At 45.9% G+C, this 288,358-nt stretch overlaps 2 protein-coding genes and 1 pseudogene across 3 annotated transcripts; 2 read left to right on the top strand and 1 right to left on the bottom strand.

Moving 5' to 3' along the window:
• Positions 1 to 51,932: 51,932 nt before the first annotated feature.
• Positions 51,933 to 75,464, top strand: RAB12 (RAB12, member RAS oncogene family). Its single transcript, XM_068563319.1, has 6 exons — positions 51,933 to 52,435; positions 64,365 to 64,425; positions 70,728 to 70,866; positions 72,526 to 72,615; positions 73,228 to 73,332; positions 74,271 to 75,464. Exons 1-6 carry the CDS (start codon positions 51,940 to 51,942, stop codon positions 74,382 to 74,384), a joined length of 1,005 nt encoding a protein of 334 aa, XP_068419420.1. The 5' UTR covers positions 51,933 to 51,939; the 3' UTR covers positions 74,385 to 75,464.
• Positions 75,465 to 112,468: 37,004 nt separating this feature from the next.
• MTCL1 (microtubule crosslinking factor 1) lies at positions 112,469 to 238,114 on the top strand. 2 transcript variants are annotated; one of them, XM_068562769.1, is made up of 15 exons: positions 112,469 to 113,834; positions 123,187 to 123,411; positions 124,826 to 124,984; positions 185,618 to 185,677; positions 186,811 to 186,885; positions 190,978 to 192,243; positions 193,324 to 193,479; positions 203,499 to 203,729; positions 204,920 to 205,117; positions 216,577 to 216,744; positions 221,640 to 221,894; positions 226,549 to 226,845; positions 228,709 to 228,740; positions 230,243 to 231,731; positions 236,954 to 238,114. In XM_068562769.1, exons 1-15 carry the CDS (start codon positions 112,779 to 112,781, stop codon positions 237,164 to 237,166), a joined length of 5,880 nt encoding a protein of 1,959 aa, XP_068418870.1. In that variant the 5' UTR covers positions 112,469 to 112,778; the 3' UTR covers positions 237,167 to 238,114. The 2 variants fall into 2 exon arrangements, with proteins under 2 accessions (XP_068418870.1, XP_068418871.1); XM_068562770.1 differs by lacking the exon at positions 186,811 to 186,885.
• On the bottom strand, positions 145,801 to 146,275 carry LOC137776760 (large ribosomal subunit protein eL33 pseudogene; annotated as a pseudogene).
• Positions 238,115 to 288,358: the final 50,244 nt, after the last annotated feature.

The following is a 288,358-nucleotide window of genomic DNA, read 5'->3' as shown; positions in this document are numbered from 1 at the left end:
TAGATTTCTTCTTCCTGCACTTATTTCCTGTCTTTCCCACTGGATGATAAACTCAATGAGAAAAGGGACCATGTCCATCCTATAGGTCAGTGAATTTCCAGCCCCAGGAAATATTTTTTGAATAAACATTTCCCTCCAATATGCTCCCAGCCCACTGTGCCATCCCTGGGGCTCGGGAACCCTGGGGAGGCAGGGAGGCCCCTTTCAGCCTCCGGCCTCCATCAGTGCCCTGGGCCAGCAGACTTACTCCCCGAGGTACCATCACCTCCCCAGGAGCTGCCCCTGAGCAGGATGGGGGCCCCTCCTCACTCCCACCTCCTCTACCCTGACCCCTTCACCTTGGGCAGGTCCAGCCCTCCCACCAGGGCCCTGGGCCCTGCCTCCTCTTAGCATCTGAAGGCCGCTCAGCAGGTGCACCAACGACAGCCCAGGGGGTGTTTGCTTGTCATAAGTGTCCGCATTTTTGACAGCTTCTCATTTTTCCTCTGGGAAAATCCTGGAGGATGAGGATTGAAATACATGAAGAGTAGGGAAAATTTTGAGCTACCCTGCCATACAATGTAAAGTGAAAACCACTGAATACAAAATTGTGTAAAGTAATTGATTATAATGCTTTTGTAAAGCATAGAAAAACCCTGGAAGAAATTAAAATAATACATTACCAATGTTGTTTTGGTGGGAAGAAGTTAACTATGGGTAATACGGACTCTTTTCTTTCTTCAACTTTTATGCATTTTCTACGTTACAGGTAATGAGAGTATGTTGCTTTTATAAATATTTTTTTAAGTTTTTTAAACTGTATTTTTTAACATATTTTTTAAACCCAGAATTCCATGTCTGGTAGCTTATCATCTGAAAATATTCATGAGTGTGCATGTCAATCTTGTCACAGAATCGTCATTAAATAATTTTCCATAATAGTAAAAAAGTTAAAAGCAACCTAAACATCCAAAAACAAGAGATAACTTAGAATGGTGAAATACAGGCAGACCTCAAAAATTATGTTGTAGAAGCATACTTCACGTTATTAAAAAATGTTCACTATTTAGATAGATTTTTTTTTAAATAAAAATTTTAAAATGTAAAAGATTACAAAACATGAGCGCATTTCTGTGTGTATATATATGTACTACATATATATATATATACACACACACACTTAAGGAAAAAAACACTTCAGAGCATAAAGCCAAATACTAGCCTTAGTTATTATTCAGTCATGGTATCAAAGGTGATATTAACTTTCTCCTCTGTGCTTACCTTTCTCTCTTTCTCCTCTTTTTTCTTTTGTTAAAAAAACAACCACAACAATGAACATTATGTATTACTTTTCCAATAAGGAAAAAGACAGCAATAGAGGAGATATATATATATATATATATATATACATATATATATGTATGTGTGTGTATATATATATTTTTTTTAAGACCCGTGAAATTGCCTGTTGATGTGTACCCAGTGTCCTGGGCAAGGTCCTCCAGGAGCCCTTGTTAGAGGCAGGAACAAGGGGAAGGGGAGCTAGAGACTGGACTGGCCCAGGACTAAGTGGACCTGTGGCTTCCTGGTACCCAGTGACAGGTGGTTGAGATGGTTAGTTAGAACCTCTTCCATTCCATCTGTTGGGATGCCTTGGGGAGCATGTTACATTTAACAAGTATTTATTAAGCAGCTACTATGTACCAAGCACTGCTTTGGGGCTTTTAGCAAGTGAGAAGTGTTCCCAGCTAGAGAACCACATGAGCCAGCTGGGTTAACTGGGTCTTGTGCAAGGCAAGCAGCTGAAACCATGGGCACAAAGGCTAGTGCTGAAGCAGAAAGCTGACGGCAGTTCTCAAGATGGGAACGAGAATTGATTTAAGATCTCGGTACTTCGATCTTGTGTCAACATCCTGGAAAGGTAAAGCACGGTGACCTCATTTGGCCTGGTCTCTGAGTCACTGAGAGCATGGGTTTGGCATGCTGGGCTCACTGGTACGCTTATTATCTCCCAAGACTCAGACACGTTCTTTTTTTTTTTTTTTTTTTTTTAATCTTTATTGGAGTACAATTGCTTTACAATGTTGTGTTAGTTTCTGTTGTACAACAAAGTGAATCAGCTATAAGTATACATATATCCCCATATCCCCTCCCTCTTGAGCCTCCCTCCCACCCTCCCTATCCCACCCCTCTAGGTGGTCACAAAGCATCGAGCTGAGCTCCCTGTGCTATGAGGCTGCTTCCCGCTAGCCATCCATTTTACATCTGGTAGTGTATATATGTCAGTGCTACTCTCTCACTTCGTCCCAGCTTCCCCTTGCCGCCCTGTGACCTCAAGTCCATTCTCTACATCTGCATCTTTATTCCTGCCCTGCCACTAGGTTCATCAGTACCACTTTTTTAGATTCCATATATGTCAGACACATTCTTAACCTCTGCGTGTTCGGTTTCTGCTTCCATAGTGAAGCAACAGTGCCTGCTTCAGAGATGTTGGGATGCTGGCATTAAATGAGGTGGCTCATGTGATGTGCTCGCGGCTTTATTCGGGGAACATTACTCAGCGGTGATGACAATAGCATCGCCATCTGGGAGCATCCCCAGGGACCCAGCTCTAACCACAGGTCCGTGCTTGAGCAGGGGCCCAGCGGCCGGCGTACTGTGGGTTGAGCCCAGTAACCTCACCCAGCCAGGAGCCAGGGAGGTCCATCTGGCTCGGTCTCAGGGACCACCTTGCCCTGGGTCTCCGGAGGGAGGGCAGGCAGTGACTGACCTCCTGCCTCACCAGGGCAGCAGGGCCCCAGACTAGCCGGGGACAGAGCAGGAAACCCCACCCTCTACCTGGCTTGGCCTGTTTACATACTGACTGACGTCAGTCTGAGCTGCCTTCCGGTGGGCCTGGGTGTGCTCGTTTCTCCTGTGAATTACAGCCTCTACCCCGCTCCTTCTGCCTGCTCCTTCGGCTCAGATGTGCTGCTGTGGCCCCGCCCCACCAGGGCCTCCAGGGACACCGGCTGTGGGCCTGCAGGCCCCCCACCCTCCTGTCTCTTTGTGTCCCAGGCTGCTCACCTGATCACAACGTTAACTCTGTGTGTGTGTGTGTGTGTGTGTGTGTGTGTGTGTGTGTGTGTGTGAGACGTACCATTACCTGGGATCTTCTACCAAATTAAGCCCTGTCCGTACAACCTTTTGTACCTTGCTTTCCATTATCTGTGACCTTCTTGGTCTGCCTTTGCCCAGAGTTTCAGTATTGGTGTCCTGAGCTGGACTTGAACCCAGGCCTGGCTGTGTGACCCAAGGTATGACCATCACTTAACCTCCCGCCCTGAGGTCCTCACCTGCAAAGTGGTGGAACAGTACCTGTCACAGGGGCTGCCAAGGGGATTAAACGAGGCACAAACACACACCTGCTATGATGCCTGGTATACAGTAGGTGCTTAATAAATGCTCTTCGCTTCCTAGCTAGCTTTACAAGCCCCTTTAGAACTTTCCATCTGGGGTTTTACCTTGGGCTGCCATCAACTAGGGTGTATTTTCCTGGTAGCAGAGCCAGGTTGGTGCGTGAAGAGACGTGAGCCTGGGCTAAGCTAGTGCCGCCCCTTCCTTTCCCCTGCCCGTGGAGGGGGTGGTGGGTGATGTCCCAGAACTGCGGGCTTTGGTGGATCTGGTGATCTTGGTTCTTTGCACCTGCTGAGAGGAATCATCCCCTCTGGTTCCAGGGATGGCTTCATCAAGAAAACAGCTTCAGGGATGCCGATAGGACAATGAGAATGATCTTAACCAGCTGTCTGCCAACTGAAGTGACTTCTAATAAACTTCCCATTAGCATTTGCTGAAGTGTGTTCCGTAGACCCTTAGTCGGAGGGTGTGAGCAAGAGCCCCATGGAGGGAGGAAGACGGAGCACATTCCACGTGTGTAGGACGTCCTGGGGGAGGGCAGGCCAAGAGGGTTCCTTTGTCACAGGCCATCCCGGGTGCCCTGCAGATCCCTCCATGGGAAATACCTACAGCCTTCCTCATGCACCGTTGACTGTAGAACTCCTTTTTCTTAAGGAGCTCCTGTGAACACTTTCTAGAAATACGGTCCTTCTGAGAAATATTTCTAGAAACATTGCTTCTTTTTTTTACAAACTTATTAGAGCCTATTTTACAGATCATATAATTCACCCATTTCTAGTATACAATTCAATGATGTTTAGAAAATTTGCCAAGTGATACAATCATCACCATAAGTCAGTTTTAGAGCATTTCTGCCACCCACCCCCCGAAACCCTCATGCGCGTTGACTGCTAATCTCTGTTCCTAGCCCCTTGCCCCAGACAACCACTAATTTACTATCTGTCTCTATAGATTTTCCTTGAGAATCATGGCTTTTTTTCTTACTGTGGTAAAATATACATATCGAAATTTACCATTTTAAAGTGAACGATTCAGTGGCATTAAGCACAGTCAGCCTTCATCACCATCCAATTCTAGAACTTTCCATCATCTCACACAGAAACTTTGTACCCATCAGACAATAACTCCCCGTTTCCCCCTTCCCTCGAGCCCCTGCTAACCACCATTGTACTTTCGTCTCTATGAATTTGACTACTCCAGGGACCTCACTTAAATGAATCATAGGACGTTTGTCCTGTATCTTACTTATTCCCTTAGCATAATATCTTCAAGGCCCATCCATGTTGTAGCACGTGTCAGAATTTTTTAAGGCTGAATAATATTCCGTGGCGTATGTAGACCACATTTTGTTTATCCATTCATCAACTGATGGATTCTTGGGTTGCTTTCACTCTCAGCTATTGTGAATAGTGCTGCTATGAACATTGATGTACAAATATCTGTTCTAGTCCCTGATTTCAATTCTTTTGAGTGTATACCTAGAAGTAGAATTACTAGGTAATTCTATTTTTAACTTTCTGAGGAATCACCATACTGTTTTCTATACCAGCTGCACCATTTCACGTTCACACCAGTGATGTACAAAGGTTCCAATTTCTCCACGCCCTTGAGAACATTTGTTATTTTCTGTTTGGGCTTTTATTTTTGTTCTTTATAATAGGCACCCTAATGAGTGTGAAGTGGTAGGTTGTTGTGGTTTTGATTTGTATTTTCCTTAAGATTAGTGATGTTGAGCATCTTTTCATATACTTGTAGGCCACCTGTATATCTTCTTTGGAGAAAAGTCTATTCAAGTACTTTGCCCATTCTAAATTGGGTTGTTTGGGTTTTTGATGAGTTGTAGGAGTTCTTCATATATTCTGGATATTAATCCCTTGTTAGATATACGATTTGCAAATGTTTTCTCTCATTTGGTGGTTTGCCTTTTCATTTTCTTGATAGTATTCTTTGATGCGCAAAATTTTTACTTTCGAAGTCCAGTTTACCTACTTTTTTCTTTTGCTGTTTGTGATTTTGGTGAAAGAAACATTGCTTTTTGCTTTTGAAAATTCAAACAGAAGAAAAAGAGCTTACCTATGAAATCAAACAAAGAAGAAATCTCCTGCTATGATAAAAGTCATTCTTATCTTTCTTCTAGATATAGTTGGGTTCTTTTTTTAAGCTAAGAACTCCCAAATAGTTCATTGTTTCGACCATGTGACTTGGCAGATGGCTAAACAACAGTTGTTGCTGTTACTTAATATTCGTTATGCACCAACAACTTGTCAGACACAGTCAGAAAAGAAGATTCAAGCGGTTGTCAGCTCTGGAGCTGTCTGTCCTAAGTGGCATGAGAGGCATATTTATTAGTAAAAACTTTCAGGTGCAAGTGACAGAACACCAATTTAAAATAGCTTAGATAGAAAGGAGAATTCACCAGAAGAAACTACTTCTGGGGAAGGAGGAGAAGGACATTCGCTATAATGTTTCATGTCTTAAAAACATAATTTGAAGTGAATATGACAAAATGTGTTCATCTGAGTTGTGAGTAAATAGATGTCTATTTTTTTAAAGTATTTATGCATTTAAATTAATTTTCCCCCTTTATTAGGGGGAGTACCTGATGAGTATCCACCTGATTTCCTGAATTCTCTAATGACATGACATACCACCATTACATGAAATTTTAAAACTAAGGACAAAAAAGATTTTTAAACCACTTTTCCTTTCCAAGTAAATGAACAGAACTGGAAAAAAAAAAAGGAATTCATTGGTTCATGTACAGAATATAGTGATTCTATCTAAATCCAGAGAGAATCTCAATTCTCTCTCTCTCTCTCAATTTATTGGCTGTGCTTTTCATCTTCCTTTTATCCATTGGCCTCTTTCCCTCCTACTGTGTGCATCTCGGGGAGGATCGTGAGCAACTGCTGCATATATTACCTTAGGGTACAATCCCAGTAATTAAAATATTAAATCCCAGTGAAGACACAGTCTCTTTGGATCATGTGTCCATCTCTGAACAGATCACTGTGGCCAGGGGAATGGACTACTCTGATTGGCTAGCCTGGGTCATGTGCCCAACCCCATGGCCCGCAGTTCGGGGCTCAGAGATGGTGGACAGGGGCTTTCTAAAGGGAAGGATCCATGCAGTGAATCTACAGGGATACACAGGAGGACACCTGCTGGATATTGTGCAAGGACTTAATCATATTTGCCTGGATTTCTTTTAGTGCTATCTTTCTCCCAATTTTTCTCATTTTTAGGATTTTTGTGAATATGACTGTGAACATTATGGTTTTATAAAACAAAAATATCCTTTAATCCATGAAAGTTCCAGTTGGAAGAAATATTTGAGACACTATTTGGATTGATGGATAAATAACTTTACAGATAGGAGAAATGCACACGTGAGCAGCGTGACTGAAGGGGCACAGCACAGTAAAGTGAGAAATTAGGGCAGAAAAGCTGAGTGACGGTGACTAATCTTTCAGAAAGCAAGAAAATTGAGAGAAATAATAATGAATGTGGCTGTTAGATGGAAACCTCGGGATTATTTTGGTCGCAAGTGATAGACAACTGCTCTGGTCTAACTGGCCTAGACCAAAGAAGGCAGTCTTCAATTCACATAACTGAAAAGTCTGAGGATACTTTCAGGTATAGCTTGATCTAGGACTCACTGTCTGCAGGAGCCATCTCTGAACTCCATGTCCACTGGCTGGACACCTTCTCAGGGTTTCAGTGAACCTCCAGTGCAGCTCTGGGTGCTCCCCCTTATGGCTGCAGCAGCTCCAAGCCTCCTATCTGCACACCCCTGAGCCTGAGAATGAACACATAGGTGCCAGGATTCCCAGAAGTGGGCCTGAGTTCTCTATGAATAGGCAAGCTGAGACCTTGGGCCCGCCCATGGGTGACTCAGCATGGCAGGGGGATCTCTTGGGCCCCTCCCTTAACTACATCCCCGGCACTGTAGCTGGGGGGCAGGAATACTCGAATTGGCCCCTAGACCGGATGATGGGATCAGGCCCACTCAAACCACATGGCTGAGAACAGAAGGACTGGTTTTAAATACCCAAACAAAACAAACAAAAACGATACTCATCAGGAATGGAGGGGAAGTGTTCTGGCAGCAAACAGGTGCCCATTACAGGGACCATAATTTGATTATTGAAGATGAAGATAAACATAGAAGATAAAGATGAAGGACCAGGTCAGTGTTGAGTAACAAGTTACCAGCGGGGGTAATTACAAAGTCCCAGTGCTTGAAAATGTCGTCTGTGTTCCATCCACCTGCAGACTGTTTGTGCCCCTGAGGCTGGTTAAACGGCCACCTTTCCATGAGCAGCCACTGCATCATGACCGGCCCGGTGCTGCTGTCCTCCCTGCAGATCCTGGATGAGCCCACGTGCGGTCATGGGCGCTGACATCCCTCAGACTCTAGGACAGGGATCTCAACCCTGTACTCTTCAGGCCACAGGTTTGGGTTCAGAAAATGTGATTCTCAGGAACTCCAAAGGTCTCATGGACACGAGCTGGACAGAAGCTGAAGAAACCGAGGTGAGGGCATGGGGCAGCGTGGCCGCCAGGCCAGAGAAGTCCTCACGGGGGACGTGCATCCTCGGGCCTCCGGATTCCTGGCCGTGTCGGGAGAGAGGGCAGAGCACGTGCTGGGCAAGGAGGGAGGGAGGGAAGGAAGGCACATCATGTGGGGCCTGGTGGCGGGAGGGCCGTGGGGGACGAGGTCACGGAGAAGGATGAGGGCAGGTGACCAGGGCCGAGTAGGCGACAGGAAACCCCCGGGGTCTTGACTTAGGAATGACATGCGGTTTGTGGTGGTCTTTAGGAAAGACACAAAGACCATCTCCTTGCAGAGGGGAGAGAGGCTGAGGCCTGAATTAGGGCAGGTGGGGGTGGGAGGGTTGGAGAAGGAGAGATTCTCAGGTAGAATCGGTGGGTCCCGGTGGCTGCTTGGAATTTAACAGGGGAGGGAGAGACCTGCCTTGAAAGAAGAAATAACAAACACGTACTCAAAAACGGTTTCTATTAAATTTATAATTTGAGTTTTTTAATTTATCAATCTTTTTTTTTTAACATCTTCATTGGCGTATAATTGCTTCACAATACCGTGTTAGTTTCTGTTGCACAACAAAGCGAATCACCCATATGCATACACATGTCCCCATATCCCCTCCCTCTTCAGCCTCCCTCCCATCCTCCCTATCCCACCCCTCTAGGTCATCGCAAAGCACCGAGTTGATCTCCCTGTGCTATGCTACTGCTTCCCACCAGCCAACTATTTTACTTTCGGTAGTGTATATATGTTGATGCTGTTCTCACTTCGCCCCAGCTTTGCCCTCCCACCCCATCATCAAGTCCATTCTCTACGTCTGTGTCTTTATTCCTGCCCTGCAACTAGGTTCATCAGTACCATTTTTTTTTAGATTCCATATACATGTGTTACCATACAGTATTTGTTTTTCTCTTTCTGACTTACTTCACTCTGTATGACAGACTCTAGGTCCATCCACCTCACTACAAATAACTCAATTTCATTTCTTTTTATGGCAGAGTAATATTCCATTGTATATATGTACCACATCTTCTTTATCCATTCATCTGTTGATGGACACTTAGGTTGCTTCCATGTCCTGGCTATTGTAAATAGTGCTGCAGTGAACATTGTGGTGCATGTCTCTTTTTGAATTATGGTTTTCTCAGGGTATATGCCCAGTAGTGGGATTGCTGGGTCATATGGTAGTTCTATTTTCAGTTTTTTAAGGAACCTCCATACTGTTTTGCATAGTGGTTGTATCAATTTACATTCCCACCAGCAGTGTAGGAGGGTTCCCTTTTTACCACAACCTTTCCAGAGTTTACTGTTTCTAACTTTTTTGATAATGGCCATTCTGACCGGTGTGAGGTGATACCTCATTGTAGTTTTGATTTGCATTTCTCTAATAATTAGTGATGTTGAGCATCTTTTCATGTACCTCTTGGCCATCTGTATGTCTTCCTTGGTGAAATGTCTATTTAGTTCTTCCACCCATTTTTTTAACTGGATTGTTTGTTTTTTTGATATTGAGCTCCATGAGCTGTTTGTATATTTTGGAGATTAATCCTTTGTCTGTTGTTTCATTTGCAAATATTTTCTCCCATTCTGAGGGTTGTCTTTTCGTCTTGTTTATGGTTTCCTTTGTGTGCAAAAGCTTTTAAGTTTAATTAAGTCCCATTTGTTTATTTTTGTTTTTATTTCTCTTACTCTAGGAGGTGTGTCAAAAAGATCTTGCTATGGTTTATGTCAAAGAGTGTTTTTCCTATGTTTTCCTCTAAAAGCTTTATAGTGTCTGGTCTTACATTTAAGTCTTTAATCCATTTGGAGTTTATTTTTGTGTATGGTGTTAGGAAGCGTTCTAATTTCATTCTTTTACATGTAGCTGTCCAGTTTTCCCAGCACCACTTATTGAAGAGGCTCTTTTCTCCATTGTATGTTCTTGCCTCCTTTGTCATAAATTAGGTGCCCATTTGTGTGTAGGTTTTACCTCTGGGCATTCTATCCTGTACCATTGATCTATATTTCTGTTTTTGAGCCAGTACCATACTGTCTTGATTACTGTAGCTTTCTGGTGTAGTTTGAAGTTGGAGAACCTGATTCCTCCAACTCCATTTTTCTTTCTCAAGATTGCTTTGGCTATTTGGGGTTGACTGTGTTTCCATCTGAATTGTAAGATTTTTTGTTCTAATTCTGTGAAAAAATGCCGTTGGTAGTTTGATAGGGATTGCATTGAATCTGTAGATTGGTTTGGGTAGTATAGTCATTTTCACAATATTGATTCTTCCAATCCAAGAACATGGTATATTTCTCCATCTATTTATGTCATCTTTGATTTCTTTCATCAGTGTTTTATAGTTTTCTGAGTGCAGGTTTTCTGAGTGCAAGTGTTTCCTTAATTTCCCTTCTGATTTTTCATTGTTGGTGTATAGGAATGCCAGAGATTTCTGTGCATTAATTAATGTATCCTGCAACCTTACCAAATTCATTGATTAGTTCTAGTAGTTTTCTGGTGGCATCTTTAGGATTTTCTATGTACAGTATCATGTCATCAGCAAATAGTGACAGTTTTACTTCTTCTTTTCCAATTTGTATTCCTTTTATTCTTTTTCTTCTCTGATTGCTGTGGCTAGGACTTCCAAAACTGTGTTGAATAATAGTGGCAAGAGTGGGCATCCTTGTCTTGTTCCTGATCCTAGTAGAAACGCTTTCAGTTTTTCACCATTGAGTATGATGCTTGCTGTGGGTTAGTCATATATGGCCTTTATTATGTTGAGGTAGAGGTAGCTTCCCTCTATGCCCATTTTCTGGAGAGTTTTTATCATAAATGGGTGTTGAATTTCATCAAAAGCTTTTTCTGCATCTATTGAGGTGATCATATGGTTTTTATTCCTTAATTTGTTAATGTGGTGTATCGCATTGATTGATTTGCATATATTGAAGAATCCTTGCTTCCCTGGGATAAATCCCACTTGATCATGGTGTACGATCCTTTTAGTGTCCTGCTGGATTCTGTTTGCTAGTATTTTGTTCAGGATTTTTGCAGGTATGTTCATCAGTGATATTGGTCTGTAATTTTCTTTTTATATGATATCTTTTTCCGGTTTTGGTATCAGGGTGATGGTGGCTTTGTAGAATGAATTTGGGAGTGTTTCCTCTTCTGCAATTTTTTGGAACAGTTTGAGAAGGATTGGTGTTACCTCTTCTCTAAATGTTTGATAAAATTCTCTGACCAGAAGCCGTCATGACCAGAAGCCATCTGGTCATGGACTTTTGTTTGTTGGAAGATTTTTAATTATGGTTTCAATTTCATTACTTGTGATAGGTCTGTTTATATTTTCTAATTCTTCTTGGTTCAGTCTTGGAAAATTGTACCTTTCCAAGAATTTGTCCATTTCTTTGTGGTTGTCCATTTTATTGGCATATAGTTGTTTATAGTAGTCTCTTATAATCCTTTGTATTTCTGCAATGTCAGTTGTGATTTCTCCTTTTTCATTTCTAATTTTATTGATTTGCATCCTCTCCCTTTTTTTCTTGATAAGTCTGGCTAAGGGTTTATCAGTTTTGTTTATCTTCTCAAAGAACCAGCTTTTAGTTTTACTGATCTTTGCTATTGTTTTCTTCGTTTCTATTTCATTTATTTCTGCTCTGATCTTTATGATTTCTTTCCTTCTACTGACTGGGTTTTCTTTGTTCTTCTTTCTCTAGTTGTTTTAAGCGTAGGGTTAGATTGTTTATTTGAGATTTTTCTTGTTTCTTGAGGTCAGATTGAATTGCTATAAGCTTCCCTCTTAGAACTGCTTTTGCTGTGTCACATTGGTTTGGGGTCATAGTGTTTTTGTTGTCATTTGCTTCTATGTTTTTTTTTATTTCTTCTTTGATTTCTTCAGTGATCTCTTGGTTATTTAGTAGCGCACTGTTTAGCCTCCATGTATTTGTGTTTTTTACAGTTTTTTTTTCCTGTAATTGATTTCCAATCTCATAGTATTGTGGTCAGAAAAGATACTTGATACAATTTCAATTTTCTTAAATTTTCCAAGGCTTGATTTGTGACCCAAGATGTGATCTATCCTGGAGAATGTTCCATGTGCACTTGAGAAGAAAGTGTATTCTGCCACTTTTGGGTGGAATGTTCTATAAATATCAATTAGATCTATCTGGTCTATTGTGTCATTTAAAGCTTGTGTTTGCTTATTTATTTTCTGTTTGGATGATCTGTCCATTGGTGTAAGTGGGGTGTTAAAGTCCCCTACTATTATTGTGTTACTGTCGATTTCTCCTTTCATGATTGTTAGCATTTGCTTTATGTATTGAGATGCTCCTATGTTGGGTGCATAAACATTTATAATTGTTATATCTTCTTCTTGGATTGATCCTTTGATCATTATGTAGTGTCCCTCCTTATATCTTGTAATAGTCTTTATTTTAAAGTCTATTTTATCTGATACAAGTATTGCTACTCCAGCTTTCTTTTAATTTCCATTTGCATGGAATATCTTTTTCCATCCCCTCACTTTCAGTCTGCATGTGTCCCTAGGTCTGAAGTGGGTCTCTTGTAGACAACATATATATGGGTCTTGTTTTTGTATCCATTCAGCCAGTCTGTGTCTTTTGGTTGGGGTATTTAATCCATTTACATTCAAGGTTATTATTGCTATGTATGTTCCTATTACCATTTTCTTAATTGTTTTGGGTTTGTTTTTGTGTGTCTTTTTCTCCTCTTGTGTTTCCCACTTAGGGAATTTTCTTTAGCATTTGTTGTAAAGCTGGTATGGTGGTGCTGAATTCTCTTAGCTTTTGTTTGTCTGAAAAGCTTTTGACTTCTCCATCGAATCTCAGTGAGATCCTTGCTGGGTAGAGTAATCTTGGTTGTAGATTTTTCTCTTTCATCACTTTAAGTATATCCTGCCACTCCCTTCTGGCCTGCAGAGTTTCCACTGAAAAATCAGCTGATAACCTTATGGGGATTCCTTTGTATGTTATTTTTTGTTTTTCCCTTGCTGCTTTTAATATTCTTTCTTTGAATTTAATTAATATGCGTCTTGGTGTGTTTTTCCTAGGGTTTATCCTGTATGGGACTCTCTGTGCTTCCTGGACTTGGGTGACTATTTCCTGTCCCATGTTAAGGAAGTTTTCCACTATAATCTCTTCAAATATTTTCTCAGACCCATTCTTTTTCTCTTCTTCTTCTGGGACCCCTATAATTTGAATGTTGGTGCGTTTAATGTTGTCCCAGAGGTCTCTTAGACTGTCCTCAATTCTTTTCATTCTTTCTTCTTTATCTGCTCCTTGGCAGTTATTTCCACCATTTTGTCTTCCAGCTCACTTATTCGTTCTTCTGCCTCCATTATTCTGTTATTGTTTCCTTCTAGTGTATTTTTCATTTTAGTTATTGTGTTGTTCATCTCTGTTTGCTTGTTCTTTAGTTCTTCTAGATCTTTGTTAAACATTTCTTGTATTTTCTCAATCCTTGCTTCCATTCTATTTCCGAGATTCTGGATCATCTTCACTATCATCACTGTGAATTCTTTTTCAGGTAGATTGCCTATTTCCTCTTCATTTATTTGGTCTTGTAGGTTTTTACCTTGCTCCTTCATCTGTGACATATTTTTTTGCCGTCTCTTTTTTTTTTTTTATGAGTGGGATTGTGTTCCTGTTTTACTGGTTGTTTGGCCTGTGGCTTCCAACACTGGAGTTTGTAGGCTACTGGGTAGAGCTGGGTCTTGGTGCTGAGATGAGGAACTCTGTGAGACCTCATTCTGATGAATATTCTCTGGGGTCTGAGGTTCTCTGTTAGTCCAGTGGTTCAGACTCGGAGCTCCCACTGCTGGAGCTTCCACCCAACCTCAGGCCCGCAAATCAAGATCCCACAAGCCGTGTGGGGTGGCAAAAAAAAAAAAAAAAGAACAATAACAAAGTAAAAAATAAAATTAGATTAGGAAACTAACAGATATATTAGAAAGAATGTAAAAATAAAAATATAGATGAATCAACAACCAGAAGGTACATCAGTACCACAATAGTAAAAAAGAGGAGGAGGGAAAGGAAAAGAAAAAAGGGTGGGGAGGAAGGCCTTGGCTGTGGAGAGCAGGGCCTAAGCAAGGGCGAGGTTTGGGCAGTTGGCGGGGCCAATACTCAGGACCCACGGGGCTGGAAAAGGTCCTGGGGGCTCTGGGGGGTGGGGCTTGGGCTCAAGGAACAGAAGGGGCCCAGGCATGCCCCCCATCCCTGGTCTCAGAGGGCAGGGGACCTCACCTGGGAGCCCAGTAGGCTTTCTGGACTCAAGTGGGCAGGGCAGATAGCCTCCATTCCTCTCCTGCTCCTCAGGTCTGGGGTCTGAGAGGGCCCCTCCTGCCTGCCACTCCTGATCTCCCCAGCCTCCCTCCTATGCCCCCGGGACCCACGTGGCCTGGATGGGGCTTTGGAGGTGAGGGACCCGGCTTGGGAGCTCAGCAGGCTCCCTGGCCAGAGTGGGCCAGGCGATCGCCCTTCACTCCTCTCCCACTCTTCCCGGAGAGTCCCTCCCACCTGCCTCTCCTGATCTCCCTGGCCTCAGGGTTGCCAATCTTGTCTGGCCTCCACTTCTCCTCCCCCCTCGGTCCCTCTACGTCTTACTGGTTCACTCTGGGGTTCCTCCCGTCTCCTTGGGGGTCAGAGTCCCCCACCAGCGGCTGGCAGGAGCCCTAGTTGTGGGGAGACGCTAACTCTGTGACTTCCCACACCACCATCTTGACTCCTCCTAATTTATCCATCTTTTCCTTTATGATTTGTATTTTCTGGGTCTTGTTTAGAAAATACTTCCCTACCCAAGGTCATAAAATATTCTTCTATGTTGGAAAAACAAAAAGCAAAAAAATAAAAAACAGCTTCTATTCAACATTTTTCCTCCCAGTTTTCTGCAGGGAGATTCTAGCTGATTGTAGATCCTATTCCCTTTGAAATTGTGGCTGATTTGGTCCAGGAACACAGAATCCACAAAAGCCCTTCCTGCTTCCAGAACTTGGTACTTATCTCCATGGCAGAGCTACCCACAGTGCTCGGGAAAAGAGAAAACGTGTCTTTACCCGGCTTTGACAAGAGTCAGAGGGAGAGACTTGTACGATGTGAGGTCCTGAGGACAAAGCCCCAGCAGGGCGCTCCCACCACAGACGCAGGGCCAGTTCCAGGAGGGCCAGGTTGACCAGTTCTATCCCATTGATGCCATCGGGAGGTGGAAGCTGCTGGCAGGAAGAAAGTACAAGGTCAGTCCCTTGTTTCAGAACATGTCAGTGGTCCTATGTTTTGCTCCCTATTCCTCAGTGATGGCACTTTTGCCAGGTGAGCGAGGCAGGTGGCTTGGAGCATCCTGCTAACTGATGGACTGCAGTCCTTCAGAAGTAGCTGCACAGACCCCATTTCCAAAAACTGGTCATCTCTTACTTCACTGGCTTCACATCTTGATTTAAGAACTGTGCATTCAATGCCAAAGGCATATTCCTAACACAGTCTTCCCGGAGCATGTGATTTATTCTGTTATTTTAAAAATCCAGTCCGTCTCATCATCTATTATTGTTGTCATCATATATATATATATATATATGTGTGTGTGTGTATATATATATTATATATATATATATTTTTAAACACAGTCCTTCAGTGGATTTAAAATGCTTTTATTTTATTCGCTTAATAAATATTCACTTTAAGGTGACAGCCAGATGGGCTTTAAGCAGAAAAAAATAGTTTATCCTTTGAGCAAATTTATTATTGGTGCATTTTCTTCTATGCTGTCATAAAGACCAGTCTCTCACTGCACATTAATTTTATGATTTTATTTGTACTTCACATGAACGCCAAACTCCAATTCACTTTTCTGTTTACTCACAGACCAAATCATTTTATTCTCCTTTGCAGGAAAGAAATATTATATTAGGCATGAATTTATTGCAGGCTGAAAATTTAGTTTCCTGGAAGAGCTCTTCCAGGAGACAATATCTATTAAAAAAAAAAACTATTTCAGCTTCATTGTAGGACAAGAGTATTAGTATTTTTAATCGTGGAATTTCCAGTAGAAACCTTGCTTTGATGTGTTCCGTCTCTGTTTATTGGGTGTATTAGGACTAACTGTGGTACCAAGTACCCCCTAATCCTCACTCTCCAGGTCTCAATAATTCATGTCTGTTTCCTGTCCTCACTCTGCTCCATCTTTTGCGTAATGATGCTGGCAGTGAAGAGTGTAGAAGTGATTGGTCCATGGCACCACAGTTCAAGGAGATCTCAGGGTCAGGAGGTCCACCCCCAGTGCACAGCTACTTCCTATGCACCACAGACTCCAAAAGCATTTCTCCGAGTGCTCGTATGTGCATCTAAAAGCAAATTTCATCTCTTCCTCCTAATCTAATCTCACTGAATAGATTCTCCTTTCCTCTGTTCTCCTGCTTCAGATGCTTCCATCATAGGGGCTGCGATAATTTGTACTACAAAGAATAAATAATAATTATTATTAAAATGTGATGCTAGATTAATGCCATGGACAGATAAAACACGCCATTGCATTTAACCAGCCTTTGAAATCTTAGGTTAAATTATTGGCATGGTCTGAGAGAGGGTCAAAGGGCACACCTAAAACCTTAAAATCCACAAACCTGCCTTCCCGGACAGAGCTGTGCTGTCCCCCTCCTAGCAGTGTGGCAATTGAGTGCGCCGGACCTCCGACCCTTCCCCCTCCCCTAGGCTGTAGCTGGGAAGTCCCTGAAAGGTGGGGTGTCCAAGGCCCCCCGGAGTGGGGCCCCGCCCAGGGCTCAACCTGCTTAATCGCACCTGCTATGGGGGCTGCCGGCTCCCTCATCCAGAACTCTCTGGACCCAACCAAATGACTCTAGAGTTCTTTCCCGAGGTCCGGTCCTGACCTATTCTGGGTGCAAACAGCCTCTCTAGGATACTCTGCTCCTCCATTGCTTAGTTGCACAGAAGAAGAACTGTGTATTGGATGCAAAAACATATTCCCAGGCCACATATCACAGGGCACCCTGTATTTGAGGGCACCCGGGGAACAGCACCGACGCTAGTAAACATTTGGGTTTTAGGGATTTCAGATTTGCAGTGTGTATTTCTATACCTTCTGGAAAAACAAATATTTTGAGTTAAGAAAAACTAATACTTTAGTTTTGGTTTTGTTGGTTTTTTTTTTTTTTAAACATCTTTATTGGAGTATAATTGCTTTACAATGGTGTGTTAGTTTCTGCTCTATAACAAAGTGAATCAGTTATACATATACATATATCCCCATATCTCCTCCGTCTTGCGTCTCCCTCCCTCCCACCCTCCCTATCCCACCCCTCTAGGTGGTCACAAAGCACCAAGCTGATCTCCCTGTGCTATGCGGCTGCTTCCCGCTAGCTATCTATTTTACGTTTGGTAGTGTGTATATGTCCATGCCACTCTCTCACTTTGTCCCAGCTTACCCTTCCCCCTTCCCGTATCCTCAAGTCCATTCTCTGTTCCCAGTGGATGGACCTAGAGTCTGTCATACAGAGTGAAGTAAGTCAGAAAGAGAAAAACAAATACCGTATGCTAACACATATATATGGAATCTAAATTTAAAAAATAATAAAAAAAAATTTTTTTTAAATGGTCATGAAGAACCTAGGGGCAAGACGGGAATACTTTAGTTTTTTTAAGCTTAAAACAATTTGCATAACACTCACTTCCCTGGTCTCATTTGATCTTCTGGGGTTTTATCTTGTTCCTTCGTCTGGAACATGTTCCTCTGCCTCCTCATTTTGTCTGAGTTGCTATTTGTATTTTTATGTCTGTGGTGGGTTAGTTATGTGTCTCGACCTTGGAGAAGTGGCCTCTGTAGGAGGCGCCCTATACGTCCCCACCGTGCACTCCCCTCTCGTCACTCAAACTATACGTGCTAGGGGTTCCCCCTAAGAGGGCTGCATGGGCCCTTCCGTTGTGTGTGAGATTTTGTGCGCACCCATAGGCTGGCTATGTGGGTGATCTGATGGGCTTGGTCGGTCCCTAGTCTGGTTGGTTGCCAGGCCCTGCCTTGTGTGGATGCTGCTGGCTGTGTTTAGACAGGCCTGGTCACAAGGTGACTGTTTGTGGGATCCTAGGTGCCCTGGGGCTAGTGCCGGCTGACTGGTGGGTGGAGTCAGGGTCCTGGAGCCTCTGGGGCTGTTGCCCACCCACTGACAGGTAAAGTTAGGTCCTGAGGTTAGTGCTGGATTACTGACAGGCAGAGCTGCTTCCTGGAGTCTGGCTGCAGGACCAGGGATCCCAGAGCTCATTTCAGATTCTTGATTGGGGTTGGGCAGCAGTTCCTGACACAGCTGGGTATGGGGTGTCCAGAAGCTTATGTTGGCCTGCTAGTGGGCAGGGCCAGGGCCCAGCTGGTCCCAGGGCAGGGTCTGACCTGTGTTGCAGGATCATAGTTTTCTTGCTTCTGGTGTCTGCCCCCTGGTGAGTGAGGCTGGTCTAAAGGATTGTGTGGGCTTCCTGGTGGGAGGGGCTGGTGCCTGCCCACTGGTGGGTGGAGCTGGGTCTTGGCCCTCTGGTGGGCTGGGCTGTGTCTAGGGATGTGTCCACAGGAGGCTGTGGGCTCAGGAAGTCTTTAGGCAGCCTGATGGGTGGGTCTGTGTCCCCACCCAGTTAGTTGTTTGGCCTGAGGCGTCCCAGCACTGACACCTGCAGGCTGTTGCCTGGGGCCAGGTCTTGAAGCTAATGGGCCAAGATGTCAGCCATCAGGAGTGTTCACATGGCTGAACATTCCCCCATATGTCTGCCCCCAGTGTCTATGTCCCCAGGGTGAGCCACAGCCACCCCCTCCTCTCTAGGAGACTCTCCAAGACCTGCAGGTAGGTCTGGCCCAGGCTCCTATGAAATGACTGCTTTTGCCCTGGGTCTCGGTGTGTGAGATTTTGTGTGCACCCTTTAAGAGTGAAGTCTCTATATCCCCCAGTCCTGTGGGCCTCCTGCAGTTAAGCCCTGCTGGCCTTCAAAGTCAAGTGCTCTGGGGGCTCATCTTCTCAGTGCCAGACCCCTGAGCTGGGAAACCTGATGCAGGGTTGGAATTCTCACTCCTGTGGAGGAACCTCTACAATATCATTATTCTCCAGTTTATGGGTTGCCCACCTGGGGGTATGGGATTTTATTATATTACGAGTCCACCCCTTCTACCTTGTTGTGGTTCCTTCTTTATGCCTTTAGTTGTAGAAGATCTTTTCTGGTAGGTTCCAGTGTTTTTCATCGATGGTTCCAGTGTTTTCCATCATTGTGGTTCCTTCTTTATGCCTTTAGTTGTAGAAGATCTTTTCTGGTAGGTTCCAGTGTTTTTCATCGATGGTTGTTCTGCAGATAGTTGTGATTTTGGTGTGCTTGCAAGAGGAGGTGAACTCAGGGTCTTTCTACTCCACCATCTTGGCCACTCTCCTCCTGATCTTTACAACTACTAGTGAGACAGGCCAAAAAGTAATCATCCTCATTTTATAGATGAGAGCAAAGTCTTAACTAATTAAATGACTTTCCGGAGCTTCACACCTAGGAAGCAGCAGATCTGAACTTTCCTCACTTTCCCAGTGGTATTTATTTCCCAATGTATCTTTCCAATCTAGTGTTTTATGTTGTTCCCCACTCCCCACCCACCCAGTGGCTCAACCATCTCCCAAAAATCATGGATCCAGTCTGCAACAATAGCGCAAATCTGTTTCCCTGTTTCTCACATTTTTCTCCGGTGAATTTTATGTCTAAGTTGATACTCTTTGAGTTTTGTTAAGGAAAGTCTCACTTCTCAACTTCTTACCTTCACTAGGAGTCTAAGTGATCTTGCCAAGAGACTCCTAAAAATCACGGGCGATGAGCACTCTTGATCTGGATATAACAATTGCACCCAAAGTCATTTGTAGTATGTGACCATATAAATATATAGGAATCCCTTTAAAAAGAAGGGACTTCAACTTCAGTTTTCAGGAATCAGTCAATTTAGTCTCATTCCCAACACTTTACTTTCAGGTAAGTCCCTCTCAGTCACGTTGAGGCAGGAACTGTAGCAGCTGACCTTGGTATCGTTCTGTCCTTGGACACTCAGGGAGACTCAGGGGTCTGGGTCAGTCTGTATTCTCCAGATGCAAGCCCAGCTAAGAGAGAATTATTGCCTCCATTGTCCATAAAAATGATACATACAGTTAAACTCCCTTCTAATAATTCTGAAATTTTAATTTTTTAATGGAAACCTAAAAGGAAAAAGTGAGAGATGATGGGCCAGCTGCTCATTGTGCTACGTGTGTTTGTTCCCTTTATCACTTGCTTAAAGCCATTTTCCTTTTAGAATTCTTGAGGTTTAAATGACCATGTTGAGATACTCCTAAAACTGTAGCCTTAGCAATGTGTTGTAATTTTCATCTTCATGGAGAATTGAAGCAAGAGAAATCATTAGTGCCACATTCACACTCTGATTAGCACATATTCACTCTTCCACACGGCATAACAGAAAGAACATTTAAATGAGTGTTAAGACCTGAGTTTTTAATCATATGTCTGCCCCTTCATATCTCAGCCTCAAGCAAATCACCTAATCATCTCTGCGGGAGATGCATCTCTTCCATTTGTCCCCAGCCGCACTCCACTCCTTCTCCACGAGGTTCTGTGTCTCAGGGGCTGATCTGGGAGCCAGCATCAACCAGCCTCCCTTGTTGTCTGGCTTTGGATTAGGTTCAGCCAAGAAAGGGAGGTCACCACAGGTCAGAGGGCCAAGGGGAGGAAGGACAGGGTATGTATTCCCCACCAAATTGCTGTGTTTGACTGGGTCCCCCTACCCAGAGCTCCTATCAGGCAGCACTCATCCAAAGCTACCTGTTCTGGGTTCTGCTAACTGCCTCCCTCTGCATCTTCAGACGGACAGAGGGCAGCAAATTTTCCTTGGGAAAATTTCATGAGATGCCAAAATTAGATAACCTAGCAATAGAACTATTCAAGCCCTCCTTTGGACCGAAAGGTAAACAGGAAGCATTGGAAATGGCACTCTGTAAAGGACATATCGGTTCCAGAGTGCACATTCTAGAAAGAATGAGTGTTCTTAGTTGAACATTGGTAATGCCTTACATTGCAAACAACTCTCGCATAGCGATCCCCACAGCAGTGACGAGCCCAGATCCTTCCATGGCCAGAGACCCTCTGCATGGAAGTGAAGATCGGAGTTGGAAATGTCATCACTGAACACTGCCTCAGAGCCAAAGACGCAGCTTCCTCAGAAGACACGTTGGACATCCCTGTTGAGAAGATAAGCGTGATTGGAGGTGGAAAAGCGCTCGCGCACGGGAGGTGTCGGGGACGTGCCCAGCCTGGCTCTCCTGAGCACAGTGACAACTGAAGCCGAACCCCTGACCTTTAGTAATTGCATGATTGCTCTCCATCCACCGCCAGGCCCTCCAAAACCCAAAAGTTTCATCTTAAAGTGGAAATGTGACCATTAGCCATGCCTCATCAGCAAGGAACAACATGCAAACATTCAGGACGCGGGTATCTTGGGTGGCTGGCAATGGAAGCAGCCCATGGCCGTGAGAGCCTGACCTTGGACACACACCTAGTGAGTGGGATGCTTTGCTGGCTCCTTTGCCTCAATCACCAGATTCACCAGGGCTGCTGAACAGCTTGGTTGAAATCAGAGGTGTTTAAAATTACTCACCATTTTCTTCACTCTTGTATTTTTACCAAAGGTTGCCATGATGTGATGGATTTTTGTCTTTTCCTTGATAGGCTTATAGAGCAGTGCTGCGATAACGTTTTTGACATGGCCACAGTACAGGGCAGACTCCTAAACAGAATTTCTAGGGCTCTTCATGAGCCGGCCTCCAGCCCGTGACTTCATCTCTCATCCCCAGCACGTTGCTCCAGGCTTCAGGCTCTGGCAGAGAAAGCTATTTCTGGGGGCCTCCCGTCAGGCCTTTGAGTCGTAGGACACGTGCTCTCCATCTCCCTCCCCAGGGTAACTTGTGTCTTTCTTCAGAGATCAGCAGAGGCATCACTTCCTGCAGAAGCCTTCCCTGAACACCTCCCTTCTACCTGCTGCAGAATCATCACAGACTGAGGGTTAAGGACAGAGGCTGTAAACTGGCCACCTAACCCCTCTGCGGCATCACTATCTTCCCTGTAAAATGTGCATGATATTAATTCCTATCTAATGAATGTTGCAAGAGTTTAATGAGATTATTAAACCCTTAGAACACTGCCTGCAGTGTAAGCAGAGACTTGATAAATGCACACAGGCAATATCCCAGCTGCACGAGCCACTTTCTCCTTTGCTCTGTTTCCAGGGAGAGGAGGCTGGAATAGTTACTCAAGCCTCTTGTGTTGGGCTCTTGGGGCCCATGTCTTTGCCCACAATGTGCTCCCAGGTGAAATGTCTCTCTTCCCAACCCCAACCACCCCCCAGAGCCCTGTCCCACACAGTCCTGCCTCCCCCGTGACCATGCTGGCCTTCATTTGTGATCCCTCTGTTGGGAGCTCCTACAGCAGTATCTGTCTACTAATGACAACAGTCATCTCCCATCACTGAGCACCAACAGTGCACCCAACACTATAACGTATGATTGATGTTTGATGTCAACTTCATCCTCTCAGAGGCTCATAAAGGCTGAGCTGTGATGATCTCCTCTTCAGGTGAGGAAATCAGGCTTGGGGAAGTTCTCAAGGTCCACCCTCACTCCATGGCATCCCCTGCTACCCATCCTGCCTACCTCACTGATTATAATTGTGGGTTTACTCTCCTCCCGTCCCCAGTAGAATGAAAGTGCCATGGTATCAGAGAAGGACCATCTTATTCACTGAAGTGTCCTGGGGAAATGGAATATAGAGCCAAGAGATTCAGGAGCTGGGTAGACGTGATGGGCAGGAGGAAGGCAGGGTGGCCGAGAAAGAGGGCGGGGAAGGCAGACTCGGGAGGGCCAGGATCTGGAAGCTAGAGTTGCCTTTCCCTAAGCTTCTGTGGTCTGTAACTTTGGGGAAGGGGTGAGAGAAGAAATCCCAATTTTCTGGTCCAGGAAGAGGTCTAAGATTGGAGCCAGACCCTGAGAGGGATTTGAGGGCAAGTTGCTAATTTGGAAGGTCACCCCAGAGGAGTAGGTGAAGTGAGGCCAGGAAGGGAAAGAAGCTAGTAGAAGAAGCTCCAAGGAGCAGATGACTCTGTGGGCACCTTCTCACTGGGGTCCCCTGCGTGGCCAGTTAGACTTGGGATCAGCAGAATCCTAGCCCACTAAGTGTTCACATGGCCCACGAGCTGAGAATAGTCTTTACATTTTTAAATGGTTGAAAGATAATCGAAAGAAGAAAAATGGTTTATGACACATGGAAGTTATTGAAATTCACATATCAGTGGCCACAAATAGTTTTCTCTGCAGACAGCCACGCCCATTTGCTTACATACTTTCCATGGCTGTTTGTCCTCCACACCAGCAGGGGGCAGTGGTTACAATAGAAGCCATATGGCCCTCAGACTAAAATACCACCTGAATTCACAAGAAAGCTTGCTGACCTCGCTGCAGCATCGTCCCACCCACAGGGCAAGGGCCTCCTCACTGGCGTTGCCTGAGGGCTGTTGCCCAGGTTTGTAACTCCGAGCAGGCCCAGCCTGCCCCTTGGCCATCATCCTCCTGCAGCCTGAGAAGGCTTCTGGCAGAGTCACAGATGCTTAGCGGCAGAGTCACAGGTGCTTAGCGCAGAGTCACAGGTGCTTAGCGTAGGAAGCTGTTTGCGTATCTGGAAAACGGTGAGTGCCACGGGGGTTTGGGTGGGGTGGGGAACTTCAGCTCCAGAGGCATCTTCTCCAAATGGGAATGGACTCCTCCAGGCTCGTTTGTTGGGCGTCAAGTGTGGGGTGGGGGTGACATGGGGAGGAGTCAACCTCCTAAGACAATTGGTGGATAAAGGAAAGATTTGTTATAAAGTATCTAGAGTTTCTCTAGAAAGGGAAGAGTGGACCAGTCCGCTATTGAGGTGAGCGTGTGCTTGTATCACCGTCTGTTGGTGAACAAGGTGAGGCTGTGAGCCCGCACAGGAGCAGAGTCTTAGCAGCAAGCTTGGTGCAAGCAAGAAAGTGTGGGGAAGGCAGGCTCCAGGAGGGCCAGGGTCTGGAGCTGCCCTGAGAGTTGCCTTGCCTTAAAATTCTGTGCTCTGTAACCTCAGGGGAAGGAGGAACAGAAGAGAATAGAATTTACCAGTCTGGGAAGAGGTCTAGAAACAAGTATCCAAATTGATGCCTGAAGCTATGAAGAGCAGTTGGTATTCTTGTATTCACTCGGTCTTTGAAGGTCAATGAGAACATCTTCATTCTTGGAAAGAGATGAGGGAGGGTCCCCCAAGGGGATTAAAATGACCAGTTAGTAAGCAAGGGCACTGGGGCCCGAGCCTGCACCTCTGGTTTCTTGCCCTGTGCGTGTCACTCTGTATGTATCTCCTCTCCGTCATCCAACTCCATGGAGTGTGTCTCAGATGACATGCGGACGTCAGTTACTTTCTAGGTTTGGGGATGGGGGGAGTTGGGGCAGAATTCCAGTCAATCAGAAAAAGAGAAACAATCTAATAGAACAACAGCAAAAAATGAACAAAGGAGAGAAAAAGGAAAATCAGTTAAGATGAAATAGAAATGGCCAATAAATACATTAAATTAAATTGTATGCTCACCTTAATTAAGAATAGCTTTGTCCCTAGATTTCTATAATTGGGGAGGTCATGGATCAGTGCCTGGGTTCATTGTTTTCATCAAGGAGAGGATTTCTAGGGTTCTTGAGAGAGCAGGAAACACCTACTTCTCTTTCTCTGGAAAGAAAAGGTGGAGATGGGGGGGAGGATTTTGATGGAGAGTATGATCTGAACTGCCCTTTCTTAAAACAGATTTTTTTTTTTTCGTTTCAAAGAGGTTCCTGACTTGTTTTTCTACTTAGGGAAAGTGGTGGTGAATGTCCACGGTGGATTAGGGAGATGGTGCCATGAACCAGATATGTGATAACATTGATAATAACGCAGTCAATATTTTATCCAAACAATATGTGCCTTAAAATTCTGATAAGTGGTAGAGAAGCAGCTAAAGACATGTGCCCTCTTTAGAATCATGAGAGAGGGCCCTGGGGCCATTCCCTTTTCTGTGCAAGTACAAGTCCTTCGGAGCTTTAAAGCCAAGGTTCCTTGAGAAAGCAAAGTGGATTGGGTACCTCTTCTCTAAAGAAGATCTCAAGCAGGGTCTGAGTGCCCTGTGGTCCCTTTGGAAGTGTGTAAAATTTCTGACCCCTCCAAGACCTCCACTCCCTCTGATTCAGACATCATGAATAGGAGTCTTCAGTGAGGTCGCTTATGAGATTAAGACTAATACAGCTCTTCTCTGCCTAATTTTGTTCTGACACTGGAACCTTGTATAAACCCATGACCTTGGCACAGCAAATTCAGGCCCCCTGGATGGGTCTTTCTGTGTCTGTGCGTGCCCTGGCAGCCCTCCTAGACTCTAACAGGTAATGTGGAAGCCCTTCCGCTCTTGACTAGATGCCTCAGGTTTCCAAGGAGCAGAGCATGCCCAAGATTGTCAGAAAGCTCTGTAGCTTGTTGTTGGATTGATGACAAGAGCCTTGTGTAGATGACATGGAAGAATCAGATGCAGTTGTGATTTGCAAGATGATGCCATGAGTTAAGAGCTGCTTTCTGTGTCCCCATTACTTAGACTAGGGGACGTGACTCTTTTCAGTCAATCACACCTGAATTTTTGAGCTTTATAGAACAAAAAGCTTAGAAGCTGCATCTGCTTTTTTTAAGATTAACACTTTTTAGAATATAAAAGTAAAACATGTTTAAGACTTCTGTTGTAACAAAATATATCCTAAAACAAAATTGAAAGACAAATGACAAGTTGAGGGAAATATTTGCAAGTTATGACAGACACATATTAATACTGAGAATATGTAAAGAATGCCTTCTAGTCAATCAGAAAAAGACAAACGATCTCCTAGAAAAAAATGCATGAAGGAACAAAAAAGGAAAATCAGAGAGGGTGAAATAGAAATGGCCAATAAATGTATTAAATAATGCTCACCTTCACTAGGAATATGGAAATGAAACTGTACGAGATACCATTTTCCCCCATCGTAATGAAAAAAAATTTAAGTTTTCTAAAATTAATAGTTGGTGAAAGGTGTGGGGAAAGGATATTCCCATGATTGCTGGTGGGAACATAAATGAGAATATTGGAGGATAATTTGACAGAACTCCCCTTAAAACGAGCCTGCCCTCATGGCCCAACCATTCTACTCTTGGAATTTACCCTAAAGAAACACTTATTATGCAGAGGTTACCAGTTTCCCCCATATGTGTTCCCTACTGCTTATGTAGTAACACAATCTCTAGCTGCCCGGGTAAGACTACATTTCCCAGCTGCTCATGAAGCTAAGTGTTGACCATGTGACCAAGGTCCAGCCAGTAGGATGTGAGAAGAGACTGCAGTTTTTAGGACATGCTCTCCAAGGGGAGTAGTGTGCCCTCGATTTCTCCTTTGCCGCCTCTCTGCTGGCTGGAATGCGGACACAGGATGATTCATCTCGGACCATGCACGTGAGGACCACACCTTAGGGACTCAGACAAGAAAGAAGGTACTACGGGACTCTATCAGCCCTAGACTTTTTACATTCATACTGTTATATGAGAGAAAAAGATGCTTCTGTTTTGTTCCACTATTATGGCGTCAGCTGAACCTGAATTCCAACTAATACACATGCACCTATTTTAATATGTCACATACAAAGATGTGCATTGTAGCTATTCTTACAGTAGCAAAATTTAGAAAAAAATAAACAAACCCAATGTCCATCAGTATGAGACTGGCTAAATAAATCATGTGTAGTGAGTTGACTGGTGACCTTCCAAAACAACACGTCCATACCCTAGCCCTCAGAACCTGTGAATATGATCTTATTTGGAAAAAGGTTCTTTGCAGATGTAATAAATTAAGGATCTAAAGATGAGATCGTTCAGGGTTACTTAATTTAAGATGAGCCCTAAACCTAATGACCAGTGTCTTTAATAAGAGAAGAGAAGGGGCAATGAGACAGAGACACACACAAAGGAAAGACAAGGTGAGGACAGAGGCAGAGATGGAGTGATGTGTCTGCAAGCCATGGACACCAAGCAATGCTGATGGCCACCGGATGCTGAAGAAACAAGGGACCAGTTGTCCCCGAGAACCTTTGGAGGGAGTGTGGCCCTGCCAGCACCTTGATTTCAGACTTCTAGACTTCAGAACAGTGAGAACAACTTCTGTTGTTTCAAGCAACCGAGTTTATGGTGATTTCTTACAGCAGCCCAAAGAAAATAGTACACCCTGGTATTTCAGGCTCTGACCTCCAGAACTGTAAGAAGATATGTTTGTGTTGTTTTAAGAGAGTAATTTTGTTGTAATTTGTCACAGAAACCACAGGAAACTAACCCACTTCCCTGCCCTGGCTGCCATCAGTGCTGGCCAAGAGCAGTGTGCTGTTTGGGAGGAACAGTGGCATGTGTCAACTCTGCACATCTGAGTTGTGATATGTTTGCCTCATTAGAGACAGGGTGGCCTTATCTTCCCTTGACCAGCCCTCGCAAGGAAAACTGACTCTCTTCAGGCTCCCCTGCTACTAAAAACGTCATTAAAGAATTCTTGGAAGTCCAGGCAGTCCCTTTGAAGAATAAGAAAGTCTGTGAATTTCAAGATTTTGCCTGATGATGAATCTTGAGATGTTAGCTATGATGAGAATAAAGACGTTCCCTCTTCTTCCAAATCTGAATTCTAAGTGTGCTTGAGCCATTTCAGCTCAGGCTCTGGGAAGCCAGAGCGAGAGGAGGGTGAGAACAGAACAGCCCAATTCTACTGTATATGATACCCAGCCAGATAAGACATTGTAAAGCCCTGCAGCCATCACTAGCTGCTTTAAAACTCAGACATAGGGCTTCCCTGGTGGCGCGGTGGTTGAGAATCTGCCTGCCAATGCAGGGGACATGGGTTCGAGCCCTGGTCCGGGAAGATCCCACATGCCGCGGAGCAGCTAAGCCCATGCGCCGCAACTACTGAGCCTACGTTCTAGAGCCCGCAAGCCACAACTACTGAGCGCACGTGCCACAACTACTGAAGCCCACACGCCTAGAGCCCGTGCTTCGCAGCAAGAGAAGCCACGACAATGAGAAGCCTGCGCACCACAACGAAGAGTAACCCCTGCTCACCGCAACTAAAGAAAACCCGCACACAGCAACGAAGACCCAACACAGCCAAAAATAAAAACAAATAAATAAATAAATTTATTAAAAAAAAAAAAAAAACAACTCAGACATAATTGCCTGAGGAACTCTTCTTCCCAAAGGATAGGAACTTCCCCTCACCCATCGTCTCCCTCGTGACCCGGAGGTCAGGAATGCTGTCATCTCTCCACTACGATATGGACATGCTAGGGGATCAGAGGAAACATAGCTGACCGGGGCCATCCACTGGTGACACAAAGATTCCTGTCGTACACCTCCCAGGAGATAAGAGAGAAGCACATATCCACTGCAGAAGCAAGAGGAAAATTCTGTCTCTATGCACCCTCTTTAAACATCCACATCTTCTCCAGCCGATGTTCTCTCCCACCTTTTCATAAATTAGAGTTCTGTTCTTTTTCCGCTGGAATAATGGGACAAGTGTTTCTAAACCTACTTCTGGTCAGAACGGTTCCTTTCTGTTTGGGGTCTGCAGTGTGGACTACTGGTTGTCTATTCATCCCTCCTTCTACCCTTTCTCCATAGTAAACAGCGCTGGAATGGCTTGCAGTCCAGTGGTCTACTAGAGCCTGCTGGTACCAGCTCACAAGAACCAATGATTAGATTTTCAAGAGTTTTGTAAACCAGTTGTTAAAGCTTAGTAGCTTGAAATTGGCCATGGTGGGAATATGTACACCGCAGAAATCAGCAAATGCTACAAGCAGGATTTTTTTTTCTTTCTTTCTTTCTTTTTTAAAGAGGCAGGGGGATGTAAAGTTGGCTTACCAGAACACCACTGGGGGCGAATATGCAACTAAAGACTGCATTTGCCAGCCTCCTTTGTAGTAAGATATCACCAAGGGGTCAATGAGATATGGGAGGAAGTGTTGTGTGGGACTTCCAGAACAATTCTTAGAAGGGAGAGTTCCCCCTTTCTCAATATTGTTGCCTGAACTATGAATATGATGACTGGAACTCCAGCAGCCATGTTGTACCATGAGTTCAAGGCAAACTAGGAGGAACCTTGTCCCTAATGACTTGAAGCTGTCAAACCAGTGCCGGTTATTTAACTCCAGAGCAAAAGTAAACTTCTAACTTTTTAAAGCCACTTTTTATTTGGGGGTTTTCTATTATATATAGTAACATCTACTCCTAATTGTAGGGCCCAGATGAAAGTGAATTTCTCATCAAGCAGATGCATGATATTTCCTGTGCAATACCACAGTGGCTCACAGATGTTGCTGCTTGACTACATCATGCTCTTCCTTATATGGGCTTCAGCTGCCATGTACCTTACCATCCTCAAACCTGCCTTCCCACAAAATGGCCACTAATGGTTTTTTTCTTAATGTTAACATTTGACAAATGATTAAAGTCTATCACAAGTCCTGGATTCTCCTGGAAATTTCACACCACAGCAACTGGCTGGTGCATTCTGCCATTGGACGGTGTCCTCATGGCCAGAGCTAAGCCTAGACTCAGCTCACCAGGAGTCTGTGTGGGGAGGAGGGGAGTACTTGGCAGGGGTGATCAACTCAGGCAAATTTAGGGCCGAGCTCCAATGAAAAAGGACTAGGGAAGGAGGAAATATCTGTTAAATGAGGAATAACAGTGATGCAAATGAACAGCTTTTCCTGTCTGATTTTATAGACTGTGCTATTTTAGGACCAGAACACAGGCTGTACCATCCTATTTTTAAACAGTGGGTTAATGTAATAAAAATGTAGTCTGTTTATAGTGTAATTGGGAGATTGATTTTTTTTCTGAATTAACTTAATCAACCAGCTCTTGGGTATTATAAGCATAACCTCTAAGTTTACAAAACAAGTCCTGTGAAATAAATGTAACCTACTTCTCTACTGAATAATCACAGAAATCACCCACAGAGACAGACACCTACTCTTAAAGTGTGTCAACGTGTCATTCCAGGACAGTGGTTTTGAAAATTCGTATTTAATGCCTTTTATTGGTTACAACTCTATTAGAGAAAGAATGAAAAGAGGGAAATGCCTCTTTTGTTCTTGTTGATTAGGCTAATTTAATCTTCTGGTCAATTATAAAAAATTTTTTTGCTATTTTAATGAGGTGAAAATGAAGGTGATCTAGCTGTGTAAATCTGAGTAGAATTGCAATATTGTGTTTCAAATGTAGTGTATCAGAAAAGTATGCATTTGAAGCCAGAGCAAATGCTTATTATTACAAAGATAATGAACTGTGCTTTGGTGGCTTTTGTAGGCAGCTGAAATGTCTTTGAGGTGTTGTTTATATTCATTGATTCCTGAATGGAATTAATATGTCTTGCCTTTCATATCTTGCTATGGGAGTGCCCTGCTGTTTAACTTGAAGTTTCTTAATTGAGATCAATTCTCTCCCTTTGCACAGGGCAGGGTCTCTACCTCCAAGGAACTGCCAGGGTCAAAGGTGGTGTAGACCACATAAGTCCTCACCCCCTCCTGCTTTCCAACACTATTAGACAATTTGCTGAGCTAAATTAAGATGTCTTTTTTAAAAGAAGGGGACAAATATTTTATATGTTTAGAAGAAACATCTATTTTTCTATTTCTATGTTTACTTCTTTAGCAGAATTTTACATAGAAATAATTGTTTAACTTAAATCTAGAAATAATCACATCTGCTAACAAATCGTTATTTGATCCCTGGAGTCTTTTTTTTTAATTATTGAAGTAGAGTTGATTTACAGTGTTGTGTTAATTCCTGCTGCACAGCAAAGCAATTCAGTTATACATATATATACATTCTTTTTTTAATATTCTTTTCCATTATGGTTTATCACAGGATACTGAGTATAGTTCCCTGTGCTACACAGTAGGACCTTGTTGTTTATCCATTCTATATATAAAAGCTCACATCTGCTAACCCCAACCTCCCACTCCATCCTCCCCCAACCCCCTCCCCCTTGGCAACCCCCAGTCTGTTCTCTATGTCCATGATTCTGTTTCTGTCTCATAGATAGATTCATTTGTGTCATATTTTAGATTCCACATATAAGTGGTATCATATAATATTTGTCTTTCTCTTTCTGACTTACTTCACTTCGTATGATAATCTCTAGTTGCATACATTTGTTGCTGCAAGTGGCATTATTTCATTCTTTTTATGGCTGAGTAATATTCCATTGTATATATGTACCACATCTTTTTTATCCATTCATCTGTTGATGGACATTTAGGTTGTTTCCATGTCTTGACTATTGTAAATAATGCTGCTATGAACATAGGGGTGCATGTATCTTTTTGAATTATAGTTTTGTCTGGACATATGCCCAGGAGTGGGATTGCTGGATCATATGACAATTGTTTTTTTTTTTAATTAATTAATTTATTTTATTTTGGGCTGCATTGGGTCTTCATTGCAGCGTATGGACTTCTCATTGCGGTGGCTTCTCTTGTTGCAGAGCACGGGCTCTAGGGTGCGCAGGCTTCAGTAGTTGTGGTGCACGGGCTTAGAGTGGCGCACGGGCTTAGTTGCTCCACAGCATGTGGGGTCTTCCTGGACCAGGGCTCAAACCTGTGTCCCCTGTGTTGGCAGGCTGATTCTTAACCACTGAGCCACCAGGGAAGTCCCGACAATTCTATTTTTAGTGTTTTGAGGAACCTCCATACTGTTTTCCACAGTGGCTGCAACAATTTACATTCCCACCAACAGTGTAGGAGGGTTCCCTTTTCTCCACACCCTCTCCAGAATTTGTTATTTGTAGACTTTTTAATGATGGCCATTCTGACCGGCGTGAGGTGGTACCTCATTGTAGTTTTGATTTGCATTCCTCTAAAAATTAGTGATGTTGAGCATCTTTTCATGTGCCTATTGGCTCTGTATGTCTTCTTTGGAGAAATGTCTATTTAGGTCTTCTGCCCATTTTTCAATTGGGTTGTTTGTTTTTTGTTGTTGTTGAGTTGTATGAGCTGTTTGTATATTTTGGAAATTAAGCCCTTGTTGGTCGCATCATTTGCAAATATTTTCTCCCATTCTGTAGGTTGTCTTTTTGTTTCCTTTATGGTTTCCTTTGCTGTGCAAAAGCTTGTAAGTTTGATTAGGTCCCTTTTGTTTGTTTTCATTTTTATTTCTATTGCTTTGGGAGATGGACCTAAGAAAACATTGGTACAATTTATGTCAGAGAATGTTTTGCCTATGCTCTCTGCTAGTAGTTTCATGGTGTCATGTCTTATGTTTAAGTCTTTAAGCCATTTTGAGTTTATTTTTGTGTAGGGTGTGAGGGTGTATTCTAACTTCATTGACTTACATGTGGCTGTCCAAGTTTCCCAACACCACTTGCCGAAGAGACTGTCTTTTTCCATTGTATATTCTTGCCTCCTTCGTCGAAAATTAATTGACCATAGGTTTGTGGGTTTATTTCTGGGCTCTGATCCCTGGAATCTCTTAAAAGCAATTAATATTATGAACAATAATGTTAGAAATAAAATTTTAAATTATCAATGTCAATTAAAATTTTTCCCTGTGGTTGCTTTCTTTCAAAGTTAGATTTAGCATTAAAAAGTTCTATCGACGTTGAGTTTAATATAAAGGTAAATTTTTAAAGATATTTTTAGATATAAGGTCAAAAAAGTAGCAGACCTTTGGGAGTGTAACTGGTTTATGCTCAGACTCATCAAGTTGGAAGTTCGGCTTTTAGACAACCCAGTGGATTAAAAGCCAGGAGAACTGGGTTTCCAGTTCCAGCACTCATTGTAATGAGAGCCATCCCACTAGCAGTAAGTCTTCAGGCCTCATCCCTTTCCCCAAACTGAACCAAACCTCACCTTGTGTCTGCAGCTAATGCCCCTGCCATGGGCCTCACAGCCCTGCTGTGGGCAACACAGGAGATATTTGGAGAAATTTCAAACAAACCCTCCAAGTGTTTTTTATTCAGCCTGGAATAAAAGGGTAGCTAACCCAAGAGGCCCCAAGTTTTTGTTTGCTTATTTGTTTGTTTGTTTAAAGCAGGAACTTTAAGCAGGAAAGCCATAGATCCAAGTGATTCTGAGACGGCAAAGCCCTACATTACTCATCATCTCTTCTTCTGAAAGACAGATAAGAAGGTTAGGAAGGATCGCATGCAAGTTACCATAAAATAGAAATTAAGTCTATACTGATTTTTTATCTTGTCGTCATAACGTTGAGTTTTTACCTGTCTACTTAAAAAAGCAAAGAGCGTTGCTGTTTTGTTGAAAGATTTGTTGAACTAGTCCCAAGGACTCTTGGCGTAGGATCTTGAGATTATGGGTATTTGTTATAGGAACCTACACCGTGCGCTTTTGATATAGAGGGTGCAGTTGCTTCTTAAAAAAGAAGAATTTTGAAGTATCAGTGATATATGTTAATGTAGAAGTATCTTAAAGAAGATCTTGATGATTTATACTCGTGACTTACAGCATATAGATATTAACAAATGTTATGTTACTTGAGCATCATTGCTCTTAAAGTCCACTGGTCATTTTTCTTCCTAGGTCTACCCTATATCCCTTCCCCCAATATCACCCTTCCTCTCTCCCGACACTTCCCCATTTCTCCTCTTCTCCACGTACCAGGGTCCCCAGACTCCATCTGCCAGGAAGAAATTGAAATTTTCTGGTTCTTAATCATTCAGTGTAATCTAACTCTACCTTAACTCAGCCATCTTCTCCCAGGCAAGATAGGCACACATGCAAAAGGCAACCTGCTGTCATTGGGCACATCTTCCCACAAGGAGTGCAGATGGAAACAAGAGGGCATTGAGAAGTAGGTTTGGCCCTTGTGTTTTCTCTAAGCAAACCTTGGTGGCTCGGGCTGCTGGATGGTCTACTATGGCTTCCTATATTTTGGTCACCCAAATGACCAAACTTTGGGCACCCTCCCTGCATCAGACTTGACATCGTGCTGTAGAGGATCTGGTCACACAGAGGTCACTTTGGCCCATGCAGAGATGGAGGCAAGCAAAGTGCAGCGAGATCTGAGTGCTATGATCAGGTAAGTGCCTTGTGACTGGAAAGGAGAAGGCCCTCTGACTTGTATATGTGATAGTAGAGGGCATCAATACTTTTCTTTTTTTCTTTAATTTATTTATTTTATTCATTTATTTTTGGCTGCATTGGGTCTTCGTTGCTGCGCGCGGGCTTTCTCTAGTTGCGGTGAGCAGGGGCTACTCTTCGTTGCGGTGCGTGGGCTTCTCATTGTGGTGGCTTCTCTTGTTGCAGAGCACAGGCTCTAGGCACGCGGGCTTCAGTAGTTGTGGCATGTGGGCTCAGTAGTTGTGGCTTGCGGGCTCTAGAGCGCAGGCTCAGTAGTTGTGGCGCACGGGCTTAGTTGCTCTGTGGCACGTGGGGTCTTCCTGGACCAGGGCTCGAACCCGTGTCCCCTGTGTTGGCAGGCGGATTCTTAACCACTGTGCCACCAGGGAAGCCCAATACTTTTCTTATAATACAGAATAGTACAAGGAGAAAATGAAATACTTACACAAAAGAAGTGAAACAGGATGAACAGATAAGGGAAAATAAAATAGCAGTTGCTTTTCATAGGGGAAAAAAAACATTTAGAAAGGCACACGAGCCGTGTAGAGTAGATGGTAATGGGCAGTATGATGGGAGGGGAAGCTACTGCAGAAAGAAAAGAAAAGTCCCCAGGATTGAGGAGCGGAATCAAGAAGAGCCATCTCAGCATGCTCGGGAAAGACTGGATAGGTCGCCAGAGTTCGCGGTAGGGGAGGAGGTGGCAGAAGGGGGAACAAGGGCAGGGGAGAACCTGGCAGGAGTAGGAGTGGTTTGCATTCTTGTGACCACGGAGGTGAGGTCCACCAGGAGCAGACAAAACTGGAGTTTGACCCAATGAAACACCATGAGTCAGAGTCTAAATTGGACCTGACTATGGGGCCCTCTCATTATGTAAATGGACTACAATGAGGGGAGCCGCAGAGATCCAAGTAAACAATAATCACAGGCGCTCAGCTGGGTCCAGTTAAGTCCACCAGGGGGCCCGTCTGGGGAGGCGTTCAGTAGTAGCCTGTCCCTCAGGTGAAGGAGGGGGAAGGATTTGACTTTTTTTTTTAATTGAGGTATAGTTAATGTACAATGTTGTGTTATTTTCAGGTGTACAGCAAAGTGATTCAGTTATACATATTTTTTTTTCGGATTCTTTTCCATGACAGGTGTTTTACAAGATATTGAATAAAGTTCCCTGTGCTATACAGTAGGTGCTTGTTTGTCTATCTTATATATAGTAGTGTGTGTATGTTAATCCCAAACTCCTATTTATCTCCCACCACACCCGGCCCCGAGGATTTGACTGATTGAAGCTGTGTGCTTGAGAGAGCCGCTGGGTTCTGCTGATCTGCTCTTTGAGCTACGGGGATGCGCATGCACGTGGTCCCACCTGTTCTAATCCCTGGCCTCACCATCTCAAGGGAATTGGGTTAAGGTCAAAGTGCACGCTCCGGGGGCCCAGGTGAAATTGTCCTGGGTCCAGAGCAATGCAGGCACGCCCCTCTCTCCTGTCACTGCAGAGGGCTGGTCCTAGCAGAGGGAGAGTTGACCCCAGGACATCCCCCTAAATGGTGGAAGCAGCTGCAAGTGGCTTCATTTTTTTAATCACACCCTCTTCCTTACAGTTATATGTACAGCCCAATCCATCCTCTCCTTGTAGCCCTGATTTGACATTCCGGAAATTCTCTGAACTCTGTATTCTCCTGTTAGGATGTTTTCTGTAAAGCATTCCAGTTACTTCAAGAGTAGATGAAACTGCCTTTCTCAAGCAGGAAAATCTTCTCACCGTTTTTCCTAAATTAGAAAACTATTTACACCTCATTTATGGTGAGATAGGAGATCCCACAAAGCAAAGCAATTTCCTACTAAACATTATTTACCATTTTCGGTGACAATTCTGACATGCTGGCATAAGCACAATTTGAATGTATTCAGAGGCCACATTTAACACTAAGAAAATCGAAAACATCTAAAAAGATCTCTTGAATATCCCCTCTTCTGTCAACATGTTCCACCTGGCATAGCAACCATTTACACTTGATTTTTGTGTAACTGACAGATTCAGAGCACACTTGGCAGTCGTTGGGGTCTGCTTTTTCTATCCACACGGGCACCAGCATAGAGTGGTCAGCATTCTGTACACATCAGTGTTCAGGATGTGTTACAAAGAGTGTTTGTGCACAGCCTTCTAATACGTAAAGAGAGGATTCTTTACACATCAGTGTTCAGGATGTGTTACAAAGAGTGTTTGTGCACAGCCTTCTAATAGGTAAAGAGAGCGTGGTTTTGAAAACATTCAAAAAGTTACAATCCATTACACACACACACACACACACACACACACACACACAAAACACCCGGTTAGAACCAATAAGCAATTCAGCAAAGTTGCCAGATATGAAGTCAACAGGCAAAATTCAGTTGCATCTCTATGTATTAACATAAGTGTTCTCAGCAAAAAAAATAAAAGGTAAATAAATGAGGTGATGAGTGTGTATTTAACTCAATGGTGGGAATTCTTTCATAACGTATAAATATACTAAATCATTACATTGTACCCTTTAAATATCTTACCATTTTTATTTGTCAATTATACCTCAGTAAAGCTTAAAAATCAAAAATAAAAAGGAAGGAAACTCTGACACATGCTACCGCATGCATGACCCTTAAGGCCATCATGCTAAGTGAAATGAACCCCGTCACAGAAGGACAGATACTGTATGATTCCATTTATATGAGATCCCTAGAGTATCAAATCATAGCGATAGAAAGTAGGATGGTGGTGTCCAGGGGCTGGGGAGAGGGGGAGGGGGAGTTATTGTTTCATGAGGACAGTTTCAGTTTGGGAAGATGAAAGAGTTCTGGAGAGGATGGTGGTGATGGCTGCCCAACACTGTGAATGTAATTAATGCCATCGAACTCTACACTTAAAAATGGTTAAGATGATAACATTTATGTTATGTGTATTTCATCACAAGCAAAAATAAAAATAAGAGAATTCCCTGGCCGTCCAGTGGTTAGGACTCAGCGCTTTCACTGCCGAGGGCTCAGGTTCAATCCTTGGTCGGGGAACAAAGATCCTGCAAGCTCTGCAGTGTGGTCAAAAAGAAAAAAAATAAAATTTAAAAAGTTATATTCCTAGATAGATTCATTTGTGTCATATTTTAGATTGCACATGTAAGTGATATCATATGGTATTTGTCTTTCTCTTCCTGACTTACAACAAGGTCCTACTGTATAGCACAGGGAACTATATTCAGTATCCTGTGATAAACCATAATGGAAAAGAATTTTTAAAAATGTATGTATATATATATATATATATATATATATATATATATATATATAAAACTGAATCACTTTGCTGTTTAGCAGAAATTAACACATTGTAGATCAACTACACTTCAACAAAAAAAAATGCAAAGAAGTTATATTCCTTCTAAACTAGAGTTCCTTAATATGATTTTGTCTGAAAGCATGTTAATAATCAAACCAATAGGGACTTCTCTGGTGGTCCAGTGGTTAAGACTTCACCTTCCAATGCAGGGGGTGCGGGTTCGATCCCTGGTTGGGGAGCTAGAATCCCACATGCCTCACGGCCAAAAACACCAAAATATAAAAAACAGAAGCAATATTGGAACAAATTCAATAAAGACTTTGAAAATGGTCCACATCAAAAAAATCTTTAAAAAAAAAAATAAAAGCAGTAAACAATAATGCAACACAATATGCTCCTGTTGTCACCCTTGGATTGAGGAGACTGAGGCCAACCAGCTGGTATTTCTGCACATTGGAAGCTCTGGGAGAGCAGATTTTGACTCAACGCTATCATTAGTATACCAAAAAAATGTCAAAATCAAACACTAAAAGATTAATAATACAAATGATAAGCTATACCAAAACAAGGCAAATAAATCAAGTTACTTCCACATTACAGAATTTAAAAAGTGCAATAGCAGGGTGCAGTGATGCTGTCCAGGTTGTCACAGCACCTGGCCTGAGTCTCCAGGCATGAGTGAGACACCCAGATGCGTTCCAACACTGGGAGCGTGTTTCTTTGCAGCCCTTGATGTGAGACCCAGAGCAGCTCCCTCCATCGGACCAGGACACGAACTGAAGCAGCACAGGGATAACAGCCTTGAAACCGTCTCCTGCACATGCATCACTTACCATCCTCACTGTGCTCAGCACCTCACAGCATGGCCGGCACAGAAGAGCTGCCTGAAAAATCATTGTTGAATTGTTCAAGAACGCCGTGAGGTGAATGGCATTATTATTATCACTAGTTTACGGACAAGAACTCTGGGACTCCGAGAGGTTAAGCTACGTGTCAAGGTCATCATCCAGCAGTGGAGCCAGATGTTCTCAGCCCCAGACCCAGCTCTGTCCTTCTAAGGCTCCTCCAGAACTTTCCGTTTCCCACACAGCAGTCAGAGGGATCCTGTAAGGAGGTCAATTGGATCAAGTGAGTCCCCTACCCTCAAGCCTCCAAGGCTCCCCACCCCACTGGCCAGAAATCAAATGAAATTTCTCTCCCCAGTTAGGAGGCCCTGCTTCCTGCTCCCTCCCCAACTCCAGCCTGTCACCAGCCCGACTCCACCCTTCAGCTCCACCCAGGATAGGATGGGCTCAGACCCTTTTGTCCTTGATGGCTGTGTGCAAATCCCTGCAGTATCTCCCAAAACGTGGTCTTGCCTCTGGCTTACTATCTTGACCGAGCAATCACCCACGGGTCAAGGGTGCCCCACTGGGTTGACTCCTGCTTGTCCAGTTACGCAGGTGTAGGCACTAAGCAGGTGTCATGGGGGGACCCAAGCCGGCATCCGAGAAGCCTGGGGGCAGGAAGCTGGAGGCTGTTGACAGGGATCTGTCCAGCTGCAAGACACCTTGCGGTCACTCCTTCGCAAAGCTGGTCAGAGCCTACACCGTGCAGGCAGCTGCAGCTGGAGCTGGAGCAGGATGTGGGACTTCTCCGGAGTACCCAGTGCACTGAATACTTAGCATTCTGGTAGGCAGGTACAGAAAGAGACACATGTTTCCTACTGGATTGTGAGTTCTTTCAAGGCAGGTGTCCTTTCCTAAACCTCCTGTGTCAACTAACCCAGGAGTGTCAGGTAGACTTACTGAATAACATTTGTTGGTTGCATAAACCAATACATGAATTAAATGGTAAAGCAACATTGGATAGAAAGAGCCAGCTCACATTCAGGTTTTGCCATATCTAACAGACCTGAAAGGAAAAGTGCTTTGGTCAAGTCGTGCTTGCTTGCGCTGGCCTAGACGCAGATCTCGGGAGGCGATGGGCAACGGCGAGGTCTGTCCTGACCTGGAATACAACACAGCCCCTGTCCACGGATGCCCAGGACTGAGAGTTTTTGGATGGGCCCCACATTATTGATGGAGAAACCCATTTTCTCTCATCAGATTTCTTAAATATGCAGTCAGAGCTAAGAAACTGAAGAAGTCCTCAGGCGTGAAAGACTAAAGTTAGGCCGCTTCCTCGAAAAGGCTGGGGGGCTTCCTGTGGAAAGGGACCATAGCCAGGTCATCCGGGTGGCGTACAGGGGACTTTCTGTGTCTCCTGCTGGAGACAAGGAGGAAGGGCAGCTGGAAGAAGAGACTGGCCTTAGCATCTGACTGCCAATGCTTTCTCCCCAGTGGGGAAAAAATAGAGGCTCACACAACTCCTGAAGCCCGGGAGCCTAGAGCCCATGCTCTGCAACAAGAGAAGCCACCGCAACGAGAAGCCCGGGCACCGCAATGAAGAGTAGCCCTCGCTCACCACAACTAGAGAAAGCCCGCGCACAGCAACAAAGACCCAACACAGCCAATAAATAAATTAATTAATTAATTAATTTTTTTAAAAAAATAGAGGCTCAGTCACCAGGCAAATGCCAAGATGGACATCCTGAGCTGGGCTAAAGGTGGAGTGGATAGTTTATGTAGAGAACAAAATAGAAAGAGGAAGAGGAAAAAGAGAAGGAGAAGAAGAAGGTGTGAGAGAGATTTTTGTTTTTTACTTGGCTTCTTTTTTTTTCGTGGCAGAAGGCCCTGGTTCCACATTAACAAGCCGTTATTCCAAATATAAAATGACCGGTCCCAGCGGGGAAAAGTGACTTAGACTTTGGAAATGAAATTAAGGCAGCAGTAAGAGAAGCGCATGTTGTCTGGGTGACGTAGTGGCGTGGTCCTGACGTTTCTGCAGACACCCTGCCTGGTCCTGTGGCCGCACCTATGGAACCTCCTTGAGGGCCAGCATCACCTGGAGAGCAGTCACTTCATACCACTGACACCAGCAAACACGTTCGGTATTAAAACAGCATTGTCAAGTTTAACCTTCAAGTTTGGATGCCTCTTTTCAAAGAAGGACAAGAGAAATCTGATTTTTTTTTTAACAGCATGATTATCAATGCGTAAATGCAGAAGAATATTTGAGACAAACAAAAAAACCATACGTAATCTCGATTGAGGTACAAACCTTCCAAAATTTTTAAAGCCTTTATGTACTTTCACACTTGCTTACTTGCTGGACACAGAAGGATACATTATTCATAGCTCCATCTTTTTTCTAGAAGTCCTCTCCTGTCTCCTAATTCTGAACAATTGAGTGTAGAATAAGCAATTTAGACACACTCCTTTTTAAACTCCAGAGTGCTAGATAAGTGAAAGGTATTATCATTTGTGGTTTGAACCCTAAAGCAGCGTAACCCTCAGATGTCTAACATTTAAGAATGGATGGACCAACCAAGAACGAAGTTAGTTGCACTTTAAATTTTTCCAGACTAAAAACAGCTTGCAAGTGTGGATCAATATCTATTTATTTATTTAAAATGAAAGAAATAAAAGGTGGGAATTCCCTGGTGGTCCAGTGGTTAGGACTTGGCGCTTTCACTGCCGAGGGCATGGGTTCAATCCCCGGCTGGGGAACTAAGATCCCGCAAGCCATGTGGCATGGCCAAAAAAAAAGAAAGAAAGAAAAGGGGGCATTATAAAGTGTATAATAGGATATAAAAGTGCAGGTTTTTGCTGAGACCCTAAGATGAGAAAGATCACAGGCCAAACCAAGGTTCCAAATAAAGATGCTGACATTTAGGGTTGGTGGTGAGAAACTTTCACCCTCACCCACATCAAAGGTCAGAAGGTGGAGACTTGGGGGGTTTGTGCAGATAGAAAGAGCTGTCCAGTGCTTTAAGTCCCAGCCCTGGGGTAGGGGCAGGGGACACTTGCCTTCAAAAAAAGCATTAAGGGAACCCCAAGGAGAGCCTCGTTCGTGTTCCATTTGGTGGGGGCCTCAGAAAGAAGTGTCTTGATTGCCACCTGAGAAATCTGAAGGGTGGGAGATGCAGCGGCCCTGCAGGTAGCGGAAGGGAGGAAGGGGTGGTCGTGTGGGAAGCCGGCACCCCCAAAGGGGCACGGATGCTTCCTGTGGGCCAGCTGTGGGCCCACCTAAGAGAAAGCCGTTGTGGGTCAGATCTTGTCCAGGAGGGACACCTGGATCAGCAAAGAGCCACAGGTCATGCCAGACTCCTATGGCTCTGGGAGAAATACAGAGAACCAGAAGGAAGTGGTTACCTCCAATTAGGGAACTGCACGTGGGCGACACCTGCTCACATGGGTGGGCAGAGGAAGGTCTCTGAGGCACTCGCGCAAACGCCCACGAGAGAAAGAGTCAGCCTTGAGCATCTGCCAGCACCAGAGGGCAAGAAGCCAACTCATGGCAGAACCAATCCAACCCTGATCATTCCTTGTCTTGTCTCCCCAGGACCCCAGGTGACCCCCAACCCTGCAGGTGTCAGAAACAAGGTTAGCCAACTGGAGGGTTTGGGAAGAAATAGAACACTGGACAATGAGAGAAAGACCCTCTCCCCAGCAGCAAACTTCCCACCTGGTAGAGGAGAGACACGTCAATTAAATCAAGTTTGAGTTTAGAAAATTGCAGGGCACTAGAAACACTCTTTTCTGTATTGAGACGATTTGCATTACGTAAGTGACTTCCAAAAGTCAGACAGCTGCTGGAGCTTTCACCCAGGCACCGAGAAAAACTAGTTCCACTGAATAAATTTAAAAGAACAGTGACAGATAAAGTTATTTCACGATGGCAACTCATGAATCATGCGTTCGATGCACAAGTTACAAGTGTTCAGAAAACAGAAATAAAACTTGGGAAAATTTGATGTCTCCTGAAATACCTCTCTTATTACTTTTTAAATATAGGGTATTTTTTCAAATTATGAAAGTGGACTCATATGAGAATTTAGAAAATACATTAAAATATTAAAAGAAAACTTTAAAATACCCACAATTTCCTATCCCTATTTTTTAAAGTCTGAATAGAAAGTGCCCTTTCTCAGTGGGAAAAAAAAATGGCATTCAAATGTTCCAACTATTATCTTCAATGGTGTAATGATAGGTCTTCCCTTTTGTTGCCTGTTTGCGGAAACAGACGGCTGTAATTTTGTCTCCCCAGCTCACTGCCCCTGGCATCTCGACCACCTGTCTGCACTTGCCCAGAATCAGCCTCCTCTGTCCGTGAATCTGGTTACATCAGAGCTGCGTGTGAGGCCACTTTATCTGTGGCTCTTCATGTTCTAAAGATGGAGCACCAACAAGCCAGGACAGTTAGAGGCCGTCCCTGTGAATTTGGCAATAGAATAAACAGCTCTTTCCTCTTCTGGGAACTGGGAAACAGAGTGAGATAAGAGAGAAGCACTGAAAGCAACACGTGGTGCTCAAGGGATGTAGATGAGGTGGGAGAGGCCTGATGGAGTTGGAGTCATCCCCAAGGTCCACGTGGCCTTTCTGTCTGTGGTTTCCATGTGACGGGCCCATATCTGAAAACTAAATTCCCCTTTTTTGCTAAAGCTTGTCATTTCCGTAATCTGAAAGTATCGATAAGTACATTATTTAATATCTTTACATTTTCTAATTTTCCTTTTTTGAAAAGAAGCATGTATGCTTGCTTAACTAAAGTTTTCCAGGGACCTAAGACTGTCCTTATTTACATGTGGGATCTGTGTCCACTCTTAGGGACACAGAAGAAGCACACTGGATGCTTCCTTTCCATTCTTCCCCCATGTGTGTGCATTTTGTCTATTCTTAAAATTAAAATAACAGTATTAAAAAAGGGAAGAAAAATCACAACATGACAGCTGAGCGGCTGTGTGTGTGCATGTATGTGTGCATTTGTGTGTGTGATTGTGTGTACGTGTGTGATTGTACGTGTGTGTACATGTGTGCTTGTGTGTACATCTGTATGCACATGTGTGTACTATGTGATTGTACGTGTGTGCATGTGTACGCATGTGATCGTGTATGTGTGTGCATGTGTATTGCAGTGTGTACTGTGTGGTTGTGTGTGATTTGTGTACATGTGTGGTTGTGTGTGTACTTGTGTTGCATGTGTGGTCGTATGCACATGTATATTGTGTGTGTACATGTGTGTGGTTGTGTGTGTCTGTCTGTCTGCTCTCTCCCTGGTCACAGTTAAAGTCATCACCGATTTCTTTCATGTCTAGTGGTGTCCAGGCTTTGGGGGTAAGCTGCTGGAGCCTTGTCCTTTCCATTACATTTCACTGTCCATTTGCCAGCCAAGAGGAGTAGGGACAGGAAGTGTGGTCCAGCCCAGAGGGCCATATCGTGCTGGCCTTGTCTGGTAGTTACACTTTCATCTCTACGGTTTGCTCACTCCTGGGGCTGCCTGCCTCCCTGACCCCAGATCTGAGGGTCACTCCTCAGGGACGTCTCGAGTGGATCGGGAGGGCACAGTTCCCATCCTGCACATGTGACTCTCCTCTCCCATCAGCCACAGCTCTTGTAACACCAACTGGACATTTGACCCAACTGGGTGGGTCAGGTGCCCTCTTCTGGAGACTCCAGATAGCTGGTTTGAGGCACAGGAGCTGAGAGCCATCACCCAGAATCAAGCTGGTGAGACCACCTGTGTCATGTGTGCATCACTTCAGAGAAAGCCACCCGCCTGTATATACAAAGAATGAGGCAGCTGAGCCGAAAAAGCAGAGAAGAGACTATGGGCTCCGCAGAGGTGGGACCCGTAACCTTATAACCTCTTGCGTGAGTTCGTGAGGGCTGCAGTAACAAAGAACCACAGGCCAGGGGCATTAAACAACAGATACTTATTTCTCACAGTTCTGGAGGCTGGAAGCCCGAGATCAAGCCATCAACAGGTTGGTTCCTTCTGAGGCCTCGCTCCTTGGCCTGTAGACGGCCATCTCCTCCCTGTGTCCTCACGTGGTCCTCCCGCTGTGCCTGTCTGTGTTCTCATCTCCTCTTATAAAGACACCAATCATATTGGATTAGGGTCCACCCACATGACCTCATTTACCTTAATTGCCTCTTTAAAGGCCCTGTCTCCAAATGCAGTCGCCTTCTGAGGTGCTGGGGATTAGGACTTCAACACATGGATGCGCTGGGGGGTGTGGGGAGACACAGTTCAGCCCAGAACACTCCGTCTGACTTTCCAGCTCCTGATTGTAGCGCCTCTTGGGGCCTGTACATCCTATCCTTGGGACACAAGATAACAAATTCTAACTTTTGACCTGTGATAATTGGAGTAGATTTCTACTCCTTCTGATCACATAATTCCTAACAAAAATAATTAATCTTGTACAGCAAAACCTGCTCTGTGGTTTTCCAGAATGGGAGGACCAGAAATGTGACTACTGCCTTCATACATGAATTTTATTTATTTTTTTAAATTAATTTACTTATTTATCTTATTTTTGGTTGCATTGGGTCTTCATTGCTGCGCGCAGGCTTTCTCTAGTCGCAGCGAGCGGGGGCTACTCTTCGTTGCAGTGCATGGGCTTCTCATTGCGGTGGCTTCTCTTGTTGCAGAGCACAGGCTCTAGGTGTGCGGGCTTCAGCAGTTGTGGCACACTGTGGCATGCAGGCTCAGTAGTGTGGCTTGTGGGCTCTAGAGTGCGGGCTCAGTAGTTGTGGCGCATGGGCTTAGTTGCTCCACGGCATGTGGGATCTTCCTGGACCAGGGCTCGAACCCATGTCCCCTGCATTGGCAGGCGGATTCTTAACCACTGCGCCACCAGGGAAGTCCCCATACATGAATTTTAAATAGCAACAATTTCCAAGTCCCTCTCTCGGTTCTGATTTTGAACTGAGCGCCAACTTCTTGAAGCATCTTTTTTTTTTTTTTAACATCTTTATTGGAGTATAATTGCTTTACAATGGTGTATTAGTTTCTGCTTTATAACAAAGTGAATCAGTTATACATATACATATGTTCCCATATCTCTTCCCTCTTGCATCTCCCTCCCTCCCACCCTCCCTATCCCACGCCTCTAGATGGTCAGAAAGCACCGAGCTGATCTCCCTGTGCTATGCGGTTGCTTCCCACTAGCTATCTATTTTACGTTTGGTATTGAAGCATCTTCTTCCAGCTGAAATCTACCTTTGGGCTTCCATCAAAGACGCCAAATCCAGGGTGCTGTCATGAGTGTTCCTGCAACTTCACAGACACTTGGAAGTCACCCTCTGGTTCTCACTTTCTGAATTTGGGGATGTTAGATGCACTGTCCTGCTTAGAATTTTGACTTTCTCAAGGAAAAATAGAGGCTAGTTTTTGGATAGAGGAGTGTAAGGGGGTTCTAGGGATTTCAGGGTTGATCAAAGAAATAGACATGACCACCAGGTGGCAGTAGTACACACAGGCTTCTCAGGTGGGCTTTGACAGATTTGCACCCCGGGAAGGCCCTCTGGGCTGGGACCCTCCAGAGACTTCTGTGCAGGAGACCACAGCGTGGACGAGGAGGAAGGCAAGGGACCTCCCCCAGGTATGCAGGGCTCACGTGGTAGGTGATGTCTCTGGGCAGAGAGTCTGTGGATCAGAGAGCTCCAAAGGGCACAGCAGCTTGGGGTCTTTATAGCTCCTAGAAGCTTTATCTTCCTAGTTAGCAGATGTTAGGCACAGTTTCTCAGGGTGTGCAAAGCAGGCAAGCTCTAAATGGCTAAAAATCTGCTTATTGGGGGTATGTTTAAAACAACTGAATGTATAAAAAATATTTTTGACAGCCTAAAATTTAACTTTATTTATACATTTTTAATAAATAGAATAGGCATAAACCAAAAAGAAGGGGAAAAGTCAAGATGAAGTGTCACTGTCACTTTGTTTGCAGGGAGGGGTCAAGAAATGGAACAAATTACCAGGAAAAAATTCTAAGACCATCCCAAAGCAGCTAGGTTACGTGTTATGTGTAAATGCCAAAATTAGGTATTATCCCACTTAATCTACAAATGAAAAAAGGGAGTCAAGGTTTATCCTATTTAGTACAAGAATTTTTAGAATGTATAAAAATTTGAGTTTGGTTCCTGCAGACTTTTGAGCTGACACTTCTCAGCTGCCGAGAAGAAATTAACACTCTGGGGCCAACATACCAAGGCCACCTGGGCTCATCCATGTGACAAGGAGACAGGAATGCTGGAAAGAGGAAGGAGGTAAGTCATACACGTTTCATTATTTTAAAAAGAAAAGCCAGTCATTAATGAAAAACAACATACGATTATGGAGCTTCTGATTAAATGAAGGAATGGATTCTGATTCTGTAAACTCCCTAGGTGGAGCTGAGCTTCATTATCAACCAACTTGGAATTGGTTTATCCTTATTTATTTCTTTTGAAGGAGAAGACTTACATTTAAAACATTTGACCCAAAGATGGTTCCTTTGAAAGAACCCACATAGGATTTTCTTTAAAAGCATCGTGTGTGTAAATACATTTTTTTTCATAATGCAGAGTGCAAGATTTTGATGTAGACTGCCTTGTGTCAGCTACTTCCCAGATGTCTAGATTTCCCATCTTTTTGACAGGAAGGAATATGACACCCACCACAGATACACATTCTAAGGATCACTTGCTTAAGTGTCATAGCTTACAATGATATGTTATTAAATAATAAAATGGAAACAAATATTGTTTGTTTCCAATACAAAACAAATATTGTCAGTTGAGCCACTTCACAAAGGTAAAAATATTCAGGTCAAATGAAAGATAACATTTTAAAACTTCACCTGAGGGCTTCCCTGGTGGCACAGTGGTTAAGAACCCGCCTGCCAATGCAGGGGACATGGGTTCTAACCCTGGTCCTGGAAGATCCCACATGCTGCGGAGCAACTAAGCCTGTGCACCACAACTACTGAGCCTGTGCTCTAGAGCCCGTGAGCCACAACTACTGAAGCCCGCGTGCCTAGATCCCATGCTCTGCAACAAGAGGAGCCACCACAATGAGAAGCCCATGCACCACAACGAAGAGTAGCCCCCGCTCACCGCAACTAGAGAAAGCCCGTGCAGCAATGAAGACCCAACACAGCCAAAAGAGGGAGTGCCTGGGCTTTCTTTTCACTTGCCCAGACGTGGGGCAGCAGGGGAAGAGGAATGGGTGAGGCTTAAAAGATGTCAGTAGTCAAACATAAACAAATGGAGTCAGAGTCTCCGTTACAATGTCACTTCTTTCAAAGTCTGTTGGTGACTGGTCGCTGTGTGTGTTATTCAGTGCCGCCCCCTTCCCCTGACAGCAAAGTGTGTCATTGTGTTGCCTCCTTGTCTCCCAGTGCTAAACCCACATGACATTTCACAAAAATGGATAGTCAAAGGAGGAAATTGGTCACCAAAAAGGAAGGTGCATCAAAGAAATGAAAAGTGATCATGCAGGAAGGGAAACTGAATCTACGGGAATGGAGTTAGAGAAGAAATGGCTGGGGGTGGGGGGGAGAGAAGGATTGGGAGTTTGGGGTTAGCAGAGGCAAACTATTACATACAAAATGGATAAACAACAAGGTCCTACTGTATAGCACAGGGAACTATATTCAATATCCTGGGATAAACCATAATGGAAAAGAATATGAAAAGGAATATATATGTATAACTGAGCCACTTTGCTGTACAGCAGAAATTAACACAACATTGTTAATCAACTATACTTCAATAAAATAGATTAAAAAAAAAATGGCTGACTGTGGGATGAGTGACCCTGCTGCCTTTCGAGAGGTTTTATATGTGCTGACAGAGGAGCTCAGTGAAGACCAGCTTATCAACACAGCAGAGGAAAATGGTTGTGGTGAAAAGGATGAAGCCAGCCCAGAGGAACGAATGCCAGCAAAAAACTTAACATTCAGTGAACTTTTGGAGATAATTCATAACACTGAACATGCAAAGAACAAAATGTTGGAAGCTGATCTGAACTTAGGAAGGAGTGTATCAATTCACCACGGCATGGAAAGGATGTCCACTCCTTATCCTAAGTCACATGACAAGATGAGCACTGTTCGAGCTATTCTTTTTTTTTTTTTTTTTCATTTTTTTTAAGTTTATTTATTTATTTTTGGCTGTGTTGGGTCTTCGTTTCTGTGCGAGGGCTTTCTCTAGTTGCGGCGAGCGGGGGCCACTCTTCATTGCTGTGCGCGGGCCTCTCACTGTCGTGGCCTCTCTTGTTGCGGAGCACAGGCTCCAGACACGCAGGCTTAGTAGTTGTGGCTCACGAGCCCAGTTGCTCCGCGGCATGTGGGATCTTCCCAGACCAGGGCTCGAACCCGTGTCCCCTGCATTGGCAGGCAGATTCTCAACCACTGCACCACCAGGGAAGCCCTCGAGCTATTCTTGATAAGTTTTCTACAAAGACACAAAACAGTTTAATTATCAATGTTTCTGATGTTTTAAATGACACTGTCCTAAATAACGCTAGTTTTATTATTTCTTTCATTTCTTTTTTTGTTTGTTTATTTTTTAGGGGTTTTTTTTTGGTTTTTTAATTTTTATTGGAGTATAGTTGCTTTACAATGTTGTGTTAATTTCTACTGTACAGCAAAGTGAATCAGTCATATGTATACATATATCCCTTCTTTGGATTTCCTTCCCACTTAGGTCACCACAGAGCATTGAGTAGAGTTCCCTGTGCTACACAGTAGGTTCTCATTAGTTATCCATTTTATACATAGCATCAATAGTGTATGTGTCAATCCCAATCTCCCATTTTGTCCCACCCCGCCCTTCCCCCTTGGTAGCCATACGTTTATTCTCTACGTCTGTGTCTCTGTTTCTGCTTTGTAAATAAGATCGTCTATACCGATTTTTTCAGATTCCACATATATGTGTTAATGACATTTGTTTTTCTCTTTCTGACTTACTTCACTAGAGACTGTATGACAGTCTCTAGGTCCATCCACATCTCTATCATTTCTTTATACACTTATAACTGACAGTGTTTTCAGCATCTCGACAAAAATTTGTGAAGGTCATGGAACAATCCTAATTTTCCCCATTGATATGAAGATCATTTGAACTCTTTGAACTTGCACAATCATTCTTATGGTCCCTCGATGCCATGCAGAGCTAGGAGTGCCTGCACTAATTTGACCTGACTGATCTGTAATGTTGAACTCTTGTGATTAGTCCCACCTTTGTAAACCACAGTCCTGCCTGTGTTTCCAGGACCCAGTGTCTCCAGAATCCTCCCTCCCGCCTGCCTTTCGCAGGTTCGGTGGCTTCTCTTCCTTTGCCTGTCTTTTGGGCATTGGTGACCCCAGATTCTGTCCTTGACTCTGCTTCTTACTTTCCATGCTCTTCCAGTTCTGGTTGTTTGTAAAAGTTACAGCTTCTCTGGTCTTAGGTGGTGATGATGGCGCTAAGGTGACAGTGAAGAAAGGGGGGTCTTACAAAATGATAGGAAGGAATTTCCGGGGGGAAAGCAGGATGGCAGGGTATCCCCTTTATTTCACAATCTGGATTTAGGACCAAGCCCACAGAGCCGGCTACCTTTATCAATATGAATATCTATGAAATGTCATTTGTTCTTTCACAAACATCTACTGAATTGTACTGTCTCTGGTTCTATGTTCTGGAACACTATGTAGCAACAAACAGATAGTATAAAGCAACACTATGGATTTTAACTGTGTCCTCTGGGGGTACTACCCAACTCCCTGCCACTTAACCCATTAATTATCCTAGTGGAGGAAATTACAGGGCTGCTTTATGAGGAAGATATTCTGTTATGGACGAGGGGGCCTTCAGCTGCACGTCCCACACCAGACACAGCTGCCTATTGGGACAGGCAGTGCTATAAATCAGGATGGACTGAATTCAAAATCTTGAGATTACCTTTGCGTATGTGTCTTGCTTTGTGAAACTGCAGTATTCCCAGAAGGTCTTGAGTAAATCAGGTTCTTTAATTCCTTACATTAACAGTGAGTTAAGGGGCTTCCCTGGTGGTGCAGTGGTTAAGAATCCGCCTGCCAATATGGGGGACACGGGTTCGAGCCCTGGTCCAGGAAGATCCCACATGCTGCGGAGCAACTAAGCCCGTGTGCAGCAACCACTGAGCCTGCACTCTAGAGCCCGCGAGACACAACTACTGAGGCCCACAAGCCACAACTACTGAAGCCCACGCGCCTAGAGCCCATGCTCCGCAACAAGAGAAGCCACCACAATGAGAAGCCCGCGCACCGCAATGAAGAATAGCCCCCGCTCGCCGCAACTAGAGAAAGCCCGCGCGCAGCAACGAAGACCCAACACAGCCAAAAATAATAAGTAAATAAAATAAATTTATTTTTTTAAAAAATCAGTGAGTTAATAACAGACTCTGTGTAGGTTGTTAGTAGATGTTTTCCTGACGATGCTGATTAGCAAGAGGGGTCGCTCTCATTCCTATAGAAGATGAGGGAAATCCACAGCTCAGAGAGGCTCCCTGATTGTGAGCGAGCTGTGCTTAAAATAATAGAGATCTGACCATATTTTAAACACCCTAACTAATGAAAAGACTCCTATTGTGATTGCTTTTGGAACCCTAAGAATTCTCTTATCAATGTAAGCTTCCAATTTACTTTGTGGGCAATGCTAAATTTTTACAAATCACGTTTGTGGAGCAATAGCCACTTAGTAATGTACGCATTACTAAATCCACTTCTAAATAAAGCTGAAATTTGGTGGGTTACCTGATCATTCTCGGCAAACGTGCCAGCTCCTATCATGTTTAGAACCCTGTGTCCTGAGGTGCTCAAGTTCACGCTGAGGAATTTGCTAAACAAATCCCTGGCAAGGAGTCAGAGAGTGGTTTTCTGTATCCTTAAATCCTTTCAAATAGAAATGGCAAAACACACTGCCCGAGTCCACAATTCCTAAACTTTTGGAGTGTCAATCTTGGAGTTTCTTACTGTTTGAATCTGAACTCACTCGCTTCCCCAAAGGGGCAGGCTATTTATTTGTTTTAAAAGTTAAACGGAATGAAAACTTCTGCACTTTGAATTAGGCAGCAATCAGGGCTAAAAATAACTGATTTCGCGAGTTTCCTATGGAAAATGTAAGACAGAGGTGATCAGTCTCCTTCCCAGGCGGGGTAGGTGGGGTCTGGGCCTGAGCGAGGGGGGGTCTGCACAGGACTCCCAGGGGGCGGGGGTCGAGGCCGGGGCCGGCCAGGGACTTTCAGCGCCCGGTGACAGTGCGAGTTTGTGGCAGTGATTTGGGGAATAAGAGTTCAACAGGTTAGGGGGGAGACGGCTAACACACTGGCCTGGTGTTTGGGGGCTGCGCTCAATGACGGTAGGAGACAGGAGGAGGGAAAAAGGACGGTAGGGACAGGAGGAGGGAAAAAGGAAAGGGGGGATGGAGATGGAGGAGAAGGGAAGGTGAAAGCCGCAGAAATAAAGGGGAGGGAAGACAGGGCAGTGGAGGCAGGCAGAGCAGAGGGGGCGAGAACACAAGGGGGAGGCGCGCGGGCGGGCGGTCCTCCCGCCGGCAGGGGGCGCGCTCCCGGCAGCCCCGCGCCCCGCCCCCCCTCCCCGCCAGCCGCGCCTGCGCCGTCGCCCCGCCTCGCCCGGGATGCTGCTGCCGCTGCTGCGGAGTAGCTGCTTCCCTTCGTCTTCCCCCGGCGGCGGCGGCGGCGGCGGCGGCGGCGGCGGCGGAGCGGACACGGGCGCGGGGAGCCGGCCGGCGGCGCAGCTGCAGCGCGGAGCCCGCGGGCCGCCGGGGCCACTCGAGCGCGCGCTCGCCCAGCCCGGGGCCGACCCGCGGCGCGCGGCGGAGGCCGAGGGAGCGCGGGGGCCCGGGGCGCGCGGCGGGCGGCGGGCCGCGCGGGGGCCGCATGCGTGCATGGATCCGGGCGCCGCGCTGCAGAGGCGGCCCGCGGGCGGCGGCGGCCTGGGCGCGGGCTCCCCGGCGCTGTCGGGCGGCCAGGCCCGGCGGAGGAAGCAGCCCCCCAGGCCGGCCGACTTCAAGCTGCAGGTCATCATCATCGGCTCCCGCGGCGTGGGCAAGACCAGCCTGATGGAGCGCTTTACCGACGACACCTTCTGCGAGGCCTGCAAGTCCACCGTGGGTAAGGCTGGCCGGCCGGGCCGTGCATTCGGGGTCGGCCCCGGGGAGCCCCTGCCTCCTCTGCCCAGCGCCGGGCGGAGACCCCCGTCCCCACGCAGAGTCGTCCTGCGCCCCCGCCCTGCGCCGTCACGAGGCCGGGTGATGCGCGGGGCCCGTCCAGCCCGGAGCATCTCTCCCCGGAACCCCCCCGCCCACTCGTTACCAGGAAAAAGGTGGTGACAGGTGGGGGGCAGGTGGGCAGCGTGGTGGACTCGAGCTGTGCCCTGGTTAGATGGCCAGAGTGCGTCATGTTTGGTGAATTTTGATGCCCTAACTTTGCCGTCCTAGGAGTAGGGGTATTTCCACTGTCAACCCGGCTTACTTTCTAATTTTGAACTCACTTTTATGTTGCGCTGAAATAATGACGTTTTAAATTCCCTGTGGAGGATCTCCGGGGAATATTCAGGCTAACGCTACACTAAGTTTCTTCTTTTAACTGTAAATGCGGGGCAGAAGGACTTCAGCTGTGTTTGTCCGTGACCTCAAATAACCCCCCAGGGGCTCCGAAAGTGGGGAGGAGGCCTCCGGCACCGCCAGGTGCGTGAAGTATAGCGAAGTAACTACAGGACCGACCGGGTCAGGAAGTATCGTGTCCTCAGGATGTAAAATTGAAACTGCAGGGAAGTTTTCTGATGAAGTCACATGTACAGGCCTTGGCGTTGAGGTCTGTCAGGTCGCAGTCGGTAACAGTTGCTTCTATGGAAAACCCCTTAAAAGCTGTCAAAGGTAGGGGAACCCCGCCGATGAGATAGTTCTTCGAAAGGAAGATCAGTCACCTTCAGTAACAGGGAGGGATTCCCCGAGGGGAGGTCCAAGAAACAGTGAATAAATGGTATGTAAATATGAAGTTCAGAATTAGAAGTATCATTCCACACGCTTGTACATATATTTAGTATTGTAACCAGTGGTAGTTCCAAGTTGATACAATTTGGGGATGAATTGGCTTTAAGATGTCATGTAACAAAACACTACTACGTTTAAAATGTCTTATTGGAAGACTAACCTCCCAGTTTTTGTACTGTCTTTTTGTTTTGTTTGTGAGAATGTGTTTCCCTTCATGCTTTTTTTAATAATAGATCATTTTGGACATATTTGTGCTTTCTGTACCCTGTGTGTTTTTAAGATCTTGGCCTTGGAGTCATGATATTAAAGTTCAGTAGCGTACCCTAGACCTGGTTCAAACATCCAATCTTGGATCGTATAAAGTACAGGGAGTTATTAAACCATCCAACGAGGGTTTATACTCTTATTTTAGTACCTGGCATAGGTAAAATAGAACTAAAAGCAATTCAGAATTATCCATCTTTTATGGCTCCACACTTAAAAATACGTAAAACTGAAGAGTAACATAGCTGTACTAGGTGAAGAGAAACTAGCACAGGAATAATGGGTGGATAACAGGGCTTGGGTGGCTGGAGGGCGAGATGGGGGATGAGCACAGGTGCGCTTAGAACAGGGCAGAGGAGAGGTGAGGAGGGGTTTTTTGAGCCGGGGCCACAGCGGAGCAACACCCACACAATCTGGGAAGGAATCATTAGGGGACGTCGGGAATGAATGCCTCAGGACCTTGGCTGCCATGCCATGGAGTGTGGACCTTCTCCTGTAGCAGCAGGAGCCATAAAGGCCTCTGGGTACAGCCCTGGCAGGGTTGCATCAGGTATTTGGGAATCGGGAAGAAACCGGGAGGCGAGGGGACCAGGCAGTCGGTTTCTCTGTCCCCTTAACAAACAAACATAAATGCACACGCCTCCGCACCCACTGCTGCTGTGGGGTTCCCTGTGCACTTGGACTTTGTCATGCTCATGTTTGTTTCCTCCATACGTAGGCTGTAGTACTTGGCTTGTTAAGTGTTTATCAGCTGTGGGAAGTTCAGAGAAAGATGCTAACTTCTGGTCTGACCCAGAATGTGAGAACACTTTAAGAAAGTTAACTAACCCCCCTTCAATCTCTGCCTGTGAGGTGCTTTTCCCTTCCACTTATCAGATCACTTATTGAGCACCTACTGTATGCTGGTGCTGTGCTACCCACGGGAGCTTGAGTGAAGAGGACAAAGTCTCTGTCCAGATGTGGCTCAGAGCCGTGGGGCTCGGGATGCCCCAGGGTGATGAGGGCAATGTAGAGATGTGTACAGGCTGGGGAGCGTGGAGGAAGCCCCCCAAGTCGGGGTGGGATGAGAGCTGGCGGGGGAGGCTTCCTCCGCACTGGAATGCTGTAGAGACGAAGTTCATTCCCCGCGTTCCTTTAGAAAAGCGCGTTTAAATGTGGCACTGGGTGTGGTGTACAGTTGGGGTTGCCTCACCTGAGTGCCTCCTGCAGGTGGCTCGTAGGGTCCTTCTGAGGCCAGTTGTTGAGTTTCGTGTCCACGGAGCCCGGTCAGCTCTGCAGATTCTGCTCCGCGGGGCCCCTTGCCCTCACCCTGTACAGCTGGCAGAGTCTGGAAAAGACCGTGCGGCCCGCAGCCCGGCACAGGTGCTGACCCAGGAGGCTCGCTCCAGTGATGGCTCAGCCAACCTCAGGCTGGAAGCACGCGTCTCCAGTGAGCCAGACTCACTGGATTTTCTGTAAAAGAGCGTAGCAGAAATCCCAAGGGATTTGAGATAATAAACCTATTTTGTAACATTACAAATGAACAGAATGATTTTTGTTGTTGTATTATCAAATCAGAAGTTGATTTGGTTTACAGGACACACAGAACTCACCAGGGTATGAAACTGAAAAGACTGCTTTTAATAATTGACGTATTGCAACTTCCCTGGTGGCACAGTGGTTAAGAATCCGCCTGCCAAGGCAGGGACATGGGTTCGAGCCCTGGTCCGGGAAGATCCCACATGCCGCAGAGCAGCTAAGCCCGTGTGCCACAACTACTGAGCCTGCACCCTAGAGCCCGCAAGCCACAACTACTGAGCCCACGTGCCACAAATACTGAAGCCCGCGGCGCCCTAGAGCCTGAGCTCCGCAACAAGAGAAGCCACCGCAATGAGAAGCCCGCGCACCACAACGAAGAGTAGCCCCCGCTCACCGCAACTAGAGAAAGCCTGTGCACAGCAACGAAGACCCAACACAGCCAAAAATAAATAAATAAATAATAATTGGCCTATTTAATGGAAATTAGGTGGAGTATTACTTTCAAATGAGATTTTGTGTTCGTGGAATTGAGTTACTTAGTCTGATATGGCTGGCGTGGTTTGACAGGGGCTTTAAAAGCCTCAGGAACAGCTTTTTGAAGTTTAAAAAATGGAAAAAAAACTAGTTGGCTGTAGAAATTCACAAGTCTCTAAAAAAAAAAAAACATAAAATTATGTATTTGTCAACCTTTGTTTTTTAACTATTGGAGGCTAACTGTTAAGTTTATTTGGATCGAAATATTTTTACCAGACAGCACCCTGCCTCCACCCACCCAGCAGCATTAAATTTCTAGAAAAACATTCTAGAAAACCTGGGTTCTTGATACAAGCTTTGCCATGAACTAGTTTGTGACTTTGGATAAGTAATTTATTGTCTTTGCATGTAAAAGTTTACGGTCTATTAGTGGTAGCTACATTTCTTGAGCATGTACCGTGTACCAGCAAGAGTAGACTCTTTCTAAACTTCACAACAATCCTGAAAGTTTCCGCATTTTACAGATGAGGAAGCAAAGTCCCAGAGGGTAGACAACTCATCCACAGTGGCCCAGCAGTCAGCAAGTGGTCAGGGCCAGGGCTGCAAGTGAGTTCCTTCTATCTGTCTGTTCCTTAGCTTACTTTGAGATTTAAATTCACTTTATTCTGAAAATTTGGATGATTCAGAATCAGACACCATGAAACCCATTCCTACTTGCCTAATTGGGTCCCCCTGAGAGCCCTGTGAAGGTAGTGATGTCATCGATCTATGGTATCATTGACATTGACTTTCTTTAACCATGCCCCTATCATTTGTCACTTTCCTCTGGATATTAAAATACTGCTCTAAAAATTGCATTTCTTACCTAAATATTCAATTATTCAAATATCTTAAGGCTTTTACGTATTTATTAAAATATATTTAAATAGAGGAAAAGGAGGAGTAAGACAGTTTGGACCAGAATTCTCATTTCCTGGGCAGTAAAGTTTCTTTCAGAGTGCCGGAGGCCAACATAGGATTGCCATTTCTTTTGTTTTGCCACGTAAGGACATTTTTTAACAATCCACTACCACCGACTTTAAAAAAAAAAAAAAAAAAGACAACATGAGGTAGACCAAAAAAATTAGGAAAGACAGAATATCAGAATTTAAAAGTTCTTTTGAATTCAGTTTGAGAACCTCACTACTCTGTCTTCATTTTTCTCATTTTGCATCCATGCATTAAACTTCACAGCCTGGCCCCTGAGAGTAAGTGGTCTTAGACGGTTGATAGCGCTTGCTGGAAGCGCTGTTCCCACTCAGTCACGTGCCGTGGTCTCTGTTCTCGGAGCACACCTCTTCGGGTCCCATGTGCACTCGGGAAGCCTGTTCCCAGGGCGGGGAAACCTCGTGGTGCAGGTGACTGTGGTTCATCGGGGCCATCAGTAGAGCCGGCAGCAGAATCGAGAGGTCCAGGGAACAGGTGGATGTAAATCCTGTGCAGGACTGGCTGTGGATTGGCCTTGAATGTTATGGGACGAGATGGATGAGATGCAGGCCATCGGTGTCTGGTCCGCTTTGCCTACAAGCGGTGGAGCTGCTGTCAAGGGAAATCGACTGCTTGTACTTTATTCTGGAAATTTAGGTCACAGATTTTTGTTCAGAAACCCAGAATGATCGTTTCATACTGGATTAAATTTATAAGCTGTGTGTTTTATGTTGCTTTTCTGTGATTGTGTGCAGTCTTTACAGCCATGGCCGAGCTGCCCGAGTGTTTCACTCACAAGGGAGTTAGGGAGAGTCGTCCGAATTCCCACTCCGAAGCCCAGACTCTGAAGCTCTCAGTGTCAGCCCCTCCCCTGCCGGGATGATGTAACAGGATGACTCAGGGAGAAGGGAGTGGAAGAGGAATGGTCAGTTTCTATGCCAGCATATGCTGTGCAATGTGTGATTTGGTTTACTTAATGCACTCAGTGCACGCTGATAGGCTTGTGCAGAGCACATTTGTGGAAATAAAGTAGCTATCTTTCAAAATAAGTGTGGAAAGTTGGCGATCCCGGTTGTTGAGGTTGAATGAAGATCTATTTAAAGACCTGGCTTATGTGCATTCAGCCTTTCTTTCAGTGTCATGCACTCACACTGCAGAAGGAAGTTCTGCTTATGCCCGATGATAGGGATCCAGATTCTTCAAGATTGCCTGTCCTGCAGCTGTGGGCTCTGCGGAACCATCGGCCGAGGGTCTGCGGACTGGCTTTAGAAGGCAGCCTGTAGATAGCTAGTGGGAAGCAGCCGCATAGCACAGGGAGATCAGCTCGGTGCTTTGTGACCACCTAGAGGGGTGGGACAGGGAGGGTGGGAGGGAGGGAGATGCAAGAGGGAAGAGATATGGGAACATATGTATATGTATAACTGATTCACTTTGTTATAAAGCAGAAACTAACACACCATCGTAAAGCAATTATACTTCAATAAAGATGTTAAAAAAAAAAAAAAAAGAAGGCAGCCTGGGTTCCTTCGAGAGCTGGTAGGGCCAAATTATTCTCCAGCCTTGCATGCCAGAAACATCGTTCTAATAAAGCATTTGCTTGAATTTGTAAAGAAAGCTTAGTTTTGTACACTAGTCAGCAGATCTTTCATGAGAGGCTGCTCGTACTTCTGTAAGACTCCATTCTGCTGGCTATTTCATGGTGCGGGAAGCACACCTGCTCTCCTGGCTTGTCCTTTTCAGAAGGAGAAGTGAGTCCTGGAGATGGCCATGAAAAAAACGTTAGGGAGGATGTAAAAAGCTACACTTTAACAGAGGAGGAAGGGGATTCTTCTCCTTTTGTCCTTTAATTGCACAGCTTTGACATTCGGAAAGTATTCGGAAAGCCAGAACTATAAGCCTAAAATAGTGCCCTTAATTGGATGGGATTTTTTTGTTTTTTTAACCCTTGAACTTTAAAACCAGAAAATACAACACAGGCTTAACAGAACATTATATGCCACAGGAAACCTTTTCCCCCCAAATCTGACAGGCTCCTCTGTTTGGTGTCTAGTGCTGACATAAGGCCTTCTTAGTTTACAAAACCAAACCACAACTTGCAGACCCACCTCCGGCAAGCTGGTGATGGGAGTTGCCCGTGAACGCAGGTCTCCTAGTTGTTCCAGCGTAATGTAACGCAGAAGCTAGGCCTGCTACACGATCACACACCCGCAACCAAACTTTCACTTTTGATTTTTCATTTAAGACACTGGACTGTCTCCTTGGCCACTCCTGTCATTCTCGAAGCTCCCGGCAGGGGGAGGGGTGGGGGTGAGAGAGAGGAAGAGTGTGGGCTTGGGGGGTGGGCATACAGTCCTGGATTTAAGTCCCAGCTCTGCTCATAAGCTGTCACTGTCTTTAGGCAGCACCTTAACTTCAGTTTCCTCCTTCATGAAAAGAAAAAATAGACAGAACTCACACTCTGTTCCTGTCTGCTGCTACAGGAACGAAATAGCTTACGTACCTGGACCAGAAAAGGCAGCTATAGATGTTCCCTTATCCTCCTAAATTATACTACAGATGCAAAAACTCTGCAACACTCCAAAAAATAATTGTTATCCTTTAAGGGTACATACTGAAATACATACAGGTGAGCATGAAGTGTCAAAATGTAAGCACAGGACCTGGGTAAAGTAGAATTTCCTTTGAATTCCCCTGCATATTTTATGGGCCCATCTGAGCAGTGTAAACTTAGTATTTAGCAAGTGAAGAAAATGTTACTGATCTGCCATTTGATCATCTGGGGGTTTTTCTTTTCCAGATTTTCCTCCCCCATCGACATTCTCTTCCTCTGGTGACCAGGAGGTTGAAATGACTCCATGCTTTTCAGCCGGGGTCTGTGTGTAGCCAGAGGGTAGAGCCAGGCCTGCTGGTGTGGGAGCAGTCTGAGCGGGCCAGTCCCTCACACTTGCTTTTATATATTTCCCTAGCAACGCAGAATTCCCTTTTTGATGTTAAAAACATGTTTACAGCTCCCTCCCAGTAGTTGCCTCCATTCTTGCCTTCAGGTGACGCTGTGCAGAGAGCTGGGAGGAGCCAGACTGCCTGGGTTCAAATCTGTGCTCTCACACTTAGCCGCCTGTTGACCTTGGGCAGGGTACCAGCTGCCCGAGCTTCGGTGTTTCATCTGTAGAATGGGGACAATGACAGTATCTACCTATAAAAGCATCAAGAAGATCCCTGCGATGAGTTACTGTACACAGTACACCCAGGAGACGTTGTTCTTTGTCTGCGAGGGGAGCACATCCTTGCCCATGAAACTTTCATGACAACAAACACCCACCTCTTCTGGAGTGCGTGACCTCAGACTCCCCTGTCCGTGCCGGATGAAGTTCATGTGTGTCCGTGTCTGTTCCAGCCAAGTGCAGGGCCATCTCCTGCGTGTGTCCGGGTCAGGGATGGTGGGTGGTCTTTGCTGAGGTGCAGGCCATCCAGTCTGGACTGAGAGGGGCAGGTCTTGTTAGACTCAGGGTGGACATTTAATATCCTCAGACCTGAGAGCATTTTTTAATGATGCGCAGTCATTTAAACTATTTTAACAGTACCTGCTTCTGAGATGATCAAAGTATTTTACAGTTACAGTAACTTAGTTTCCGTTCCGTTGAATTCTCATAACTCGGCTTAGGTAGGAAAAGCCCCCCATAATATTAAACAATAGGGTTTCAGAGGTTCGGGGGCCTCCTGGAGTCAGTACTACAGGAAGGTGGTCTGCATTGCCTGCCCTTTATCGGGTGCTCTCCCCGAAAGGCGGTGGTCAGGCAGAAGGCTGGCCTCATGTTCAAGAGAGGGTTTCCTAATGTTAAATTTGCCTCTATCTGTGTGACCTTGACACATTTCCTAGTTTATTTTCTCACTGTCAACTCAGTGGAAATACTGGGAAGCCTCTCCATCAGTAGAAATATTAAGTCCAGGATTGGGTGACACTGTCAAGGATAGATGTCCTTGGAAGAAAAGCCAGTGTGTGCACCTAAGATAGTTATTATAAATTGGCAGTAACGTCGTAACTACCACTTGAATTGAGACTTATTTCAGAGTCTGTGAAATCCTTCAACCTCCTGAATATGTTACGTAAACTAGAATCGTAGTCTGGTGCCAACTGCAGGTCCTTGTTGTTGGGGGCGGGGTGTGCGAGAGGAGGAGGAACGCTCAGCTGTCATCGCAGGCATGGGCCACCGTGTTATTTTTGCTTTTATTTTGCTTTTTGCTGGAAGGGAATGTGAAGAAAGAAGCTTCTGTTTATTTTTGCTATTTTCATTTTTGTGACTTTTTATGCCCCAGCAAAACGTAACACGGTAATTTTTTTTGGAAATGTTTTGCCTTCAAGGGAACTTAGAAATCTTATCAGCACCAAGTACAACAAGTCTTTATGCTCTTGCTGAGATTTATGAAAGATAAATACAAAGATGACAGTGCAAGGTTAAACTCTGTTCTTTAACAGCCCTTTAACAGTGACTCTGGGCCATTTGCAGATTTCGCACTTTTCCTTGTTTCCACGCATCTGACTTTTATGATAACAACCTTTGGTTGTGGGCAGTGTTATAATTTTGAATCTAGGCTCTGCCCCTCAACTGGCAGAAGTGATAATGACTTTCAAGCAAATGACCTTGACCTCTCTAAGATGAGTATAATAGTGCCTGGCTCACTGGGCTCTGAAGGAGCCCACATGCTGCATGTCAGGCACAGGGGGTCTGACAGATGCCCACTCTCATTGTTATTAAAGGAAATTAAGATCAAGCAGACTTGAATAGAATACATAGCTATACCCTTTGACAGAGGGATTACAGCACTGTGACCTGTGTCCTTCCTGATCAAAATATTTTTAGGAAGACTTCATACATTGGTTAAGCTTAAAGAAGGGTAGGCCCCTGTCACGTGGCAGGACATTCACTTAGCGGACCATTTCCTGTCTATGTGACTGAGTAAACTGATACCGTAATAATCCCCTGGGAGGGGTAATAATCCCCTGGGAGGGGCACGTGTAGGGAGAGGATCTGGACGTATTAAGACTGACCATCCTCTAAGGTTTTACCATCAGTAACAGGAATTGTAGGAGAAATGAAATGCTCCATTTCCAGGGTGATGTGTGTGAGCTGGGCACCCTGAATTCCACCACTCTGCCCACCAGGCACACTCAGGACAGAACGTCCGCCCGCCCTTCCTACGGTTTAAGCGTGTGTGTGTGTTTGTTTCATCATCAGTCCTGAATTTCCTCTTATTTCCAAGAAGAGTCAGCATTTCTCCTTACCCACCCAGCATTTGATGGAGAAGAGGGGCAGATTTCCATTCACCAGGTTTACTGGGTCGCTGTGGTGGGCCAGGCAGTGTTCTAGGCTCCAGGGAGCCAAAGGTGACTGTGCTCAGAAGGCACCTGTTCCTGTCACGTGGGGGAGACCAGCGGAGCCATGGGTCAGGGCTGGAGGGGGCAGAACTGGTAACATGGATGAGGAACGCGGGTAAGGCGTGGGGCCGTCGGGAGGCTCAGATGGGAAGCACCTAGGACCGAAAAGGTTCCTGGGCAGAAAGGGAGGGTCCCCAAGAGAGAAGAGCAGAGGAAGGCCCTTTGCCAAGTGCCTGGGCTGTTGATTTAGGTCTGGATGACTCAGCTCTTCAGGGGCAGGACTGTCTCCACCACCTGGTGGAGTGGTAGGCTGGCTGCTTCCCCTGTTGCTTAAGACGCTATAGGAGGGGACTTTCCTGGCGGTCCTGTGGTTAAGACTCCTCACTTCCAACACAGGGGGCAGGGGCTCGATCCCTGGTCGGGAACGAACATCCCACATGCCACGCGGTGCAGCCAAAAAAAAAAAAAAATTGACACTAGGAAACTTGGTTTTCAACAAAAGTTGCCACTTTTTTTTGTCCCTTATTTGTTTTATAAACATTGGTCCTGGGCGACCCTGCTCAGTCAGGAGTCTCTGTGCTGACTTTTCCCAAAACTAATCCCCTATTTGAGGCTATTGGTGACTTGTTACCTTTTGTTAAGGATCCTTTATAATTTCTATAACATGTAAATGGTAAAAAGAGACAGCACTAAGATATATTTTTGACTTGATGTAAAAAGCCTTTTAAAAAATGTGTAGTTGTATACTTTAAGGATTTGTTTCTAAGCTATAAATTGGAGTAAGTTTCCAACCATTATCAGCTACTTAGTGGCTATTAGATATGGTAAAAGAAATTTCATTTAAGAGAAAGGACTATTTTAATGACCTGTTTTCTTTTGTGGAATTTTAGATTTAGCTACTGGATATTTTTCTGTTGTTGTTAGTGATGTCATTAATCTACTCAGTAAAACTAAGTAGTTTTGGCTAAACAGATTCTTAATCCTATTCGCTGTTGTTCATCTTTGCTATGTTCTCCTATTGAAATTAGTAGTGTATTTATAATCACATGGTGATAAAACATTACCACTTATTCCTGATTTTGACTATTAATGCCCTTTCCTTTTATTTTTACTCATTAAACTTTGTGGTTACAAAATAGCCACAGTGCAGGACTGCTGAAGTCGGAAAGTTGTTCAAGTTGGTTGAAAAAAAGGTCTGACATGTTCAGGCTCAGAACGGTTCTTAGCAGAGAAAACAGCCTAATCAAAACAAAAATTGTTTGTGCTGGCTGTTTGAAGGGATTCTTGTAGTTGACATGAAGCAGAGCTCACAAGAGAAGTATCATCTGCCAGTTCTTTTCAATAAAATGTAGCTGGCACTGCAACAAGTCTTAACAAGTTGCACCTCCCTTAAGTAAAATTTTTTAAAAAAGCAAAGGAACTAGAAACAAAAGTAAAACAGAATAGTAGTCATGGCAGAGTATGAACTTGATTTGTAAATTGCCATCACAGAGTAACATGGTGAGGCCCTAATTTTATGCTAATATCAGGAAGAAAGGGTTTTGTCTGAGCTGTGCCTTTTTAAAATCAGAACGTAGCGTATAGGTCCAGGCTGGTTTCCAGGCTTGTAGAATATCACGTTAGGTAGGCTGTGCTCTTACCTTGTGGTTGAGTCATGAGGGATTCTGCTTGGTCTCTATTTGAGGATGTTGGTCGTGTACAGACATGCTTCCTGTTTCAAGGCTGTCTGAGAGTCAGTTGACTCGGAAAAGCAAAGCTTTTCCAGAACTGCAAGTGAAATTGGCTTAACCACCCGTTTGCTGTGACCTTTGAAATCAGGGCTGGTGCGAGAGATTAAGAACCAAGATGCAGTAGCCTATTCTCCAGCTGTGACATTTTATATTCCTGCCACTTTTCTTTGTTGTACAGACCCTGTTAAACTAAATAAAAATTGAGATTAATTTGTATGAGTAAATTTTTAAAAAATAATTCCTCTTCCATTCTATTGACAGTATAATAAAGTCACTTTTGTGAACGCTAAAAAATTTAATACAATGATTTCTAAATTCAGACTAAGGCTGTTTGAAATCAATATTGAGTTTCCAGTGTAACATGTAAGAATTTTCCCGGAGATAGCATGCTTATAAAGCCATTCATTTGTTCGTGTAATGATTAGTTGTAATTTTTAAATGGTTTTTATGCTACATCTCTAGTAGTCATAAACTATTATGAATAGCAAAGGCTGCATCTCAAGTTCAGGGTAAAACCGAACATACCTTGGCTCTTCAGTTGTGCCGGGAAGCACAGAGTGATGGTCGTCACGCATACTGGCAAACTTCTGCTTTCTCCTTTTAGGATTTAGTGTGATCGGTTTTTTGGGTTTTTCTGATAATGGCATAAAAATGTGCAAGTAGTATTATTTTTCTGATGAATTGCATTGTTTTTGCTTCATCTTCGTCTGTTTTATTTACAGGTGTTGACTTTAAAATCAAAACCGTAGAGCTAAGAGGAAAGAAAATTAGGTTACAGATCTGGTAAGTGGGCATCTACACCCAGTCCTGCCACGTGTGTTTACCAGTCCTCATGCTTGTCTAATACAGTTAACCGTTCAAGCTGGTCTGTCGCTCCTACGTCTCCGCTCCTTCGCTCACATTCAAGTGGAATGAACGGACCTTCTTTCAGGGGAGAGTTCACTTGTCAAGGGAGAGTTCAGGAAAGAGTCCACTCGTCTCAGATCCCATTTGCACACGGGAGTTGTGGGGAGAAGAATGTGACTTTTATGGCAACTAGTTTGGAGCCTTTAGTCTCTAGTTTCACATCATTTGACAAAACCGTCATCACTAAAACGATGGCTCCGCTGCTCGTCTGCATGTTTTTAACATTGCTTTGCAAGCATTCAGAGAAAGGCCAGTGTGTTCCTCCCCGGAGCTGCACTGTCTCCTGGCAAGTCCCCCACAGGCTGTGTCCCTGGTGGCACCGCGTGGTGGCCACCACGGGACACGCGTGCCCTTCCTCGCAGCTCCATTGCCGGAGCCATGTGCCCTGAGGCCCTCCGTGCCCCATGGAGGGGAGCCCAGAGCCCCCTCCCTGCGCGTCAGGAGCGTGTGAGAGACTAAACCAGCCGTGTGGCGGCCGCTCAGCACTCGGCCGCCCGCGGGGACCCCCGGAGCCCCCCTGGAGGAGGGCCCGGGGGCGGCGGCAGTGGGAGCGGCCCCGCCGGGGGTGTCCCGAGTCGCCCTTGCTGTTAACACGGTCGCACGGCAGCATCTCAGCCACTAACTCCTCCCGCAGGTAGACCTCAGCTCTGAGTGTTTGTCCGCCGTGTGTGTGTTGCTTTCATCCGCGTTCATTGCTGCCGCGTCGGTGGCTCCATCGTCACCTAACGCTTGCGTGTTAGTGCCATGCCTCATCCTCACCCGTGTCCCTGTCCGGGGCGCCACTGCCCGCGAACCAGCGGAGGAGCTCGCCGGCCGTCAGGTAATGTCTGCATTGGTGACTGCTGACTGTCTAACCCACTTGAAGGATTGGGGTGGGGGGAGTGTTGCTTTTCTGTTTTGTGTTTCTGTTTTTCGTATTTTTGTTTGGGGCTTGACTATGAGACATTTATGGTCTTGCCTAAATACTTGGTAACAGAAAATGGGTATTTCTTACTCTGTTAGCCCATGATTGGGAAGGCAGCAGGCTGTGTGTGTGCATTGCTGCCCAGGTTTTGAATTCTGGAAATATCAGAAGAGTACCTTTCACATGAGCCGCTGTTTCTAACCGTACACTCTTTAAGGTAAAGATAGTCTTTAGGGACTTCCCTGGCGGTCCAGTGGTTAAGACTGCGTTTCCACAGCAGGAGGCACAGGTTCAATCCCTGGTCGGGGAGCTAGGACCCCCACGGGCCACATGGCGTGGCCAAATTAAAAAAAAAAAAAAAAAGACGGTCTTCAAAAAGATTCTCGGGGGCTTCCCTGGTGGCGCAGTGGTTGAGAATCTGCCTGCCAACGCAGGGGACACGGGTTCGATCCCTGGTCCGGGAAGATCCCACATGCCGCGGAGCAACTAAGCCCGTGCGCCACAACTACGGAGCCTGCGCTCTAGAGCCCGTGCTCCACAACAAGAGAAGCCACCACAGTGAGAAGCCTGCACGCAGCAACGAAGACCCAAAACAGCCAAAAATAAATAAAAATAAAAATAAATAAATTTATTTAAAAAAAAAAAAAAGGATTCTCAGGGTGTGTCCACCTCTGTACCTGGCACCTGTGCGGAGGTTGCCTCACAAAGGAGACACAGGTGATGTGAGAACGTTTGTGACGCTTGCACGGTGGGTGACAGCAGTGTCCCAATGATGACACTGTCACCTGTCTGAAGAGACACGTCCTAGGTGATGTGTTAATACTTGGGTTCCGTCTCAGGCAGGAGTAATCTGATTTACAGAGGTATTTACGTCCAGGTGTCCTGTGCCATGGAACTCTGCTCACTACAGGCCTTCTGTGCCGGTGACGTTGGATTCTTCTGGAATCTAGCTGCCTTCCTTTGAATCTGAACTAAGAGGGCCCGACCTGGTGCATCCCACTCTGGGGGGTAAAGTGTGACCGTGCAGCTGTGGGAGATGCACGAGCGCCCCGACACCACGGTTCTCTGGGATGTAAAAGCCTCCTTCGGATCACTCCTCTGCTGTTCCTCACCCTTCACACTTCATTCTCGGAATTTTTAAAACTGCACAATGTTGGTGGAAAATATAACTGAGGGAGGGGCTATCAGATTCATTGAATTTTTTGAGAGGTTGATTGCCAGTTTTCTACAGGGAGCGTCCCAGGGATTCAGTGAGGAAGTAGAGTTTGTCTTTTCCAGAGGGGTTTTCACCACTGAATAATGTATCTACTGACACCAGCTACCTGCTAGTCCCATAATACTTGAAACAGGATTCTTATCTGAAATAGGATTCTTATCTTCTGGAGTATGTTACTTAAAGGAAGGAAAAACCTTCTTTCCATCGCTGTGACCCCGTAGGTAGGAAGGAAGCACTGGAGCCGCGGCCCAGCCGGTAAAGGGACGCGGGGTTTGTTTCCGCCCTGGGAGCCGTCCTCAAGCCGTGGCTGTTGTGACCTGCTGTGTCCCGGGTGTGCTGTCATCACTTTACTCTGTGCCGGTCGAGGGCGTAGGGGGAGCCGGTGTGTTGGAAAGAGCTCTTCAGAGAGCCTGTGCTCTGACCTAGACTCAATCCGTGGAAGCTTCACCGCTGGCCGGTTTTCGCAAGGAGGTTGTGTTAGAAGACATGCATTTTTTCTTGATGATTTCTGGATATAGCCAATCTCTAAGAAAGTATTATTTACTACAGATTCCTAAAGGTTTAAGGTACCAAAAGCTGCAGATGTCGTTGTCGTAGTTTTAGGTCACACTTTATGTCATTGCCACATTTTTAAGTCCCTTGATTATTTGTGGTTAGAAAAAGGACCATTTTCCCATCTCTGCTTGAAGCATTTCCACGTGTGTGTATGTAGAACTTGATGTAAGTATAGCTAAAATAAGATGTCGACCGGAATGTAGTTTCATGAATTTATATCCACATGCTGTCCTGGAAATTATTCACAGAGACTTAGGTCTGTTGTGTTGAGATGGACTTGAAGCTGAGAAATTAGCCTCCCTCCTTTAGGCAAACACAGAATTAAGATGCTTCATAGGAAGGCCTCTTGTTCTGTCCAATGCTCACTGTCAGGGAATTTGGTCTCCACCAGCGTTCTTACATAGACATCAAGTTTGTGTCCTTTCATTCTCTGCTTGAAGAGGTAGAACGCTTCATACACTGACTTTGGTTCCTACAAATTAAGAATTGTGTCATTTAAACTGATATATTAAATTTTATAAATGATGGTCTTTGAATTTTCAAAGCGTGGTGGTATTACCCAACTGTGGAAACAGGATAGCAGGAAGTTTTCAATTTGCACCAAAAGCAGAGAGAGAAATAATAGTGAGATTGCAGTCCACCCGTAATAAATGATGATTTGGCTGACAGTAATAAGCTGTAAATCTGTAAGAATCAGCTCTCGGTCATTACAGTGAAAATTCAGGTTCATTGAGATAGAGAAATACTAGGATTCTGCATCTTCATAGGCAGATAAACCATGATCCGGGCATTGGTATCGTGTTATCATCTAGCTGTGTGAAAAGTGGAGAGTAGTGTGGAATTTTTTTGGTACTGGCTCAGCGTAGGTATTTAATAAACAAACACTTAACTTTTGCAACCCGGACATTTTGGAAATGCGGAATAGTCTCTCAAGGGAAGACGCTTTTCTGCCTCAAGCAGTGAGAACCAGGCACAAAGTGACGGAGTCAAAGGAATGGCCTTAATGTCTCCTCTCTGGGGTCTTGTGAGCTGGCCATATTTGGACTTACTTGTGTTACAGGTTGCCTCAGAGTTTGCCTCTCGAGGTCTCCGCCCTCTTTCTGTGTGTCTGACTTAAAGCTGAGAGTCAGCTAACTTCACAATGTTTCTAAGATCCCTAAGCGTGCTACTCATGTAGCGGGTCTTTTGAAACTGTATCAAAAATGCCTGGTACTATCGTGATTCCTTGATTGTTGGGTTTTTATTAGAACTTCTCCTAGGGATCTGCTGTCCCATGTCGTGCCTGTAGGTAACAGTGCTGTATTGTACACTCAAAAAAGTCTGCCTTCAGAGGGCAGGTCTCATGTTAAGTGTTCTTACCACAATACGATCAAAATAATTTTTCAAAAACTTGTATTACTTCTAATTTCTCTGTTCTTGAGCCCCCAATTTCTGGATCCTGATTCAGTGAATATATGTAGGAACGAATGTGAAATTGATTTAAGCTAAAAGTCAACTTAAAGCTACTTAACATAAAGATTCATGAAAGTCCGTGATTCCCAAAATGCTCAGTGAAGACCTTGTACCTGATTGCTGTTTAGATTTGTGGTGCAGCTATCATGTGCTAACCACAGATTTCAGAGTAGCAAAATGTGTGTTATTTTTGCTTTTTAAAGAAATGAGTGAGAAATGTTTTATCAAATCCCAGCTTGAACAAGCCAGCACTTGTGATAAGAAGAGAAACCACAGTCTGAAAGATTTCACTCTTTTTTGGTTTGAAAGTATTAATTATGCCCCTAAATGTCTAGGACCCTGGAAATAAAATTGTTCAATGATTCCTTATATAAATGAATGGTATCTAAATCGGTTCCTTCTCACCTGATTTGAAGGTGCATTTTTGTGTCTCTAAGTTGGTTTTAGGAATCCTGAAGAATTCAGTCCCCATCATTTTCAGTGTTCCAATTTTGGGGCAGTTCTGGGTCAAAAAATAAAGTTCAGGGGACTTCCCTGGCAGTCCAGTGGTTAAGACCTCGCCTTCCAGTGCAGGGGTGAGGGTTCAATCCCTGGTGGAGGAGCTAAGACCCCACATGCCTCGCAGCCATAAAACCAAAACAAAAAACAGAAGCAATATTGTAACCAATTCAATAAAGACTTTAAAAATGGTCCACATCAAAAAAAATCTTAAAAAAATAAAATAAATAAAGTTTGTTTTGCCTTGACGTGACATCCACTTTCTGCATTTTACCCATGTAACCTTTTGTTCAACACCTGTGGATCGAGGGCCCACAGTGGGCCAGGCACCCACTGGACCCTGGTGGACAAAACAGACCGGCCTCAGGTCCTGGGCCTTCCAGCCAAGGGCACAGGGCAGTCTTACAGCCTCTGGAGCAAAGCAGGTGGCCTTGCTTTACGTGAAAATGAATTTGCCAGCGAGCTTCGTTGTTTGTTTGGGCATAATGACATATCCCTAAGCGGAGCTAATTTGGTGGCAAGTCTAGTCTGATCAAAGCCGCTAAGTTACAGCACCTTTGCCATATGTGTTTTAGGGACACGGCCCCACAAGGTTCACCCCATCGGATGCGTTGGGAGGAGGTGTCACACCGTCTCCCCATTTCAGAAGCTCACGTGCTGTCCTGTGAGAGGCTGTGGTAGCACCTTGCAGGGGAGAACCTCGTTTTCTGTGTACCCCACCGCCCCTTCGCTTCCTCCACCACTAGCCACCCGTGTCACATGGCCCTGGGAGTATGCCGTGAGTTAGGGTTCTTCGGGAAAAACTAAATTATAGGTGGTCTTTAAAGACAGTCTGTAGATTGTCTTTAATTATAGATTGTCTACAATTATAGATTGTAATTAAAGATTGTTTTCCTGATCAGAAGGCCTGCTCTCTTGAGCCTCGTTTGTAAATTTGTGATGATTCTCAAGTAGTTTCTTGGCTTCTTAGGTTTAGAAAATGGGTTTCAGCCAGCTTCTGTGCACTGTTAGTGTGAGTATATCTTCATGTGGAAACGGACAACTTTTCCTGGAGAGGAAATAAAGCTTTAGATTTCAGGGTAGCAGTCAGAGAGTGATGAGCTTGATTGTTTGCAAAGCTATTTGGTACCTCTTCTCCCTTTGCCTTTGACCACTTATACTCTGGAGCGATTAAGAAGATAACAAGACCAATTCTATAGCGTTTTTCATTAGTGGGGACTCCATCAGCAAATCAGATATTCACCATCGAGTTCAGTTAAAAGAGTTCTAGGCTTAAATCTTTTCAGGTATCATCCATACACTTTGTCACTGTTGATAACCACCTAGTTTATGGTGTGTTATACTTGCCACCATTTTACACGGCATTTACTTCTTTTCAAAATCTTGGTTTGAAAGAAATTGGGGCTTCCTTATGATTTTGTTTGGATGTACCTACCTCAGAAAAGCTACCCCCACTAGGAGTGAATATGCACAGATGTGTGAGGAGTTACTCACAGTTGGGCTGAGGCCCTCCCTGTTGTTGTTCAGAAACTAATTTTTGCTGCTGTTTCTTAGGGACACCGCAGGTCAGGAGAGATTCAACAGCATTACCTCAGCTTATTACAGAAGTGCCAAGGGGATCATATTAGTATATGATATCACTAAGAAGGAGACATTTGATGATTTGCCAAAATGGATGAAGATGATTGATAAGGTAGGTGTTGCATTTCTCTCTCAGATGTGAACTCTTTGCTTGTAGGTGTTAATCATTACAAAAGGAAGAAGGGAAACATTGATGGAGCATGTTTTTCCATCCTGAATGTCATTTAACCCAGATGACAGCGTTCAAAGTAGGTGTATAGCCCTGCATCATAGATGAGGCAGAGAAGAGCTGAAATGTCTCCAGGATCCCCTTATAAATAATAGACCCAGGATTTTTATTCTGGTACTTGGGCTGTGTGACTTCAAAGCCCAGACATGCTCATTGCACACTGTCCGGCTGCGTCCGTGGAGTCAGATTCAGGACTCCTTGTTTCTGCAGAAAGTTCACTTGGACGCTCGCTTTGTGAGTGTCCACAGAGTGACAGCCTCCCAGGGACAGCTGTCTCCACTGTGCCCGTGGGACACGCCAAGGGCCTCGGTCACCACGGGACCTCTGCCCTCAAATGAGAGATGGCCTTCACCTCCTCACTTTGAACTAAAGAAGAGTTTATCCTTTGGACCACACTTGACTATACAGAGACAACCCAAGTCTGTATGAATAATGTAATCTGTGGGTTCCCCTCTGAGAAACGGGGACCCAAAATACACATGTAGACGACACAGCCACTGAGGGTGAGATGTGGTGGTCAACAGTGGCCACATTTTGAGAGTTTTTTCCCCCTTATTCAGTAATTTGATGTTTAGTTCCTTTGTATAGCAAGCACACTTAGTATATTATAAACTGGATTTTGTTTACAAATTGTATTAAACCCATCTGTTAGATGATGTTGGAGAATGTTCCTTTGCAGGTCTTACTAAGCACATTTTCAACGCGTGCCTCTTTAAGGTGTGTTAGGGACCAGGGTTGCCAGGGTTACGGAGATGGCGGGACCCAGGGCGGGTCTGGGCTCTGGGATGGCGAGTCTCCGGATGTGATGTCCTCTCCTCCTGAAGCCGCGGAGCGTGCTCCTAAGGACCTCAGACAGGGGCACCCTTGCTGCCAGCTGACAGCACAGAACCGAGGGATGGAGTTAAAACCGTAGGCAGTGGCCTCCATGTTAGGGGCTGCTGTTTTTTTTTAAACTTAGAAATGGAGCTTAACTTTTCCTCATTATAAAATTAATGATACCTTGTCATTATGGAAAATTTAGAAAACCAAGAAAAACACAAAAGTAAATTTTAAAAATCTTTAGTTCTGTCATCCAGAAAAACTAGATTGGGTCCCTACTCCATTTAGTTTTACACCCTGCTTATTGAACTAAATATTCTGTCACAGGGGCCTTCCTGTGTCATCTTAATGTTCTTCCGAAGCCTTTGTTTTGTTCTGTTTTGTTTATGGCTTCATACTTTTGTGTACTTTATTTCATTCTTCACCTACTTTGTGGGATTTTTAGGTTCTTTTCAACCAAGTGTTAAACTTTGCCTATATTTTGAGTCATTTCCCTAGGATAGATTCTTAGGAATCATGGGTCAAGGGCTGAGAACGTTGTGGTTCGTCAGGCCTGTGACCACGTTGCCGTGAGCCCGGCAGGAACCCAGCCTGGGACAGAGTAGATGCTCAGAGATTGTGAAGCAAGTGGTCGGAAGGGTGAGACGTGTTGCCTTGGTTTATGTTTCCCGTCATGAGTGATGTGCTTGTCTTTGAAACGCAGCTTCTTTTACAATCCCACAGTATGCTTCAGAAGACGCAGAGCTTCTTTTAGTTGGAAATAAGTTGGACTGTGAAACTGACAGAGAAATCAGCAGACAACAAGGTGAAAAGGTGAGGAAAAGGGGGCAGAGAGGGGGTCTCAGCACCCACGCTCTGTACAGTGAGCACTCCGTGTGCTTTCCCTTTTAATAAATGACTTTATAATTATTTCATAATTTTAAAAAAGTGATCACTCAATTGCATCCTTCTTATTCATTTGCTTTTGTTAACTTCCTGCTCCTTTAAATTCATTTTGAAATGGAGGGGAGAAAAACACATTAGTGTATCCTGCATTATTTAGTATCTCACCTGACATTTTATACAGAGAAATATTCTTTTAAACCATACAATTGCTTTCGTGGTTTTTCTCTCACTCTGACCTTCCGTGGAGAAGCGGTGATATTCATGTTTTAAATGTCAGATACACTACAGTTTAGAAACTTGGGCACGTAGTTTGACTTGGCGTCACCTTACAGATTTTGTTTTGTTGTTTTCTTATCATGTAGGAAATTGGCTACACTTGTGAACTTTACATTTGAGGGTAAACAGGACTTTCCAGGCCTTTCGTCCCAGCCCTTCCCTGAAAGCCGAAGCCCCAGAGCTGTCCGTCCCCCGTCACAGGCCCCGTGCTTGTACATTAGATTGTGTTGCATCCCCGCAGAGAAAAATAATGTGTTTTCTTAGTTTGCACAGCAGATAACTGGGATGCGGTTCTGTGAAGCAAGTGCCAAGGATAACTTCAACGTGGACGAAATATTCCTGAAGCTTGTCGATGACATCCTGAAAAAGGTAAAAAGAGAGAATCGTACATCGTGGAAGTGTTTCATCTGAAACCTGTTCATTGTTTCCTTTGCTGTTTTTTGGTTGGGAAACTTGTACGTAGAAAGGGAAGCACGGGGGTCATCGTCAGGCTGAAGACCAAGGGGGCGAGGACCCGGCCCCAGGAGCCAGCTCGCTGCCGTGGCAGCCTTTCCCCACGTCCTTACTGCCACATTCCAGTCCTCGCTCAGCCTCACACGTGGTCTGGGGGAGCGGGTGTGACTGCGGGCCGTGTTATTTGACTTCTGCTCCTCTCTTGTTGGAGTTTTACCACAGAGGACTAAGTTAGATACAGACAGTGGAGGTCTTGCCCCGCCTTGGGGCCCTGCTGTGCGGCGGGGCCTGAGGCCGTCCTGGGACCTTCTGTGGCGCCAGGTGGCAGGAAGATGGCTTCACTGGACGGCAGCACTTTGTTCAGGCATCTTCGGGCTTGCATCCAAAGATTTCTTAGTGAGATCTTTAAGTGTATTTGTATTACTATTACACATAATCGACTCGGTTCAAACGTAATTCAGAAGCTTCTAATACAATGGCTGTCTGTACAATTACCAGGAGAAGGTACTTCTTTCTTTAGTAATGGTATAACCCCAGAGAACACAGAACTGTTTTTTTCATTTTTTGGTACGTTAAGTTTCCATTATACTGGACTGTGAAAATAAACGTTTGTGAGGTCCATCGGCTCTCTTCTGCCGTAGGGTGTGAAATAGGCTGCACAGCGTTTGTGTGATGGTTGAAGCTCCCTGAACCTGGTTCTTAGGTTTTGGCTTAATATTTTCATGCCTAATTAAATTCTGATGATTGAAGAGTTTTCTGTAAAAAATACTTTGGTCTTCTATAATGGTACGATTTGTAGTCTTTACATATACATTGTTGGGTTAAAATGTACTTGTCTTTTTCTTTATCCTCAGATGCCTCTGGACATGCTAAGGAACGAGCTGTCCAATAGCATCCTCTCCTTACAACCAGAGCCTGAGATCCCACCAGAACTGCCTCCACCCAGACCACACGTCCGATGCTGTTGATTCGCTACATTGGAGACAAAGTGGGAGCGATTCCTGGAGAGGGGAAAGGTTCCATTCTGCACTACAATCATTTTGACCATTTCCTTTCGCACTTTGTAATCCAAGTCAGAGCTATACACTAACTTGTAAATACGCAGATATGCAATCCTGGGTAAGTTTTGGTTATAAATGACATATTTCCCTCCAAATTGTTATATTTCATGCATTATCCCGGTGCCTAGTGTATGTACACTGGGAAACGTAGTACTTCTAATACGAAGAACAGGAGAAATGAGAGCTATAATGTTTCTTGAAATAAATAATTGTCCTTGTTAATTATATTATGAGGACAGAGATATTCTGATAAGAAGAAAGAACGTGGTGCTTTGCTTACTGTTTTAAAGAAAATTTGTAAAACTAAAAACTTTTGGAGGGGGGGGGGGAAACGCTATCTTGAATGCTTTTTCTTTATTTACATTTCTCCCAGCCGTAGCATCTTTGCAGTGTTGGAGTGTTTCCCACAAAGCAAGCTCCATTCATAGCCGTCTTGAAGGTTATTTATTCACATTACGTATTACTGGTAGAATATGACTAGTTAGAAGGTAGGACTTGAATTGGTCCCGAGGCGCGAATCTCTCTGGTTTCCTGATGGACATACCCTGTGCTTTTAAGAACTACAAAGATTCAATAAAGAAATGTTTTTGAAACTATAGAAGATTTAAAAAGAACACTGCTGTCCTAAACAAATCTTGTTTAAAGGAATTTTAAAGAGATAACATTTTACTATATCAAAGAAAGTACGTGTATTTGCCTAAACATTCTATATACCTTTGTAATGATAAAACTTCTCCCCTTGATGGCGAAGGTTATTCCTATTAGGCCTAGACTGTGTTCTTTTTTTTTCCCCCCCGGTCTGATAATGAATTTGTGAACTCTATCTTTGGTATATCTTTTCTTAAATTGCACTGTTTGTTTAGTCAAGGTAAATAAGTCATTATGTATTTGAATAACTTGGCGTGTCTTGAGTGTTGTGATATGAGAAGCATTGTGGTCTTTCTACACTAATGAAATGCAAATAAAATTTTGTATTTATGAATGACAGTTGAGTTACCACACTTATTTGTGCAGTTATAAATTACATATTTGATGATATTCTTCCAAAACTCCACATCTTAATCTTTTGAGTGTCTTAGATAAGAAAAATGCAGCCTCCTCCTCCATGGAAAACATTTTGATAGTTTCTCAAGAGTTTTAAGCATAGAACTACAATACCATCCAGCAATTCCACTCCTGGATCTACATCCAGAAAAATCAAAAGCTGGGGCACAAACAGACGCTATACACTAATGTTCACAACTTTATTCACAGTAGCCAAAAAGTGGAAGCAACCCAAGTGTCCATCAGCAGGGGAATGGATTCTGACACAGGCTGCAGCATGGATGAACCTGGAGGACATCATGCTGAGTGAAATGAGCCAGTCACACGAGGGGCCTAGACTAGTCAAATCCATAGACACAGCCCTGGTGGGTGTCAGGGGCTGGGGGAGAGAGGAATGAGGAGTTACTGCTTAGTGGATACAGAGTCTGAGTGCAGGATGATAAAACTTTCTGGAGGTGGATGGTGGTGATAGTTGCACAACAATGTGCATGTACTTCATGCCACAGGGCTGCACACTTGAAATGGTTAAATATATGTCTGTTTACAGATAGTGTCCTCAAGAGAATGTTCTGTTTAATGTCTCTGCCTTCTACCGTCCAACAACCAGTCGTGGATTGTGCCGATCATTTACCTGTTGTCTCACCTCCACGACGGCCCTCCTGTGCTCTGCCCTGTGATGCCAGGGCCCCAGCTCTGAAGGACACCTGCCAACACCCCTGCTCTTCCCGTTAGACCTGCTGCTGGGAGGAACTCGGGGGGCTGGGAGGAGAGGGGAAGGGACTTGCCATTTCCCCCCCCTCTTTTCCCCTGCAGAGACAGCTGACCTTTAGCTCCAGCTCCCTGCGGACCCTCAGCTGAGCCTGGCTGCACCTACCGGAGGGGCCAGGGCAGTGCCACCGCTACACTGCTCCTTGCAAAGTCTTCCTTTTTCTACCTCCTGGATCCCTGAAGTGCTGTTTCAAGTTGGTAGGTGGTTTTATTTAACTAACGGTTTAACTAAAGTTTTGACTATTAAAACTGAGGGGTGGGACTTCCCTGGTGGTCCAGTGGTTAGGACTCCACACGTCCGCCGCAGGGGGTTCAATCCCTGGTTGGAGAACTAAGATCTCTCATGCCGCTGAGTGCAGCCAAAAAAAACTGAGGGATGAATATTAGTTGAGGACGCAACAAAACAAGAGATTCGTCTTGCTTGTCTCAAGCTGTAAAACTACCTAAAATAAGTTGGTGGGTTTTTTTTGCCCCCCACAAATGACTTGCGTTACCAGGGAGAGAGAAAGTACTTGTCTTACAGATTATTTATCGCCTAGAAGTCGTAAGTAGGCCACAGACTGCAGCTAAGGGTGGGTCAGGACGTGCTACACGGGCTAGTATTCATGCCACGATACTGTGGTGAGCAAAGGTTAAGTCTATTGCATGATTGCTGTTAAGCCAGGCCCTGTGCTTGGAGCTGTAGGGACATGACAGAGAGAGACCATAGGTAGACCCTGCCTATAAGGATAAGTTCGTCAGGTGCAACAGACGGACCCCTAACAGGAGTGCAGGGCAGAGCTTCCATCATGAAAGGACGGATGCAGAGTCTGGGAAGCGGAGGAGGAGAAGCACGGCCAGTGTGGGGAGAAGGGGTGGAGGGAGGTGGAGGTGCTTTTCCTGGGCCTTCAGGAATGAGTAGGCTACTGACCGGTGGCTAGAGGGATGGTGTATTCACAAGCTGTTGATTTGAAACCAAAGGGACCCTCTGGAAAAAGCAGACCTCATAGTAAAGCGTGCACTGCTATCCCCATGGCTTATAGCTTCCTGAACACTTGGCCGCTCCTTGGAAATGTTCGATTAAGCCTGTTCTCTTGGTGGAGACAAGGCAGTGACTGGAAATGCAGTCAAGCCGTTTGCATGCAAAACCTGGAGCATGTCTCATTCCCATAAGTGGACAGTTATTACTGAAGAAGGTTCTGGAGAACTGCCTCTGTGAGCTGATGAGTTTGGTCCATTTGCCAACAGGTCCGCTCTCCCATAGGCTTGAACCATGACCCTTTTTGACAATGTGAGAACAGGATAAACCAGCCCCAATCCACCCACTGTTGACAGACAGCTCACCGCACACGCCCAGTGGGTGGAAGTTCCCAGGTGCCCTCCCAGCAGAGACAGCAGGGCCCCAGGGCAGTGAGGACTTAATCACCCCTGTTGACTGATGACGGGCTGGGGGTTTAAGGCTGTTGGGCGAGATCAGCAGTAGAATGCCTACACTGTACTGGGTTTCTTTCTTTAAAAAATTGCAGACCTTTCCAAAGACAGCTCAGCAAATGCTTGCGATTAAAATGCATTTTATTGTATGGAAGAGTGCGTTTTCTAAAAGACAAGGGGTGCTGCCGGGGCTAAAGCTCTCTGGAAGAGACTGTGGCCTCAGGGTGTGTCTCAGACCCATCAGGCCTACGGGGGTCATCAGCTTTACCTGTAGGGTCAGTCCATTAAAGATGTACCTCAACTTGTTGAAATGCCCTTTAACTCTGGAAGCAGCTTTTCAGTCCATAATTCGAAACAAAAGATTTTAGTGTAAGTAACTTGTTAGTTGAATCCCCATTAAAGTGTAATCTGGTGTTGCCGAGTACCAATAACTGGATATTGAGTTGAGCAGGAGAGTGTTGGGTACCTGAAGGGGAATCATGAAAATAGGTAAGAAAATGGTTTAGAAAGAGAATGAGACCAAAAACAACTGGGCCAACTTCCATTTGGCTCTCTCCTCAGCCAGGCTGGACAGACTACAGACGTTCACCACACCACCGTGTCCCCCAGGCCCTGCCGCTCCTCACTCTTGGATGGTTGCCACCTACTGCGGCCTGTCATGGGACCATTGAAAATGTGTCCAATGCAAGCAGAAGGAAGGAAATAATAAAGATGAAGCATCAATAAATGAAATTAAGAACATAAAAATAATAGTCAATAAACCAAAAACTATCCACACAACAATTTTTTAAAAAACTTAACTTTTAAATGGGTAAAAATTGGTCATTAGGGAAATGCAACTCAAAACCACAAATGAGATGACTTCACACCAATGAGGATGGCCATTATCAAAAGAACAAAATAAGTGTTGGCAGGGATGTGGAAAATTTGCAACCTTTACGTAAGCAAGGTGGGAATGTAAAATGGTACAGCCACTGTGGAAAATGGTATGCAGTTCCTCAAAATATTACACATAGAATTACCATATGATCCGGCAATTCCGCTTCCAGGTATGTGCCCCAAAGAAGTGAAAGCAGAGGTTCAAATAGATATTTGTACACCCATGTTCGTAGCAACATTATTCAAAATAACCGAAAGATGGAAGGAAGGAACCCATGTGCCTATTGATGGATGAATAAAGAATGTGTTCTGTGATATATACTTACAATGGAGTATTATTCAGCCTTAAAAAGGAAGGAAATTCTGACACCACGTGCTACAGAATGGACAAACCTTGGGGACATTGTGGTGAGATAAGTCAGTCACAAAAGGATATACTGAGTGATTCCACTTGTATGAGGGACCTAGAGCAGTCAAATTCACAGGGACGTAAAGTAGAATGATGATGGCCAGAGACTGGGGCAGGGGATAAGGAGTTAGTGTTTAACGGGTGCAGAGTTTCCATTTGGAAAGATGAAAAAATTCTGGAAATGGATGATGGTGATGGCTGCACAGTAATGTGAAATGAATTTGTTGCCCCTGAGCTGTACATTTACAAATGGTTGAACTGGTAACTTTTATGTTACGTATATTTTACCACAATGAAAAAAAAAAAAATGGGGAAAAGGTATCTTTTAAACGATCAACAAAATTGACAAACCTCTAGCCAAGCTCATCAAGAATATAGAGAGAAGATTGAGTTACCCATATCTGGAATAAAAGAGGGGACATCATTACAGGCGCTTAAGACATCAAAAGAATGATAATGAAACACCATAAACTATTCTGTGCACATAAATTTAACAGCCTAGGTAAAATGAACAAATGTCTTGAAAAATACAAACTGCCAGAGCTCATTAGGAAAGGAAAGAAACAGGAAATTTTCTCAACCTGCTGCAGGTCACCTATAAAACCCAACAGCTAACCTCATACTTGGTGGTGAAAGAATGATCTCTTTTCCTCTAAAATTAGGAATAAGGCAAGGGTATTTGTTCTTTAACTAACATCATACTAGAGGTCCTAGCCTGCAGTAGAGCACAAAAAAAGAAAGAAAACGCTCTCTATTCACGGATGGCATGATTGTCTACATAGAAATTCACAAAGAATTTACAAGAAAACTATTAGAACTAATAAACGAGATGGCAAAGCAAAGGTGGATGTCCCTCCCCCTTATTTGTCACCCCTTCTCCATCTCCCCCAGGACTGATCCGAAAATAACTTACCGCAGCCTGTTTTAGAAAAGCCAGTAGAAGATGCAGTGGTTGCACGTAAACCGGATGCCAAGAACGATGTTGGAGGGGCACCCCCATCGGTCTAGCACTTGCATTAGGCTTTTTATTTTCCATCAGGATTGAAGTCACCCCTCCCATATGCTTGGTGCTTTTAAACATACGGACTGCTCTTCATCAGCTGCACAGTTACCCATACTCCAGGCTGCTAAATTCAAATATCTGCTGCTCGACTTTGTCAAAAATTCCGTAGCTCGTAGAGGACAAGCCGTAGTCTCCGTTCCCTTCTTTCTTGTTATTCCCCAAGTCGGGACAGCTCATAGGAGAGCTGGGTAAGGAACCCGTGGTCTTCACTTCCAGGAATTGTCTTCACTGTGCCCTGATGTCATGCCTTCAACTAACACGGAGCAACCCCCAGAAACCTCTCATGGAACCCATGCTTACCTTGAGTGAAGGGATGTGGTTGAGTGCACTGTTAGCCTGAATTTCTATTTATTTTTTTTACTCTACCCTAGTGCATGTGTTCATTAAGCCGTCTAAAATCCCTTGGGAAGCCACATGGACTGTATAATGCAATGAAATATCTTAGTGGTCCAAGGATCATCTCTGAAGGACTTCTGCAATGATGCAAACTTTCCATTAGGGGGAGCTAGAGTACTAATGCTAAAAATACTGCAGGTTAAAATAACATCGTTTGCAAATTGCACAATTGTTTCTCAATTAGTCTTTATTATTTTCATGTTTTCCGCTATGTATAAAAGGCATACATAATTTAAAGGTATCATTTGAATATATGGTATAATTTAGGAGGGGAACGTGAATCTTAAAACTTATGCCCTACTTTTTAACAGTACTTTGAACAGACCTTATGAATTTGGTTTGAACTCGGGAATTTTCCTAAATCAAACACTGACGTTTTTTTAAGCCTAAAAATGTTTTAGAGGTAAACAGAGTACAGTAAGAGTTTTAAAGATAATTCTTTTGGTAAAATGTGTTGTTTGCTTTTTATCTGTCACTGAAGGAAGACAAAAATGTATTTTATTCACTAAATCTACCCGGCGTTTACTTTTTAAATTGTAGCCACGGACCACACTCAGAGATTAGGACTCACAGCTGTGGGCATATATCGCAGGACCAGTTAAGGAAAGGAGTGGGTGCTGCCGGGTAAGGAGTCCACGGAAGGCTGAAAGGGAGGGAAGCAAGGGACCGGTTTCCGCCAAGTGGCACAGTCCCCGTGAGCCTGGGGAAGGAGTTTAAGGAGGACACACTAATGTCAGATACAGCGTGAGGAGCATAGAGGCCAGAAGTACAAAACCTTCTCCGAGGAAGAGAAAAAGAGATGCCAACGTGAATTTTGTAAGTACGTAACCCTTGGCCGGCATCCCTTTGGAGGGTTATGATCTAACTTACACCAGCAGGACGTAAAACAGGATTTCTCTGGCTACAGGATTGTGTTCGGTAATGATTCAGTTTAGAGTGTAAGCAGAGGATGTGAACTTCCCTCTGGTTTCTCTCCTTGGCAGTCGGGTTTAGGCAGAGAGAGTGCTTGGAGAGGCCACGGAGAGGTGAACAGGAGAAAGAGGAGAGAAATAGCAGGTGCTGAGGAAAGGTCGTTGTCTCCTGGTTTCTTAGAAGGTAGGGCATCAGCCGCAGGTGACCAGGGGGGTTCCAGGGGGGCGGGGGTCCCGGGGACTGGACGGAACAGGGCTTCTCAGCCCGCAGGCTCTCCTGGAGATTTTCTGGTCTGGTTCTGTTCTGTGCTATTCCAGTCATTTTTATGGTGATATAACATACATAAAGAAAAGGACACACATCATAAGTCGTACAGAGGACAGGTTTTTCTCAAAGTGGACAAGAGTAGCCTCAAAGCCTCAGAAGTTGCCTCTGATGCACCATCCTAACTGCTAACGCCATAGCCCAGTCTGCCAGCTGTTGAACTTTATGTAAATGAGTCGTTTGTAAGGTGCTCTGTTGCTCAGAACAGGGCTGATAGGGACAGTCTTGCTCTTTCATGTGGCGGACATAGGTGTGCACCCCTGTTGGGAGCACCTAGGGGGAGGACTGCTGGGTCATAGGGTGTGCTTATATACTCATAGATACCAACGAAGAAGTTTCCCACAGGACTGGTACCAATTTACATTGTCTGTGTATCCTGTTACCGAAAGTGGGGTCTGGCTGCTTGCCGCTCAAAAGCCAATAAAGAGCAAGGTTGATGGAAAGGAAAGTTTGCTTCATTTCGGAGGCCTGCAGCCGAGAGAGAGGGCAGACTCCTGTCCAAAGGCTGACTCCCCCCCGACATCAGTGGGCAAGAGCTTTTAGAGGGTGTTTCAGGGGTGTATAGGCGGAGGGAGGGGGCTACATGCAGAAACAGCAGAGTCAGCTCTGACCGTCATCTTGAAATTGGTCATCGGTGGTCTGACCAGCGTCGTCTTGATTGTTTTAAGTACAGTTAGTCTTCAGTTCCAGGGATGGTTTGTTCCCATTTCCTTGAGGCCAGTTCTCGGAATTGTGGCAGCTTATGTCATGGCTATAGTCTGGTCATCATGTAGTTAACTTCTTCCGCCTGGTGGAGGTTTCAGGATCTACAAGACAGCTCACAGGATATGGCTCAGAATATATCTATCTATAGCCCTTGAGAAGGAACTAAAGGTCCTTGACTGTGCTTAATGACTAAACTATTATTATTTAGTCTTGTTGGACTGTTTCCCTTTGCTTCTGCATTTTCTCACTTCTCTGATTAAACTTATTCTCTTTTTTCAATATTTATTTGGCTGTGCCGGGTCTTAGTTGTGGCATGCAGGATCTGTAGTTGCAGCATGCATGTGGGATCTAGCTCCCCGACCAGGGATCAAACCCGGGCCCCCTGCATTAGGAGCGCGGAGTCTTACCCACTGGACCACCAGGGAAGTCCCTAAACTTATTCTCTGACTAAAGTTTCTCTACAGACAAAAGGCAGGCGGAGGACATGGTGGGGAAGGACCATAGGGCCCTGCTCCATTTTAATACCAGTGACTCTATGATTAAACTACTGGCATTTAATATTACTGTAATAATAACAATCTATTATCGTATAATAAAATACAATAATTATTCAAATAATCAAATAAATATTTAACTAATTAATTATTAATGATAATTACATTAATAGAATCTCTTCACAACTGTATATGGTCAGGCCACTCAAGATGGCTGTTCTCTTGCTCTCTGGACATCCCCTGCCCGACCAGGGCCTGCTTCACCTTCGCCCTACTTACAAGACTGACCTCCCTACGTACTTGCCCCAGGCCCCAGCTGGTGATTATTCTTATCAAAGGGGGTGGTGAGGGGCGTGCCCCTCTGCTGGTTTCCCTGGTAACTAATGAGCCCACCTGACGTCAATTTCCCTATAACTGGCAATCTCCCCTTCCCCCGCCCCGGGAGTGAAGACTGCCACTGTGTCCTGCCTGCTGTGCACCGCACACGGTAGGGTGTCGCTCCAGGACCCTGCTTCAGATGTGTAAGCTCCCCCATCCATTAAACCACTTATGTCTCTCTTGCTGACTCTGGGCTCTTTCTTCGGTCTTGAAGCTGGGCAAGCAGAGGGTTTGTAGGCCTGTGGGGTACAGCCCAACGACTTGAAATTGCCCATCTTTTTTCATTTTATCCATTCTGATGGGTGTGTTGCGTTATTTCATTGTGGTTTTAATGGGTTTTTTTTTCCATTTTTTCTATCAAGTTGTCTGCCTTTTACTTACTGATTTGTAGACACTCTACACGTCCTGGATACTCTCCTGAAGTATTCGTGTAAAGCTATAAATGCTAACTCATGATACCAGGGAAACCGATGTCTTTGAGCAGACAGAGCCTCAGGGAGAAAATCGTAGATGGTAAAGCTCTTACTCGGTGGCAGCTGGCCTTCCCAGGACTGTGGTTCAAAAAGCTGCAGGTGCCAGCGCCATTGTATAGGTCACTTCCGGGAAACAAGGGTGTAAGTTAAAAGCAACCCAAGGAATATGTGACTCTGATTTACTGGAAAACTTTTGTCTCATCTTCCAAAGAAACTCAGTGTTGAGAGCAAGTTCTAGAATGAGGCATTCCTTCAAACTGTGGTCCACGTGATCTATTGGCAAAACAAGCAAGCTTCATACCTGGCTAACGACTTGCTCCAAAATGAGCCCCACTTGGCACTAAGCAGAATCCTGGCATCGTCTCACTGTTTGGGAAACAGTAACATTGGTTCACTCAGATGAATTTGTAAATACTGGCCATTGTCACTCAAGAGTTAGGCCTTTCAGGTTAGGCTGTGTGAGAGTCAGGAAGGCTGGAGGCTTTCTCAGGGGTGACCTTCCCACTCAGGCTCTAATGCCTGGTCTGCAACGCCCAGCAGGCTGGCCAGGGGTCCTCTTACTTCAACAGTGACAGCCAATTACTCACCCAGTTGGCCCCCTGGAGTATTTTATCTCTCACCAGGTGGATAAGGGCTTGGAGAACAGATTTGATAAAAGGAACTCCTGCAGATTTGGCCTTAACCTGACAATAAAGCAAAACTGCTCAAAACCAGCCTGACCCTTTTTTTGCATTTTGACCCTGGCATAATTTATGATGACTATTTGAAACTAAATAGTTTCATTTAAATTAAAGCCATTTTCACATTGCAAAAAAAGGTCTGATTTCACAGGAAGAAATATCAATACTTGAAGTTTAAAGGCAGTGCAAAATCTCCAGCCATCGCTGGCACTGATACAAAGCAGTTGGTGAACTCCTGGGTGCCGGTGGCCTCAGCCCTTTAATTTCCATCACAGACCTGGCTTTGTCATCGCCAAGGTCACTCCCGGTCCCTCCCAGACGCTGCCCCGGGCTGCAGGCGGAGGGAGCTGCTTCGGACTCTCATTTCCTTTTGCCTTTGGCTCAAAAGATCCAGGTTCCTTTTTTCTTTTGCCTCTTCTCCTTGGGCAGGAATTTAAATTGCGCCCTGAGGCTTTCTCACTATCCCAGGTCTTCGTTTTTAATGCCTGGCACCTGCTCCCTTTCAGGTTTTTCTGTTGGCTTTCCTTTTCTTCACCATTTGTGCAATGTTTTTCATCATCACTATTTTATGATTTTTCCCTTCATTAGGAAGAAAAATGCTGTAAGTCTTACAGATGCTTGAAGGTCTTTTGGAACTGCTGGGCCCGCCATACCCCCCTACCCCGACCCCATGCAAGCTTAGCAGCTGCCAGGCCTTCCTCCTCTTCGGACCCCACCCTGTGGGGTGGGGGAGGGGTCATATTGCCATGACAACCAGCAACCTGCAAGTCAGCTAGTTGAGGGTGTGCTAGCTCAGGTCTGGGGCGTTGGCCCAGCCTGGGGGCCCTCCCCAGCATTACCGGAAACAACCCCGTTGGGTGCCCCCCCAAGTCCTGGCGTGCTCTCCCAGCTCTGTGCTCACTGGTCTTAGCAGCTACTTGGGGTGAAGCCCACAGCCGGGGAGGGTCCACAGAAAGTGATGAGTATTTTCTCTGCAGGGAATCAGTCATCACTCTGTCCTCAGTGTGTTTATTCCGAAGTCAAGAATGAATGTCCAGGGACTTCCCTGGTGGCGCAGTGATTAAGAATCTGCCTGCCAATGCAGGGGACACGGGTTCGAGCCCTGGTCCGGGAAGATCCCACATGCCGCGGAGCAACTAAGCCTGTGCGCCACAACTACTGAGCCTGCGCTCTAGAGCCCACGAGCCACAACTACTGAGGCTGCGCTCTAGAGCCCATGAGCCACAACTACTGAAGCCCACATGCCTAGAGCCCGTGCTCCGCAACAAGAGAAGCCACTGCAATGAGAAGGCTGCGCACCGCAACGAAGAGTAGCCCCCGCTCGCCGCAACTAGAGAAAGCCTGTGTGCAGCAACGAAGACCCAACACAGCCAAAAATAAATAAATAAATAAATAAACTTATTTTTTAAAAAAAGAATGAATGTCCAAAGCCGCCATGATGGTCCAGCTTGGTCCTGACGCTGAAGGCAGGGGAGAGAGGAGGGCTCTAAGAAATTGGAGGGGAAAACCGGACAGATTTTGTACCTCATTGGCAAGGGCAGTTTTTATTTTAACATCTTGCCATCCTTAAACCATAGTAGTTCTTCCTAGGGAAGGCTTCCTGGGGGGGGCCCTGTGCAATGTCTGTCTTGAATGCTGCTTATCAACCAGCTTGAACACGACATGGATGGATCATGTATAAACCACTTTGAAACAGAAGCTCACAGGCGCTGGTCACCGGGAGACACTCCAGAGGCGGCTGGGGAGCAGGGCAGCGGGGAAGGGAGGCCGCCTGAGCCGGCGACTGGCTGTCCTGTGTGGCCCCAGCGGCAGAAGCTGACGGCCTGACCTTAAGATAAAATCCCTATTGATCGACAGTTGTCTGGGCACTAACAGATCAGGAAGCAGAAAGGCCTTGCTCTTTGCTTCATATGACTTTCCTGCTAATGATGCTGAGACGAATAACAGGACTCAAACTGAAACTCAATTTCCTCCCAGGCTGCAGAGGGAAGCAGGGGCAGCTGGAGACGGGGTGGCCGGTAGTGACGCACCTCGTCTGTCCAGGGCACGGGCGAAGCCAGCGCAGTCCATCACGTCCACCGACTGTAATTAGGAAAAGGCCCTGAACTCCGACAGATCTTGCAAAGTTTTTAGTCTGCCGCTTAGGAACTATGAATTTGGAAATTTCACCCGATTCCCTGAAGCTTCCATTTCCTCTCCTCTATAATATGAGATTGTCAGGATAAGAGCATATATGCAGGGTCCTGCCTGAGACAAACACTGGCTGGGAGTGTTCACATTTCCCCCATTTGGGGCCGAAACAAGGGCGTATCCCTGGGAGCCAGGCATGTGTGGATGGCCCCTGGGCAAATGTCCTAGCCCCCATCACAGAGGAGGACCCTCAGAATGGTTCTTGGAAATCCCAGGGCTGAGTGGTGACAGAAGCCCAGGCCCCTCCCTGCTCCTGCTGCCGGAAGCTTGCACGCTCCTTGCGCCCGGCTCAGATGAACATCCTCGACCCTGGTTCCCTCATTCCTTCATCGCAGGCGATAATTTCTCACCTGTAGGCTGGTTTCAGTGCTTAACTCTTCTGTTACGGCCTTTCTCAGGCTCTGCTTTGGATGGCTCTTTCCTCCCCTGGCTTCTACCACCGCAGACCAGCTCTGCAGTTTTTGAACTTCATGCAAATAGACTCACCAAGTGTGCTATTGGTGGAGTTTTACAAAATGCTGGGTACATTCCCATCCGCTCTGGAATTGGAGGCAGGTGAGCTCCCTGCTCACGGACCCTGACCTGCCTGCAGGCCCAGTCAGGACCAGCTTCTGGAAAGAGAAACATTGAAAAAAGTAAAAAGCTTTCCCCTGAATGCCCGATGGGAATGAAGCACGCACAGCCCGGCGGGGACTGTGGCCACTCAGGTGGGCCCCTGACCTGGCTCCAGGTGTCTCGGATTCTACGTGGCTTCCTGGGTGGTTCTCTTGGATGTTATGAGACCTGTGAACTGGAAAAAAAAACCCGTACGTGTAAATCCAAACCAAACAAACTTGATTAATCAGAGTCATTACCAAATGATGGTAATTTCCTTGCTTTGCCAACGTGACCTAAAATGAATTGAACCTATTTTCAGGAACATATCCACACGTCTATCCAGACGTACCTGATTGGACCATGTTTATGTTTTCATTCATTTATTTGTTCCTTTATTTGCCCATCCTGCTTTAGCTGTCAGCCACAGGGCGGGAGCAGGAACAGGAACTGACTGTGAATATTAAGGTGACTTTCTTGATGCCACAGGCTGGTGAAGGCTGCTTGGTATTTGAGTTATAATTACTTCTTGAGTCTGTCCCCTGCAACAAGATTGTAAAGTATTTGAGAGCCTGGGAGGTTTCAACCTTTGTAAATTTCTCTGACCCAGAGCAAACATTCAGTGAATGTACCCTGATAATAAATGTTTCTGGACAGAAAGAAAGGGAGGGAGGGGAGGATGAAGAAAAGCAAGCAATGTGACTGTACAGAGCTGGGGCATTTCTGTAGGTACATGGATGGATACACAGATACATGTAAACCACACCCCTGCAAAGTTCTTGAAGAAATGCTATTTCTGTTTCCTTCAGAGACAGAAGTCTACACTCTTACAAGCTTCACTGTCATATTGTAACTTGAGAATGTAGCATTAATTGCCACACAGAAAGCAAGTGTAACTCACTTGTGAAAAGGCAAATTGCACTGTTGTGCTTTATTTATTTATTTATTTATTTATTTATTTATTTACTTGGCCTCTGAATGCAAATTGGATAATAAATGGCGAACAATAAAACTTGCCATTGATGGTATTGATTGGGAGAAGCATTAAGGCCCACGGTCCTCAGGGATGGCTGGAGGTCAGTCTTTACCAGTTGGGGGCGGTCAGGCCAGTGCCCCGGCTCATTTTTATTTTCACTTTTACTTCCTTCTCCTCCCTGTGACTTTACCCAGGAAAATAGCACCTCCTGTCACCTAGGAAACTGGCTCTCACGCTGGCAGGTGGAGATGGGTGACCCCACCCTGTCTCATTACAAATTTGCATTTGCAGCTGGGCTCTGGGTGACCTTGCCAAGGACAGAAAGCTAATTCGATGACGCTGGTGAACTGAGGCCCAGCCCCACCCACCTGGCGTCCTGAGGGCCCGGCTGAGGGGTGGGATCTGCCTGTTTAAGCTGCTAAACACGCCCGTCTCTTCCCTTAAGAAGGAGGCTGCAAGGTGGTTTCGTTCTGAAAATGATTAAGAAATAATCCTGATGCTCTGGATTGCGACCGTGCAAGACCCCGGGCCTCTAACTTTGACCACCTTCTTTTTCACCGGGTTCCCCGGAGCCGAGGGTTAGCATTGGACTTGAGACTGGGTGAGCTCAGGACAAAGGCCTTGGGTTCCTCCTTTAGTTATGTTAATTGAGAGAAAAGACAGGGGTGAGGGCCGGGACAGTGGGGCCCGGGCGGCCGCTGTCTGCGGGCTGAGTCTATTCTGCAGCTTTGGCAGTGACGGCTCCTTTCTGGGCCCTTTGTCGCTGTTGGCTCGGGGACCTCGGGACTGCGCTCCAGCTGTATGCAAAGTGCGGCCAGGGGCTTGGGGAGGGGGCCCAGCGCATTGTCCTTCTGTCACAGCCTCCCTACCATCCTCCCGTCCTTTATGTGATAACAACAGCCACCAGCACCTTTGGCTACTAGGTGCTATTTGAAGCCCTTCGGCTGGTGAAAGGACTTGATTCTTACGACAGCCTAGGGATGGGCACTGTGTGTGCTCTGATGACCACAGACCCCCAGGCTGCCTGACTGCCCGCGGGGGAGGTGGGCCCAGTGGGGAGGGTCACGCTCCCTCCAGGCGCCTCCTCCATCCTCACTGGCTGTCGACCTGTCTGTCCCCTGCCGTCTAGGGTGACCCGCCGGGCCTGGACCCAGAACTGCCGTGTCCTCCCCGCCTGGCGCCCCCAGTCCTGAGCACGGCCGGCTGCAAGGCCAAGGGCAGTTCCAAGGTAGGGTGCTCCCTGCAGGACAGTCCAGATTCCGGGGAAAAGACACCTCTTGCTTGTCTAAAGAGAGGCTGTGTGTGTATCTTATACCCAGGACAACAATGATGGAATCGATGATTTTAACCTGCGCTGTAGGAGCTCCTAGCCAGGTGATGCTCTGGGAAGCAGACAGCCAGGGGCCCACGCCCAGGAGCTGACCTTCCCAGGGCAGTAGGCAAACTTTTTCTTCTCTGTTTTTATTAAAAATAAATTATGAATTTTATTTATTGATTTTTGTATAACCCAACTAAATAAAAGCATTTTGACTTATGTATCCCTCGACTAACTTTTGTTCTCTACGTGTGTAATCCATGGTGAAAAACGAGGGCTTCCCTCACCCTGTTCCGTCTCCCATTTCTGAGCTAAAGAAGTTTGTACTGCTGTTTTCACTGGTTAATTAATTGTCTCATCTTTCGGTGGTTACAGTTTTAATCCAGGTGTTAGTGTTAAAGTTCTCAACTTTAATAAGTGAGAAAACAGGGCTAAATTTTTGCACTTGTAAGTGAAAAACATGCGTGTTGTCAGTTTCTCCAGCTGATATAAAGTGTGACATGTTTCCTTAAATCAGCAGTTGACTAAACTTCCTTAGGTTAAGAGAAGGTTTAACTTATGAACTTTTTTAGACCTTCATTTGCAAAATTGCCATATTCCCTTTATAGGAGGGATGGGGAAATCTGCAAAAAGTATTTAAATTCTGGAGGCCAAGCCTGTGCTTTTTATTGTCTCTTGAAATTCTCACCTGGAGTTTCCTTGCCAAAACGTCAGTGGAATGCAATAGTTATTTCCTTCAGGAATTTCTCAGGGCTTAGAAAAGACTTTCTACTGCGAGGCTGAACTTGTATTTACAGATAAATGGGAGCTAGCAAGGTGTGGTGGAAAGGAAATTGCACCGAGGTAAGGCGATGCGGTGAGGCTGATGAATGGCTAAAACTCTGTTTCATATGATTTGTGTACTTTCATCTCTAAATATGATGTACAAAATCTTTTCAATTTTTTTTCTATAATTTAATGAGAGTGTTTGTAAACTACTGAAAGGTGGATTTACATAAAAGGTTTTTTCCCCCTTTTGAGGATGTCAGATTTGAGGCCCTTGCTCCTCCTCTCCGGAGCCCTCCCCCCACCCCTGTGCAAAGTCCCACAAGGTGGGACAGGGGGCTCAGGATGGAGGGGCAGGCAGGGAGGCAGGAGTCGGGCAGGGAAAGCTGCTCAGCTGCTGCCTGTTTTCTCTAGACCAGCAGTTCTCAAGGTATGGCCTCTGGACCAGCAGGCATAGCATCACCAGAGATCTTGCTGGAAATGCAGGTTCTCCCCAGTCCTGCTGAATCAGAAGCTCTCGGTTTGGACTTCAGTGATCTGTATTGAAACAAACCCTCTGGGTGATTCGGATGCACACTAAGGATTAAGAATCACGACCCCATAGTCCCAAAGACAAGAGTATTTCCAAATCAAGAAGGCTCTACGGCCTCTTCAGATGCCCGTTCAAAGCAGGAAAACACAAGACGATGGGAAATAATACTGGATAAAAGCTTTTCTTTCTAAAATATACAAGAAGAGAAGTGTGGAAGAGACGTCACCACAGTGCACGAATGTTCATGATAGCTGGTGGACAAGATGTTATTTTCCATAATTTGTTCAAATGGTTTGAAAAATCCAAAAGAGAAAATGCTACTTTTCTAGTTAGAACTTTTCACTTTGCCTTTTCCTTTGCTAAATTCTTCTAGGAATCAGTGGTGTAAATTTAGGAGACACTCTTTTAAGTATAAACACAGTGAAATATATCTTCAGGATTTTCTTTCCTCCCGACATGAAAATGCTTAAAAACAGGGAATACCCTGGCAGGTCAGTGGTTAGGACTCCACGCTCCCAATGCAGGGGGCACGGGTTCGATCCATGGTCAGGGAACTAGGATCCCACGTGCTGCACAGTGTGGCCAAAAAAAAGCTTAAAAACAATAGAATTCCCAAAGGAGATAATTTCCCTATGTTCTTATGGTGCCTGGTTAGCCAATGCTTGATTTGACACGTGACCAATAATAGTTTACTCCTGTCTACCTGCGGACCCCCAGGGAGGGGCTCCGAGCACAGGTATTAGGACAGGAGTGTCCTCGTGACCTTTTGACTGTAGCACAGGGTCCCCGCCTTGCCTTTTGTGTCAAGTTGTGATAGGTCAAAACTCTACCAATAAAAACACAACCTCTGTTGACAGAAAGTCCTCAAAATATTGGTAAAATTTAAATTCAAAAACAAACAAAAGAAAGGAAGGAGGGGAGGGGAGCAGAGAGGAAGAAAGGAAAGGAATCCTCCCCTAGAGAACCTACCCAGACGCCTCATGCTGACTTTTATAAACCATTGTCTCTGTTTGTCGGGCTTACAAAAAGTTTTTTTTTTTCTCCCATAAACTGACCCAAAATAACACACATGCTATGAAATCCACACCTTCAGTCAAGCATTTGGATTACAGTTAACGATATGCTTTAGACCCTTGAGATCAAGGTATAATTTTACACATTCATAATTTTTGTCACCTTTTCTGCAAAAAAAAAAAAAAATTGACAAATTGTCACACTTCTCTGGAGTGTGAAGAGAAGAGATGTGTGACTCCCTTGGTGTCCTGAGCTGACAGACCTGCTCCCGTGGAGCCGGGGCTGAGCATGTGCCCGAGCCCTGAGGTGACACTATTTGTGTGGCTTTAAGGGGGCAGATCAGGGCTCAGAAGACCATCCTACCCCCGCCATCCTCCACCGGCGGTTAACCAGAATCCTCTACCTGGTTCTCTAAACCCCTACGAATTGGTGAATTTGCAGAAGAAATGAAGAAGAGAGGAAACTTACCTTAGTTACTGAGTGCCTACGTGCTTTACACACAAAGTCCTGTGGAGGTAGGGTCCCCGAGCTGGTGGTAGCTGCCAGCGTCCATCTCGGCCTCCCTGCCCACACTCTCCTTTCAGGATGAGTGCGGTACCCTTCTCCCCGGGAGCTGGCAGCCGCCCTCACAGGACCAGGGGCAGACACCTGGCCCAGGCTGGGTCAACCAGATTTTCTCTCCTGGGAGCTCAGGGACACAGGGGCTGTGTCGGATAGATGTGGGGAGCAGAGCTGCAAAGGCAGGTGTGGTCAGCGGTCCAGGCCATCACTGCAGGAGACCAAACCCACAGACGGAAAAAGTACTAGAGCAAACAGCCACAGGGAGCCTAGACAGATCGCTGGCAGAGAGACGTCGAGACAACTCCACTGCTGTGCAGAAGGCAAAAGCTCTCAGATTCCCTCATGCCACGCAGCGGGGCACCGTTTCCTGGAGGTCTGAAGGGGTAGCTCTGGGTCCTCCTTAGTGAACTTGAGCGGGCCTGTGATCCTGGTGTAAAAGAGTGTATGTCCCAAACCCAATCGACTTCTGGGAAGACATTAGCATTCTTCTTCTTCTTTTTTTTTTTAATTTATTTATTTGGCCGAGCTGTGTGGCACGCAGGATCTTAGTTCCCCGAACAGGGATCAAACCTGTGCGCCCTGTATTGGGAGCGAGTGTGGAGTCTTACCCATTGGCCCACCAGGGAAGTCCCAGCATTCTTGATTTTTAAAAAGTTAAAACAACAATTTAACAAATGATAAACTTTAATGGGATAAAGAACTTGTACTGGGAAACCTGTCACCTACCCACCCAGTCAAGTGAGACAAAAGTGATCTTTAATCAAACATCCTTTTCTTATCGTATCTGGTCTAACAACAATCATCTAATAACCTTTTCCTTTTCCTATAAAATGTCCCTGGCAAGAGTGAATCGTATCTGTCTACCAGGGGCCTTTATCTTTGTGTGCAAGATTGCACTAAATCTCAGATCGTGATCTGCAAGGTTTGCTTTAGGCACAGGGATCAGTCATGCCCTGAGGTAGTGGTGGTCAAACGTGGTCTCACCTGGGAACTTGCTGGAAACACAGATTTTCAAGTCCCACCGCAGACCTACGAATAGGGCCCTGGAATGGAGCTCCAGGTGATGCTGATTCGGGGGAAATTGAAGAACCACCGCCCGAGGACTCTGAAGCTCCTCAAGGTGGCTGCGGGATACCCGTCAGGCCTCCCCTTGGGTGGGCTGCATGGAAATGGAGAGACCCATCCATAAACCACTTTTCCATAATTCTTCTTGACTCCGAGAGGCCTCATTCCACTGAAATGAGCCCTCTCTCACTGAAAGGGGCCCAGACAGGGACCCAGCGAAAAGCCCACCTGCTGTTTACACTTAGCCGGGAGCTTTGTTTGGGGAGCACAGCCGGTTGGTGTTTCACCACCCCGTGGTAACCCCAAGCTGTTGGCTGCCCAGTTTCCCCGCTCGCTCGGGAGAAGGTTAATGAGCAGCCTGCTGAGCCCTCCTCAAGGGGAACAGGCCCCAGCAAGTCAGTGAGACCGGGATCTGCTTGCGGTTCTCAGCTGTGCAATCCCCCCACCCGGGCACATTTAGCTTGGGGATAACGTCACCTCACGTCCCCAGTCGGGAGGCTCCAACTTGACAGATGGCAAGAGCTAGCGTCTTTCTTTAGAATGCGGAGCAGGGAAGGAGCCTTAAAAATCAAGGGAATGCAAATTTGGAAAAGACAAAAGCGGTCACCTCCTTTCTAGACCATCTCTCACCAGCCCCCTCCTCCTTCATCAGGGAAAATCGTTCACCCTTTCCTCTGTGCCCACTGCACCCCTCTCCCCGACACAGTGTAACACGTCCACCTTGCTTGTTCCCTGGCTGCTTAACAAGAGTCTTTGAGGCCAAAGCAATGGTTAGTCATATTTGTGTTCTCTCTTTGGCAAAATGTATTTGCTGAATGAATGAGGCTTAACTAGGGCTGATTCAGATGTTTGGGTGGAAAATGGAGTCAGCCAGCAAGTCCTGAGACCCATTCCAGCAAAGCTTCCTGACTATACAAGTTCCTCTTGGAATCTACATGCATGCACACGTGCGCACACACACACACACACACACACACACACACATCTTTTTTTAAATTGAAGTCTAGTTGATTTACAATGTTGTGTTAGTTTCAGGTGTAAAGCAAAGTGATTCAGTTATACATATATATATATATATATTCTTTTTCAGATTCTTTTCCATTATAGGTTATTATAAGATATTGAATATAGTTCCCTGTGCTCTACAGTAGGTCCTTGTTGTTTATCTATTTTGTATATAGTAGTGTGTATATGTTAATCCCAACTCCTAATTTATCCCTCCCCGCCCCTTTCCCCTTTAGTAACCATAAGTTTGTTTTCTATGTCTGTGAGTCTGTTACTGTAAATAAGTTCATTTGTATTATTTTTTAGATTCCATGTATAACTGACATCATATGATATTTATCTTTCTCTTACTTCACTCGGTATGATAATCTCTAGGTCCATCCATGTTGCTGCAAATGGCATTACTTCATTCTTTTTATGACTAATATTCCATTTTGTGTGTGTGTGTGTGTGTATCACATATTCTTTATCCATTCCTCTGTCAATGGACATTTAGGTTGCTTCCATGTCTTAGCTATTGTAAATAGTGAACATGGGGTGCTATGAACATTGGGGTGCATGTATCTTATCAAATTATAGTTTTCTCCAGATACACGCCCAAGAGTGGGATTGCTGGATAATATGGTAGCTTCATTTTTAGTTTTTTAAGGAACCTCCATACTGTTCTCCGTAGCGGCTGCTCCAATTTACATTCCCACCAACAGACACAAACACACATCTTGATGGTGATTTCAGGTCAGGTAAAATTCCCTTAGCTTCCAAAAGTTTCAAGAGGCTGTCATAGCTCATTGCAACACTCCATCCAAGTACAATTACCTTCCTCCGCCTTCCCTCCAGACCACAGGTGGCTACTGCTCACATGTGGGGTCATCTCTGTTCCCATCACTGAACCACAGAAAAATCTTGAGAATTCACACCGCATTTTGTCAACCCGGTCAGTTCCTTAGGGGCTGCTCAGACATGGACCATTGTGTTCCCAGTGAACAAGCATTCGCTAAGGAAGGGAGGAGGGTCAGTAAGATGGGGCACTACTTTCTTGGTTGAGCTCCGCGGGCACAACCCAGGGATTGGCAGTGCCATTTACATAAAAACGGTGTAATTGCAGTGAGAGGAGGAGCTGGCAGAATTAGGCTGGTGTTTGATAAATATCCATGCATGGATAAATAAATACATTTCTCCTTTAATCATTTTTCAGCAGCTAGCAGGGCATCTGTCAGACGTATCCTGAAATTTGTACACACCCTGGTCCTGGTTTTTTGTGCAGGATAAATATGGGAATAAAGGAAAGTGATTCATATGCCACAGTCCTGGCCAGGCATTCCCCTCCTGAAGCCCGCCAGGCAGCAGAGGAAGCAGGAGGCAGTCATTGCCCAGAGGCCTTAAGGGAGCTGAATAGGGTTGTTGACTGAAAAAAAAAAACAAAAAAAAACCCGCAACCTAAAAGTTGAGAGGAATGTTTTATTTGGCAGACAAAACTGAGGACTTAAGCCCAGGACGCAGCCTCTCAGATCGCTCTGATGGGCCGCTCCCAAGAGGTAAGGGAGAAGCCAGGATCTATAGGGGCTTTTGCCACAAAGACCAGGTAGTTGGAACATCAAAAGATTACTGTTAATTAAAGAAAACCAGGCATCTCAAGTTAAGGAATTTAGCGCTTTTCTATGTATGGGAAGATGTGAGTCCGGGCTCACTGAGATCATTTCCTTTGACGTGCACCTCAGCTCTCTGGGGCCAGCATCCTGTGGTTTCCAAGCCTGAGTCCCCTCAGGGAGCACCTTTGGGGGTGGCTGCAGTGGCTGAGGGCTTGATGGTGGGCATCCTGTTTCCATCCTGAGTGCCCTCAGGGCTCACCGACGGGGCGGCTGTAATGTGATGGCTTGATGGCTGCAGCATCCTTTGTGTACTGAAATGGCAGCAACATTTTTCATTCGTAGGGTGCAGGGTGGAGCTGAGGGGCTGGGATGGGGACGCAGGAGAAGAGGTGATGCCTGTGCCTCGTGTAAAGAAAATGCTCATTGAAGTTTTGGGAAAGCAGAAGGAGAAGGTGAACTCCTGGGACCTGTACCATCTTAAAGAGGCAGGAAAGCGGCATGAGAAGGGCCTTCTCTCCTAAGCATCTTCCTGCTGCTCTGTCCTCTAGAATGTCTTCCTACTAAAATTCCAGGGGCACATGCCTGGCCATCCTTTTTCTCTCTCCTTAGATCAACTGTCAGATACAACACAGCCCCAGTAGACCTCAATGTACTCCAAAACAGACAAACAGAGGAAGAACGGGATTGTGGCAACCCTCTCCCTAAGCTTTAATGTGGAAAAACTGCCATGGGAGACAGGGAGCTGAACACGTCCACACCCGGGATCTAATAAGCTAAGCCACTTACACACACCCACACACAAACACACACACACAGACACACACACACACACATGCAAAAGCATCCATAACATCACGCACGCTGATGGCAGGATTTTTGCATCTGTGATGCTATTACTATTTTCAAGGGCTTTCCTAAAATATCTGGTTAAATCAGCATTCGATCTGATCTCATTGTCTCTGTGCTCAAATGAATGTCTGGGATTGAGATACTCATAGTTTTTGAAGCTGTGGGTCAAAGTCCTGCTTCTTACTCACCCTATAGCACGTAATGCAACCCAAGACCACTCTTGGTGGCCGACACTGGTCCACTGTTTATTTCACAAAGCAGCACGAGGGAAACTTGTCCAAACACAGGAGTGTCCTTGAACAGACACTGGAAAATCATGAGTAGGTTCCCTGATGCCTTAACAGTCTCTGTTTTCCCGAGTCTCAAAGAATCTAACTGCTTCCTCCATTGGTCCTCTCAGATAACATTCTCCCGGGACCACATTTAAACTTCTGGAGGGATCTGTAGACAAGGAGTTATTTCCACAGCTTTAGGCTAGGCTTCCCGTGTGTGGGTGCCACTGCTCCGCACTCGATGGCCCTATTTACACTTTTATTTCAAAAACTGCTTCCCCACCTTTTCAAATTCTAACTTACATAGAATTCGTTTAGCAGATCTTGCTCTTCCTGTATGGACACCATGCACCCGCAAAGACCTGCGATTCCTGATAAATCTAAAGTCCTCCTCCCACTATCGTCTCACCTAGGAGTGGAAACTCCAGAATGGCTCCCAGCTTTTAGAACCCAGAGGGCAGACAATCTGGCATTACATTTCCCATGAAGAGGGCAGACCCGTGGGCATCACCTGCCTGACGGTCATCAGTTCTTTCCTTCCAGCTGTCTCTCCAGAAGTTCTCTCCTCTGCATCTTGCAAGGTGGGCTGTTTCACTCCTGGGGAGGGTCCGCAGCCACTCTGATGGGGGGGGGGGGGAGGTGTGTGTGCAGCACGTGCCAGGAGTGGGGCGCAGAGTACAGTGGGGTGGAGGGTGTAAATGGACACGGCACTTCTGAGTGTAAGCCTGGTCCTGCCACGTAACAGCCTTGTGTTTGGTGAATTACTTCTTTGTGCTTTGGTTTCTTCATCTGTGAAACTGAAAACAATTATGTCTAGGACCCATTATGCCTTGTGACAAAGCTCATTTTCTTCCTCCTTCGGAGAGCCTCACCAGACTTAATTACTTCCCTCTGTGTGTTTTTGTTCTTGTTTTTCAAATTTGCAAACCAGAATATCTATTTATTATTTTCCAGTGAGGAAGGTACTATCAAGCACATCCGTTGCCTGCAGGCAGTTTGATACAGGAAGTTAAATTACTATCAGAAAGTTGGTTACTGAGTGTGGAGCCCTAGATGCTGGTGTTTGGGAACATCATCTCATACATTCGTCTCTACTAGCAATAGCTCATCTTCATGCAGGGCTTGCTAGATGCCAAGTCATATGATTCTAAATATTTATATGTACATTAAAGTCTAATCCTCACAATAACTCTATGATCTAGGAACCATCATTATGCCCATTTTACAGGCAAGAAAGCTGAGGCACAGAGAGAGTAAGTAACTTATCCAAGGATACAAGCAGGCAATGCTGGGGTCTGGCCCCAGAGCCCAAGCTTCTCAGCCACCGTGCTGTGCTATCTCTGCAGAAAGAAGCCTCCTGCTGGGCTCTGTGCTGCCCTTCACCACACCTTTCATCATGGACTTTCATGCCCCTGGGCGGGCTTCCTGCACATGACCTGTGCAGTCAGGCAGGATCCCTGCTTAGACGGGCTCCATCCTTGGCTTATAGCTCTGCTGTTGCATTAAACTTGAAATTCTTACTATGTTCAGCTTTGAACCTGTTTTTTCAATTTACTTTTTATTTTATAATGGAGTATATTTGATTTACAGTGTTCTGTTAGTTTCAGGTGTACAGCAAAGTGATTCAATTATACACATACATATATCCATTCTTTTCCAGATGCTTTTCTCATATAGGTTATTACAAAATATTGAGTAGAGTTCCCTGCACTATACGGAAGGTCCTTGTTGATTATCTATTTTATATATAGTAGTGTGTATCTGTTAATCCCAAACTCCTAATTTATCCCTCCCCCGCAACCTTTCCCCTTTGGTAACCATAAGTTTGTTTTCTAAGTTTGTGAGTCTGTTTCTGTTTTGTAAATAAGTTAATTTGCATCATTTTTTTTGGATTCCACATATCAGTGATATGATACTTGTCTTTCTCTTACTTCAATTAGTATGATAATCTCTAGGTCCGTCCATGTTGCTGCAAATGGCATTATTTCATTCTTTTTTTATGGCTGAGTAATATTCCACTGTATATATGTACCACATCTTCTTTGTCCATTCTTCTGTCAATGGACATTTAGGTTGCTTCCAGCTACTGTATATAGTGCTGCAATGAACATTGGGGTGCATGTATCTTTTCAAATTATAGTTTTCTCCAGATATATGCCCAGGATTGGGATTGCTGGATCTTATGGTAGTTCTTTCTTTTTTTTTTTTTAATTAATTAATTTATTTTTGGCTGCATTGGGTCTTTGTTGCTGCACGCGGGCTTTCTCTAGTTGCAGCAAGCAGGGGCTACTCTTCGTTGGGGTGTGCAGGCTTCTCATTGCAGTGGCTTCTCTTGTTGCGGAGCACGGGCTCTAGGTGCCCGGGCTTCAGTAGTTGTGGGTTGCGGGCTCTAGAGCGCAGGCTTAGTAGTCGTCGTGCACGGTCTTAGTTGCTCCGCAGCATGTGGGATCTTCCCAGACCAGGGCTCGAACCCGTGTCCCCTGAATTGGCAGGCGGATTCTTAACCACTGCCACCAGGGAAGCCCCCGGTAGTTCTATTTTTAGTTTTTTAAGGAACCTCCATACTGTTCTCCATAGTGGTTGTACCAATTTATATTCCCACCAACAGTGTGAACCTGTGTTTTTAAGGGAAGTCCAGTGGGACAGTGAAGCAGATGAATGAGCAGAGTAAACCCATGCTACATGCATGTCTGCTGTTCCCCGAGCCTCCTTTGCATCTGCATCCGTGATGCCCCAGAGAGCAGGCAGTTCCCGGCAGATCCACGGCAGATGCACGATACAGGGCTTTCAGCAGACTCCAAGCGAATCCAGGTAAGTGTGTTATGTTTATGAGTGAGCAAGGGTGCTGGCGGCTCTTAGAGGCTTTCTTTTCGAATCAGAAACTGCTTTGACCAGAACTAGCTTCAAAACGCAGAAGGTAATGGTGTTCGAAGACACATGAATGGCCAAGGAACTCTATCGTAGTATTTCTTACTTGTGCCCCTCCCCCGAATTAGCCACGGATTCCACTGAAAATGACATAAAAGGAAAGGGGAAGAAAGGGCAATCCATCATTTCTTCTCCTTTCAGGGCTTTCCCTGAAGGTGGAGAATGGTGGGAAATGTGTGAATATTGAGAAGCAAAATAAAAACAGTTGAGCTAGTTTGGGGAAATGTTTCCACTGTCTTAATAAGAATGAAACACATATACATGTATGAGAATCAAAATACAAATTGTGTAATTTCTGTGATTCAACATAGGAGCTAAGAGTTCCTGTTTTTGCATTTAGAAGTAGCATTGCACAATATAAAGATTTAAGGCAAAGTTCATGCTATTGATTTAAAATCTTAACTTTTCTTTACTTAGAGCAACATTAAATAGCAAATAAAAACACCAGGACAAGTTGAAAGAGAGACTGTGGATGAAAGGAAAAGCTTTGTTTTTTGAACTTTCATGGCATTTTCCCCCTGCTTTTTAGAACAAAGGGTTCCTGTACTGAGCCCTGCAAATTACGTAGCTGGCCCTGGGTTCTACTAGCATAGAAACTTTCTTTCAATATTTTCATTTTTTAAATGTCTGTCTCAAAAAAGAAAAAAAAAGTCTGTCCAGAAACTTCTCAAGGGCAGAGGCCAGTCGTTTTCATCTTTTATATAAATTCAGTGCCTGTGACAACAACATCTTTTGAAAGAATAAATGAAAAGTGTGTAGGAATGAATGAAGGTAACAGATGTCTACAGAACAGGTCACAGAGCCCCTCTGAGTTGTTTCTCCAGTCAGCAGTCCCCAGAGATCAGGTCACAAAGCCAAAAATCTGTCCCTGAGTCTCAATGCTCTATGTGATTAGTTATTAGTTACATTCATAAACCAGGGAGATTGGTTCAGTATTTGTATTTTCCACATCAGATAGCTTTTGTCAGTTTTAAATGGTTTGCTTGTCTTAACTTGGCTGAATTTTTGTTTTTGTTTGTTTCTTACATGTGTTGTTTTTCCGAGAGGTAAGCTGGGGTTGGTGGATTCCAGTTGGACGCAAGGGTTCTGGGCATCTTGAAGTTTCACAGGAAGGACCAAGTGGTATGAAAATACCAACTGTGGTTTAGTGAGGAAAGTTGTCTCTCAATTGCATCTTTCAGTCCACTTTATGTCCATTTCAGGAGGTACAAGACCCAAAATTTATATAAAAATTACACAGTGACTCTTTGTATCTTTCATACCTCTCAAAAATTGCCCGCTCTCAGCAGTTCCTGAGTTTACAAATTCTTTAAAGGGTATGAATCTGCTTTGTAGTTCACACTGAAAAGTTCCAGGTATCTAGGAGGTATTAACTGCTGATGCTTTTGATTTTGATTTCTCTACACTTTATTAGTTGAGATGAAAATGAGTTTCTATTTGAAAAAGCTGTAAGATAACTGAACTTCTGGTCCATCTTCCCTCCCTGGAAGTATATATAGAAGTGATATAAAGGAAAACTTTGGTCACCATTATTTTCAGTGACTAAAGCAAAAATGAAATCTAGAATGTTCTATGTGATAGAATGTAGTCTAAGATTCTAGAATCTTGCAGGGTGACTAGTTGGAAGGAGAGATTTAAGCAGAGGACAGTTCTAAGTTTTTCTAAGTTCTAAGTAATAACGCCTTTGAACTTGATACATGTGTAGAAACTTTTAAAAGTAAGAGCAAGGAAAGAAAAATGAAGGCTACTTTTATGACTGCATGCACTTGCTCCCCTGGTGACTGATATCAGTTATATAACAGGCAAAGACACATTAACTACCTACTGTTAGCGGATTTCTGTACTGCCCTGGGGCTCTGTACTAGGGAAGGTTACACTCTATGGAAGAAGCATGAATGTAACTATAGAGATGAAAGCAAACCCTTTGCCCAGATAAGAATCTTCTCTACAGCATCCTTGAAAGATGACCATCAGCCTAGGCAACATCCTTCCAGAGGCCATCCAGTTGTACTTCCAGAAACAGCCCATTCCACTCTATTTCTCCTATCTTTTTAGGGACAAAAACAATTACAGCCTTCAAATTATATTTTAGAAGCATCCTGCAGAGAAAATAGAAATGGATAAACACAACTTCAGTGCACGGCAGAGAGGACTTGAGAACTCATGGAATCACTGACGGCTGTAGCCTAGATTATAAAATGGCATTATGTTGGTGCAAAAGATAAGATCCTTGCTTCACTGTGGAACAAAAGAAATTCATGGAGCTAAAAGACTTTCTCTTCATCTCCAAAGCAGGCTTTGATCTGGGCAAACAGTAAGCAGATTTAGCTGCTCAGAGATTTATAGCATTTAAATATATCGATAATGTTTTTTTCCATATTTATGCCGTCTTTTTCAAAGAGGAACAAGACCCATTAAAGCACAAAAACTATGTTTCACATATTGATATATTTGTAAAACAGAGAATGGGTGCTATGTTAAGTTTCCTCCGGAGTCATAATTATCCTCACCTGGAGCTCACACACCGCGGTTGAGTACGTTGGGTGTATTGCCCATGGCAGTGGAGGGATGGAAACTGTGGGGAGCCCTCTGCAGGACATGGATTTGGACTTGTGTTAGGTGATTTGGGGAGGGTCCAGTGGAGCAGGGCTTTGGGGTGGATTGGATGCTGTCAGGAGGCAGGGATAATTCTATGACTGGGTATCTTAATCCCACCTAGAAGGAGGGACCACTTGAGCAAGACTGATGCTGTAATTGGTAAGAAACAGCAGCTCATATAGCAGGGAGAAAGCGATATTTGGTCATTTCCGTGGTTTAGACAATATTTGTGTTTTCTCTGTATTCAGACATGACTACAGAGTGGTCTTGACCCATCGCAGTCCCAGAGTGACCTTGTCTGATGTTGAGGTTCTGTGACATTGTTTATATTTGATAGGAGACTGCCAGGGCTTGGCTTTGAGAGCCAGGCCAGACCCTAGGAACGTGGAGGCCTAGGTGATACGGAGGCCAGCTCTGGTACCTGGGGCAGCTGTTCTCTTTCTCATTATATTTTCTATATGAGATGATGAGCCCTATAAAGGCAGATGCCGTGTTTTTTTCATCCCTGCTATTCCCAATATCTATACATAGCCTAGAATTTTAGAAGGGGTTCAATAAATAATCTTTTTCTTTTTCTTTTTTTCTTTTTTTTTTTAGGCTGCATTGGGTCTTCGTTGCTGCGCACAGGCTTTCTCTAGTTGTGGCAAGCATGGGCTACACTTCATTGCGGTGCGCGGGCTTCTCATTGTGGTGGCTTCTCTTGTTGCAGACCATGGGATCTAGGTGCAAGGGCTCAGTAGTTGTGGCTCGCAGGCTCTAGAGTACAGGCTCAGTAGTTGTGGTGCACGGGCTTAGTTGCTCCGCGGCACATGGGATCTTCCCGGACCAGGGATCGAACCCGTGTCCCCTGCATTGGCAGATGGATTCTTAACCACTGCACCACCAGGGAAGTCCCAATAAATAATCTTTGAATGAATGAGTGTGTACATGAGTGAGTGGATGAATAGGCTATGGAGATTCTTTAACAGGCTTCTCTCCCAAGTATATTTAAAAGAGATAAAGTGAAAAGAGTTCATATTCTTAGTGTAGGTGGATGTAAACATGAATCAGTCTGACCCAATCTGGAGACATTCTTACCTTGAGGAATCGACATTAATCACAGGTGACCGTACAGCCTGAGCCAGCTGCCCTGGTCCACTTCAGGCCTGTTGTCTCGTGTAATTACTAACTGTGCCCCCTTTCATTCTCAAATATTCTACGGTCTAGATGATAAATTATACAATCACCCTAATTATGAAAGGGAGGTCTGCTTCAGAATTACAACAAGTGGATACCAGCCACGGGGTTTCCCAAATAGGAGCTGATGAACGAGAGGACTGCAGTGCTTTCTCTCTGCGCTCAAATTCCTAGATCCTGATATTTAAATATTTAAAGAGGCAAATATGAAATGGACTTATCCTAAGGAATAATACTGAGAATCTCTTAAAAACATGATAAACTCTCAATAGTCTGCCCCAGTACGGTAAGTAGGAATATGTCTAACCTTTGTCATACTTATTCCATCCTATTAACCTTCTAAATTATACTATTCTTTTTTTTTTTTTAATAAATTTATTAATTTTATTTGTTTTTGGCTGCATTGGGTCTTCGTTGCTGCGCAGGCTTTCTCTAGTTGCAGTGAGCGGGGGCTACTCTTTGTTGCGGTGCACAGGCTTCTCATCATGGTGGCTTCTCTTCCTGCGGAGCACGGGCTCTAGGCACGCGGGCTGCAGTAGTTGTGGCTCGCGGGCTCTAGAGCACAGGCTCAGTAGTTGTGGCGCACAGGCTTAGTTGCTCTGCGGCATGTGGGATCTTCCCGGACCAGGGCTCGAACCCGTGTCCCCTGCATTGGCAGGCGGATTCGTAACCACTGCACCACCAGGGAAGCCCTAAATTATACTATTCTTGTATGAAAATTAGTTCATATTCTTTGAGGGTATTTTGTCTGAGAATGAACAGAGGTGACCTACAGTTTCCTATGAATAATCCCATGTTGATAATTAAAATAGCACTGAAAAGTTTACCTCAGTCCTCAGATATGTGAAGCCGGGATATACACTAAAGCTTCAGTTCAACTCTCTAACTTGGTAGATTAGGCCTCGAAGGCCCAGGAAGACTGAGCTCTTTTGTCCAAGGTATCTGAACAAACCACTGTGCCCAGGCATAGAACCCACATCATTCTATCTCCTCTTTCCTAAAATGAGCTTGACGGTAACTTTATGAGAATTAATAATTAAAATGTATTTTATGTGTGATTTTCTTCTGGGGGTGTGTGCCATGCTATGCGGCTTGGGGGATCTTAGTTTCCCAACCAGGGACCGAACCTGGGCCCTCGGCAGTGTAAGTGTGGGGTCCTAACCACTGGACCACCAGGGAGTTCCCTTGTGTGTGTTGTCTTAAACAGTATCCTATCTTCTGTATTAATCAGGAAACTTATGCCCTAAGTACTGTCTGCTATGAAACCTACAAATGCCTGTTCTATTTCTGCTTTCCATGTGAACCTACTCTTATTTTGTATGGAAAGATGAGCATTGAAGTTGGGCAGGAGGAAGTCGTTATTGGCCTCATATCTCCATTTCTGTTCTGAAGGGTTGTAACTCTGTAAGGAGAGAAATAAATAATGGTGAATTACAGTAAAGCAAGAAATGCCATGCATTTCAGGACCTGCATGAGGAAATGAGCAATGTTCTAAATTAAAGTGGTGACAACATAACCTATTAATTTCCCTGAAGTTTTTCAGAGTCCACATGCTGCCGATCGGGAAAGATAGAGTACTCTGCTGAGTTTTCCTTTTTAAAATTTTATTATTATTATTATTATTTTGGCCACGCCGAGGTAGCATGCGGGATCTTAGTTCCCCAACCAGGGATCGAATCCACGTCCCCTGCATTGGGAGCGCGGAGTCTTCACCACTAGACCGCCAGGGAAGTCCCGAGTTTTACTTTTTTTAGCAATATGTTTTCCATGTGCATCAAGCTGAGAATCCCACAATCGTTTTTTAAAAATAATTTTACAAATTTTAGCAGTTATGTTGTAAGAGGAAAGAAGTCTGAATTTTTAATTTCAAGTTTAGCAAACATGCAAAAGCTTGCATAACGAAACACGGCTTCCTTTAATGAAAGGACACGTCTTAGAATCACCAACCTCCTCTTCCTCCCCCCCAGGGGACGCTTCTAGATTCTGCAGTTTTCTTCCTGTGGGGGAAGGGATGTCATCCCAACACCCACCACGAGGGGGCACCCTCCACAATAGCTCAGCTCTTTCTGGGCAGGAGCCCCGGTTCCCAACAAGGGCAGCACATAGCCCCGCCTTTTCTTACAAATGCCCTTTCCTTTCGTGAAATGAGAATCAGTTCGTGTGTGAACATCTCCCCAAAACATGTATTTTTTAAAAATCAGTACAATGCTCTGATAGTAATATGAAAGAGAAATAATAAGAAAGTTATTTATAACAAAATAATATGTATTTAACATATAAAGCTTACAAATAAACTAGAAAATATATACAATGAAGTACTCAGATCTTATACATAGAGACGATTGCAAAAATGCAGACAAATACAGGTGTTATACTGATGACTCAAATATTTTGAGTGGCACTGCCATCAGTGACGAAATGATCAAAGATGAAAAACTCATTGCAGGGCTTCCCAGGTGGCGCAGTGGTTGAGAATCCGCCTGCCAATGGAGGGGACACGGGTTCGAGCCCTGGTCTGGGAAGATCCCACATGCCACGGAGCAACTAAGCCCATGCGCCACAACTACTGAGCCTGTGCTTTAGAGTCCATGAGCCACAACTACTGGAGCCCATGTGCCACAATTACTGAAGCCCGCGCGCCTAGAGCCCATGCTCCACAAGAGAAGCCACCGCAATGAGAAGCCCGCGCACCGCAACTAGAGAAAGCCCGCGCAGCAACGAAGACCCAACACAGCCAAAAATAAATAAATAAATAAAATTTTAAAAAAACACAACTCATTGCAAATCTCCAAATAAAATGAAGTCCAGTCTTGATTTCTATTGCAGCTGCATGCCTTAAAAAAATCCAGTATATAGTAAAACAAACTAAAAATACTGTCTTATATGTAAAAGTGTTGTGTTTAGGTGTGAAACAGTGCTATAGATTGAATGTTGTGTCCCCCCAAATTTCATGTTAAGTCCTAATGCCCAAGGTATTAGGAGGTGGGGCCTTTGGGAAGTGATTAGCTCATGATGGTGGAGGCTGCATGGCTGGGATTAGTGTCCTTATAAAAGAGGCCCCAGAGAGATCCTTTGCCCCTTCTGCCAGGTGAGGACATGAGATGTTGGTCTGTAACCCAGAAGTGGGTGCTCTCCAGAACTTGACCTTGCTGGTGCCTTGAGCTCAGACTTCCAGCCTCCAGAACTGTGAGAAATAAATGTCTGTTGTTTATAAGCCACCCATTCTGTGGGATTCTGTTACAGCAGCCCGACTGGACTAAGATAAACAGTTACGTTCTAGGTTCAGATGATGGTAAGCAAAATTTTTTTTTTTTTTTACCTTCATGAATGTTTCAGGAGGACATTTGGAAGTTGTGCAGCGTATGGGGCAATTCTCTGGGGTTATTGCAAAACATCCAGCATCCCTGACTCCCCTCCTAAATTCAGCTAGTGCTCCTCCCCAACCCAGTTTTTGCAACGACAGAAAATACCATAACAAACTTCCCAAATGCTCCAAGAGGGAGCTCCCTCCTCATAAAGAACCACTGCTCACAAGCAAAGAGCCTCCTTGCCACCATCTAGCCCCTTCCTCTGGGTTCTTGGATCAGAGAGACACTTACCACTTAAGACTGGCTCTAGGACAGGCCTGGACTTTGTGACATTGTCTACAGCTGGGGCTTCACTGGCTAAACCTTTATCGTGGTCTCTGCATCTCTTATCTGCCAGAATCTCATACCAAAATTGGAAGGACTCTCAAACAGAACCAGGAGGAAATGCAAATGATAAGCATGTGATGCTTGGAGCTGTGTTTGAAACACTAACTCAGGGCTTCTCGGGTGTGGTCAGAGGGTCATCAGCATCAAAAGTACTTGTTAAAAGTTCAGATTGGGGCGCCACTCCAGACCTTTGAAATCAGGGCTCCAGGGCGTGTGCCCATAGAGCCTGCATTTGTAACAAGCTCCCCAGGTGCTTCTGGTGTCCTCAAGATTTATGAGCCTCTGAAGCCATCATCATGACCACCACCAAGCCATATACAGGGGCCAGTCTGGCCATGTGAAGGGGTCTGTGGGCCCTTGTAGGATTGGCCTGCGTCAAGTCCCACGTGGCATTTTGGCAGTAACCCTGCAGGGGCAGCTGGGAGGCACCTGCACCCCACGAGGGCTACCTGACTTCCAGCTGTCCCTTTTCAACCCCACCTTTCCTGAAGCGCCAAAAAATAGCCCACTCTGTTAAAAGTCTCTTCTTTCCACTCTTCAAAGAGGATGACTTCTTCTGACTTAGACCAGGAATGATTTCATATTCTAAAGTGCCTTTGTGTTAAAATAAGGGAAATAACTGGAAAATAGATAAGTACTGTGGACAAGGTTTTGAGGGTGCAGAAGTTCTGCAAAAAACTCTGTCGTCCAGAGGCAGTCATATTTTTCCCCTCTATGAGTCAAACAAGAAAAAAAATTTGTTTCGCTTTATATAACTGTACAGACACAGACTAGATTTCTAACTCTCACTCCAAGTTCGCTTTGCTCACATTTTAAAGTATTGGAGATTATTCCACTGGTATTAAATCATAGTGATGATGATGATATTGATGATAATACTTTACCCAAGGCCACACAGAGTGCAAGTGACTTAGGCAGGATTTGCCCCAGATCTGCCTGGTGGCAAAATCTCAGCTCTTGTTACTGTAGCACGCTGCTCTTTGACAAGGCTGTGGATGCAGTCATAGCAAATTACTCCTTTTTTTAGAAAAAAAAAAAAAATTTATTTAATCCGAATTTTCTCTTTATTTTTCAGTGAATATTTGTAATATATTTTCTTTTCAGTTATACATATTCATATATATATTCATTCTTTTTCAGATTCTTTTCCCTTATAGGTTATTACAGAATACTGAGTATATCCCTGTGCTATACAGTAGGTCCTCGTTGGTTATCTATTTTATATGTAGTAGTGTCTGTATGTTAACCCCACGCTCCTAATTTATCTCCCCAAACTACTCTTTACACCAGTGCTGCATGCAGGCCCTAGACAGGCACTGCAGTGCGGGGACTGGTTATGGGATGGGGGGGATCAAGGGCCAAACAGGGGCAGTGACGTCACCCACAGATTTGCAGCCTCAGGAAGCCATGACCATCCTTGACTGAGAGGCTTGTGAGGAGATGAAGTTACCGGTGGGAGCAGGTCATCTGGGGAAAGCTGGAACCCCAACAGGCCAGTCCACAGAGGAGACCCAGCCGCTCAGAAGCCACTTGAGGCACAGAGAGAGGATAAGAAATCCCCTGATTTCTTCCTTGCTGTTACCTTCCAATCTCCTGACTGCACCTCCCAGAGGCCAAACCCAATCAGCAAACCCAGGAGCCCAGCAAGCCCACCTTTGTGGGTTGTTCCCTGGCTACACAGAGCAGGGGGCAGGGTCTGAGGGCAGATGGACCCGAACAGCCACACCCACACAGGATTTTGTTGTTGTTTTCCAGAACAAAGCACTTTAAGCCTCCTTTAAATAGCAAACCCCTAATGCCTTAAGACTAACTTGATTTAACAAGAACAAAACGTTATTTTAAAATCATCTGTGACTTTAAAAACATCTATGATGCAAGCAGGTATCTGGTACACCTGTAACGCACTGACTGCTGGGAACAAAGGAAGCATTCCTGGACACCTCCTTGCCAAGGTCCAATGGAAACAATCGCCAGGCTAATCGTTCAGAGGATGAAGTTTGTTTGACTTACTAGCTGAGGGAAAGGAAGCTGGCGACAAAGAGTATGGAACCTGGCTGATATTTTTGGAAGACTAGCTTACGGAAACATTTTTGAGCTGGTCTTTTGCATGATTAGATGCAGTGCAAGGAGCTGGCAAGCTTGTGCTAAGAGTCCTGGACATTATTCTCGAGAAATGTGAGGGTGTCGGGGACGTCTGTCTCTCTGGAAGAAGGTCGAGGAGAAGGTCCCAGAGTTCCAGGCGGCTGTGCTCTGGGGACTGATGGCTGCCACTTTCTGATTAATCACTGGGCACCAGGGAGAGTTAGAGCGCCCTCTAGGGAGAGCTGGATGGGCCTGGCGTGGGAGCAGGGCACCTGTCAGCCTTTCTGCACTGTTGTCACCACCTGTGTCCTTTTTCTCCAAATACCCCATGATAGATGGCTGTGGTCTTATTAGCTATTGCGTCAGTGATGACTTTATCCCGCACTTTTTGAAGGAGGTGGCTAAGTAGGGTGATTTAAGGTTAAGATCACAGACTTTGGAGTCTATGTTTTCCCTTTTTTGTAAAATTTACATTTTATTTATTTTTTATGTATATATTTTTTTATTGAAGTATAGTTGATTTACAATGTTGTGTTAGTTTCAGGTGTACAGCACAGTGACTCAGTTATATATATAGATATATTCTTTTTCAGATTCTTTTCCCTTATAGGTTCTATTTTTCCTTTCATCTTCAAAAGTCTGTCCCCTTTTCTCTATTCCTACTACCACTGCCCTTATCTGCGCTTTTGGCCGCAGCCACTAACTGCTCCCTGTCAGCTGCCTCCCTCTCCTTGCCGCTGTGGCCACTGGGATCCTCCTAAGTAGAGAAGATCAGTCATGCTCAGCATCCTCCAAAGGCTCCCCCAGCCTCGAGGATAATGTCCCACCTGCAGCCTCTGCCCTGGCATGTCCTGGGTACTCACCTACTAGACCAGCCCATCCTTCCTGGGTCAGGGTCCGTGCCGACCCCAGCAACTTGTAAGCACTGCCCGCCTTTGCCTCCGAGCAAAGCCAAGTCTAGACGGCAGGCTGGCCCTTATTCCTCTGAGTATTGCTCACCATCCTGTTACTGAGTCCAAGCTTGTACTGCTCGCTGCACAACCGGCCAGTAAATCCAGAGGTGAGCTGTTGGGGCAAGGAGTAGTGACTTTATTCAGAAAGCCAGCAGGCCACAATGCAGGGGACACAGGTTCAAGCCCTGGGCTGGGAAGATCCCACATGCCTTGGAGCAACTAAGCCTGTGCGCCACAACTACTGAGCCTGCGCTCTAGAGCCCGCGAGCCACAACTATTGAAGCCCGCGTGCCTAGAGCCCATGCTCCACAACAAGAGAAGCCACCGCAATGAGAAGCCCGTGCACCGCAACGAAGAGTAGCCCCCGCTCGCTGCAACTAGAGAAAGCCCACGCACAGCGACGAAGACCCAACACAGCCCAAAAAATAAAAATAAATAAATAAATAAATCTAAAAAAAAAAAGCCAGCAGGCCAAGGAGATGGTGGCCTAATGTCCCAAAGAGCCATCTTCTCCAAGTTAGAATTCAGGATTCTTTTATACTAAAAGGGGAGGGGGGTAGAGTCCTGTTTCTGGCCAAACTCGGAGGGGAATATGTTAATTTCTTCCTTCCTGCAGCCATTCACAGGTGGGCCTGGTCAGGAGGTTTCCTGTGAGCTTAACAAAGGTGTTTTAGCTTAAAGCTCATTTCCTGGGAGGTGGGGTTCCCAGAGACGGGCGGGTCATTATATATAATTTAAGCTTATAGGCAACATCCCTTTAGTGATTAATTTGTAATAGGACACGAAGGTTCTTTTCTATTACAGTCCAACACCTGGGACAAAAGCTGCACTCAGTGATATAGAACAGCACTTTACAGCTTACACAGTGTTTTCTCATCCTTGCTGATTCACGCCCCACACTCAGGTGGAGGTATTTTCTAATTATACAGAGGCGGGAACAGAGGCTTGAAAAGGTCAGTGAGCCACGTTAGAATCTCCAGTGGTCGAAGCGGCGCTCAAGCTCCGGGTTCTCCGAGGGGACAACATGTAGGACTGAACACTGCACAGACTCGGGTATGAGTCCCAGCCAGCGTGCACTGGCTGCGGCACTGACTTCACCTCCCGCACCCATGTCCTCATCCTTCAAGAAGACAGAAGTGATTCGTAGTCGGGTTTGTTATGAGGATGAAATGAAACAATGCTGCTGCCCGAGCTGCTGGAGTGTCTTAACAGGGCCTGGCTCGCAGCCGACACTAAATGTGAGTTCGCTTTCTGACGCCAAGCTTGGCGAGATGCTTCTCCTACTCCGACAGCGGCTTCTCCTCTGAGCTCCAGAGGCTACTGGGGTGCCAACTCTGGAGCCCCGTGCGCCTTGGACCCGATAGGTAGCTGCGTCGGGTCCCAGCACTCCTTAAAGGAGGGTGGAGACTTCGGCCCTGAAGGAGAGGACGGCGGGGCGGAACTAAGGGGCCCTGGGAGGCTGGCCTGGATGCGGGGGCCTGTGGGGGGGCGTTGTTCCGCGGAGGGAACGCCGGCGCCCCGAGGGTGCACCCCGCAGAGGGGCCCAGCCACCCTCCCGGACCTCCAGCTTCCCACCACACCGGGGGAGAGCGCCCGCCCCCAATTCACCTCTGCCCCTTCCCCCTCCCTCCCCAGCTCCCGTACTGTCCCCCCGGCCTCGAAAAGCACGAGGGTCCCAGGGCGGAGAGGGCCGGGGGCCACAGCCGGCGCGCAGTCCGGGAGCGCAGCCCCGCCCCCATCGCGGCGCCGGCTGGCGGGAGGCGGGACATGCGCACCGGGCGGCGGGCCCGCGCTGGGAGGGGGGCGCGGGCCCGAGCGGGCGGTGCTGCGGGGAGCGGGCTGGGCGGGGAGCGGGGCGCGGGAGCGGGGAGCGCGCCGCCAGCGCCGCTGCCGCTGGACGAGGGCGGGTGTGCGAGCCCGGCGCGCCCCGCGCAGGGGATGCGAGCGGCAGGGAGCCGCCGCGCCGCCGCGCCCGGAGAACGGGAGCGCTGGTGACCTCAGCCGGAGGAGAGCCGGGAGACAGAGGCCGCGAGCCCCGCGGGGATCCTCGGGGCCGGGGTGCGGGGGACGGCGGCGGCGCGGGAGTGCGGGGCGCACACCGGGCGGGGCTGGCGGACAGTGATGAGCGGGCGCGCGGGGAGGCTGCACGCCGCCGCCGCCCGGAGCATCCGCCGCCTGAGCTGCTGCTCGCGGCCCGGGCCCCGGCCATGGAGACGCTGAATGGCCCCGCGGCCGGCGGCGCCCCGGATGCGAAGCCACAGCCGCCCGGCCAGCACCACCGCCACCACCACCTCCACCCGCTGGCCGAGCGGAGGCGGCTGCACCGCGCGCCCTCGCCCGCCAGGCCATTTCTCAAGGACCTGCACGGCCGGCCCGCGGCCCCCGGCCCGGCCCCGGCCGCCCCTTCCTCGGGCCGAGCCCCGGCGCCCGCCGCTCCGCGCTCGCCCAGCCTCGCGGGCAAGGCGCCGCCCTCGCCGGGGCCCCCGGCTGCGCCCGGCCGCCTCTCCCGGCGCAGCGGCGGCGCCCCCGGCGCGAAGGACAAGCCGCCCCCGGGCGCCGGGGCCAGAGCAGCGGGCGGCGCCAAGGCCGCTCCGGGCCCCAGGAGGGCGGCGCGCGCGGCGCCCGCCGAGCCGCTGCCCCGGGTCGGGAAGCCGCCGCCCGGGGCCGAGCCGCCGCCCGCCGCTGCCAAGGGCCGCAAAGCCAAACGCGGCTCCGGGGTGGTCCCCGCCCGCGCCTCCGGGCCCCGGGTCCCCATCGTCCCGGTCCCCGCCGTGATCCTCGCCGTGACCTCCGCGACCGGCTCCCCGGCCCCCGGCTCGCGCATCAGCCACACCGACAGCAGCTCCGACCTCTCCGACTGTCCCTCGGACCCCCTGTCTGACGAGCAGCGCCTGATCCCCGCCGCCAGCAGCGACGCCGAGTCCGGCACGGGCTCCAGCGACCGGGAACCCCTGCGGGGAGCCCCCACGACGAGCCCCGCGGCTCGGGGGGCGCCGCCGGGCAGCCCGGAGCCCCCCGTGCTCCTCGCCGCGCCCCCCGCCGCCTGCCTCGGGGGTCGGAGCAGCCCGAGCGGGGTCCCCGCGGGGTCCCCGGGGCCCGGCGTGGCGGAGGATGCCGGGGGGTGCGCTCCGCCGGAGCGAACGGTCCCCGGGAACCCCAAGGAGCACGGCCCAGGCGAGCAGCCCCGGCTGGTACCGGCGGCGGAGGAGGAGGAGCTGCTGCGGGAGATGGAGGAGCTGCGCTCGGAGAACGACTATCTCAAGGTGCGCAGCCCGCCCCGCCGCCGGTGGCCCGGAGGCGACCCCACGTCTGGGTGCGGGCTGGAACCCGCGAGCCCCGCCTTCCGCTTTCTCCTGCTGCCATTCACTTTCCTGCCCCCCGCGCACACACCGGGCGCTGGGAACTGGAGCCAAAACTTCTGCAAGGAGCAGCAAGACCTGTGGGTCCGGGCTGCTTCTCAACCCACTTAGCTTGTTTCTAGAAGTCTTGCTGCTTTCCGCGGATGCCTCTGCCCCTGTTGATGCTACGTTGATTATGGAGTGTCGGCTCTGGTCACTTTTTGGATGTGTAGCCGACACCCAGACCCCTAGCCTGTGGGAGCGGGTTTTCCCCAGCCGAAGGGCTCTGGGCCGGGCTCCGTGGGAGGAGAGTGGCGTTCGGAGGGTGTGGTGGCCCAGGCTGCAGACTCGCCTGCCGCTTCCCCTAGTTACAGAAAGCCGGGCGCCCTCCGTGTCTCCCCCGGGGCTCACAGAGCAGACAGAGGGCCTCGGCGTTTTCAGTGAGTGATAAACCTGCAGTTCAGGAGTCTCCTGAGTGCGGCCTGAGCGGAGGGACCACTGGGTGCTGCTGGCTGGTCCTTTGTAAGCGTCCACCAGCTGGGTTTTCCGTGTCAGGAGAGGCCACTTGATGCCCTGCTCACGCCGGGGCACTTTCGAGGGAATCGCAGCCTCTGCGTCCTATCTGAGCACTTGGCGGCGGGGCCCACTCTAAGGGGCTTCTGGGTCCTGTGAGCTTTGGGGCACAAGTCTGACTCCATCTTTTCCAGGAGGAGGAGGGCTGGCACTGCAGGAAAGAGGATTTAGGCAGTGTTGGGGGTGGGGGTAGGTCATCTGAAACTAAGGAGATCTGTCCTGAAAGCAATTGTTTTAATTTATTGTGATACGCAGGTTGGTAAATAGCTCCACCGGTGTAAATCTCCTGTTTCTGTTAAGACAGTTAAATATGTTTCCTCCGAAACCTCCTTTATCAGTGGGTTTTGTGATTCGCCCTGTGTTCTCAGCAAATGCTGACGGTCCCTGATGGAGGCCAAGTGTTGGCTGGTGGGACCAAGGATGTGAGCTTTTAAGGTGCTTGGTGGTGAAGTGTGCAGTTCAAACTGGGATCAGAGCAGTGAACTGCTGAGTATTCCTAAACCCCGGCTGCAGAAGCTGCTCTAACCCACTGAGCCCAGTGGTTATTTTATCCTGTTCAAAGAGGCAGAGGAGGAGAGTGGTGGGGAAAGAGAGCAGATGGAGACTTGGAGTGAGACGTTTCAAATAGTGCATTTGCTTTTTTTTTTTTTTTTTTTCATTTATTTATTTATTTTTGGCTGCGTTGGGTCTTCGTTGCTGCATGGGGGCTTTCTCTAGTTGCGGCGAGTGGGGGCTACTCTTCGCTGTGGTGCTTGGGCTTCTCATTGCGGTGGCTTCTCTTGTTGAGCACGGGCTCTAGGCACATGGGCTCAGTAGTTGTGGCATGCAGGCTCAGTAGTTGTGGTTCACCAGCTTAGTTGCTCCGCGGCATGTGGGATCTTCCCGGACCAGGGCACAAACCCGTGTCCCCTGCATTGACGGGCAGATTCTTAACCATTGCGCCACCAGGGAAGTCTCTGTCACCGACTCTTATGTAATAGACAACAGAGTGAAATTCAGAGGTTTGGAAGAGAAAGAGCCACGGTATCGTGTGTGACTCTGTTGTGAAATCAGCACTTTTGTAAATCTGCCCTGGAAGTAAGCTCCCTGAGGACAAGGAAGATCATCTTATTGAATTTTGTAGCCTCAGCTGTTAGCCTAATCCATGACCCACAGCGTTTCTGATTGAATGATGTTTATCCAAATCATGACAGCTAAGTAACAGAAAATTAAGGTTTTTAAAATTTTTTTTGAAGAAAAGATGTTTCTCATTACATCTTTGCTCTTAAGGTAGGCAGTCATTTTGGGGTTCATTCCTAGATGACTGGTTATTTGCTTTATTTTTTCATGTTAGATTCTCAGTGAAGGAAATAGGTGTCGGACCCTGGCACCTAATCTGATGTATTTGATATTTCAGTGAATCTCACAGCAACGTAGGGTATCATTGTTATATTTATCATAACCCCAGTTTCACAGACAAGGATGCTGAGAGCTGAGAAAACTCAGTGACTTGCCCAAGGTCATCCAGCTAGTAAACGATGCAGCTTGTATTTTCCCTGCCCCCCAGACCTCTGTTCTTTCCCTGCTCCAGGCTGCAACCCTATTTCCATGAAGGCTCCTTTTCTGAGCACACACTTGCCTTAGAGTTTTTTATTAGCTCAAAATGTTCCCAGTGTTTAGCTTTCCTAGGGGCCCTCTTTTTAGGTGAAAGGGCCACCAAGAACACCTCTCCACTAGCCTGTAGACAAATGGTCCCATAAACCCCACTGGCAATGTTTAATTTGTGGGAAATGTCAGTTGCCATTTCCTGTGGAGAAAGGTCACGGCCGACCATTTACGATGCCTGAATCCATCTCCCAGCCTTTCCTCTGACAGCAGGAGAGAAGCGGAGATAGAGGAGGTCTGCGGAGGCTAGGAAGTCAGAAGAATGATCACAAACACATGTGTGAGTTACATGATTGGCTATTCAGAAGCTTAAATGACAGTAGTTCAATGTGGGAAAGAAAGACAACAACACTGCTAGACTTTTCTAAAGGTCAACGAGCCCGCCCACTTGTGCAAAATGGGGCTGGGAGCATCAGTGACCTCATGGGCAATGACTTTTGCTGTAGGCCTGCCTTTGCACGTGGGGTTTAGAGCGTGCGCATTATAAGCCCAAACGTCTCTTTTTGTTGCTCTTGTTCTCACTGGTACTCTTTTTGATGGTAGATAAAAACGAGTCCTTGACCTACTGCTTTCTTAGGGAATGTTGCACAGAACTCTCGCGATTAGAAGGGAGACTCCACCCAGAAATTTTACTTTGATATATTCTGGAGGATGGTGACCACAAGTATTACAAGATTTCCTGAGTCAGTTCTGCCACCATTACTGTATAAGACAGTTTCTGAGCTAGAATGACCTAAGAGTAATCCAAGCAGAAAACTAAGGCCTCAAAACTGTAGGAGGATGTGTTTACTGATCAGGAAATTCGAGGGGAATTCTCTTGGTTTTTACCAGCCTGATGTATTTTCTTAAAAATCAACTGTCAACAGAGAAGTGCCCCCTTCTGTTGTGTGGAGCTGTACGGGGCCATCCCTGACCCTGCTTCCCTACTGTCATCACAGGGCACCATGGTGACTAGATGAGAAGTGCATAATTACTCAATCCAGGTAGCTGGCTTTTTGTGTGAAAGCACAGTCAGAAAAGCACTCTTGGCCCTTGACCGCTGATGAACTCACATGTATTGGGAAGGCTTCAGGAATTAAGGTGCGAGATTGAGTTCAGTTGTCGAAAGACATTTGCTTCTTTCTCAGACCAGACCCAGGCACATCTTAGTGATGACGGCGTCCACGAAATGCTGCTGGAGTGTTCCTTGCCCGCCGCCACTGCTTTTTTGCTCGATTGCTCCAAGACAATCAGACAAGCCCTAGAGCTCATTGTGAACATATTAATTATGTTCTCTGTCTTCACAGGCTTTTCAGGAGGGTTTAATCGCTTTGAGTTTATTGGCCTATTTTGAAAATGCTTCTCGTGTTACTGGGGATGCTCGCACGACACCCTTCCCCCTGCCCTCAAATAGTGTACCCCAAAGTGCCCGTGTCCTGCGGGGCCCGCAAGGTCAGTGGGGGAAGGGCTGCTGAGTTTGCTCTGCCTTTTCAGTTACTTCAGAAGAATTACTGCTGGTTAAAACAAAAGTCAGCGCTAGCTACAGAGCAGATACTGTTAGATTCTTGGAGAGGAGTGATTTCTTAGGGAGACCGCTGGTGAGGCCATTTGGGTCGAGAGGTTACAGTGTATCAGCACCGAACCAGCCTCACCGCCCTGCGTCTCACTTGGAGTCTTTGGAGTTTCAAGGTCTGAAAGGATTTGGTTAAATCTGGCTGCTCAGGGTCCAGATGCTCAGCGCCGCCTGGAAAGGGAGGGTGTGGGGTGGACACTGAGGCAAGAATAAACAGTTCTGAATGTAAAGCGCTTCAGCCCCTCCCTCCCTCCCCGGCCCTCCTCCCTTCTTCTGGAAGGTTAAAGCAGACAGTATCCCTATTCTTTCCTGACCTTCTCCTTTCCACACCCACTCTTTATTCAGCCTGCGAAAAAGCGGCTGTAATCACCTTAGGTGGCAAGATCATGTAGGCCAGGGAACACAGGGCCGTCGCTGCCGGATGAACCGTCACTTGGTAAACAATGGGAGGGTCCCTGAGCCTTCTGAGTCTCAGCTGGGACTCTGCAGAGAACAGTTCCATTGTACGGAGGGAAACGAGGTGGATTCATTGTATATTACAACAGACGATGATAAGGTCTGTAACTCCCAGAAGAGGGAATTATTGCAACAGTAGCCAGCTGACTGCTCTCACTGCCTAAGTTGGGTCTATTTAGAGAGGGGTGATTAAAATAGGACTAGTTATTGATTTCAGGTTGTTTAAAGGTGATTAAGATCTGATAAGATTGTCAGTATGATCAAGAGTTTTCACTGCTTTTACCATGTGGATTTGGTTTTTATATTGGTGGATAAAACTATCTGTAAAGAGGTTTTCGTTGAAATTTTAATCTTGGTTTATTCTAGTGCACACATGGTACCTCATTATTTCTCGAATTTGATATGTGTCAAATAGATGTAAAATAACGCTTGATTTGTTATCTGTAGGCAAAAGGGAGTAGTTGGGGAACTTCCCACTACATCAAGGTTTCATTTTATATACAAAATTTGAAAAGTATATTTAGTTAAAACTAAATTAGCTTTTCAATGTGATAATGATCTAACGTTTGAGTATCTGACAGACCTGATGTTAATTCAATATAAAACTTGATTAAGGGCACTTTTTTTCTTAATATCTGTATTAAAAAACAACAGCAATTTTCCACTTTTACTTACTATGTGTAAATGTTGTCTGCCAGAAACATATTTTCTGCTTGACTTGGTTTTTTTTTTAAGCATTTAAATGGCAGACATCTTTAAGGTTCTTTAATGTTTTCTAAATTAGAGCATGCTGTCAGAAAATTAATGTAATCTTAGTTTGAAAATCACTCTCATCATGACCCGAATCTGAATAATCACAGTTTTGGTTTTTCAAATGTCTGCTGCTAGCTTACGTGGTTCATAATTCGCTTTTCTTAGAACTTCTTTTCATTGAACCTGAAAATTGCTTTTTTCAAGGCTCCATGAAAAGAGCTGAAACCCTGGCCTCGTCCCATCTCTGCTACAGGCTAGTGTTGGGAAGCATTTAAACTTTTAGAATTTCAATGTCCTCATTTTACAAAAGGGGGTATTGATACCTTTTCTGCATATTACAATGCTTTCGTGAGGACAAAGTGTGAAAATAAGTATACCTGCACATTGACAATGTCAAGGTCTAAACGTTAGCTTGCTTTTATTATTTTACACCGACGGTGGACTTTTAAAAATATGATTTAAATCTTATTGTTTCATTTGTCCTGGTTGTTGCAGATAATTTCTAGCACTTACCGGAAAGAGCATGTGTGTGGAACCAGACAGCCTGGGTTTGTAGCTGGGCTTCCATTTATTAGCCGAGAGGATTTGGATGTGTTTACCAGCTTGGGTTTGGCCTCCTTGTCTGTCAAATGGGGGTTGTGTGTCTCTGGTAGGGTTATTATGAAGTAATAACCCAGGCTTAGTAATGAAGGTAAAGTGCTTAATAAAGGATGCCTTCTGTTCTACAAATTTAGATAAAATGAGTTACAAAAGCAATGATTCAAATACATGCAATTATGGTCTCTCCCTAATTTTCTTTTCAGTACAACTAATGTTAGTGATTACTTATGCCAAAAAATATTAGCTGTTTATATCTGGCCTACTCAGTGATCTGGAGGTGTGGGTTCATCTAGCCCTGGAACAGACTTTTTCAGCCTGCAGCGGGGGTGTAGGCGTCCGTAGGACATAGCCAGCGTTTAACATTGGGCCGATGAGGGCCTCCCCCAACCCCATGCCACCCCCATTACGAAGTCTGAAAACCAGAGAACGTTTTTTACCTGGAAGTCGTATCATATGTCTTTTTATGGCTATGTCACATTTTAAAACTGGTGTTTGGATAATAGATCATTTCAGGCATTAATGACTTGATAAGCTTTCTAGAAGGAAAAGCAATCATAACCAGTTCCTTCCATAAAGGGAATGCCCAACACCACTGGATATTTGTATGTGTACATCCATATAGTGATTATTGCCTGTATTGAACTATTTTTTATTAGTTACCCAGTGTAACAATTTTAACTGTATTCAGACGTGTGTAGAGGTGAGGCTTTTTCTCAAAGTCAGATCAGATTCACAGATGGGATCTGAGTGAAGCTTGACCTTGATTTTGAAGATCCGGGACTAACTCTCTACCCTTTATGGGAGGATGGCATGCACAGGCCTGTTTTGAAGCTTGCAGCCGGTGGTTGGTCTCCTCCAGCGTGGGTTGGGTCAAGGGCACAGCTTCCATGCCTCAGTGCAGGGATCGGGCATCAGGAACAACCTCTTTGCTGCAGGTTGAAAGGACCTTCCTGAAATAGGTGGGTTCTCCAGGCATCTGAAGAGCCCAGCCTGCCCATTCTCTTCATGGATGTTCCAGTGACCGGCCTCTGTGCTCGGCCCAGTAACTCCCAGTGCCAACAAATTTTCCTACCAGGAATAAGATTGATAGGAAGAGATCTCCACGAAGGAAAAAACAGCAATGAAACTTGCTTATACATGATAACATTTTCAACGTTAAGATTTACCTTTCTTAAGACACATTAGAACATCTTATATTTTTAATGAGGCTGTCATCACTGGTACAGAATTTCTGTAAGAACACTTAGCAGATGAGAACAAAAACATTTTATTCATTTGACTACTAGGGATGTTGGTAAAGCTTTCCTCTCTAACATGTGTTCTCCTTGGTGGTCCGTTGAAGCAGGCTCCACTTGGAGTCATGGTCAACTAAGTAGGTAATGCTCTTGGTCAGGTGGTGTGGACAGAGTGGGAGAACCGACAGACTGGGGCTTGGGGGAATGAGGTGCCACATCTGTGCCCTTTCCCATATAGGTGATGGCTGCACACGGGTGGGGTTGGCTGGACAATTGTTTTCACCCTGTTGGCGCCAGTCTGTATTTTTCCACAAAGCTTCCCAATTTGTTTGTTACACTTCTCGGACCTAATCTTACCCAGGGTAAGATACTCTTCAGGAGATTCCTTTCTAGTCAGTTTCTTGTCTACCTGAGACTCTGGTGTTGGGAAGCTCTTGTTCTTTATTGTAAGTAAATTCCTGGTTTTAAGAATAAATGCAGGATTAGCAAAGGTGGTCAGACTCCAGGAACAAACTGAATAGGGTGAGAGCTGACAAGTTAGGGTGTCCACATTTGGGAGAATTTTTCCCTTGAGCCTCAGTATTAATTGAACAAAACAAATGGGAATGGGGAATTCCCTGGTGGTCCAGTGGTTAGGATTCCTAATGTTCACTGCCGAGGGACTGGAGAGCTAAGATCCCACAAGCTGCGTGGTGTGGCAAAAAAAAAAAAAAAAAAAAAAGATGAACGAGTGTACCCTAATCTGGAGGCATTTATGCCATCAATTATCAAACTAATCAAGACAGTTCTAGAATGCTTTTCTTAATCTCCCGTCTTCCAAGTTGCTCCTTGTTGAAGTCTTTATAATAGAATTTATATCTCATCACATGCTGCAGCTGTGTTTATGGGTTTGGGAAGAATTTTCCAGGACCAGACTACAAGACTGGAACAAAGCAAAGTGCGGGGATGTCTGGTTTGGGTCGTGTTTAGGATTTGGTCTTTCTAGGTGTTGACCGAGGTTCATGGGTAGTCATTCCACAAATATTTATTGAGGGCCTGCCGTGTGGCTCACACTGCCCTGGACACTGGGAGACACCAGGTGTCTGCCCTCCTGGCACTTACCTTCGTGGGTGGACAACAGATGATGAACAGGAAGAAACACAGATAACATTAGGCCGTGGTAGGAGGTGGCGGGGAGGGGCAGGGCCTGGACTAGAGACTGGGGGTTGGGGGATGGCAAGGGGGGTGGCATTGTGTGCCTTCCAAGTTGTGTGATCGTGTGACTGTGAGCTCTGCAAAGAGCTGGGGAGAAGGGGGAGGCCATAACAGGTGAAAGGCCTCCAACCGCCTGGACCCTGTGGAAGCATCAGGGTGGCAGGGAAGGAGGGGGTAGCATGCAGGCCCTGGGGAGGACCTGGAAGAACTTCCTCTGTGTGATGCGGAGCCCCCTGGAGGGTATGAGTAGGGGGAGGTGGTCTGAGTTACTTATGAAAAGGGTAAGTCTGGGTGGAGCCTGGGCTATAGAGGGGAAGCAGGGCACCCAGGTGATGGGCTTACCTGTGTAAGTCTTACCTGTGGCTCCCTTGAGAGGGATGGAGGCGGGAGAGCCGCAGGTATTTGGACTTTGAGCTGACAGCACTGCATTGGCTGTGGCCTGGGATGCGGCGGGGAGGGAGCCAGGAATAACTCCTGGGTTTCTCCTGTACCCGCGTGTCTTCATGTTGACACCAGAGTGGAGTGGAGATGGGAAATGCAGGGCAGGCGAATGGGAAAAAAAACAGCGCACGGGTTTTATCTTTATTTTTTTTACATCTTTATCGGAGTATAATTGCTTTACAATGGTGTGCTAGTTTCTGCTTTATAACAAAGTGAATCAGCTATACATATATCCCCATATCCCCTCCCTCTTGCGTCTCCCTCCCATCCTCCCTATCCCACCCCTCTAGGTGGTCACAAAGCACTGAGCTGATCTCCCGGTTTTATCTTTAGAATCATGAGTCAAGACAGAATTTTAGGGACATTTGCGGGTATGTTATAATTCCCAGACAAATCACAATTATGACCCCACTAAAGTCTGTGTTCTTTGCAGGCAGTGTCTGTCTTACTGCCTAGATTGTGTCTTAGAGACTCGGGTTTAGGTCAGCGTTTGGTCTGAATCTAAAGGTTTAATTATCTGCAGAGATGACTTCGTTTATGGTGATGATTATGTAAGGAAAGATTGGGAGCAGGGTAAATGCTGAGAGCCTGCAATGAATAATCCATGCTCGTTTTTGGCTTCTGGATCCATAAGATCTGAACAGACATCTGGTGATAATTGTCTTGCGTGAGAATTTCCAGAGTCCCTGTGTCGTATCACACAGTTGTGGCCAGAAGCCGACAGGTAACTGTGCAGAAAGTTCACAGTATTGCAGAGCAGGGGTGGATGGACGACTCCATCCTTTCTGATGGACCTGGCTTCTCAATCTCCTCTGTCTGGCTTGTGTAGGATGAGTTGGATGAACTCCGTGCTGAAATGGAAGAGATGAGAGACAGTTACTTAGAGGAAGATGTTTACCAGCTGCAGGAGCTTCGGCGGGAACTGGACCGCGCCAATAAAAACTGCCGAATCCTGCAGTACCGCCTCAGGAAGGCTGAGCAGAAGAGCCTGAAGGTGGCAGAGACCGGGCAGGTGGATGGCGAGCTCATCCGAAGTCTGGAGCAGGACTTAAAGGTGAGTGAGCCGGGTGGATGGGACATGCCTTCCCCAAAGGAGCTGCTGGGAGTTTCTGTACAATTCCACAGATTTGCCTAGATTGTGTCTTAGAGATACAGGTTTCTGTACCATTTCTGTACGATTGCAGACCTGAAACGCAACCCTCAGAACCCACTTACACGAGGTTCTGTTAGTGTTTCTCTCTTTCAACAGAATTCAGCTTAAACATTCTTCATTCACGTGATGGTTTATAAGGTGTGTGTAGCCATATGGCTTTGGACCAAGACTTAAATCCCTCATATGAACTGGAATCTTAACCCCCCCCAAAAAAGAAAAGAAATTATAGTACTAGATGTTCAGTAAAAAAAGAATTAATACCTGCCCATTGATCTGACCGTTCTTTAGAAATTGTGCAGAAACTCCTTCTACAGATCTGGAATATTTTAAAGATTGATTTATCAATTCAGTTATAGTCAAAGACCACTTTTAAAAGTTGATCATAGTCACTTAACTTTTTTTTTTTTTTTTTTTTTTTGGTTATTTAAGTTTCTAGGATGCAGAAAACCTGAAAGTACTATAACCCAAGTAAGACTTGTAGTGGTGATTTAACTGAAAGAGAAATAGGATCATAACTTATTGTCTAAAGTGTCTTTGAGAATCATTGGTGGAAGTGGGAATGAGGTGAAGAAATCCCAGACTTTATTCCATTTGTCCTCTCCACCATGGCTTCTCTCCTGCCCCAATTATCAAATCATTTATCTAGAGATGAATTATGTATAATGTCCTAGTTATTGGACGAGTCCTTAGGAAATCTCATTTAGCCTTTCATTATGATAACAGGAAAAGAATCTTTGTAACTCTCAAATTTATAAACCACTAACAAAATGTCATTCAATGTGATATAAAGGTGATTTATATTTCTCTCACAAAAATCTCCTTCCTTATTTCCTTTTAGAAAGTAAAAATGTTTAACTGCCTTTAGCATTCAAATATTTTACCAGAGTAGACAATTTAAAACTTGACTACATGAAACATCTACTGCATACAGAATTACTTCATTTGTTTTTTTTAAGCAGGTAGGTTTTGTATTATTTTGGGGAACAGAAATGTTTATTTTTTTGATGATGATGGTGATGATTTTTAACTTGTCATTTAAAGCATGTGCTCCTGGGATATTGATATTCTAGAAGGAGCAGGGCCTTGCAAAGTGGCCTTTAATACAGATGAATGTCATATTTTCCCTTAATGTGGATTTCATGTTTCAAACTAATACCTTCCTCCTTTAAAACTAGGCTTGTTAGTATTGCCAGGATCTTTCCTTTTTGGTGTAATATAATATTCCTTAATGATTCTGCCTCTGAAGTTGTTTGGAGGTACCCTTAGCACACAGAAAGCTTCCCTTCCTGATGACGGTCTCTGTGGGTTGATGCAGGTGGCCAAAGATGTGTCGGTCAGGTTGCACCATGAACTTGAAACTGTGGAGGAAAAGAGAGCTAAAGCTGAAGATGAGAATGAAACTCTCCGACAGCAGATGATTGAAGTGGAAATATCCAAACAGGCCCTCCAAAACGAGCTGGAGAGACTGAAGGAGGTAAATCAGACATGGATGGGGATTTGCCCCTTGGGTTGAATTGTGAGGGACTTGGGACTCCAAGTGTCCTATTCTTACCATGGTCTAAGGCAGGGGTCGGCCAGCAATGGTTTGAATGGCCTGGGAACTAAGAATGGTTTTTACATTTTTCATAGCATTGTTGGGGGAAAAAAAAAAAACACACAGAAAATACACCTAAAAAAGCAAAGATGATGATGGTGTGACAGAGGCTGTGTTGCTTGCAAAGCCTGAAATATTTGCTCTCTGGCCCTTTACGGAAAAGGCTTGTTGAACCCTGCTCTAAAGCTATTTTTTATAATTTCCATTCCGATGAGCTGGCCATTAATTCCCTTTATGGGTCCAAGTGAGGTTTATTATTACTAGAATACAAAATAAGGCGGTAGCATTTTTCTCGAGAGCCTTCTCTTCCAGTGAGCTGGAAAATACGTTACACTTGTTCATTATCCTGTGTCAGCAGATGATGGGTGTGTGCTGCCTATGTCTGTCATTGAGCCAATATGATTTATTTATTTATTTAACATCTTTATTGGAGTATAATTGCTTTACAATGGTGTGTTAGTTTCTGCTGTATGACAAAGTGAATCAGCTATACATATACATACATCCCCATATCTCCTCCATCTTGCATCTCCCTCCCACCCTCCCCGTCCCACCCCTCTAGGTGGTCACAAAGCACCGAGCTGATCTCCCTGTGCTATGAGGCTGCTTCCCGCTAGCTATCTATTTTACATTTGGTAGTGTATATATGTCCATTCCACTCTCTCACTTCATCCCAGTTTACTCTTCCCCCTCCACGTATCCTCAAGTCCATTCTCTACATCTGTGTCTTTATTCCTATCCTGCTCCTAGGTTCTTCATAACCTTTTTTTTCTTTAGATTCCATATATATGTGTTAGCATATGGTATTTGTTTTTCTCTTTCTGACTTACTTCACTCTGTATGACAGACTCTAGGTCCATCCACCTCACTACAAATAACTCAATTTTGTTTCTTTTTATGGCTGAGTAATATTCCATTGTATATATTGCCACATCTTCTTTATCCATTCATCTGTCGATGGACACTTAAGTTGCTTCCATGTCCTGGCTATTGTAAACAGAGCTGCAATGAACATTTTGGTACATGACTCTTTTTGAATTATGGTTTTCTCAGGGTATATGCCCAGTAGTGGGATTGCTGGGTCATATGGTAGTTCTACTTTTACTTTTTTAAGGAACCTCCATAGTGTTCTCCATAGTGGCTGTATCAATTTACATTCCCACCAACAGTGCAAGAGGGTTCACTTTTTTTTAAATAAATTTATTTATTTTATTTATTTATTTTTGGCTGTGTTGGGTCTCCGTTGCTGTGCGCGGGCTTTCTCTAGTTGTGGCGAGTGGAGGCTACTCTTCGTTGCGGTGCACGGACTTCTCACTGAGGTGGCCTTTCTTGTTGGGGAGCACGGGCTCTAGGTGCGCGGGCCTCAGTAGTTGCGGCACATGGGCTTGGCCGTTGTGGCTCGTGGGCTCTAGAGCGCAGGATCAGTAGTTGTGGCACACGGGCTCAGCTGCTCTGCAGCATATGGGATCTTCCCAGACCAGGGCTCAAACCCGTGTTCCCTGCATTGGCAGGCGGACTCCTAACCACTGCACCACCAGGGAAGCCCAAGGGTTCCCTTTTTTCCATACCCTCTCCAGCATTTATTGTTTGTAGATTTTTTGATGATGGCCATTCTGACCTGTGTGAGGTGATACGTCATTGTAGTTTTGATTTGCATTTCTCTAATGATCAGTGATGTTGAGCATCCTTTCATGTGTTTGTTGGCAATCTGTATATCTTCTTTGGAGAAATGTCTCTTTAGGTCTTCTGCCCATTTTTGGATTGGGTTGTTTGTTTTTTTTTGATACTGAGCTGCATGAGCTGCTTGTAAATCTTGGAGATTAATCCTTTGTCAGTTGCTTCATTTGCAAATATTTTCTCCCATTCTGAGGGTTGTCTTTTCGTCTTGTTTATGGTTTCCTTTGCTGTGCAAAAGCTTTTAAGTTTCATTAGGTCCCATTTGTTTATTTTTGTTTTTATCTCCATTTCTCTAGGAGGTGGGTCAAAAAGGATCTTGCTGTGATTTATGTCATAGAGTGTTCTGCCTATGTTTTCCTCTAAGAGTTTTATAGTGTCTGGCCTTACATTTAGGTCTTTAATCCATTTTGAGTTTATTTTCGTGCATGGTGTTAGGGAGTGTTCTAATTTCATTCTTTTACATGTAGCTGTCCAGTTTTCCCAACACCAATTATTGAAGAGGCTGTCTTTTCTCCATTGTATATTCTTTCCCCCTTTATCAAAAATAAGGTGACCATATGTGCATGGGTTTATCTCTGGGCTTTCTCTCCTGTTCCATTGATCTATATTTCTGTTTTTGTGCCAGTACCAAACTGTCTTGATTACTGTAGCTTTGTAGTATAGTCTGAAGTCCAGGCGCCTGATTCCTCCAGCTCCGTTTTTCTTTCTCAAGATTGCTTTGGCTATTTGGGGTCTTTTATGTTTCCATACAAATTGTGAAAATTTTTGTTCTAGTTCTGTGAAAAATGCCATTGGTAGTTTGATAGGGATTGCATTGAATCTGTAGATTGCTTTGGGTAGTATAGTCATTTTCACAATGTTGATTCTTCCAATCCAAGAACATGGTATATCTCTCCATCTGTTTCTATCGTCTTTAATTTCTTTCATCAGTGTCTTATAATTTTCTGCATACAGGTTTTTTGTCTTCTTAGGTAGGTTTATTCCTAGGTATTTTATTCTTTTTGTTGCAATGGTAAATGGGAGTGTTTCCTTAATTTCTCTTTCAGATTTTTCATCATTAGTGTATAGGAATGCAAGAGATTTCTGTGCATTAATTTTGTATCTTGCTACTTTACCAAATTCATTGATTACCTCTAGTAGTTTTCTGGTAGAGTCTTTAGGATTCCCTATGTATAGTATCATGTCATCTGCAAACAGTGACAGTTTTACTTCTTCTTTTCTGATTTGGATTCCTTTTATTTCTTTTTCTTCTTTGATTGCTGTGGCTAACACTTCCAAAACTATGTTGAATAATAGTGGTGAGAGTGGGCAACCTTGTCTTGTTTCTGATCTTAGTGGAAATGGTTTCAGTTTTTCACCTTTGAGAACGATATAGCCAGTATGATTTAAACACAGATTTCTTTTAAATTTTAAGGAGCGAATGTGTTCTAGCAAAGCGGTCTAGACAGTGCATATGTATTTTTTTCATTTGCTCCAGTAATGCAAATCCTGTTTTGTTGTTGACTTCCATTATACAATTAAAGCTGAATGTTCTCTTGGAAAATACCTTGCCTATTGATGAAGTTAAGAACTGTTGGTGAGGGCTTTAAGATGATGGCTAAAGCCAGTGTGTTACCTGCCAACAGCCTCACTTAGCACTTTGTGGTTCCTTTGGGTTTGTTTCCTGATTCAGCCAGTCCTTGGTCATCCGTCCATCTGCCCTTCCACCCACACTTCACTCAGGCCCTGACTGGGCCCTGGGGGAGGCGGATGTGAATATGGCAGCACAGGTGCTGCCCTCAAGCTGTTTACTGATCTGACACATTATGGATTTGGGTAAATTCTGTGTATGTCGCCACTTCCGTGAAAGTGCTGCGTGTTCTATTTCTTCGTCCCTCATCACTGTCCCCTTTGTGAATACTCTGTGGGCTCTGTCCGGGTCACTGAGGGTGCCTGTAGCAGTGCCTGCCCTCGGGGGACATCGGGGACTCGCCGGGTGAATGGGGGATGAAGATGAGAGCGTGGAGCCGTGCCGAGCTTCACGGCGGAGGAGGGGGAACCCGGGCAGGTTTGTCCCCGTGGGTGACCCTCCTCTGGTTGTGATCTCACCTCTACACTTATGTGTTCTAATAACTTACTTCCATCTTTTCCCTTTGGTCCGAGTTTGCCAGGAGGTAGGCCGTAATGGTTCCTTTTCTCAAAATTTCCAGCTTGAGCCTGACCTTGAGGGTACAGACAACAACTTTGAAGTATATTTTATAAATTTTATATGCGTGTATGTTTTTATATAAATAGGTAAATTATACATACATAAGTAAATACATGTGTTGGAAGCGAGCAGGGATTCTTTTGCACACATTGAAATGGATTTGTGAAGGACCTGGCATCGGGTCACGAATAGTTCTTTGGGGTGAGAAATGATCACTGACATTGGCGGCCCAGGTTGGCTGTGAGGAAGCGGTGGGGCGCTGGCCCCTCCCTTTCTTTACAGCTTAAAATTACTCAGAAGGATTGCTCACTTGGGACACAATCATAGTATTTTACCTCCAGAGTCGCAGTCAGACTGGTGGGGCTGCATATTGACACCAAAGTTTTCAACGAAGCATGAACCTGAGAGTCTGAGGAGGGTTGGACGCTGGTGGACCATTCTGGAAGCAGAGAAGGATGAACCAGCCACACAGGGTTCAGAGGTGGCAGAGGAGATGCTTATCAGAAAATTCGAGCTGGGGTCTCCGTGAATGGGTCCTTTGTAGCAAAGCCAGAACAGACTTTCTTGTGGGTTTCGCTCTAGAGGGAGGATCATGTTTTCTCTGTCCTGAGCCGTACTGGTTATTGTTCAGCTCTGAAGTTTGGTAAGTGGACCATGCGCCACATTCTGAGAAAGGCCAGGGCAGTTTGTGCGTGTGTCTCCACGACAGGTGTGGTTGCAGATGTGTCTGTGCCCCTCGGAGGACAGTGACACGCTGCATCTCTGTGCCCCTCGGCTCTGTCGCTGGGGCTTCTCTCTGCAGCTGCAGACTGCTTTCAGCCGCCTGGTGGCCTCCTCCAGGGTGGGTTTCTGGTCACCCTTCAAACTCAGACTGTCCAGGAACAGACTTGTCACCTTTGCCCCCACCTGTACCTTCTTTTATCTTTCCCAGCTGTGTTAATGGTGTCACTGTCCTTTTAGTCACCCCGGCTTAAGTGATGGCAATTATCCTTACCCCTCCTGCTCCCCACCCTCAGTTGCCTGCTGCTCTGCTTTCACGGTCTTAAAATTCTTTCTCACTGGTACATGCTACATGGACGAAACTCGAAAATACACCAAGTGAAAGAAGCCAGACATATTGTGTGAGTCCATTTATAGGAAATGTTCAAATAGGTAAATCCATAGACAGAAAGCAGCTTAGTGGTTTTCAGGGACCGGGGGGAGGGAGAAAGGAGACTGACTGGGGTTTCCTTTTGGGGTGATGACAGTGTTTTGGAACTGGATGGAGGTGATGGTTGCACAACATTGTGAATGTACTAAATGCCACTGGATTGTACACTTTAAAATGGTTAATTTTAACCTCTTAAACATTTTGACTTTCTCTATCCACGCTTTCACTCATCTCTCAAATGAGTATTTGAGGGCAGACACTCTGTGGTCACCACATTAAAGGATGCACTACTTCTAGTCGTTCCCTTTTCTGTTTTACCTTCTGTATCCCCCAAATCCGACAGTGTTAATCCTGGGCTTAAACAAACAAACGTGCCTTGGCCCGGATTGTCTAGCCCTTTAGCATGACAACAGAGGTCCTTTCCCGCCTGGCCCATCCCTGTCTCCCAGCTGGGGTTCCCACCCCTTGGCAGGAAACCCTGCAGTGAACTAAAAGGCAGTTGAGAAGGATGAGAAGAGACAGGCCCTCTGGTGCTCTTGAACTGGTAGAGGTGTGTCTTGGAAAAGTCGCTTTCTCCACAGATAGATGAGACACTTAAAGAAGGCTGATAGTATTAACCCCTCTGGAATTGTCCCTTCTGGATAGCAGCTTCCTTGCTGGCTGGCTTCCTGTGCTGTTCACGCCACGTCCATGCACCCAAACCCCCATATACCACTTCACTTGTGCAAAGCTCAAAAATTTTTTGCCCTTTTCTTGGGGGCGTATATTTCTTCTAGTACTCTTTCTATGGTGGAATATCTCAAAAGGTTGAAAATAGTTAACCTTAGTTTAGTTTCAACTTCCTGAAGATTGCCCAAGTGCTTTCACTCAACTGTATTTCTTTCATTCTACTGAAAGGTTTTTTGAGTACATGCTAGACACAGATAATAACTAGCCAAGTTAGTTGACACTTGCAAGGGATAGAGGCATGTTTTAGATCACTCCTGGGAACTAGGGTTAGTGAATGGAGCCACAGGAACCAACTAGCTGTCAGATACCTCTTGGGAACATCTGTCATCACCATTCAGGACATGATACTGATTCCCTGGGTTTGGTTGAGACTCCTTGTGTGCCAAGTAAATGATCAGATTTTGTAACTTTGAGTGCTTGAGAGGAATTGTATATGCTCTAGTTTTGGGGTGAAGATGTTGAATCCATTAGACTGAAGACTTTCCAACTTGAACTATAACTCGCAACAGGAAGGACATTTTATACCATCACTGAATAAACAAATGGAAAGGTTTCACCAAAATGCTTATTTTTTTGCCGTGTAGGATGCGTTCTGATATTTTCAGTTCTATTTTTTTTTTGATGGTTGTAAGTTCAATCCATTACTAGATTGCCACAATTTGGAAAAAAAAAAAAGTATCAGATCATGTTAATTGTGTTGTTCATATTTTCTATATCCTTTATAGTTTTGTTTTGTCTGCTAAATACATCTCTTTAAGATGAAGATGTGTTAAAATCACCCATTATAATTCTACATTTAAATTTTCTTCTTGTAATCTGTCACTTTGCTTTTTAGATTTTGAATATGAATGCATAAAGATTTAGAACTTTTTTTTGTTGTGAGTTGTTGCCTTTATCATTTGATAATGACCTCTTTATTCTGATGTCTTGCTTTTTGCTGTAAAGCCTACTTTGTCTGCTTTTATCATCTATACCAAATTTCTTTTAGTTAGTATTTGCCTGGTATAGCTTTTTTTGTGATTCTGTAAGTTTTATTTTTTCTACACCATTATGTTTTAGGTGTATTTCTTCTGAATGAACTATAGCTACCTTTAAAAAGGAATCTGGGAATCTTTGTTTTAAACTTGTGAATTTAATCCAGTTACATTTATTGTGGTTATTAGTGTGTTTGAATTTATTTCTGTCTTTATATTTTATGCTCTCTATATTCCATGCCTTTTCTTTTTTTTAACATCTTTATTGGAGTATAATTTCTTCACAATGATGTGTTAGTTCCTACTTTATAACAAAGTGAACCAGCTATACATATACATATATCCCCGTATCTCCTCCCTCTTGCGTCTCTATCCCACCCTCCATGCCTTTTCTTTGTTTTTTCTATTTATTTTTTTAAGATTTTTTTTTTTTGATGACCATTTTTAAAGCCTTTACTGAATTTGTTACAATATTGCTTCAGTTTCATGTTTTGTTTTTTTGGCCACCAGGCATGTGGGATCTTAACTCCCCAGCCAGGGATCAAACCTGCACATGGTCCCCTGCATAGAACCACTGGACTGCCAGGCAAATCCCTCTATTTTTTAATGTTGATTTCTCTCTGAGTTTTTAATTCCCGTGTTCTCTCTCTTGGTTAGGAAGTTATACATTCTATTAGTATTATTTTAATGATCACTCTTACGTTTTTTTTGTTTTGTTTTTTTTAAATTTTATTTATTTATTTATTTATTTATGGCTGTGTTGGGTCTTCGTTTCTGTGCGAGGGCCTTCTCTAGTTGCGGCAAGTGGGGGCCACTCTTCATCGCGGTGTGTGGGCCTCTCACTATCACGGCCTCTCTTGTTGCGTAGCACAGGCTCCAGACACGCAGGCTCAGTGATTGTGGCTCACGGGCTTAGTTGCTCCGCGGTATATGGGATCTTCCCAGACCAGGGCTCGAACCCGTGTCCCCTGCATTGGCAGGCAGATTCTCAACCACTGCGCCACCAGGGAAGCCCGATTCTTACATTTTTTATAAATTTGTTTATTTATTTATTTTTGGCTGTGTTGGGTCTTCGTTTCTGTGCTAGGGCTTTCTCCAGTTGCGGCGAGCGGGGGCCACTCTTCATCGTGGTGCGCGGGCCTCTCACCATCGCGGCCTCTCTTGCTGTGGAGCACAGGCTCCAGACGCGCAGGGTCAGCAGTTGTGGCTCACGGGCCCGGTCGCTCCGCGGCATGTGGGATCTTCCCAGACCAGGGCTCGAACCCGTGTCCCCTGCATTGGCAGGCAGACTCTCAACCACTGCGCCACCAGGGAAGCCCCCCGATTCTTACATTTTTAACATGCATGTTTCTCAATGTCTAAAACTAATCACTATCTATATTCTTTTCCTGAATGATACAAGCATCTTAGAAAGCTTCAACTCCAACTCCTTTCATACTATTATTACCCAGTATTTCAGTTTCATCTTTTTAAAATCATCTCCCCACCTAAGCTGACTAATTTCATAGCTAATTCTTTTTTAGATTCATTTGCACATTTTCCAGTCTGTTATCATTGCTTCTTGAGTGTTGCTCCTTCTGAGTTCAGTTTCCTTCTCGCTGATCTATTAATACATCTTTTAATGGTTTATATCAGTAAATGATATTGTCTAAAATACTTTTATTTCATACTCAGTCTTGAAAGATATTTAGTTAGGCATAGAATTCTAACACTTTGAAGATAGTATTTTTATTATCTTTTGGCTCTATTTTGCTTATCAAGAGGTCTGCTGTTAGATAGTTCTCATTTTTGTAGATAATCTGTCTTTACTTCCTGGTTACTTTTATGCTTTTCTCTGCGTGTTTGGTATTCTGTAGTTTGAATCAAATGTATCTGGATTTATTTTTATTTTGCTCAACACTCATTGCCAATCTGAGTTTTTGTCTTTCATAAACTCTGAAAAATTCTCACTCTTTGAATAGTCTTCTGGAAACTATCTCTTTGAATCATGTTTCTTCCCCATCCTCTGTATTTCTTCTAGAATTCCTGTTAGTCTTATGTGGGCCTTATGTTGACCATTCTTATTCCATCTTCCATCTGCCATCTCACTTACCTGTTCTTTTTTTTTTTTTTTTTTTTAAGATATTTTTATTTTTATCTCTCTGTGCTACATTCTGGATAATTTCTTGTCCAAGTTACTAATTCTCTTCTTTACAAGAGAATTACAGTTTTATTCATCCACTAACTTTTCATTTCTAGAAGTTTTAAAAAGTTGCTTGTTCTTTTTCATAGTTTCTTCTTTCTTCATCATCTCATAGTTCTTGCTTTAAATCTTTAAACATTTTAAAATCAGTCTTTTTCGGTTCTGTTGAGTTCTTGATGTTACTAAGCCTTCAGTTTGTCTGATCTGGTGACTCTTACAGTGGATTTTATTACGAGTCCTTCTTAGTAGGAATTCCATGAAGTTTGTCGAAATGTCCTCCTAGGGAGCTTTTGTGTTGGTCTTTTCTGGAGGCCTTGGTGGTATCATTGGTCCAAATATAGTCCTTAATTTTTGGCTTGTGGAGTTGTGTACCAAATGGGTGTCAGTTGGACATTGAACTTGCATAGGCCTAGGGTATTTTCATATTTCAAAGGAGATTTTTTTCCACCACCCAGTGTCCTGAGCAGAAGCTTACCCTCCCCTCCTCGAGGGATTTTTAGTTTACTTCAGTGGGGGTGCATCTCCGCATTGGGTTGCCTTGGTGCATTGATCGAAGCCTCTTCTTACACCCCTGGCCTATTTCTGGTAACTCCCACCATCCCCTCCTGCCCCCCTTAACACATACCCTTGTGCTCATGGCTCTGGTTTCCAATCCCTTAGGCACTGCGGACACTAGGGAATTTTCCTTCTTTGTGCGTGTGAGTTCAGCTGTGTATAAATTTTTGCTTGTTATATTTTCTCTAGCATTCCTAGCTGTTTACTGGGGGGCGGGGCTCACGATAGCTCCCTGTGCCGTGTTGCCAAAACAGGATGTGACCCTTCTGGGGCCCCAGAGTAACCCCATGTGTCCTCTGTCTCCTGACCCAGCACTTCATCCCTGCCTCTTTCTGTGGCTCCCCGACCCCCGAAGACCTCAGAGCCTTTCCTTTTCATGGCTTCTCCACGTTGTGCCTCCTCCTCACTATCTTCTCTTGCAGTGGCTGCTGTAGCCTGAATGTCTGTGTTGACCCCAAATTCATGTTAAATCCTAATCCCCAATTAGATGCTGTGAGGAGGTGGAGCCTGTGGGAGGTGATTAGGTCATGAGGGCAGAGCGTCTCCCACTTCACAAGGATTAGTGTCCCCCTAAGAGGGACCCCATACAAGCACCCTCATTCCATCTATCATGTGAGGACACACTGGGACCTGGCCGTCTATGAACCAGGAAGCGGGTCCTCACCAGACAAGGAATCTGCCAGCATCTTGATCTTAGATTTCTCAGCCTCCAGGACTGTGGGAAATGATGTCTGTTCTTTAAGCCCCCCAGTCTCTGGTATTTTGTCAGAGCAGCCTGAATGGATTAAGACAGTCTTTCTACTTTTTTCTCACCCAGTGGGTGAGGACTTTTTTCTGTGTGTCATTATATTCAAACTATCAGGTGTCCATAATGTCTGGAAACAAAGGTGTACAAACATAGTAAATGGCTTTATTGCTGTCATGCTACACTTTAATAGCATTGTCTGTGATTTCAGAGTTTATGGTCCCCCTTGTAAGAAAAAGATGTGTGTGGGTGAGTCGGTGTGAAGCATGTAGGGGCAGAGTCCTCATGCCTGGGCGCCTCCCGGGCCCTGACCAGGTTGTCATCGGCTGCCGTGGAGTCCCTCAGGCCTCGGCCCTGGCCGGTCAGCAGTGGACAGAAGGACGGGCAGGCCGGGTGGATGAGGCAGCCATCCTATGTGGGAGCCTGGCGGGCTCTGTGGGCGCCTCAGGGAACACGCAGCACCTGCTCTACTTTGCTGACCTGAGTTTGGAGGGAGGGTGACAAGCTAGAGAGCAGGATGGGGAGAGCAGTCCGGTGTCCTGAGTGGTCTCGGTTATGTGCCTGCTAACTTAATAACGAGGTGACATGGGAAGGAGTGGGAGCAGGAAGAACTGGAGGTGTCTGGTTAAGTCCTTTTCCCAAACGCTGAAACATGAGTCTGGGGGGGGGTGTGTGCGTGTGCATATTCATGTGTGTGTGCATGTGCATGCAGTGTCAACACAGGGATCTGGAGGGAAACGGCCTTTGTGTGTCCTGCACACACCCCGAGGGCAGGGGTACGATTGGACTAGAGCCCCATCAACCAAGGGAATGACCCCCAAGGCCGGGAGATGCAGAGCTCAGGGGCCCGGAGGGTGAGGAGCAGGGCAGGAAGCACAGGAGGCCTTGGCAGGAACAGCTTTAAATGCTTCAGCCATGGGGCTTCCCTGGTGGTGTAGTGGTTAAGAATCCAACTGCCAGTGCAGGGGACACGGGTTCGATCCCTGGTTCGGGAAGATCCCACATGCTGTGGAGCAGCTAAGCCCGTGTGCCACAACTACTGAGCCCACGTGCCTAGAGCCCGTGCTCTGCAACAAGAGAAGCCACCACAAGAAGCCCACGCACCGCAACGAAGAGTAGCCCCCGCTCTCCACAACTAGACAAAGCCCGCGCGCAGCAACAAAGACCCAACACAGCCAAAAAAATTTAAAAATAAAATAAAATGCTTCAGCTGTAAATGGCACAGTTTTGGTGTCTGGGAAGAAGGGGAGTGTGTGTGCAGTTAAACAACCATAAATAGCACTAATGGCTGATTCACTGTTGTTGGAAGGGATGGGCGAGAGCCTGTCGAGCGCTGTGCTGGTGCCCGGAACCCGGCCCTGGAGCCATTTCTTGTGGAAATCAAGGTGGAATCATATCAAGGTTTTCTACGAGGCTAGTGAAGGTTGGGCGGCCCCCTCACCGCGGGTCCTGGCCAGGCTGGGACTTACCCACGCCTCTGACCCAGCAACCCTCCCCTCTCCTCTGTCCTCCAGACCTTGGCCCAAGCCCCACCTCCTTCTTTGCTGTGAACTTGGAAGGAGGAGGCCGGTGGGCAGGTGGGCACTGGAGGGGTGGAGGGGAGCTCTGTGCAGACGCCTGGACGGGGGGGCCACTGGGGAAGCTGCCGGAGGAGGAGTGGGTCCAGGAGGAAGGGCATCTGCCTCTTGCCCTGACCCACTAATGCTTCTCTATAAAATTAATTTCTACTTTTGGAAGTATTCATTAAGCTGCTGCTTTCATCTCTACTGAGAAAATTATAGGAAGAAGGAGGGCAGAATTCACCTTTAGAGCGAGCATAGCCCTCTCAGCCCTCCTCACCCCTGCTCCCCCCGGACTGTACCTGGAGTCCCACCTCTCCTAGTGACATGCAGCCCATCCTTTAAGATTCTCCCAGAAATGCCATCTCCTTCTTGAAGCCTTCCCCAGCACTCTTTTTCTGAACTCTTTCATGAGGCCCTTGCAGATTCTCATGCAGTTGTAAGAAATAATACAGAAAGGTCCCATGTACCCTTTACCCTGTTTCCCCCAAGTTTTTGTTTGTTTTGGTTTTTTGGCCGCACTGCCGGTCGTGCAGGATCTTAGTTCCCTAACCAGGGATCGAACCTGTGTCCCCTTTGCATGATCGAACTCATGCAAAGTGCAGAGTCTTAACCACTGGACCACCAGGTAAGTCCCTCCCCCAAGTTTTATTAGGTAATATAAAACTCTGGTATGATCTCACAACTAGGATATCACATTGGTTCAGTCAAGCTACAGAACGGTCCCATCACCACAGGAATCCCTCACGTTGATCTTTTAGGCCGCACCCGCTTCCCTCCTGTCCCAGCTCCCATCCCGCACCCCTGCACCCACTGCTCTGGTCTCCGTTTCTATAATTGTGTCATTTCAAGAATATGACAAATGGAGTCACAGTGTGTGTAACCTTTGGGGACTGGCTTTTTTCACTCAGCATCATTCTCTGGAGATCTGCCCAGGTTGTGGACACATCTGTGGTCTGTGCTTTTTTTTTTTAATTAAACTTTTTTAAAATTTATTTTTCGCTGTGTCAGGTCTTTATGTGGGCTTTCTTTAGTTGTGGCAAGCAGGGGCTCGTCTTCATTGCGGAGCGTGGGCTTCTCACTGCGGTGGCTTCTCTTGTTGTGGCTCGCGGGCTCTAGGCGTGCGGGCTCAGTAGTTGTGGCGCACAGGCTTAGTTGCTCCGCAGCATGTGGGATCCTCCTGGACCAGGGCTCAAACCCGTGTCCCCTGCATTGGCAGGTGGATTCTTAACCACTGAGTCACTAAAGAAGTCCCCTTTTTTTTTTAAATTTATTTTTGGTTGCACTGGGTCTTTGTTGCTGCGTGTGGGCTTTCTCTAGTTGCGACAAGCGAGGGCTACTCTTTGTTGCGGTGCGCGGGCTTCTCATTGTGGTGGCTTCTCTTGTTGTGGAGCACAGACCCTAGGTGTGGGGGCTTCAGTAGTTGCAGCACGTGGGCTCAGTAGTTGTGGCTCGCAGGCTCAGTAGTTGTGGCGTACAGGCTTAGTTGCTCCGCAGCATGTGGAATCTTCCTGGACCAGGGCTTAAACCTGTGTCCCCTGCATTGGCAGGCAGATTCTTAAGCACTGCTCTACCAGAGAAGTCCAGTGCCTTTTTATAGCTGAGGAGTGGTCCACGGTGACCATGCACCACAGGGGGCTTAACCAGTCTGGTTGAAGGACATCTGGGTCGTTTCCAGGTTAAGGCTATTATGAATAAAGTTGCCGCGAACGTCTATGTGCAGGTTTTTGTGGGAACATCAGCCTTCATTTCTCTGGGGTAAATGCTCAGTTCCTGGGTCATATGGTAGTTGCATATTTCTTTTTCTTTCTTTTTTTTTTTAAGAAAGTGCCCAACTATTTTCCAGAGTGGCTGCACCATTTAATGTTCTCACCAGGCATGCACAAGTGCTCCATTGCTCTGCATCCTCACTGGCATTTGGTGTTGTCACTTCTTCATTTTGGCCATTCTGATAGGAGATATCTCTTTGTGGTTTTAATGTGCATTTCCCTAATGGCTAATGATGTTAGATATATTTTCATGTCATATTTGCCACCTGTATGTCCTCTTTGGTGTCTTCATGTCTTTTGCCCATTTTCTTTTTTTTTTAAATTAAGTATTTATTTATTTATTTATTTATTTATGGCTGTGTTGGGTCTTCGTTTCTGTGCGAGGGCTTTCTCCAGTTGTGGCAAGCTGGGGCCACTCTTCATTGCAGTGCGCGGGCCTCTCACTATTGCGGCCTCTCTTGTTGCGTAGCACAGGCTCCAGACGCGCAGGCTCAGTACTTGTGGCTCACAGGCCTAGTTGCTCCGCGGCATGTGGGATCTTCCCAGACCAGGGCTCGAACCCGTGTCCCCTGCATTAGCAGGCAGATTCTCAACCACTGCGCCACCAGGGGAGCCCTCTTTTGCCCATTTTCTAATTAGATTGCTTATTTTACTGTTGTGTGTTTTTTTTTTTTAACTGCTGAGTTTTGAGAGTTCTTCTAGATACTTGGTCAGATAAATGGTTTACAAGTATTTTCTCCCACTCTGCAGTTTGTCTTCCATCCTTTCAGCAGGGTCTTTCCCAGGGCAAGTGTTTTTAATTTTGATGAAGTTCAATTTATAAATATTTCCTTTTATGGTATCAATTCTCAGAGCTCTTTGCCTAGACCTAGATTCTGAATATTTTCTCCTGTGTTTTTTTTCGAGCGGGGGTAAGTTTTACAGTTTTACGTTTTACATTTCAATCCATGGTGTCCATTTTGAGTTCATTTTTGTACCAGGTGTGAGACTCAGGTCAAGGTTCATTTTTTGCCTATGGGCCTCCAGTTCTGGCACCATTTCTTGAAAAAGGCTATCTTTGCTCCATTGAGTTACTTTTGTACCTTTGTCGGAAATCAGGGGATGTATGTGTGTAGGTCTATTTCTGGGTGCAGTTCTGCTCTGTTGATCTCTGCCCACACAGCCTCGATTACTCAGCTGTATAAATCTCGAAAGTGCTTCCTTGGTAGGTGTCTACTCCAACCCACAGTTTGAGGGTCTCACGGGATCCCTCAGTGGCATTTCGGACCTCACATCTCTGACTTATCGGGTATATATGTGTGTCTGCATGTCCTTGCCCTTATCAATCACTCAGTAAATATTTGTTGAGTCAGTGAAGGTTTTGTCATCTTTATCTTTCCTTGAGAAAGAGCTATAACATTATCTTAAAATCTCTTGGCGGGGAATTTCTGACTCTGTAAGTGATTGCCTCAGGACAGTTCATACAGACCTGAGATTCCAGTTGAGGTCAAGTATTAATATTTTGATGATGACTGAGGGCCATCAGATCGCCCTGTTTGGTTAGCTCTGAGGTTCGGGGAGGGTCCCTCGCTGGGGTCGTGCCACACCCGGTTGTCCCTGTGAGCGGGCAGCCTTCTCTCTGCCTGTTTCCTGTATCCCTGTGGGCACCCAGGTGGCCTTTCAGGCAGAAGCAGCGATGCTATGTGAGCGGCCATCAGCTTCAGGCCACACTCACTCCCCCCAGAGATGTAAGACCCAGCCCTTCCTCTGCCCTCAGCATGGTCTGTCCTGGCACGTGGGACTCTTTTATACTGTGGAGGGCGGCTGTCAGCCTGTCATCTGCTGTTGAAATAAGGAGCTTGTGAATTTCAGTGACACAGACACCACCGTTCAGGTGGCTTTTCTTAAAAAATAATTAGGGGGCTTCCCTGGTGGCGCAGTGGTTGAGAGTCTGCCTGCCGATGCAGGGGACACGGGTTCGAGCCCTGGTCTGGGAAGATCCCACATGCCGCGGAGCGACTAGGCCCGTGAGCCACAGCTACTGAGCCTGTGCGTCTGGAGTCTGTGCCCCACAACAAGAGAGGCCGCGATAGTGAGAGGCCCGCGCACCGCGATGAAGAGTGGCCCCCACTTGCCGCAACTAGAGAAAGCCCTCGCACAGAAACGAAGACCCAACACAGCCATAAATAAATAAACAAATAAATAAAAATTAAAAAAAAAATAATTAAAATGTAGCCAGAGGAACTTCCCTGGCGGTCCAGTGGGAAAGACTCCGCGGCTCCACTGCAGGGGGCACAGGCTCCACCCCCTGATCAGGGAACTAAGATCCCGCATGCTTCACGGCACGACCAAAAAATATATATATATGTAGCCATAGCACGTATTTCTGGATAATTTAAACTCCACTAGACGGCTAACTGCATCCAGTTTGTGCTGCGGGAATAAATAACAAACACTTCTCTTTTCAAAATTTACATTTGATGCTGGGGGGGTGGTCTGTCAAATTTATACACTGTACGTGGTGTTAGTGACGTCGTATGATTTGGATAACTTTTATCCTCAAATGCAGAATCAAGAGTCAGAGAAATAGAAATGCTTAGAAGATGCTGTCTGGTATGACTGTTTCCCGAGTACACTTTCTTGGCATTTCTCTGACTCAAGTGAGAACCATCAGACATTGAGTGGTATGATCATGAGCCAAAGAAGCTGTTTTCATTTTTCCCCTGCAGTCGTCAGGAATTATTCAGCATTGAAAAGACGCCAAGTTATATATATAGTTACGCATCTGTGCAGAATGTCTTGCTTTTGAGCAGTTGATTGCCAGCATTTGAATCCCTGACATAAGGATGCGCCTGGGAGAAATGAGAGAGAGACCTTGAGCCTCCAGGGTGCTTCGCCCTGGGTTGGTCAGTTCCTGCGCTGAGAGAAGACTTGTGTGGGAGGCTTGGTTCTCATTTGTCCCCCAGCATCACAGATGTTCTTTTTTGTGACCCACAGCAGGTTGACTGGGACAAGGGAATGTCCAAAACACGGAAGCATTCATCAGATGGTTGGTGTTTGAGCATAGATGCTCTTCATCTTTGGATGCTGGGAGCTGGTCGCCCAGGCAAAGCTGTATTTACTCACCAAGCCCATGCTTGATGAGTGGATGATTTAACCCTGAACAGCTGGAGTAGCCTCTTGTTGGCTGTTTCCCGTCTCACGCGGCTTCCCCTCTTCCGGCTGGAGGTCTCACCATAGTCTGAGCAGGGCTGGGAGCCGGAGGGGGCTGTTTGGGGGAAATCAGGGGTGGGACGTTGCGGCACCGGGTACCGTTTCTATACCCCCCGCCCCAGGGACTATTGGTCAAGGCGCTGGGAGGGGGCTGTGAAGAGGCTTGTGGATGTTCCATCATCTGTGCTTATTTACGCGGATTAGCAACAATGTTTTTCATGAGTGAAACAAAGTCACTTCTGAAAAATCCTCCATTATTTTTGTGACTCCTAGGAAACAGGACAGTTTAAAGTTGATGTAATTTTATGCAACAGGTGCCTGTCTGTCTGGGTCTAATGCACGTGTTTACAACACTCTTAATGGTCGAGAGCTTTTCACGCTCCTCCCGGAGGAGTCGGAGGAACTTCTCTGGGTGAAATGAGATGCTTTCCTTCTGGCCAACTGAGTCCGTGGTTGGGCCTCTCGCTTCCTTTTCAACTTTGAAGTGTCGCTGGGAGTTTCTTGTTGTTTCCAAGGGTTCTCTTGTGTAGGGTTTGGGTTTGGATTTATTTTTAAACCAGGTAACTCACAGGGTCACTAAGTGATGGGGCCCAGGTGTCGCATAACCCTCACATTGTCGTATAACATTGCACATTGGGATTGCCCGACGAATCACTGCTGAGCCATCGCTCGGAGATGGTTTCTCAGCCTCGGCTCTGCGGGTGTTTTGGGCTGGATAACTCTGCCGCGGGAGGCCACTCTGTGCCCTGTAGGATGCGTAACAGCATCTCTGGTCTCCACCCACTGGATGCCAGGAACAACCCTCCATTTGTGCCAGTGTCTATGGGGAGGGGCCCCAAGTCACCCCCAGTTGAGCACCACCGGCTGGGGGAGAGACACCACGTGCACAGGCTGGCCGGATATCTCTCCCCCCAGCTCCCCTGGAGCTTCCGAGGGAAGCATCCCTGCGACCAGATGGGCGTGTGGTGCTGTCCACGTGCCCCTGGCCTTGACAGCGGAGTCCTGTTCTTCCTCTCGAGGGAGGGATGGTTTGACATGATTGTGAGGAGCTGCATAGGTTGTTCTGGTACCTCCGGAAGCCTTCTCATCTCCCTTCTCGCTCTGTACGGGCTCGCATCCCCCTCCTGAGCCACCCCAGTGACGTCTGAGCTCAGCTAATTATTAGATTTTCCCAGGGGCAGGCTGGTGACACGATGTGCAGAAAGCAGACACTGCTCGTTCGCCTTTGCTCTCAACCTCTTGACAAACATCTTCAGAGGTGCCCTTTGAAATGGGAGGGGAGGGTAGACGTTTGGGTCTTTCAATGCAGGAGGATTAGAGACCAGCAGCGCTCAGAGCAGGGAATAAGGTGCGCCCTGCTCCTCGGCTTTTATTAGGAGGTGAAAGGGGTCTTGTAAACCCGTGCCGAGGACGAGCCCTTGAGCCTTGTGACACTCGCCCCCAGCTGCCTGGTAGAAGAATCCCTGGGGAGGTTACAAACCCGGATGCCAGGCCACCCCCTGGCCAGTTGCATCAGAACATCTGGGGGTGGGACCCAGGCGTCTGAGGGGTTTGTTTTATTCTGTTTCTCAGGCATCTGTGTTTTGTAAAACTTCCCGGTGCTTTTAGATCAGCTGCCATCACTGCCCTGAGAGGATGTTGCGTCTGGAGCAACTCTGTAATTGTAGCTAAATAGTTCCCACCTAGGAGTGGAGCTGTGGGTTGGTGAGATTAACAAAGGGTAAAATAAGAGTTTGCAGGATAGGCGTTTGGGGAAGAGGAAGCCTTGGAGTGACCTCTTTCCATTGAAGCAGAGGCCCAGACAACGGGCAGCAGCGTGTAACTGCCCTCGGGCGTGAGTCGGTGCCCAGCCTTGAGTTGTGTGTTTCTGACCACAGCAGTCGTAAAGGGCCATGACCGTGGGGCTTCCTGGCCGTTAATTATAGTTTTCCTAAAGCACATCAGAGGCTGGATTCCAGCCTGCTCATGACAGTGGATTCATCTCTCTCAGGTTCGTTGGAACCTGCCACTCGTCAAATTTGCTCTGCCCCCTCTGCCCCTTGAGTTGTCTTTTTTCTCTTCTGTCCTTTCCCTCTTTTGCTCATCTTCAGCGTGCATGCTTCTAGCTGTTGTGGATTGTGTTGTTCGTGTGCGACTCTGGTTCTCCAGGTGACCAGTGGGACAGGAACCCGCATTAGGGGGCAGGGTGGCTGTGTGGTCAGTGTCTCCTGTCCTCCTGGTAGCCTCTGAGCCTCTCATGGGGACTTTGAAACCACCCACCCGAGCACTGGGACTTTGTTTCATTCAACTGAACACATTGTCAGTAAAAGGACACTCTTGGGACTTCCCTGGTGGTCCAGCGTGCTTTCCCTACAAGGGGTGTGGGTTTGATCCCTGGCTGGGGAACTAAGATCCCACATGCCTCGTGGCAAGGCCAAAAAATTTCTTTTTAATTTTTAAAAAGGGAATAAAAGGATACTCTTGAATTTAATGTATATAAAAATATGACTTTTATATTAAACAAATGGGAAAACATAAAATAGTTGATTACTCCCCACAATTGCCTACTTCTAATTTATCTTATGGGTCTAGTCCTTCCTTGCTTCTTGAATGAAATCTAGATCTATAATTTCTATGGCCACTCTTGAATAATACATAGCCTTCTGTTCACTTTTAACTCCCCCAAATAGTCTCATTTCTGTAATTAAAATAATGATTCTTTTATAATGATCAAACTCACTCAAGGCCGTGATATGTCCCACCAGTGGGCCCATCTGACCAGTGGGTTGGCTTTCTTGTCTCTTGCTTTTGGGGCCATTTCAGCAGAATAAAGTGAATTTGGTTTGGGAAAGTGTTTGCTACTTTATTATTGGATGCATAAAAATTCACGATTATCATAACTTGGTAGGTGGTTCTTCTATTATTAAATGCATTATCTCTGTTAGTGCTTTTGCCTTGGATTCCAATGTGTCTGATGCTGCTCTCAGTATCACATTGTACCAATATTGCTACATCGGCTTTCTTTGCAGTATTGTTTGCTGGTATAATTTTTTTACTTTTTTGTTTTCAACTTTTCTGTGTCATGTTTTAAGCAGTTTAAGGCTGAGTGTGTGTGAGAGGTAATCCACGTTTATCTTAATAAGTGAGTTTGTTCCATTTAGAGTTATTGTGATTGCACTTAGAGTTGGACTTGTTCTGCTATGTTATTTACTTTTCCTGCCACCATGTTTTTTTTCTTCTTTTTTTAACCTTCCTGCATTCCATCAAAAATACTGGGCTTGTTTTTTTAATTCTCTCTCTGTTGGTTTAGAATTTATATCTCTGTTCTTTGCAAGTTTTAACATACTTAAAAGTGTATTTACCATTCTCCTGAAGGACACAAACTCCTTCTGACACTGTGACTTGCTGAAAATAATTTAGTGTCAAATCCCCGCTACCCCATTTTAAGCTTCCATTTTATTTTAATTGTAAGTACTTATGCTGATTCACCTTTTAGATCTAAATTTACCAACTTTGGTTACCACTTTTCTTTCCAGGTTCTGTTTCTTCTTGCTGGGATGCATTTAGTGTTATTTCAGTAAGCATAAGTAGGAGGTAATCTCTGCACAGAGGCCTTTGTCTATCTAAAAAATACTCTCAAATGGTAATTTAATTGGGTAGAGAATTTTAGGTTAACAGTTGTTTCCTCAGCACTTCTAAAGATACAATTCCATTATTTTTTGATATCTGTTGCCATTGTAGCAACTGTCAGCCTAATTGTTGTTCTTTGCTGGTAATCTGACTTTCCCTCTGGTTCCTTTTAAGTTTTTCTTGTTACCACTGCAGTTTCAGTTGCAGTGATTCATCTTGATGTGGATTTCTTTTTTTTTGTAACTTTTATTTTAGTTTTAATGAGATATAATTGACACGCAGCACTGTATAAGTTTAAGGTGTACAGCATAATGATTTGACTTACATAATTTTTTTTTTTACAAGAGAACAAGTCCACAGTTTTATCTACTTTTCAGTAAGTTTAAATCCTTGAAGGGTACAGCATCACACGGATTCTGTGTCCAGTGGCCTTAGCAGGAAGGTTGCTTCCAAATTTGGCACAAACCATGCCACTGTTTCCATGAGTGCAAGTTATCTTTCCCCAGATTACTCTGGTTTTAGGTTTTCCACCAGGAGTTACTGTGTTGTTCTTTGCTTTGTACATATAAGCACATCTCTTGCCTAGGTAGAATTCAGTTTCATCTCGAGCATATACACCTTCAGTTTTCAGGAGAACTGTGTGCTCCCTCTGGTTCCATACACCCTGCTTATAGTCAGCAAAAATGGCCTTGGACCACAGCCTTCCAGACATATTTGTCATTTTAGAAGTCCTGTTCCCAGCAGGCTGGAGCACCCATTCTCGGAGGTCAGGGGACCAGCACCGTCAGTCCCGTATCTCCTCCATCCTGTCTTCCCTGTTGCTGGAATCCATAGAAATCATTAGCTGGTGGAGCCTCGGAGCCACACCAGTGCCTCGTTGAGGCATATAGCCGAGCGTACCCCACTTATTTGCCCCCAAAGTTTCATATAGCATTAAATGATTATCACAGTAAGCTTAGTAAACACGCATCACCTCATATAAATACAAAATAAAAGAAATAAAAAAAATATTCTTTCTTCTGATGAGAACCCTGAGGATTTACTCAGAACAAATGTCCTATATGTGGATTTCTTCTTATTTATCCGCCTTGGGACTTGCAATGTGTTCTCATTTCTTATTGATTGTGGTGGCCCAGCCTGTCTAGCTCAGGGTATGTTTGCTGATGTCTGGGTCCAATTGCCCGGCAGTGTCTGGCAGGCATAGCTGATGACGCAGAGACTGGTTAGCAGAAGGTCTCAGTCGGAGCTTCTGGAAGTGAAGATCTGTGTCTCCGAAATACAGGCTCTCTGAGGCGGCCACCGTGTAAATCTTACTGGAGTGCATTGGTCTAAAAGAATAAATATATTTCACTTTTCTTATTTCACCTCTAATGCTCTTCATGAAATAACAGTTTTAGTCAATTTCATAGTCAACAGCATTTCCCTCCAAAAACGTTTTGCCTGGTCTCCCTTTCCCATACTGGAGGACTTTCCTTTCTGTCTGTAGCTATTCACTGGAGCCGCCACCGCCATTCGACTAAAAAGCTTAGGAACCCTCTGCTCTGAGCTTACTAGTGCAGTTTTTAAAAGATAATTTTATGCATTAACCATTTGCTATAGGGCAATATTGTCATTCTAGCTAAGTTACTCTATATACTAATAAGTCTTTGCATTTATGGGTCTTACAGATGTATTTTTGTCCCCAGTTTAAAGTAGGAAACTCAAAGATGAGTGAGTAGGCGATTTTGGTTTTCTCTTGCAAAGTTATTTTTTATAGGTGCTCTTTTATTTATTTATTTTTTAATTGAAGTATAGTTGATGTACAGTGTTGTGTTAGTTTCAGGTGTACAGCAGAATGATTCAGTTATATATATATATATATATATACATATATATATATATACACACACACATGTGTGTATGTATATATATTTATATTCTTTTTCAGATTCTTTCCCATTATAGGTTATTAAAAAATAATGCGTATAGTTCCCTGTGCTATACAGTAGGTCCTTGTTGGTTATCTATTTTTTTTTTTTTTTTTGTAGAGGAATAAACTCATGCTTGGTTTTTATTTTTTTAAGATGTTTGTTATTTACAGGATTTTTTAAACGACTAGCTAAACTGAATTGCAGAGCATGAATTCGATTGTTTTATAGCTACTTATTTATTTATTTATTTATTTTTGGCTGTGTTGGGTCTTTGGTTCGTGCGAGGGCTTTCTCTAGTTGCGGCAAGCGGGGGCCACTCTTCATCGCGGTGCGGGGACCGCTCTTCATCGCGGGGCGCGGGCCTTTCACTATCGCGGCCCCTCCCGTTGCGGGGCACAGGCTCCAGACGCGCAGGCTCAGCAGTTGTGGCTCACGGGCCCAGCTGCTCCGTGGCATGTGGGATCTTCCCAGACCAGGGCTCGAACTCGTGTCCCCTGCATTATTAGCAGGCAGATTCTCAACCACTGCGCCACCAGGGAAGCCCCTGTTATCTATTTTATATATAGTAGTGTGTATCAGTTAATCCCAACCTCCTAATTTATCCCTCCCAGTCCTTTCCCCTTTGGTAACCATGAGTTTGTTTTCTATGTCTGTGGGTCGATTTCTGTTTTGTATATATGTTCATTTGTATCTTGTTTTTTAGATTCCGCATATAAGCAATATCATATGATATTTGTCTTTGCCTGGCTTACTTCACTTAGTATGATAATGTCTAGGTCCATCCATGTTGCTGGAAATGGCATTATTTTAGTCTTTTTTATGACTGAGTAATATTCCATTGTATATGTATATTCAGCACATCTTTTTTTTTAATTCAAAAATCCGTCTACATTTATTTCACATCAATTTCAATGATCATTTGTGAAATCTATAAAATATCCTTTCTGCCTTTCCTTCTTTTTTTATGGAGGTAAAATTGGTATATAAGTTTCAGGTGTACAACATTATCATTCAACATCTATGTTCATTACAAAGTGATCATCCCCCAAAGTTTTTAGTAACTATCCATCACCACTTGACCCTCTTCATCCATTTCAACCACCCCCAGCTCCCTTCCCCTCTGGTAACCACCAATCTGTTCTCTGTGTCTATGAGTTCATTTCCATATCTCGAGTGTTGTAAATAACACTGCTGAGAACATTGAGGTGCATCTATCTTTTCAAATTAGTGTTCTTGTATTCTTCAGATGAATACCCAGAAGTGGAATAGCTGAATTGTGTGGTAGATCTATTCTTAACTTCTTGAGGAATCTCCATTACTGTTTTCCAAAGTGGCCACACCAATTTACATTCCCACCAACAGTGTGTGAGGGTACAGTTTTCTTCACATCTTCACCAACACCTGTTATTTCTTGTCTTTTTGAGAATAGGCATTCTAATAGGTATGAAGTGATATCTCACTATGGTTTTGCTTTGCATTTCCGTAATAATTAGTGACGTCGATCATCTTTCATGTGTCTATTGGGTCCTCTGCATATTTGAAAAATCAGGTTGTTTGGGGGTTTTGTTGTTAAGTTGTATGCGTTCTTTATATATTTTGAATATTAACCCCTTGATGGATATGTGATTTGCAAATATCTTCTCTCATTCAGTAGGCTGCCTTCTCATGTTTTAAAAAAATTATTTATTTATTTGGCTGCATCAGGTCTTAGTTGTGGCACATGGGCTCTTCATTGTGGTGTGCAGTCTTCTCTCTAGTTGTGGCAGGCAGGCTCCAGAGCGCGCGGCCTCAGTAGTTGCAGGGCAGGGGGCTTAGTTGCGCTGCAGCATGTGGGATCTTAGTTCCCCGACCAGGGATCAAACTCGAGTCCCCTGCATTGGAAGGCAGATTCTTTTTTTTTTTTTTTTTTTTAACATCTTTATTGGAGTATAATTGCTTTACAATGGTGTGTTAGTTTCTGCTTTATAACAAAGTGAATCAGTTATACATATACATATGTCCCCATATCTCTTCCCTCTTGCGTCTCCCTCCCTCCCACCCTCCCTATCCCACCCCTCTAGGTGGTCACAAACCACCGAGCTGATCTCCCTGTGCTATGCGGCTGCTTCCCACTAGCTATCTGTTTTACGTTTGGTAGTGTATATATGTCCACGCCACTCTCTCACTTTGTCACAGCTTACCCTTCCCCCTCCCCATATCCTCAAGTCCATTCTCTAGTAGGTCTGTGTCTTTATTCCTGTCTTACCCCTAGGTTCTTCATGACCTTTTTTTTTTTTTTCTTAGATTCCATATATATGTGTTAGCATACGGTATTTGTTTTTCTCTTTCTGACTTACTTCACTCTGTACGACAGACTCTAGGTCCATCCACCTCACTACAAATAACTCAATTTCGTTTCTTTTTATGGCTGAGTAATATTCCATTGTATATATGTGCCACATCTTCTTTATCCATTCATCTGTTGATGGCCACTTAGGTTGCTTCCATGTCCTGGCTATTGTAAATAGAGCTGCAATGAACATTTTGGTACATGACTCTTTTTGAATTATGGTTTTCTCAGGGTATATGCCCAGTAGTGGGATTGCTGGGTCGTATGGTAGTTCTATTTTTAGTTTTTTAAGGAACCTCCATACTGTTCTCCATAGTGGCTGCACCAATTTACATTCCCACCAACGGTGTAGGAGGGTTCCCTTTTCTCCATACCCTCTCCAGCATTTATTATCTGTAGACTTTTTGATGATGGGCATTCTGACCGGTGTGGGGTAGTACCTCATTGTAGTTTTGATTTGCATTTCTCTAATAAGTAGCAGTGTTGAGCATCTTTTCATGTACCTTTTGGCCATCTCTATGTCTTCTTTGGAGAAATGTCTGTTTAGGTCTTCTGCCCGCTTTTTGATTGGGTTGTTGGTTTTTTGATATTGAGCTGTATGAGCTGTTTTTATATTTTGGAGATTAATCCCTTGTTGGTCGCATCATTTGCAAATATTTTCTCCCATTCTGTAGGTTGTCTTTTTGTTTTCTTTATGGTTTCCTTTGCTGTGCAAAAGCTTTTAAGCTTAATTAGGTCCCATTTGTTTATTTCTGTTTTTATTTCCGCTACTCTAGGAGGCAGATCCAAAAAGATGTTGCTGTGATTTATGTCAAAAAGTGTTCTGTTTTCCTCTAGGAGTTGTATAGCCTCCAGTCTTACATTTAGGTCTTTAATCCATCTTGAGTTTATTTTGTGTATGGTGTTAGGGAGTGTTCTAATTTCGTTCTTTTACATACAGCTGTCCAGTTCTCCCAGCACTATAGGTACTCTTAATGCAAAGCCCCATGGGTTGATAGCATGATTTTTGAGGAGCTAGTCTTTAATATTTGGAGACAAGTTGGCCAGTAAACACAAATAATTAGAAAACTACCTTGGGAGATTTGGGAAATCTGGCGGACCATTTGCAGAGAATGAAGGCATGGTGTTTCGTTTGCTTTTGGAACGGGAACTAGAGCTGCCTCTTGTGAGCTTGCCCTGCAACACCCCGCCCCCGAACACATTCTGCCCAAGAGCTGCCTTTTCAAGTCAGGTTAGACTGACCTGGTCCGTGGGTGAGTAGAACACGGTGCTTTGAGAGTCGGAAGGGAAGCTCACCGAGTCCTTCTTGGCCAACTTCTACCCTGCCTGGCTCTTGCCGCTACAGCATATCCACAGACCAGGCTCCACGGAGCGAGACATCACAGAAGAAAACCTCAGCACCAGGTGCTGTGTTGGAGGGAGGGTCCAGTTAACTCGTGGAAGACACCGCAGAAGCCTGGAACTGGTGGGTTTCAGTGCTATGTCCTGCGCATCTGAGAAAACATCCCTGAAATGTGGGAGCTAAGGGGTGGGGGCAACTGTAAGGGGAGGCAGAGGGCTGCTGCCGGGAGGCAGGCTCCCCGGCAGGACTGGGGTGTGTGCACAGTAGGGGAGAGGCAGTGACGGAGGGCTGCCTGCCAGGAGCATGAACGTGCCTTCCTGTAGAAATCCCTCTGCGTATCTGTGGTGTCTATAAGAGATCCTGTGCTGCCTGGGATGTTTCTTCCCTTGTTATTAAGGACACATGTTCCAGAGATGCACGCCAGCATCTGTCAGAGAGGTCAGAGTAATTCAAGAACGGGCGAGAGCATTATTTATCTTGGTGAAGTCTGGTCAGGGAGGGCTGTGTGCACGTGGATGTGCTGGACGGAGGGTCGCCCCCGACGGCTGTGATTGTAAAGAGGAGGGGGGAGTAACGTAGCTTGTCTCTGGCTTATGAAAACAACCATCTCCTTGGAAAACAACTGAGCGTCTCCCGGAGCCTGTTCTGCTGAGCGAGTTTGGAGGCGAATGTGTCCTAGTAATTGGTTAGTAAAGAAATAGTTGTATGTTGCTCTTTCACTCACTCACCTCCATCTGGCTTGTTTCTTCCACTAACCAAAGTCCAGTCTTTAGAGCTCTCTTACTGCGTTCAGGGAAGCAGAAACCTGCTCAAGTATGAGAAATCCTTAACAAATAAGATAATGGCCATTTCGAGATAGTGCTTCATGCTTGGGGTTTATTTGCACCTTTCAGCCCTTGTGCGGGGAACTGTTTCATCACCCCCATGGGACAGATGCCCCCGAGCCCAAGGAGATGAAGGCGTGTAACCTAAGACAGTTCCTTGTGAGAGCCTTGTGGCTGCAGAGAGTGAGCTTGCTCAGGGCAGGGACCGTGGCTGTCATTGTGTCCTGAGTGCCAAGGTGGTGCCTGGGCCAGAAGTTGCTCTGATATTTGGTCAGTGAAGTTAAAAATGGGGCATCAGAGCAGGTCTCTGCCTCTTAGGTCTTCACCCCCCAGAAGCAGTGTTCTCTCCACGAAGCAGTCCCAGACCATCTCCTCTTTTGCAGAGGACAGTGTTGGGACGCAGAACAGTTAAGCAACGTGACCAGGGTTTTCTCAAGTGCCAACTGAGTGGTCTTCTCACCGCACGCCTCATGCGGGAGGATACTTGCTTTGGGCGAACATTTCGAAGTGGGATGAGTGGAAGGTTGGAGGGTCGTGGGATTTTTGTTGTGAAACCTCGGTCAGGTCTGCAAAAATGATATGGGTGCTGATGGCAAACAGCACAACCGAGAAAAGACTGCGGGATGGGAAACGTCAGTGGAATAACAGCTGAATAGAAAACTGCAGGAGACAAGAGGAGAAGGCCTGATGCACCCACCGCCCGGGAAGGGCGTGAGGGAAGTAAGCAAACAAATGGTTTACTCTCGACCCACGCGGTAGGAACTCGCACATCAGTTAGCGGGTGCCGTAAATTGCGATGCGCTTGCTGCCGGGAGTTCATTTCTCTGTGCTCATCACATCAGGTTAATGGAGAGTTAAGTGGCTCTTGCAACAGGCTGGCTGGAGGAGCTGGGAGCTGGGTCCTGTGTCCCGGGGCCTGGCCGTGCTCTTCAGGGGAGGCTCCCTCACCCCTGCTCCGAGCTGCTTCCATTGCTGCCTGTCTGGCTCCTCCCGGGGGGGCTGCAGCAGAAGTAAGTCACTCGCTGGCTAAAATGAAGGTTTTTCAGGACTCTGTTCCTTTCTGGAGGCTCTAGGAGAGGATCCATTTCCTTGCCCTTTCCAGCCCCCAGGCACATCCTCATTTCTGGGCTCAAACCCTCTTCCTCCATCTTCAGGTCCAGCAATGGCAGGAATCTCTCTCCTGCTTCCATTTCCAAGGACCCTGATGACATGGAGCCCACTGGGATAACTCAGGAGAGTCTCCCTATTTCAAGGTCAGCTGATTAGCAACTGTAATTACCCTTTGGCATGTGGCATCATGCAGTCGCAGGTTCCATGGATTAAGGAAGCGGGCCTTTGGGGGAGGAGGGAATTGTTCTGCCTACGGCAGCAGGCAAACAAGTTTAGAGCTGGTGAGGCTAGAGCTCATTTATTCCTTCCTGCAATTGCATAGTTGGGAAATTGAGGGCTGGGGCATAACATTTATTATACATCACTGGGTATTAAATGCTTCCAATGCTTGTCTAATCTTCACGACCACCCTTTGAAGTGGGCATTTTTATGTTCCCACTTTAATGATAAGAAAACCGAGGCTCACGGCTGACAAGCCTGCCCTCTGTCAGCCTGCCGTGTGTCACAGCCGGTAAGTGGCAGAGCTGAGAATCTCACACCTCCAGGTGTCAGAGGGCCCAGCCCATCCATACCCTTCCTACCACATACCACATGCTGGGTGGGTGTAGTTCCCTAACAGATCTCCGGTTTCCTGCCTGGTGTTCTTTTTCCGTTATACCATTCTGCCAGCTCACATTTTCCTCCAGTGATGGAGCAATAATACATTTTCCAGAATGTATTATTCCTTCCTTTTTCAAGGAAGATTGCACTATCATTGGTATTTTCAAGCCTTTTTTTTTTTTTTTTTAAATAAATTTATTTATTTATTTATTTATTTATTTTTGGCTGCATTGGGTCTTTGCTGTGCACGGGCTTTCTCTAGTTGTGGCGAGCGGGGGCTACTCTTCGTTGTGGTGCGTGGGCTTCTCATCGCGGTGGCTTCTCTTGTTGCGGGGCACCGGCTCTAGAACGCAGGCTCAGTAGTTGTGGCCCATGGGCTTAATTGCTCCACGGCATGTGGGATCTTCCCGGACCAGGGCTCAAACCCGTGTCTCCTGCCGTGGCAGGCGGATTCTTAACCACTGCGCCACCAGGGAAGCCCTTTTCAAGCCTTTTAAACTTTTGTAATTCCTGTTTGCCGTCTCTAAGGGGCACCATGTTTTTCTCATCCCCTCGGAGCATGATTTTTTCTTGTATTGATAAATTGCCCAGTTCAAACACATCAGAAGATTTACGTGGAAATTCTAAGATGAAAACTTCACCTGGTCCCCATTCTTCTCCCTACCTCCTGCTGTTTCTTGGGACTGAATCCTGTATTTCTTTTATTGTCTTTGGCACATTCCTTTTGTCTGTTTTGTTTTTTCTTTAACAAGCTTGGATACTTTTAAAAAGAATTGAACGCCGATGTGTGTATGACCCATTTGAACCCTGGTGTAATATCTGTCAGGTTCTGTGAAAAGCTACAGCAGCCCCTTTGTCAAAGACCAGGGCCCTCACATATTGTTTTCTGTTCCTTTTAATCTTTGTAAGGCTCTGGGCTGGGCTGCACTGAAAATCTGAAGAGTCCCTCATTCCCCAACCCAGCCTCATAGGTTCCCTTGTTCTGACACCTGTGCAGGGCCCAGAACAGGGCAGCCAACCCCACAGAAGTTGTCCAGCTATGGTCTTCAGTCTCCACTAATCCCATGATCCACAAGGGGATAAGAGCGGGGGAGAGGTCTGGGCTGCTCACAAAGGATCAGAGGGACAAAGTCACCTCCGAATATGTGAGAGGGTTTGAGATTTGGAGCGTCTCAGTCGTAAACTAAACTCATTATCTTTTGCAAATGCTATTTTTAAAAAACATTACAAACTATATTATACAAAAAAATAATATATTTAAAATATGTATACATATATGTATATATACATGCATATATATTACATATAATATATATAAAATTTAAAGAAGAAAGTAAAAAGAATACTCATCTTAGGCAGTAGAATGTTACCAGTTTGTTTGACAATCCATGTAAGATAATCTGTCACCCTCAGGTCAACATCATCTTGAATTCTATTTTTTTCCTTGCTTTTCTTTATAGTTTGCCAACTGTTTGTATCCCAAAGAAGTATATTGTTTATTTCTTCTAATTTTTTTTTTAATTTTATTTATTATTTATTTATTATGTTTATTTTTGGCTGTGTTGGGTCTTCGTTTCTGTGTGAGGGCTTTCTCCAGTTGCGGTGAGTGGGGGCCACTCTTCATCGCGGTGCGCGGGCCTGTCACTATCGCGGCCTCTCTTGTTGCGGAGCAGAGGCTCCAGACGCTCCGGCTCGGTAGTTGTGGCTCACGGGCCCAGTTGCTCCGTGGCATGTGGGATCTTCCCAGACCAGGGCTCGAACCCGTGTCCCCTGCATTGGCAGGCAGATTCTCAACCACTGCGCCACCAGGGAAGCCCCTCTTCTAATTTTTATTTTATATTGGAGTATAGTTGATTAACAATGTTGTATTAGTTTCAGGTGTACAGCAAAGTGATTCAGTTATACATACACATGTATCTATTCTTTTTCAAATTCTTTTCCCATTTAGGTTACTACAGAATATTGAGCAGAGTTCCCTGTGCTATACAGTAGGTCCTTCTTGGTTATCTATTTGAAATATAGCAGTGTGTATATGTCAATCCCAAACTCCCAATTTATCCCTCCACCCAACCTTTCCCCTTTGGTAACCATAAGTTTGTTTTCTAACTCTGTGAGTCTATTTCTGTTTTGTAACTAAGTTCATTTGTATCATTTTTTAAGATTCTGCATATAAGCGATATCATATGATATTTGTCTTTCTCTGTTTGACTTACTTCACTTAGTATGATAATCTCTAGGTCCTTCTATGTTGCTGCAAATGGCATTATTTTATTCTTGTTATGGCTGAGTAGTATCCCATTGTATATATGTACCACATCTTTATCCATTCCTCTGTTGATGGAGATTTAAGTTGCTTCCATGTCTTGGCTACTGTAATAAATAGTGGTGCAATGAACACTGGGGTGCACGTATCTTTTTGAATTATGGTTTTCTCCAGATATATGCCTAGGAGTGGGATTGCTGGATCATATTGTAGTCCTATTTTTAGTTTTTTAACGAACCTCTCTACTGTTTTCCATAGTGGCTGTATCAATTTACATTCCCACCAACAGTGTAGGAGGGTTCCCTTTTCTCCACACCCTCTCCAGCATTTATTGTTTGTAGGCTTTTTGATGGCCATTCTGACTGGTGTGAGGTGATATCTCATTGTAGTTTTGATTTGCATTTCTCTAATAATTAGCAATATTGAGCATCATGTTGCAATGTTGGCATTTTCACGTGCCTCTTGGCCATCTGTATGTCTTTGGAGAAATGTCTATTTAGGTCTTCTGCCCATTTTTTGATTGGGTTTTCTTTTGATGTTGAGCTGCATGAGCTGTTCGTAAATTTTGGAGACTAATCCCTTGTCAGTCACGTCGTTTGCAAACATGTTCTCCCATTCTGAGTGTTGTCTTTTCGTTTTGTTCATGGTTTTCTTTGTTGTGCAAAAGCTTTTAAGTTTAATTAGGTCCCATCTGTTTATTTTTGTTTTTATTTCCATAACTCTAGGAGACAGATCAAAAAATATTTTGCTGCAATTTATGTCAGAGTGTTCTTTCTATGTTTTCCTCTAAGAGTTTTATAGTATCAGGTCTTACATTTAGGTCTTTAATACATTTTGAGTTTATTTTTGCGTATAGTGTTAAAGAATGTTCTAATTTCATTCTTTTACATGCAGCTGTCCAGTTCTCCCAGCACCATTTATTGAAGAGACTGTCTTTTCTCCATTGTCTAGCCTTGCCTCCTTTGTCATAGATTAATTGACCATAGGTGTATGGGTTTATTTCTGGGCTTTCTATCCTGTTCCATTGATCTGTATTTCTGTTTTTGTGCCAGTACCATAGTGTTTTGATGACTGTAGCTTTGTAGTATAGTCTGAAGTCTGGGAGCCTGATTCCTCCAGCTCCATTTTTAAAGATTGCTTTGGCTACTTGGGGTCTTTTGTGTCTCCATACAAATTAAAAATTTTTTTGTTCTAGTTCTGTGAAAAATGCCATTGGTAATTTGGTAGGTATTGCACTGAATCTGTAGAGTGCCTTGGGTGGTATAGTCATTTTGACAATATTGATTCTTCCAATCCAAGAACATGGTATATCTTTCCATCTGTTTGTGTCATCTTTGATTTCTTTCATCACTTATAGTTTTCAGAGTACAGGCCTTTGCCTCCTTAGGTAGGTTTATTCCTAGGTATTTTATTCTTTTTGATGCAATGGTAAATGGGAGTGTTTCTTTAATTTCTCTTTCTGATCTTTCACTGTTAGTGTATAGGAATGCAAGAGATTGCTGTGTATTAATTTTGTACCCTGAAACTTTACCATTCACTGACGAGCTCTAGCAGTTTTTTGGTAGCATCTTTAGGATTGTCTATGTATAGTATCATGTCATCTGCAAACAGTGACAGTTTTACTTCTTTTCCAATTTGGATTCCTTTTATTTCTTTTTCTTCTTTGATTGTCATGGCTAGGACCTCCAAAAGTACGTTTAATAAAAGTGGTGAGAGTGGACATCCTTGTCTTGTTCCTGATCTTAGAGGAAATGCTTTCAGCTTTTCACCATTGAGTATGATGTTAGCTGTGGGTATGTCATGTATGTTGAGGTATGTTCCCTCTATGCCCACTTTCTGGAGAGTTATGATCATAAATGGGTGTTGAATTTTTTCAAAAGCCTTTTCTGCATCTACTGAGTTGATCATATGATTTTTATTCTTCAGTTTGTTGATGTGGTGTATCTCACGGATTGATTTGCGGATATTGAAAAATCCGTGCATCCCTGGGATAAATCCCACTTGATCATGGTATATGATCCTTTTAATGTGCTGCTGGATTCAATTTGCTAGTATTATGTTGAGGATTTTTGCGTCTATGTTCATCAGTGATATTGGCCTGTAATTTTCCTTTTTTGGTGTATCTTTGTCTGGTTTTGGTATCAGGGTGATGGTGGCCTCATAGAATGAGTTTGTGAGTGTTCCTTCTTCTGCAGTTTTTTGGAATAGTTTCAGAAGGATAGGTGTTAACTCTTCTCTAAATGTTTGGTAGAATTTGCCTGTGAAGCCATCTGGTCCTGGACTTCTGTTGGTTGGGGGTTTTTTTTTTTTTTTTCTTTTCTTTTTACCCTTTTGGGAAATTTGATATTCTAAACTGGGTAACTCCAAATTTTAAAATGCCAGCTTTTTCATAAATTTTTGTACAATTCCATTTGCAGTTACATATAAACTTAGATGTTAGTGATATTTTTAAAAATAAAAGGGAAGGCTTTTGCCAACTTTTAAAAAAATGTTTATTATTTATTTTCTTATTAGTCATCCATTTAATACACATCAGTGTATATATGTCAATCCCAATCTCCCAATTCATCCCCCCACCCCCCCCACCACTTTCCCCTTGGTGTCCATACGTTTGTTCTCTACATCTGTGTCTCAATTTCTGCTCTGCAAACCGGTTCATCTGTACCATTTTCTAGGTTCCACATATATGCGTTAATATACAATATTTGTTTTTCTCTTTCTGACTTACTTCACTCTGGTTGGGAGTCTTTTAATCACAATTTCAGTTTCATTACTTGTGATTGGTCTGTTCATATTTTCTATTTCTTCCTGGTTCAGTCTTGGGAGATTGTACCTTTCTAAGAATTTTTTCATTTCTTCTAGGTTGTCTATTTTATTGGCATATAGCTACTTGCAGTAGTCTCTTATGATCCTTTGTGTTTCTGTAGTGTCTGTTATAACTTCTCCTTGTTCATTTCTAATTTTATTGAATTGAGCCCTCTCCCTTTTTTTTGTTGATGAGTCTGGCTAAAGGTTTATCAATTTTGTTTATCTTTTCAAAGAACTGGCTTTTAGTTTCATTGATCTTTTCTATTTTCTCTGTCTCTATTTCATTTATTTCTGCTCTGATCTCTATGATTTCTTTCCTTCTACTAACTTTGGGTTTGGTTTGTTCTTCTTTCTCTAGTTGCTTTAGGTGTAAGGTTAGGTTGTTGATTTGAGGTTTTTCGTGTTTTCTGTGACATATTATATCACTGGATGGTACAGTTTTGATATTCATCCATGCTGATGCAGGTAGCTGTAGTTTATTCATTGTCACTGCTCTTTGTTACGGGCACTGTCTGGATTTCCCTTCTTGTCTTTTGGGTTGTTTGGTTGCTTCTCGTTATTATAAAACCGTGTTTCTGGTTATTACATAACCATGTCATAAAAACATGCCTCGCCATCTCCCGGTTCCTGTGTGTCATAACTTCTCCAATGTATATTCCTAAGAGGAGGTGTGCTGGGCTATAGGATGTGTATGTGTTCAATTTATGTTATTTTTATTATTTAAAAATTGTGGCAAAATATACATAACATAACATTTACCATTTTGACCATTTTTTGGTGTACAGTTTAGTGACATTAAGTTCATTCACATTATTGTGCTACCATCACCAACATCCATCTCCAGAGCATTTTTTCATCTTATAAAACTGAAACTCTGTACCCATTAAACACTAATTTCCTATTCTCCCTCCTTCCAAGCCCTTAGCAGCCACCATTCTACTTTCTGTATCTATGAATTTGGCTACTCTAGGTACCTCATATAAGTGGAATCATGCAATATTTGTCCTTTTATGACTGGCTTATTTTTCTTAGCATGATGTCCCTGAGGTTCATGCATGTTATAACACGTGTCGGAATTTCCTTCCTTGTTAAAGCTAAATAATATTCTGTTGTGTGTATTGACCACATTTTGTTTACCCATTAATCTGTCAGACACTTGGGTTGCTTTCACCTCTTTGCTCTTGTGAACAATATTGCTATGAACATGGGTGTACAAATATCTCTTCAAGTCCTACTTTCAATTCTTTTGGGGTACATACCCAGAAGTGGAATTGCTGGATCAGATGGTAATTCTATTTTTAACATTTTGAGGGACCTCTGTTCTTTTCCACGATGGCTGAACTCTTTTACATTCCATCAGCTATGCACAAGGAGTTCCAGTTTATCCACATCCTCACCAACACTTGTTATTTTCTAATTTTTTCATAGCCTCCGTCCTAATGGGTGTTAAAAGGTATCTCATGGTGGTTTTGGCCTGCGTTTCCGTAATGACTAGTGATGCTGAGCATCTTTTCATGTGCCTGTTAGCCATCTGTGTCTCTTCTTTGGACGAATGTCTGTTTAAGTCCTTTGCATATGTTCCATTTTACTAAGAAATGCCAAATGGTTTATCAAAGTGGTTGTAACAGCTTATACCTAACCAGCAATTTATGAAAATTTCATTATGCATATCTGTGCCAACTCTTGTATGGTCAGACTTTTTGCCATCTGCTGAATGAAATGATATATCCTTATGGTTTTAGCTTGCAGATGCTATAAATTGTCATCTTCTGGTTTGTGATGTATCGTTCTCATTTTTTTTGGTAATATCTTTTGGTGAACAGCAGTTTAAATTTTAATGTGGTTAAATTGATCAGTCTTTTCCTTTATGGCACATGCTCCCAGGTCATGAACATATTTTCCTATAATTTTTTATAGGTTTGCCAACTTTCACAATTAGGCTCTTCACCCAAATAGGATTTAGCTGTGAGGTAGGGTGTGAGTGGAGCTTTTCTCATTTCCCCAGGTGGATGACCCGTTGAATTGTTTCTTAGAGCAGTCTGCCCATTATCAGGGACCTTTTGCAAACTGTACACCCCCTTCCCCCTATTCTGACAAGTGAATCCTGAAGTGTGTGGGTGTATTTGTGAAAAAACACCCAGTGGACTCTGACCTCTGCTCTTGCCTGGGAACCGATGCCACGAGGGGGAATATCTCACCTGTTGACGGGCTGCTGGAGCGTATTAGTAGAGTGGTCTGTTAGTCAACGTGTTTTCAGCTCTGTTCAGAGCTAACCGACTGCCCTCTCAGGGTTGGACCTGGAACCTTGTCTTGTATTATATACTTTTACATGTCTGTGTTCTGAAGAAATGAAGAGGGTTGATTGGCAAGTTTATCACAGGTAACAGGAGGCAGATGTAAGGATGCAGCATGCTGTGCGTAGCCAAAGGGGTGATGGCACTGGTCTTCCCACCTGGCAGATGTTTTCTTGACCTGTCCCCCAACGTCCTCCCTGGAGATGATGTTTCCTAGGAGGCCAGTGTTTTCTTTTTTAATCGGGGTCGTTCCTGCCTCCCTCCCTAGGCAGGTGGTCATGAGGACTTGGGGGGCATGTCTGGGTTGCCTAGGGGATACAGCCATGGCTGTCACTGCTGTTACTGGCATTGTTATTTTGGGCCAGGTTGAGGGGCATGATGGGGTGCGTCCCATGCAATTCCAATCCACAAAACCCTGAAGATGCTAAAGCGGGTGCTCCCCCACGTGATTCTTTGTCCTCTTTGGAGTAAAATAAGGTTGGGGGTAAATCGGTGGTCTTCCTTCTCGTAAGGAAGTCTCTCTCCCAAGGTGCTTTTAGGAGCTGCAGACCCTGCTGGCACCTCCCCGCCGCTACACTTGCTCACCATCGCCCCACCCCTGGAGAGCTGAGTCCTCACTGTGGCCGAGCCCAGAGCTCCTGGAGCGATGGATGTGGGTTATTGATGCGGGATGATTAAACAGATAATTATCTCATGATATCTGGTTGTAATGAACAAATACCTGAGGATTGGGTGTGCCTACAATGGGATTTTTTTTTTTTTAACTGGACTGATCTCTCTGGGCTTCCCATGCGAAAACTCTGTCCTTAAGAGACTTAAAACGCCGAGTTCACTGTAAATGCAAAAAAGGGGAGTGTTCTGTTCTCAGAGAAAGCAGACAGCAGCTGAATGGACAGGGAGCCAGTTGCAGGTTTAGCTTGGGAATCTGGCTAAACTTGCAGGTTCGCTTCTCTCCACTGATAATCACAGCGGTCATTCTTCCCGAGTGTCCTGCAATGGCCTGGTTCTTCCCAGTGGAAATCTGAGAGGATGCTCAGCTTTCTGGAGTGACTACGTCCACAGCTTTAGACCTTCCCTGGCGGGTCCCCAGGTGCTGCCAGTCCACACGGGTACCGGGGACCCCTGGGCTGCCATCACAAAGTGCCACAAACTGGGTGTTGGCTTAAAAACCAGAAGTTTATTCTCTCCCAGTTGTGGACTCTAGAATCAAGGTGTCACAGGGCCACGCCATCTCTGCAGGCTCTGGGTGGGGGTCGGGGGGGGTCTGTCCAGGCCTCTCTGCCCTTCTGCTGCTCTCGGGCTCCCTGGCTTCAGCTGCCTAACTGCCGTCTCTGTCTCCTTCCTCACAAAGACATCTTCCCCTATGCGTCTGCGCCCCACAAGCTGTTCTCTTTCTCTGCCTCCCTCCCTCTCTCTCTCTGACTCTGCTCCTCTAACGAGGACACCAGTCACGCTGGATTAGGACCCATCCTCCTCCAGGTGACCGCATCTTACCTCAGTGACATCTGCAAAGACCCCGTTTCCAATTAAGGGTACATGCGCAGGTACGGGGGTTAGGATTGACCAGATCTATTTATTTATTTATTTATTTTGGTTGCACCAGGTCTTAGCTGCGGAAGGTGGGCTCCTTAGTTGTGGCATGTGGGATCTAGTTCCCTGACCAGGGATTGAACCCGGGCCCCCTGCATTGGGGGCACAGAGTCTTAACCACTGTGCCACCAGGGAAGTCCCATTGAGCAGATCTTTCTGGGGGACACAGTTCACCCCACAGCACTGGACGCCCAGAGATGGAGAGAAAGCCCCCGGAAACTCTCGTAGGAATGTGACATACACACGCAGTGGGCTTGCGTGTTCCGTTTCTTCTCTTGGTAATTCATTTTATTGTACTTCTCTTAAACTGGAGGGTTCGCCTGAGCGGGGCTGCCTGGCCCCGTCCTCACCGCCTCCCCTCAAGTCCCCCACGCTGGGGTCCCCCGAGAGAGGCCTCCTCCGGGGGTCAGGACAGCTGGCTGGACGTCACCCCACCTCCCCTTCCTCACTTCCGTGTCGTGGTGGGTCCACTAGTCCTCGGTTCCCAAAGCCAAACCCTCAGAACCGCCCTTAGCCGCCATCTCTGTGGGCCCCGCGGGGTCTCCTGGTCCTGCCCCTTTGGTTCCGGCCTCTACTGCAGGGGTCCCATCCCCCCCCTCGGCCCCGCCCTCCAACCAGTTCTGCACAGTCTCTCCCGGGCCCAGCAATCACTGGGGACTGGCTTTCCGGTGGATGAAGTAAACTCCTTAGCCGGGCATCAGGAAGCCCTTTCCACCCTAGTCTTCCACCCCATCCCCTGGAGCCCTGGTGACCGCCCAGGCCACGTGCCATACACCTGCTCCTGCCTCCAGGCTGCAGCCCCCTGGTCGGCTGCCCCTGCAGGGCCCTCTCCCCTCCAGTCCCTGGTGCTGAGGCTCCCAGATCCCTGAAGAACCCTCTGAAAGTGAGTGCTCCCCCCCTGGGAGCTCCAGCATGCATCACACACTGCCCTGTTTTGTTCTTATTTGGGTGTGCATCTGGACATCTCTGCTGGACCCTAAGCTCCTTGAAGGTCAGGCACTGTCTTAGGCGTTTGTATCCCCATCACAGTGGAGTTTTATTTAACATATAGTCAAACTCAAATGACTATTTGCTGAATGAATGAATATCTGTGCAAACTAAAGCTGAGCAGCTGAGACCACTCTGGTGAAGGTGAGGGCCCCTGGCACGTGCATCCCCACGCAGGCAGATGGAGCCCCTCTCCCTCCCCCGCTGAGAATGCAGGGCCATCATGCATCACCACTACATTAGCTGTTGGCTCCAACACACTAAGTTGATAAAAATAATTTTTTTTTTTTAACTATAAACATTTCTACCTAAGTCCCTTAAAACTCCCCATGGTTTCTGCTTTTTATTGACAGTGAAATGTTTTATGACTTTGGTACAATACATATAATGAGCAAGGTAAACTCCCACTTGGAGAAAACACTAAACAAAAATTTTGACAAGCTTAAAGAAACCAAATATTTATAACCAAGAGAAAGAAAACGAAAATAGTTGATGGCAACTTATTTAATAACTGAGGATGAATGAAAATTCAGAGCTACAGAAAAATATCACTGACTCACGTTTTCAGATGCTAGGGTGTGAGATATATACCATATATAAGATATATAAAATATGTGTAACATATGTATTTCTGTTGGAACTATGGAAATTGATGGATTAGAACAGATTCTTCAGAATTTCTTTTATGTTAGTTCAGGGTCAGCCACTTCTGTGCTTTGGGGTGGAATCACTGGACCGAGGGTGAGATGTTGGTGAGGGAACTACTTGGTTTGTAAACTGGGACGGACACCAGATCCTTGTATCTTACAACCCGAGGTCATAGGTGGTCACAGCTGCTTCTCAGGGGCTGTCAGTGACCTAAGGGGTTCTGTCCTTTCAAAGCACTTTCGTGCACAAGGACAAAAGAAGTGTCCTCTGGTAGCACCACCAGCACATGACACCACCATCGCAGTGTCAGGCCTCATCTCTACTTTTAGTCCTGTTATAAATGGAGACCCAGGGCTCGCCTCGGGTGACCTCAGGAGACAGTTGACCACTTCCCTTATTTGTTTGGCAGCAGTAAAAGGTGGAGTTTTTTATCAACCAGCAACATTTTTGATTTCTGAGGCTTTCTTCCCTGTGCAGTATCCCTAAACTCATTTCATAAAGGCATCGGAAAGCAATTAGAAGATAACAGCTGCTCTGTGGCACACTGGCTGCAGTTGCCCAGCCTCCGGCCTTGGCCTTGGCAGTGATGGAATTGTTTCAGAGTGGGATGTGCTGGAATGAGAGGGAGGGGTCAGACCGCCTGAGCGGGGCCTCAGGCCATGCAGTGTGACCGCCCTGGGGGCACAGGGTGTGGTGTGGCCGGGTTGAGCTGGCCAAGGGCAGACCACATGAGTCGTGTTTCCCAGCTCGGATTGTTGGATGCTTTTCTGAAGGCAGTGGAGCGCCCCAGGAGGGCTTTAAAAGTGAGTGACACGATTAGAATCGCCTCTTTGGGAGATGACCAGCTGGAGAGTGAAGCCGGAAGAGAAAGGCCAGTTTGGAAGCTGTTGCCACAGTCTAAACGGGAGACACCAGGCTGGACCAAGGCAGGTGCAGCAGTGACGGGTTTGAGCTCGTAAAGGCTGTGCCACCTGCTAAAACCCATGAGAACAGTACCTCCCGCTGTAGTGGCACCAGCCTCAGCGTACAGTGCCGGGGAGGCCAGGGTCTGTTCCCCTGTCACTTCCTAACCATGTGTCTCAGGCAGATTGCTTAATTATTAGAACTTGAGCATCTGCAAGTGTAAAATAGACTTGTCCCTACCTCATAAGCTTGTTCTGGCACTTAAATGAGATAAAGCTTTGCTCCAAGAGGAGGTCTGGGCTAACATAAAATTATATTTTGAATTCGTTGTTGTTAATCTGTGAGAATATTAAAGTTGTCAGCCGGTTGGCCGTGTGAGACTGCCACGGCCGGACCAGCCTGGACAGAGCCCAGACCCGGGGGCTGGGCACCCAGTGCCCAGTACCCAGCACCGCAGGAGCTGTTGCCTGACTGGCTGGCTGGGCGAGGAAGGAAGTTTCTATCTTATCGGATGGCGGGCAGGGAGCAACTATAGAGAATGGCCCAGCTCTTCCTTGGGGTTGCAAACCTGGACCCCAAATGCATACATCTGGAGGGACGCTGCTCTGCCACAGGCTTGAGAACAATTTTTCTCAGCGTGGGAGGAGTTGTAGCAAGATTATTGATATGCTTTTTGAATGCATGGCAGTTATAATCAGATTATTCATCTGACTTGAGGGAGTTCTTGGTTTATTAAAGTGCCTTTTCTTCATTACAGTTTAGCGACTTGCCAGTAGAAGTTTTTTAGGGAGTCACAAGATAGGCATCTGTGGGTTTGCTGGGGTTGAGCCCTGCGGAGCTGCCTTCTGTTTGTGTGTTGATGTATTTATTGGACCAGCATCGGTAGAGAGTTACTGGAGAGGGCGCCCCCCCCCCCCCCACGCCCCGGGGACGCAGCGGGGGGCGGTGCCGCCTCACCGCGCATGCGCACCTCCGTGGGTCCCTCCCCGGCCTCCACGCGGGGAAGATGCGATGTGCGGTGCTCTGGGACCCGGACCCAAAGCAGAACAAGTGCGTGTGGACAGGTGACTGTGCCTTTTCATGCCCCACGTGCACCCCTCTCAGCACTCGGGTTGTGTGTGTCTGGATTCTATTGAGAAGAAAATATTTGTTCAAAGGAGATTTGTAAGGCTCACGCTGCCACCGACCTTGCACTTTGACTTGAATGTTTATAAGGAATTTTAACATGTTTGGACATAGCTTGTGTGTGTTCTGTCAAAAGCAGGCTCCAGAAGAGTATTCCACCAGGCGCTTGGTTCTCTGTTTTAAGTTTTGTGTGAGGAGACATTAAACACGTCTTTTTCAATGACCACCCAGGAGTGTAACGTGATATTTTATCTGTGCTCCTGGGGATGCGAGCGATGCCGTTACTACCGTTCTGGGTTGTGCTCAAAAGGTGGCCATCCCAGTCCTTCCAGAATAGATTGGTGGTGTTTTGGAACAAGATCATTTAAATTTTGTGCTGTAATTTCTCACTGGGATGCTGTTTTTGACACTCATTGCCCATACGTCAACACTAAAAACAAGTGCTTTTTGTTCTTGGGGAGGGGTTTGCTCCTTGCCCTTCAACAGCCAAAGAGACACGTGGCAAACTTTTCTCATTGTTTTGAATCCCCCATATCCAGTGCAGGAAGGGCAGGTGTAGGGGTGAGATACAGGGGGGTCTGCAGGAAGGGCAGGTGTAGGGGTGAGATACAGGGGGGTCTGCAGGAAGGGCAGGTGTAGGGGTGAGATACGGGGGGGATATGCAGGAAGGGCAGGTGTAGGGGTGAGATACGGGGGGGGATATGCAGGAAGGGCAGGTGTAGGGGTGAGATACGGGGGGATATGCAGGAAGGGCAAGTGAGGTCCGCCGCTGCCCAAAGAGGAGCCACTGCTTTTTGAGAGGGGACATCACAATAAAAAATAGTTCTATTTTGGTTGTCATGTTGCAGGTGAGATTAAATTAGAAACGCTTGGCGCTGGGACAGGTGAAGTTGATGATATTGTCTCTGGAAAGTTGTTTCGTTAACCTGGGCGTAAGGTGTTGAAGAACCTAGCTTAGGGTAGTGATGCTGGAAATGAGGGGGACTGATACACGTGGTGGGGGTATCTTGAAAGGGGGTCTGTTGATGAATTGATAAGATGGAACGGAAGAGAAGAGGTTGTGAGGACTCCAGTGCTTTGAATCTGGGACATCTTGATGGCAAATGGAGAGGGCTGATTTGGGGTGAAGAGGCCGAGGTCAGGGTTGGCTTGTAGAACGAGAAACTCAAACATCATCTAATGTTTTAAGTGAGAACAGCTAAATAATGTTATTTGAGGAAGATGTGTAAATTTCATTACTCTGTGTAAGAATCATCTGCATATTAGAAGTACTGGATAGTAGTTTTTCAGACTGTTAAACTTTTTTCTTTTTTTAAACATTAAAGCTTCCACATACTAGTTGCATAATAATGCATAATTTTGCATAATAATGAAAGAGAGCTGACAGTTGATAACTTCAATAGAAAAAACAATTTTTTTAAGTTTTATAGTTGTCTCTAGCAACTGTGACTTGTTTTTCCAGGTTTATTTGGAGGAAAGTTTAAGAAAAGCCAGGTCTGGCGCTTTGTCTCAGAGAAAACCACACAGAAGAGCAGATGAAACAAAGAGTGAAAATATGTCTAGTCTTAGGTGCACTGTAGTTTTTAGGCCAGATGCAGAGTGCTTCGAAGGTTCTGGGGGTAACTGTTTAAAAATCTTACTGGCTACTTTCCCACTTTTTAAACCCAATAGAATGTTATTGAAAAGTATTGTCGCAGGTGAGTTCTAGAAATGATGATCATTGATCTAGGCACTCCTCAAGGATGGTGGAGCTGCTTTGGGTGTGCAGGTGCCCTCTTGCCGGACACATAGGCTGTTGCAGGACCACACGGCCCCTGCCCTGCAAGAGGGATGAGCGGGGGAGGGTTTGCCCAGAAACCATAGGGGAGGCAGAAGCACTGGACCGTGAGAAGCCTCAGGGATTGTGGAGGGCGAACTTGGGCACCACTGCCATACCTACTGTGCCCGTTCTGATCTGTTTCTGCAGGGAGCCAGGGTGGAACTGAGCCAAGGCAGAGGCTGGCTGCACTTGAACTCTTACTCTTGGTCCCTAGGCCAGGAAACCAGTTGGTGTAGCAGAGCCAGGGAGCCCTCAGAGGGGGAGGAGAGGAGAAGCAGTGAGGCCAAACCCCCAGTCAGGCAGTAGGGTCCCCTGGCTGGGCTGATGGCGTCACAGATGGGCGACCTCGTGCACGCTCAGAGCTGCACGTGGAGGAGCCCACGGTGGGCAAGGCGGTTTTCACCAACAGTTCAAATCCCTTTTTAAAGTATCGGATGCTAAATTCTCTTGCAGGCATGACCTTTGAATCTAGTGGTTTTCCTTTCATTCAGATATAAAGTCCATAGGCAACACTCAATCGTTATTTGAAATAAAGATATTGACAGACATGGCATTTATTGATACAAGCCAACAAGCTAGCCTGTTAGTGTTCCAGGGATGCTGACGTGAGACTCTGGGGTCAGAAACAGAGGACTTTATTACTCAGGGCATAGCAGGCAGTATCACCAGTCAGGTCCCCAAGTCTAGGGAGCAGGACCCGATGGGCCCAGATGGATGCGCTCACAGTGGGCTTGTGTCCCTGCTGAGGAACTGAGCTGCAGTGACCCACTATTTCATAGCACACGGTAGGCAAGCCTGCTCTCTGTTGCAGAGGGAGATGTTACCGAATCCCTCAAGGTTGCTCCCTGCAAACCCAGTGCTGAAAAATGGTCCAGGTATAGACTGGCCCGAGCCTTGCATCCATGGCACACCCAACAAAATGTGTAGGTATGTGAGAGCCCCACAGATACCATCTCCTAATGATATAAAAATATAAATATCATGATGTTAGAGGTGAAAATCTGGGAAGAGTGTTAAAATTTGTGTCTGTTTAATAAAGGACCATTTCACAGCATGTAATTTGGCTATATATTTCAAATTTAAGATATATATTCTTATTTCAAACTATTTGAAAATCCTATTGTTTTTTCCTACAGACTGTGTTATAAACAACTGCTCGAAAAATGTTCTCCCCTCCCTCTCTTACTCTCACCCTTATTTTCAAACAATCACGTATAAAATATCCGCTGTGTGCACAGCATTCTACCAGGTGCCATTGGGCATACGGAGGAAGTAGGTGATTCAGTCCTAGCCCTTGGTTTTATGACATATTAGGATGATGAGACAGGCTTCCATGAAGCAGCCAAAGTAAATCTATTAAGTGCTTGATAATGCAATACCAATGATGCCAGAGAAAAGTGAACCAAATTATTTTGTACGATTTCCATCAAGAGTGGTTACATACTTTTTATTTTTTATTTATTTTTATTTTATTTATTTATTTATTTGTGGCTGCCTTGGGTCTTCCTTGCGGCACGCGGGCTTCTCACTGCGGTGGCTTCTCTTGCTGTGGAGCACGGGCTCTAGGCGCACAGGCTTCAGTAGTTGCAGCACGCGGGCTCGGTAGTTGTGGCTTGCGGGCTCTAGAGTGCAGGCTCAGTAGTTGTGGCGCACGGGCTTAGCTGCTCCGCGGCATGTGGGATCTTCCTGGACCAGGAATCGAACCCGTGTCGCCTGCATTGGCAGGCGGATTCTTAACCACGGCGCCACCAGGGAAGTCCCGGTTCCGTATTTTTTAATCGGTCTGCACTGCCGTAGCCATAGGCACCGTGGTTCCTAACAGCTACAGTGCAGGCACGTGCAGTTCTGCAACATATCTGCTACCTGATAGTGCCACCCCACTCCCCTCTCTGTGTCTTGTGTGCTCTCTTGTTCTCTGTCTCTGTCTCCGTCTCCCAGGCATGAAGCATAGGGGTATCCATGGGAAAGGGGTTTAGTTCCTCAAGCTTTCTGGTGGGAGGAAATTGCTCGCGGGTGGAACTCACACATCAGAAAATGTCCCCAAGGCCACGCTGGCTCTTTGGTCGTTTTCACACGACAGTGTCAGAGCCCCCTGGCTGGGAGCAGCTGGCTTGACCAGGAGGGGGTCAGCCGACACTGAAGCTGAAATCACTGAAATCATTACTTTAGAGTCTCTGGGAACCTGTGACGTAGACACGCTACATAACGACGTAGCACCTTTGAGTCATGCCGAGCACATCCATGCCACGGGCTCGCTCCCCGCCTCCACTCTGGGGGGCGTCCACCCACGGGACGGCGTGGCCCAGGGCCTTGCCTGAGGTCATACAACTAGCGACAGGACAAGATCCAGGACTCAGGCTTTCTAATGCCAAGGTCCCAAGTGCTTTTTGGGTTTTTGGCTGTTATTGTTGTTTTGTAAACCAGGATTTATTTGAGATGAAAGCTACCATATCAGTGCAAAAAACTGGTATGTCCTCGATGCTCTCCCCTCACTGAGCTCAAGTTTAGTCAGTGGTGGGGGACAGTGGTGACACAGCATGCACAGGCGCCGTTCCTTATGAGGGTGCGATGACCCGGCAAGGCTTCCTTTCTGCCAGGGACACTCCAGGGGCATCACGCAGCCGTGTCCTTGCCTCCCCTGGGACCAACTCTGTCCCAGAAAATCCTCTGGAAGCCACTGCAGCTTCTTAGGATTCCAGGACATCTCTCCGGGGCCCCCAAGACAACCTGCCCTATTTTGTGAAGGGTCAGGACTATTTTTAGTGTCCAAGCCCCCTCTGAGAGAACATAGTCCCGTGAGGTCACAGGGAGCCGTGTGTGGAGCAGGCTGGATGGGGGTTCCTACAGCAAGTTACAACACATCACACAAGTGTGATTATCCTCATCTGTTGTGCTGGGCTTGTATTCAGTGTTAGAACCAGCAGGCGTGGAGTGAGGGCCATAGGCTCTGTCCTGGGAGCAGGGTGCCTGAGCTTTAGCACACGAGGCTGTGGTCTCTTTTGTAGGGAGCCGGGCCTTTCCAGAGGGAGCGAGGCAGTTTGGGGACTCGGGCCCTCGTCTCTTTCCATTATAAAACAGTGTGGAATTTCAGCCCTCGCCAGCCATGAAGAATTGAGTGTAGCAAAAGCAAGAGATTCAACTTCTCACTCAGAGTTTCAGGACTATTGAAGCAGGAAGGCAAACTTTTTGGATATAAAAAATTTAGAGACTTTACAAGAGAGGGAGAGGGAGAAGATAGAGTGTGAAAGAGGAGAGGGCGTCTTTACCTGGAATTCAGGTGTCGTCAGCTTTAAGCACCTAGATCATGGTCACAAACCGCAGAGTGCTTAAAAAATGCTCCGAAGCCCCAAAGGCGCTGTCAGGAATGCCAAGAGACGCATCTGACAGGCGAGGTCTTCTCCTGGAGCCCTTCTCCCTGATATTGGCTGGGTTTTACCTGCTCGTGCTCATCCGGTCCCCCAGCCCCTAATCAATTGATGCCAGCCGGTCAGCTGGAGCCAGGCAAAGGCTCCACTGATGTCCTAATGACCAGTGAGGGGGCAGCTCTGGCCCCGGGCACAGTCAGCCAGAGAGCCTGCGGCAGAGCCCACGAGGCTGGTAATGGGGTTCCAGACAGGACGACAGGTTGAGCCTGCGGCAGAGCCCACGAGGCTGGTAATGGGGTTCCAGACAGGACGACAGGTTGAGCCTGCGGCAGAGAGCCCACGAGGCTGGTAATGGGGTTCCAGACAGGACGACAGGTTGACCTGTAAACCCCTTTAAGGAGGCAGGGGGCATGGAGGACCTGTGTCCAGGTGGAGTTCAAGTGTTACCGCCATTGGGGGTCCGTCAGAAACGATGAGGGAGGGTCTGGGAGGTCATAGTGGCTCCGGAACAGGAAGGGTTAAGGCTCCACATTCTAACCCATTTCCCGGTGCAGAAGCACATCTGTGGCGAACACAAAGGTATATTCGGAGATGCATGTATAGAAAAAGGAGGTCATTTGTGGTTTTGAAATGGTTTGTGAGGATCTGATTCTGACATTAATTCCAACGTGTGATTTCCCCCCAACCGCACCACCAAGGAATTAATTAACTCAGTTCTCTCTACCTGGAGGTGACGTCTGCTTTCACAGGTTAAGGGCTCAGCCCCACCTTCAGATGCCAGTCACAAGTCCAGGTGGTTACCTGTGCTTCTGCTGGACCAGCTATAGATGGAGTTTCCCGCGCCCCCCTTCTTTCAGTTTGATTAATTTGCTCGAGTGGCTCACTGAACTCAGAAACATTCTACTGCCTACAATACCAGTTTATTAGAAAAGGATGTAACTCAGGAACAGCCAGGGAAGAGGTGCACAGGGCAGGGCAGGAGAAAGGGAATCACAGCCTCCGTGCTCTGTCCAGGCCCCACTCTCCCTGAATCTCCACAGGTTCCCCAACCCGGAAGCTCTCTGAACCCCATCCTTTTGGGGGTTTATGGAGGTTTCGTTACGTAGGCACGACTGTGATTAAGTCATTGACATTGGCAGTTGATTCGATCTGCAGCCTCTGTCCCCTCCCCAGAGGTCAGAGAACTGGGACTGAAAGTTCCCATTGCCTAATCACATGATTGGTTCCTCTGGCAACCAGCTCCCATCCTTAGGTCCAGAAGTCACCTCATTAACATAAACTCAGGAGTGCTTGACAGGCATTTATTAAGAATATCAAGACACCTTTATTGCACTCATCACTTAGGAAATTCCAAGGGTTTTTGGAGCTTCGTGCCAGAAAGAGCAAATATCAGTGAAGATCAAATATATATTCCTTATTATACATCACAGTATCACGGTGGAATATTGTCTTCTAATGAAGGTGCTCTGGTAAAGTGTCATAGTTCTTTAAAAGCAATATGTTTTTACTGTATTAGGTGCTGTTGTTGTCTTCAGTGTTGTTGGTATCATTAATAAAATGTCCATGTTCTTTTTATGTAGACATTCTTCCTGTAACTGGTTTTACAGCTATAGATTTGGCTAAACAAGGTTTTTAAAGATTGGTTCGTCAGCTTTTTATCCACGAAAGATAAAAGAAGTGTTTGCAAAAATGACTCAAACTAGATGGTAGCACCCCATCTGCTAATCCTTCCCTCTGGAATTACTCCTGACAACACGGAAAGGTTTTCCTAGTTATCTGTGACTCACTTCACATTTCCCAGGTGGAAATAATTTCATGTTCTATAGATCACGGTGGAGCCATCACCTGGGTTTTCCTTAATCCTTAGGATTTAGGGTCAAAGACAGTAGATACTTTTTTCAGGCTGATTAATCTCATCTGTGATGAGCTTGGCATTTCTGCCGTAGGGTACTAGTGAGGCTCATAGGACTTGATAAATCGATAAAAGTCGGATCTTGCATGAACTACGATTGGGTGACTTTGTGCTGTTGACATTTTCCTGAAAACCATTTGTGCTAATTACATACCGAGGCACTTTTTCTCTCAGGAACCCCGGCGCCCTCAATGAATTGTGAATTCTTGTTCTCAGGTGTTTGCGATCAAACAATAGATAGCCGATCATACGTGGCACAAGGAAACAAAACCCTATTATTGCAAATTGTGCTTGATACCCTGGCAAGCCAATGCAGGGCTTTCAAAATAGAGATGAGGGGGAGCTGAATATACCAACATGGTAGATTTCTCTCAAAGAGTCCTCCTTTTTTCTCCCCTTACTGCAGACCGTAAAATATGGTGAAATACTTCCTCCAGAACCTCAGTCCAGGATAGCAGTAGTAGAGGAGTAGAAGGAGAGGACCCAGAGGGATGGGGAGTGTATTTGTGGGGTGGGGTTACTGTTTTATTCCGCACTTGAGGGATCACTTTGCGAGGAAAAGTGCCTTGAGTGGAAAGACTTAAGTAGCAGATGGCACACACAAATGATGCAGAGAGCTTTTTTTAACTGAAAAAAAATTTTTTTAATTGAAGTATAGTTGATTTACAGTGTTGTGTTAATTTCTCCTGTACAGCAAAGTGACTCAATTATACGTATATTCTTTTTCATATTCGTTTCCATTTTGGTTTATCCCGGGATAATGAATATAGCTCCCTGTGCTACACAGTAGGACCTGGTTGTTTATCCATCCTATATGTAATAGTTTGCAGCTGTTCATCCCAAACTCCCAAGCCTTCCCTCCCCCACCCCCTCCCCCTTGGCAACCACCAGTTTGTTGTCTATGCGAATCTGTTTTGTAGATAAGTTCAGTTTTGCCGTATTTTAGATTCCACATATAAGTGATATCATATGGTATTTGTCTTTCTCTTATACTTCACTTAGTATGATCATCTCTAGGTCCATCTATGTTGCTGCAACTGGCATCATTTCATTCTTTTTTATGGCTGAGTCATATTCCATTGTATGTATATACCACATCTTCTTTATCCATTCACTGGTTGATGGACATTTAGGTTGTTTCCACGTCTTGGCTATTGTGATGAATAGCGCTGCTATGAACATAGGGGTGCATGTATCTTTTCGAATTATAGTTTTGTCAGGATATATGCCCAGGAGTGGGATTGCTGGATCATATGGCAACTCTCTGTTCAGTTTTTTGAGGAACCTCCATACTGTTTTCCACTGAGTGCCTTGAAATTCAGTGTAAAGCCTGCCAGGCTGCCGAGCAGGCCTGTCTGTGAAGCGCATCCATCTGTGTGGCTTATGGTCTGGAAGTGAAGGCAGGCAGGAGGAAATCGTGACGGGTCCTCAGGATTCGTCCTGAGCTCAGCGCTTTCGTCCCTCCTCAGGCCTAGCTGGTCTCCCGCTGCCGGGTTCGGGAGGAATTCCGCCAGAGCTGCTGAACCTTCTCCTGTCCTTTCTCTGTTCTCACTTTGTCATGGGACTGTTTTCCCCAAGGACCCCCTGACACCCCTCTGATGGGACAGCTGGAGAGGCTTTCGTTTGTCACGATGTGGAAACAATCTCCTGGGAAGAAAGGAGGTTCACAGAGCAGAATGCCAGCCGTCATAAGACACTAACTAGAAGGCGGTGGTCCTCTCCAACCCAGGATTTGTGGAGAAGCGTGTAACTGGCATAAATTTCTAGGGTGTCACATCCATACATGACCAGCTGTTATTATATTATTATAATATATAATAGTATATTTCTGTGCCCACCAGTAACCCAGAAAACACTAGACCAGGTCTGCAGGGTCCCCAAGCTGGAAGGGGGGAGAGGGGACAGTGGGGGAGCTGGGGGGGGGGGGTCACGACAGAGGGCGGTGCATGGGATGGGACCCAGGGTTTTCCAGGGCCCGCCTCGCAGGGGGCTCTGGTCTGCTCACTGGGCACGCTACAGAATGGAGTCCTTTCTCCCATTTGTACGAGAGGCGAACGTGAAACGACTCTAGTCTGTGCTTCTGGCCCCTCTGCGCCCCCAAAACATGAAGGGCAGAGCACTGTTCCCTGTTGCATCCTCTGCTGGGTTGGGGGCCGGACTCCCAGGCCACCTGGAGTGGGAGAGCAGTGGCAGCGGCGAGGACCCAGGCGGCCTGTCTTCTGTGCGGAGTCAGGCTGGGAGTGGTATGGTGCGGATCCTGCAAAGTAGGGTGTCCGAGCTTTCCCCACATCTGAGATGAGAATAGTAACACCCCCCAGTGGGGATGCCATGAGGACAGATGGCGGATCGCGTTGGCTCTGATGGAACACGTCATCAGATACACAGTACGTTGATGACGACCCTCCAGTGGGTGTATTGTCACCTCATCAGGTTTGCCTGACTCCCCCATCAGAAAGCTGGGTCACTGTCTCGACGTGTCGGTTGACCCTGAGGCCAAGGTCCACGTCAGCCAGAGCTCTGTCTGCAACCATAACATAACGCTTGGATTCACTTCCCTTTCTTCTTTCCAACTTCCTTAACCCTCTTCATTTTTTTCTTCCTCTATTTCCATAAGAAGCAAAATATGTGTGTATGTATAAGAAGCAAATACAAAATATCGTAGAAGGTACTCCTGCTTTGCTTCTACTGAGTGTTAAGATTTTGAACTCTTGTGAAAACAAGTAAAATTTCTACCACTAGTATTCTCTGGTAAATTTTAGATTTTTTTTTTTCTACACATAAATTACAATCACTGAGAGAAGGTATTGACTTCTTATGAAGAAACCATGCGTGTAATAGTAATAGTTGATTAAAATATAGTGACTTTGAAACATCAGTAGAGGAGAAACTACCCTTCAAGATATAATAAAATAAAAATTTTTTAATGTGTGCCATTGTTTAAAAAAAAAAGTCTCTTGGAGAAAAAGCTTGCTAAGACTTAGGTCACAGTTTAAAAGCTGCCTTCAAAACATTTTATAAACAGTTTGAGTCCATCTGAATGTATATTTTACAGGTTAAAAACAGTACTGGCTAATCTTAGCTTCTTGGCCATAAAAGGAGACAAAGAATGTATAGTATTGTACACATGGAACGTGAAATCAATCAAGGGACCTTACAGGGACACCCAAAACGGAAGCTAGAGCAATCCACAGAGTTCTGTTGGGAGTGCTTTGTCCTGGCTCTTAATTTTGGACATAATTAGTTTTTTTATTGTGGTCAAATATACGTAACATCAAGTTTACAATTTTAATCCTCTTCAAGTGTATAATTCAGTAGCATTAAATACATTCACAGTGTTGCGCAACCATCACCACTATTTTCAGAACTCGTTCATCATCCCAGCAGAAGCTTTGTACCCATTAAATAATAGCCGCCCTCTCCCCTGCCCCTTCATCCTCCCACCCAGTCCCTGGGAACCTCTATTCTACTTTCCATCTCTATGGATTTGCCTGATCTAGGTATCTCATATACGTGGACTCGTACAATGTTTGCCCTTTTTTTGTCTGGCTTATTTCACCTGGTGTAATGTTTGCAAGGTTCATCCGCGTATCAGAATTTCCTTTTTATGTAAACTGCGTGGGCAGAGCAGAGACCCTCAGCTCCGAGCTCTCCGTGGCCTCGTTCCTGCCCTCCGGAGGCAGCTGTGGTGGTCGAGTCCAGCCAAGCACCCCAGGCGGAGCTGGAACTCCCCCCTCCACCCCCCCAACCTCCTGATGTCCTGGGCGCATTGGGCAACCTTTCAAGCCTCGGTTTTCTCCCAGTCCTGGGGGACCACGAGCCCCGCTGTGCACCCTGGTGCGGTGCCAACACCTGTGCGGTTCCAGGCCCGTGTCACCCTCCCCCACCCCAGTCTGCTTTGGGTGGGAGTGGTTTTGCTGAACGGCAGAATCCGAGAATCTAGAGGTTGGAAGGACCTGGCACATCTGCTCTCATCCCTGGGCAGGCGATGGCGCAGGGCAGGCACGCAGGCTTGTGAGGGGTGAGCAGCCTGTCCCAGCAGGAACGGCCACGGGAGCTGCGTCCAGGGAGGAAGCAGGACCAAGCTTTCAGGCAGATGGTACTTCCTGATCAAGCTCTTTCCTGTGTCAATTCAGAAACCATTAGAACCCGGCTTGATTGCACAAATGGGTCTACAGGCAGCCCAGGGAGGAGCCATTGTCGTAAGGTTCTCCACGAATAAAGAACGGTCTTGCCCTTTATTACCTAGATGAGGCCCTCTCTGTTTCGATGGCTTGCGTGTAAACATCTAACAACATCTGGATTTTCTCCGACTGGCTTTTCATGGGAGAAGCTGGTTACAGATTTGGTGTCATTTAGAAGACGAGCAGCTAGACTGCAGTGGTTGCAACAGCACAAAGCAGATGCCACACACAAGATGGCAGCAGGCCTGCAGCCCTGCATGTCCCCAGTGCCACGCCATGGAGTGATACCTCACAGGCCACCTCCATCATTCCCAGAGAGTCTCATCCACGATGTTCCATCCTCGGCAAGACACGAGGTGTCGGGGCTCTTTGGGGGGAGAGGAGAGCTCCCCGCGGGGAGTGCCACTGGGCTGCAGGACGGGTCCTGGGGCTCTCTGACGTGGTCGCTGAGTCAGAGCCTGGGGCCTGGCGGGCCGAGGGGGGACTTGCAGGTGATGGCGGCTCTAACCTTGGCCACCCTGCTCTGGCCGTGAGGGGCTGCAGTGGAAACACCTGGTCTGGCAGCCGATTGGGCTTGTAAACACCGTCTGGGAAGTTCTGTGCTGTCATCTGCTGGCAGAAATATGTGTGGTTTGGGGTGGCTGGCTTCATAGCCTGTGTGTTCACAAAAGAAGACAGCACCACCTAGACAGTAAACCTGGCTTCTTTGCTTTTAATCACCTGAACCAGGGCTGTTTTTATTCCTCCACAGGAGGCCTGCTCCTATCCCCATAGCTCTAGCCTTGCCTGGGGCCGTCCAGGGACAAGGCTGGGTCCGGCTGGGCAGGGGGCGCAGGGCCGCCCTCCCTCTGCTGCTCCGGCCCATCCTGAGCCCAGGGTCACATCCCGCTGGGAGCACGTTGCTCCCCGCAATGCTCACTGCTGGCCCAGCTCAGCAGGCTGGGCTGGTGGCCCCGTCCATGGCCCCAGCAGCCCTCAGGCCTCCAGGGCTATTCTCACACTGAAAGAGCAAGCAGCATCCCGCCCTCTTCCCGCAGGTCAGGGCCTGGTCTCGGCTAATTGAATCATCTGTAGTTCCCCGAAGGTGCTGGAGGCTCATGGAGAATACCGAGAGCCTTTGCTCCCTTGTGAAATCACGGCGCAGGCATCCCCGCTGCCCTTAAAACACGTGGAGCGTGTGCTTGGTGTCAGAGTTGGGAATCCAAGTAGCCACAGCTTGGAGATGAGAATCGCTGAAGGTTTACCCAAGGGACGGGAGTGGCTTTGTGCAGAGCGCTAGGAGGGACACTTGGAGATTTCAGAGCCTCTTGGTGGGTGATTCACGGAGCTGAGTGGTGGCTGCAGACAGCAGGGCTCCCGGGCAGACGTGGGTCAGCAAGTCGGTCAGCAAGTCGGCCTCGGTCTGCGGGGGAGCCTCTTGGAGAGGAAGCCATCAGCCCGGGAGGGCAATTAGAATCTGAGCCATTTGCTGTGCCCAAATGTCCATTAGGCCCTTCCTTGTCCTTTGTGCAAAGATGCATTTGATAATCCCCAGCAGCACAATGCTAATCCTGCCCGGGGGACTAATCCTCCAGTTTCATTTCCTGTTCATTTCTACCTGGCTTCAGGGCTCTCCTTCCATCAGATCTGTCCACTGCAGCATTAGGTGTAGCCGGGTGTTTGCATCACGAGTCAATTCTGTTGTTTTCAAAATATAACATCTTTTCTGATCTGAAAAAATAGTATATGAATTTTGACTCTTTCAGAGAAATTTTTTAAGTCTATGAAGAAAAACATGAAGTCATTCATAATTCTACTGCCCATTGATAAGACCTCTTAGCATTTTAGTGTAATATTTGCTTCTAAACATTTCAAAGACAAAAATATTTAATCTTGATGAGATTATATTAAATTTATGTTTTTCATCCTGCATTTCAAAGGTTGGCATTTTGTGGAAAATTTCTCATGTCATTAAAATGTTTTAGTAATCATTTATAATGGCGATGCAACATTATATTAACTGTTTTCAGTGAAATTGGAAACGTGCTTGTTTTTCTTCTGAATATTATGAAAGTTTTCAAACATAGAGTAAAGTTTAAGGAATTTTCTAGTGAGCACCTGTATAGTCACCACCTATATTCTACCTCAGCATTTTACTGTATTTGTTTATCAAATATCTTCATTCATCCATCTATTAAATGGGAAACATTTCTATAGATTTTCAGACTCCGTGAATGCCCAAGGGCCTCTGATCACCTACTAAGTGAGTCAGAGGCTTCTGAAATGTGGATTCTAATTCAGTGTTTCATGTAATGCTTGGTGGTGTGGCTGAGGGCCTACATGTGTATGTGCACAACGAGAGTTGAGGTTCCTACAATCTGGGGAACAGACACTTTGTTTTTGCTGCAGTCATCACTTTGGTCTTCCAGTAGTCATGATTTTTCATGTTCCTTTTCGCGGATTAATGATAATTTGTACTTTACCATCTCTATTTTGTGATGTCTGGTTGAGAGTACTGTGCTGTGACATGGTTTAACCAGCAATTTTCTGATTACTAGGCCTCCAGACACGTGTGTGTGAGGTTTCAAATGAATCCACCAGAGTAGGGATGGAAGCAGATTTCAGAATTGAAATGATTACAAATCACGTGTGTCACGTCCCCAAATTGGCGTGAGCAGCGACTTGTCATTTTTATCATCATGTTCTTTCTTCTCCCAGGAGAAAGTGGCGTCTGATAGGCTGGGTGTGCTGGCGGTCCCCATCCGTCCGAGTGGGCCTCGTGGCCCTGGACGGTGTGGCGTGTGGCCGGGCAGCTGCCCCCCTGGCCTCCCCCTCTGCGTCTTGGCTGAGGGATCCCCACCCAGCTCCGACTTTGATGGCTGTACCTTTCTTCTGCCGAAGCGGCTCAGTATAACTTTCCTCCTCTTCTCCTCATTTACTTTGTGGTATTTTGTCCTCTGATAATGAGTTTTCTGTCTTTTCCAAATAAGGACTTTTGCTGTCTGCAGCCTCAGATCCTTCGGAAATCATCAAGAGCGCTGGCAAATATTTCACTGCTTCGAGGTACCTCGTGAGTTTAGCAGTTTGCAACCATTCCTGTAATAGTCCTTGATGCTCTTTTGCTAAAGAAAGGAGAGACTAGTTGGATGAAAAAACCCCAGCCATTTGGGGCTCAGAAGCCTCAAGAAGACAAAAAGAAAACCAGACCAAATGGGGAGATTGGGCTGTCGGACCTGGAGCGTGGCTCTGTGGGTCAGAGGGCTAGGAGTCAGGGTCAGGCTGGTGCCCCACCTCCAAGTTGGGAGACCTTGAAACATGACCTGACTTCTGTGTCTTCTTGTCTGTTAACCAGTGATAAGAGCGTATCATATATCTCGGGGCTCTGTGAGAAGTAAATTAGGTTACGTGTATCGAGAAAGTTCAGCATCTGGCCTGGCACAAGTAAGTATCCAACAAGAGGCAGTTGTTAATATCCTAACTATCCTCCCAGGCAGGCCGAGGAGAAAGGTGTCCTTCCCATTGCGGCTTTGGAGGATTTTCCACAGAATCCCAGGGGCTTTTGTGTATTGGAGGGGGCAGTGTAACTGTGGTGCAGCTGACTCCAGCAGAGTGAAGGGAACCAGTCTCCCTGGGAGATGTTTAGGGGCCAGTGGAGAGGACGAAAGGGAAGGAAACGTCTGCCAGCGGGGACCTCGTGCTTCCGGCTGAAGGAGAACCTGGTAATCCCTATCCTTCACCTCTTAACATAAGGAGAAAGAACTGTAATGTGGGTGAAATGAACCTTGATAATGTCCTCCTAAAAGGAAGAAGATCTAGGTACCTTCATTTTCTTACTCTGATGGTATAACTGTGTGCTGCAAATCAGCCCCCCAAATCCAAACAACTTTCTAAATAATAAGAATTCTGAAATCTGCTTCCATCCCTACTCTTTCCCATACTGACTCATGATTTACAGCATTCTAAATTTCGTCTGCCTCCTTTTATTCCCAATCTAAATTTCAAGCCCAAAGCCAGTCTCTGAAACATTGTAGCAATTGAGAGCTTGTTAGTTTTTCTGAAATCGCTTGGAAGAAACTGGCTCACTTAAAGTAGGAAGCGTTAAGAATTGACATTCAAGTCCAAATTGCCTAACTTCATGTTTTATTTAATCACATTCAATACTCAGCAAATGCATCAGCGTAGATGGATTCAATTTGGATTCAAACTCAATTTTTTTCCCTTCTCAATAGGAATTGAGAGTTGATTTGCTGGCAGTTGGCCAGACTAAAAAGGAAGAGTGGACTGAATCACAGGGGAGCCGCCCTTCTGGGTTGTGTTTATTTGATAGTCAGCATTCACCCCTTTCCTTACTGTTTCCTGGTAGAGACACTTCACTGGATCTGAGTCATCCAGAGGGGTGAACCGGCCATGATGCTCATACAACTCCTTCTGTACCCAGGGTCCCCAGCCAGTGCACCCAGAGCACAGATCCCTGCCTGGGCGCAAGCGCAGAGGGGCCTGCACCCCAGCCGGGGGCTCAGGATGGCTTGGCACCTGCCTGCAGTGCCGTGGGGTACCTGGCCGGTTCCTGCTTACCCTCAGGGGGCTTCCTGGTCTTTTTCACCAACCGTATACGTACCAGTCATACCTCAAGGACCAGACTAATAAAAACAATATCACCTTATGGAAAGAGACCCAAAAGTTGGCAGATAACTTCTGCCAGTGAAGCGCCACTGAAACCCTACGTAGGACATCAGCGATAGCCTCTTTCCTCTGACCTCTTTACAAACAGATTCTAATTTCCTGTTTTGTTTTTTTTAATTGCAAAGGAAATAGTGTTCACTGTAGATAATTTGGAGACTTTGAAAAGCCACAAAAAAGAAAATTACTGACTCACTCTTAATTCTGTCATCCGAAGAGGATCACTATTAACATTCTGATATACATTTCTCTAGTTTACTTTTCTCACATACACATGTAATGCATATGCATACTTTTTAAAAAAAAATTGTATTGGAGTATAGTTGCTTTGCAATGTTGTGTTAGTTTCTGCTGTATAGCAAAGTGAATCAGTTGACGATATATGCACTTGTCAGGCTGAGCTGCCCACTGGAAGTGCTATAGGACCCCCCCGCCCCCGCCCCCGCCGGCCCCTGACTCATGCTGATCGGTGGGGGGCGGCTGCCTCTGGGGACACTTGTGAACACTGGATGTCATACTTCTTTTGGTCCATAAATCTCGAAGTGAGAAACAATACCTTGTTTTAATTACTAGTCATCATGTTTGTTGGCCATTTGTTTATTTTCTTATTAAGATGGTTTTATTGCTGCCAAATAGTATTCTTTTGTCTGTCTTGTGTTTGAAAAATCTTTTTTTCCATTTTATCATTTGCTTTTTAATTCTGTAAGCGGTTTATTTTGATAATATAAAAATATTTTAATCTTATAAATCCACTCTATCTTTTCCTTGGATGTTTCAGCTTTTGTTTCTTGTGTTTATAAAAGTTCATGCCCCCAGAACAAATAGAAATTCATCTCTTTCTTTCTGGGATTTTGAGTGTATGTGTGTGTGTGTATGTGTGTGATATCTACATTTAGATTTTTTAAATCATCTGGAATTTTTAAAAATATATGGTATAGATCTATTTTTTCTGATCCATAGATGAGGCTGTGCTCCAGTAAAACTTAGTCACAGAATAGGCTGTGGGTTCATTGGTCCTGATGGCCAAAGTTTGCCTATCCCTGATCTAGTTGAATTTTTAATCTTTTTGTCAAGTCCTTCCATCCTCTTATCTCCCTTACAAATACACAAAAAGTATGTGTGGGTGTGTATGTATATATACTCACACACACACATACTTTTTGTGTGTATATATGTTGCACTATGTATATATGGAGACAGAGAGGAGTTTGGTTAAAATGACTTATAAAATTATTTGGGAAAAATGTGACATCTTTGTTAACATAGGTCTTCCCATCAGACAACATCTAGCATTCATTTATGTCCATCACCAAAGTTTTCTGGTTTCTTTATTGCTGGTTAATCTCAATCCTTGCAGTGTTTTTTGTTGTAGTTGCCATTGTGGCTGGGATCTCTGTCGGGGGTCCCACAAACTCCTGCCTGTTCCCTGATTCGCTAGAAGGATCACGGGACTCAGGCAGTTTTGTTCAGGGCGGGGCAAGGGAAAAAGACACCCGGGTAGGTCAGAGGAATCTGCCCGGGCCCCTCCAGCAGGAGCTCCCCCAGAAAGCGCCCCTTCCTCCAGCACCGAAATGCAGCAACCGTGATTCTGCATAGATTTTCAGAAACTTCTGTCTCCACTTCTAGCTTTCCTCTGGCTTCCAGACAGTTTTCTTTCAGCAAGTGCAGAATCTGTTTTCCGTTCCTTGGAAGATGTGATGCGGGCGGGCGGCTTGCAGAAGGCAGGCTTGCTGCAGTCACTGTGGGCCCTGGTTGCGACCACAGTCCCAGAATTAAACCCCTCAGGCTGAAGCCTCGGGAACAGCCTCTCTCCCTGATGCTTTATTGTAACTCTTCTCTATAGTGAATCCTCAGAAGCGTTCATCTCACTCGGCTCATTCAGATCAAAGAAAACTCCTTCACTGCAGCGTGAAGAATCTTGGAAAACCTACTTACAATGGGTGCAAAAACTCAAGCCCTTCTTAAGACAGGCTCAACTTCACCTGTTGGAGGAGATGGTGGTTCTCTTGGTAGTCTGACCCTGCTTTTACTGAAAAAGCTAAAGGAAAGAAAGCCGCTTCTGCAGCTGGGGTTTAGGGACAAGCCTCCACCCCCCTTGGCTGGCTGGGGAGCGCCCACACCCCATGCTGACTCTCCACTTTCTCATGCCTTCTCTCAGTTACCTTTCTCCCCAGGCCTCCAGCCTCCGAGAGGCTTAGGGGCAGCTAGAATTTCAATTGTTTCTTAACCCTGAAATTCATCCAATAAAGGGCATGGTCTGACCTTCTGACATTGAGACACTGTAATGTACACAGAACTGAGTGAATTAACGTAAGATCTGATATCATGGAGGCGACTTGCAGAACGAAGAGCCTCCTTCCCAGGCTGGGTGGTGTGCGGGGTGCAGCAAAGGTACGAAGCAGAGAGGGCACTGCCCCTCTCTGGGTCAGTTCCCAGGGGACCCCGGTCCCCCTCATTCAGGTGAAGCTGCAGAGGGGAGGGGGTGGCTGTGGGGGGAGTCTCTTAACTTTCCAAACTGCTTTCTTCTAACTTGTGCTGTGATTACATCCATCCTTTCAGGTTTCAAGTTCCTTTGTCTTCCCTTCAGAGCTTCTGGCTCTCCGTCCAACCGTTCTTTCTGTCTCCACACTTTGCGTGAGCGGGAACTGTCTTGGCTCCCTGTGCTCCTGTCTCAGACATCCCTTGGCCCTTTGATTTACTTCAGACACACTTCTTGCCCATAGCAGGCAAAGGTGTGCTGTAACGCATGTAAAACTAGGCTGGGACCCAGCCTGGCCGCTTCCCACATGAAGAGATGATGAACTCGCTAAGACCTAAGAGGTATGTTTAATCAGGAATTGGCGTGGGTTCGTGGAGAATGTTGCAACCTGGACTCTCCGTAAACAAGGGCCACCGTCTCTCCCTCCGACCACTTTTTACCTCACTGCTTACCACAGGTACTCAGGAAATGGCAATTGATTTTGATATTAGCCCAAACAAAACATAATTCGTAAGGTAAGGCAGCTCCAGAAACATTACATATCTTCTTCCCAAAACTTCCTACCCTCTTCCTTTTCCCGTCTCCCCTCCACAGTCACAATGACCCAAGACTCCCTCCTTCATGAAACTGAAGGATTGGGGAAAACCCCAAATCCAATAATCAGGACTTAAAGCCTCTCAGGATGCGAAGACCTCCCTGAGCTCACCCAACTCCCTTTACTGTATTGTATTCTTCTATGTTTATATTTACATACTTTTTTGGCTGTGCCGCGTGGCTTGTGGGATCTTAGTTCCCTGACCAGGGATTGAACCCAGGCCATGGCAGTGAAAGCTCAGAGTCCTAACCACTGGACTACTAGAGAATTCCCCCGACTGCCTTTATATTGTTGACTCTAGTTTGTTTCTTGATTCCAGTGACAAAAAGAGCCTCCGTCCACTGTGTGTGTCCCCTCCCAGTGGGGACCTGCCACCTAGTGCCGGCTCCCACGTGTGACACCCCCCCCTCCGTAACAGAATGTCACCTGGATCTATTTCAGAGTTCCCTGAAGAGAAGAGGCAGCCGGGAAATGTACAAAGAGAAGAAAGCCTTCACTCAGGTAAGCAGCGTTCTACTCTCATGTTACGACGTCTCCTCATTTTGAATTTTCTCAAGTGTTAGTGTCACCTTTAATATCGTCAAAGAAACATGAGCTGCCCAAACATCTGGACTCATCCAAAGCCTCTGTGGGGGTGAAAACTGTCTTCCCAAACCAACAGCTCTTTTGTTTCTCGCACCGATCAGCTGGTGGTTTCTTCAAGAAGGAAAGGAACAAACTGGCTTCCTGAGCCAGTAACGCATAATTGCGTGCCGTTCAGGGCTCTGCCGTGCTCACAGCTGGTGGCAGGCGTTCTGGCCTTCGAAGACATTCACACAGTAAAGTAGTAAAATAGCACAGCTGCCGTTGTGTCGGGTCATCCATAAAGCATCGTTTTGAGTGTTGGTTTTTTTTTTTTTAATGCACAAACTGAAGGGTGTCTTAAATTGTCCTAATTGAAAACCAGGTGTTCTCTCCAAGGTGGTAAGACTGGGGCCCTTTCTGTGCACATGGCATGTGGCCTTCAGAACTTCCTTAGCTTTTCTGAACACTCGCTTTTCTGGATTCCTTCTTTTTTAAAAAAAAAAAAAAAACTGCTAGTATTAGGTGTTGGCGAGAACAAGGCATCATTGGGGTGTCAGCTTCCTGAGCTCTCAGGGCAAGGACTAATTAGAGAGATGCAGTAAGTCCAGGAAACTACGAGCTCCAAGGCCCGGGGCCGGCCTCGCTGTGAATCCCACACCTGATTCCCTTTGCTTTCTCCCCTCTCCAAAGTCCCCCATCCCCAGAGCAGCCTTCACGGAGGGCCTGGCTGCGTGAGCGGGAGGAATGCCAGAGGTTAACTGTTCTCCACGTCTCTGCTCCCCAAATCTCACTTTGGAATCCGCTAAGAAGGGCGACATTAAAATCTGTCGTCCCCACTACTGGGAGCTTCAGCCCCCTTGGGCTTTGAGTCTGTTTCAACGTACTGGCTCCTGACCGGGGGAGAGCTTCTCTTTAAAAGGGTCATCTCTACCCATCGCGGGATGGACAGCGTGCAGTGCACTCACCCGAGGGTCAGTCAGGCTGGGGACAGGAGAGGGGAGGCCCGGGCTCGGGAGCAGGTTAAGTGCCCAGCCTGCGGGATCGTTGAGCGAGGAGTTTCTGTCTGGCAGAGCGGTGGAACGGAGCGCCTTGGGAACTGCAGGTCCGCAGCCAGAACTCAGAGGAAACTGGCGCCCCGGTGCAAGGTAGGCACACGTGCAGTCAGCGCTGGGGGGGCTGGCCAGACGGCAGACTTGCAAGCCAAAGAATATATACCCGTAGCGATATATTTCTGTCGCTTGTCAAGGCCTTTCCGCTGGTGGTGGCGGCGGTGGCCCTGTGTGTGTCCTCCCCCTCATGCCCTGCTTGCCTTCTCTGCCTGCACCAGGTGTGTCACGTGGGAAGGTTACTGGACCTGCTTTCATGCTGCATTCCTGAGCTATCGGACCATCTCCTGAAACCAGAGCCTGAGATCAGCCTAGACCCCTCCCCTGGAGTCTTGGCTGAGTTTTAGAAAGCCTTCAGTTACAAGATGAGATGGGTATCCAGCCCGTGCTGCTTTAGCTGAGGCTGTGATTCCCCATCTTATTAGAAGGAGTTGGCTTCCCGCCCCAGAATAGGCTGAGCCCAGCTCCCTGCACACCCACCCCCAAAAACACTGCTCCAGCCGCCTCCACTGAGCGAGGAAGTCTGATCCCTTTGTTATAAGCCACACACTCCCTTGGCTTCAAAGATGGCCTTTCTGTCAAAAACTGCGTTAGTCTTGGTTTAGTCAGGCCTAGTAATGCATGGGTGTTGCGTAGAAATGAAGCACGCTTTAATCATCTAGTAGAATTTCTCGTACGTGGGTAGTTTCTTTAAGGAACAGGAAGGCTTTTTGGATATTTGATCAATCCTCAGGTAATCTATGAATTGGACACTCACTAGGGTATATCATAGAATCTTTTTTTTTTTTGGCTGTGTTGGGTCTTCGTTGCTGCAAGCGGGCTTTCTCTAGTTGCGGCGAGTGGGCTTCTCGTTGCGGTGGCTTCTCTTGTTGTGGAGCACGGGCTCTAGGTGTGCAGGCTTCGGGAGTTGTGGCTCGCGGGCTCTAGAGCACAGGCTCAGTAGTTGTAGTGCATGGGTTTAGTTGCTCCACGGCATGTGGGATCTTCTCGGACCAGGGCTCGAACCCGTGTCCCCTGCATTGGCAGGTGGATTCTTAACGACTGTGCCACCAGGGAAGCCCTATCATAGAATCTTGTTTCTTTACCTGACCTGGGTTTAAGTTCAAGGAGACAGAGAAGGATGGTTGTAGTTTATAATCAGACTGTGGGGAATGGCAGAGAGGGGGTGGGGGCGGATGGTGTGAGGTTTCTAGAAATCAAGGCAATTTGAGGGCTCTCTGGGGTTTTTTTTACCTGTATAATAAGCGGGGCGCAGGTGAGTACTTACAACCAAGTACAGAACCCTTGGGGAAGGCCCAGTCTCCATGTGCCTCTCGTGTGCCTTCCCCGATTTCTCAGTTCAACTTTTGGGGGGAACCCTCAGGAGAGATGGCCTGAGACTCTCTGATCTTGGTTTGAGACAAAAGCGTCCGGAACCGTGCAGGTGACTCTGCCCCTTGGCCTCCACCGTCTCAAGGCCTCACCAGTTGTGAGTTTCCAGGGAAGTAGGGTCAGGACACGGGTTACGGCTGGGGCCCTGCACGTCCCTGGGTCCGCCCAGGCTTCAGTCCTGGGCTGGAGGTGGAGTTCCCTTGTGGCTGGCAACAATCTCCTCTCCGATCTCCGCGGCTGTTTCCGGGGAGATAGGATCGTTTAGGTGATTTTGGACACAGGACAAACACTGGCTATCAAGTTAATGATGGGGCTAAGGGTCTTCCTATCCCAGACTTGTCACCCCCAAACTGATTCATTTACAAAGTATTGACAGTCTATCTCCATTGATATGTATTTTAGCTTATTCAAACTCCATTCCTTCCTGTGACAACAAAGACCTCTCTGTGTATTTGGATACAATAGGTTTCTTACAAATCTATGTTTACCAAAAATTGAAAAGACGCTTTTGATTGTTCTACTCTCAAAAGTTCTAAGAAACTGGGTTGTTTAACATGCCAATTTCTGGTACAGAGTAGGTATTCAATATTTACCGAAGGAATGAATGAATCAACAAATAAGTATGCTTTCCCCCTTAGTATTAGGATTAAATATAGTATGTCTTTTACAGCCCGTGTAGTCTATGTAGGCCCTTTAGAAATATATATCATTACCCCAGCAGTGATAAGCCGTCTTGCTCCATTGAGCAGGGCAGACAGCTTTATTTCTAGTTAGTCACAGAAACCCTTGTTATGTCTGCCTAACCAAAAACAAACCGGATCCTTAATGTGATAAGTTCTTAGATCACGAAGACCATGCTCTCCTCCCAGTGACATTTATATATAACTCTCCTGATGTGCAAACAGGAAAAAAAAAAAACAAAAAACCAAAACAGAATTACTGGCTCCTGTTCCCCAAATTGAGTTTCAGACAAAGCAGAAGGTTGGCTTCAGCGTGCTGGAGCGTGGAGATTGACCACATACAAACCACTCAGCTATATGCTGTTCCTTTTGACCTTCACAACGACCTTGCTTGAGTTGAGGGTTCTGCTTTGGACATAAGGAGCCGGTTCCCCAGGGCTCTGCGCTCAGCCCCTGCTGCCATGGACAGAAGGAGCGGGACCGGTAGGCCCTCTGCTAAGAGGTGGCGTGAGAGGTAGTCCCTCAGAGGGCGCGCAGGCAGCACCAAGGGCTGCTTTCCGTGTGGTTCTGGCTCACAGCTGGCCTGTGATTTTTCTTTGAATCTTACCTGTCACTCTGCTTTTCTTTCCTTCCATGGGTTTGTGGCTCAGGCAGGAGGGGTCTAGGGGTGGAAGGAGGAAAGGTGGGGGCACCCGGGGAGGTGGTTCTGTGTCTTTCTGCCCAATGGTAAGCGAGTGGCAAGAACAGGGTGGAGAATGAGCCGTGTTCTCTGTGGATGAAGCTGCGCCAACCCTGCTGGCCTGTTTGCGCACAAGTGACCTGGAAGAGTCCCCCCCCCCCCAGGGGGCTGACTTGCTGTGGTTTGATGACTCTGCGTCCCCTGGGTTGACGGGGTGTGACCACCACCCAGTGCATCACTGAGTTTGTGTGGCAGGAGGAGCCTCTGCCTAAGTCTTTGTCCCCATGACAGCCTTTTGAAACTTGGTAGCCAATCAAAGAGGAATGATTCATGAAATTGGTCACTGGTGCCAGCCACTGAATGTGAAGAGTTCACGCAGCTTCAGGGCATTGAGACCTGCGCTGCGAAGGCAGAGTCCACTTTCCAGTTGGTCCAGAAACTGCCTTCTTGACCTCAGCCGAGCAGTGTGGGCTTTTAGTAGCCGCGAGCCTGCTCCGGTGACCCTCCAGAATCCTCTGGGATCCCGATGACCACCACTTCTCAGGTTTTAAACCAGTTAACACCTTGCCTTGGGTTCCTGAGTTTAATTTCCTGCTGTGTTACAGCCACTAAAGGTGCAGAACGTAACCAAAGTCAAGTTCGCATGGGGAGAGAGGGTGCGAGTCACCCGGGCTTAGGTTTGCAGTAACCATTTCATACGAACCGTCAGAGCTTGGTACTTACTGTGCAACTCGGCTTCCAAAGCACCCTCATGCCCATCATCTCGTGATTTGTCCTCATGCCATCCCTGTGATTCATTGCGGGAGGGGAGGCAGGAGAGGAGGAGCGTTGGGTTGCCGTGTCTCAGGTTCCAGCAAAGCCGGGCTCTCATTTGGGGTCACCTGGCCTCCCCATCCTGTTAATACCTGTGAGGTGCTGGCCCGCCCCTCTGATGAGGTAGGAGGTAAGTGGCAACAGGTGGAAGTGGCCACAGAGGCCTGTCTACCTGCCCCAGGCCGAGCAAGGGGTCTGGGGTCTCTCACTGGTCAGGGTGGACCCACAAAGTAACGGTGGGCGGGGGTGGGTCGCCGCATTGCTGACGGGGCTGGGTTTCATCTCATTCACTCCTCTCCACTCATCTCCTGGGTGATGGTTTTCGCGTGCACGTTTTTCCAAACTAATTGTTTGGTTTCCTTTGTTTCTGTGACAAAGCCACCACCAGCAGTCCTTGGTGCCCCCATGAAGGCCCTGGGCTCACCCTGGCTCTGTCGTGGTCCCTCTAACGAGCGACTCCACACACTGACGTGAAGATCGGTGTTTTGTGTGTGCGTGTGTCGGGGGCGAGGTGCAAGGGAAATCGTCAAAAACAGGAACATTTGGTATTTTCAAATAACCCTCCTCTGGGCTGCTCTCTCCTGGCAGGATGACAGTGCCGACCTGAGGTGCCAGCTCCAGTTTGCCAAAGAGGAGGGCTCGCTGATGCTCAGGAAGATGGCCAAGCTGGGGCGGGAGAAGGACGGGCTGGAGCAGGAGCTGCAGAGGTACAAGTCCCTCTACGGGGACGTGGACAGCCCCCTCCCCACGGGGGAGGCCGGCGGGCCGCCCAGCACTCGGGAGGCCGAGCTGAAGCTGCGGCTAAAGCTGGTAGAGGAGGAAGCCAGCATCTTGGGCCGGAAGATCGTGGAGCTGGAGGTGGAGAACCGGGGCCTCAAGGCGGAGATGGAGGACCTGCGGGGCCAGCACGAGCGAGACACCGCGGGCCGGGAGCCCCTGCCCGGCGTTCCGACCTCGCCCTTCGGGGACTCCCTGGAGTCCTCCGCAGAGCTGCGCCGGCACCTGCAGTTCGTGGAGGAGGAGGCGGAGCTGCTGCGGAGGTCCATCTCTGAGATCGAGGACCACAACCGACAGCTGACCCACGAGCTGAGCAAGTTCAAGTTCGAGCCGCGGCCGGAGCCCGCGTGGCTGGCGGGGGGCGCGGGCGGCGGGGCGCCCCTGCAGGACGAGCTCCAAGCGGCGCGGCTGCAGATCAGCGAGCTGAGCGGGAAGGTGCTGACGCTGCAGCATGAGAACCAAGCACTGCTGTTGGGCGCCCCACGCTGTGACCCGGCCGCGCCCCCGGGCCCGCGCGCCCCAAGCCCCCGCGACAGCGACGCTGACAGCGACGCGGGCAAGAAAGAGAGCGACGGGGAGGACAGCCGCGCGCTGCAGCCCCGGCGGGAGGGCCCCATCGGCGGCGAGAGCGACTCGGAGGAGACCTTCGAGAAGACGTCGGGCTTCGGCAGCGGGAGGCCGTCGGAGGCTGGTGAGTGCCCGGCGGAGCTGCTCCGCGCTCGGGAGGACTCGGAGCGCCTGGCGAGCATCAGGCACGAGGCCGAGCGGCTGGAGCGGACCGTGGAGCGCATCATCAACGACACCGACGGCTTCACGGACGCGGCGCTGCAGGGCGGTGGGGCCTCGTCGGGAGCCGGCGCCAAGGAGGAGCCCCAGCTGCTGGGGACCCTCAATGCGAGGATGAAGGCCTTCAGGAAGGAGCTCCAGGCCTTCCTGGAGCAGGTGGAGCAGCTGGGGGAGGGCCTGTCCCCTCTGCCCCACCTCACCGAGTCTTCCAGCTTCCTGTCCTCTGTGACCTCCGTGTCCCGGGACTCCCCCGTCGGGAACCTGGGGAAGGAGCTGGGCCCGGACCTGCAGGTAAGGGGGCTCCCGGCTCTGCCTCCCTGCTCCCTCCTGCTCCTCCTCCTCCTCGCTGGCCTTGCCGCACTCCAGCTCACCCTGCTCACGGCTGCTTGGTTATGATCGCACACCTGCCTTGTACTAAAGCCTCAAGTTTCAACCAAAGCCTTTCTGTTGGTTGGGTTTCTCCTTTTTTTTCCTTCACGCCCCCTCCCCACGGTTTGGTTTGATTTGGTTTCGCTCTCTTTTGTCTCCTTGTTTCTTTCCCCCTTTTCCTCTGATTTTTAACTGCGCCGCCGCTGCTCTTAGCTGAGAGGTCCTCCCTCTTGACACAAGGCTAATCCTGCTGGCAGCGCTAGGATCGTCGCAGTCTGTCCCTTTTTTGTTGTTTTTGGCGTCCCAAACGACCAGCCATCCCAACGAAGAAGCAAAGAGGAGTTTAAGACGCAGTACAAACGCTCTTCACGGTCAGGATAATTAGCGGACTTCCCGGGAGCGCGTGCATCCCTGCCTGGGTTCACTGCCCCAGGGACAGTCCAGCCCTGAAGGCCGTAGGCAGCCCACCCGCTCCCTCTGCGACACAGCCCGGCCGGGCGAGGAGCGCGGCGGAGAGAAGGATGGTTTTGATGGCACCCCCGGAGCAGCGGGCGGCGAGTGGAGTAGCCCCAGGACTGCTCTCGCGTGCGCCGCCCTGGACTGTGGCTTTCGCTGCGCGACCACAGAGAGGAAGCAGCAGGAGCCTTGTTTCCGTATCCTTCGTGGGTAGTGCGCTTGCGGGCGAGTCTGACTCATGCGTCCCCATCGCATGCGCCTCGTAACCAGCGTGTTGCAGTCTTCTCCCTGTTTCTCTGTTTGCTTTTCAGATCTCTCAGCCCGCCATTTTGCTCAGCCTCATCTTGGCTCTGTTCTCTCCTCTCTCTGAGGCCGCTGTGTTTACGTTGGTTTCTCTGGTCATGCTTTTCCTCATCCCGTAGTTTTCCAGCCGTCTGTCTACCTGCCCCACCCCACCCCACCCCGCCCTCTTGTCCTTTGTGTTTTGTTTAAAATTTTAAAACAAAAACGAAAACAAAAAACAAATCCCTCCCGTGCACCTAACAGTCCAAACTGAGAGATCAGCTGGAGTGGCAGCCCGGGCAGGAGCGAGGGGAGGAGCGGGGGCCCCTGCATCTCCGAGCCACACGGGAGCTGCACCGTCGAGCCGACGGGGACGCGGGGAGCTGCCGGCCCGGAGCCCAGAGCTGCTTCAACCTGGAGGTCAGCAGGGGCGGGTCCCAGCGGCCACGCCCCCTCCCACCCCTCCTTCGCCGTGTGTCGGTGTGAGGGTTCCTACCTGGGTCCGAGGCCCCTACGGAACGGGGAGGGGGGGGGGCGATGCGGAACCAGGGGAGACTTAACTGAATCAGAATCCATTCATTGCATGCAACTGAACTGAGGGGTCCATACAGGGTGAGGGCAGGGGGACTGGTTCTCCTGGGTCCTCGGGCAAAGCATATGAGACTGATTGGGGAGTGCTCTGTGGCTTCTTGTCAGACAGTAAGGAAAGCAGGACTGAAAACCAGGCCATGTCCCTCCTGTGTCTTGTGGGCCCGCCCCACGTTTTCCATGCCGGCGCTCCAGTCGTAGGGCAGAATCAGGGATGCTCTCCTGACCCGGCGGCTCTTCAGCAGTCTGTTGTCATAGCAACCCATGTCCACAAAGCTCGCAGCCCCCACAAATACTCCATTGTATGCAACAGTTGTCCTCTCAGTGAATGCTCTTCCCTGCAAGTAATTCAACCCAGTACAGAAGGACAGGTGGCCCCGAGGAGTGAGTGTCTGGCTCTGGTACTGCCCGTTGAGGCAGGTTACTCCAGGGTTAGAGCCGCATGTTATGCATTAGAAAAGGTCGGGATGAAGGGTCTTCATTCATCAGTCCCAGCGAGGATGTTACCATTCAGCTTTGAGGCATCAGAGCAGTTCCCAAAAGGCAGGAGAGAGGACGAGGAGTGTTGCGGCTCCTGTAGCTGGTACCGATTTTCTTTTTTTTCCCTGTGTGATTTTATAACTATAAATATACAGTAAAAATGAGCAAAAATTAGCCAATCAGAGTACATCAAATGATAGGACACGTAAGGCCACGACCGGCCCATCTGCGTCCTGTCCTGCACACGGGGTACTGGCACCAAAACCAATGGCCAGAGGCGGGGTGTCGACACCAGTTTTCTCTGCCCATCTTGGCCCTTCCTCGTTTTCCGCGGGCTGCTCCCTGGTCCTGTCCCTGGAGCCCTCTTTCCTGTGATACACCGTTCAGGGCGTGTCCCACGTAACCACATCTGGTTCACTCTGGTGAGTGTCGGAGGGCTCCTCTCCACACGCCCCCAGGCCCTGCTGGATCCTGTGGGCGTGACGAGTGTGCTCCTCGCTTGCCCAGACACGCGTGCTTTGCAGAGCTTCAGAAACTGGCAGTGGTTCTGGACAGAGGAAGATGCTGCGTTGAATCAAACCATGTTGTGGGAAAACGAAACCTTCGTAATAGGTCCATTAGCAGAGTTAGTTGTTGCCATGTGACTTAGGGTCACTGAACAGTGTAGCTCAGAAGGGATCTTCAGACGAATCCCCTCATTGTGCGGATGAGAAGGAGTGTGAAGCAGTGTCAGCAAATTCTCCCCACCCCCCAGCCGGTTGGTGGTGGAACTGGGGCCAGAACCGTTTCCTCGGGCCTGGTCAGTCCTCTCCCCACCCCGACCCCTCCCGTGAGGAGTGCTGCCTGTACAGCAGGGACTGGTCCCCACTGGGCCTGGACACCTCCAACACGAGCTCTGTCTCCTTGGGGGCGGTGTTTCCAAATGCAGATCACCCGGGGGACTAATTGTATGGCCAGCTATCTTGCCGTGGAATGTTTCTTCTTTTAAGCATCTGTCTGGTTTCCTTTAATTTTATACGTTTTAAGGAGGAAGTAAAAAAAACTCAAAGTGAAAGGCAAGGTCCAGGAGCATCGTTTTCTAGAAGGGGAAATAGAATTACTCAGGAGTTAATAAACATTCTTTGTTCTCATTTTTTATTCACCAAGGCATGTCACACAGCAGAGAAAACTCAATTATGTATGCAAACACATTGTATATTAAAATACTTTCTAAAAGATGAAACGTATTCTAGGACCCCTCTCATGGCTCCATAGCTTTCCCTTTTATGAGAAGAGCCGCGTGGAGATCGCTTGTAGGGTCTGGGGCTCAGTGGAGCTGCTGTGTCCCTGGGGTGGATATCACCCTGACAGACTGCTCAGTTTGGTGTTTGAATTTTACTTTGGATTAAAGAATTGTACAATGGACCGTTCTAGGGAGCAGAACTCTTAAAACCTTTTAATGAAAATGTAACCGAATTCATTGCCAACAATTGCTTTCCTGTGAGGCTCTAATGGAAACAGTGCACAAAGCTTCCGTCAGGTAGCAGGGAAGCTGCTCTGGGTTAAAGACACACGTCACATGGCATGGATGTCATTTCTGCTGTGCAGCAAAGTGATTCAGTTATACATATATATATTCTTTTTCATATTCTTCTCCATTATGGTTTATCACAGGATATTGAACATAGTTCCCTGTGCTGTACAGTAGGACCTTGTTTATCCATTCTATATATAGTAGTTTGCATCTGCTAATCCCAAACTCTCAATCCATCCCTCCCCCTTGTTAGCAGTTTTCTTTACTACCTCTTCCATTGCCCTTGAAATGACCATGGTTTGTCTGCACAGCTAACTACTCCTGTACACGTGTGAATTTCCTTCAGCTCCTGGCCCTTAGCTCCTCGGAGGGGGTGGTGGAGGGACTGATAGGACGCCTAGGACCAGTGGCTTAAAAGAAGAAACAACTTTCTGAATTTAAGCTGAAGTTCAGAAAATTTCTCAATTCCAATTTCTCAAGTTCCACTTGTGAAGTGCTTTCTATGTTTTTTGCCTTATAGATTTTCAAGTTTGGGGAAAGGGGAAAGAAGTTAAGTGCTTATTTGACAAGATTTGGGTGTTTGGCCAAACACCCAAACTTAACTACTACTAGTACTAGCAGTACCAGTAGCAGCAGTAATAACAAGGCAAAAAAGAAAAAAACTACCTTACTCCAGGGTACCGTGTTAACAGGTAACAGATCTGTGCAGTGAGAGGCCTGCCACTCTGACCGCACACGATAAGCTTGGGAGGGGAAGGTGTATCTACCCAGCCTCTCAGAACTGTCACAGCCAGAGAGAGCCGGAGTCACAACCTGCTAACACCCACTAACCTACTAACGCAACCACACAAAAGTTAACTGCTCAGAGGAGAACAACCAGACTTCAGGAGGACCAATATTGCTGTTGCCTGTTCCTCTCGGTAGATATCAGCAAGATTCTCATGTGGCACTGGATTCTTCCCTGACTTTGCTCCCTGTGGCTCCCGGCAAATCTGCTGAGAGATTCCCATCTGTTAAGGAGAGCAGGGTACGGAATATGTGGTTTGGAATGTGTGGGGTGCCTTAAAAATAGTTCTGAATGAGGAGTAGCCAAGCACGGGCACTGGTCAGATTACACACATAAATGACACCGAGCCTGTGCCCAGAGGATTGAGTTTCTGGGTCAGAAATCTCAGAGATCTTCTCCTGAGCCCCTCCTCTTGTCCTTTAATCAACGAGCTATCCCTTCGGCCTCAGCTGTGACATACCATCCTCAATAAAACGACGTGGGGTTTATGCCAAGTATGTGTGCACAGGTGTTGACCCAATAAACCACTTTGGAAAGAAGGGGTAGCAAAACCGGCCAGAACAAAATGGAAGTCACGGGAGATGAGGTCACAGGGATACAGGTGGAACGGAGTCCTAGTTAGAAAGTAGTGTTGCTAGTGTCTAATAAGTGGCTACAATGAAAAGCTTTTTTTTTGTTTGTTTCATTTTGTTTTTGGTATATCGAGATAGTGAAGTTGTCTCCTTAAGTATGGAAAGTAATTTATAAGCCACTATCTCTGAAGATGGCCAGGAAATTAGCAGTGTAAATCGGCGTGGGACACGCCACGTAGGGGCAGGTGTGGGCTGCGGGCTTCCCAGCAGTAACACAGGGAGGTGGCTGTGGTGTTGAGACGAACACGAGCCCACAGCCTGGGGGCCACTGCGAGGGTGTCCGTTCACGTAAACAGTCTGCGCAGGACGAGGTCAGTGCGTTCGATGTCTAATCAGAATCTCAGGTGAGTGCGCGGAGGATGGTTTCAGAATCTAACCTTCGGGAACATGGCGATGAAGGGAAGTATGTATTTTCCGGAGATCTCTGTGTTGCGTGAAAATGCTGTGAATGTGGCAGTTGTGTGGCCCTGGATGGAAATTTCTGCCACAGCCTGTTTGTATTTCGGCTTTTGTGACACTGGAGTAACGGCATCCTGACAAGGAGCAATTAGTTGTCCATAGAGTTTAATGTTCCATTAGCAAAAATAGACCAGAAAAGAGGAAAATGTGTTGTAGATGAGGAGGATCTAGAAGTTTCTGTCGTTGACCAGCCTCCACAGACGACACGGGAGCTGCTGTAGGTGAATCAAATGTCCCAGATGAACATCCTCATAGGACTTAAAGGGTCCTTTTCTGTGACCCTTCCAAGGTGAGGTTCAGAGGAACACATTTTTAATCAAACGACACTGAAATAGGAGGCCTGTATATTTGTTCAAAATAAAAAGTTTATATAATTATTTATTAAGATGACAACCAAACGAAATAGTGTAATATGTAGAAACTAAATTAATAGGTCTTTGCTTTTCTTAAAAGATCAGCTTGATTTCAATGCTCGTTTTAACATCTAATAATTCAGAGCTTTGGGCTGGTACCAAATGTGTTAAAATACGGAGGATTTTCATATTTTAAATGTATAGAGTAGCATGTAACTCAAAAGTAAATCTGGGACTTCCCTGGTGGCGCAGTGGTTAAGAATCCGCCTGCCAATGCAGGGGACACAGGTGTGATCCCTACCCCGGGAAGATCCCACATGCCGCGGAGCAGCTAAGGCCCGTGCGCCACAACTACTGAGCCTGCGCTCTAGAGCCCGCGAGCCACAACTACTGAGCCCACGTGCCACAACTACTGAAGCCCACGCACCTAGAGCCCGTGCTCCACAACAAGAGAAGCCACCGCAATGAGAAGCCCGTGCACCACAACAAAGAGTAGCCCCCAGTCGCCGCAGCTAGAGAAAGCCCGCGCGCAGCAACGAAGACTCAATGCAGCCAAAAATAATTTATTTGGAAAAAAAAAAGAAAAAGTAAAGCTGGAGGAATTCCCTGGTGGTCCAGTGGTTAGGACTCGGCGCTTTCACTGCTGAGGGCCGAAGTTCAATCCCTGGTTGGGGAACTAAGATCCTGCAAGCCGTGCAGCATGGCCAAAAGGAAAGAAAAAAAAAGTAAAGCTGACCATAGAGCAACCAGGTGACCTGGAAGCACTCCTGTGCCAAACTCCTCGAGGGGCAGGAGGGAAGCCCCAGGAGGGCAGGGGTCGGGGGCAGCTTACTTACTGCTGTGTCCCCAGCATAGAGCCGAAAGCTATAGGCACTCAGTAGATAGAAAGTGCTGCATAAAATATCTAATGTCCTTTTAAATATAGAGCTCTATTCCCAAGAAAGTTAGGAAAATCTTCAAGGGTTGGAATTGACTTCAGAATTGAAAATGGACAGGGAGAGAAATGAACCAGGACCACCCCCGCAAACTGCCCTTTATGAAAGGCTGAAGAGGCGTCTGTCCATGGCGGGGGGTGGGGGGGGCAATAGGACAGCTTGCCCAGCCGCGTGGAGCCTCCCCAGGGTACCCGTCAGGATGGCGGCCTCACCAGGACCAGGCTCTAAGCTGAACCCCTGAGGAAAGGAGAATTTCTGTTCAGCTGCTGGCTTCTGCAAATTCAAGACCACCTGCGGGCACATCCTCAGCCCAGGCCACACTCGAGATCCTAGCTAATGCCCCACCGCCGATGCGCTCATGGCGCTAGCGCAGCAGCAGCTGGAGCCACTCTGAGACCTCCAGATCCTAGAATTAGCAGATAGAAACTGTAAAAGAAGCGCTCTCAGATCGACCAAGGGCCAGCAAACAGGACAAAAAAGTAAGTCGTACTGTAAAAGATCCCACATATTAAAGAAAAAAGAATAGAACTTTTAGAAATGAGAAATTAGTCATTGGGGTAAATTCGATGTGTAGAGAAATACCCCTCTTCAGAGAGAACCCCTGACTCTGCCTAGTAGATATAAAAGGCTGCAGTAATAATATCTAGTAACCAGCAAAGTTACAGAGGCATTCACGGTCTCAGTAGTTCTTGAGTTTCTTGAAAAGAGGATGACCTTAAATCTCTAGCTTTCAAAAATTTTATCCCAAAGTGGCGAATTCCCAGTGTCTCTGATATTCGGTCTCCATCCTTCTTTCTGTAAATTCTCTTGTAGTCAACCCTGTGCTAGGGCAAGTGCTCTGCTCTTTTATTGTCTGCATTTCCTACTCTTGGGATGTGATCTTCACTCATGACAATCCAGGCAACACCAGCTTATATCAGAGGAGAACAGCGGTACCCTCGGTGAGAAATAACAGATTAGTTAAACGTAATCAGAATGAACTAGCAAAGTGACAACTGTTTTTCTTGCAACAGACCACTCTAATCCCCAGCTTTATAAATCACCTATCTTCACGCAGCAGAAACCAGTGAGTAGCACGGCATGCCTCAATTTTAATGATGACTGAGATTTTCAATATGACAGCGTTTCCATCTCTAAAAAACATTTCAAAAGGAGAAGCTCGGCCTCTATCATTGCCATTTGCACATAAAAGATGGATTTTACCAATAACAATTATGTTAAAGATTCCTTTAAGTATTTTAACCTAAAATGTAGCAAGCAGATCTTACGTAGCTCCTCCAAGGCACCATGTGTGTCTGTTCGGTGAAGGAGCCCCAGGCCCGTTACCTAGAGCATCCTGGGTGGGAACGTGAGGAGGAAAGAGAGGCCTCCCATGGGGCAGGAAAAACTCTTAACAGGAAAGTGTACGAACTCATTAACTATGCAACTGAGAGGCACATGTGAACTTGGGCAGTGAATCTAAGAGGCTGTGTGTGAGGTGGTCATGCTTGACCATCAGGACTGCCAGCTCTGGCGCCCCCAGCATTTAAAAAGCTGTCTCGAAGCTGCTATGGGGGCTGCCACCTCTCGGCCTGGTTTGTCTTACCATGGTGGCCGAAGCTCAGGTGCTGGGTACCGCTTACCCACCTGTCTGCTGGGTGAGAGATGCAGGGCAGGCGGAGCCCAGGTGAGGCTCTGGGGGAGCTGCTGAGGGTCACTCCTCTGCCACCGCGCCCACGCGTGCCATGTCACTCCATGTGTGTCCCTGCCTTGTGCACGTTTGTCCTGCATCTTCAGCTCAGACCGAGTTCTTGCTGCCACTAAACCCCTTCCTTTGTCCCACCAATCAGCTCAGGGGCTCCCCTGTTTTACCTGAACAGAGTGTACTGATAAAGGAGCTGCAGGGTCAGCTTGCGCAGGTGGCCAGAATGCATCAAGAGGAGGCAGAGAGATTTACAGACACCATCCGGAAGGTAAATACGGACCACGGTTCAGCACCACCTTCTCTGTCCGCAGGGCCCCTTGAGAGAGAGAGAGGACAAGAGGTGTTTTACAAGGACTCTGTCTCCTGCACAGGCTCGGCAGCCTGGGCTCGGGGCTGGAGGGCGTGTGGAAGGGACATCCCTTCAAGCTGCCCCCCTGGGGGTCTCATAAAGATCACTATCTCCCTCCCTGCTCGAAAACATGCATTTCCATGCTGACATTGTGGTCTCGGGAAGGTCTTCCTAATATCTAATCTAAACTTTCCTGCAGCCAGAATCAGCAAAGTAAAGTAAGGGCCCTAAGCGCCGGACATTAAAGTGTGTCCATAACTTTCACTGTCCTGCAGATTGATATGTTTTGACAATATTACGTTAATTTTCTGAGAGAAACGTCAACAATTCACCCATTGTTTTCAGAAAGCTGCCATTAACTGAGCTGTGGCCTTATCAGCTCTTTCAGCTGATTTAGAGTAACCTGTTCCTGGCTCCTGATCCCTCATCCACTCAGTCCTTCCCCAGAGTTCCTAGGAGACGGACTTCACTGCCCGCAGGCCTCCGAGGACCATTCAGTTCCTGCCACCCCGGATCTACTTGAGTTGTAAACAGATATCCAGGCTCGGAATTGCCATGGCTGCTGCTTTTTGTATTTGTTCTTGAAAGATATCTGTATCTTTAAAACCAAAAACCAGTTGATCTTGAAATGGCACCACGGTATTTTAAATGCATATCCTATGCAAAATAAGGTACCTGTGTATCCAAGAACTTATTCTGGCAAGGAATGTGAGTTACACCGAAGCCCCGTGTTGCCGTGGTCGTGCTTATCTAAATGGGTCAAAAAACTGATTAAGGGAGCCCCTTCTGCACCTTGCCACGCAGAGCCGAGCCGGGTACCATCCTTTACCACTAGATGTGCACCCCTTTTTAAAAGTTACATTTATAGGTCAAGTTTCATGTATTATTAGGTAATATGAAATTATTTTCCTTTTGTAAAGGGTAAATTCCTACGTAATTTAACTTTTTTTGCATTGCACCAAAAATCATGTTTGAGTGAATTTATCCCTGGAGACGCCATTAGCAGAATGGCAGGGTCCCAGGTGTTTCTAGTACTTGGATTCAGGATAAAGGGGTGGGTGTGAAGAGTCTCCCAGTCCTCAGTTGGAGGTGGTGAGATGGCATCTAGGCTTGTTCAGAGGGGAATGGAAGGGGTCCCCTCACCTCCCTGAAGGCAGAGGACCAGAACTCTGAGACTTGGGAAGTGTGTGGGGTCCTGGAGGAGAGGTCAGAGCCAGCGAGTCAGGAAGGGTCGTTTCCAGGAGGTTAGGGATGAAAAAACCAAGAGAACAGCCCCTTCCCAGGGCTGCGCCTCCAGCGGCCAATCCTGGGGGCCCCTCTGGGACACCCGCCATGCACTGGGCACTGCACAGCATGAGTTAGCGGCACTCAGCAGCTGAAACTTTACCAGGGTCAGTCGATAGCCTAAGAGAACACAAAAATAAATTGCAGACACTGGATTTCCAGCAGCTGGGCTGCCACTTCGTCACTCCGTCCTGTCCTGCATCCACAGGGGAGCGAGCCCGTGGTGGGACTCAGGGCTGCTGAGAGCGTGAATGAAATCGCCAGTGCTTTATGTTATCCCAGCTTCAAGTGCAAACTCGGTCTGGTATCACGACAGTGGCCGTGCAAGTGACCACATAGCCCAGGGCCTCACAGAGCGGCCTCGCTGGTCACCGGCCTTTAGCACGTCGGTCAGACCGGTGTCAACCTCAGGCAGCCACAGTCATGCTCCCGTGGTCCCATGGCTTCTGAGCACCCATCAAGTTCTTTAGGGAAACAAAACCAAACCCACCCGTTGGCTTTTGGCACAAGAGGGGGTATTAAGTTAGGATAACGATAAGGCTGGCGTTCTAACCCTCTCTTTGGTCTGTGGAACAGAAAGCTTTCATCCCAGGCATCACTTTAGCTACTATGGATGTTATTCCTGTGCCCTTATCTGTAAGTTAAGATTTTATTCACACCCTTTTGCTTAGTCATTATTGACACGTAACAGTTGTTTACCGCTTGGAAGAGTGTCTATACCCATGTGGAAAGGGCAGCAACTAACATAGTCATGGGAAACGTTTCTTTCCCAGCAATGCTTCTGTTTCCCTGAGTGTCGCCCATACCTGGTAGGAAGGTGAGGTCTCAAGCGTCGAAGTAGCTTGTCGGTCTTTCCTGTGCGCTCACCCTCTGTGCAGTCTAGTACTAGCTTGTCCTCTGTCAGGGGGTGTGGGGACCACAGGGCCCAGGAAGTCAAGGGGAAGGATTCCCACTTGCTTGGCCTTGACAACTGCAATCTACCTTGGGTACCAGCCCCTGTGTGGAAGGCAAATGGGGTCTGCATATAAGTCGGCTGTGAGCCATCTATTCCAAGAGACAGTTCTCCTGACAGAGTTTAGAAACATCTAAAAGCACCACGAGAGACTCCATAATGAAAATTGATCCTGACACCTCCCCTTGAAAGAGCACTTGCTTCTGCATCAGAAAGCGCTCAAGTTTTCGTTTCTGAGCGAAAACGCTCAAGGTTTTGTAAATAGCGAACCTCTCGAGGAGTTTACTAAACGTGGGGGAGCGTCTGCGTTTCACGTCCCATGTGCAAAATGGCACGGATTGGATGGCCGTTTGCAGAGACCCTTGGTTTGGGTGCCAGGTCGGGACAGGTACCCGTCACACCGTCTCTTTTCTTCCGTTCAAGATGGAGGAGGAGCACCTGTGTGCCTTGCGGCGGCGGGAGCTAGAGGTGCACAGCCTGGCCCTGCAGAACTCGTTGCACGAGCAGACCTGGAGTGACGAGAGGCTCTTGATGCAGCAGGAGCTGTGCTCCCTGAAGCAGAACATCTTCCTTTTCTACGTCAAACTCAGGTGGCTGCTGAAACACTGGCGGCAAGGGAAGCAGACGGAGGAGGACGCGGAGGATTTCACGGAGGTACCTCTGCCTGGGGAGTTCCTTGTGTTTGCATCTGTTTTGCTCTTGCCCCCACCCCCAGCCAGGCCCTGCTGCCCCCCTCCCCTGACACGTACAGTCATGTTCTGCTGCTTCAGGGTGTTTTGTCAAGTCCAACCCAGGCAGTGGAAATGCAGTGGGTTGTCCAGTGCTGCCCTTTGGCCTCATTTTAAGAGCACGCTGGCCTGTAACGTCATCCTGCAGACAAGTGTTGCTGCCACGTCTTTTGTTGCTGACAGATGAATTCGTTAGTTACCACCCTGAGGCCCTTATCGGTTCATTCCACAGTGATGGTCTGTAAAACCTAGTTCTAACTTGTTCTCTCTTCTTTCCATTTTAGTTTTTGGTCCTAAATGCCAGAGCCCGTTCTGCCAGTGCAGTTTCATACGGTCTCTGAGCTCCAGGGGGTACTTTCTTGCCACCTCTGAAATCTGTACGCGCTTCCTTCTTCTGCCTCAATTCCCAGATTCACAACAGAACCAGAACTGAGTTATTTGCTTTCTGATTTTTATCGATGAAGGCAGAGTGACCTCCAGCTCTGCAGGCTCCTTCCTGGCCTTGCTCTCTGGTGAACACAGGGCTGGAGCCGCTGGTGTCCATGTGTTCTGGACATCCACGCCCCTGGCTACCTTGTCGGCTGCTTTCAGGGCTCTGTGAATGTTGGTTCCTTTTAGCCCCTGAACACCTTTCCTCTGCTTCCTACTCTCACAAACAGTGTATGTAATTTTAAGACACCCTATGAATGGGAAGATACAGTGATGCTCTTGCCTCAGGGTGAAGAATGTCTTCAAAAACGAATTCAACCTGCTTCCAAATAGCCATGACCTAGAAAACCATCATTAAGCAAAACCTAGTAATAGTTGTAAAGTTTTCTGTTGATCAATACTTTGGAGTTCCTCCTTCTCTAATTTATAAAACTGTTAACTGTGAGCAGTAATAATTTATAAATAGTAATATTTCTAATCTCTTCTAATAAACCTGGGCACCCACTCTATAAAATGGAGAAAGTGGCCAATGAGTGCCATGGCCAGAATGAGCCTATTAGGGGAAAGGGCTGAGAAGCAAAGACATGATAACCCCTAAAGTGGGTAATTACCCTCAGACACTAAAAATCAGGCTTCAGGGCAAAAGGATTCGGGTGGAGCTGTGATCATCCCCTCCTGCCGTTTCAGAGCGAGCTTCCAGAGACCGTCCACAGGCTTGGGGAGCCTGGCGTTCAGGAGGATGCAAAGGTGGACGGTCCAGACCAAGATGACGACGGTCCAGGCTGTGGCTTTTCCCTGGGGGAGCATCCTCCACAGTTTGGTGTGCAGATCGGTGACCACGGACCACGGCTGCAGCCCACAGACGGGGGACAGCTCCACAGGCAGGTGGGTGCCCATGCCGGGGAGAGGAGACCCCTAGCCTGTCATCAGTTCACGTGCTGTTGTTCCCAGGGCAGAAAGGTCTCGTTTATTTGGCTTAGTCACATAAATAAGGACATGATAAGGTCACATGGATTGTGTCCCCTCAAGGCCAGCGCATGCACCTCAGCAGGAAGAGAAAACAGTATTGGATGGAGTAGCCTGTGCCTTATAAAGGTTGACCATTCTTCCAAGGAGGAAGTGCCATGACCATGGCCAGAAAAGGAACTTAGGGCTTTGCTGTTGTTTGCTGAGCGGGCGTCGGCATCATCACTAAACTGGCAACATAACGCACAGGAGGAAAGACACAACAAGTTTGGTCTTTTTAATCCCCAAACATGTATAACGTGTTTCAGGTTCTTTTTAAGCCACGTGAAACATAATGTCCCAAATAAAAATATTTGACGACACTTGGAAAAAAAATTTAAAGCGTGTGTAGAGAGGTGGGATTTCAGTGTAGAACCTTAATTATTAGTGCTGCCAAACGCCCCGTTCATTTTTATAAGCAGACAGGCCCTGCTGAATAAGCCAAAAGATACTATGGCCCCCAGAGTTTTTGCATTTTTCTACAAAACGGCAGCCGTAGAGGGTTTGGCGTGCTGAGGTCCTGCGAGACTAAGGCTTTCTTGCTCCTGGGCACTGTGGCCTGAGTCCCTCCTGACCCTGTGTTGCTTCTTTGAGGGTCTGGCAAGCAGAGCCTGGCTCTGGGGTGAGGTGCAGGGCGGGGTGGCCCCGGACACGGCTGCAGCTGCTCAGCCACAGGCGTTCGGGTGCTCCCTGCGCGCACACCGGGCTCCACAGCTGCGGCCCCTCCCTCCGCCCAGAGCCTCAGGGCATCAAGGGGGTGAGGAATGGCAGCAGAACCTGGGCGCAGATCCAGAGCAGGAAAGTGGCGCCGTCTGAGCTCAGGCCTGGGGGAGTGTGCCTTTCCCCTACTGCCTTCTCTCCGTGTACAACTCAGATTTTCACAACTGAAGACCTGATTTCTACACATACCCATCCACCCTTCATTTTTCCCAGAATAATATGTCTCAAGAAAGAGGTTATACTTTCAAAGGAACTTTTAATTACCGTTATTAGGAAGTCTGTCGTTAGGCCAGTGTCCATGGGGAGATTTTTAGCTCATGGAATGTGTTTTCCGGCAAAGATCCAGTTAGAAAATAAAAATGCTACTTTGCGAAAACATCCTCTAACATCTACCAGTTCTATTATTTTTAAAACGATGTTGTCAATCAGTCCTATGAAGTATCTGTGATTAATTCACACAGTATTCCTCAATTGCTATTTAGCCACAAACCCACTGCCTCTGAGGGCGCGTATTGGGTGTTTCCCACGCGTGCATCCAAATGCTTTGGAAAGGGGGGAGGAAAACAATGTAACACATCTGGTTTCCCAAACAACAGTCATGGAAAATTTTCCCCGTGAGATGGAAAACTATGGAAAGTCACTCAGCTGGAACCTCCCGTTCAGTGTATTTTAACATCCTCTCTCTTTGCTGCCGCCTCCTTCCAACATTCATTTCTCAGCTCTTCCGCTTGAAATGGACCAGTGAGTCTCCACTTTGTATGGTGCGGGGCAGAGGCTGTGGATGGGCTAACAGGGTGGCTTCCAGATGGCAGATTCAGATCTGCCTTTACTGGACCCATCTGCCCATGGCAGTCAAGTGCACAAGGCCGTCTGTCCGTCCGAGGACACAAGATTAATGAGCTCCACCGCAACAACAGCTGGCTCCCCGGGAGTGCACGTTCCCTGGGAGGAGGTCTGTCTGCCCTGTTGCGGAGTGGGTACCGGCCAGGCAGCCTGGATGCAAAAGCCGAGCATGTGTCTCAAGGGAGGTGCCCCGCAGAGCCGCACCTTCTCAGAAACTCCCAAGAAAGCCTCCCAAGGTGATAAGCAGAGTGGGAAACGTGGCCTGACTTCTTTCCCAAGGATAAATTAGCAAGTAACAGAATTTCCCAGGCCTCGCTTTGTGTCATACTGAACATTCTTACAGTTGAACCAGTGGGTGGCAACATTTATCATGTCAAATGAGGGGAAAAAAAAAATTACATGTACCGAGTTGACCTTGGAAATAACTGATAAAAAACCACCAGGTTGGAAAATGTTTGGCTCTGTGAACATTCCCCGCTGACTGATAGTGCGGCAGGGACCCGACTGTCCTGGGAGCAGTGAGCACTTTGAGCTCGCCCAGCCTTTGTGGAAGGGCCCAGGCTGGGGATGAGCTCCAAGACGCCCACCACTGCATTAAGCTTCTGAGGCCAGCACTGCTATGGCTGTGTATGCATTTTATACTTATTAGTAAGTCCTGAAATCAGGTTTTTAAACACAGGATGGTCAATAGGGCCAGAAGTATGACCTTGGGGTTACAACAGCCAATCTTCCCAGAATTGGATTAATTAAAAGATAAGTTCATTCAAGGCTGTGACCTAATACTTTTTTTCTTTTTTTAATTTTTTTTTTTTACATCTTTATTGGAGTATAATTGCTTTACAATGGTGTGTTAGTTTCTGCTTTATAACAAAGTGAATCAGTTATACATATGTCCCCGTATCTCTTCCTCTTGCGTCTCCCTCCCTCCCACCCTCCCTATCCCACCCCTCTAGGTGGTCACAGAGCACCAAGCTGATCTCCCTGTGCTATGCGGCTGCTTCCCACTAGCTATCTATTTTGCATTCGGTAGTGTATATATTTCCATGCCACTCTCTCACTTTGTCCCAGCTTACTCTTCCCCCTCCCCGTGTCAGGTCCATTCTCTAGTAGGTCTGCGTCTTTATTCCCGTCTTGCCCCTAGGTTCCTCATGACCATTTTTTTTTAGATTTCCATATATATGTGTAAGCATACAGTATTTGTTTTTCTCTTTCTGACTTACTTCAATCTGTATGACAGACTCTAGGTCCATCCACCTCACTACAAATAACTCAATTTCGTTTCTTTTTATGGCTGAGTAATATTCCATTGTATATATGTGCCACATCTTCTTTATCCATTCATCTGTCAATGGACACGTAGGTTGCTTCCATGTCCTGGTTATTGTAAACAGAGCTGCAATGAACATTTTGGTACGTGACTCTTTTTGAATTATGGTTTTCTCAGGGTATATGCCCAGTAGTGGGATTGCTGGGTCGTATGGTAGTTATATTTTTAGTTTTTTAAGGAACCTCCCTACTGTTCTCCATAGTGGCTGTATCAATTTACATTCCCACCAGCAGTGCAAGAGGGTTCCCTTTTCTCCACACCCTCTCCACCATTTATTGTTTGTAGATTTTTTGATGATGGCCATTCTGACCGGTGTGAGGTGATACCTCATGGTAGTTTTGATTTGCATTTCTCTGATGATTAGTGACGCTGAGCATCCTTTCACGTGTTTGTTGGCAATCTCTATATCTTCTTTGGAGAAATGTCTGTTTAGGTCTTCTGCCCATTTTTGGATTGGGTTGTTTGCTTCTTTGATATTGTGCTGCATGAGCTGCTTGTAAATTTTGGAGATTAATCCTTTGTCAGTTGCTTCATTTGCAAATATTTTCTCCCATTCTGAGGGTTGTCTTTTCGTCTTGCTTATGGTTTCCTTTGCTGTGCAAAAGCTTTTAAGTTTCATTAGGTCCCATTTGTTTATTTTTGTTTCCATTTCTCTAGGAGGTGGGTCAAAAAGGGTCTTGCTGTGATTTATGTCATAGAGTGTTCTGCCTATGTTTTCCTCTAAGAGTTTTACAGTGTCTGGCCTTACATTTAGGTCTTTAATCCATTTTGAGTTTATTTTTGTGCATGGTGTTAGGGAGTGTTCTAATATCATTCTTTTACATGTAGCTGTCCCGTTTTCCCAACACCACTTATTGAAGAGGCTGTCTTTTCTCCATTGTATATTCTTGACTCCTTTACCCAAAATAAGGTGACCATATGTGCGTGGGTTTATCTCTGAGCTTTCTATCCTGTTCCATTGATCTATATTTCTGTTTTTGTGCCAGTACCATACTGTCTTGATTACTGTAGCTTTGTAGTATAGTCTGAAGTCCAGGAGGCTGATTCCTCCACTTCTTTTTTTTTTTTTTTTTTTTCCTCAAGATTGCTTTGGCTATTTGGGGTCTTTGTGTTTCCATACAAATTGTGAAATTTTTTGTTCTAGTTCTGTGAAAAATGCCATTGGTAGTTTGATAGGGATTGCACTGAATCTGTAGATTGCTTTGGGTAGTATAGTCATTTTCACAATCCAAGAACATGGTATATCTCTCCATTTGTTTGTATCGTCTTTAATTTCTTTCATCAGTGTCTTATAGTTTTCTGCATAAAGGTCTTTTGTCTCCTTAGGTAGGTTTATTCCTAGGTATGTTATTCCTTTTGTTGCAGTGGTAAATGGGAGCGTTTCCTTAATTTCTCTTTCAGATTTTTCATCATTAGTGTATAGTAATGCAAGAGATTTCTAAGCATTAATTTTGTATCAAATTCATTGATTAGCTCTATTAGTTTTCTGGTAGATTCTTTAGGATTCTCTAGTATAGTATCATGTCATCTGCAAACAGTGACAGCTTTACTTCTTCTTTTCTGATTTGGATTCCTTTTCTTTCTTTTTCTTCTCTGATTGCTGTGGCTAAAACTTCCAAAACTATGTTGAATAATAGTGGTGAGTGGACAACCTTGTCTTGTTCCTGATCTTAGAGGAAATAGTTTGTTTTTCACCATTGAGAATGATGTTGGCTGTGGGTTTGTCATATATGGCCTTTATTATGTTGAGGTAAGTTCCCTCTTTGCCTACTTTCTGGAGAGTTTTTGTCATAAATGGGTGTTGAATTTTGTCAAAAGCTTTCTCTGCATCTATTGAGATGATCATATGGTTTTTATCCTTCAATTTGTTAATATGGTGTATCCATTGACTGAGTTGCATATACTGAAAAATCCTTGCATTCCTGGGATAAACCCCACTTGATCATGGTGTATGATCCTTTTAATGTGCTGTTGGATTCTGTTTGCTGGTATTTTGTTGAGGATGTTTGCATCTATGTTCATCAGTGATATTGGCCTGTAGTTTTCTTTCTTTGTGACATCTTTGTCTGGTTTTGGTATCAGGTTGATGGGTGGCCTCGTAGAATGAGTTTGGGAGTGTTCCTTCCTCTGCTATATTTTGGAAGAGTTTGAGAAGGACAGGTGTTATCTCTTCTCTAAATGTTTGACAGAATTCGCCTGTGAAGCCATCTGGTCCTGGGCTTTCATTTGTTGGAAGAGTTTTAATCACAGTCTCAATTTCAGGGCTTGTGATTGGTCTGTTTATATTTTCTATTTCTTCCTGGTTCAGTCTCAGAAGGTTGTGCTTTTCCAAGAATTTGTCCATTTCTTCCATGGTGTCCATTTTATTGGCATAAAGTTGCTTGTAGTAATCTCTCATGATCGTTTGTATTTCTGCAGTGTCAGTTGTTACTTCTCTATTTTCATTTCTAATTCTATTGATTTGAGTCTTCTCCCTTTTCTTCTTGATGAGTCTGGCTAATGGTTTATCAATTTTGTTTATCTTCTCAAAGAACCAGCTTTTAGTTTTATTGATCTTTGCTATTGTTTCATTTCTTTTTCATTTATTTCTGATCTGATAAAGCATCTAAGTGTAAATATGAAGAACCTAAACTTCAGAGCATGATCTAATGCAATTACGTTTCATGTTCATCTTCAAGTCTTCCTTCAACTGCCCCTGGTCACTGAGGAAGCCTCACCAGGGATCCAGCCTGAGGACCGGGTGGAATCTGCTCCCCTGGACCTTTGCCAGTGACCCAGGACCCATCTTCAGTGTAGGGCCCTTGGGGGCTGCCCTAGGTCAAAGCCGGCCTTTCCCCTATAGACAGAATGCCTTTGGCTCCAGGACCTCCTGGACTTGGACTCACCTGGTGCCCAGAAGCCCACTTGCTGGCAGCCCACCCTTTCTGCTCTGCCCAAGATGCAAAAACTTCCGGAAAAAGCACTTCTGCACATCAGAACTGTGATCTGCCCTGATTTAATTTTTGAAATAAGAAAGTGCTCCACTTGAGCCTAGGTAGCTTTTATCTTTCACTTGTGTATGCTGCACCAGATTTATTCTTCAGACTCTGCAACTTTATTATAACTTTGCCTAGGAGACATGCAACTCTGTATGAAGGGAAGCAGACTAGAGCTTAAGGTTAGGAAACACTTTATTTTTGCTGTGTATTCTGTTTGTTTGTTTCTATTACTGTGAAAATAGTATGTGCAGGACATGGAGGGTCACAGTATCAAAAGGTATCCGAGGAAATACTTTCTTGGCCCCAGTCCCACTTCCCAGAGCTAACTGTGGCCGGCAGTTTGCGACATATCTTTCAGGGAGTGGCAGGAGATCTAAATACGCTAACAAGCTTGCTAATAAGCTCATTGTTCCCATCTGGCCACTTGACTTTCATCAGACCTGCCCTTGTTTCTTTGAAGTCTTTGGTGACAGCTCTGGGTTTATACCTTATTCAACCTACATCTATTTGTTCTCTTACACACCCACCTTTATTCCCCAGAGGCTCTTGGTGAAAATGATGGTGACCTGCAGGCACGGAGCCTGCACGGCCCAGACCACCTGGCGTATCCTCAGCCAGTGAACACAGGAGTTCTGTCCATAGATGAGTCTGTCATCTCCGCAAACTTCCATCATAGATTATATTTTCACGCCAGTCTTCAATGACTCATTCTTTTTTTTTTTTTTATGCCGACTCATTCTCTTTTATCTGTGGGGGGGATAAGGGTTTTAGAAAAGAATCTTAATCTGAATGTAACAATGAAGGTAGGAATGACAAATGGCTTATCTGTTAAAATGTTGCTGGATGTGTAAATGTATCCTTTCTAGCTAATCTCAGTAGAGGACTTGTCTTGGGGCTCCTGCTGGTGGAAGAGTTACTTTTATTTTGAACCTGCAGGAGGCCCCTCTCTTTATATGTATCAAGTAGGAACTATGCATGCCTGTGTTGGGGGTCAGGGGCAGCCACCACAGCATTCCAGAACTCTCTCTGCCTAAGTGAGTAGGAGGTGGAGGCCAGCACCTCTATTTTGTGACTGGCTTTTTGCAGGTCAGCCCATAGCAGCAGGTCAGTACCTCTGTTCCAACTTCAGATTAAACCCATCTCCAAGTTAATGGCTCTGACACAAGCAAAGTAGTTGATGGTAGTTTAGCTCTTTCACAGAATTACGATGCACATGTCTTAGAAATCTTAGGCAAAAGTGATTCTGTAAAGTAGCTGGTATTGCCTCACCAATTGGTATGCTACCTTTCTATAAATTTCCTTTTCACTTTCTATTAATATTTGTCCTATAACTGGGTAGCAGTCCTATTGGCTGAAGCCCAACCTTGAACCTGTTATAAGCTTAAAACGTTATAGCACAGTCAAGCTCCTGATGCCAATTTTGGGATTATTTTAAGCCTTCCCCAAGAGAGATGAGCTTGGAAGGGCTGAAATGCCCTTAGAACGAGGAGCAGGAAATAGTGGAACCATTTTATCCTGTTTCTTTGCAAGAAAACCAACCAGCTGATCTTAAGGAGATTGAAAAGTTGGTCTTTTTAATTGACCACACTTACCAGATATATAAATTAAAAGGTTGCAGAGCCGGGCCCCTGGCACAGAAGGTTCAGAAAGCTCTGTATCCAAGAACACTTTCACCCGAAGACCTCGAAATGGACCAGAGTCTTGATTCCATTCTCGACTTGATTTGGGTCTTTTTACCAAAAACATAGCCCAGCAAAGGGCCACCACTGAGAGAAAAAGTGAGAGGAGTAACTTCTAGGCATTCTTTCAGGATGGCTCACTATTATTATTTCTCCTGATGTGGGGGGGATGGAATTTGCTTCACAGAGATTAGGCATCTTTAAAAAAAAAAAAAAAAAAGCCCGGGTAGGGTATGATGCCAGAATTCACATATGTTGACGGGCTTGTCTGGCCTCAGGTGGCACAGGCCTGGATTGCACTCAGGCTCCACACTTCCTCACGGCCAGACAGGTCACCTGTCACTGTGGTTCCTCCCCTGTAACACAGGCACGTGACAGTGTGCACTCAGGAGAGATGTGAGATGCAAGCAAGGTTCTGTAGGTGAATGATTAACACACCCTGGCCCATTAGAAACCATTAGCATTAGTTACCATCATTAGGCTTTTGTGTGTGTAACAGTCATTTGGAAGGATCATGCCCATCTATGGCTCATTCCCTTGGACATCAGCTCTTGCCATTGTTCTCCAGTGGCAGAGCTAGGCTGGCTGCTTGCCAGGCCACATTGCTGCTCCCGGGTGACCATGGGAACAGGTACCAAATAGCATCAATTCTCTGGGCTCTTGTTCCCTTTGGCCACCCTCACCCCGAAGCAATTTTGAGCTCATTCCATGATGATTAAATATAATATTGGTATTAACAGGACATTATGTTGATTACTCTGACCCAAATGTGCATGAAAACATTAAGGCTTAATTTTATTTAATCTGATATCTGCTAATGCCAGAAAGTACTTTTACTTCCAGAGGAAGCAAATTTTCAATCTGCAAAAGGACTGTCATGTGAACCCTGCTTTCAAGGAGCACAAAGTTCTGGTCCTAATGTTGTCACGGCTGTTTGTTATACGCCTAAGAAGCCCACAGCTGACCACATACACAACTTCGGCTTCACAGGGAGTTATTAATAACATATAAGAATTTATTATGTGGTTTTCTGCTTTTTCTAAAGTGAAAATGAGACGACTACTCCAAAGAGTGGATCAAAATTTTTAGTATTTTATGCTTAAAACTGTTTGACTTGAATAGTGATTTTTTAAAAAATTTAAAATCCAAAGATGAAAAAATCAAATCTATCATAAACCATATCTAATTTTTCAGCAAACAAATTCTGTACTTAGGGAGATGTGTATTTGTGAAAAGACTGTTGCAGCACGTCTTGTCACTCACTTGCACTTATATCATTTTTAAATACTTTTGGTGTAGAGCTGAAAGGAACTTCTGCATTTATTATCAATACAATTTCACACATTTTATGAGCATCTCGTTGAGAATAGAGGTGATTTACTTATATTCAGATGGTTGGAAAGAACATGTAGGATTTTTAGAATGTTCTGCTGAGTTTTGCAAATGTTAACTGAATTGTCCTCTTAGTGCCTTTCATCTCAAAGCTAAAAGTGAAAATTGCTGTTCAAGGTGAGAAAAATCAAGGAGCAATAAATGCTAACAAACAGACCATTCCACTCAACCAAAAGTCTACTGTATCTAATATTAAAACTCTTCAGGTAAACTATGGAGAAAACTATGGTGTTTTCAGTGATAAATCTCATGTTAAGGAATTTCTCTTTTCTAATTCAACTTTATTTAAATCCAAACATATGTGAAGTATCTCAAATTCTCCCCAAATGCAGTTAGCCATTTTTGTATATGTACATGTATGTTTCATGCACTGACTAGATGGTTTTAGAAGCACGATTGGCTCTCGAGCTGATGGAGGACAGAAGGCTGATGGGCATGCAGACCCCAGGCTGGAGGTCCACTCCTCGCTGCCCCGGCACTGGAGCTTTACCATATAGGGGATTCTCTGTCTTCCCATATTACAGACAACCTGCCTCCAGCAGGACTGAGAGAGCTTTTATTTTTTCTGCCTCATAAATATACCAAACAGGATTTCCCTGAGACCGGTCTGGGAGCTCGAGATAGGCTTTTAGTGTTTTCTGTGTGATTGGAAGAGATGGGCTCGTGTGGCTTTTATCATCCAGGTACCATAATTGATTCAGTGTGTATTAATTCATTTGGCCAAACCTTTCTGAAAAAATGCCCATGCTGAAGCATACTAAGATAGCAATCATGGTTTTGAAATGTGTGTCCAAAGGGCTGGACTGGTTTTAGAAAATATAAAATCTTTTAAGTTAGGTATAAGCAGATTAGTAATAAAAATCCATTCTTTTATCAGACCTGTTTGCATGCTTCCCATGAGCTAAGCACCGTCTCCTCCCACAACTTACAGATCTGGGGGACAGGGGAGGAACAGGATAAACAAGTAGGTGCAGTGGTTCTTCCTGCCATTAGTGAGCAGAAAAGAGAGGGATAGTGATTCTCTCTCGGGGGACCACGAGGAAGCCTTCACGAACAAGTTAACCATTTACCTTTGGCTTTTTTTTTTAAACATCTTTATTGGAGTATAATTGCTTTACAGTGGTGTGTTAGTTTCTGCTTTATAACAAAGTGAATCAGCTATACATATGCATATATCCCCATTATCTCCTCCCTCTTGCGTCTCCCTCCCACCCTCCCTATCCCACCCCCCTAGGTGGTCACAAAGCACCGAGCTGATCTCCCTGTGCTATGAGGCTGCTTCCCACTAGCTATTTTACATTTGGTAACGTATATATGTCCATGCCACTCTCACTTCGTCCCAGCTTACCCTTCCCCCTCCCCGTGTCCTCAAGTCCATTCTCTACGTCTGCGTCTGTATTCCTGTCCTACCCCTAGGTTCTTCATGACAATTCTTTTTTTTTAGATTCCATATATATATGTTAGCATACGTTGTTTTTCTCCTTCTGACTTACTTCACTCTGTATGACAGACTCTGGGTCCACCCACCTCACTACAAATAACTCAATTTCGTTTTTTTTTTTTTTATGGCTGAGTAATATTCCATTGTATATATATGTGCCACATCTTCTTTATACATCCATCTGTCGATGGACACTTAGGTTGCTTCCATGTCCTGGCTATTGTAAATAGAGCTGCAATGAACATTGTGCTACATGACTCTTTTTGAATCATGGTTTTCTCAGGGTATATGCCCAGTAGTGGGACTGCTGGGTCGTATGGTAGTTCTATTTTTAGTTTTTTAAGGAATCTCCCTACTGTTCTCCATAGTGGCTGTATCAATTTACATTCCCACCAACAGTGCAGGAGGGTTCCCTTTTTTCCACACCCTCTACTTTTGGCTTTAATTGTTAAACCTCAAAAGTCACCCCCACCCCATGACTATGCTTGTCATATATTGTAATATATGACCTCTTAGTAACTACGAGTCTGAGTATGACCACCTATGTTGATGAGAGACATGAGCCCTTTATTAATTCCCTTCTGGTTCAACAGCTGGCACTCAAATGATAGCATACATACGTGAGTGTAGGTTATCTCATTATTTCTGCTCCTCAACCAGAGCCGGGACATCTGAAGTCAAGCAGAGTGTCCTGGCAGCCCTGGCTTGGCTCCCCCTGGCCTCCCACAGCTTCCTCCCGTCTCTGCTCCGGGTTCCTGTGGTGCTAGCATCCTAATCCAATGAGCCCTTGGCAGCGTCAGCCCCAGACCCTGCAGGCGATCAGGGAACCCGGCTCTCCCACTAACTGTGCAGATTCCCTCCCACCCGCCTTGGAGACAGCCCGGCACCAGTGCCCCTTTGCTTGCCAGCCTCCTGTCCTCACCCTTGTGAGATGGCAGAGCCGCCCGGTGTCCCCACAGGTGGCAGAGAACCAGCCGCTGTTCTGCGCGCTCAAGGCGCTGCTGGAGGAGCTGCGTGTGGAGCTGTGGGAGGACGAACGTGCACGGCGGCGGCTGCAGCAACAATATGCCGGTGACAAGGCCTCCCGGGATGTGGAGTGGGCCGCGCTCACGTGCCGCCTGGAGCAGGTACAGCCGCCAGGGTTCCGCTCCGACCGTGGGGAGGGTCCGGATCCCAGGGCGTGCCAGGGAAAGAGGGTGCGAGGAGAAAGCTGGGAGCAGCTGCCTCTGCCACCCCAGAAAGTCCCCGCCTTCCCACAGTGCTGTCTTTTCCCTCCTATTACCTCTCCCAGATCTGGAACACTGCCCCAACCCAGCAGCATTTCAAAAGTAGCGTTTATTTTCCCATTCTGTGTAGAGCAAGGTTGTCTCTTTTTATTATTATTATTCAATTTATTTAAACTAAAAGCAAAAAGAGTTCACCCATTCCCTGCCCCCTTCCCCTTGGCAACCCCCAATTTGTTCCATGTATCTCTGAGCTTGGCTTCATTTATAATATTTATAGAGTCCACATATACCAGAAATCATGCAGTATTTATCTTTCTCTGACTTATTTCACTTAGCATAATGCCTTTGGGGTCCATCCACGTTGCTGCAAATGGCATTATTTCATTCTTTTTCATGGTTGAGTAGTATTCCATTATACAAGTGTACCACATCTTCTTTATCCATTCATCTGTCGATGAACACTTAGGTTGTGCGTTATTTCTCGGCTATTGTAAATAGTGCTGCTATGAACATGGGGGATATCTTTTTGCATTAGTGTTTTCGTTTTCTTCAGATAACAAGATACATGAAAAGATGTTCTACATTATTAATCATCAGGGAAATGCAAATCAAAACCACAATGAGCTGTCACCTCACACCTGTTGGAATGGTTCTTATCAGGAAAACTAGAAATAGCAAGTGTTGGTGAGGAGGTGGGGAGAAGGGAGCAAGGCTGTCTTTAGCGCCACGGAAGCACGGCCAGGGTGAAAACGTGATGAGAGTGCACTGACAGAATTCAGACAGGGGCAAAGAAAAAGCAGATTGTGGTTTAGTTACCTCTGAAAAAAGGAAATGAATACTTTCCGTTAGACTTCTCCCAATACCAGAAAGAGCTTGTAGACCTCCCACTACAGCCCTAGAAGTCTGATCAATTTCAGTGTCCTTATTTACACGGAAGGCGCCCGAGGCCCAGAGGAAGCGTGTCGTCTCAGATCACAGAGCCTTTAGTGTGACTGGAGCTGACAGCAGGTTACTGCCTCCACCGCCCACAAGACAGCAGAGCCTCTCGGGGATTTGAGACACCGGCCCTGGGCGTTAAGATCGGGCTGAGCCAGGAACGCTGTTTTCTAAGTGCTTTCTCCCTGGAGATCTTTGAAAGCCATGCCACTTCCCATGTAGGGCCTGCTCGCTCAGATTGCTTCTCCAGGTTTCTTCCAGCCCCTTGATCACGATAAGGGAGGAAAGGTCTGCGCGTCCTTGATAATCTATTTTCTAGGCCCTGTTTTGAGGCAAACCGTGAAGTAATCAAAACTTTGTATGAATTGGCTCAGTCATGAAAGGAAAAACTTGCCTGGAAAGAAGACATCTTCCAAATGGCCTTGACAAAAGATTAAAGGGCCTGTCCTGTCAAAAGAAGACAGCTCCCGTGGTGCCCACAAGTTCACGGGCACTGCTGCCTGGTCCAAGGGAGCAGTGGTGTCCGGCTCATAGCCCTGGGTGGAGCACAGGCATAGCCTCCTCTGCAGCGGAAGCAGCAAAGCACAGCTGGACCAAAGCACCGGGCCAGGCTAGGCAAGGGATGCAGTTGCTAACCCAGTGATGAATCCTGCCTACTGCTGGGTAGGAGGTTCTTACTAGATTTTCTGTTTATCTTAGTTCACAGCCTGAAGAGCTGGCAGTGGAGAAGAAATGAGTAAGGACGTTCTGATGAGCTGCCTTTAAACTTACTTAAAACTATGTTTATAGTGGAAAAACCTAAATATTTTCAGAGATGTAAGCGTAGCTAAAAAGAGGAGGCATAATCTTTGACTTGAGCCAGCTTCAAAACCTTGCATCTTTGTTTTAGAGGAACCTGGTGTCCACCCACACATTTGCTACAAATAAAGCCTCGGGGAGAATCACTAAACACCAAGAAATAAAGCTAGGACTTCAAACCCAGAAGCCAGGTGGTAATAGGTAAAGATTTAGTCTTCTGCCCCAAATTGTTTAAGAGTTTCTCAAACATTTGGAGCCCGGGGAATGATGGATGTGGGCTGATGCTAGTTCACTCATCTTTATCCTTTTCTACTTAAATGCAAAACCGCTGAATTCTCCCAAAAGTGAAGTATTTTCTCTCAGTGGAGGCCATCTTGTGTCAGTTCCCAAATCTGTGATTCCTTCAACTGACTCCTAGGTCAGACCTTGCTCTAACCGCCAGGGATCCCCCAACAAATAAGACAGATCTTGAAAGGGTTCTCAGTGCAGTGGGAGACCAGACAAGGGCCACAGTTAGTACTAGTGTGGTAAGTGCCTCGCCAGGCCTGTACACAGGCTCTCAGGGATGGGGGGGCATGCAGGGCACACACCTCGGCTTGAGGGTTCAGGGAAGGGTTGTTTGTGAAAGCCCTGCTTAGAATGAATCTCAGAGGATGAACAGGAGTGGGCACATGGAAAAGGAGAGAAACAGTGTTTCGGACAAAAAAGGGACATCATGAAGAAAGGGGCATGGCACACCAGAGGAGCTGCACCTTGTCACATACGAGTGGAAGGAAGAATCGCCAAAGAATTGAAACATTAATCCTGATTTTATCATGGGAGTAAAGCATTTTGACTTGCATTTTTAAGAAGTTATTCTGGTGTCGAGGTACAGAATGGATTAGAAACCATTAGAATTGAAATGGATTAACATGGGTCCATGGGTAGACTTCAGGGATCTGCTGAACTAGAATAGGCAAAAGTATACATCTTTATGTTCATGAATCTTTCACTACAATTTATCACATTCACCAACAACAGTACACCCCCAATTCCCTCCTCCTGTCCTCTGTGCTGTTGTCAGACAGTTTACTTCTACACATTCTGTAAACACAAAATACAATGCAACTATTTTTAGACACTCAGTAGCATTCTAAAGCAGTTAAAAACAGGAGAAAATGAGTTATATTTGCATTTATTTAGGTCATTTCTAGTGTTCATTTTTTGTGCAAAGTGTTTGTTGATATCGTATTCCTTGTGCCTGAAAACTTCCTCTATCATTTCTTGAAATGTAAGCCTGCTTTAAAGTTTTCATTTGTTGAAAAAGCATTTTTCTTCTATTATTTTTGAAAGATGCTGTTGCTGAGTACAGAATTCTGTTGAGGTCGACATTTTCCCCCTCCAGCCCTTTCAAGATGTCACTCCATTTTCCCCTGACTTACATACTTTCCGAGGACAAGTCTGCTGTCATTCTCATCTGTGCACCTCCGTGTGTGGTGTATTTTTTTTCTCTGTCTGCCTCCAAGGTTTCCTCTTTGGTTTTCAGCAGTTTGCATGTGATGTCTAGATGGGAGTTCTTTTGCTTGCTTGTTAGTTTTTGGTCTTTAATCTCCTGGGCGTTATTATAGACTGCTAGGTTACATCACTGTCCCATCACCAGGTTCCACATGGGTGCTAAGGATGTAGGGGCAGACACGTGCCTGCCCGCAAGGAGCTGTACAGCAGGACAGGCAAGAGATGTGGTGACTCACAGTTGGGAAGGAGAGCAAGAAGCAGACTCTGGGAAGCTGGGTGGATTCACTGCTTCACCTTCTGTGTGACTCCGTCAAGATTTTTTTTTTTTTTTTAACGTCTTTATTGGAGTATAATTGCTTTACAATGTTGTGTTTGTTTCTGCTGTACAACAAAGTGAATCAGCCATATGTATACGTATATCCCCATATCCCCTCCCTCTTGTGTCTCCCTCCCACCCCTCTAGATGGTCAGAAAACACTGAGCTGATCTCCCTGTGCTATGCAGCTGCTTTCCACTAGCTAGCTATTTTACATTTGGTAGTGTATATATGTCAGTGCTACTCTCTCACTTCATCCCAGCCTACCCTTCCCCCTCCCCATGTCCTCAAGTCCATTCTCTACGTCTGCGTCTTTATTCCTGTCCTGCCCCTAGGTTCATCAGAACCACTTTTTTTTTTTTTTTTTAAGATTCCATATATATATGTTAGCATACAATATTTTTCTCTTTCTGACTTACGTCACTCTGTATACATGACAGACTCTAGGTCCATCCACCTCACTACAAATAGTTCAATTTCGTTTCTTTTTATGGCTGAGTAATATTCCATTGTATATATGTGCCACATCTTCTTTATCCATTCATCTGTCGATGGACACTTAGGTTGCTTCCATGTCCTGGCTATTGTAAACAGAGCTGCAATGAACATTGTGGTACACGTCTCTTTTTGAATTATGGTTTTCTCAGGGTATATGCCCAGTAGTGGGATTGCTAGGTCATATGGTAGTTCTAATTTTAGTTTTTTAAGGAACCTCCCTACTGTTCTCCATAGTGGCTGTATCAATTTACATTCCCACCAACAGTGCAATAGGGTTCCCTTTTCTCCACACCCATTCCAGCATTTACTGTTTGTAGACTTTTTGATGATGGCCATTCTGACTGGTGTGAGGTGATACTGTAGCTTTGATTTGCATTTCTCTAATGATTAGTGATGTTGAGCATCCTTTCATGTGTTTGTTGGCAATCTGTATATCTTCTTTGGAGAAATGTCTATTTAGGTCTTCTGCCCACTTTTGGATTGGGTTGTTTGTTTTTTTGATATTGTGCTGCATGAGCTGCTTGTATATTTTGGAGATTAATCCTTTGTCAGTTGCTTTGTTTACAAATATTTTCTCCCATGTCAGATGTTTTTAATTAGGACTTTAAAGATGAAAAGTGCTTCCTCCATAAGACTGGTCAGATCTTGGTTTAAACATGTTTCCAGGGATAATACATGAGAGTGCTGAGATTTTCTTCGCCTACTACTGCGAGACTGTCAGGGACTAAGTTCCTAAGTCTGTTCTCCTTGACAGCTGGAAGCGAAGACTGAGAAAAGCTTGGGAGACCCGGGCTCCTCTGCTGACAGCAAAGGGGTGTTCAGGAAGGAGAGGGAGGCACAGCAGAAGCTCCTGGCCGACAGTCATGGGCTAGTCATGGACCTGCGATGGCAGATCCACCACAGCGAGAAGAACTGGAACCGGGAGAAGGTAGAGCTTCTCGACCGCCTGGACCGGGAGCGGCAGGAGTGGGGGCGGCAGGAGAAGGAGCTCCTGTGGAGAATCGAACAGGTGAGGATGCCCCAGGGAGGAGGCGGAGATGCCTGACCTGGAAATCAGAGCACTCAGAAGGGGAAAATCAGACAGCTCGGAGGTCTCTGCTGCATCAGGCTGATGTAGGGGCTTCCAGAGGAGGAAGTAGAAATCCTAGGAGTTCTGGTGTTGGAGACTTAGGCTCAGCCCTCCCATGACACAGACCTTTTCATTGCAAAGTCTGTGGTTAACTTCCCTGTGTGTGTACGGTTGGGGGGTAACTTTTTAAAGGTGTTTAAAGACTAAACTTGAGAGATGAGATTATTTCAGGCCTTAGGAAGTGATTTCTACCAAAAAGCAAACTAGTTTTTAAGTCTGCCACTAAAGATGCGGTCATGGTGACTGCTTCAGCTTGAATGGAATTGTTGTCCATTAGTAAAGAAACTGCTGAATTCAGTAGGAAGTCAGGCTGTTTGCACCTGCTGTGGATCTTGTGGAGCTGTAATTAGACAGGACACAGTCAGGGGAAGTGACTGATTGTTCATCATCTTCAGCTAAACAAACATTGAAAAATGCAGATGAGTTCTGTGGGAAAGGGGGAGTTGTTGTTCTAGAGATAATCATTCCCTGCCTTGCGTCAGACTTAGGACAGTTTGCGTAGCTGCAGTCCTGCCTGAGTAGTGCACAAATTAAATTTTCACATGAAACTGATGAAGGACTGGGATTCTACCCTGGCTGGATTTTGACATAGCATACACTGTAGTTCAGCCTGTCACACTTATAAATTCAGGAGGCCTCAAGGAAATGTATTCATCAATAAACTGAATGCAGGAAAAATAACCTCATTATTCTATTATAAATATCCATGCTGCCTTTTGGAAAATGTGCTGTATTATCCCTAGACATGGGACCTGTGTTCTGCAGGTGCAGTGGCAAAGGTCCGTTTCTGCTCACTGTGGAGAAGGGAGGGGGCGAGGGAGAGAGAACTGAAAAGGACCAGGAACGGCTCTAAAACCTCTGAGCAGAAGTGCACTGCACATAAAGAGGCCCGACGTCCTTCCTGGGTTTGGTTACTCACACAGCTGAGTCACCAGACTGGTAGATGATCTGGCTCATTTCAAAATTCCCCAAATTCTATCAAAGGAAAGTTGGCCACTTCCTGTTTGGCCTAGAAATGCAGCACCTGAGAAGAATCTTCTGTCTTAAATCCCCTGTGCGCCTGTGCCCTATGCAGAGGATCAGCTGCCGGGTGGGAATTGTAGGGGCAGATGCAGCACGTACTCTTACAAAGTGGTCACGGATTCATCTAATGTTCGTTAACCAGTATCCTGGCTCCTCCAGGTACCTCGTTATCAGGGAGGGTCCCTCCTGGCCGTCCCTCCAGGACCACACACACTGTCCCTCCCGCACCCCAGCAAGGCCATCGTCATCATCCCCTTTGCCCGTGAGCTGTAGGCTTGTTGGTCTCATCATGGCTTCATTTTGGAAGTCACACCTTGGATGTAAGTTAAGCAAGTCTTTGTAAGGGCTTCATTTTACTTTGCGGAATGAGGAATTTCTAGTAAAGGAAAAATTAGTAAGACATCCAGTGACATTCAGTGTTCGAAGAGTTAATGCCCTAGGGATGAGCAGCCACCCCATTTTAAGACTATCTTTGGAAAGATGAGTGGGCAGGGGCTGAACTCCATTTCCAGACTGTCACTACTGCCATGGCCCTACCACGATGACAGCCTTAACATCTTTGAGCAAAATGGACTCAAGACACGTGGGTTCTGGGCGTTCATTCATCTGTTCCTGAAATCTGTGTGGTGGATCCCGCAGGCTTTGTACAATGATTTCATTGCTGTTTTTAGAAGAGGGTTTGTTGATGCTTCAGATATGCAATTGTGGCTTTCAAAAATAAATCCAGCCTTCCCCCCCGCCCCAAATATTTGACATTTAAAAAATCACAGTACCCAATCCTGAAAATGAGGAAAAGCAGTTATAGGCATTCTCTGTAAAAGAGGAAATTGGCTAAAGTGTAGTGCGTGTAGATTTTTTTTTAATCAGTTATTGAGTTGTTCATTCATTTAACTTTTAGCTGCACGTTCCGTAGATAAACAAGACACGTAGACAAACATTCTTCATAACGTATGCCCCTCCATATCTGACTACGTGGTGGGCCGTGTAACCTTGTCTGTGATGACCTAATACAGATGGTGAAAGAAGTAACACTAAATCCATTTTCCACTTTGAGAACACATGCTTCGTACTTGCCTGGTGGTGTTGAATTCCTACATAATTTCTGTGCCATGTGAGGCATTTGATATGACGAATGACTGTGGGAATGTGGTTAAGGTCATGCAACACACACCATCTATCTTATCAGCATCTGTCTCAACCCAGATCTGATGGGTGAGAGTTAACTTTCCTGGAGTTACACTACATTTCTCCTCTGAATTGTTCAGTCCCAGTTAGCCTGCAGAGGCCTTGGGAGTTGGCTGTGTTAAAGAACTAAACGAAAGCTCACACGTCACTCCATTCTTCTTCCAGTGACTTCCTTAAATCAGTTACCTCTACAGCACGAAAGGCTGTTCTTTTAAAACCTGTGTACAAAGTAACCTTTTTTCTTGTCAGGTAAAGTGACATTCTCAAGGGTTTATTGTTGCCTGCAAATCTTGTAAATTTGGTGTTTGCTTTATAAGTTGTTCTACTGCAGGACTCTAAGTACAGTAGGTGCCGATGCCTCGTTTGAAATGACTCTCCTAGGAAACCCTATCCTTTTAGGGACCTTTTATTCTCTGTCAGCACTGCAGAGGCATCTTGGCAGCAGACACCTCCAGCTGAAACCACTCCAGCTCATTTTTAGGGAACCTAACTAACCACAGCTTTAGTGCACAGTGCTCCTGGCTGCCCAGGTTTATTTTTGAAACCCCATTTTGCTGAGTGAGAATGTGCTGGCTCATAGCTCTCCCCTGTAGTCATTCTCCCCCCTCTTCACACACACCCTCCGTGCACATTTACAGCTTCAAGTGTGATTCTTGCATTTTAATTCTGTGCCCGAAATAGCTTGGAGATGATCATATGTTGAAACTAAATCACACTGACATGCATTAGATGAACATAATAAAAAACTTTCCTTTTCATTTTTTTAAAAAAGAAAGCATTTAGCATCTTTGAGAGCTATGTCACCGGGGAGGGGGTAGAGAGCAGAGGGGGCTTAGCTGAAACCCCCGGTGACTTGCTTGTTCCCTAATTCAACGGGGATTCTGCCTCAAACTCTAAAACATTTAAGCTCCAGCTGCTTGAATCTCCATCTGTCTCCTAAAATGAAGATAATACTCTGAGACTGGTTCCACCACCTCAGAAATTACTAGAAATGAGTAAAAGTCCCCATGACTCCTCATGGCTTTGTTCCCTACGACACACAGACCACACTTATCCAGCTTGCTGATGAAGGCTTGAGTGAGGACAAGAGGTGTAGTTTGTGAAGGATGCCTTGTTAAAGGGTAAATGAATGCGCTTCCAAGGGAGGGTCAGAGCCTCCGGGCACCGTCTCAGCACCACTTCTGCCGCCCGCACCTTTGAGTTCAAGTCCAAAGAGCAGCCAGGGCGGTGGAGTGCGTGAGCCGAGCTGTCAAAGGTGCTTTCTGCCTGTTTTGGAGGGGAGCCCCGCAGGGTCCAGGGCAGCCCCTCAGGGCTCCTCCGAGGAGAGAGCACTGCAGGCACGCGTGTCCCTGCCCGTCCCTGTGGTTCCAGGTGGCTCCTCTTGAAGGGCCCCCACGCTGTGAGGACATGAGGCGTTCGCTCATCAGTGCACCCAGGCCCGAGGAATCACGCAGGCCTCAAGGGGGGTCAGTGGTGGTCCTGCTGACGAACAGTGAGCTTTACGCTGGGCCCGGCCTGCAGCCCTCCCACAGCCCCAGAGGGAGGGGCACCCCTCTTACAGGTGGGGACACTGAGCTGAGGCGACCAGCCACACACAGTGGTTCTAGGTCTCCTGAGGTTTCCCCACTGCTGCTGCTTGCATTTACCAAGTCAGAGAAAAGTATGGCTCCAAACTATGTGGCTCATGTTTTTGTTTTTTTCTAGTCATACCAGATCTTTAATTACCTCTGTAGCTAAATTTTAATCCTCTCAAGCAAAGTGTAGGATGTTTTCGACACCCAATGGTTATAACCCAGGTGATCACTCGGGATTTATGTAGGACCCATTTCAAATAATTTGGAGACCACCATGCTCTGTTGTTATTTAGAAACCCTGCTAGTTAGGAAAATCAAATTCACCCTCAGAAGTTTGCTATCACTGATGGCTTTCCACTGAGTGTGCCTTACGTTCTGAAGGTAATTACAAAAAGGGAGTTCTAAATGTGTCATTTGGTAATGTTAGATTAAAAAAATACATGTATAATTTCCTGTGAGCACAGTACTCAAAGTTATATACAATAACATAGTCTCATCAGAAGGAGCTGGCTTGCATGTGGTTAATGCAGATTTTTCTAGTCCATATAAAAATTTTATTTGTGATTTTTTCTTTTCAAAAAGCATTTGTGATGTGTTATTTTTGAAATTAAGGTCAGAACTTTAAGAACGTAGACTTCTCACCGTCTTTCAGATAGACCATATGTTAATTCCAAATTGTGGAGAAACCATGACCTTAGGGAGCAACAGACAGAAGAATGAGGCTAATTGTTTTCATTTTTAAAACCCTCAAGTTGCAGAAAGAAAACAGTCCCCGGAGAGGTGGCAGTTTCCTCTGTGATCAAAAGGAAGGCGATGTCCGCCCCTGTGCCCACACGGGGAGCCCCTGGGCCCCCCACCCCACGGGGATGTGGCCCTGCATGGACACCGACTCCAGCACGTTCGAGGACCAGCCGCTGTCCAAGCTGAAGGAATCGGACAGGTGCTCGGCCCGGGAGAACCTCTACTTGGACGCCCTGTCCTTGGACGACGAGCCAGAGGAGCCTCCAGACCGCAAGCCCGAGAGGGAGTTCAGGAACTGCTTCCCCGAGGTCAGCCTGGGTTTGGGGTGTAATTACCTGCGGCAGGACCGAGGGCAGGGGCTTGGGAAGCCGGCCGAGTGGCTGGCAGGCCCCTGGTTTTGCATATCACGGCCTCTGGGGTCAGTAAAAACGAACCCTTCATGATGCAGGAGCTTTGCTTGGTGGTCCTGACCCCAGGCTCCCTGCTTCACTTAGCCACTTGTCTCAGGTTCAGAAATTCAGGGCTTGTGTCCTGTGTGAATGGGAGTCTCAGGAACGGGAGTGTCCAGTGAAACACAAGAGGAAATACTGGGTTGACCAAAAAGTTCGTTCAGTTTTAAGTAAAAATAAGACATTTTTCATTTTCAGCAAGAACTTTATTTAACGACGTATTCATTAACCAAACGAACTTTCTGCCAAACCCAATAGATCATCCCGGGAAGTGCAGAGCTGCAGCTTTTCTTAAAATCATAGTACGGCCTTCTGATTCCAGAAAACATTAATAACAGAAAAAAAATTTGCTTTAAAGAAAGTAACAAATGTCACTAACCAATGACATACAATAAATACCTTATTTGGGCAAAGGGAAAAAAATCCCACACTAGAAACCTATGTAACTTAGATCAGCAAATAGAAGAGCTTAGCTCTGTGCAGAAATCTCCACGGCACAGCATTGGGTTTTTCTGGTTATGACTTTTTTAAAACTGGGTTTTAAAGATTGATTTTAGGAATCATACCTGTGAGCCAATCTCACAGTGGTTGCACCTGTCATTTGACATGCTCAGCAGACAGGGTGCCCGTCAGGCAGGGATGTTGAAGTGGGGGATCACCCTCAGCCACAGGTCAGCGAGGTCAAGTGCCTTCTCCTCAGCACCTGTACCCAGCAGAGGTGACAGTGCCAGCATGCCACCCCGGGGATCTAGTGGCAACGTCTCCTATGCCATCTCAAAGCAGTGGCCAGATCCCATAGGGAGGGCTCCCTGGGGGATGCTCAGGTGGTTTGCTGTGCCAGGACTCAAGTCGCAATACCTCGAAGGCTCACTGGGCCTTGCTCCCTCAGGACTGGTCCGCACGGGGGTGTCCTCAGGAGGACCGTGTGTGCGTGTTCTCTTCTTTAGCAGAGGTCACTGTACCTTCCCTGATTCCCAAGGGCGGTATTTAAAACAAAGAGCCCTCTAAGGACGTCACACCGACTTTTTTTTTGCATTTTTTATTGCAGTACAGTTGGTTTGCAATGTAAGTTGCAGGTGTACAACAGCGATTCACAATTTTTAAAGGTTGTGCTCCCTTTAGTTATTATAAAATATTGGCAATATTCCCTGTGCTGTACAATACATCCTTGTAGCTTATTTATTTTATATGTAGTAGTCTACACCTCTCACACCGACTTCTATAGACAGGCTGAGGCCAAGAGACATCTCTCCCCCTAACTTGCTCTCACCCTCGTCTTCCCTTCCTCCGCCTCCTCCATCTCCTTCTTCTCCCCGTTCTCCCCCTCCTCTCTTGCATGCGTGTGTGTTCTCTCTCTCTCTCTCTCTCTCTCTCTCACTCACACACACTTTCAGTCATTAACGAGGCAGCTTTGAAGCTCACGTGCTTAGTGATGCCCTCTGAGGAGCACAGGAGAGCCACTCTGTGACAAGGTTTATAGCCAATTTTTCTCACGTGGGCCCTCCCTGGACTCAGAGGCTCTAAGCCCTCATCACCCCTGGATTCTGGTGTCATTATTGTACTTCAAAGGGCTGAGAGGCAGAGGCACTCCTGGCCCAAACTTGGCTGCCATGTATGTTTTAAATGGTATTGTCCTAAGAGAAAAACAAATCACTTAGCACCCTGAAGGCCCCCAGGCAGCCAATGTTAACCCATTCAGATAAACTTGCTTCTTCTTTATAGGAAGAAGAAAATCACAAGGGAAATCTTCAAAGGTAAGTAAGACTGATGAAATGATAGTAGACTACTGCAGTAAAAACCTCCTGGTCTTGGGCTTCCCTGGTGGCACAGTGGTTAAGAATCTGCCTGCCAATGCAGGGGACACGGATTCGAGCCCTGGTCCGGGAAGATCCCACATGCCACAACTACTGAGCCTGTGCTCTAGAGCCCTCGAGCCACAACTACTGAAGCCCTTGCTCTGCAACAAGAGAAGCCACTGCAATGAGAAGCCCCTGCTCGCCGCAACTAGAGAAAGCCCGCACGCAGCAACAAAGACCCAATGCAACCAAAAATTTAAAAAACCACCTGTTCTTAAAATTCTATCTTGTCACTGCAGTGTACTGTGACACTCTTCAAAAATGACTTAGAGTAAAACTTCTGGATAAGTAGTTGGCCAGTGCTATGCTGCGTTCATGTTTGTGTTAGTGTCACAGTAAGAGCTGTGTGGTTAGAGTTGTGTTGTGTATATAAGGAGATGATTGTGTTAAATGGTTTTTGAAAGTCCATGGAAACCCTTTCTTCTAATTTAAAGTCTGAAAAAACTCCCTCTTGATATGTTATGAGACACTTTACAGACTGACCATTTAAAAGCTCTCCTAGGAGAATTTATTACAGTATTTCCTGGCGGTAATCCTTGAAGTAAATATAAAGTAGTTGGTGTTCATAATCATATATTCTAGTAACCCTTATATGTATGATGGGACATGTCTGAAAAGGCACATATATGCAAATTTGTTTAAACTGAGTAGAGAGGGAAGGGGAGGACTGAGCCTGTGGGTGGGTCTGGGCAGGGCCAGGGGGGATTTCTGTTTGAAATGGTGTTGAAATCATTCGCTAGCCTGATCACACCTTCCACTGCCCTCCTCTCCTCCACATCTTCCGTTGGCCTTGGGAGAGACTGTTGTTAGTGCTTTAAGCCGACAGAGGATGAGGCCCGTGGGCGGAGAAGACTTCAGGTCACAGTTGCTTTGTGGTGGCATCTCTCCCTCCCCGCTGCTCGTTTCGTTTGGATTGGGACTGTGTTGCGTTCACGTCTGTGGGATGCGCGCCTGCTCTAATGCCGGGAACTCGGGAAGCTCCCGCAGCTCCGACATTGAAGGTGCCCATCAAGTACGTGGAGAGGCCAGGCCACAGCCAGGCTCCCCTTCTTCCTGTGGAGCTTCCAGGCACTGAACTAGAATATTACAGAGTAGGGTTAGAGCTTAGCTCTGACTGCCCCGGAGCCCCACCTCTCCCACGGTTTTGAGGGTCAGCCGTAGTAAATTCTGACCAATACAAGGCTCCTGCAGCAATTCCAAAGCCATAAAAGCCTGTTGGGACACCAGAGGGTCAGCCCAAGAGTGGAAAACATCAGGCAGCTGGAACGTGTCCTGATCCTTCAGGTGGAGACACAGGCACTGTGCATGCAGGCAGGACACAGGGTGTGCTGGGTGAGGGGTTCCAGGGCCGTGGCTCCCTAGCCGGTGGCAGCTGACACCTCTCCTCTCCCCTTCCCCAGGGCCGTGTCCGTGTCATCCATGTCTGAGTTCCAGCGCCTGATGGATGGCTCTCCCTTCCTGCCAGAGAAGGGCCTGCCCGCCACCGGCAGCAAGGAGGACGTCACCCCGCCCCTGTCCCCAGATGACCTCAAGTACATCGAGGAGTTCAACAGCAAGAGCTGGGACGACAGGCCCCCAGACCCCTGGGCAGACAGGACCGAGGCGGGTCGGGCGAGCTCCGAGGCCAGCACCGACCCTTTCTCCGACTCCTCCTGGTACCTCACCACGAGCATCACCCTGACCACGGACACCGTGACCAGCCCGGAGCACTGCCAGAAGCAGCTCCCGCGGAGCCTTGTCTGCGCCGAGCAGGCCGGGGTGAGGATGCTGCACAGCCCGCCCGCCATCCGGAGGCTGGATGGCACCGTGGTGGCAGGCGGTGAGGGCAGGGCCCGAGGGGGCCCGGGGGGCGCCAAGGGGGGCTCTTCTGAACACATTCTTAGCAGGTGGCCCTGTGCCCCCTCCAAGCACCCCCGAGACTACACGGAGGGTGGGCTCTGGCCCCTCGACAGCACCCTCGGTTTCTCCTCCCCGCTGCACAGCCTGGAGATGTCCAAGAACCTGAGTGATGACATGAAGGAGGTGGCCTTCTCCGTCAGCGCCGTCTGCTCCAGCCCCGGGGAGCCTCTGGTCAAGGACACGGCCTGCCAGACCAATGGGTCCCGGACGACAGGGACGCAGACCGTCCAGACCATCAGCATCGGCCTGCAGACCGAAGCCCTGCGGGGCAGCACCGTCACCAGCAGCCCCCACAAGTGTCTCACGCCCAAGGCGGGGGGTGGCACCACGCCCGTGTCCTCTCCCTCCCGCGGCCTCAGGAACAGGCAGGTGGCCCCCGCCATCGAGAAGGTGCAGGCCAAGTTTGAACGCACATGCTGCTCCCCCAAGTACGGGTCTCCCAAGCTGCAGAGGAAGCCCCTCCCCAGAGTGGACCAGCCAAGCAGCAGGACCTCCCCGGGGCTGGCCCCGAAGGGCTGCGGCGAGTCGGCCTGGGCCCGTTCTACCACCACTCGGGAGAGCCCTGTGCACACCGCCATCAACGATGGCCTCTCCAGCCTCTTCAGCATCATCGACCACAGCCCTATGGTGCAGGACCCCTTCCAGAAGGGGGTGCGGGCCGCCAGTCGGTCTCGTTCGGCAGAGCCCCTGCCGGAGCTGGGCCCAGGCCAGGACACAAGCCCCAGCTCCCGAGGCCGGTCGCCCAGCCCGGTCGGGGCTGGCTCCGAGACGTGCAGGGAGGAAGGGGGAGAGGGCACACCTGCGAGGCAGGACCTGTCCGCTCCCCCCGGCTACACGCTCACAGAGAACGTCGCCCGGATCCTCCACCGGAAGCTGTTGGAACACGCCTTAAAGGAGGAGCAGAGGCAGGCCGCCCACGGCACCCCCAGTCTCAGCAGCAGCAGCCCCGTGGGAGAAATGACGGTCAGAGCCGAGCCAGGGTCCATCGAGGTAACGGATGCTGAGTATCCCACCCCCCCTCCCCCTGCGGCTCGTCCTTTTCAGTGTCAGCACAGCTGACCCTGGGGCTGTACCAGGTTATGTGAGTTCAGGAGGTTTAGGGGAGGATGGAAGAAGCAGGAACGCAAACCCTGAGCTGCTTCTTAAAAGAGAACTTGGTTTTATTGCCGTCAGTGATCCTCTGAGGACCATGAGATGGTTTTCTTAAGGAGCTCAGGGACGGACTCAGGTCCTCCACTCTGGCCTCAGTGATCCATGCTTGTCTGTTTATCAGGGCAGGGCTTTTCACGTGGGGTCATATCTCCCCTCCTTCTGTATGAGTTTGTGTCCTGGGAGCGTGTGTGGGCAACATCCGGCTTTCTGCTCCAGCTGTGATGAAGAGAGAGGGTTTTGACAGGGTGGACATAGAACACCTCTCGTCAGGACCTACAGGAAGGGTGTCTGGATCCCAGCGCTGGCTTCAGTGCAGACAGCGGGTTCACGTCTCACAAATCCCATTACCCTCTCTGTGTGCGTGCGTTCTCTTAGCAGTAAAACCAGGTGAGACGAATGGATAAGGTCAAAATCCTGCCTTCATACAACGCGATTATAATCCTTATCCCCTTAAACATCGCCTATTATTGTTACCTATGACCACACGTATTATCCATATTGTCACATATTATTATGTGATTGTTATTATTGTATCCCTCCCCCCTTAAGGTTATTTGCAAATCAGTCGATCTTGAAGTCTGCCCTGCTCATACCCACATGGGGTATAACTGGACCACAGCAAGAATGAGCAAAATAAAACAAAGCCAGATGCGGGTGCCGGGGGTGAAAACGGTGGTGATGTTGGTCTTATCGTTCACGCAGTGCCAGAGGAGGTTTCCCAGCCCTTGGTCAGACACCCTTATGTGTAGACCTGGGGTAGACCTGGGGGTGAGGCCTGACCCACCAGGAACCCAGATGCAAAACCTCCACAGCAGTGGAATGCTGACACCGGTAGGCATTCTCCAGGCTGGGCAGACAGCAGATGGTGAAGGTTAGAGAAAGACACGTACACACTCCCTCCCAAGGCTCTGCAGCCCCAGCTGCACAGGTGAGGAGAGGAGGAGGTGTATTTCCTGTGTCACCCGATCCACCTGCTGCCCCACATTTCCCACAGCGGGAAAAGGAATGCTCAGCTTCCCAGTATAACCCAACAAGAGGCATTTAACTCAAAATATAGAGTTTAAATCTGAAATAGATTTAAACCATGTGAAATTGCCAGTGACCTACAGAAATGGCAACACCATATGGTTCAACCTAATAATACTGACAGTCTGTGGCCTATGCCTGCCAAAGGTACGCGTCTTTGTGATGAGGCTGTTCGCGTGCTCTGAGAAGGAGGTTGTGTTCTCAGGTAACAAATGGTGTCTTCTGCGGGCTTCTGTTACCCCATCCCTCAGGGCCCCTCAGGTAAGTGGTTTGCTGCTGCAGGGGGTCTAGCTGGGTGAGTGCCACACCTCCTTGGAATGAGAGCTTTGTCCCAAGCATTAACTGGCTTGTCTGTGGTGTCCATTTATATTAGAGACTAAATTCATTTTGAGTCACGAATGAATGCTGCAGGCAATCTATGAGACTAGAAAGGAAATAGTGCTGTGATTCAGTCATTATTAAACCAAGGCGTGAAAATGGCTTTATCCGTATAAAGCTGGGCCCCCCTTTGGTCCTCTGTGAAGTGTCTTAGATTTTCTTCTCACTCGGTGTGTTTACTACCAAAAGAGGTGATGGCCGATTTCAACGGGGCCCAGGCACGGTGTCAGGGGTTCAGAACTGGCATGGAGCTCTCACGGGCAGTGTTTCAATGTCATGGGCTCTTTTTCCTTTACTGTTGGAATTTGGCTTATTCTAGACTCCAGTGGAATTATTCCTCACCTGAACTGACTTAGGCCCATTGGAAACCCCAAGACCCCTTCCCATCCCTCCCTAGATTTGTGGTAGTTTTTTTCGTTTCAAAATCAGAACGAATTCAGATTTCCCACCCTCCTCTGAGCCCGTGTGGGAGAATCTTTCCCGGAGTGCTCAATGGGACATCTAGACGTGGGTGATGGAGTCATCCCTAGCCAGGAACGGGCACAGTAGGAAACTCCCTTTCTCCCTTCACTCTCACCCCACGAGCTACTTATTCCTCTGTTTCTCTTGAAGACATAGCACCAATGCACAATGCAGAGAGCAGCTGTGAGCAGGTCTGGTGTGGAGAGAGAGGATAATCTGGAAATGTCTCAGTGGAAAATTCGAAGGGAAAGTTTTAGTCTGAGCTGCAGTCATTTGGTCATTGTGACTAAAACAATCTGGCTGTTTAATGGGCTCTGTTTCAAAAACAGCAGTTGTAGGGTGTTTGTTGGAAATGTTAAATGCCAAGGGGCAGCTCGGGAAGAAGAGAAGAATAGCCAGCGGAAGGGAGAGGTCTGTAGCTGTGCTGTCGTGAGGGCCCCTCCTGCTCTGGCCAGGCGGGGACCAGACTGTGTGCCCGCTTCTGTGGGACCTCGCTTCTCCAGATGGCTGTCCCTGGAGCTGCCACCAGGCCTGTTGACTTTAAACCTTTACTGTTGTTCTTTTTAAAAAGTACTTTCCAACCTACTTGCTTTTCTCTTCTTTGTCTGTCTGTTCTGTCCAGAACCAAACTGTCTTACTAACTGCCCCCTGGGGACTCTAGCCCTGCCTGCCTCACGCCGTAAGTGCTTTCTTCCTTCTTTCCACACTGTCTGGAGAGGTTGTCATGTAGCTCAGGGCTGGCATCTGACCCACAGAATGAGGCCCCACCGTCCTGGGCAGCTCTGCTCCAGGCTGGCCCAGGGTCCACCTGCAGGGACAGATGGCAGGCCTGGACGGGACCACTTGCCCCCCGGGATACTGACTGCTCAGTAGAGATCCTATTGAGATCTCCCCTCTCCTGTGCAGTCTGCAGCCAGTATGCTCCCGAAGGGGTAAAAGGCCATTGGCCAGAGAGGGAACCGTCCAGCCTGCAGGGTCTCCGAGCTGAAGCGTGCTCCCAGTCGGCCTGTGCCTGCTCACTGACATTTCGGTGGCTGTGCATTGCCATGTGCTATAATAAGGTGTGACCATTACGCATGAGGCTTTTCTCTTTTTTTTTCAAAAACCACACCAGAGGGAATAAATACAAATATATCTTGTCCTTCCCACTGGTCACCATAGGGGTCATAGTAAGTGCTCAATCAATTTGTGTTAATTGACTAAACAACACAATCGTCCCTGCTCCAGAACTGCAGAATCACCTTCAGAGCCTGAATCAAGGCTTGTGAGAAAATACCAACCTTGTTTCTGATCAAGGATATAGTCACCCACACCCCACCCCCCCGCCCCTTATCCACTGGCCTTAAATACAACTGGCTCTCAAAGACTAAGCACATGCCCCACGAAAAATGACTGACAAAGAATGGCTCCAGAGGCCATTTCCAGAAGAGGTGCTGCAAGGATGAGATGCCCCCAGAGCCTATGGCAGGGGCTTCTTGGGAAAAAACAGCATCACTTGCTCAGATTTGCTGTTGTGACACTAAAGAGAACTTTGTCCCCTTGAACTCATGGTCACAGAGCATTTCTTCTGTGCACACAGATGCTAGTGACGAGGTGGCACAAATTAACAGAAAACCCTTGTCACTCAGCATCAGCTAAATAGGAACAGGCCACAGTGGTGTCCAAAAATCCTACGCCGGCAACCTACACACACTGATAGACAACACATATTACAACCCAACACTCTTATATACGCAACACAAACCACACATCTCTTGAGCCACCGTCCCTCGTGCCCTGGGCTGGGCTGAGGTGAGGACGTTTCCTTTAATTTTGGCTGTTTCAGTGCTGATGTGTTTTCACAGGCGAGGTATCTCTGGTTATCATGGTTTCCATTAGTGTAAGTGCTTTGCTGATGAGGCCTCCCTGTAGTCACATGAAGTGCCACCAGCAGGTCTAGGGACGTTGGTCATCGTGTGTGTCGATGCTCCTTTTCTGCTGCCCCCGGGCGGCGACCACTCCCCCATCCCTCCTGTGCCCCGCCCTCCATCTTCTCTCTGTCGCTCTGATGACTACATGCTCCTCCTTCTGCTCTGCTGTGCTCATCACATCTCTTTACATCCCTCGACTTACTTCCTGAGTGGCTCTGAGGGTCCTTGTTTTGTGTTCTTCATCGCAGTGGTTTCCCACCTCAGCCTCTTGTTGTGTGGGTGTCTGGGTGGATAGAGCTCACCGTTTCCTCAGGCCACAGCTGCCCACAGATTCCCCAGTCAGTGTCCTTTGTCCTGGCGTGCAGAGTAAGGACAAGTAGCTCAACAGTCTCTCTCTAATACAAAAAAAGGAGCAGCAGCCTTGAGAGGACGTACTGTAGGTGATCGGTCCCGGGGTTATCGGTCCTCAGAAGGTGCAGGAGCCCATACACTCGGGCTCCACTTTTTAAAATTTTATTTTATAAATTTTTGTTTGTTTTTATTTTTAGCTGTGTTGGGTCTTCGTTGTGGTGCAGGGGCTTCTCTTGTTGCAGAGCACAGGCTCTGGAGTGCAGGCTCAGTAGTTGTGGCACACGGGCTTAGTTGCTCCGAGGTGTGTGGGATCTTCCCGGACCAGGGATCAAACCCGTGTCCGCTGCATTGGCAGGCAGATTCTTAACCACTGCACCACCAGGGAAGCCCGGGCTCCACTTTTTAAATGCTGCTGCCAGGAAGAGTAATTTAGGTGGTTTTATCTAATGAAAGTTTCTGCCTGCAGCATTATCTCCATGTTGTGGGAGTTTAACCCAGTGCCAGTCAACCTGGAATAAACGGTAGCAGAGTTGGTTTGAAGGTGAGCCCCGTTGCTGGTGCAGCCTGATGGAGTCATAGATCCCTTCATGGCCAGCCTCTCAGGACTGGGCAGACCACTCAGGACTCTGGCTCCCCCCTTCCATTTGCTGCAGCCCAATTCCGAAGGCGCCTCATATACACACCCATCTCATGCCACGTTTTCATCATAATTTGCTATCTTCCCATTACTGTCGTCACCGGTCATTCGTGTTGAATTCTTTACTTACCTTTTTAACTTATACTCCGTGAGCAACGTCTAACTTAGCATTCAGAAGTTGCAGACACCCTGGTCTGTTGCACTTGAGTCTACTGAGAAGTTTGTTTGGGGGAAATCACCTCCCAGAGGACCTGTCCGTCTGAGTAACCCTGTCTTTCTCTTCCTCGGCTTTGAAGGAACTCCCTTGTTCTGCACTAGCTCCATCCTTAGAACCCTGCTTCTCCAGGCCCGAGAGACCAGCAAACCGTCGCCCTCCGTCCCGCTGGGCCCCACATTCCCCCACTGCCTCACCGGCTCCGTCACCCGGAGACCCGACCTCCTTGGAGGAGGAGGCTGCCCGGGGAGAAGCCACACCTGTGATGCAGGCTCGCATGGATTATCTGGAATAATTCACTGTAATTGCATAACCACACCGTCATCATCAACCGAACTCTGCCCCAAAAGGAGAGATCTGGTTTTCCCAAGGTCAAAGAATGTTTTTTTTTAAAAAATAATAACACAGCTGCTGAATGTTCAACCTGTGAATCTGAGATGTTTCTAGAAAGAAACAGTAAACGTGCCTGTAAGAACTTAATTTTTTTCATAGCTCAGAAAACTATTTTTGTCTCCATCTTTTTTATATTAAACAAAAAAAAAGGTAAATAAGATATAAATTTAAAAACAAAAAGTTTTTAAGAGATTCTGAACACCCTCGCGCGCGATACTGACTGCCTCACTGTTAAATTTGCACTGTTAACATTTGGTTTGGTTTATTTCCACGTTGAATTAGAGTGTTTTAAGTTAATTTTATTTTGTCAGTGTTCTTGTTTTTTAAGAATTTTTGAAATGCTTCAGACTGTATGATTCAGTGAACTTTTTGTAATGAAAAAACCATGAAGCCAGCCAGTAGACAAGGCAGATCTCCTATATCCTTGAGGGGATAGATGGCAGCATTCTGGAAAGGTAGAGAGGCCTCAGCCGGGTTGTCCAGACCTGCTGTATAATCCACATATTCTTCTCGACCTGCACGTCTCTGGGTTCGAAGCACTGGGGTGCATGTACATACCGCTGCTGTGGTCTCGCCCCGCCTATGTGTGAGCCCTCTGTCCCACTGTGATACAGTGTGAACCCCCTCGTACTGTACTGTTGTTGTCTTCTCGCATTGATGATACAACAGCGATGGCATTTTAAAATTATTGTTAAAAGATTAACAGGCAATACAGTGTTTACTCCAAATTTCCTTGTTTAAGGAAAAACACTACAAAAAGTCCTGAGGATACCAAATGGAAAGAGAGAGGGTGGTGCCTCGGAGTCTGTATGAGACGATGATGAAGAAGAAATAAAGCCTTTACAAGATGGCACCTGTCCCAGACCTTGTGTCTCACGCACCCTCCACCTTTTCCTAGCGGCTCACGCAAAAGGTTCCCGTTGAGGGGGCGAGGGGGGTCACACAGCCACTCACGTATCTGACTGGGATGCACTGTGAGTGCACAACGGCCTTGCAGCTTCTCTGCAAGGGCCTCCTGGAATAGATAAACAGGCGACTACATTTTTGCTAAAAAAGCCAAAATGGGTGGGCAAGGGGGTGTGAGGAAAACAGTTATCCACAGTCAGAATGCGCCCACCCTCTCCCCTCCTCGGAAGGTGGGAGAGGCCATTTCCATCCCTGGACTGAGATGCAGCCCAAGCTGCCAGTGTTTGATAAGTAGGAGTTTACGAAGAAGTGGTGCTGATGAAGAAAACAAGAACTATTTCAGGCCGAAGCTTCTATCTGTAATCTTTCAGTAACAAACCGGCTATGGTATAAGTTATTCTCCCAGTATTACCACAGTTCCATTAAACTAAATTTTTTTTTTTTATAAACAAAAAGTACTGTTGGACATTGGAGCCTGCTGTAGCTGCTGCGGAAAACAGCCTGACAGTTCCTTAAAAAGTTAAACAGTTACCATATGATCCAGTAATTCCACTTCTGGGTGTAGGCCCAGGGGAGCTGAAAGCTGGGACTTGGACAGATATTTTTTTCACCCATGCTCATAGCAGCTTTATTCACAGTAGCCAAAAAGTGGAAACAATACAAGTGTCCATCGATGGATGACAGATAAACAACATGTGGTTCATCCATACACTGGAATACTCGTCAGCCTTAGGAAGGAGATTCTGGCACCTGCTACAGTGTGGATGAACCGTGAGGACACTATACTAAGTGATATAAACCAGTCACAGATACTGTATGATTCCACTTATCTGAGGTACCTAGAGTAGTCAGATTCCAGATACAAAAGTAAAATACTGGTTAGCAGGAGTTAGCGAGAGGGAAGAACGAGGACAGTGCTTAATGGGTACCGAGTTCCAGTTTGGGAAGGTGAAAAAGTTTGGAAATGGATGATGGTGACAGCTGCACAATATGAATGTACTTAATGCCACTGAGCTCTACGCTTAAACATGATTAAAATGGTGAGTGTTGTGTATATTTTACCACAGTAATAATTTTTAATGCAAAAAAGGAAATATTCTACTTAACCCCCTAGACACAGCTGTAGACAAACTATCAGCAAGCTGACAAAGATTTCTTTCAGGCCCAGCCTCTGCCCACAGTAAGTGCTGGGAGGTGCAACAACACTCTTCCAGTTGGAAGCAAGCAGGCAAGTTGCTGGTGCTCATAACTGGAAAAGTGCCAGCATCCAGCACAGTTACAATCCAGGACTCACATCATTCCATCAGGACATGCCCTGTCTCCTGGCTCTGCTCTACACTCTGTGTGGCTTTATTCTCAGACAAGCATCCTAAAAGTTGGCAACCCTTGTCCCCAGAAGCTCTTACTGGTTTAGCAACTCCGAGAGAAAGAGGATCTCTTACCAGTAGCACCAACAAAAGCCCCAGGACTGAAGAATCTCATGGTTCTGCTTTAATTCACTCATCTCACCCTGAGCCTGTCACTGCCAGACTGGCCCAGCAAAGGAAAACCACCGGAGTGGTTAGGATAGAGGGGAAAGGGTGCCTAGAAGGCAGGGAAGGCTGAATGTGATGGTGGGGCACTCCGGAATTACAAGGAGAGGTTCTGGTCATCACGGAACTTGCTCTCTGGCTGGAGGAGATGAATCCCAGGCACAAATGCAGAAATGGCATGGTGTAAATCCAAGCGGTACTTGAGCTGGGCTTGGGAGGAAGAGCAGGATTTAACTGTGAAGGCAGGAGGGGTTGTCAGGTGGGGGAAGAGAAGGGGCAGAGGTGTGGGGAGGTGGTGATGGGACCTCTAAGCAGGGCAGGGGTGTGGTCACTGCTGGAGGCAGAACCTGCAGGGACAAAGCCACGTCAGTGGCACCAGTGCCTTGAAAGCACTTTGGAACTTCTCCAACCATCCAGTTCTCTAATTGTTAGGCATATGTATTCTTGAGTCCATATACTGTGGAACCACTCCAACTTTTGCAAAGGCAAGACCAGAGGATGAAATCACTTTCTATGCTCCTGCCCAAATGGACGGCGAGGCACTAAGTGGGTAAGAGCAGCTGCTTGTCTGTTCATGTCCCCACCCGCCATCCTTAATGTGCAATTCGCTTTTATGTTCTAAACAAAGAAGCAGATTCCTCAAACCCAGCTAAGAGCCCTCACACACACACACACATGCTGGGCGTGCCCTGCCCACTGGTCTCACCCAGCACCAGCCTGACATTCTCACCAAACTGCTGTCAGTCTGGCTGGAGGCAGCCACAGTGCAACTTTCCTTTTCTGATGAAAAGGTAACCTTGTGACGTTAAGGTTTTCAGTATTACTTGTCTTTTCAAAAAATATATCTGTGCATATCATAATTCTAATTCTCTTTAGCACAGTTGTGTTTCATCTACTTTTTTATTAAGCTTGCCAGAGTTATGCATATTTATTTTGTTCAAAAAATAGTTAAGTGCAGCTATCATTTTCTCTTTTCTAATTCACTGATATTTTTTTAATTGTGGTAAAATACACATAAAACTTAGCATTTTAACCATTTTTAAAAACCATTTTAAAGTGTACGATTCAGTGGCATTTAGAACATTCACAATGTTGTGCAATCATCACCACTGTCTAATCCCAGAACACTTTCATCACCCTACAAGGAAATACAGCAGTTCCCCCCGCAGCCCCTGGCACCCACGAACCTGCTTTCTGTCTCTGTGGGTTTGCCTATTCAAGACATTTCATATAAATGGAATCATACAGTGTGGCCATGTCTGGCTTCTTTCACCTAGCATGATGTTTTCAAGGTCCACCTACATTACTGTAGCCTGTGTCAGTACTTCCCTTTCAGAGTTGAATAACATTCCATTGTATGGATTACTGCATTTTGTTTATCTATTCATTTTTAAAACAAAATGCTTTATTTACCTTAAACAGCCTTGACTATTCCCCAAAAGGAAGCAAGTCACAATGAATAATCAGGACACTCATCAATCAGTTTGCAAAATTAAGGCACTTTGGCATCTTTAACTCAAACATAGTTGTTTCCAGGGGCCACCAGTACATATTATACTTATGCTTTTGTTTGCGTTTAGTCCTTTCAGCATCATTCTTTGATGCAGTGTGCACTGGAAACCAGTATAGCAGGAAATCTGGCTGAGTCATAAAGCAAGTTGGCCATTTGAGTGAATTTGATGACACTGGGTCTTTAGTAAACTCTGGGCCACACCACTCAGAGTGGAGAAATCTGGATTTGAATCCTGGTTTGAACACAAAGTAATGCAACCTTAGGCCATCTCTTTGAGACTCATTTGAAAAATAGCAACAACACCTACTTCCCAGACATGTAAGGATTAAGGTTTACTGTGTACCTACTGTGTGCAAGATACTACACTAAGAGTTGTGAACACCAACTTTCAACCAGGAACAGAAAAGAGGCTCCCTGCTCTCACAGAGCTTATGTCCTGGTGATGAGAAATGTGTAGTAAACAGGTGTGACTGTGATGGAGAGTAGCTAACTAAAAGGCTTCCCTGGGTCTCCCTCTGAGCTGAGGCCTGGGCAAGAAGCAGCTGTTGGCCAGGCAGAGGACATAGCTGGTGCAAAGTCGGGATGAGGAGCAGAGCCTGTCTGTTCCTGGAAGCGAAGGACAGGTACTGTGGCCTGAGAGGGGAAGGGGAGGCCTCACGGTGCACAGGAAAGAGTGAATTTTACGCTAGGTGGGGGGAAATCCACTGAAAGATATTAAGCAAGGGAGTTACTTTCTGGAAGACTACTGTGATGTGAGGATAAGGAGGGGCAAGATTGGAAGGCTTCCCGACAAAAGACTGTGGTGTTGGCCAGAGAAGACTGGCGGCGGCTCGGACAGTTTCTGCTGCTGTTATTATTAGCATCACACCGCCAGACTTGCCGCATGCCACTCATCAAGAGCTGGGCTTTAGGATCTGCTGCTGAGGATTCCGCGGGACCCGCTGCCAAACTCCAGAATCTACTGCAGTTGTTCAGATAAAAGCTGAACCAAGCCCTTATTCTTCTGCTGCCTCTCAGGCTGGGCCAGCAGCCTTGTCAGTGGCCTTGGGCCAAGAACAGTCACCCTCTTAGCCCCCTTCCCTTCGGGGCACAAAATCACACAGCAAGCTTCTCATTCCTGCTTTGTTTTTAAGGTCTGCTCCTTCTCCAAAAGGAAGGTGGCACTTCTAAGCTATTGTCATTTGTGATTTAGTAAAAATGGGTTCCGGCTCTCGGTGTGCAGATGGTGGGGGAGGGTTGGGGAGGCACCCAGTGATAAGCGCTGCACAATGAAATATAAAAGAATGGGATAGGAACACAAAGATAGCCGACTTCGTTTGTTCTAGGCCATCAGATTCAATGAACCCAGTCCATTTCAAAGACAGAAGCTTCTATAACTTCCTAGTGAGCTAATAAACTTCAACAGGGCACCAGGAATCCAAACCTCACAATCCCCACAGTAATCCTGGGACAAATTCACCACTCATTATTCATCAACTCCAGCCTCCCTAGTACATGTGACTTTAACTGATTAAAATAAAAACAAAGCACTGAAGACACTATGATGAAGTAGGTGCACCTGAAAATAGCTGGCGGAATTATAAATTCTGAATTCCAAAATTCTTGAGAATGACTAAGCAAATAAGCAATTATCTATAAAACTGTTTATACTTATTGAGTCATTTCACTTAGAGGAATTTACCCCAAATAACTCCAGTGAAATCAATGTAGTTTGTACAATACATTCATAACAGCACAAATTATACAGAAAAATCTGGAAACAGGCTAAACAAGTTATGGTTCATCAGCAGGTTTGAATATTGTGCTCCTTCACCTAGAAAACATTCCTAGTGACCAGGGAATGGATGGACCTGTGGGGACTCAAACATAAATGTGATGCACCTGCCCCCACGAGGCTCCTCACCCGGTCAATGGTGTCCAACTACCTGGGCTCGAATCCTGCTTCACCACTTTCTAACCAAACACCCTCGGGAAAGTTACCTGTACCCGCTAAGTCTCAGTTTTCTGCTATGCAAAATAAAAGCGTTAATAATCATCACCTAATAGCTAACTTAGGTTAAGTTATGAGGTCTGGATAAGCTAATACTTGTCAAGCACTCAGAACAGTGCCTGGCACTAAGATTTGTTAAGTAAAACGATTATACAAATGTCACATTATAAAACAATATGATACATGCTGTAAGAGTATATATAAGTGTAGAGTGGGCACAGAAAAGGGACTGACTCTGCCCGGGGCTGGGGCACAGGGGTGGTGGTGGTGGGTCGAAGAGTGGTCTGGGAAGACCTCATGCTGACCTGTATGGTAAGAGTCTTGGAGGAACTGATGAGGAACGAGACTGAGAGAGAGAACTTCGAGAAATACCGCCTAGGTTGTGCATGTAACACTCCTCTGGGGTCTGCAGAGAGATTCAAATTTATTTTCAATTACTTTTGTATACTGGACTGGTGTTTTTATCAAATGTTGACACCATGCTAAGCTTTATTGGAAAAAAAAGCAAAGGGTGAAAAGTAGCTCCATCCATCCTGACCCCCACAGGACCCTGCCATCCATCTCAATACAGGAATCCCATAATAAGGGCTGCCATATCCAGAAAGCAAGTTACTCCTTCCTGGGCACCTGTCTGCTACGGCATTTCACAGGAAGAGTCACTTTTATCCACTGAAAGACTCTCACTGCTGAAGTGTTCCTAGTGACACCAGCAGCCACATCTGCACTGTCTTCCTGTGGTTCATGCCTGTTTGTGAGTTAGACTCTGGACAGGTGCCAACGTTCTCAAGGTAGTGGTAATAAAAATGAGATACATATGAATTTTGTTGTGTAGTCATTAGAACTGTTCATGAATATTCCATCTACTTCTGAGCACATTATAAAATCACCCCCATTGCCCCTTGAATTTGGGTGTGGCTCTTTGCCAATGAAGTGTGAACAGAGCCACACATGTCACTTTCCGCTGACAGTTTTAAGAGCCAATACACCACTTGCTATGTTCCTTTTCTGCCTCAGCAGTTGTGGGAGCATATGTCCCTCCATCTGGGCCCCTGAGTGGCTGTCATACACAGACCCACTTTAAATATGTAGCATGAGGAACAAATAAGTCCTTGTGTGTTAAGCCACTGAGAGTTGGGAACTGTTCATTAAGGCAGCACAACTTAGCCCATCCTGACTGCAATAACTGTCAAAAAATGGGAATGCATATATAAATAATATGAAAAAACAAAAACCACATCATCATCTCAATAGATGCAGAAGAAGCATTTGATAAAATTCAACATCCATTTATGATAAAAACTCTCACCAAAGTTGGTATAGAAGGAACATATCTCAACATAATAAAATAAACCTATAGCCAACATAATAGTCAATGATGAAAAGCTGAAAGCCTTCACGCTAAATTCTGGAACAAGACAAGGATGCCCACTCTCACCATTTCTATTCAACATAGTATTGGAAGTCCTAGCCACAGCAATCAGACAAGAAAAAGAAATAAAAGATATCCAAATCAGAAGGGAAGAGGTAAAACTGTCATCTACAGATGACATGATACTCTATATAGAAAACCCTAAAGACTCCACACAAAAACTATTAAAACTGATAAACCAATTCAGTAAAGTAGCAGGATACAAGGTTAACATACAGAAATCTGTTGCATTTCTTTACAGTAACAGAAATATCAGAAAGAGAAAGTAAAAAAAAAAAAAAAAAAAGCCTTTAAAAATCACATCCAAAAACAAAAACAAAACCTAGGAATAAACTTGACCAAGAAGGTGAAAGACACATTGAGAACTATAAAACACTGCTAAAGGATATTGAAGATGATTGATAGAAACAGAAAGATATCCCATGCTCTTGGATTGGAAGAATATTGTTAATATGGCCATATTACCAAAACAATCTACAGATAATGTGATCCCTATCAAATTACCCATGACATTCTTCACAGAAATGGAACAAATAATACTAAAATTTATATGGAACCACAGAAGACCCAGAACTGCCAAAGCAATCCTGAGGAAAAAGAACAAAGCTGGAGGCATAACCCTCCCAGATTTCAGGCAATACTACAAAGCTATAGTAATCAAAACTGCCTGGCATTGGCACAAAAACAGACATATGGGTGAATGAAACGTAACAGAGCCCAGAAATAAACCCACACATCTACGGTCAATTAATCTTCAACAAAGGAGGCAAAAATATACAACGGGAAAAAGACAGTCTCTTCAGCAAGTGGTGTTGGGAAAGCTGGACAGCCACATGTAAATCAATGAAGTTAGAACATACCCTCACACCATATACAAAAAATAAACTCAAAATGGCTTAAAGACCTAAATGTAAGAAAAGACACCACAGAACATACGCAAAACACTCTCTGACATAAATCATAGCAATATTTTCTTAGGTCAGTCTCCCAAGGCAATAGAAATAAAAGCAAAACTAAACAAATGGGACCTAATCAAACTTACAAGCTTTTGCACATCAAAAAAAAAAAAAGTCCATAAACAAAACAAAACAAAAATGTACAGACTGGGAGAAAACAGCAAATGATGTGACCAACAAGGGCTTAATTTCCAAAATATACAAACAGCTCATACAACTCAACAACAAAAAAACAAAACCCAATTAAAAAATGAGCAGAAGACCTAGACATTTCTCCAAAGAAGACACACAGATGGCTGATAGGCACATGAAAAGATGTTCAACATCACTAATTATTAGAGACATGCAAATCAAAACTACAATGAGGTACCACCTCACACTGGTCAGAATGGCCAACATTAAAAAGTCAACAAATAACAAATGCTGGAGAGGGTGTGGAGAAAAGGCAACCCTCTTACACTGTTGGTGGAAATGTAAATAGGTGCAGCCACTATGGAGGTTCCTCAAAAAACTAAAAACAGAGTTGCCATATGATCCAGCAATCCCACTCCTGGGCATATACCCAGACAAAACTATAATTCGAAAAGATACATTCACCCCTATGTTCACTGAAGCACTGTTTACAATAGCCAAGACATGGAAACAACCTAAATGTCCATCGACAGATGAATGGATAAAGAAGATGTGGTACACTTATACAATAGAATATTACTCAGCCATCAAAAAGAATCAAATAATGCCATTTGCAGCAACATGGATGGACCTAGAGATTATCATACTAAGCGAAGTAAATCAGAAAGGGAAAGACAAATACCATATGATATCACTTATATGTGGAATCTAAAATACGACATAAATCAACATATCTATGAAACAAACACAGACTCACAGATACAGAGAACAGACTTGTGGTTGCCAAGGGACGGGGGTTGGGGGCAGAGGGGAGGGAAGGATTGGGAGTTTGGGATTAGCAGATGCAAACTAGTATATATAGGATGGATAAACAAGGTCCTACTGTATAGCGCAGGGAACTATATTCAATATCCTGTGACAAACCATGATGGAAAAGAATATGAGAAAGAATATATATATGTGTGGGTATATATGTATATATATGTATAACTGAGTCACTCTGCTGTACAGAATTAACACAGCATTGTAAATCAACTACAATAAAATTTTTAAAAAGTTTTTAAATAAACCTTCAAAAAAAATGTCTACAAATAATAAATGCTGGAGAGGGTATGGAGATAGAACCCTCCCTACACTGTTGGTGGGAATGTAAACTGTAGCAGCCACTATGGAGAACAATATGGAGGTTCCTTAAAAAACTGAAAATAAAGCTACCATATGATCCTGCAATCCCACTCCTGGGCATATATAGGGTTGGCCAAAAAGTTCATTCAAGGACAAACCCCGAACAAACTTTTTGGCCGACCCAATATGTGGAGAAAACTCTAATTCGAAAAGATACACGCACCCCAATGTTCACTGCAGCACTACTTACAATAGCCAAGACATGGAAGCAACCTAAGTGTCCAATGACAGATGAATGGATAAAGAAGATGTGGTATATATATATACAATGGAATATTACTCAGCCATAAAAAGAATGAAATAATGCCTTTTGCAGCAACATGAATGGACCTAGAGATTATCATTCTAAGTGAAGTCAGACAAAATATCATGATACGTGGAATCTAAAATATGATACAAATGAACTTATTTACAAAACAGAAAGAGACTCACAGACACAGAAAACAAACTTATGTTACCAAAGGGGAAAGGGGGGAAGAGATAAATTAGGAGTTTGGGATTAACACATACACAGTATTACATATAAAATAGATAAACAAGGACCTACTATATAGTACAGGGAACTATATTCAGTATCTTGTAATAACCTATAACAGAAAAGAATCTGTAAAAGAATAAATATACACACATACATACGCATACATAACTGAATCACCTTACTGTACACCTGAAACTAACACATTATAAATCAACTATACTTCAATAAATAAGCACACAATTAAAAAGTATGAAAAAAAGAGAAGATCAAATTTTCACAGCATATATCGATAAAACTGCTACTTCATGTTAACAAAGAGGTAAGAGGGACTTCCCTGGCAGTCCAGTGGTTAAGACTCTGCGCTTCCACTGTAGGGGGCACAGGTTCGATCCCTGGTCAGGGAACTAAGATCCTGCATGCCGCGTGGTGCAGCCAATGAATAAATAAATTTAAAAAAATAAAGAGGTACGAGAATTTAAAGCTATGCAAACAGTTATTATTTTCCTTATTGAATTCTTTAAATTCACCGTAGAAGAAATTTCCAGTTCCTTTACCTAAAAGGTTAGATGTTATTACTGAACTTAAATGACTACATGGATAAAGCAGAGGCAAATGGGTCGAGTGATGCCGCTTCCTGCCCCTTCCCTTTTCTTTCCAGCTACATTTTTTGGAAAAGTACGGACTGAGTCCCTCCCTTGAGTCAGCAAACTGAGACAAAGGTGAAAAGTGGTTTTCCTAAGGAGTTGCAAGTGCACATTGGAAGAGACGGTAAAAAGCGTCCTCACCAAGCCCTCATTTAACACATAATTTTAACAACGGCAACCATTTTCAGAGGGTGCTTCCCCTGAAACTTAGCACAATGGTCTCTGCCTCGCTGCATCAGAGTCACCGGGAGTAACTTAAGACCCTTCCTAGATCAAATAAATCAGACTCCTTTGGGCATGGCCGTCAGTACATTTTAGATGTCTCCCCTGCTGGTTCTGGGCAGCCAAGATTGAGAACTACTAGTAGAGCAGAATTCTTTAACCTAGACGTTCCCAAACCTTACTGCACACTGGGATCACCTGGGGGGGCCTTCGGAAACCCCACACCTTCCTCCCACCCCGGACCTCGTGATGCAATTGGTCTGGGGTGAGACCTGGGCATTGGAATTTTTTAAAGAATTAATCCCCACTGGAACTAATTCTATTTTGCAGCACTGTTCAAGAGCCAGTCTCAACCAGATTTAAGAGCTCGGGGTCTGATTCAGACAGGCATGGGTTCTTCCCTGTGCAGTCGTGGGCATGCTCCTCACCTTGTCTGGAGTTTGGTTTTCTCATTCTGTAAAGTGGGAATCACAGCAGCTACCTCACAAGGTGGCTGTGAGGACTGGAGGAGACAGTGAGTTAGCATGGGGCCTGTCAGATGACACTTGCTCAACAAACAGCATCATCTCATATACGTGGACAATCCTGGACATCAAGGTGATTGTCCTAATCTGATAGCTAAAGGCACTGAGGATCAGAGAGGCCACTGGCTGCCTCAAGATTACACGATAATAACTGGAAAGCAGGACTCAGCCCAGGGCTTCACTGAGCAGAGAGGCTGCAGGGGCCCCACACCCACACACCCCCCCACAGAGCAAGTGGGGCTGTACTGGCCCTGCTGTGGGACACGCCTAGGCTGTCAGGTGGACCTGGCCCAACACAGCTCACCTGCGAGCTTAACAGACTAAATCATGTCTTGAATTTCATTGACTTCATTTATTTTCAAGGTTGTAAAATAGCCCCAACCAACCTGTCGGACCTGAATTCTTTTCTCAATGTGTTCTCAAAAAGCAGCAGTTAACCTACCAGTTTCTTTTATTCATGTGGTGTCCTTTCTAACATAACTGACACAGAAGGATGAACTCGGGCACAGGTGACACAGTATTTATATTTGCATGGATGATGAAGGCATGGAAACTGCCTAAAGCACTGCTACCACTTGAAGTGTAATACCTTGACCCAAGTGAAGAAAAACACAGACCACAGGATTGGAGGGGGCACCGAGCAGCCACAGATGTGACCACAGGAGTACTTCATTTACTTAAAATGTGGTCGTCACTAAGGAGGGGTCGTCCTGGCACTGTCCCACCCCCACACCTCCATGAGCAAGAGCTGAAACCGTGACTTTGGTGGAGGCAGCACCAGGCTTGGCTGGGGTGGGCTGGCGTGAGGGGAGACGGGCGTGTAGCCCACCTCGTCTCATCTCCATTATCCCCTCACACTTTATTCAGGTGTGAATAACTGACTTCTCACTACTACGTAAAGTGATATGAACACAGTTTCAAGGATGTTCCCTAGTCCCCTAAGTCGCCCCTCTTTAGGAACCCTGGAGCAGCCGCAGCCTGGATAAGGCAGGATCCCCCATGGGCTATGGGCTGCAGGGTTGTAAGGCAGCCTGTGCTCACAATTTTCACGCCCCAGGAAGGCAGAAGGGATTTTTGGTGTGAAAAGCCACCATTCTCCAGGCCACAGAGGGAACCTCTCCTGTCACTTTTTGCCTTGATCTCAGTCCTGAAGGAGGTCATACCCAGACCATACTGGTTAAAGCAGAGTCTCAAAATAAGGCAGGAACATCTTCCCCCTAAGAACTCTGTGTCCTCAAGAGTCAAGTCCAAATTGAACTGAATTCTCAGAGCCATTAAAGATCTTATCTAAATTTACCCTGACCCACTTAGGGGAGGAGCCAGAACAAAGTGGACCTTTTTAAAATGACATTTGGGACACTGAACTCAAGGCACAGAGGCCCATAAAGCAGCCAGTGACCAATTTGGAGGTTCGATCCAATATTAAGTCACCACCTGGGAGACCAGATGGGCAGCAAACTGCTTCTGTGGCAGTCAAGGCCACACTTGGTCAGCACCTGTGTGCAGTGGTACCTGGTGGGGAGCTGTGGGCTGGACCATGATGAAGGCATGCGGCTTGTTGCCTAGTAACGCCACACAGATGTCACTCAGGAGCATCAGTACCACACCTGATGAGGACATCACTCTGGCATTTCAACAGAACGTACAATGGGTTTTGAGTCACTGCTCCAGGTGGGAGATACAGCAGATGGGGCATGTGCATTGGAGGCCGCAACCCTATGTCTTCCTCTGCATTTAAAGTGGCCTGATCTCCCTTCCCCGGTCAGGAGCACACCCCCATGCAACCCAGGCACATGGCAGGCCTGGTAGGCTGCTGTGCACTTGCCCAGGAAAGCCAATTTATATTTCCAGCTTCCTCCAGCCTAATTCTGCTCTGCCACCTGCAGTGAGGTGAAGCTAAGGAGACTTCTTCCTGGCCTCGGTGGACCCCTGAATTAATGCCTTATGGCTTCACAGGCACAGTGGGTTGTGAGCCTCACGAAGGCAGGGCTCTCCTCCCTATAAACCTCTCAGTGCCCTGCACAGTGTAGTAGACCCTCAAGAAATGCTTGTGGGATCCAATACTCTCATTTCCAAATATTTTTTAAAGAAGGTACATTAAAACTTAAGACCCACTGCCTAGCATAAATACCCGTTAACACAAGGATAAGAACATTGTGATGCTAACAGCTAGTCTGCATACAAAATCACGGTTTCACAAAGTGCTGTTATGCCGCATCTTTCCTTTAACACAGTGAGGATCTGGGCGCCTCATTCGTGCCTGTTTCCCTTTAGTCACTCTTTCCCGGCCCTTTCTACAACTTCCTCTCGCTCAGGTCACCTGGCTGCCTCCCAAGCCATGAACTGCTCTCCCCAGGAGCCTCAGAGGCACCGGCCCACCCTGCACCCAAGAGACTCAGAAGCAGACCCTGAGCTGTTTCAGGGGAAGGATGGGGTAACCGGAAAAGAGAGGGGTCAGAAAACTCACGTCTCCCCTCTGTCTCCAAATTTGTAATCCTCCTCCACCTGGGCCCCACCATTACTGGCTGGGCCTAATATGCCCAGGAATTTTACTTACTAATAAACATGATAACAATCATTTATTGAGCCCTTAACTGTGTCCCAGCTACTGTCCCATTTAATACAACAATCCTAGCCATCTCTCGGTGAGGAAACGAGGCTGAGAGAGGTTAGGTCATTCACAGGCAGTAAGAGTGGAACCAGCTCCTGGATCTTCTGACCCAAGGCCACACTCACAGCCCGTGGCCAGCATGCGCTCCTCCTGCACTGCTTATCCCCTGCCCTGGCTCAGTGCAGAAATCCCTCTGTAGCATCTCTGAGTATCTCCAGAAACACATCGCTGGTAATCTATCACATCACTGGTAATCACTGGTTCCCTATCCCCACATCATTTGGGGGTCCCTGGTGAGGCTTTGCATCTGTCCACTCACTCAGCAAACAGACAGTGAGGACCCACCCCTATGGGTCGCTCTGCTGGACCCAGGACAGGAGTCACATAAGATCTGGTTCCTGCCCTCGGGAAAAGGAGACGCAGACACAAGCAAATCTGTTCAGAACAGCATCTAGACAGGACACGAGCAGGCCGAGTGCCGCAGGGGCCAGGAAGGTTTGGCCATTCAGCTGGTGGCTCAGCAGTGACATCACAAAGATGAGAAGATCAAGCCTCTGACATAACAGAAGACTGACGAAGCCCCACAGATGGTACATAAGGGGCTCGGACTCAGAGACCTTACAACAGACAGTTCCCTTAGTCCTGAAAAGACAAAACCATCTCCTTGGTCTCCCCACAGCGGTCCCTTTCATTCAGCCAGTCAGCAAACAGCTGACCTCTCTCATGTAGTGGGCGCTCTGCTAGGGGCTGGGCCTATGGCAGGAGCAGGACAGACCCAACTCTTGCCCTCAGAGAGCAGACAGCTTTTTTACCAGACTTATCACACAGAGGAACCTGCCCAGCTGGCATTTGCTAAGGCATCAACACATATGGAGGTTTACTGTGGTGCAATCTGCAAATGCTGGCTCATAGGAGCTTGCAAACAAAGCTGCTCTAAACCGGAGCCACTGCAACAGATGCCAAGGGTGACAGAGGACAGAGACACCAGTGTCTGTGGTGGCCTGGGACCAAGAGCAGTGATGTGCTGACATCTGTCAAGTGGTGTGCTTCTGTAAGATGACATTTTGTCAAAAACAGGTGATCCACTTGAATAAGCCCATTTCTCAAAATCTTCTAGAAAACAGACATTTCCTTCCTGTCTTGATCGCTACCCTCCAATGTCTATTCTTCTATTCACTGTGTGGGTTGAGGAATCAAGATGGCAGAGGAGTAAGAGGACATGGAGTTCACCTCTCCCCACAAATGCATCAAGAATACATCTACAAATGGAACAACTCTCACAGAGCACCTGTTGAACATTAGCAGAAGACCTCGGACACCTAAGAGAACAAGAAAGATCCCTGTGTAACCAGGCAGAATGAAAGAAAAAATAGAAAAGGAAGAGGAAAGGAAGTGGGATGGGACCCGCACCCCTGGTGGGAAGCTGAAGGAGAGGAGAGGTTCCTGCATCCAAGGAAGCCCCCTCACCGGAGAGCGGATCAGCTGGGACAGAGGGGGAGCTTCGGGGGCTACCAGAGGAGAGCCCAGCAATGGGTCTGTGGCAGGCAGGGCAGAGTGAGACCCACACAGATGGTCTGTGCCACAGCCCTGCATGCCCCAGCCTAAGAGGGGTGTCCGCCGGTGTGCACAGAGGCTGGGTGCTGGAACATGAGGTTTGGAGAGCAGTCCCAGGGAGAGAACTGCTGTTGGCATAGGGAATGGGAGTGAGGAGCTCTTCAACCAGGAATGCTCGTGGAGGAAGCCCGGACCACCATAGAAGCGAAGCACCTTTGTTGAGTGATGTGCAAGGGGAGGGGCCGCCATTGACATAAAAGAGCACACCTACAGGTGAAGAGCTCCAGAGGAGGAATACTCAGTGGCTTCTCTCCCAGTGGCAGTGCTCCATTCCCACCTACCTTGCACCACAGATCAGAAACGCAGCTAAGAAACAGATCTGGGGGTCTCTACTCCAACAACTAGGAAGCAGACCCCACCCCTGACAGGACAGTGACAACCACAGAGCAAAGGGAAGGCCCTGCTCAATATCCACTAATCAATATACAGTGCAGGTTCTGGTCACCTGCAACATCAGTCACACCTCCTATCAAGGGGATAACAGCCAGCATACACTGAGGAAAGAGGTGGCAGACAACCACACTAAAAACAGGCCTCACACCAAAATAAATAAATAAATAAATGAACCCACGAAGGTTACACAGGGATGTTCCCACATAAAAATAGCCCTCCAACTACGATACGATCCAGCAATCCCACTACTGGGCATATACCCTGAGAAAACCATAATTCAAAAAGAGTCACGTACCAAAATGTTCATTGCAGCTCTATTTACAATAGCCAGGACATGGAAGCAACCTAAGTGTCCATCATTGGATGAATGGATAAAGAAGATGTGGCACATATATACAATGGAATATTACTCAGCCATAAAAAGAAATGAAATTGAACTATTTGTAGTGAGGTGGATGGAGTTAGAGTCTGTCATACAGAGTGAAATAAGTCAGAAAAAGAAAAACAAATACAGTATCTAACACATATATATGGAATCTAAGGGGGAAAAATAAAAAAGGTCATGAAGAACCTAGTGGTAAGATGGGAATAAAGACACAGACCTACTAGAGAATGGACTTGAGGATATGGGGAGGGAGAAGGATAAGCTGTGACAAAGTGAGAGAGTGGCATGGACATATATACACTACCAAATGTAAAATAGATAGCTAGTGGGAAGCAACCCCATAGCACAGGGACATCAGCTCGGTGCTGTGTGACCACCTAGAGGGGTGGGACAGGGAGGGTGGGAGGGAGGGAGATGCAAGAGGGAAGAGATATGGGAACATATGTATATGTATAACTGATTCACTTTGTTATAAAGCAGAAACTAACACACCATTGTAAAGCAATTATACCCCAATAAACATGTAAAAAAAAAAAAAACAGCCCTCCAAGACAGTCTGAGGGTCTGGCATTGGGAGGAAGAACCCCCAGGGCATTTAGCCTTGAAGGCCAGCAGGGCTTCAGTGCAGCAGCTCCAAAGGACTGAGGGAAACAGAGACTGCACTCTTGGAGGCCACACACAAGGTCTCACATGCACTGGGACCTAGCACAAAGCAGTACCTCCATAGGAACCTGGGCTAGACCTACCTACTAGGGGTCTTGGAGAGTCTCCTGGGGAGGCGAGGGTTGGCTGTAGCTCACTGTTGGGACAAGAACACCAGGAACAGAGGCCCCAGGGAATACTGATCAGCGTGCGTGCTCCCAGAGGTTGCCATTTCGGCACCAAGACCCAGCCCCACCCAACAGCCTGCAGGCTCCAGTGCTGGAACACCTCAGGCCAAACAACCAGCAAGACAGGAACACACACACACACAAAGACAGGAACACAGCCCCACCCATTAGCAGACATGCTGCCTAAGGTCATACTAAGCTCACAGCCACCTCAAAACACACCCTTTGACATGGCCCTGCCCACCTGAGGGACAAAACCCAGCTCCACCCACCAGAGGGCAGGCACCAGTCCCTCCCACCAGGAAGCCTGCACAAGCTCCTGGACCAAACTCATCCACCCGGAGGCAGACACCAGAAGCAAGAGGAACTATGATCCTGCAGCCTGCCGAAAGGAGACCACAAACACAGAAAGTTAGACAAAATGAGACAACAGAGAAATATGCTGCAGATGAAGGAATAAGATAAAAACCCATGAAAACTAACTGAAGAGGAGCTAAGCAATCTACCTGAAAAAGAATTCATAATAGTGACAGTAAAGATGATCCAAAATCTAGGAAAAAGAATGGAGGCACAGACTGAGAAGATACAAGAAATGTTTAACAAAGAGATAGAAGATTTAAAGAACAAACAAATGAACACCACAATAACTGAATTGAAGAAAACCCTCAAAGGAATCAATAGCAGAATAACTGAGGTAGAACGAATAAGTGAGCTGGAAGACAGGGTGGTAGAAATCACTGACACAGAAAATAAAGAAATAAGAATGAAAAGAAATGAGGACAGTCTCAGAGACCTCTGGGACAACATTAAATGCACCAACACTAGCATTATAAAGGTCCCAGAAGAAGAAGAGAAAGGGAAAGGGCCTGAGAAAATATTTGAAGAGATTACAGCTGAAAACTTACCTAACATGGGAAAGGAAAACAGTCACCCAAGTCCAGGAAGTGCAGAGAGTCCCCTATAGGATAAACCCAAGGAGGAACATGCCGAGACACATAATAATCAAACTAACAAAAATTAAATACAAAGAAAAAATATTAAAAGCAACAAGGGAAAAGCAACAAAGAACATAAAACGGAATCCCCATAAGGTTATCAGCTGATTTTTCAGCAGAAACTCTGCAGAGGCCAGAAGACAGTGGCATGATATATTTAAAGTGATGAAAGAGAAAAACCTACAACCAAGAATACCCAGCAAGGCTCTCATTCAGATTCAATGTAAAATCAAAAGCTTTACAAACAAGCAAAACCTAAGAGAATTCATCACCAACAAACCAGCCTTACAACAAATCCTAAAGAAACTTCTCTAGGCAGAAAAAGAAAAAAAAAAAAAGGAGGCCACAAATGAGAAAGCTCACAGGTAAAGGCAAACATACAGTAAAAGTAGGAAATCATCCACACACAAATATATCAAAACGAGCAACCATGAGAAGAGTACAAATGCAAGAAATAGGAATTGCATTTGAAATTAAAAGATCAGCAACTGAAAACAACCTTGTACATATATACTGTTATATCAAAACCTCATGGGAACTGCAAACCAAAAAGCTACAATAGTTACACACACAAAAAAGAAAAAGCAACCCAGCACAACACTAAAGACAGTCACCAAACCAGAAGAGAAGAGAACAAAAGAAGAGAAGAAAGACGACTGACAAAAACAAATCGAAAACAACTAAGAAAACAGCAATAAGAACATACATATAAATGGATTAAATGCTCCAACCAAAAGACACAGGCTTGCTGAATGGATATAAAAACAAGACCCATCTAATATGCTGTCTACAAGAGACTCACTTCAGACCTAGGGACACATACAGACTGAAAGTGAGGGGATGGAAAAATATTCCATGAAAATGGAAATCAAAAGGAAGGTGGAGCAGCAATACTCGTATCAGACAAAACAGACTTTAAAATAAAGACTGTTACAAGAAACAAGAAAGAACACTACATAATGATCAAAGGATCAATCCAAGAAGAAGACAGAACAATTGTAAATACATATACACCCAATAGGAGCACCTGAATACATAAAGCTAATGCTAACAGCCATAAAAGGAGAATTGACAGTAACAAAATAATAGTGGGGGATTTTAACACCCCACTTACACCAATGGACAGATCATCCAGACAGAAAATCAGTAAGGAAACACAAGCCTTAAATGACACATTAGACCAGATGGACTTATTTGATATTTATAGGGCATTCCATCCAAAAGCAGCAGAACACACTTTCTTCTCAAGTGTACATGGAACATTCTCCAGGACAGATCACATCTTGGGCCACAAATCAAGCCTTGGTAAATTTAAGAAAATTGAAATCATATCAAGCATCCTTTCCAATTATGAGATTAGAAATAAATTACAGGGAAAAAACTGTAAAAACCACAAACACATGGAGGCTAAACAATGTTATTAAACAACCAATGGATCACTGAACAAATCAAAGAGGAAATAAAAAAATACCTAGAGACAAATGACAACAAAAACACGATGATCCAAAACCTATGGGATGCAGCAAAAGCAGTTCAAAGAGGGAAGTTTATAGCAATACAATCTTACCTCAGGAGACAAGAAAAATCACAAATAAACATCCTAACCTTACACCTAAAGTGACTGGAGAAAGAACAACAAACAAAACCCAAAGTTAGTAGAAAGAAAGAAATCATAAAGATCAGAGCAGAAATAAATGAAATAGAGACAAAGGAAACGATAGAAAAGATCAATGAACCTAAAAGCTGGTTCTTTGAAAAGATAAACAAAATTGACAAACCTTTAGCTAGACTCATCAAAAAAAGATCAGAGAGGGCTCAAATCAATAAAATTAGAAATGAAAAATGAGAAGTTACAATGGACACCACAGAAATACAAAGGATCCCAAGAGACTACTAAGAGCAACTCTATGCCAATACAACAGATAACCTAGAAGAAATGGAAGAATTCTTAAAAAGGTGCAATCTTCCAAGACTAAACCAGGAAAAACCAAAATCTGAACAGACGAATCACAAGTAATGAAATTGAAACTGTGATTAAAAAACTCCCAACAGACTCCCTCTTGCGAGAAGCACCAGAATCACAACTGGCTGCTGGACAATCATTGACAGGAAGACACTGGAACTCACCAAGGAGGATACCCCACGTCCAAGGACAGAGGAGAAGCCACAGTGAGACGGTAGGAGGGGCGCAATCAGAGTAAAATCAAATCCCATAACTGCTGGGTGGGTGACTCACAGACTGGCGAACACTTATACCACAGAAGTCCACCCACTGGAGTGAAGCTTCTGAGCCCCACGTCAGGCTTCCCAACCTGGGGGTCTGGCAACGGGAGGAGGAATTCCTAGAGAATCAGACTTTGAAGCCTAGTGGGAATTGTTTGCAGGACTTCGACAGGACTGGGGGAAACAGAGACTCCACTCTTGGAGGGCACACACAAAGTAGTGTGTGCATCGGGACCCAGGGGAAGGAGCAGTGACCCTGGGGGAGACTGAACCAGACCTACCTGCTGGTGTTGGGGGGTCTCCTGCAGAGGCGGGGGGTGGCTCTGTTTCACCGTGGGGACAAGGACACTGGCAGCGGAGGTTCTGGGAAGTGCTCCTTGGCATGAGCCCTCCCAGAGTCTGCCATTAACCCCATCAAAGAGCCCAGGTAGGCTCCAGTGTTGGGTTGCCTCAGGCAAAACAACCAACAGGGAGGGAACCCAGCCCCACCCATCAACAGTCAAGTGGATTAAAGTTTTACGGAGCTCTGACTGCCACAGCAACAGTCAGCTCTACCCACCACCAGAGCCTCCCATCAAGCCTCTTAGATAGCCTCAACCACCAGAGGACAGACAGCAGAAGCAAGAAAAACTACAATCCTGCAGCCTGTGGACCAAAAACCACAGTTACAGAAAGATAGACAAGATGAAAAGGCAGAGGGCTATATACCAGATGAAGGAACAAGATAAAACCCCAGAAAAACAACTAAATGAAGTGGAGATAGGCAACCTTCCAGAAAAAGAATTCAGAATAATGATAGTGAAGATGATCCAGGACCTCGGAATAAGAATGGAGGCAAAGATTGAGAAGATGCAAGAAATGGTTAACAAAGACCTAGAAGAATTAAAGAACAAACAAACAGAGATGACCAATGCAATAACTGAAATGAAAACTACACTAGAAGGAATCAATAGCAGAATGACTGAGGCAGAAGAACGGATAAGTGACCTGGAAGACAGAATGGTGGAATTCACTGCTGTGGAACAGACTAAAGAAAAAAGAATGAAAAGAAATGAAGACAGCCTAAGAGACCTCTGCGACAACATTAAACGCAACAACATTCGCATTATAGGGGTCCCAGAAGGAGAAGAGAGAGAGAAAGGACCAGAGAAAATATTTGAAGAGATTATAGTTGAAAACTTCCCTAACATGGGAAAGGAAATAGCCACCCAAGTCCAGGAAGCACAGAGAGTCCCATACAGGATAAACCCAAGGAGAAACACGCCGAGACACATAGTAATCAAGATGGCAAAAATTAAAGACAAAAAAAATTATTGAAAGCAGCAAGGGAAAAATGACAAATAACATACAAGGGAACTCCCATAAGGTTAACAGCTGATTTCTCAGCAGAAACTCTACAAGCCAGAAGGGAGTGGCATGATATACTTAAAGTGATGAAAGGGAAGAACCTACAACCAAGATTACTCTACCCGGCAAGGATCTCATTTAGATTTGATGGAGAAATCAAAAGCTTTACAGACAAGCAAAAGCTTAGAGAATTCAGCACCACCAAACCAGCTCTACAACAAATGCTAAAGGAACTTCTCTAAGTGGGAAACACAAGAGAAGAAAAGGACCTACAAAAACAAACCCAAAACAATTAAGAAAATGGTCATAGGAACATACATATCGATAATTACCTTAAACGTGAATGGATTAAATGCTCCAACCAAAAGACACAGGCTTGCTGAATGGATACAAAAACAAAACCCATATATATGCTGTCTACAAGAGACCCACTTTAGACCTAGGGACACATACAGACTGAAAGTGAGGGGATGGAAAAAGATATTCCATGCAAATGGAAATCAAAAGAAAGCTGGAGTAGCTATACTCATATCAGATAAAATAGACTTTAAAATAAAGAATGTTACAAGAGACAAGGAAGGACACTACATAATGATCAAGGGATCAATCCAAGAAGAAGATATAACAATTATAAATATATATGCACCCAACATAGGAGCACCTCAATACATAAGCAATTGTTAACAGCCGTAAAAGAAGAAATTGACAGTAACACAATAATAGTGGGGGACTTTAATACCTCACTTACACCAATGGACAGATCATCCAAAATGAAAATAAATAAGGAAACAGAAGCTTTAAATGACACAATAGACCAGATAGATTTAATTGATATTTATAGGACATTCCATCCAAAAACAGCAGATTACACGTTCTTCTCAAGTGTGCACGGAACATTCTCCAGGATAGATCACATCTTGGGTCACAAATCAAGCCTCAGTAAATTTAAGAAAATTGAAATCATATCAAGCATCTTTTCTGACCACAATGCTATGAGATTAGAAATGAGTTACAGGGGAAAAACTGTAAAAAACACAAACACATGGAGGCTAAACAATACATTACTAAATAACCAAGAGATCACTGAAGAAATCAAAGAGGAAATCAAAAAATACCTAGAGACAAATGACAATGAAAACACGACGATCCAAAACCTATGGGATGCAGCAAAAGCAGTTCTAAGAGGGAAGTTTATAGCTATACAAGCCTACCTAAAGAAACAAGAAAAATCTCAAGTAAACAATCTAACCTTACACCTAAAGAAACTAGAGAAAGAAGAACAAACAAAACCCAAAGTTAGTAGAAGGAAAGAAATCATAAAGATCAGAGCAGAAATAAATGAAATAGAAACAAAGAAAACAATAGCAAAGATCAATAAAACTAAAAGCTGGTCCTTTGAGAAGATAAACAAAATTGATAAGCCATTAGCCAGACTCATCAAGAAAAAGAGGGAGAGGACTCAAATCAATAAAATTAGAAATGAAAAAGGAGAAGTTACAACAGACACTGCAGAAATACAAAGCATCCTAAGAGACTACTACAAGCAACTTTATGCCAATAAAATGGACAACCTGGACGAAATGGACAAATTCTTAGAAAGGTATAACCTTCCAAGACTGAACCAGGAAGAAACAGAAAATATGAACAGACCAATCACAAGTAATGAAGTTGAAACTGTGATTAAAAATCTTCCAACAGGCTTCCCTGGTGGCACGGTGGTTGAGGGTCTGCCTGCCGGTGCGGGGGACGCGGGTTCGAGCCCTGGTCTGGGAGGATCCCACGTGCCGCGGAGCGGCTGGGCCAGTGAGCCACGGCTGCTGAGCCTGCGCGTCTGGAGCCTGTGCTCCACAGCGGGGGAGGCCGCAATGGTGAGAGGCCCGCGCGCCGCGATGGGGAGTGGCCCCCGCTTGCCGCGACTGGAGAGGGCCCTCACACAGAAACGAAGACCCAACATAGCAATCAAGCAATCAATCAATCAATAAATTTAAAAAACTTAAAAAAAAAAATCTTCCAACAAACAAAAGTCCAGGACCAGATGGCTTCACAGGTGAATTCTATCAAACATTTAGAGAAGAGCTAACACCCATCCTTCTCAAACTCTTCCAAAAAACTGCAGAGGAAGGAACACCCCCAAACTCATTCTATGAGGCCACCATCACCCTGATACCAAAACCAGACAAAGACACTACAGAAAAAGAAAATTACAGACCAATATCACTGATGAACATAGATGCAAAAATCCTCAACAAAATACTAGCAAACAGAATCCAACAACACATTAAAAGGATCATACACCACGATCAAGTGGGATTTATCCCAGGGATGCAAGGATTCTTCAATATACGCAAATCAATCAATGTGATACACCATATTAACAATTTGAAGAAGAAAAACCATATGATCATCTCAATAGATGCAGAAAAAGCTTTTGACAAAATTCAACACCCATTTATGATAAAAACTCTCCAGAAAGTGGGCAAAGAGGGAACCTACCTCAACATAATAAAGGCCATATATGACAAACCCACAGCAAACATCATTCTCAATGGTGAAAAACTGAAAGCATTTCCTCTAAGATCAGGAACGAGACAAGGATGTCCACTCTCACCACTATTATTCAACATACTTCTGGAAGTCTTAGCCACGGCAATCAGAGAAGAAAAAGAAATAAAAGGAATACAAATTGGAAAAGAAGAAGTAAAACTGTCACTGTTTGCGGATGACATGATATTATACATAGAGAATCCTAAAACTGCCACCAGAAAACTGCTAGAGCTAATTAATGAATATGGTAAAGTTGCAGGATACAAAATTAATGCACAGAAATCTCTTGCATTCCTATACACTAATGATGAAAAATCTGAAAGAGAAATTATGGGAACACTCCCATTTACCATTGCAACAAAAAGAATAAAATACCTAGGAATAAACCTACCTAGGGAGACAAAAGACCTGTATACAGAAAACTATAAGACACTGTTGAAAGAAATTAAAGATGATACCAACAGATGGAGAGATATACCATGTTCTTGGATTGGAAGAATCAACATTGTGAAAATGACTATACTACCCAAAGCAATCTACAGATTCAATGCAATCCCTATCAAATTACCAATGGCATTTTTTACGGAACTAGAACAAATCATCTTAAAATTTGTATGGAGACACAAAAGACCCCGAATAACCAAAGCAGTCTTGAGGGAAAAAAATGGAGCTGGAGGAATCAGACTCCCTGACTTCAGACTCTACTACAAAGCTACAGTAATCAAGACAATATGGTACTGGCACAAAAACAGAAACATAGATCAATGGAACAAGATAGAAAGCCCAGAGATAAACCCACGCACCTATGGTCAACTAATCTATGACAAAGGAGGCAAAGATATACAATGGAGAAAAGACAGTCTCTTCAATAAGTGGTGCTGGGAAAACTGGACAGCTACACGTAAAAGAATGAAATTAGAATACTCCCTAACACCATACACAAAAATAAACTCAAAATGGATTAGAGACCTAAATGTAAGACTGGACACTATAAAACTCTTAGAGGAAAACATAGGAAGAACACTCTTTGACATGAATCACAGCAAGATCTTTTTTGATCCACCTCCTAGAGTAATGGAAATAAAAACAAAAAGAAACAAATGGGACCTAATGAAACTTCAAAGCTTTTGCACAGCAAAGGAAACCATAAACAAGACGAAAAGACAACCCTCAGAATGGGAGAAAATATTTGCAAACGAATCAACGGACAAAGGATTAATCTCCAAAATATATAAACAGCTCATGCAGCTCAATATTAACGAAACAAACAACCCAATCCAAAAATGGGCAGAAGACCTAAATAGACATTTCTCCAAAGAAGACATACAGACGGCCATGAAGCACATGAAAAGATGCTCAACATCACTAATTATTAGAGAAATGCAAATCAAAACTACAATGAGGTATCACCTCACACCAGTTAGAATGGGCATCATCAGAAAATCTACAAACAACAAATGCTGGAGAGGGTGTGGAGAAAAGGGAACCCTCTTGCACTGTTGGTGGGAATGTAAACTGATACAGCCACTATGGAGAACAATATGGAGGTTCCTTAAAAAACTAAAAATAGAATTACCATATGACCCAGCAATCCCACTACTGGGCATATACCCAGAGAAAACCGTAATTCAAAAAGACACATGCACCCGAATGTTCATTGCAGCACTATTTACAATAGCCAGGTCATGGAAGCAACCTAAATGCCCATCAACAGACGAATGGATAAAGAAGTTGTGGTACATATATACAATGGAATATTACTCAGCCATAAAAAGGAACGAAATTGAGTCATTTGTTGAGACGTGGATGGATCTAGAGACTGTCATACAGAGTGAAGTAAGTCAGAAAGAGAAAAACAAATATCGTATATTAACGCATGTATGTGGAACCTAGAAAAATGGTACAGATGAGCCGGTTTGCAGGGCAGAAGTTGAAACACAGATGTAGAGAACAGACATATGGGCACCAAGGGGGGAAAACTGCGGTGGGGTGGGGATGGTGGTGTGCTGAATTGGGCGATTGGGAGTGACATGTATACACTGATGTGTATAAAATTGATGCCTAATAAGAACCTGCAGTATAAAAAAACAAACAAACAAAACAACTAATACTAAACTTTCATTGGGTTATTTGTATGGAAATATGTTAATATAAATGTTTCAGACATTACATGAAATTTCTAAAAATCTTATATGTTCTGGTATAATGTTATAAGTCATAATCCTAGTTATTACCTTAAAATGTATATCTCAGAAGTAACTAATTTTCTTGTCAACTGCATTATTATGAACTTTCATCAAATCTTTAACTGTGGTCATTTTTAAGTCTTTTGTCATTTACAGACAGTTCTGAGTGTACTCTGATGCTTTTGCAAATATGTTCCTATAAAAGGGTTTCATCTTTAAGAAATTCATGGAAAAGACTCTGACAAGTACAGGTTTCTGGTAACTGACTGTACTGCTGAACTGAATGAACAAGCATTTTCAGAACTCTAATGAAAAACTGATGAACTCATAAAAGTGCTAACAAAAGATCAAGATGAAAAAAAAATTAATTACATGGGACTGAGTGAACTGATGAGGATGAGTATAATTTTTGTGAATTTCTGTGTGAATTGAAAAAAAAAATCCCACAAGGACTCAGAGGCAAAGAATATACAAATCAATTTTCACTGCAAAGTAAAGGAGCTGTTACAGTGGAGGATTACTGGACTGAATGTCAATATTATGACATAGTATGAGTGTGTTTCATGTTTGGTAATTGTAATCATTGTTGCTTTTGTTGTGGTCATCCATGTACAATGCTTGGTGTCAGTCTATTTATCTCTTGTAAAAATAAAATACAGTGTGTGTGTGTGAAAAAAAAAACAAAAAACTCCCAACAAACAAGAGTCCAGGACCAGATGGCTTCACAGGTGAATTCTATCAAACATTTAGAGAAGCGTTAACACCGATCCTTCTCAAACTCTTCCAAAAAACTGCAGAGGAAGGAACATTCCCGAGCTCATTCTACAAGACCACCATGACCCTTATACCAAAACCAGACAAAGATAACAGAAGAAAATTACAGGCCAATATCACTGATGAAACAGACACAAAAATTCTCAACAAAATACTAGCAAACCGAATCCAAAACACATTAAAAGGGTCATACACCATGATCAAGTGGGATTTAGTCCAGGGATGCAAGGATTCTTCAATATATGCAAATCAATGTGAAACACCACATTAATAAACTGGAGAATAAAAACCATATGATCTCAACAGACACAGAAACAGCTTTTGACAAAATTCAGCACCCATTTATGATAAAAACTCTCCAGAAAGTGGGCATAGAGGGAACATACCTCAGCATAATAAAGGCCACATATGACAACACGCACAGCTAACATCATTCTCAACAGAGAAAAACTCAAAGCATTTCCTCTAAGATCAGGAACAAGACAAGGATGTCCACTCTCACCACTTTTGTTCAACATAGTTTTGGAAGTTCTAGCCATGGCAATCAGAGAAGAAAAAGAAACAAAAGGAATCCAAACTGGAAAAGAAGAAGTAAAACTATCAGTTTGCAGATGACATACTATACATAGAAAATCATAAAGACTCTACTAGAAAACTACTGGAGCTCATCAATGAGTTTGCTAAAGTTGTAGGGTACAAAATTAATACACAGAAATCTTTTGCATTCCTATACTCTAACAATGAAAGATCAGAAAGAGAAATGAAGGAAACAATCCCATTTACCATCTCATCAAAAAGAATAAAATGCCTAGGAATAAACCTACCTGAAGAGGCAAAAGACCTGTACTCAGAAAACTATAAGATGCTGATGAAAGAAATCAAAGATGACACAAACGGATGGAGAGATATACCATGTTCTTGGATTGGAAGAATCAAAGCAATCTACAGATTCAATGCAATCTCTATCAAATTACCAGTTGCATTTTTCACAGAATTAAAACAAAATATTTTACAATTTGTGTAGAAACACAGAAGACCCCAAATAGCCAAAGCAATCTTGAGAAAGAATAACAGAGCTGGAGCAATCAGGCTCGCTGACTTCAGACTATACTACAAATCTACAGTAATCAGGACTTCCTTGGCGGTCCAGTGGTTAAGACTGCACATTTCCACTGCAGGGTAACTAACTCTTGATCCCTGGTCAGGGAACTAAGATCTCGCATGCCACACGGTGTGGCCAAAATTAAAAAAAAAAAAAAAAAAAAAAAAGCTACAGTAATCAAACAGTATGGTACTGGCACAGAAACAGAAATATAGATCAATGGAACAGATTAGAAAGTCCAGAGATAAACCCATGCCCCTATGGTCAACTAATCTATGACAAAGGAGGCAAGAATATACAACGGAGAAAAGACAGTCTCTTCAATAAGTGGTGCTGGGAAAACTGGACAGCTACAGGTAAAGGAATGAAATTAGAACACCTCTAACTCCATACACAAAAATCAACTAAAAATGGATTGAAGACCTAAACGTAAGGCCGGATACCATAAAACTCTTAGAGGAAAACGTAGGCAGCACATTCTGACATAAATCACAGTAAGATCTTCTTTGATCTACCTCCTAGAGTAATGAAAATAAAAACAAAAATAAACAAATGGGACCTAATGAAACTTAAAAGCTCTTGCACAGCAAAGGAAACCATAAACAAAACAAAAAGACAACCCACAGAATGGGAGAAAATATTTGCAAACAAAGCAACCGACAAGGGATTAATCTCCAAAATATACAAATAGCTTATGCAGTTCAATTAAAAAAAAAAATCAAAAAATGGGCAGAAGATCTACACAGACATTTCTTCAAAGAAGACATACAGATGACCAATAGGCACATGAAAAGATGGCTAACATCACTAACTATTAAGGAAATGCAAATCAAAACTACAGTGAGGTATCACCTCACACCGGTCAGAATGGCTATCATCAAAAATCTACAAACAGTAGATGCTGGAGAGGGTGTGGAGAAAAGGGAACCCTCCTACACTGCAGGTAGGAATGTAAATTGGTACAACCACTATGGAGAACAGTATGGAGGTCCCTTAAAAAACTAAATATAGAACTACCATATGATCCAGCAATCCCAGTCCTGGGCATACATCTGGAGAAAACCGTAATTAGAAAAGATACATGCACCCCAATGTTCATTGCAGCACTGTTTACAATAGCCAAGACATGGAAGCAACCTAAGTGTCCAATGACAGATGAATGGATAAAGAAAAAGTGGTATATGTACACAATGTAATATTATTCAACCATAAAAAAGAATGAAATAATGCCATTTGCAGCAACATGGATGGACCTAGAGATTGCCATACTGAATGAAGTAAGTCAGAGAAAGACAAATATGATATTGTTTATATGTGGAATCTAAAAAAAATGGTACACATGAACTTATTTACAAAACAGAGTCAAAGATGTAGAAAACAAATTTATGGTTACCAGGAGGGTAGCGGGGAGGGATAAATTGGGAGATCGGGATTGACATATACATGCTATTGATATATGTAAAGTAGACAGCTAATAAGGACCTACTGTAGAGCATAGGAAACTCTACTCAATACTCTGTAATGACCTACATGGGAAAAGAATCTAAAAAAGTGGATATATGTATAACTGATTGGCTTTGCTGTACACCTGAAACTAACACAACACTGTAAATCACCTATACTCCAAGAAAAATTTTTATAATAAAAATAAAAAATTAAGAGTATATACCGCCTGGCTCCATTTCTATACTCCTTGAGAATGCAGTAATTGAACTGCTTTGTTACATACTTGTTATAAATGTAATCTCCCTCCCCTCAGTTTCTTTACTTCTGAAGGTAATGTAGAATAATAAACATAACCTCTGAGGAAAAAAAAATTATGCAGGTTAAGCCACCATGAAGACTTTACAACTCCTGGATGGTGTGCTTCAAGTTCTAACTGTGTTTTAAGTTACTGTAGGGCACTGATAACTTGAGGTGCCTATCGTGCCATCCAAACCAAATGATAAAGAAACATTCAATGCCTCTGCCTCAATTCCTGGTTTAACTATCATCCTCCTCATCATTATTATTATCACTCATTTCCTCCTGTTAGTCCAATCATCTCTCTGTCCACCCATCCATCCATCCATCCATCCATCCTCCATTCATCTCAAGTTCTTGTTCATGCCGGGGCACCAGTTAGTAAGAGATTCCCCAGTACATCCTCCCAGCTCAGAATAAGAAATGAGGAAGGTTATAGTGGGGAAGCTTATGTGAGTAATAAAAGAACACTGATGCAGCTTGTGAGAAGATGTTTTCTGGAAAGCCCTGACCATAGATCCATGGCTACCACAAGGAAGAGCCATGTGGTCACTGCCACCTGGGCATTAGCAGTCATGTCCCACCTAAGACGCCCCCTAGGGACGTCACCCCCAAAGCCTCACCTCCCTCCTGAGTGGGCCAGCCCATGTCTCAGGGGGTCATGGCTCTGGGCCAGGTGACTCCCCTGCCCTGAGCAGCTGGGGCAAACCTTTTCCCTCCCTCCCAGGTATCTCCTGTTCATGAGCTTCTGGGGCCAGGAGCTATGCTGTTTGTACCATGTGCTTTTGCTCACGTGCATGAAGAACAAGAGAGAGCCATGAATACAGCTCATGTGGGGCCCTGGTGCCACTCTACACCACAACACCATCCAACATGGAACACAGGTCCAACAGTAATCCTTCCAACTTCTGATAACATGCTCTTACTGAATTGCACTGTGTACCCATTTGACATCTGACACAGCCTGTGCGTAGTCCCCTTCCAGTAAATCCAGTCAGCTGGATTATCATGTGATTATGTTTTTAGTGTAAAGAATAATTACACATCCATACTGTTGCCACGATTCTTTCACTCAATCAACAAACATTTATTAACCATCTACTACATCCCAGTCTCGGTTCCAGGGATGTGGAGATGAGTCACTGGAGACCCTGACTCGAGCCCCTCGTAGACCAGGGGAAGAGAAAGGCACAGTTGCACTTCACTAAACCATAGGGTATCATGGAGCACAGAGGAGGCTGGGCCTAGTTCTACCTCAGGGGCAGCAAATTCGAAAAAAAGTGAAACCCACCAAGACATCATTGTCTCAGTTTAGTCCACTTTGGGGATGAGACTCTTGATTCATCCCCTTCTAATTCAGTCTTTCTGGATATTATTTAAAATGTCTAGCTAGGTTCAATTCAGAACTTTATGAAGAGAGCAAAAGGATTTATAAGACTGACACCTAAATTATGAACTCACACCTAAATTTTGAAGTGTTACAGCATATATCCACATTACAGGCCACGAGTGAGTCGTGAACACTGACTGTGGGTCGTGGCCGCCTTCTTTCTCATCAAGGAGGCGGTGACCCTCCTGCCCAGTGTGGCGGGGGCAGGGTCGAGTCCCATCGCGTTCTCTGCAACACTCCCTGTCTCAGCTGCCAGTTCTGCTGATGCCATTACTTATGGAACTGTCTTTATCCACTGGTCTCCTTGGACCAGTGGGCTCTACTACATGCTGTCAATACAGCTGCATACCCCACACCCCAGCCCCAGTGCTGCTTGGTGCCACTGCCCCCTCTGCAGGATCAGGGGTCCTGGTGAAACTGCCATCCTCTGGGCTGTGGCTGCAGCCATGAGAGAAGCATGGAATCTACTCTGCAGACAGATCCCCCGCTGCACAGACACAAGGACAGTGAAACAATGTCCGTGCACCCTGCAGAATCACAGGTCACAGTGTAACTCTGAGTCACTTCCTGATGTTTATCACATCCGCTACAGAGACTGGAAAGGGTATGGATAGTGAAAGAAATAATACCGAGAGAAAACGTGGATGAAGCAAAACTGAAGTCTTGATAAGGTTGAGATATAAACATAGTAGAGAAAAAAGAGCTATAATTTGGATTGAAACTGGTTGCAAGGGACAGAAAACCCGAAACAGTGCCTTAAACAAGACTGAGGCTTATTTCTCTCCCAAGGAAACACAGGCAATGCAGGGCTGGGATGGGGCACCACAATCACAGGGAACCCAGGCTCCTTCCATAGTGTAGCTCTATCACCCTCAACGTGCTAGCTTCTAACTCATGCTCCAAAATGGCTGCTCAAGTCCCTGTCCTCAGAGCCTTATTCCACCCAGCAAGCAGGAAGAAGGAGTACAGAATGGATTGCCCCCTTCCTATGGGGACGGTTCTCAGAAGCTGCATCAATCACTTCTGCCTACATCCCATCGAAGCAGTACTTAGTCACAGTGCCACACCTAGTTGAAAGGGAGACTAGAAAACACAGGCTTTCTTCTGAACAGCCTGTGCCCTTCTGTGGTAACTGAAGGCTTTCTAGCAGTCTCTGCAAAAGGCCAGTCAAACAGTGAAGTTTAAGATCTCAGAGACGGAGCACTTCCAGGTACTAACACAATGATAAATATGACCCCAGGAGTAGGCAGCTGAAAGGCAGACAAAGTGAAGGTCGTGGACATACTGAAGTTGGGGACAGTGAGGCTGATTTACTGAGTGGATCCTCAACAGCGCAGAAGATGAAGCCAAATGGGTTGGCTGAAGTAGTCAGGATGGAGAGGAGGACCCCCGAGGCCACCGGGATGAAATCCTGGTGGCAAGGCAGACCTCGAAACCACGTGACCACTGGTTTACGTTTGTCCTAAAAATTACTTCATCTAATTGTCTCACTAGACGCATATACACCTTAAGGAATCAGGGACCGTCTCTGCTACATCCCCTTTGATTTCCTGCAGTCCTAGAGGCATGGCACACAACACACACACAGTTGAGCCAATGAATCCCAAACACTTCGCTGGGGCCCAGAAGATAACCTAATATGTCCTCTTTCCCACAACACTCTCACTGACTCAGCATTCGAAAAACAATAAACACTCTTTCTGTTTGGTGCAGCAATTTGGTAAACTGCCCAGCTTTACAGGCTACCCATTTGTTCCTTGAAGGCTGAAAATAGTCTAAAGGAAAAGAAATAAAACAAAAAATAAGGAAGTTTTAGGTGTGTTGTGTTGCTGTAATAGACTGAGAACAGGCCCATGTATCTCAGTGCAGCACCTGTTACCAAAATAGCCAAACCGAAGGGGATTCACTTCCTATGTTCTTTACTGAATAACAGAACTGCTGATAAATAACTGATGTGGGAAGAGAAGAACAGAGCAACTTCTTTCTTCTTCCTGTGAAGATGATAAGCAAACCTACTGGCTTCCATATAAACTGTACACTTAAAAGACAACCATCTAAGCAGCCTGGAGGTGGAGGGGCCACTTTCCACACCTGGCTGCCGCCTGCTCCGCAGACCTAACCCTGGACGGTGCCCCAGGCTGGGGCCTCCTCTGACTGGTTTCCCTCTTTCCCTCTCTGGCAGGTGGACGCCTTTGCTCTCACGCCAACAGGCTTCATCTGTTTTGAGTTAGGGTTAGGAGACAAGCAGGTGAGGTTTGGACAGCTGAGACAGATCAGAACCCTGAAAGTGCCTCGTGCAAATCGAAACACAGATTCTACAGTGAGTGGGGTTCAGGTCTAATCTGAGACTAAGACAAAGACTAAAAAAGAGCCTTTCATGGTCTAAGTGGTGCTGAAGACTGCCCTGGCAGTCTTCTCCCTAGAAACCCTTGATTAGGAATTAGGAAGGCCCTGTCCCCTCTTATTTTTTTTTTTTTAAAGTGTGAGCATTCTAAGTGTATTTTGTCAAGCTAATATCAGGAACAGGAAAGAAAATAGTTCTTAAATTATCCTGTGCTTACACTCCAAAGCAGACTGTTTCTCTTTTTTTTTGAACGACAAAATAGAGATAATAACCAAGAATTATATAACAATATTCACGTAACCACTATTCAAAATGAATGGTTAACTTTGTTAACATTTACGTATTATACAAATTACAGCTGATTTTCGTTTTCCACAGTACTTATGTTCTACAAGCTTACCATGATCCCCTTAATTAGATAATACTGAACCACTGCTCTTAGGGGGAATACAGTTTTCCTAGGAGAAACACAGTTTTCCTAGGGGAAGTATGGTTAGGTTCCTGGGAGCCTCTGGTGTGTGTACTCATAAACAGAATGCGGTATGGTTCTGTCGGTTAATACATTTTTTCCATAAATGACAGCACACTCTTCCAATGTTCTGCAACTTGCTTTACCCACTTAATTGTGTTTTCAAGATCTATTTACATGGAAACATAGCTCTAATTCATTCACTGAAACTTCAGTATAGTAATTCCAGCCTTAGCAATTAGATGATAGATACCAGTCTTCAAGAGTTTCAGGCACTTCCAATGAAAAGCTATTATTCATCCTTCTCTAGAAGAGTTGTCATATTATTCCTTTGTGTAAAACTCTCTTGAGCACATGACACAGGCTATAACCAAAGCTCCTCAGTACATCAGATCATGGTCAATCTGACCCCAGGACCATTCCTCCGACATCATCCCCCGTCACTAAACCCCATGCAATCAATGCTGTGATACACAGCATTTTCACATCTTTGGCCCTTGCAAATACTAATAGCTTTGCCAGGTGGGTTAGTCCTTCTTTGTCTGGCAAACTCCTAGACAACCTTCAAAACCCAATTGAAATGTCATCTCCACAGGTAGATTTACTGTGAAGCCAATGAAGTTTAAGTTCCAGGCCCTGCATTTCCATAGGCCTCTACTGAGACCAAGGGAGAGATTCTAGCAATGTGTTCACATGGACATTTGTTGTTTAGGTAAAATTACAGGATTAAGATATATTTTGTTGAAGGGCCATCCAACTGTATAACCTTCAGACCCTTCCAAGCCTGGATCTGCTCTGATCACTACTTGTGAAGCTTTTCAGGACCTCCCTAACATGAAGCCCTCTGGGGTTCCTGAGCACTTTATTCTTATGTCCAATCCCTCACATGTTATAGTATGGCTTACCAGCTCACCTCTGATTTGATAAGACAAACAAGGATTTCTGTTCATACATTGGTCTCAACAGTAGGTATTCAAACATTTGTTACATGTATGTTAATAACGGAAACATAAACAGAGGTTTGCGCATTTGCTAATTGTTCCACCATTCTCAGACTAGGCTACTTCCATCTTCAGATGGAGCCTTCCATGCTGGCTCACTGCACACCAGCCACGTGACAGCAGTAAGGGAAAGTGGGTTTCAGGAGTGTGTGGGAAGAGACGTGAAGACAAACCCCCAAAGGAATGGGAGTCAAATGGAAATGAGACAAAGTTTAAATAGGGAAGGAGATAATAATGTGAACCCATAATCTGGGAAGAGTTCATGTTTTAGGTGGTGGGAGTGGTTTCATTTAAAAACAAAAGGAAAAATACAGACGACATAAAATGGGAGACATAAAGAAAATGGGCATTTAGCTACAACTGGGTGGGTTAAATTTGACATGGCAGCTAACCCAGTGCCCTAGCACCTGCTGTTCGTTCTCTGGAAGGCCGGCCCCAGCCAGCTCTCCCTCGGCCTCCAAGAACCAGCCTCACTGTCACTGCTCCGAAGCCATTTCTGGATGTTCCCATCCTACTGGCCCAGATCTCATTTCTCCCTCAGCTCTGTAACCACAACTATGAATATAAGTATCACTATAAATAAATAAGTGTTGCTTTACTTATTTTAAACATCTGAGGAATTACTGAACTGTGCATATATAAACTATTCTTTACATTTCATCTGATAACCTAAACTTTTCCACAACTAACCAGTTAAGAAAATTGTAGTGTTTTCTATCTCAAGTCATCCTTCTCTCCCATGTACCCAAGAGTGAGCTACGTATGTTCTGGAAAAATATGACACTGTTCTGCTGGTAACAGGCAAGGAGGCAGGTGAAAGCAAAAGACGGAAAACAAACACATTTGAGAGCATTTCCTATGGGAAAGAATGTCACATTTGAAAACAGATGCCCCCGTTGTTTCCTGGGTTTAAGCCTAAGTTACTTGCTCTGTAAAATTACAGTTGAAACCTGTGCTGCAGAGCAAGCAATTCCCTACCCTCCTATGTGGAGATGGGCTCAAATAGAATCTGAAATCATTCCAGATTTACACAGTGAGCGCCGCAATCAGAATGTCATTGGGTTAGGGAATGGATGAATAACTTAGCTCACTAAAAGGTAACATTTAGAAAAGACCAGGGCTGCAAATTCCAAGAGGGAGTGACAGCCTGGAATAAGATGATCTCCTCCCTTCAATTAAAAATAAACTGACCCCAGAATCCAGACACCCCACTGTTTTGATAGGTGCACCGTTCAGACCTGAGAACCAGAGAGGGGTCCAACCACCCCAACAGGGCATACAGGCAGGTTATTTGATTTCAGTTCATCTGGCACTTTCTGGGCTCGTACCAAGGGGGTAAAACCCTCACTGCCCTTGAGAGGCGTGTGGTCTGGTGGGGTTGACAAGAAGGACACAGGGCTGCGACGAGGACAGGGGAAGCCCAGGGAGGCCCACTTGCCTGAGCCTGTGTTTGTGCGGGGTGCTGTCTGGTAGAAAATCAGGATCACTGGGTGGCATCTAAGAGAGCCCGGGCTCTGAGGCAGTGACTGTCGGGAGCTCCAGCAGCAAACCTGGGGATCAGGGCCAGAATCCCACAAGGACAGCCGTGCTCTTACATCCCACGGTGCCTACACGTGTGGTGCTTCTCTGCCCAGGATGCGCTCACCCGCTTCATCCTCCTGGAAACCGCTGCTCTGTCATGAGGTGAGACGCTGGCACTGACACGGCCCCACGGGTCCCGGTGCTGGTGGGTCCCCGTGCTGGCTCGTTTCCAGCATTATCATCACACCAGCAGCGAACACATCCTGTTATGACTGCCACTCGCCCGATGCACTAGACGCTCAGCGACCAGAGAGCAAAGACCATGTTTTCTCTCCTCTGCGTGTGCACAGCCTGGCAAGCAAAGCTCTCAGCAAGTGTTTGTTAAAATGAGTGACGCAGGGCTCCCCTCTGCTCAGGGAGAGAACTCGGCTTCCACCACCACAACAGGAAAAGGCCAGACACTCTAAAATATCACAGCTTTTCTTGAGCCCATCAGAGAGGTGAACATAATTCCAGAGTGACAAGTCCCCTGAGGAAAGACAGGACACGCCGCTGACTCACCTTTGGTGGAGGCAGAGGGAGGCACGGCTGCCACAGAAATCAGGGGGGAGGAAAACAGCTAAAATGTGAACAAATTCTTAAGTGTGGCCTCAACATGACAATTTAGAGTAACCAGATGCCCGGGCACAAGGATGGTGGTCTGCACTTGCAAACAAGCTCTTTTCCATGGCCTCTATCGGGCATCACTCAAAGATGGGGGCCGAGCAGGAGAAGGAAGGACCAGAGGAACCGAGACCCCCCACCACCCCCCACAAGCCTAACACAGGGTACGGAACCGCAACAGTCTTGGAGAGAGGCCCCCGCGAGGGGGGCACAGGGGCACCCAGGAAACCCCCGACACCACGGACCCCACGGGAGGCGCAAGCACCAGCAGCCCAGCGCTGGAGGGCAGGACAACGCAGCATCCAGGGAACCACAAACCCAAAGCCGACCTGTGCTGACATCACGGGCTGACCACCCTTACCCACTGCCCGGCCAGCGAAGCCCCACCTCCAGTCCCTCTGCAACTCTCAGAGCCCCTCTCCCCTCCCTGGCATTCTGCCTCAGAAATTCTACCTGCCTTCACCTCCCCTCTCCTCTGACTCCTCAACTCAGGGAGACCACTAGGCCCTGTCTGGGCCCCCCCTTCCCATGCTGCAGCTTGGAGACCCTCCAGGTGGTCAGCGGAAGCCATTGTGGGTTCACCTCACTCGTCTCCCCTCATTCAGGGCTGACTTTTCTGTGCCGCCTATTGTCCAATGTCGAAACCACTGTCTCCTAGAGTTTGTCCAGGTGTGTAGTGTTTTATGGCTCTGATAAATCTGGTTCCAGTTACACTATCTTGGACAGAAGCCAAAGTTCACTTGACTTTTGACAAAGGTGTCAAAGCAACACAACAAAGAAAGGAAAGCCTTTTCAACAAATGGTGTAGAAATAACTGATACGCAGAAAAAATAAACCTCAAAACCTACCTCCCAACATACAGAAAATGTTAATAAAGCTTTTTGGGGAAAACATACATCTTTATGCCTTAAAAATAGGGAAACACTTCTTAGGCAGGAAACAGAAAACAGTGACCATAAAAGAAAAAAAAAGATAAATTAGACTTCATCAAAATTAAAAACTTTTGATTATCAAGTGACTGTTAAGAAAACGAATAGGTAAGCCATAGACTTAGATAAAACAGAAAACTAAAGACTAGAATCTAGGATAAATAAGGAAATCCTATAACTCGATAATAAAAAGGCAACCCAATTTAAAATGGTCAAAGAATTGATCAGATACTTTAGGTATACAAATGGCCAATAAGCACATGAGAAATTGCTCAATACCACTAGTTGTCAGGGAGATGCAAGTAATTAAAACCACAAGAGATACCACTACACAGGCACCAGGATGGCTAAAATTAAAATCACTAACACCAAACGCTGGAGAGGAGGTGAAGCAACTAGACCTCATGTACTGTTGGAGCGTGTAGCGTGGTAGCTGGTAGTTTCTTGTAAGGCTAAACACATACCTACCCTATAGCCCAGAAATTCCATTCTAGGCGTTTATCCAAATGAAATGAAACATCTGTCCACAAAAGACCTATGAAAGATCACTCATATTTATAACATCCCAAACTGGAAACTCCCAGGTGTTGTCAAAAGAGAGATGGATACACAAACTGCAGTATGTTCATACAGTGTGACAGTTCTCAGCAAGAAAAAGAAACAAATTAGTGATACACAAAACCACATGGATGACTCTCAAAAACATCATGCCGTGTGAAAGAAGCCAGACCAAAAAGAGCATGTGTTACTGTATGTACTGTATGATTCCATATATTTGAAATTCTAGAATAGGCAAAACTACTGTATGAAAAGAAAAGTATCTATCAGAAAAAAAAAACTCTACGATACAAAAAATATCAGATCAGTGGTGCCTCTGGGGAGGGAGGAGCTGGGAATCATGGGAAAGTGTGTGAGGGGACTTCCTAGGGTATGTGAATGTCCTGACCTTGACAGGTCGGAGTTTGGGTTACACTGATTTAGGCAGTTATCAAAACTCAAAAAACAACCACCTCAAAAGAAAAAAACAAATGCATCCAAAAATGTACAAGTATTGATGGATGGAAAGAGGGATGATAAATAGATAAATATGTGAAAAAACAAGGGTGGTAAAATATTAATAGCAAAGTCTAGGTGGATGGTAGATGGGTGGTCATCTAAAATTCCTTCAACTTTTCTTCATGTCTGCACATTTCATAACGTTAAGTTGATGTGGAAATTGACGGGCAAGATGCTAGTCTCAGCTAGGCCAGGATACTAGGGCAGAGACTCCAGCACCCGGTTACAGGACAGGACCGGTCAAATAAACACAGGGGATAATAGCAACAGCAGCCATCATTTACCGGATCCTCACTGTGTGAGGCCCTGAACCCAGCACTTCTCAAAAGTCAGCTCATGTAAGCCTCCCAACAAACTCATCTGACAGCCAAGACACTAAAGCTTAGAGGATTTCTGTAACTCATCCGAAGTCCAACCCCACAGCTTGTAAAGAGCTGAGACATGGCTGGAGCCCTGCCTGTCAGGTCCCAGAGCTCGCCCACCACACGGTCCACCTGCCACCTGCAGAGGGAAGATGAGTGCCTGCTTACAAAAACCAGCGTTCAAGGTCAGGGCGGGGCTGACAGCAAAGATGACATGGGGAGCCACTAAGAGTGCTTTAACTTTCTTCCAGTTGGGCAAAGGATGGACTCCGGAGCTTAGGACCAGGCTGACGTCCTGATGTCCTGCAGGGTAAGCTCTCTGAGGGCAGGGACCATCTCTCTCTCATTTCTGCTGTCATCCCACAGGCACAGTGCATGGCAAACACACTTACTGAATGGATGAATACATACATACAGAAACAGGAATGCAGGCAGACGTTATAAATTCACAAGCAGAAATGTGACCACATGAATGGGAAAAATCATCTCTCTAGGTCAATCTTATTTCTCAACAAAACTGCACCTCATAGATTCCCCCCAAAGAATGTAACTTCTTTTGAGTGACTTATTCTTGGAAAGATTCTTCTTTTGCTGACACTGGAGGTAGTTTTCACACATTCTAACACAGACCAGGAAATCTGTAAGAGTTCTGAAACAGTCCTGCAATTTTGACTTTTGGAAGATCTTTAGAGATGGTTTAGGTTAGCAACTTACCAAATGGAGGAGGTAAGACTCTTTTTTTTTTTTTTTTAATTTATTTTTGGCTGTGTTGGGTCTTTGTTGCTGCACATGGGCTTTCTCTAGTTGCAGCGAGCAGGGGCTACTCTTTGCTGCGGTGCGCGGGCTTCTCATCGCGGTGGCTCCTCTTGTTGTGGAGCATGGGCTCTAGGCGTGCGGGCTTCAGTAGTTGTGGCACGTGGGCTCACTAGCTGTGGCTCGCGGGCTCTAGAGCGCAGGCTTGGTAGTTGTGGCGCACGGGCTTAGTTGCTCCACGGCATGTGGGATCTTCCCGGACCAGGGCTCGAACCCGTGTCCCCTGCATTGGCAGGTGGATTCTTAACCACTGCGCCACCAGGGAGGCCCAAGGTAAGAGTCTTGTAATCACTTTTCTCCCTTTTTCCTGGGGAGGTTCTAACCCAACAGGAGTAACATGAATGAGGACCCCAGAGCTCTCTTCTTGCTCTACCCACAACCCCCAAGGAGAGAGCTGCTGAGGGAGCCACCAAGGGCAGGGAGGTCGGGGTCCAGATCCTGGGCATCCAGTGAAGCCTGGTCTGCCTGAGCCAATCTGGGGACAGTGGTGTTTGATGGGCTGGGTCATGGAAAAGAATACCTCCCCTAAAGATAAACTCAAAGTAAATTTAGTCCATTCCCATTTTCTTCACCCAATGCTCCCAAGCCACTCTTTGAAGGAGATGGGATCCTATTTGCTTCTTGGTACAAGACGAATGGGCTCCTCATGGCATTTAACTAAGGGCCTCGTGGGCTCCACAGATGCTCGTATGGGCCTGGATTTTGTCAGTGGCTGCTGGTGTTAATGTGGCTGTAGAACCCCATCTCAGTGGTTCTCCCCTAGTCCTTACAACATGGCATTGTTTTATCCACATTGTGCAAATGAGGAACTAAGACTCCAATCAATGGAATAATTCATCAAAGTCATGCAGCTGGTTCCAGGAAGAGCACAACGATGCTGCAGGCTGACCCCCTTGCCCAGGCGAGATGTCCTGCCCTCAGTGAGCTCCTTTCTCTGCCGTACATGGGCTTGTTTTACCCAATCCAGTCACTAAAGCACACCTGCTAAAGCTCATCAGAGGACAGCCTGGGAGTGTGTACTCAGCATTGTGGGTTGTTGCTATTTAGTTCGTGACTTATTTAGGAACCATAAGGCACTCCCCGAGACTTGATGTCAGATTTTGGGTCATGGAGAACATGACCTATCTCCAGAATATTCCCTGTGAGTCTGGGTGGGGTAGAAAATGCAGATCCCTACACCTTCACTGTGTGCCTAGTGTGTTCAGAGCAGTGCAGTCTTCTCCCTTTCCGTCTTTTCTCCATCACTCACGGGGAGGTAATGCAGGAGTCCCAGTGAGGCTGACCACCCCGTGAAGGAAGGAGAAGGGAGCTGGTCTCTGAGTGGAGCAGACCTATCTTTTCCTTGCCCTTGCTTCCTCATTAACAAGTCAAGACTATGGTGCTGGCCAACTGCGGATCCAAAGCAGGAGAATTCACACAGGAGAAAGTTGCTTTAAAAAAAAAAAAAACAAAACTGGAATTATCTTGACAAAGTTTGGCAAAGCATATGGAGAGCTGGCCTAAAATGGCAGCCAGGAAGGGATAGAAAGGGACCATAACCTTTTAAAAGCCTCAATAATTGGCAAGTCTTCAATTTCTAATGCAGGGGGATGATAAATTATTCAAATGAAATAATCCTGGCTTCCACTCACTGTGGTACAGGAATATTGATTCTCCCATTACCAACCCACAGAGGCTTCCACTGTAAGAAGCCAGTGAAATGGAGGAGCATAGCATTTCTGCTTCGGATCTTTTACCCCTTTCCTTACCCTGGATTTTGTTTGCTTTTCCCCAGGCTCCAGAAATGAACTATTCTCCCAGTCACTTCAGAAGACACCGTGAAGATCTGTTATCTACACATATTCCACTATTGTGCTCAGGATTTTCGGTAACGAAGGACTGATTCAGAGCCCCCTGTCCCCACACAAGACCACAATTCCATTGTCTGACATGCAGACCAGTGCTTTTTAAACTTCAATGTGCATGAGAATTACCTGGGGACCTTATTAAAATGCAGAGTCTGACTCACTAGGTATGACTGACTGGATAGTGGGCCTTTCTAACAAGCTCCCAGGCGGTACCAGTGCTGCTGGTCATGGATCACTCTTTGGGTAGCAAGACACTAGATGCCCATAAAAACCGAGCACAGCGACCCCCCCTCCCCAAGTCTAACACACACCAATGTGCACATCACACCAATGTCTCATCCCTGCTCAAAACCCCTCAGCTGGAAATGCAGGTGGCCAACAGGCACATGAAAAGATGCTCAACATCGCTAATCAGGGAAATGCAAATCAAAACCACAACGAGATACCACCTCATACCTGTCAGGATAGGTATCATCAAAAACTCCACAAATAACAAATGTTGGCGAGGATGTAGAGAAAAGGGAACCCTCGTATACTGTTGGCAGGAATGTAAACTGGTGCAGCCACATGGAAAACAGTATGAAGGTTTCTCAGAAAGCTACAAGAACTACCATATGACCCAGCAATTCCATTTCTGCATATATATCCGAAAAAAAACCAAAAACACTAATTTGAAAAGATACATGCACCCCAATGTTCACAGCAGCATTATTTACAATAGCCAAGACATGGAAACAACCTAAGTGTCCATCAACAGATAAATGGATAAAGATCACACACACACACACACACACACAGGAATACTATTCGGCCATAAAAAAGAACAAAATTTTCCCATTTGCAGCAACATGGATGGACTTGGAGAGCATTATGCTAAGTGAAATAAGTCAGAGAAAGACAAACACTGTACGATATCATCTATATGTAGACTAAAAAATACAACAAACTAGTGAATAAATCAGAAAAGAAGCAGACTCACAAATATAGAGAACAGACTAGTGGTTACGGTAGGGGCAGGCAATATAGGGGTAGGGGAGTGGGAGGTACAAACTATTGGGTGTTAAGATAGGCTCAAGGATGTACTGTACTACACAGGCAATATGGCCAATATTTTGTAATAACTATAAATGGAACAATTTTTATAAAAAATTATATAAAAACAAAAAAATAATAAAAACAAATTTGCAACGCAAAAATAAAAACCCCTCAGTTGCCTACTAATAAAATTCATATTCTTTCCTGACATTCAAGACCTTGTACAAATAGTTCCTACCTACTTCTCTGCTTCCTAATCTTTTCCATTGCTCCTGTCTCATGATCTACATCTCCACCAAATGGAACTATTTGTGGCTTCCTAGACATTCTCTCTCTCTGCCTTTATTCTGCTTTTTCTACCCAGAATGTTCTTGTCCAACTCCTTCCCAATCCTTCCAAGTCCAGCTCAAACACTGCCTCCTCTATGAAGCCCACCACGGTTCTTCCAGCCAGAAGTCATCCTCCTTCCTCTGACTTCCGATATGTCATTTTATACCTACCTCTCTTCTTAGGGACAATATTACCAGCTATCTTTCTTTTTATAATAAGACCCACAAGGGCGTCCAGCTACAACATTGGCTCCAGCGGGGGAAATGTCTGTGGGGCTCACCACAAGCAGTACAGGCCCAGGTGAGTGCCCCAGGCATTCTTTTTTTTGGCCACGCCGAGCAGCCTGCGGGATCTTAGTTCCCCAGTTCCCCGGGCAGGGATCAAACCTGTGCCCCCTGCAGTGGAAATGCAGAGTCTTAACCACTGGACCGCCAGGGAAGTCCCGGCTATCTTGTACAACGACTTGTGGGCACCATGTCTTTTATCTTATCTATACAATTGTTTACTCTCTATTTCCTTAAGGCAGGTTCTTGTTTGATTTATGCTTGTAGCTTATAGACACCTAGCACAATGCTCTGTATAACTGGACATGATTGTGTATTTATTAATTTTATTGGGTTATAATTTACGTCAGTAAAATGCATTGATTTTAAGTGTACCGTTCATTCAATTTTACACTCAGGTAACCACCATCCAATAGAGACAGAGAACATTCCCATCAGCCCAGAATGTTCCCTAGTTCCCCTTCCAGCCAATCCCTACCAACAACCCATCCCTAGCCAGAATGTAACTGCTCACATTTCTACCAGCCTAGATCTGTTTTGTCTCTTCTTGAACTTCATCATAAATGGAATCACACCACATGTACTCTTCTGCCTACCTTCTTTCATTCAACGTAATGTTTTTGAGATTCGTCCATGTTGCCACATGTTAGAAATAGCCTCTTAAAGAATCCATTGATGGTGGGAAGGAAGCCCTGTTTTACCGGACTTCACACCAGCCCCGGGCTACCCTGAGTCAATGGCATTTGGACTTTCTGCGCTTGCTTCCTGCCTGCTATCAGGTTGCTCACAAATCAAGGAACTCCCTTGAAGCCCTGTCGCTCTTTCTTGCTGGCACTTCTGCCTCCTCCACATCGCCTCTGTGCCTTCCAGCCACCTTCAGCAAGGAGACAGCTCCTGACTGTTTTCCCCACCACCTCCCCAAGACCCTGCTGTCCAGCTCCAAGGTTCGATGCTCCCATGTAGGGCCCCCATCTGTCAGGAGGAGATGTCATCTCCACTGTTTCTTTGCAAATCTGTTTTTCTTGAGGCTCAGCTAGAGTCACCTGTCCAGGGGCCTCGGGGCCCATGTCCTGCTATGGCTCATGTCCACTCATTGCCAAGAGGCAAGTGTGACTGGAGCCACACAAGAGGGAGAGGCTGCTGGCTCTGCGGCGCTCTGTGCCAGCTACATCTTAGGGGTTCTCAGGTGATCTCACCTGATGATGATGGGCCGGCTCCCACCGGCCAACACTCGTGATGCAGGGACGGTGGCTTCCTGGCTGGCAGAGTCACTCCGTCTGGTTCTCAGTGTACATTTGGGTGGACAAGCCCAGGTGCTGCCCCCTCCCACCACAAGGCCCACAAAGGGCTTATGCTCATGCCTGTATCAACTCTGCCATCTTCTATGTCAGAACTGCCACTTCAGGGTGAGAACAAGGCCCAGCCCGGACAAGTCCTAAATCGCCACTCCAGAAAAGGAGATCCAGCCTGCACCCCAGACACTGAGACATCTGGCTAAAATGTGACAGAAGGAGTAGGTATCACCCCAAGGAATTATCTGAACTGGGAAGAACAAGGAAAGGACTCCAGAAGGTCAACTGTGTCACTCGAACTTTTAAAACCGTGCTAAAATACACCATTTTCATCAGCTCGGGCCCCATAACAAGTATACCACAGACGGCAGGGCTTAAACCAGACACTTACTTCTCACAGTTCTCGGGGCTGGACGTCCAGGATCAAGTCCGGCAGATCCAGTGTCTGACGAGCTCTCGTCCTCATCTTCCTGCTGAGCCCCCACCTGGTGAAAAGCAGAGACAAGCAGCTAGTTCTATCTCCCCTATTCTTATCAGGGCACGAATCCAATCAGGAAGGCCTCCCTCTCATGACTTAGTAACCTCCACAAGGCCCCACCTCCAAATACCATCTCATTATCTCATTAGGGATTAGGGTTTCAACATGTGAATGGGGGGCCTATAACACATACATAACATGAAAAATGAACAGTTCAGTGGCATTTTGCACTTTCTGAGATGTCATTTGCTGAAGGCTCTTCCAGGACACGTGTAACTAATTGTGCAGAGCACTCCCTTAATCTTGCAGACCTGTGAAGTAAGTAGTATTATCCCCGTCTCAAGGAACCAAGGCCCAGAGAGGGTGGTGGTTGCACAGGGCATATGTAGATCTTGGGTATAAACCCCGTCTGCCTGCTCCAGGCGGTCGCCTGCCGCTCTGTCACCCTGCCTTTCTGTCTGGCTCCTTGAAGGTGATTTCAATGTCTCTGATCTCATATATCCCATCAAAGTGCTTACCGTGCTGACCACAAAATCCTTCCATCTCGTCACAGCACTTACGGAAAAGGGAGCCGGGAAGGAGAGGATGGCTTTCCCTCTCCCTGCCAAGGGGCCCGTCAGCTGTGGTCCCCACCCATCTGCACTGGCCTGTTGTGTGACTTGAGATTTGCAGGGTATCAACGAGGCGTATGCAAAAATATTTTCCATTCCAGGGTTGTGACCTACCTTGAATTCCTCCCAACAGTCCTCGCAGCTAGAGTTTTGTTAAAGTGGAAACATTTTAAGAAAAGGGAAGACATCTGGAGCCATTACCTCCTATTAACACTGCAGCCATTTTGAGTTATGAATTACGCGGTCCAGCGCCAAGCCTGCTGGGATGGCCCCGGGGCCAATTATTTCAGAACGAGAAGAAAAATGAGGGGAAGAACTGTAGTTTAGGATTCCACCCAAGAGCCCAGGGCCAAATGAGGCCCTGTAGTGAACGGTGGCTTCGTGGATGGAGTGTGAGGGCAGGGGAAAAAAAGCTGAAAGCAGCAGAGATGAGATTTACTTACTGGAGCATTTTGCTGGGCACCCGTGTGGTGGGGCGTCAGAAGACGAGCTTTGAAATCAGGCAGGACAGGGTTGTCCAGACACCAGCTGGGTGCCCGGGGCAAGGTGCTGGAGCTTTCTGGAGCTCTGCTCCCACTGACCACGAATCGGGGACTTCAGTGCCTTCCCTCCACGGGTGGTGGAGGTGAGCCACCGACCATCGCGCACAGGGATGGCGCGGGGAGGTGGTCAGGCAATGGCCCCTCAGGAGCTGCGCGGAGACCCCACCGGGAAGTCTGGGCGCTGGGGACGGGCGGGGACCACAGGTGTCTGCCTCCGCTCCCGCCGCTGAGAGGGAGCCTCTGCTTCACTGGCTTCCCCACCAGCCCCGGAGGCGGCCACACCTGGGATGCAAGGCCCAGCCTCTCGGCAGAAACAGCCGTGACCGCGCACCTGGAAACTGTTGCCATGATTTGGTTTGTCGGGTTTGGCTTCTGACCGTGAACCGGTAGTGAGAGGCCCTCGGGGTGCGCGGAGGAATGAGCCGGTCGGCCCGGAACCTCAGGCCGCGGCGGCACTGGGAAGGGCCAACCTCCCCGAGGGCAGAGTCCCCCTGAGGAGCCAGCTGTGACCTTTCACTAGTGGACACATGAGCCAAACCAAGAGCAAAGGGAAACAGAATCCAGAAGAGGTGGCTTCAGGGTCTGCGGTGGCCACTCATTTTGTCACTGGCAAATCCCATTAACAACTCACGAGAAATAAACATAGAACCTGGGTAAAAAAACAAAGTCTAACCTTGTTTCCTCTGCGCTGAGTCTAGTCCACCAGCTCCCAGGGCACCGCGTGCAGGCGCCTCGCAAACCGCCAACACCTCAGACCAAGGCTCCTGGTGCAAAACGGCGGCGCCGACAGCTCGGCTCAGGGCCGTGTACAGAAGGTCCGCCCACCACACTCAGTTCAAGATGGCGGGCGGGCCGTGTGCAGAGACGCTGCGCCCTGCTCTGTGATTAAGGGCGTGAGCAGCACTTGCGCCTGCGCAGGCCCTGTGAGACACCCCCCCCCCCCCTCCCCCGCCCCGCCGCCTTCCCGCCCCTCCCCGCCCCTACCAGAGGACGGGACCCCTGCAGAGCAGCCCCGCCCACCGCCTGACTCAAGATCACGTGCCCCAGAGCCTCCTTTCATTGGCGCGAGAGACACCGGCAGGAGGACCTTTGTTGGGGCTGGACTAGGAGGCTGGGTAACAAGCTCTTAGATGGAATTTCAGAGGTGATGTGGAAAGTTTTCTTCCTCGCTCAGGAGGGACCAGGATGTCCCAGAGAGGAGCCCAGCCCCGAGAATCCAAGTAGCAGCGGGGCCAATGTGGGAAAGTCCAAAAGTCTGGGAACCCTCCAGCGTGGGCTCTCTGGAGAAGGAGGGAGGTAGGAGAAGCGCCTGGCGCAGCGGGCGGGGCAGCCCCTTTAGTTGTGAACCTGAGCTTCACAACCCGGCAGTCCAAGCCGAGAAGTTAATCTGAAGGCAAACCAAGTCTCAGCAGACAACAATCCAAGAACCAAAGAGTTCCAGCCATCCAGAAGACAAATCACAGGGAGCAGTTAAGCCAGGAGTGGAGCCAAGGCCAAAGCCACACCGAGGTCGGAAGGGCAAGGTATCCCCAAAGCGGAGCAGGACAAATGTAGACCAGGAGCGATTCTCAAATCCACAAGCCAGGGGCCCACACCTGTGGCTCATAGTGGAGACACACTAGATGCCTTTTAGCTGGCACAATTAAACGTCTTTCATCTGCAGAGTGAGAGAAAACCACATTCTGGTGCCGCCAGCACACCTGCTACCCCATGGGCAGGTGTCTTGGGACGAGCAGTGAGTGGGAGCAAGGGCTCTGCTGTTCCCGCGGGCAACCTCTGCATCTGGGCAGCACACCTTGTGAGCATCTTGCCATCTGGAAGTGATTTTGTTGATCTAGATCCATATTTTTAATTAAAAAATGGCTCCTAAATGCAGACCAACCACTGCATCTGATGCTCAATACTCCCCCACCTCCCCCACCCCAAGCAGTCAGTGCCAACACAGGATGGGAAACCAGTTCTGACTGTCTCACTGAGAGGTGTCATTCAGTGTAACTTGAGATGATATAAGGATTTTCAAGGCTAATGTTAACTGTGTAAATTTTACCGTATGGACTGACCAGACAACCTAATGTCCACTCTACGTTTGGAGGGGGTGGCATATCCCAAAGGTAAAAAACACAGTCAGACTTGCAACAGGGACGTTTAAATCTACCTAGAGCTACATGGAATCCGTAGGGTTTAGGGGAACAAAATCAACCGAAGTCAAAGAAGAATGGGTACTACCCTTCAATGACGGAAGGACAGCCTTTTCAATAAATAGTGTTGAGAAAACTGGATATTCACATGCAAAAGAATGAAGTTGGACCCTTACATTATACCCTATATATAAAATAACCCAAAATGGATCAAAGACTTAAACCTAAGAACTAAAAATATTAAACTTTTAGAAGAAAGCCTAGGGGGAAGCTTATTACATAGGATTTGGCAATGATTTCTGATATGACACCAAAAGCACTGGCAACAAAAGAAATAATAGGAAAATTGGACTTTATCAAAATTTAAAACTTTATGCATCAAAGGACACTATCAACAGAATGAAAGGCAGCTCAAACAATGGGAGAAAATATTTGCAAATCATCTATCTATCTGTTAAAGGATTAAAATCCAGAATATATAAAGACCACCTAAAACTAAAAGACCAAACAAACAAACAAAAAATCGATAAAAAATGGGCAAAGGACTTGAATGGCCATTTCTCCAAAGATACACAGATGGCCAATAAGCACATGAAAAGATGCTCAACATGAAATGCAAATCAAAACCACAGTGAGATGCCACTTCATGCTCACTAGGACGGCTGTCATTTTTTAAAAAGGAGGGGGTGGAACAGAGAAAAGCAAGTGTTGGCAAGGATGTGGGGAAATTGGAACTCTGGTGCTTTGCTGGTGGGACTGTAACCCCTGTGGAAAACAGTGCAACAGGTCCTAATGATATTCAACACATAATTACCACACCATCCAGCAATTTCACTTCTGGTTTATACTCAAAAGAATTGAAAAGAGGGACTCAAAAAGATATTTGTACACCCACATTCATAGCAACATTATTCACAATAGCCAAAAGTTGGAAACAACCTAAGTGTCCATCGAGAGATGAATGGATAAAGAAATTGTGGTGTAAACATCTAATGGAATAGTATATAGGCGTAAGAAGGAAAGACATTCTGACACATGCTACAGCATGGGTGAACCTTGAGGACAATATGCTCAGTGAAACAAGCCAGACATGAAAGGACAAATAGATGAATCTGCTTAAATGAGGTACCTAGAGGGGTCAAACTCATAGAGACAAAAGGTAGAAAGATGGTTACCAAGGGCTGGGGGAGGAGATAGGGAGTTAGTATTTAATGGAGACAGGTTTTCTGTTTGGGAAGATGATGAAGTTGTAGAGATGGATAGGGGTGATGGTTGTGTAGTAATGTGAATATACTTAATGCCATTGAACTAGACACTTAAAAGTGATTAAAACAGTACATTTAATGTTAATATATATTTTACCACAATAATAAAAAAGGAATTGTACTATGTAACCAATAGGCCTCCCGCTACCCCCCAGGAAAGCTTGATCTCTAAATCCCCTGGGCCTGCAGTGCTCTTGGCCCAGCGAGGACTGGAGCAGAAACCCCACAGGACTGAGCCCAGAGGTGACGGGCACAGTCTCGTCCAGAAGAAACGGGGAAGGCAGAGGCTGCGGAGAGAAGGCAGAGGCTGCGGAGAGAAGGCGAGGCGGATGGGGCCTTTGAGACTTTACTCCTGACCCTGACTTTCCCTGAGATGAATTTGCTCATCCGATGGCTCGCCTTCCACCAGCCAGGTTCTCCTAAACCCCTCAGCTGCTTTTCCATGTCTGCTGCCTCAGACCATCTCT

Source organism: Eschrichtius robustus, chromosome 14 (genome assembly GCF_028021215.1).
Source record: "Eschrichtius robustus isolate mEscRob2 chromosome 14, mEscRob2.pri, whole genome shotgun sequence".
Lineage (NCBI taxonomy): Eukaryota > Metazoa > Chordata > Mammalia > Artiodactyla > Eschrichtiidae > Eschrichtius > Eschrichtius robustus.
This window is presented reverse-complemented; position numbering and strand designations above follow the sequence as displayed.

What these genes read in the sequence shown, in the direction of transcription:
- MTCL1 (XM_068562769.1), top strand. Translation starts at nt 112,779, where the DNA reads ATGGAGACGCTGAATGGCCCCGCGGCCGGCGGCGCCCCGGATGCGAAG. An exon ending in CGGAGAACGACTATCTCAAG is followed by an intron (nt 113,835 to 123,186) that starts GTGCGCAGCCCG and finishes TGGCTTGTGTAG; the next exon opens with GATGAGTTGGATGAACTCCG. An exon ending in GTCTGGAGCAGGACTTAAAG is followed by an intron (nt 123,412 to 124,825) that starts GTGAGTGAGCCG and finishes GGGTTGATGCAG; the next exon opens with GTGGCCAAAGATGTGTCGGT.
- RAB12 (XM_068563319.1), top strand. Translation starts at nt 51,940, where the DNA reads ATGCTGCTGCCGCTGCTGCGGAGTAGCTGCTTCCCTTCGTCTTCCCCC. An exon ending in GGCCTGCAAGTCCACCGTGG is followed by an intron (nt 52,436 to 64,364) that starts GTAAGGCTGGCC and finishes TTTTATTTACAG; the next exon opens with GTGTTGACTTTAAAATCAAA. An exon ending in AAAATTAGGTTACAGATCTG is followed by an intron (nt 64,426 to 70,727) that starts GTAAGTGGGCAT and finishes GCTGTTTCTTAG; the next exon opens with GGACACCGCAGGTCAGGAGA.